General features: G+C 28.9%; 3 protein-coding genes across 3 annotated transcripts; 2 read left to right on the forward strand and 1 right to left on the reverse strand.

Moving 5' to 3' along the window:
- The first annotated feature begins 21201 nt into the window (after positions 1-21201).
- On the forward strand, positions 21202-204192 carry LOC123293007 (cadherin-99C). Its single transcript, XM_044873722.1, has 22 exons — positions 21202-21252; positions 24474-24546; positions 70730-70795; positions 100576-100754; positions 127155-127277; positions 163470-163736; positions 187154-187303; positions 190038-190256; positions 191675-191869; positions 193612-193749; positions 194694-194843; positions 196192-196509; positions 196576-197175; positions 197241-197699; positions 197760-198006; positions 198075-198364; positions 198948-199175; positions 199241-199506; positions 201077-201301; positions 202575-202819; positions 202894-203062; positions 204048-204192. Exons 1-22 carry the CDS (start codon positions 21202-21204, stop codon positions 204190-204192), a joined length of 4803 nt encoding a protein of 1600 aa, XP_044729657.1.
- Positions 204193-235417: 31225 nt separating this feature from the next.
- Positions 235418-237485, forward strand: LOC123293519 (putative uncharacterized protein DDB_G0286901). Its single transcript, XM_044874370.1, has 2 exons — positions 235418-235492; positions 235575-237485. The coding sequence occupies exons 1-2, from the start codon at positions 235481-235483 to the stop codon at positions 237303-237305; spliced, it is 1743 nt and encodes a 580-aa protein (XP_044730305.1). The 5' UTR covers positions 235418-235480; the 3' UTR covers positions 237306-237485.
- Positions 237486-240921: 3436 nt separating this feature from the next.
- On the reverse strand, positions 240922-242486 carry LOC123293387 (uncharacterized transmembrane protein DDB_G0289901-like). The gene is made up of 2 exons (XM_044874191.1): positions 242409-242486; positions 240922-242333 (listed from the first exon to the last, which is right to left on the reverse strand). The coding sequence occupies exons 1-2, from the start codon at positions 242418-242420 to the stop codon at positions 241110-241112; spliced, it is 1236 nt and encodes a 411-aa protein (XP_044730126.1). The 5' UTR covers positions 242421-242486; the 3' UTR covers positions 240922-241109.
- Between the last annotated feature and the right edge of the window lie 45872 nt (positions 242487-288358).

Consider the following 288358-nt stretch of genomic DNA (forward strand, 5'->3'; position numbering starts at 1 on the left):
TCCGGGGATTTTTAAATTGTGTAAATTTCACTTGTTTTTAATTTTTTTTTAAACTTTAATTTAGTTTTGAGATCTGCCTCTCGTAAGATTTTTTTCTCTGGGTAACAAAGTAGAATACAAACAATTATAAACTTGGATGGGTTTCGAACTTACGATCTTCCGCATGAGGAGCAGGCACTATTGCCACTACACCGTTTAACCGTACTATTATATTTCTGGATAATATTATGAAAGCAATAAAAGTACGGTTATCGATCGTTTATTCTGATGATTCTAGTTGGTATACAAGGATAAAGCTGCTAGAAAAAAATTGTTCAGTCCCCGATTTTTGATACAAAAGCAAAATTTAAAGCCGATTAGACATCTACAAGTTTAGAAAAATTACGTTGCAAGATGTCGTTACATACATTTAAAAAAATAAAAAACGTGTAGTATTTCAGAAATGAATTCCGAGGATATATCGCCGGTTCGAATCCCATCATCACCGTTGTCGAAACATCAAAATGAACTAGAAATTGAACTTCAATAGTAAATTCGATAGTGCAACGTAAGGATATAATGTGTCGGGTAGGGATTTCCCTATTGGGTAACTCAATTGGTTCCCAAGCGGTTGTACACGAAAGTTTCTAGTTGGGATAAAATCTGATTAAATAAACAGATACACATCGTCTGTTAATGTCGGATATCCGTGGGTACGGATATGGATACGAGTATCTGACACATCACTAGTATGTATATGTGTGTACGACTGACTGTACGTATATAATATTTATACAAGTATTGTATGTACATGTTCAATTAAATGGTAATTTCTTTTAAAATTCATTACACTACATTTAAAAGAATTTAAAATTATTGTGTAATAATAATTTTAATTCATTTTGTTTTTTAATTTTATTGATTTAGATTATAAATAAATTATTTTCTAATAAATATATTCTTTATTTTATTTTATTTGTGTCTCATGACCACCAATGGCGGACGCGTCTATAAAATTTCGATCATTAATTTTTATTTAATAATAATTTATGCAAAAATTATTTATCATATTTTTAATTAGATTTTTAAATTAAAAATTATAATTACAATTGCATTTATCCATTGTTTGATGAATAATATGTTTTTGTCTTATGTTTAAAATGGTACAATAAATGCATAATAATTTAATATTATTTATTATTTTTTGAAATGTGGGTTTTATATTGATTAAAAAAGTAAGAAATGATTCAAAATTGAGAACTACTTTAAGTTTAGTTCCTTGCAGTTTCAGATTTTTCAAATTTCACCGAATTTGTGCAAGCTTACCTAATATCCATTATGGAATATTCTACCAAAAATGCTCGAAATTATTGAAGCTTTAAAAAATTCCTTGATAATGTTTGTTAAAAACATTATCAAGGAATTGATATTGTTTGTTAAAAGTTAAAGCGTATCAAATGCTTCCAAGTAAGTTCAAAACCAAGCACGTATTCTGCGTAGTTTGAATGTGGTTCCCCCATTTTTAGTGCATATTAGAAATAAGGATTTCATCAATTAAAATCTTATTGTCCTATCATTTATAATGAAAACAAAAACATTATTAAAGAAGTTGATGTATAGAAAATTCACATTCACAACCTTAAAACCTTAAAACCTTAAAAACACAAAAATACAGAAAATCTGTGGAATTTCAAAAAATTTATGCCATTAAAAGCCAGCGAAATTTTTTGTAAATTTTTGTACAATTTATTGACAATTTCTGTAAGTCTAGTCTTTATTTGGCTCCGCAATATTAATAAAAGGAGTGAAAAATCGGAGTTTTTATATCATGCATATAAGTAATATACAAGGTATATTAGGTTTAGTCCCCAGTTTGTAACGCTTTAAAATATTGATGCTACGAAAAAAAAATTTGGTATAGGTGTTCATAAAATCACCTAATTAGTTCATTTCCGGTTGTCTGTCCGTCTGTCCGCCTGCCCACCTGCCCGTCTGTCTGCCTACACGATAACTCAAAAACGAAAAGAGATATCAATATGAAATTTTTACTGCGTACTCAGGACGTAAAAAGTGAGGTCGAGTTCGTAAATGAGCAACATAGGTCAATTGGATCTTGGGTCCGCAGGACTCATCTTGTAAACCGTTAGAGACAGAAATGAAGTTTAAATATAAAAAATATTCCCTACAAAAAACAAAACAACTTTTGCTTGATACATTTTTTCGTAAACATCACTGTTAACCCGCGAGGGCGCAAATTATTCGTAAATTGTATAGTATGTATTATATATGGGAATTTCAGTTATATTAGTTATGTATGTGTGACATGTATGTATGTGTAATGTGATAGAGTAATCAAGACTGTTTATGCATGGTATTTCAACAATTAACTCAGTCAATTGTTTGTTATCACTTGTTTAACAACGGATTGAAAATTGATTAAGAGATTCAAATTGAAGATAATGGTAAAAAAAAGACAAAGGTAAAAAAAATTTAACAACTTATTTAGGGACAAGCTTTTGTTGTACTAAAAAATAGAAAATAATTTTTCCAATGAATCACTCATGACATGACTTTTTTTAAATCTGTGTGCCTTCATCTAAAAACCTTTTACAAAAAGTCATTTATATGAGCGATTCACATCGAAAGCTTGCCAATAAAAGTATTTTTATTTAAAACTAAAAAAGTGTATGTTTATCTCATATGGTGGAAGCTATGGATAATGTTTAACGGATTTGGTTCAAGTTTGACTGCAAAATTTGAGTAAAAACTGACCGCTGTTGAAACAAAGCTCTTAAAAAATTATATTAACTATAGAAGCCACATTATCAATCATTCATCAATCATGATTTTATAAAAATTTTGTTTGTAGCATTAATATTTTTAAGCGTTACAAACTTGGGACTAAACTTAGTCTACCTTGGTATATTTCATATACATGGTATAATTATATCAATTATTTTTATAATTTATTCGATTTCTATTGTATTTAAGCTAGTTTAACTTCTTTTTAACCGCATACTTTTATCATAAAATCGTAGTTTGAATAAAAATAAAAAATTGTCAGTTCAAAAACCCAATAAATATTCAATTTCTAAGCTAATCAATTTAATATATTCAAAACCGAATCAAAATCAAAGTAAAACAGTTGCATCATAATTTATAAATTAACCACCAAAAAAAAAACAAAACAAAAATCAAGAAACCAATACTTAAGTAATGAGATACCTTTTAAGTACGAAAAAAAATGTCAAATATAAAAGACAATCGTATCAAGTTGCACCGTTCAATAAAATAACAATATAATAAAATTACCATAATTTTTGAATAATAAAATTGAAACCCACCAAAAAGATTGTATATTTTTTCGTGGTTGAATGATTTGACCAAACCAAATAGAAGGGAAAAATGTCGTACCTTGGGAAAGTATCTGAAAGGTGATACAGGCAACCATCAATTCCTACGGTTTTGTTAATCACCAAAAGCATTCAACTCAGAGAATGATGGTGTTTATCCTATTGCTTTCTAGCAAAATAGAAAATACCGGTTCATATATTTACAAGTGTTCTTTATTTTTAATATACTTTAATCCCTGCTTCTTGGCAGGTATTATAATCGTCGTATCGTCATATACCTTGGATCAAAAAACGTTCTGCACTACTAATCAACGATTTTAAGCATGTGCTTAAGTTTTAGAATTATTTAATTGTTGTAGGATAATAGCCTGTATGAGTATGTTAGGTAAATTGAGCACAGGAGATTCTTTTAAAGTGAATAAAAAAGGAGAACCTGTTACGGGAGGCTAAAGTTTTTAAGGAAAACCCCTCAGTTTTCAATTTTGAACCATAGCTTTCTATATTTTTTTTTCGCTAGAGAAATCAATGGGGGTGATTCAATGTATATTAGTTTGTCTGCTGATCATTAATTGTGATTCGAAATAAAACATAATTATAATTTTTATCGATAACCCTTTTTTGATATTTTTAGCCTCAAAATAATATGTAGAAATAATGATGTGATCCAAGGTACAACACCTTTCCACAATATAGTAAATGTATTATTTAAAAACCACAGCAGTTTATACTGACAGTCTTGTTTGAAATACATTTTATTTGATATTTTTATTCAGAAAAATTTTAAATAGATAAATATCAATTGGCCTGGAAGTAATCACATGGTTGACAAAATATTTCACAATAGGAATACTCGTATTATACTTTTTTATATTTGAATAAATTTGAATGTCCCGGATAGTCGGGGATAGCCAGCCATAATAAATACAGGTTATAGCAATTTTTATCAACACATTTATTTATATGCGTATTTATAGTATTTATACCCAGGTCTGAAAATACCAAACGGTTCAAAAAAACTTTCTCAATAACATGCATGCTAATAATTTATATTCCATTAACAGGATTGCAAAATTTCTAGTTCCGAGACTTTGCAAAAGTTTTGATGCATCAAATTGAAGCAGACCATACGATAGATTAACAGAATGATTGACTATTAAAGCTTAATAAAATTGTTTTATAAAAGCTTGATATAACCCCATTATATCACTTCCGCAAAACTGCAACCACAAAACTATTGCAAAACTGTCTAAGGATTACATCTACACAAGTTATTGACAAATTGAAAAAAAAAACAGTTTTATTTTTCAATTGTTTACATGCAATTGGTGTTAATGTCAAATAAAAATTATTAAATAACAGCAATTAATGAAACTTGTTGCTGTAGAAATTGTGAAAATATGATAGGAAATTGCATAAATAATTTTTTTTTTTCAATGTAAATTAACTGAATAACTTATTTATATTTGTTAGAAAATAGTATTAAATTTTCAATAAAAACCATATATACATGCGATAGACTTATATGTCCATCCAAAAAATTATATTTTTAAAGTAGTGTGTCATTTCCATGGAAGTTTCTGAAATAAACTTGCATGCAAGGTGCGAATATTATTTGAGCCACAATGTGTCTGTTTAAACAATATAGGATTGTCCACTTTGTAATGTTTTCATTTTTAAACATGGTTTTTTATTCTGTATTGTTTAAATATATTAACGAAGGGGAGAATATTATTAACAACAAATAAACCAAATAATAATAAAAAAATTAAAAAAATTGATACCGGATATATTAAATTATATAATAAATTATAAAATACTGCATCATAATAATACCATCTTTAGAGATGTTTTTTTAATTTTACTAATAGGAGTTTAAACATTCAGTTTGCTATATAAATTACTACTCTTGTAGAATACAAAAAACATGTTTGTCTTAATAAGTTCTCGTAAAAAAACCGGATATTTAGTATTAAAAAAATATCGTATTAAAAATTATACTAAAATCGCTATCTATTATAAATTTAATTTTATTCAATATGAAATGTTCGATGGGCGATCAACATACACTATTTTTTAACCCCCAAATCAAAAAATTGAGTGTTCTAAGTTTGACCGCTATGTATGTTTGTCTGTCTGTCTGTGGCATCGTAGCGGCTAAACAGATGAGCCGATTTTGATTTTTTTATTTCCTTTGCAGGGAAATTTAATGGAAAGTTTTTTTTGCTATGTTTTAAGTACGATTTTAGGGTTCCGTATCCGAAAAACTAAAAAATAGACCATGATCCTCAAAATCGGTTCAGTTAGGAAAAAGCTCCGAAGAAAAAAGCAATTTCATGTAAATTTTGTACATTTCGCTTGTTATCCAAAAATTTCCAGAATTTACCAATTGATTACCACATTTATTTTACCCACGCCATGGGTAAGAGCCCTAAAGTTTAAAAGCCTTAAATTTTACTCACCATAACATTTTTTTAACAAGATGTGCACGCTCCGATGTACCTTAGGCTAAACAAGCCCTGCTTAATTCGGATATCACAATAAGAACCATCAAAACATAAGGATAGATAATCTGCAGCCAATTATTTTTATATATTTACATTTTTCAATACGTTTTTATTGATTTCCGATCTATATTTTTATATTTAAAACTAATTGGTTTAATTAAAATGTAATATCCTCTTTTTAAATGCTAATTAAATTTAATAATTACAGAATAATATTTAGGTAAATGGAAAAAAAAGTGTAATACATATAATTTATGAACTGTTGGTTATCAATTTTCAATATCCTTTAAGTGGGGTGAACCAAACTTTAAGAAGCACAACTGCATCTCTTTTTTTTATACTTTGCTTCGTGTAACAAACTTTTTTTGTTTTAAAAAGTAGTAAATAAATATTTTGAGAGTCACTTAGGCATTTCTAATTATAAAAGCTGGATGCGCTCGATTTAAAATAGCAAGAATAATTTGGAGCGCTACAAGCTTTTAATAATAGTCATGTATGAGTGACTCATAGACACAATTAATTTTAACATTTTAACACAATTAAAGCTTGCTTTTTCAAAATTATTTTTTATTAAAATTTTTAATTCAAAACTTAACAAAGTATGTATATAAAATAAGGTGGAAGCGATGGTAAAATAAGTGAATGCTTGACATACATGCGTACATGCGTACATATATTGCAAGTTAAGTAAAAGCTTGTAATAATAAAATGACATTCGAAGGGAAAATATTACCGTCCTTTTAATGGCGTTAGGCTTTGTGAAGCATTCTCGATTTCTTATAAGTGTATTAAATTATTTACCATAAATACGTAAAAATGAAATATAACATAAATTCCGATTTCTTAGAGACTAATGTTAAATTTTTATACATTTTTATATGAGGGGAAAAAATTAAAACGACTGATCATTGTACTAAAACCCACCCAAAAACATTTTTAAACGACGATATTTACCCAAACATCGCCGTGACAGAAATAAAACTTGTTTCCGATGTTGGAGGTCTTGTTTTTACAACAACAACAAAAAGTATTCTCTAACAAGTGAAAACAAACAATTGACTGACTTAATTGTTGAAACACCATGTATAAACAGTGTTGATTACTCTGTCACATTACACATACATATATAATACATACAATATAATTTGCACATTATTTGCGCTCTCACGGGTAAACAGTGATGTTTACGAAAAAATGTTACAAAAGCTGTTTATTTTTTTATAAGGAACATTTTTTACATTTAAACTATTGTTCTATCTCTAACTGCTTACAAGATGGGTCCTATGGACTCAAGATCCAATTGTCTATGTTGCTCATTTACGAACTTGACCTTAATTTTTACGTCCTAAGCACGCTACAAATAATCGTGATGACAGATGGACAGACGACAGACGACAGACAGACAGACGGAAATGAACTAATGAAGTGATTATATAAAAACCAAAATTATATATAGCAAAATTTTGTTAGTAGCATCAATATTTTTAAGCGTTACAAACTTGGGACTAAACTTAGTCTACCTTGGTATATTTCATATACATGGTATAAACATTCGATACGTTATATTATATAATACAATTTAATAATATCTTCATATAATTTGTAATGCATTTAGAATTATATTGAAATTAGTTCATGCTGTGACTTTTTAAAATAAGTTATGTAGATATATATTTGATATTTTTAAAGTCAAGTGAGCAGTTCTATACGGTTTTCCAGTAAAAGTGTCCGTAAATTTAAACGGCATAATTAAATTTATTGAAAAAAGTATTTCATGGCCATCTTGTGTGATATACAGAGTTGTTAAATAGTTTCTGATTCTGGCTATATTAACTTCTGAATACTCTTCATAGATGGTTTTTAACAAAAAATTTAAAAAATATATTTTGTTTTGATTGCAGTTCATATAAATTACTCTGATCTTTGGTAATTTACCGACAAAATTAAAAAGATCCAGGCCCATACATAAACTTATTAATAATAAAATGTCTATTTTCATAACGTGATAAACAAAACTTTGAAAAGAAAATTATTAAATAAAGTTTTTTTACCATTCCTTCATTGTGGCCTTCACCGGGTGTCCTACGGCATCTATCTTTCTTTTTTTATTGAAATGCTCAATTCGATTTACATATCGTGTACTACACTAGAACGTGATTTTTATAAAAAAAAAAAAAAACCTAATATTCATCGTCTTAATTCAAAATCGTTTGGTTGAAGTTAAATTCCCCAAAATGTGAGATCTGTAATATCTCAAAAGTAAATGAAAACTTTCATCGAGGATGTCGAACCCGATATATGTTGTCGAGTCACCGAAGAAATGTATTTTTCCTGGCCTAGGTGGTTGAGAACATCAAATGGTAGATAACGAAAAACTAATGACAATTGTTCATAATCGTTCTTATAATGAGATTTTTTCCTCGAAATGGGGTGACGATAAACCCTTATCTCCATCGCTAGTTTTGGTAATTTATCACCTGAATCAATAGCCTCATAAAATTTCCGATTTTTGCCGCATGTGTTTTGGCAACATTCACAAAAAATATCCTCTTTTTTCCGAATTTTTAATGCCTTATACCTAGAAAATGAGGGAATGAAGGAAATTATATTATGGAATAAGAACTATTTTAAGTTTGCCTAAAATTTGATGAAGTTATGCAAAATTAAAAAAAAAAATTTCATTGATATCACATATATTTAATTTAAACTTAAAATTCGAACACTCCTAGTAGAGAACCCTTTATAGAATGAAATGCTACGATAAAGTTAGTATCGAGACTCTTCTATATAAACTGTGACTTTATAAAGTGACTAATAAAAAATATTTATTCAAAATACATTATATTATTTAAATTTATTATAATATTATTTATATTTATTTAAAACGCATTATTGATTGTTCAGCATAATATTTTTACTTAGGTTTTGATTTATGAATTATTATAGTTTGTTTGTGTGCTTATAAAGGCGGCATTAACTTTTTTTTTTGGGCCTAATGTTCGATGAATGAACAAAATATTTTGAAAGTTTATTTAATTGTCATGGATAATTTAAAATATATGTTAAAATTTTGTCGGCATCTTGTAAAACATCTAAATTGTGGATAATGGAGGAGCTTGTTGAGGGATTAACGAGAAAACGCCTTTACAAAATTTATTTATTAATTGTTATAAAGCAAAGTTATATACTGATTTCAAGTTAACTTCATAAAAGCTTTCGATTTGATCCTTTTTGTTTACAAATGAACTATTTTAATTCTTCAGAATTTATTGTGAATTTGTATGTGGCTATATGAAAGCACCCCATTAAAATTATATTTGACTAATCATATATAACGTAAAAATTTTGTTACAGAAACGAATTTATGACTACCTATATAATATAAACACGAAAATGTTTGAATAGCTAAGAACTTGAAAGCTTTTACTAAAATAAAATTAAAAATTGAGCAACCCTTTTTTAAAGACCAGCATTTATCATTTCATTAAAATTCGTCTGGAAACTAAGTAAGTGAAAGCTCTACCTACATTCCAGGTGGCGCTATTATAGGAAATTATTAATTTTTCGATTTTATTTATGTAAGAAATCAAAATCAAAAGTAAACAGCTTTTATTGATCAATCACATTTTTTTATAGTCAAGTTCAAGTTACAAAGGATGCCATACAATCATACAAGATATAACACTATGTACTTTTTATTAAATATACTATGTAAAAGAAAAAAAAAAAGTTGCGGATCCCTAAACTAACACTTGACTCGTATTTTGATTTCAAGATTCCAAGAGTTTTACATTCAATACTGTCATTTAGAGAAAACAAGTGAAAACAAACACTTGACTGAGTTAATTGTTGAAATACTATGCATAGACAGTGTTGATTACTCTATCACATTACACATACATACATGTCACACATACATAACTGATATTTCCGTATAATACATACTATACAATTTACGTCTAATTTGCACCCTCACCGGTAAACAGTGATGTTTACGAAAAAATGTATCAAACAAAAGTTGTTTATTTTTTGATAAGGAACTTTTTTTATATTTAAATTTTTGTAAATCTAGCGGTTTACAATATGGGTCCTACGGAACCAAGACCCAATTGATCTATGTTGCTCATTTACGAAATCGACCTCCCTTTTTACGTCCTGAGTACGCTGTTTCAGCTTGATATCTTTTTTCGTTTTAGAGTTATCGTGTTCACAGACGAACGGGCGGATGGACAATCGGAAATGGACTAACTAGGTAATTTTATGAACACCTATACCAAAATTTTGTGCGTAGCATCAATATTTTTAAGCGTTACAAACTTGGGAATAAACTTGCATATTACATTTATGCATGGTATAAAAACTATCATAGTAAAGTCATCCCTGTTTATAGACAAAACTGTCATTGTAAGCTTACAAAAACTTTTATTGCGCTCTATGATTACAGACAAAAATATTTTTGCAATGTCATATGTTATTTTAAATAAAAAGTAATCAAATATTTTAATTTTTTTCGCAATTTTCCTCAACATTAAGTGTGTCAAACTATTGCGATTAATGAGTTTAAGGTCATTAAACTTCAGATATTAAACCCTAAAAAACACAAAATTATCTACTTATATTTTTTAATTTTCAGAATGAAACGGATTCACTAGACGTTTATTTAATGAGGAAATTGCATGATTCTTAACTTATTATCGTTTTTGCAAAAGTAAAAAACTTTACAAGATACAAACAGTTTTGAAATAAATATGATTGAAAATAAAATCATTAAATAAATTACATGAGGTCTCATCTATTTTTGAATACCACTTAGCTATCTGTGATCGTAAAGTATATTTTATGTGTGATATAATAATTTTAATGATATAATCTAGTTTAGATGTGATTTAGATTTTATTAAATCGAATCATGCAATAGTGTTTTTTTACTGTCATATCATAAGTTATTTAAAGTTATTTAATATAATTTGATTTAATTAATAATTATTATTATTAACGGGACAACCTTACATGCATAAACTGCATTTCTTGAATTCCTAATCAATAAAAATTTACTCAATCAATTATTAAATTTACTCATTTTATAAATAATTTTTAAAAAGATATCGCAAAAAAATGATTATACACACTACTTTTTTATTCCATGTATATAAAAATATCAAGGTATACTAAGTTTAAGCCCAAGTTTGTAGCGTTAAGAAATATTGATGCTATAAAGAAAATTTTGGTATAGGTGTTCATAAAATCACCTAATTAGTCCATTTCCGATTGTCTGTTTGTCTGTCGGTGTGTTTGTCTGTCTGACAACACGATAACTCAAAAACGAAAAAAGATATCGAGTTGAAATATTAACAGCGGGCTCAAGTCGTAAAAGGTGAGGTCGAGTTCGTACATGAGCAACATAGGTCAATTGGGTCTTGAGTCCGTGGGATCCATCTTGTAAAGCGTTAGAGATACAACAAAAAGTAAACTGTAAGAAATTTTTCTTATAAAAAAATAAACGAAACGAAACCCTTCAAACATTTTTTCGAAAACGCTGTTTACCCGTGAGGGTGCAAATTAAGTTTGAACATTGAATAATATATATTATATGGGAATATCAGTCAGGTGTATGTTTGGCTGGCTATTTCTCTTTACTTACATGTTAGAAAAAACAAACGACTCCGGAATCAACACAGTCTATACATGGAAGTTCAACCATTAACTCAGTTAATTGTTTGTTTTCACTTGTTACTATCATATTTTTGTTTTGAAACAGCATCACTCTATCCCCTGAAAACGAAAAGTTTGAGACTGTGATTTCTAAAAACGAATTTTTTTGTTTAATTCGAAAACTTTTACTCGAAGTTTGTCGGTGTAAGTCACTCTATATAAAGAATTATTATCCAAAAGTTATACCGAAAATGTTGTATCCCATGTAAAAATATATAGGAATGTTAAATGATAGGAAAGAAAAATTATTGGTTTGTGTTTATTTCTGAATGCAATATATCTTAAGAAGTAGAATAATTCTGTATTGAAAATCATGGGACTTAAGGTAGTACGAGCGCCAAGATAAGTTTATACTTGTGGGTGGAATTATTTGCACCTTATATTCAATTTTGATTATTAATTTTGTTATAGAATAATAACTTCATGAATATAGAAGAAAAATAAAAATATAGTTTTTCGATATCTGTATTGGTTTTCGAAATATCGAAAGCTAAATAATATAACAAAATTTTCAAATTTCGAAATTTTGAAAATTTCTCCAGATATCGAAAAATTATAATCTTACTTTTCGTCATATACTGTCAAGTTATAACATAATTCACCAAAATTGGAGAAATATTTTTTTTTTTACATTTGTGTCTAAACTGACGTGCTCATACGTCCTTAGTCGGGCACAACGATTATTTTTTGTTTTCAATAATATATTGACGTTTTAACTTTAATTTGAGTAATTTTTAATTTCCACCGAAGAGTTTTGGAGAAATCTATGAAAACATATCATCCATTTACCGTTTTCCCATTAAATCAATGTTTAATATGCCTACTTTTGAAGTCATTTATTTATTTAAATAATCGAGCAACAACCCTCCCAATCTAAAATTTTCAGAACTGATTAAGATTTAATCGAACTTCAAATAAAAAAAATCATGTCTTTTATCCAGAATTGCCTTGGCGCTCGTATATCCTTAAGATGTTAATTTTGTAATGAAAATCATGAGACTTAAGGATGTCAATTTAGCAATTAAAATATACACACACGTATTAAGAAAACAATGGTTTCTGACAGAAACTTTTTTGTGGTAGCATTTGAATCAGATTCGTATCTGTACGAAAAGTAAATGTTTTTTTTTATTATTATTTATAAAGTACAGATTGTATCGCTATGAGAAAATTATGTAACACACAAAAAAGATGTACATATTATATCATAAATCATTAACATACAAAAATGCAAGTAAATTACGCGTACCTATCTAAATTAAATATTAAATTTTAAAGGTATCTACTCATTCACATACATATAATTAAAATAAAAATGTTTATTATTATAATTTAATTAGTCATTAAAATTGAATTCTATACGATCATACTTTGAGAGTTTTTTTTAAAGATAATTTATATACTTTTTTTGAAAATAAATCAATATTTCATAATGTTAATGATTGTACAGACTGTTCCAAAGTTTCACGGCACTATTTAAGGTATTTGCTCTCTTGCACAAAATTAACAAAAAATCTTCACATACACTTTTGCATCTGGAAGTTCATGTATTAAATGGTCATCACGATCGCTCGATATGACAGTGGGATTGGTTTTGCTATGAGGTGGAAAAAGTCTCTGGGTAATTTCACATTCTTTGGCATGCAAAAGGAGCTTGAAGAATTAGATTCATAGAGATAATAACATAGATAGTAAGTGATCGAAGAGAAAGTAAATCAGGCTAACTATTTGTCTCTCTGAACTATGTATGATTAGACAAAGATAAGTATGAATCACTCATCTTCCCTCTTTTATTATTTGTTGGACACTTGCCCCCTACTCAATATGTTATTATTTCTATGATTAGATCGATGAGGCTGTAGGAAGAGATAATCAAATTTCTGTTACTCAAATTAATTTATTTTCAAGGCATGGGTTCTGAAAATAGAACAGATGAAAAGAGAACACATTCCTAACATAATCCCGTGTAATTCTGAAACACTCTGTATATTTTAAAAATAGTAAGTTTGTAAAAATAATTTTTGAATATGTATTCGAATGAAGAAGACACTTATTATGAACAAGTAAATTGAGATAATGATTCATCGTATATAACATAACGATTGTTCATAGTGCGGTTAATGTTGTTGGAGGAAACAAATCTTTTGATTATTTGAATCGATTGTCTCATTTATTAAAATAGTATGGAAGAAAATTTTCATGAAATGTTCGAAACAATTGATTCAAAGAGTGTCAAAACTTTTGGAAAGTTTTTTACGTTTAAGAAGATGTCATTTGGGCATTTTAGTTTGTTAGTACAGTCAAAATCGGTTATAACGACATTGAAGAACCCACAAATTTTGTCACTATAAGTGATAGGTACATTTTTATTATGCAATGAAAATACGTATATGTGCACACACATCGGCCGTCTTTGCTGGCTAATTTCAACTACAATTGGTCGTTATAATCGATATAGATGTAAATAGGGTCCAAAATAGAGTTGATAATAGTCAAAATAGTATTACGCCGTTGTTTTGTTCAACTAAAAAAAGTATGTAAACATGTAAAAAAAGAGTGTTTTTATATGCGTTGGAGCGTTGGACGTTACACCCGATATGTTTGCTTATAAATCGAATTAATATTGGTTTCTTTCATTTTCGTCGTATACCCAATTCTGATTATCACTTTTAATGTCGAACATTTTGCAATTAGTAAAACCAAGTATAACATTATAGGGGCATGTGTTATAGTCGTGCGTTGAAGTCTCTTTGATCATACCAAATTACGTGAATATAATTTATTCACATTTCGTCATTGATTTCTAATAAATAAGCCTGGAATCTTTACACTTTAAAATAATATCTAAGTACTTTTTTTGTGAAGATGTGTGAAAATGAAGGCGCTTAAAGATAAAATACAGTGAAACTTCGTTGTTACCTACTTCACCACATGCGTTCTAATATTTTAATTTTGTTTAACCTCGGTCCATCGAAGTTGAAGATGCCTGAATGACAAAGTCTACGTATACCTTACTTACAGTGAAAACCTCTTTCTAACAGACCACCATACCCCATAAAACATTCCACAAATAAATTACATGCGCTGGGCAAAAACCATTAAATTGATGAAATTTTTGATGACATCATTTATCAAACACAATTGTCTAACAACTGATTTTATTAAAATCTTTAATGGGTATGTTTGTTGTATGGTTTATGAAACACGTTTGGCAACCAATTTTGGTAAAATGTTTGATGAAATATTTGAGAGAGTATAAGATCCTTAAGTAAGTGATAAACCATTTTTAAACATTTTATAAAACTTACCAGGATATTAATTTAAAAACAAACAAAAATACACACATAGCAGGAATCGAACCTGGGTTCCTTGGTTTCATTCCAAGCACCTTTATCAACTAGGTTTGTGTTAATAAATTATACCAAATCATTTAAATAGACATTTTAAAATAGATTTAAAAACTAAATCAAAGTTCCGTTACCCTGAAATCAGTTTATTTACTTTCTTTATTATTTCCTTATATACAATTAATGATACACATATTTAGTTATAATATTTATATCAAATTCAATTTTAAAAACAATAAATTTAATTGGTAACAAGACATTATTATAAATTGACAACTAATTTATAAATATTATATACCTAAACTTGATGAAACACGTTAAAAAATTAATGGGACACTCTTACTTTTTCAGATTTATGATTGAACGTTAATATTCAGTTTAAGGCCAAACATAAATATTTTGCTGAGATATCACCAGATAATTGCTTCTAATTAGCAAACAATTGAAATTTACAAATTCTCGCACTTGAAACATATCTACGAATACTATTCATTAAATACCTCTTTTCTTAAAGCCTTTTCCAAACTGAGCCGATTTTGATGATCATTGCCAATTTTTAAGTTTTTTCGGGTACGGAACCCTAAACTCTCACTTGAAGCATAGCTAAGTACACTCGTCATTAAATTAACTTTTAAATGAAATTAAAAAAATTTGCTCATCCGTTTAGGCGCTAGGATGACTCAGACAAACAGACAGGCAGAGAGACACCAACAAATAACGGTCAAACTTATAACACTCCTTTTTTTAGTTCAGGGGTTAAAAATGAAAAGCACATTCAACTAAAAAGCTAATAACGACTAGCTTTTTGATCAACCACTTTAATTTTCCATGGTGAAGAAGCTTTCTTGCAGTCGATGGCTTTTTGGTGTTGGGTTAAATTATGGTTTAAGCTCAGAAATTTCCTTTTAATCCTTTCTCATTTTATCAAGACAAGCTTAATTTCACGAATTGTTTGTTAAAGAAGAAAATACCGTAAGGTTCTCTTCCTATCTTTTCTGTAAATTTAATACTTACGCTATGTTTCATGAAATAGTTGATTAGCCAAAAATGGGTGTCTGAATATGCAATGTATTATACCGAAAAAACGAAAACATCTTCGATGAAAACTTATTGAACGTTTTTGAATTATATGGAAATATCTTTAAAATTGGCCTTTTATGGATGCCATAGAATTTTACCCAAAGTATATTCAGCCTTTCAAAATAATGAACGACATAATCAGTAAAAACACCTAGACGTTGGTTGATGACCATCAGACATTCAAGAAACATATTAACATAATGATAAATATGAAAAAATTACGTTTAAATATTATAAAGTTAATTATAATCGTTTATTTAATTAATTTTTAAATGAGTATAAATTAAATTTAAATTAAAAAACGGTATTCGATAAAATCTAATGCAAAATCAATAAATAAATATACAAATAAAATAAAATGTATAAAAATTATTTTAAATGATAATATTTATGATGGTGTTTACTTATTTAATTATGTAATAATGATCATGGTCACCTTGAATATATATCATATTTATGAGTGTGTTACTGTTTAACTATGGTATTATCATTTGTATTTATTATCAATTTATCACTTACCAATATTATAATATTAAACATTCATAGACTTAGAAAATATTACAATCAGTTTATTTACCGGACGAAACCAACATAATAAAATAAGAAACAACTTTAGACAATTTAACAAATAAGTAAAAGAAATACGAATTTGATTCGTGTATATTTTTGGCGTTTTAAAGTAGGGTTATTTTTTCGATTATAAGAAATATTACTTGAAGTGTTGAGATAACTTCAATCCAGACGTTTTGTTCCACTGTGTGATTCACTATGTACCTATATAAAATAGAATTTTCAATAAATTCGTCAAATTTGATTGAATATATAAAATTTAGATTAAGAATTGCATTTAAGACATTTTAAACGCAAAATCAAAACGAACGTTTGCTAAGGTTGACTGAAGTAGGTATAAAAAATTCTCATGTAGGCAGTCCTACTGTTCATGAAAAATATTCAAAAGTTTCAAAGTAAAGTTGTTGGATATATTATTTGCAATCATATTGACCTAATCATTTTCAAATAAACCCAAACTTCACGTATATAATTGGCCGCTTTCAAAAAAAGTAAGTTAAATTATTTGAGCATGTTTAGCTTCTCCTTAAAATTTTCCTGCAAACTTTTAAAGTAATTTAAGAAAATTAAAATACAATGAATTTCAAATGACCTGTGACCTGTATGAAATTCAATGAATTTTAGCAAGAAGATACAATAATTATTTAACCGGATGATTCAAAATTGAGATTATTTTTTCTTTATTTTATTTTCGATCTCTGGATCTTATCTATGTATAAACTAAACTTCTTAAGATAGGTCACTCGTGACATGGCTTTACTAAGGAGTAAATAAAAAATTCACTGTGTGAGGAATGAGGTATCAATGACTAAAATTTTCATTATGCTGGAGGCATACCGAGTACAAAAAATTAGACACTTGTTTGTATATCTCAAAAACGGTTCTAACCATTTTTTTCAAAAACAACGTTTTAAAAAAGACATTAATTTATGACAAATATTTTGGTAACGAAAAAGCAATTTTTGTTCAAAAGATAAAATCAAAAACAATTAATAAATATACAGCTGTGTGTATATAATTTGTATATGTATAGATACAATTTCTAAGTATTATTCATTATTAGTATAGTATTGATAGTAAGCTTAATATTGTACACAAACAGTGCTCGAATACGGACTAAACTGTAACGAATGAACTACCTTAAGCACATGAAGTTCTATCTTACCTATAGTATGTATTAAATTATTAAAATAATGTGTAATTATTTAACGTAGGTGTAAATTTTATATTTACTTTAGCGTATAATTTAGGATTTATTTTATAGCCTTTGCAACCGTCAATCATAACAATCTTTTGATATACATATTTACGAATAGAATGAGGTCCTATAGAGTTTAGATTACCAAGCCAATCTATTAATTTTTGTGTATGAATAATTCAGTTTCTTAATGTGGGCAGAATATAATCTAATACGATCAACTATTATCTACAGTTAAATTTTTAGATTGAAAACATTCCAAAGCAAGCCGAGGGTAGGGTCTGGTGCGACCCTTGAGATCCACACGAATTAATTCCCAGCATAATAAGTCCTTTCGGATCTTATTGCCGTTGATACCCTTCGATCAACAGCTCAACGAAGTCATTTTTTGTTCGGGCGATATAAATCCTTTCGGAATATATTGCTATTGCTTTTGCTTTGCTTTGATCGAAGTCGATATCCTATTTTGTCCGAGCGATATCGATCAGGACATAATTTTTTTAAAAGTTCCCAAACTCGACCGAATGTTATGAAATTCCTTTCGGGTCATTTTTCTGTTAATAAAATTATTCATGAAATAAACCGTTTAGAATGCTGTGAATAGAATATATAAACTACTTTAGTATTTATGATAGTGACTTAAATGTCATACAAAAAATTATTTTGACAAATTATTTCATGAACGATAATTAATTATTAAAAAATATTATTTACTATCGTTTTTTTTTTCTATCAATCAAACTGACGCTGAATTTTTTTTAAATTGGTTATGATTTATGCAAACTATATCGAACGCCTTGTGGCGATATTTTATTGAAATATTAAAAGGTTCCTTAAAAATACACTTTATACAAGTAATTAACGAAGTATAGAGCTTATAAAATGATAGATTTTAGGATTAAATTAAAAAAACTTGTATTGGGGATGTCAGGAAATATTTGAAATTGTCATAAAATAGACTGTTAATTACATTTTGAACTAATTTATTTGATTTTCAACATTCTTAATCATGATTCCGTGGTGTTAAATTAAATTTTTTACTATCTATCTAATGACGCAAGCGTTTCTGGTTAGCAGACTAGTTCAATAAACACATTCATTTAAGTAATTAAAATAATTTCTTATAATCTAAATCAGATTTTATCGCTTTATTATACATAAGTGACTTCATAAATATTATTAAAATATCAAAAACCAACGTTGCCTTGTCGAGCTTGAGTATGCAAAAATCTAAAAACTCTTTTGCATCGATTAAAACTTGCCAATCTTTGAAAGTCGTAAACTGTCTTAAAACACGAAAATCTAAAAACGAAATTTCAATCAATTCGAAATTCAATCAACGGTTAAAGCTTATCATTATCAATACTCAAAAACAAAAACAAAGAGAACCATGAAAAAGCACTTCATTATGGGTTACCAGTCTTTTTTTTATAACATAGAAAAAACTTGATTTCTTGATATTGTAAAAGAGCTGATTAGAGTAATAGATTTAAATTTTTATGTAGGCAATTTTAAAGTGTAAAATCCTCCTATGGCTTCTATAATAAGCCAAAAGCAAGAAGGTTTTTAAATTTTTCGATTCTCAGTTTTTTAGCCAATGTCAAAACTAATTTGAGTAAACTTACGATGTAAGTATTTCTAAATTCAACTCGCAAAACACGAATTTTTGAAGTAGAATCTTCTAACTAAATTCTCTGCTGGTTTTAGTATATTCAACCGCAACTAGTGTCTTATTTGAAACATTTAAGACTAAATCGTAGGTGTTACTTTAGTTAATAAAACCATTAGTTTTATATTATTTTTACAACATTTAAGTTTTATTAGCGTTTTTTTTTAAAGATTTATTATTGTATTTATTTATGAGACTTAATACAAATATCAACACGTTTAAATATAAATTAAAAGTGTCAATTAGTTAAAACTGAAAAAAATTACAATTAAAACATACATTTTTTTTTTCTGATTCTCGTTAAATATTACTATAAAATATGGTGTTTAATCACGTGGAATGTTGAATCATTTTTGAAAATTAATCCCTTATCAAAAGTAGAACGCAGAACGTACTCATGGAACAAATGGAATTCTGAATTATTGATAATTCTCATGAATTCAAGACTTCAGAACTGATATAAGTGAAATAAATTGTGAATTGAAATTTCAGGAGATTGTTGCAAGACTTCAGATTTACCTATGGCATTGATACCCAGTAACTAATCAAACTTTTCCTATACATCTAAAAAACTAAAATTTGTACATAGCAAACAGATGATATTTACCATGAATGTCAGTTATTCTTATAAATCGTTTGTAATCTATGTTCAAAAATTAATTGTCTATTTTGATATTTTAAATAAATTAAGGGTACAGGGCCTCACAAATTAACGATCCGTCGAGTATCCTTAGATGTATTTTAGACTTTACACGAAAAATATTGTAAATATAATGCAACTTAAACTCTTTTAAGTTATATTTTTAAAAAAATCATCGTGGGATCACAACTTGTTAAAATGTGTCATAAAGTAGTATATTTTTTTTGAGAAAAATTTGTAAGCTATTGGTTGAATCAATTTTTCTTTGAAAGCTTGTATCATAGCCCGTTACTGAAATTTCAACTCTCAATCAAAATTGAAACTATTTAAAAACATGCTTTTATTGAATTTAACTTAAAGTGGCCATATAATTTTTAACTTTATAAAGTTTAATATGAAACAGCGCGAGTTGCATGTTTGATACAATAATCAGATATATAATTGCAGTAGAAATAATCAGGTATAGGAGATTCCACTATTTGATTGTAATTCTTCTAAATATCTTTGCAAACGTGGCAAATTAATTTATTTTTCCCAATGCTTCCAAAAAATTTTATTAAATTGAAATAATGATTTTCATCAACTATAACTCCAAAAAATTAGAAAATATTATCAAAATTTATATCGATGCGTTGAGGAATGAAAAATAAGTCATAATATTTGTTTATTTCAAAACCAAGTCAATTTTCAAACCATTTCAAAATTTATTTATGGATCTTAACTTTTTATGAGTTACTCATACCCGGCTATTTGTAAAAGCTTGACGCGCTTAATATCAAGAAAAAATAATTAGGCATGTGTAGTACATTAGGCGTTTCGATTAATTTTTTGATTTTTGAATTGATCGCCTTTACAAAATAGTCGGGTACGAGTGACGCATAGATAAAATTGTTTTTAATTAAAAGGTGGGAAATGTCTTCAAAATTAATTTTCTTTTAGTCGATTGTGTTTATGATGTATTAACAATTTAATGTGATTTGACTATTCTTGAAATTTCTCTTTATACAAAAAAATTGTCTGAGAATTTAATGTTTGAAAATAAAAATTATTTTTTTATATAGTTTGAATGGAATTTATTATGGAGAAAATTTTATATAATTAATTGATCTAGTTAGTATCTTTGCCTTAAGCCACGCCTAGAAATAGAAATATGTCTACAGATCAAGTAGTTTATTACAAAGTACTTTTAGCTTTAGCATTGGTGTTGAATATCAAATTACAAATAATATGAATTGTTTTTGTTTGTAGGTTATTATTGTTATTATTAAATCAATAAATATTAATTTTTTTCTTTTTTCATTCAATTGAATATTTTAAATTCCAATAATCATTCCTTTAAAGTTATCCATAATATGCTAACAATAAATTGTATTATCTAATTGGGTTGAATTGTAAAATTTTATTCCGGTTTACTTTTAATTTCAGGATCTCATTTTACTTTTAATTTACAAAGAAATTACTTAAGTGCTAAGTAACATTTTTAAAGAAATAATTAGTTATTACTTGGGGAAGAACATTTACATTAGCTAATTAGTTTTCATGTCAAGGTAGTTCTCTCGTGAAATAGAAGAAAAAGTAACTTTAGCAACAGTTATCAGGCCCATACTGGTTGGCAATATCACAATACTTCTGGTCCTATTGAATATTGTTACAGTACTCATGCTAGCATAAATACTATGGTACCTGTCTCTATACCATACGAGCAGTGTAGTTAGCACCATACATTTCTTACTGTGGAGTTGGAGCCAAAAAACTCCAGTATATAAACGAATTTTGACCCAAATAATATAAAAATCGTGTTAATTTAACGACTGGGCGAATAGCAGTAAAGATATCGTCAGAAATCGATCTGAAATAACGTTTTTCTCGAAAACTTTTCCCCCAATTGTCAAATGAACTTTGAATTTTTTGAGTCAGATTTACGTTAAAATCTGAGTTTTATCGAATTCGGAATCAACAAATTTGTCATGATTTTTCTGGCTCCAATTTGAATAAAACTGACTATAAAAGGTTATTTTGAGCAAAAACAAAAAATGCATATAGTTCTTGACAAATCGTCCAAAATAACAAACCAACAGCGATTTTTTAATCGATTTCTTTATACAAGACTGAAACAAGCTTTAAAGGAATGAGATAGTATAATTTATATAAAAATTAATTGCCTGAAAATTATTTAATTAATTTGAAGAAAATCAAGTAACCTTAATGTTGAAACACCTTTGATTATTAATAAATATTCAATAATAATAAATAAAAAAACTAAGCTAACTAATAAAATGACCATTCTGTTTACTACTGATAACATCAAAATTTTGTCGTTTTTTTTTATTTTATTCAATATATTATTTATGATAATTATTTTGATAACTTAATTTAAAGAACTTAATGTTGTATACACATATAATTATATTAATGGGTTGAGATAAAAATTTATTTAAAGTATTACAAGGTGTTATTTTAATAAAAAAAACGTTTTTGTAAAAAAATGGGTATAAAAACCTCAACCGACTTCTGTATACAGGAATAAACGAAATGCCAAAATAATGCCAACCTCTTCTAAGTTAGGTTAAGTTATATTAGCTGTACACGAAGGACAGACTTAGGCTATAGATCCCATTGTGATACCATATATGTGTTTTACCACCACCGTTCCGCTGATAATTTCATTTATCAGCTCCTCAATTTCAGAAGCGGAGTACAAATCCTTCATGCATATTCCATGCACTACACCAGCCCATCACAACTATTAATTAAATTAATTTTGTTGCGACGACGGGAATCGAACCCGCTACCATAATTATACCGCGGACGGAATTGGTTACGCCTAAACAAACTGAGTCAATAGGGCGACTATTGTAACCCTATTGAATATTAAATTTTTATACCAGCTTTTCCACTTTTCAAAGGTTAGTATTTTGTGTATTTTGTAGGCCTCAAACTTTCCAATACTATGTCCTGCGATAAAATTCATTCCCTAAGGATCGTATTAGTTAGAGCTGATATGCGTTAAAGGGATCTAAATTTTTTATACCCCAAATATGAAATAAATCATAGTATTTGTTAAATTCTGGTATAGTTGTGCATAAAATAACTTAAGTAAATAGTGCATTTCCGTCTGCCCATTTCTGTCCGACAACAGAATAACTCAAAAACGAAAAGATATATCTAGTTGTAATATTAATATTTATTTTGCGTACTTAGGACTTAAAAGAGTTTAAGGTCACAAATGATAAACAAAGGGACATTGGTCCCTTCATGTGGAAGAAACAAGGCCCGTAGAGCACATTTGTAAATCGTAAAAACAAAAATTTAAACGTAGAAACTGTTTCTTATAAAAAAGGGAAACAACTTTTTTTGAAATTTTTTTTTATATCTATGTTTTCCACAGTAAGGGTGCAAACTAACAAAACATTCAGTTTTCATTTTCTCAAAAATTATAAAAGTTTGACAGCTGATTTATTTGTAGGCAACTTAAAGAAGTGGGCCTATTGATTTAAATTTCATACGAAGCCCATCTGATAATATTAGTAGGACGAATTTTCGAGGAATAATTTTTTTTTGTTTAAAAATTCGTTTCACGAAATATAGAATATTTTTGGGAAAAATGACCCCGAATCTATCCCACATTAATGTTTTTTTTTAAGCTTATTTAACTCAATTGTTTATTTTCACTTGTTTTGTTAAATTAATTCACTTCTCAGTTAGCAAGAAGAGAAGAAAACGACAAAACGTGCAATAAAGCTCATTAGTGTAAGAAAAGCTCTTTAGTGTATTGAAATATGAAATCATTATCTTTTTAATGGCCATTTTTAGTTGATTTTGATCACAGCCCATCCAAAAATGGGTTGTCTTCGTATTTGCACTGTATATTCGGTTATGGTCTACACTGATTAAGAGATAAAAACTTGACGTAATACGGAAATGATTTATTCAAATGAATTGATTTCATTTAATTTTGGTTTTATAATTTTAAATTGTAAGGAACAGCACCCACTTTTGCATATGAAAACATCAATTTCAAGGCTATATTCTGAACATATCAATAAGGTTATTTGCGTTGTCTATAAAAATATGACTCATTTTTCATTGTGAATTAACATAGATTCTTAAAGCAATTGTTTTAGTAAATTCTCAAAAAAAAATATGAAAGACATGTTTCATTTTAATCGGATTTCTTCTTTCGATAGCAGATAAGTTGTATGTCAAAACTATTGATTGTCGCGACGGAATATAAATATAGGTAATATGAGTTCTATTCGAAGACATTTTTAAGAGAAGTTTTTGTAAATGAAATTTAAGGTTCGTTTCATAATTGATTACTGAAACAAATTAGAAATTTAAATGTAAAAATTAATAAATTTAAAAAAACAACACGAAATTAATAAAATAAGTTATTAATAAACATTTTATTTTCATTTTCAGATTGGAACAAAATTTCCAACGATATGTTGTTGTCTACTATTACTATGCGTAAATTCGAGCTTAGCTAAAAATGGTAAGTTTTTTTACTGTCACGCTTATTATGATTAATTATATGCTAATTAGATTCAAAAAAATTTTATTACCGCACCTTGCGTTCCGTTTGTATAATCACAAAACTATTTTTATTCACACAGATTTTAATCAAAAAGTAATATAAAAATAGTTTATGAATTTATAATATTAATAAATAATAATTTTTATTTTAGTTTTGAGAACATTCTGATATTTAAAAAAAACGTTTTATTGAATGATTAATAAAGTTAACGATTACCTTGTCAAAATGCTTACAATGTATTTAATATTTAAAAATAAATTTATCCCTTAGCTTGGCAATGTGTTGTTTGTACAGCTCGTCAAATGAAAATTTTTGTGTTTTTCATGGGTACCATTTTCGATAATTTCGGGATATTTTTTGGTATGACCGAAAACTGTTTATGCCATCTTGGACTGTATGGTAGTTTTATCTTCTGTGTTAATTAGTAATTTTTTAAAGAAAGAAATGAGAACATTTCTTCGACGTTGAAAGTAGAAATTACTGGAAATGTCCCTTAGTACTAATAATGTCTTTGACATTATAACAATTTTCACAATACTTAGACTTCCGAACATCAGTGTACTTTAATTTATATTCATATCAAATAGTTTGTAAATACTATTAACTTAAAAAAATGTAGTCGTGAAAAAAAATAAAAATTATTTTGAGTGATTGATTAGGCATTTGGCAAGAATTATTTAAATAATTTCTTGTTGTCTGGGTACTTAAGTTACACACAAATGTAACATATTTGAACCAGTAAGTCTAAGTATTTTTATTAACTATTGATACAATACCTAGATTCATTCATATTACATAGTGTTTTTCATAGCGAATTTTCATTCTTATAAAACAACCCAGTTGTTTTATTTCTTTTTTTTAATAAATTTGATAAAAATACCATGGGAAAGAAAGACGAAAAATACTATTTTTTTGGAATTATGGTTCTTTATCGTGCGTTCAACGGGTGGGGGCTAGACAAAAAAAAGTATCCGACCGTTACTTTTTTTATAGTTAATTATCTTGAAATATTAAAATTATTCTCAATGAGGCCATAATTCTAATCCTGTGGAAGGTTATCAGTTCAAAACTGATACACGTCAATAGATTTTCTCTTAAATTCTACTTCTCTTCTGTTATATAAAGGCTTTTTGACTACTGTCAGGTTTGATTAATGTTCAGCGATGTGTTGCAAACAAACTGAAACTAATCTAAAGTCTGCCGAACTTTGAAAATCGTCTCACTTTCACTCATATTTAGAAATAGAAATTAAGACATCATCTTTCTAAAGAGGTTTCATAAGTTTGACGGTTAATTGTGTGTGTCTGTCTGTCTGTCCGTGGCATAGTAGTGCCTAAGCGGATGTTCTGATTTTGATTTTTTTGTTTCGTTTGAGATAATTTAATGGAGAATGTTGTTAGCATTGTTTCAATTGCGAGTTTACGGTTCCATACCCGAAAAATTTATCGGGGTTTGTTTTTAGTTTAGTAAATTTTGCTTGTATTGACTAGCCTTACTCCTACGAAACATTCAACAGTTGTTAAAGTGAATTAATAACAAAAATATTATAAACGTATCTTAAAACTTTTAAATAAAGTCAAATAGGCGCCACAATTTACGTATAGTTCAAGGATTTTTGCTCACAATATACTTACTTTTGTATATTCAAAATATATTAAAAAATATACATAAAATAAATTTTGATAGTTCGCTATCAATTGCCTAACCACATCGAATGACTGTTGTTACCTTAACTGTGGCTATGATCATTGTAGATACTACGTTTGACTGTATTATTATTATACTGTTGATAGTCGTGTGTAGTTCAATGGCTATTGTTTAAACACCGTGTATTTAAACAATGATTCTATAATTCAACTGTGATCAACTGTCCTAGTAAGCAAAAAAGGAGAGCTAGAGTTTACGGATAAAAAAAGATTGTTTTAAGCTATGCTTTATCTTCATGAAAAGAAAATTTAAAAGATGAAATTAAGTTATAAGCGATTTCCAAAATTCCTAACTGTTAACAAAAACTTTAATTAAGTCATCACAAAACAATGAATTTGTTCTACAGTTTAAGGATAAGCAAAGATTAAGATTGATTTAAACTATACTTTATTTTCACGAGATAAAAATTTAAATGATGTAGTAAAGTTATAAGTGAGTTCCGAAATTTCTAACTGTTAACAAAAACATTAAATCATTCCAACTCTATGCACAACTTCACATTTCACCCGGTTACTATGTTGCCCAATTAAGGCTTGTAAATTTTTGCTTGTAAAAAAACGAATATACTTTAGCAGGATATAAAAATATTAAAGTATTTATTTATCACAAGCTAAAATTGAAGTATATATCTTTACCCTATTGCTGAACTTATGCTTAAAAAATGTTCAGTTTATAAACAAGCAATCATATTCTTAATATTGCTTCTTATACAAGTAGTAAAGAATCTCGTTACTCTTGTCCATAATGCACTAAATTAGAGGAGATATTTTTTTATTTATACAGGTTTAGTATCACGTTCTGAATGTAAATGCTCACAATTCATACATATTTGTAAGACGGAGGGCGGAAGTTCCGCCAAATAGAAAATAAAGCCTAAATCTTCTTCAGCATATGCATTATCCCTTTAAACGGCAATGTCCTTTATTCTAGATATTTTTTTATTAAATAATGTTTTTTGTCATCACCTACGGTTTACGACTTAAATGAATATTACGATTTATTTATTGACTTTTTGACCGATATCTATTATAATAATTGTTTAAAAAAAACAATACTAAAAGCTAAACTTTTAAATCTACAAATCTACTCAGTACGTGATACTCAACTTTCTTAAATAAAAAAAATAACTCCAGTAATTTAATGCAAGAAAAAAATATCTATAGTCTCTATTATTCAACTGACAATCATTTTCATTTATTTAGCATTAATGTCATCATTATACGGTGAAAACAAAGTTAAAATCGTTATAAACCAACCAAGTCTTGGGTCGTTAAGCCCAGACTGGCGCTGTTTCGATTTTTTTTCGGTTTTAATCGGTTTCCTATATCAATATTTTTTGTTTTTTGTTTACTTTTTTGAGCAATAGTAAAAAAGAAAAATTTCACTGTGAAATACCTCGTCCCAGAAATGACGCAGAATTTATCTAGACCATATACAAGAGTTCTTTTGTCATCAAAGATGAATTCTAAAAAATGCAAATTATTTTGAATATAATTTTAAAGCACCTTGTATTAAAATTCATATAATGTATAATATAAATAAATACATATTATATATTCAAACTATATAATTTCAAATCAAAATGCATAATAGGGCGCTACAAAATGACAGTAACCATTTATTTTGTTGTCTGTGTAAGTCTAAAAGTACTTATACTTTTGATTTAACTATTTGATAAATATTCATTATTATATTATTTTTCTTTTACATTCATTTAAAACAAAAAAAGTTCTCCTTAATATAGTTCAAGTCCACATGGCAGTAACAAACACGCCTTAAAATAACTATAAGAACCTAATAAATTGTAATTTTTTACAATGTAAGGTTCATTTACAATAATAACAAACATTTTTTCAGAGGTAAGCCAATTTTCTCAACAGGTGCTCATTTATATAATTCGAAAATATTCAATTACCCTCCAATAGTCCTTTTATTCTTATAAATGGTCCGAAAAATGAGCCGAGACTCTGATCTGTACCTCACAAGCAACAATTCTTAAACTCCGTCTAAAAAAACATTTCTAGCCTCCTCCTAGATAGTTTTTTTTTTCATCCCAATTTTGAATATAACAATCTATTAAATTGTTTTTCCTAAAACCGGAGCGCTATTTATGCAACTCGATTTAAATCGACATCAGGACAAAGGCTTATTGTATTCTTGTTGTAACTTTTGCATAATAGCTAGTCTCGCCAGAAAATATTATGTAAATATTTTGACCCTAATATATATCAAGGTACACTAAGTTTAGTCTCAAGTTTGTCTAAAAATATTGATGCTCCGAACAAAATTTTGGTGTTTATAAAATCACCTAATTTGTCCATTTCCGGTTATCCGTCTGCCTGTCTAACAGTTTGCCCGCCTGTGACATGATAACTAAAAAACGAAAAGAAATATCAAGCTGAAATTAGTGTGCTCGGGATGAAAAAAGTGTGGCTAAGTTCCTAGATGAGCAATATATGTCAAGTGGGTCTTATAAACCGGATCCTACGGGCCCATCTTGTAAGCCGTTAGGGATAGAACCAAAGTTATAGCGTGAAATATGTTTCTCAAAAAAATAAAACTTATGTTTGAAATATTTTTTCGTAAACGTCATTGTTTATCCTTGAGAGCGCAAATTATGGTGTCCATTTTCACAAAAACTATACAAGATAGAGAATTGAAGTTTGCAGGTAGTTTCAACTAATGGTCTTGTGAAATGGCATCCGAAAGGCCATCATAATCGTGTGGATTTTTTAAACTCTTCTAAGTTGTTAAAAAAAAAAATAATGCAACCACTGATATTCGACATTTTCTATACAGGGTATTTCAACAATTAACTCAGTCGATTGCTTTTTTTTCTTTCAGTTTTGCATGTTTTATCCATAGTATAAAAATGTCGTCAATATTCAACTTGCTTAACTAAAGACTAATCATTCAAAGGAAAATAATAGGAGTAGACAAACAATAGTTTTTTTGAGGGATTCTTACAATTCATGTGAAAGTCTTCCTGACCAATTTTTTCGGGCTAGGAACTGATCTATTAGTAGTTTTATCGTATATGTTACAGTCACGGCTATTACCTATAATATAATAAAATAAATGTACTTCTGATTGACTGACTACCTGTACGTACGTACGTATAGAACCATGCACTGAATTAAAATCATTCATTTGGTTAAGGCTAAACTGTCTATTTGGGATACTATTGATTTCAATCAATATAATATTTATTATTATATTTTTATGCACTGCATCATTATTCAACATTTTTGTGTAGGACTGACTGTATTCTTATATATAGGTGATAAATTTATCAATTTTAATAATTGTCATCTACACGCATCAATATATCTTTGTCTTTTGCAAAAATGTCATCGCGTTTTTATTATTTCAATTTATAATGAAAAATATATTTAGTGTCAATATTTTTCTTTTCCCAAACATACAGGTTGTTCTATAATTGACTTAAGATGAAAAAATAAAGAAGACAAGTGAATACAAACAATTGACTGAGTTAATTGTTGAAATACCATGCATAGTCAGTGTTGATTTCTTTATCACATTACACACACAAACATGTGACACATACATAACTGATAATCAAGTATAGTACATATTATAAATTTCCGCCTAATTGGCGCCCTCACGGGTAAACAGTGATGTTTAAAAAAGTTGTTTAATTTTTCATAAGGAACATTTTTTACGTTTAAGCTTTTGTTCTATCTCTAACGGTTTACAAGATGGGTCCTACGGACCCAAGACCCAATTGACTTATGATGCTCCTTTACGAACTTGACCTCCCTTTTTACGTTCTGAGTACACTGTAAAAATTTCAGCTCGGTATATTTTTTCGTTTTTGAGTTATCGTGTCCACAGACGGACGAACGGACGGACGGACGGACGGACAACCGAAAAAGGACTAATTAGGTGATTTTCTGAACAGCTATGACAAAATTTTTTTCCTAGCATCATTATTTTTAAGCGGTACAAACTTGGGACTAAACTTAATATACTATGTATATTTCATATTTGCATGGTATAAAAATGGTTTCTACCAAATTTGGAACTAAAGGCCTAAATTACGAGATGACATTTTGGATTTTAATCCAAAAATGAATTTTATTTGATTTTAATGACGTCATAGAGGATAAAAAATCTTTTTTTTTTATGTCTTGAATCAATCAAAGAATTATTTTCCGCCAATCAAAAAAGTGTATACAGCCGCCTTAACATAAAATTTATTTAAAATTACTTGATAAATCAGCATATTAACAATATTTTTGTTATATACTTTTGAATATACCTGTGGATCCTTTTAAACTGTAAAATGTATGATTCATGAATGTAGAAGATATTTTGTTATCGTAAAGTTTATTTAAAATAACTTAATAACTAATTTAATTTTTGATCAATGATTATTTTTGAATAATTTTAATAAAGAATATTGAAAATTCAATTTTGCCGCAGTCAACTTCTTAGGCTTTTACATATCATATATTTGCTTAAAAGAAATACTCTAAATCAAAGAAATGGGAATAATAACATTCCCACCATTGGTATATATAATATCAAGTAAATTTAAATATTTGATATTTCTTTTTTTCTCATATTGTAATCGATTGATTACAAAATTAGAAAGAAATATTTCACTAGAAATCCACAGTTGTTTGTTTCTATTTTTTATTAAATCTTCACTAAATCTTCTCATGAATAATGCACAAAAATGAATATTTTAAAATCAATTTATGACAAATTAATCTGTTTAATCAAATTTAAATAATAATAGTATCTTCTGTAAACTTTTACCTACTCACAAAGATAGAATATGTTATAAAAATAAACAAACATAATAAACATAATTATTGTGCATGATTAAGTGAAACTTGTTGAAAAATAAATGATAAAAGTTTTTTGAGAAAATAATCAATACTGAATATCACTAGAGAAATTCATCTCTTTAAACTTAATCTCCTAAATGTACATTTTTTATTTATATTTAGAATTATTTTAATTTACAGTTCGGTTACAGTTATTGAGTTTTTGCGCAATAGTCTCTCAGAAACTACTATTTTAATCGATATATGCGCACGATTTTGTATTTTTTGGGTGTCTTTTTCAATAAAGGTTAATTTTAAAGAACTCCTTTTGATTTTTATTTTAAAAATTGGGAATAATCGAATAAATCGACCCCCTATTTTCGGATATATTGTCTGTTATTGCTGAGCAAAAACCTTTCTATCTGGGATTTTATTCAATGTCTCAAAAGAGCCTTGTTTAGTCGTTAAATTCATATAATTTTCCAAAGTCAAAAATACCTTATGTAAGTTTACCTTATGTATTTTAACTAAACCGATTACAAAATTTCTTTTAAAATTTTGTGTAATTTTTAAAGCGGTAAGTACAAAAAATTCGGAAAAACGTGAAAATTTTTATCTTGCAATTTAGATGAAAACCAGACTCTAGAGGTATTTAAACATAAAATATCATTCAATCGGGTTCATTTTATGATGAAATTATTTATTTTTAAGATAATGCTGATTTGGATATATGAAAGGATATCACTCATCGCACTTTGCACAAACTAAGGAATTATACATACAATAATGTATTTGATAATTTTATATTTAAACATATTATTAATATGCAATAGATATTTATAGTTCAAGACCCAGTCGTCATATTTGACTGTAATTTAAAATTTCACACCCGGAATTCTTTCAGAAGACCTGCAAAATTTTAATATCGTAACCAGTTCTCAATTAATCATCGCTTTCAGTGAGCCGAAAAAAAAACACTCAAACCAAATTTTGTTAGTTATCCGTCATCCAGCCCCTACATGTCAAACTTTTGAAAATGCTTTTATTAGCTTCGTACGTATGTAAGTATGTTAGTATGTTGGATTGTTAGTATGTTAGTATGTAACGGAAATATATAAATATATTTATATGCGCTCCCGCCACATTTAAAAAAAAAACTTCAAACACAAAATAAATAATAATTTAAAAAAAAACTAAAAAACACGCTTTTGTATAGAGCTCAACTAAAAGATAGAAAATAATGCCTTTCAATTTAAAAAAAAACCATTTTATCCTAAGAATGTGTGGGGTGCTTTTTAAGATATTTTATAATGGCTTAATTTCTACCTTTTCTTTTTTAATATCTGTCTATAAAATATTTACAATAATTGAAATTTAGCACCCCACGCTTTTTTATGATAAAATGATTTTATTGATTAAGAGAAATTATTGTCTACCTATAGTTCAGCTAGTTATAAAAGCGTGTTTTTTAGTTGTTTTTTAAACTATCAGTTTTAATATTAGAGGTCCTCCGACTGTAATGACGATTTTACTTATAATGACAATTTCAGATGATAAAAATTATCTTGATTCATACGTTTTGGAGCAAGATTTTGTAGTCGTCGTGGTTTTATTTTTTGAACTTTATTCTATTTTCAACTTGAAAAAACAGACCTCTGAATAACTTTAAAATACTTCAACTGGCCCTAAACGTATTAATAATAAACGATTGATATTTTACTATACATACACAAGTAAAGTCAATACTGTAATTTAGATTTCATGTTTTTTTGTATTATGTTCCTTTTGTATATATGTTCAATGTAAAATGTGTTTTTATTTTTATTTTCTAGAAGTTATTTTTTTCTTTCTTTATAAAATAAAATATTCAGCATCATAAGTAGTTTTTAGAAAGTTATTTACAATATTGATTGAAAAGAAGAAATATTTTTGTTTTTATCATGTTATTATGCTGCATGTTTGTATGTATGAATGTATGTAATCTCTTGGACATAACTTGGACATTTTTTTAAATTAATCGATGTAGAGTTTTTCTAATACATTGACATATGTGGATGAAATATAAACTTTTAAGTAATTTCCAGCATGGAATTTGCAGGTCCTATGCTAAAGCTATTGTAAGAACTTATTTTTAAATTGAAGAACCTAATAAGGCTTACTATTAAATCTCAAAGTTTCAAAAATATTGACGGTTTCAAACCCGACATAATTACGCCCACAAAATAATAAATATATGAAATGGTTTATTTTGTATTTTTTCTAAAAACAGTTCTTTCAGCTCTCCTACTTTTTTTCAATTTTGAAAGTATTTTTTAATATCGTAGAAAATGGCTGGGAGGACAATGCGTTTTACATGATTTAAACAGGGGATATCGCGAACTTTGCCTGATTATCTTGCGATCTAAATTTAAAAATTTTGCAGTTTTTATTTTAAAAGTTTTACAAGCTTCCGAAAGTAAAACCATAGGAATCAAAATATCATCTTTATTGTAACTCATCATAATTCTTCAGTGCAATACTCATTCAAGGGGCGTTTTTCACCATTTTTTCAAAAAATTCCATTTTTTTACCTCATAAAGAATTGATATTTTATTGCGTAAAATAAATTTTTTTTTTTATTAAAATTTTAATAAACAAGTGAAAACGCACAATTGACGGAATTAATTGTTGAAATACCATGCATAGACAGTGTTGATTACTCGATCACATTACACATACATGTCACACAAACGTAACTGATATCCCCATATAATACATACTATACAATTTACGCCTAATTTGCGCCCTCACGGGTAAACAGTGATGTTTAAGAAAAAATGTTTGAAACAAAAGTTGTTTATTTTTTGATAAGGAAGATTTTTTACATTTCAACTTTTGTTGCTCATTTACGATCTTGACCTCACTTTTTACGTCCTGAGTACCCTGTAAAAATTTCAGGTTGATATCTTTTTCCGTTTTTGAGTTATCGTGTTGGCAGACAGACGGACAGACGGACAGACAACCGAAAATGGACTAATTAGGTGATTTTATAAACACCTATACCAAAATTTTTTTCATAGCATTAATATTTTTATGCCTTACCAACTTGGGACTAAACTTAGTATACCTTGCATATTACATATATGCATGGTATAAAAATTCTTTTTAAGGAGAAATTTTTTATAGTTCTAAAAAGTAAAAAAGAATTTTTCCAATGCATGACTCATACTTGACTATTTGTAAAATCTTGAGGCACCCCGAAACATCCTTGAAATTTTATATTAAGCGCATCCAGCTTTTACAAATAGCCAAGTATTGGATTAAGAGCCAGGACGAAGAAATTCTTAAATTTACTAAAGCTGATCATTTGACGATTGGCTATAGGAGTTGTGCACACCCACATACAACAGTCAGTCAAGAAAGCGGTAGAACAGTTATCACATATATGCTATCAAATCGTATTAAAATGCATTTACTAAAGTTGAAAATTGTTATACAGATTGTAAATTGCATATAAATAACAGTTATGTTAGTCAGACAATTAATTGTTAGAACAGAGCTGGTCAGTCAGCTCTAATGTGTGTAGATACAATAAATAAATAACATGCAATTTATTTATTATACTTTTAAATTTTTATGTATTAATTGTACATTAACCATAAATAAATTGGTCGGTCAATCATATTTTGGAACAACTCCCGTTAGTTATATAATTGACAGTCGTTTATTATCCGAGTTAAAAATTATACTAACTAAATTATACTAAATAATTTCTTACCGTTAATAATGTCAGGAATAACGTTGGCATAATTTCATTCATGTAAATTTCTTTTACTAAAAATAAAATAAAGATAGTGAAAGTTTTTCTTGAAATACAACAACCATTTCCACTGCAGTTGAAAAACAGTAGACATATTTTAAAAAAGATAGATAGATAAAAACAATCTCATTCATATAAAATGATATTTGTAAATAGATGTTTGACAAGTTGATATCAAATACATACCTTAAATGTGACAATTATATTGAATACATAATTATCAATTATCTATCTGTAATCATAAAATATAAAATATTTAATTCACTTTTTAAAATTTATATATTTTAATGTAAAACAAGTTAAATATTTTTGTTTGGTACTTTGTTTTGTTTGCCGATGTTTTCCTGAATATTTTTTATTACATATGTTGTCAAAATTGTAATTCATATTCCCCAAAGTATACTTCTTATTTATAGATACAGAATAGGTAATGGAGATTAAAAAGTAAGCCGATTAATGTAAACCGGTGCGATTTACAAATTTATTTTCCCTACTGTGTAGTAGACCGGTATGAAACTCGACAATTGTGTCAGTAGGCCGATCAATAGGTTATATTATTCTATGACCGATCTGTGGCGGTAGCTCTCTTGACCTCTTTTTAACCGGAATTTGTGTAAGGAGTGTTGTGAGTTTAACGTGTCTATGTTTTTCTGTGGCATGGTAGTTCTTAAACGGATGAACCGATTTAGATTTTTTAATTTTTTTAAAGATGATTTGATGGAGTGTTCGTAGCTATGTTTCAAGAAAGTTTAGGGCTCCGTACCTGATAACAACTAGAATAGAGGCGATGATCACCAAACGGCTGAGCAGGTTTTCTTGAAGCATAGCTTAGAATACTCGCGATCAAATTATTCTTCAAAAAAAAAAAATCAAAACCAGTCAATCTGTTTAATAGCTATGGTGCTATAGAAGTATGGACGAAACGATCATATCTTATTTTGTTTCAGGGATTTTTTTAATTGATAATTTAATAATATAACATAAAAAAATTGTGCTACACTTGATTAAACTTTTTGTTTGAACGAATCTCAATGATACGCCTTGCACAGGAAAAACCTCCCTCTGTATCAAGAGACGTCAGAAAGTTCATACACCGTTTTATTTTGGGTCAAATCCGTCAGATTTTCTGAAAAATAGTTCAAGCTGATGTATTTTTATAAGAAACATTTCTATAATGTAAAATTATAGTAATGTATCGTTAATTTATTCGAAGAGAGTGGTCTATTTAACAGTAATGTTAAGGATATACATTTTCCGTAAAAAATTTCAAATATAGATTGGAAATTTATCGTATTCTTGAATGCTACAAAGTAATATTAGAGTATTCTTTTCATTTCCTTTCTATCATTATCTAATATTGGATATGATATTGATTAAGAATTGGCCTGCAGACCGTACGATCTAACCCTATTCGATTATGTTCTTTGGACATATGTAAAGTCACTTGTCTATGCTGAAAAATGTGTGAAATTTAGACAATTAGATTACGCGGCTGGCACCTGATCCAAATCATACGCAAGCATTAATGACATAAAAATATCTTCCTCAAAAAGCTAGTTTCATTGATATTAAAAAAAAAATTTTCTTTGTTAAATTCAAAGTTGTGAACCTCTAAATAAAATAACTTTTATTAAAAAATTTATACTTTAATCGCTTTTTCTAAATGCCAATATAAAATATATGAATAATTCAAACTATATAGTACATAATAATTATATTTACAAATTTAATGTTAACAGCTACAAAATGCAAAGAATTTCTGACGATGATTCAAACAACATCAAGAGTACATTATTGAATGCTTCTGGTATTGCATTCTTATAAAAGTTTACTTATTTATTGTTGTTTTTATAATGTTTCTGTTGTTTGTAAACATCAAAGCTATCAGCAAATGAACTTTAAAATTGGTTCTTTATATCGAATTTGAATTTGTTTGTTATAGTTCGGCCTAATTTAACGACGATACTGCAAGTAAATGAAAAAAATTCAATACCACGTTAACAACAAAGGGTCAAAATCTGTTTTTTGCTGATTTACAGAAAATAATCAACGATTTCTCTCGCATTCTCTTCGTTTTTCCTGAACTTGAAATAAAAATTTAAGTTAAAAAATCTTTTAAAAAAAGGTTCTCATCACTATTTTAATAATATCTAGAATTCAAGTGTGAAAGAGACATATGCATCGAAGGCTCCGTATACAATGTTTCAGTCAATTAACTGACACTCAGTGCACGATATACATACAGAATTTGTATTTGCCTGTGTGATTTGTCTCAAATAGCTCAATCTGTAACTTAAAGTTTTGTTAAAAGATGTTTTTAAACCCGACGCAAAAAATGTAGGTGATAAAAGTTTCATGTGTATAGGTTTGACGTGTTTCTGTTAGTCTGTCAGTCGTGTTGTCATGTTTAACATGTCTTACCTTTGTATGTGTGTGTCTATCTGTAGCATCGTAGCTAATAAACGAATGAAAGGGTTTTGATTTAATTTTTTTTTTAATGGTAACAATTCATCTAAAATGTTTTTAACTATGTTTCAAGAAAATCGGTTTAGTTTGGAGAGATTCTCAGGAAGAATACCACATTTTGTGACTTTTTACTGCCGCATAAATAATTATAGTTGCATAGATTTTCTATTTTATCGAGGGCTTTTAAAATTTTGTAAAGGACTCCGCACGTATAGATAGGAAAATGGCTTTCTTTGGAACTTTTTCAAACCGAATCCAAAATGTTCTTTGGATCGTTCTGATCAAAAACTTTCAGGACCACTACATTTTCTAACAAGTAGTTTTCGAGCTACGGGGTTGGATAGCAAAGCTACAAATTATATTATAGTTACAGTATATAACTACCGTATAATATACGTATAATATATGTGTAACTTTAACCAACAGTAGCTTACTTCTTAAAGAAATTTTGTGGCCGTAAGAGCTTTTGATCAGAGCGATCCGAAGAACATTTTCGAGGCGGTTTGAAAAAGTTTCACTGTTTATTCTACTTTCTTCTCTCAAGCCTCTTTAAAATTAAAAAAATATACCATAATTTTTTTCTTTCTCTATGATGCGAGTTAACTGATTTGTATAAAATTATCAAATTTCGATATCTTCACAAACCTTAGAAACGATTTTTAAACGATTTTGATACTGAATAGTAAAAACCGTAACATGGTAATAATTATGCGCACTGAAATGTAAATCGGAAAAATTGTACACATTAGGTTTTTATTAATAAATATAAAAAATAAACAATTGCCTCGTTTTTAAATATCACCTCTAGAGATAGTTTAGATAGAAGGAAGTACATTCCATCACACCTTTAATTATATTTATTTGTGTAACGTTGTTGTAAATACTTTGATGTTTGTACCTTAGCTAAAGTTAGTTAAGCTATAAAGTAAGTGTACTTACTTACATTATATTGTATTGATGCAGCCACAAATAACTCTTATAGTAAGTCCATCATTGTTGTAAAGCTATCTATACTTGACATGTTGAAGTGTAAGAACTACATAATAGATACTTTCTTTATCAATAGACTATGTGCATATGTAGTAGATGTGCATAGATTGAGATAGTTATTTACAATTAAAATGAATATCTTGGAAAATGTTTGAAGGCAACCTCTGTATATCCTAGTGCTGAACATTTCACCTACGGGCATTTTGGTCTTCATCAAATTGATTTGCGAGAAATTTATTATCTCATATCATTCCTGGTCATTTTGACCCTGTACGACCCCTCTTAAATATTTAAGTACCTGGATGACTGAGCTTTGCTTGGTATTTTTTTTGTTAAAAAGACGAAAATTTTATCACTTATATTAGAACCGTTTGAAATGTCTCCACACATATACCAATTCGAATGTCGCGGTAATGTTCTGTATTTCATTATCGACGATATACGCTATTGTTAATCAGCTATTGTTCAACCAAAACTAATAAAGCCACATGGACTTCACATTATACAATACGTACGAAGCCAACAACGTACAATGGATATACTCGCCAACAGGTGTCAGGAAGAGTCATATTATGCAGTTGATGTTTCAGTTTTTGCCGAAAACACGGATAAAACGACATTTTCTAAAAATGAAAACTAGCTTAATTAGTTTTCCGCCCAAAATACTCCAAGAGGGCCATTTCCAAGATTGGGGCCATTTCCAAGATTGTTGATATATACAAGAAACAAAAATGCACAAACCCAGGTAGCCTTCTAAGACAATTAGACACGGATTTTTTCCTTCCGTTATTTCTTTATTTCAAGAACGTTGTACGAGTTAGCCATCCCTTTAATTGGATCAAGCTGTCACAAATCTTCAAATTTTTGGGATCTTGTGTTAATCCTGTGCTTGGAATACACAGGTGTTTTACGTAACCATGCCTCCAAGGAGGTTGAGTTAACACGAGTTTAGGGGTTTTTCGGACCTTGCTTCAGTCTTCTGATTGAAATCCGCATGCATTTATGGATAATGAAATCTCCTGGCATTCGAGTTCATCATTGCTGTTACGGATTTTGCATATCTTTTCGGAGAGCAATTTTTCTGAGGGTAGATTACTCAAAACGATTACAGAATTAAGTTCTGAGAATGAAATGATCATGGGATGATTTTCCGAAGATTGAATGATATTGAAATTGAATTTTTCCGCATATTGAAATTTCGAGAACGAAATAACCGAGACAAAATTATGAGGATGTAATTTAAGAGGCTGACTCAACCAGAGGCCCTATTGCTACTGTGATAATTAATATTTAATTGCTTGGGTGATTTAGTAATCTTAATGAGGTTAAAATTTTTATTTGTTAGAAGAAAATTATGAAACTCTAAGTGCAGTAAAGAAAGAAACCTTCAAAACTCGAACGTCTTAAAATGCCCGCTCAAAAATGTTACCACCTTTTGAATGAATACTTTTCCAATTTATTTGAAATATACTATTTTAACCTTTGTTATCGTATAGTTAAAATTATCAGTTATATAAATAAATATACTTAATATAACGTTACGATAAGTAAAGTCGTTAAGTTACAATGTAAACCTTGTTATTTTCTTATCATTGAATAAGTTTTTCTTATCAGACAATGAACTTGATTCTATATCAAATATTAACAACATATTCTATGAATTATTTTTAAAAAACAGTATAAAATACCTATAGTTGAAATTTATTGACTATTCGAAATTGACAAGTGGATAATTATGCCCTTATATTCTAGTCTAGATTCAATTATGTAAAAACTATAATGCTATAGTTTGAAAATCATTACTTTGAAAACAATGTTTACAAGATTTAGATATGTATCGTAAAAACACGTACCTATGAGACAGAATAAGATCTAGACAGAATCAAAGACCTATATGGAATATTTTTAATCATGTTTTCTTTAATGTATTATCTACAGTAAGTTCGATATCAAACTTATCACTTCCTATAACATTCATTACCTACTCAAGGCAATAAGTTTTGGAAGTTTTTAATTAGTAATAGGAAAAAATCTGTTGACAAATCTTTTTTTGTTAGGACTATTAGTAGGGCTTACATTACACAGTGAATATAGACAAGCCAAATAGGAGTTGAACGCGTAGCACAAGGTTTGTGACTGGGATAGAACCCTCATTTTTCGACAACAGACTAATTTTTTGTATTTTTGCTCCATTTTTTGTATATTTTTCGAAAGTTTTGTTTAAAATGCTATAAAAACAAAAAGTTTTAACAAGGTAGTTACAAAGTTAATTAAATGTATTATTATTTCGAAGTTTAATTAATCAGTGCCAAACTTTTACATAAAACTAAACAAATTCAATACAGCTGTATTTTGTGGGATATTTACTCAGGCGTTGAAATTTGTAGACAGTCATTGCAATCGAGGCCTTGGAAGCAAAAAGAGGATAGCGTAGGAAGAAGATAGTTTATCGAATTGCTCAGAATCACAATCTGGCAAAAATTAAAACATTATACTATTATTATTTTTACTATTCTTCACTACATATTATAAAACAAAGTCGTTTTTTCTGTCCCTATGTCCCTATGTCCCTATGTACGCTTAAATCTTTGAAACTACGCAACGGATTTTGATGCGTAGTTTCGTATGCATCCATATTATAATAGAGTAAGGGGTTGAAATAGGGGTTGAAAGGGATATGCTTCAAAAACTAAAAAAGTTGTGCATCGATTAAGCTCAAATATTGACACGATATACAACCAGCTTCAAAGATCTATTTTTTAAGATCTATTTAGATCGTTTTTATCTACTTTTAACCTTCGGAGGGTAGAAAGGTGTAGCGAGAAAGTGGGAAGGAATTATCGAATATTTACAAATATACCTAAGTGGGGTATCAAATAAAAGAGCATGACGTGTACATTACAAAACTGTTATCCAACGCAAGGAAATGTGGAGGGAGGGGTGCAAGTGGGGATGTTGCCCAGCAAAGCGGGTAGTTCACAGCAAGTTTACAATATTTTAATAATAATTTATGAAAGCAGTACGAATGAATGATGTTATTTGACTTAATAAATAAACAATATTACACACTTAGCACTAATGTTTGTTTTTAAAATGATGATTTAATATTCATAAAATGAAATTGATAAATAATCAAATCAAATCGATTATACATATATTATTCTGTTATGCTAGTACAGAATATATAATATACAATTTTGATTTTTATCTCTATGAATGAACAAACATTAAATATTTGTGTTTACAAGATTTTTTTTTACAATGCGTTCAACACAAAAAACACAGTTCTTTATTTTTAAATTACATGTTTTGCATATTTTTAATATTAAATATCTGTACTGAATATTTGTGTATTGACCACACCAAAAAGTAAAATCGTGGCAAAGATTTATTGATTAGATCATCATGCAATGATTGCTTGAAATAGATTATTTTGAATCATATCGTGATCTCATAATAAAATCTGTTGTTTTTTCAAAAATCCCAGACTTTCAAGGGAATTGCTCGATTATTTAAATAAATAAATGACTTTAAAAATAGGCATATTTAACATGGGTTTTATGGCAAAACGGTAGATGGATGATATATTTTCAAAGCTCTCTCCAAAACTAGAAGGTGGGAATTAAAAAAAAATTATTTAAATTAAAGTTAAAACCTTAATAAATTACTGAAAACAAAAAAAAAAACCGTTGTACCCGACTAATTAAGGATGTATGAGCACAAAATATCGAAAATTGCAAATTTTGTTTAATTATTTTGCTTTCGATATTTCGAAAACCAAGGCGGATTTCGAAAAATTTTATTCTTATTTTTCGTCTACATTCATGAAGTTATAATAAAACGCATCATCAAAGTTCAATAGAAGGTACAAATAAATTCAACCACAAGTCTAAACTTGCTTTGGCGCTTGTATTATCTATCTGAAAGTAAAAAAGATAAGATTATCATTCGTTTAATAAAATTATTAAATTACTATATTGTTATCAAAACTTGATATGTGCTCAAATTTTCATGTTAATGGGACGTCTAGAATTTGGTGAAACTTACATTCATACATACATACAGGTCAAGTTAATAAAAAACAGTTAAAAATTGTAGAACTATTTTAAAATTCACCTTCTTAAAAAATTTTATAGACTTCAAGCAAAATATGACAATTAAAACCAAAGTAAAATTTATTTTTTATAAAAAATAATTTATTTTTAAAATAAAAACTATGAATAAACATTCATAAAACTTACGCTTTAATGTTTTTCCACTTTCAAACAAGTAGTTTAGACATTTATTAAGCAATTTAATTGTGTAAGTAATAAAAAAAAAAAGTAATAACAGTATGTAAAGAAGATGATACTCACATTATTTACGTCCAATACACCTTAGTAAAGTACATTTACAAATAAAACAAACAATTAAATAGATAAAAAGTTTTCTTATACGGAGTGCTACCTATAAAATGGTAGTTACCTATAAAAATATTACCTATAAAATGGTAAGAAATTGACAAAGAAAGTAAATTGTACATAAATACGTCATCAAAATAATAAAATTTACCTCTCTATATCACAGGAAGGTGTAACCAATTCCGTCCGCGGTATGCAAGTTCGATTCCTGCCGTCGCAACAAAATTAAGTTAAATAATAGTTGTGATAGGCTGGTGTAGTGCATGGGATATGCATGAAGGAGGTGCATTCAGCCTCTGAAATTTATTAGCACAACGGGCTCTATAGACTAGAGTTTTCTTCGTGGACAGCCAATATACCCTAACCTAATCTATATCACAGGCATACTTTATCCAATTTAACAAATTCAGCAACTTCAATTTTGTATCTTATTTTTCTAAATTTGGTTTAATTTTATACATCGGCATAGAATGTGTTGCCTTACATGTGGTTTATTTATGCTTTGATGAACAATTATTTTTCTTCTACTGAAATTTTCTTAAGTGGGCCATTCTCTTTTAAGTGACTCGAAAAATTTTTATTCTAGGAGCTTAAGTTTTTATATCTGTTTTACGATTCTATTAAAATAACAAATTACAAAAATTGTCTTGACTGATCAAGCGATCTAGAACAAGTCCTTTCGGAGATAAAACGATTGATACCCAGGGATTTCTTAAGGTATGTTTATCCATGACAATGTTTTGTGATATCCAGTCGTTTTGTTTAATTTATTCAATCAAAAATTGTGGTCTAAAAAACTTTTTCTACATTTTCAGTGAACCTCTCTGTTTAGAAGAATTTTTAACATAAAATCAAATTATAAATAAAATATATAAAAAAATAAAAATTTTTAGTTAATTATTATCATTATTGTCTTGTTATTATCAACATTGTGTTTTTATGATTCTAATCATTAAATATATCTTTTTTATAATTTCTTAATTGTATTTCTATTGATATATTACTACAACGGTAAGCAAGTAATCTCTTTCAGAATCAGTCATCGAACTCATGAAAATGATATTAAATTAATTACACAGATAAAGTCATAAAATAGCTTCCAATTTACCGTTGCTAGAAATATGTTAAACCATTATCGCTCGTCATCATTGATAAATACACATATAGAAATTCTTATATGGATAAAGGTATTTCTAGAGACTAAAACTAGTTTTGCACGAAATTGTGCAAATACTTCATTTTCAACGAAATAAAAATGTGAAAATAATTGTAGAAGCATTGGCCGCCTCTGTTAGCATCTATAAATTTTCAAAGTTGTCGATATTTGACACGTAAAGGAAAGGAATCCACTCTATTAAGAAGGCATTTTAGAATTTATTGTTATTTATGTTTTCTTCCAAGGAGGTCGATAAATTTTATTTATTTTCCATACTTCAATTATTAGTTTAAGCTCTATTCATTGATAACTAAATAAGCCGATGAAGTTGAATTAGCCTGCACATCCAATTCATTAATAGCTATACTATTCTTAGCCCGCCCGCTTAGTCTGTTATGCCCATTCGCAAGCTTAGCCCGCCCACTAAACACAAATTTTACTACTATCACTTGGACAGTCCTTCAGCTTTTGCTCTAGCTGAAGCCCGAGGCAATGAAGCTCGCAGCGCTCGCATATAGCTCTAATAAATAGATACTACTTCAATACTATTCAAACGCCTGTTCACAATTCTAGATAAAAATAGTGGGAGCGCAGATAAATACATAGATAGGTAAGCACATATTAAGGTAATAATATAATGAACTATTTATGTGCGTTTCGACCATTTGTTGCATTTAATATTTTGTCTTAAATTTTCTAATGTTCCGCCCAATTTTGTCAATTTTTTCTTTCATTAAAACCTTCTCCTGCCAATAATTAACACAAGAAAAAAGAATTAGCGAAATTGTTCCATTTGTTCCTGTTCGTGTGACCAGGAGAAATGGGGGTTCATTTTCAGATATATAGATATGAGAATAGATAGTTTGAATTAGAATTGATAGTTTGAACGAATTGTAAATATTTCCACGTAATTGACCGGAAGAATAAATTTGAGTCCTCATTTTTTCCCTTTTGCCATGGAAGGGCCGAAAACTATTTGACTTTTGACTAACCCCAGAAAAAATTTACGAGAGTAGACTCTGCTTTCATAACATATCGAAAAATTCAAATTCTAAAAAAAGGAAATTATTATTTAAAATGAAAGAAAAGCAGTTCTTTATTTAATTTTCATTTCTACTTCCACACTTTATGCATCAATTTACAATTTTCTATCATAGAAGTTATTTAGGAATTTTCTATCATAGAAGTTATTTAATTTCGGAAATTAAAAATGAATATTTTAGTGTGTATAACCATGTAGGAACCTCGGAAATATTTCTTCATTTTTGCAGTTAAAACTGACATATTTTTCAACTTTCCTCCGGTTCCAAACTTTGACCAGATATCTGTTTAGGATCTATAAGGCATTAAAAAATTTTCCATATTTTGTCGTACATTTTCAAATTTGATTTAAAGGATGAATAATAACAGAAAAATTTTTACAAATACACTTAACTTTAATTTTGATATACAACAGCAATAAGAAAACATCTTTCTGAGTACCACTATTAATTTTTATAAAAAACAGAAACATTTTTATGATTGTTAGATATACGTAAATGATATGTCATTACAAAATACAAGTCAATCTTACTTAACTTATAATGCTATGTAAATGGTTAAAAATAAAACTGATTTTGATTTCATGACTTAACTCTATGATTAAGATGTTTTTATTATTTTTATTATCAAGCCATAAAACGACAGATAACATGATGCTTTAAAATAAACCTACAAAATCATAAAATTTTAACAATAAATAATTCAAATACATACAAAATACTGATTTTTGATGCATTTTTAAAATTTGTAATAAATTAGAAGATGAAATGAATGCCACCACGATAAAAATATATTTCATGAAAACACGAATGCTTTAGGCAATATTGACGAATTATATCATTCATTCAGAGAAGTTTGTCAATTTATAATTGAAACATTGTAGTTTAAAATGTTTATTAAATAAATATTTATTAAATTTGGCGTTTTTAGAACTCGAACTCGATCGAAATACTTTGGTACTTATCTGTAAACTACTTTTATTGATTGGTTTGGAGTGAAGGAAGTGCAAAAATAGAATTTGTTATCCAGATAGTGTAACGTGTGGCACTGATTTTAAGCGAAATGTGTATTTTTGTAGCAGATATTATCAACTTAAAAATTTAATGAAACGTCTGACATAAGATCAGTTCTGATCGATTTATTTGTGGAATCGTAGCTCCTAAACGGATGAGCCCAATTTGATTTTTTTTTTTTTAAAGGTTATTTGATCGATAGTGTTTACATATCCGATAGAAGATATCCTTTTTCTTACCTGTTGTTATCGGGTACGGAATCTTAAGCTTGCACCTGAAACATAGATAAGTACACTCTCCATCATGTTACCTTTCAAATAAAAAAAATCGGATCATCCGCTTAGAAACTACGACGCCACAAACACGTTAAACTTAAAGCACCACGGATGTACCTTTTATCTATTCGGCGAGAACTATTTGCACAAATTTTCAAAAAGTGTTCTTTTTTCAAAAATTTTCCTTTATTTAATTCAAAGAATATTATGTTGTTTATTCTCCTCGCCAAATAAAGTTTTTTTTGTTAAAAACTGTGTTTCCAATTTTTTATTTTATTTGTAAACACATTTTTATCGCAAATATTTTAATTATTTTCCAATTAGTAACCTATCTCTTATTTCAAAAAAAAAAAAAATCTTCTAAAACCGGACTGCGAATATTCTCAAATACAAATATATTCACGTTAAATTATTTCTTTTAATGATTTTAATATCATATTCTACAATTTACATTTAAGATTTTTATCAATAAATGGTTTGTTTACCAATAAACTAACTTAAAGTCTAATTAAATATGCAATTTATTTAAAACGTTTTTTTCGCATTCTACATAAAATTTAAAATAATTTATTAATTAAAAACAACTTGTTTGGCTTGTCGATAAAGGTTTTTCCCAATTTTATCATATATTCAAATAAAAAAGGCGTTAAATCGTTTGTTTTCGTCAATTGTTTGTTTTCACTTGTTTTACGTTAAAATGATTTTTTTGAATTTAAATAAATTTTTCTCTACCTTTTCGTTCAGCTAATTACAAAAGCGTATTTTTAGTTTTTTTTATTTTAAGTTTTAAATTTCGTTTAAAACTTGTGTCATACTTTTTAGCTCATATTTCAACAACTTTAAAAAAAATATATATATATTTTTACATTTATAAGTTTTATTTAACATGGATTTAACAGACACGGAACAAACTATAAGACACTTGACAAACACGATTAATAATTTATTTGTTAAATTATTATAAAGTCCATCTGTTTGAGTTTTACAAACTCCAGCATGTCTACATTGTCTTGTGCTAAATAAATTAATATTGAATGATAAATATATTCTTTTTCATACAATCATTTATTATAATATCTAAGTATTTGATTTCTATTTTTAATAATATTAACGATTATCTAATCATTTATATACATATTATATTGAAAGTTAATTATAATAAATGTATGACGTAATTAATTAAATGTAATTTTTTTTACCTGGTTGTCAATAAATAAACATCAAAGCAGTATTAGAAAGACTAGGTTTTTGTTGTGAAAAATAATTTACAAATAGTTTCATTTTTAGTTTGTCTAATTTTTAATCAATTGCTGTATATTCGTGTAATCCGATAATTCAACCTAGTAAAAAAAACTAAAAGAATGTCTTTATAGATCACAAGATGAATGAAAGATTTTCATTTTCTCACTTTCGCTTCGAAGTAGCCTAAAATTTTTTTCGTTATTCTAAAAATTAATAGAATAACAGGCTTTTTACGAAAGAGCTTGTGGACAATATTTTTTGTGGGTCGAACGATATCCAATTTCACAGTTTCGATTGATCTCTTCTTACAAGGAGAAAACCCACATTTCCATGTTTTTAAAATCATATCTTTATTTCAACTCTATTTAAAAGCAATAATTTAAGGAAAGTGTTAAGGAACAGGAAGCGAGGTATTCAATGTGGCCTCAGAGAGTAGTTTTTGATCTTGCAAATAGCATATGTGTGCTAGCGCAACGTTTCAGAGACATCAAGCCCAAACTGCTAAGCTATGAAAAAAGGGGGTCTCAAAATAAACGCTTGTAATACGTTTTTCGGTGACAGGAAGATTTATCGAGACTCTAAGCATATTGACACACCTTGAAAGTGATATAACAGAAGAGGGTGCTGTTAAAGAGAATTCAAAAGCAGGGATCAAGAAAGCAAACCACGCGTTTTTCCTACATGTGAAACATGTAAGATAACTAGGCAGATAGAAAACCTAAAATTTTTTGTTAGTCGATACTTTCGCCGTATAACCTATACCAGACGATCTGAAACTACCACAAACTATCGTCTATGGGAAAGAACTAAATACTCTCCGATTAATATATAGATAAAAAAAGGAGTAAAGTGTATGGGCCATACATTAAGAAAACCAGACGGGAGCATATAAAAAAACTCGCTGGACTAGATTCCTCAAGGGCTGGGGAAGAGAAGGCAATACCAAAAATAAGTCTGGAGGGTGTCAGTGGAAAAAGAAAGAAAGAAAGAGTAAAATCATGTAACAACGCAAAGCGCTTACCACAAGATAGAGAAGAATAGAGAACATTCCTGTGGGTCCATTGCCATGCTCCAAGACGAGTGACAGGAATTGATGATGATGATGATAATTTTAATTCTATAGTTCAAAAATCTCAAATCCTACTGTTGGATTTCCACTAACTAATGATTATGAGAAAACTATATATCTTTTACTGCAGTTGTAAAACAAGGATTGAATGATAAATCGCCAGGTTACTCTTTTAGCATGTCAAAATAAAATATAATTAGTATGTTTATACCTGAGAATATACAGTATAAATTTCACACTATAAATTATTAAGATATTAACCATTAAAAATGATGAATTATAAGGTTAACAATAATATTATAATTATATATGCAAGATGCAACCAAGATGTTATACTTTTTATTTAGACTTTAAAGTCAAATAAATGGCTTTATATATCAAGAGCCAACTGTTTAAGAAAAGATAAAAATGCTTCATCATCATCCCGTGACTTTCTCCATTATTTGAGCATATAAATAATTGCGGGGAAAATTCACGAGTGAATTGGGTGGAAACATAATGGAAAATTAGTATTTCATTTTTCAGGACCTTAGCATCTACCTAAAATCTTTTAATTTCCAAATTTGGGAAAATTGTAATATTTCCTTCTTAAATCAACAGTACTTCTAAAGTTTAGCCACTTGCTTATGATTGTTTTTCAAAAACAGATCCTATTATATAAATTAAATATAAACGTCAAAAAAACCGACATAAAAAAACCATATGTGTTCTGAAGATAACCTCGTAAATTCCCCATTATTCTAGCAAAAGCTAAGCTTAGACAATTTTAATGTATAAAAACGAAATCGAAGAGACAAAAAAGAACGAGTGGTGTCTTGGGACATCCAGTAGGATTTATATTCTTATCGTATCTTCGTATAATTTAAATGCATCGCTTACTTTGTTTACTCCAAGTAACTGTATTAGTAATTAACTATAAATATTAGTTTTGTGATTCGTTACCTTGCAGGTTTAGTGTAATTAGCTTCTTTCAATTGTTTTTTCTCTCTCTCTTATATTAGTTTAAAAAAGATATACTTCTGATTTAATAGTCAACCCAATAAGTGCAAACCCACAATTAGCCACAATTTGTTTGATCAGGATATTTAATATGTCATTACATAAAATTTCCTTGTATGTACTTACTTTAATTATCTCTATTATGTTAAATTTCTGAGAACTCCCAACTCGTTTTTTTGAATGAAAAATCACAAATTTTGTTAAAAAAATACAAATTGACACATTGTAAATATTTTTTGCATATTCTCTAAAATCATGACAAGCTGAGTCCATTGAAATGTTTTAGTTTCCTAGGTAATCCAAATGTCGGATTTTGAGGTCGTTTTTCTTTGTTGCACTCTTTTGGTTGTACCTGCTAACTAGCAAACAAATCATAACGTGCGATAAGGAGCAGAATTCCAAAAATATGTTTAAATGTTAATCACGTGGTGCCTTCTTTAATTTCTTATTATACTAGCTAAAGCTGAGTTTAGTCAATTTTAACGTAAAGAAACAAAATTGAAGGGCAAAAATTTAAGTTAGGCTTGGAAAAACATAATTGAATCAAATTTACATTGAATTGAATTTTGGTTTATAAAAATATAAAAAAATTTCTGCATTGTTATAGTATTGCTTTGGAGTTTGAACGTATGTCAGCCCGATCGGCTCTCGAACTGTTCCATACATAATTCATATTTTTTCCTCATGTTTAAACTACAAATTTAATTAAATATAGATAAAAATTACTTTAAACTTATACTTATTATAATACAAAACAATACTATGTGGATATACAATTGTTTCAAAGTAGGAAAGAATTAAAAAGTAGCAAGCATAAAGTCAGGTACCTTCTTAGAGTACACAATGCAGTAATGATAAAAAAAATAAACAATTTACATTTTGCTCGACAAGTAAGTAACAATAAAATAGTTATAATATGGTATGTGTGTGGGAGTTTTATTTCACATGAAAAATCCATTTTTATAAAGTAGGGTGGCCCATCGTTAAACATAAAAATTGTCGCATCTCTGAATGACTCATTTTAGTCGGCTACGAAATTTTGAGTCACTCAGAGTCGCGGCTTACTTTTGTGGTATTTTTTGGATAATTTACGACAAGTTTCTGTATATTTTTTTTGGTTCCTTGGAAAAGTCATGCCAGGGCAAATTTTATATTTATGTATTATGCAGTTATGCTAATATAGAGATTGGCCATATGAGCAAAGACATTTAGTTTCAGCAAGTCCACACATTGGTTCAAATCCAACCTGTTATAAACCAGTATTAAAACACATGTCAACACATGACATGCAAACATCTTTAAATCTATGACCGCACGTTTATTTAGGAAACAAAACTATCATAGCATAACAAAGAAGAAATATATTCTTTTTTACTTACACTCAGGATCACTGGAAACGAAAACTCCTTTAACTCAAAGTTTTATACAATTTTCTCAATATGAGATAATCCTTATATCGAATATCCATATTACCCATAATAACTAAAACTAGACTTGATACCATGACAAAATTTGAAAGTGAAATTAAAATTGATTAAAAAACGAAGAAATTATGAGCAATCAAAGATTGCATTCAAAGGTTGTCCATCTCCTTTTAGCAAAACAAAGTTTAATACGGAATCTCTATGGCGATACCCACGTATGACGTTCTTTATGGCGATACCCTTTAAACGTTCTTATCTTGCTTATTAGTAAAGATTTTTAAAAACCAACTCCACTTTTCTATTCCTGAAGTGAGAATTCTTCATCAGCAGTGATAAAAAGAATTTAGTGCGATCCCCTTTTCTCGGCTTCTGTTTAATATAATTTAATCATTATATCACTGGGGAGTCTTTCTTGGGGAGATTTCAGTAATTTCTTCGACATAGTTTTGTCTTCTTTCAGATTTTGTTACCTAAACGAAAAACTGAAGTACGCAGCCCCGAAGTACTTGGCGCAAGCCACCTTATACATATAATATGCAGTGAATTATTTTTAAACATTAAGGCACTATTTTATTGTTCGGTTAGTATTTTATAATTTATGGCTATAACGTTGTTGTTTGTCCTCAACTTCTTACTTCAGTTAGTGCTGCATTTGAATATATATGTGAACTCTTTTTTTTTATTTTATTCTTTTTGTTTATTTAACTTTTTGTTCCAACTTACCATAGTACTTACTTATTGTAGGTATAGATTATAATGTAAGATTTTATAATTTAATTTGCATTAGTTTAGATATATATTATGTAATTTTTCTCTTTGAAAATTACAATAGTATTAAGTCTGTTCTTTTTAAGTAGATGTGTAATTAACTAGTACGTGGATGCCCGATCGGTATTGTTTGAGTTAAAAAGACACAAATATCAGTAACATAAGAATCGTTTAAGATTTCTCCGCACAAATACCAATTTGAATGTCCCGGTAATGTACTTTATTTCGTTAAGTACGATATACGTATTTCATAGCAGCTATATATCAACCAAAATTGACATAGCAACACGGACAACACAATAAACAACACATACGAAACGAACCACGCATAATGTATAAACTGACCAATAGATGTCAGAAAGAGTCTTATTTTGGAAATTGTGTTAAAGTTTTTCCTGAAAACACGGAAAAACGACATTTTCTAAAAATGAAACTAGATCGATTTCACGCCCCAAAAACCCCCTGCAAACTGAATATCATGAAAATCGTTGGATCCGTTTCTGAGATAACTGATATATACAAGAATTGCTCGTTTAAATATATAAGATTGGGTTTAACTAAGAAATACTCTTCCTAGAGTTTTTAATAAGAATCTACATCTCTAGTAAACAACTTTTTCACAACAATATCAATACACATTAGTAGTCAACAATAATAGTAATAATAATAAAAGTTCCTTATTCTTTACAGGATGTTGGAGACCACATTTTTCCCCATTAGATAGAGACCATTTTTTGTCTCTATCCATGGCTGTCTCTTTTATTTCATAAATGCTGTTGATATTTGTGAATCTTTTGATTGTAGAAAGCCATGTTGTTCGTTTTCTTCCTCTTGAAATCAAGCCTTCCAATTTTCCAAATAAAATTAGCTTCTCGAAATCAAAGTGTTCGCCATGACAATATGGCCAAAAAAAACTACAATATCAAAAATATCGATATAAATACACAAATCCTGAATCATCGAATAACCTCTTTAGGTTTGTAAATAATTGCTTCGTGGCCTTTGTCTCCTTTATGTCTATACAAATAACGATGGATATATCGTAAATTCAGTTTTTCTCGTGCTTTAGCATCTACTGCTGCTGTTGCTTCAGTAACATCTTCCTCAGATACACGTCCGGACCTTCAAGTACCGAAAAATTCTCGACCGCAAAAGCCCAATCGTTATAATTATCGCAGCCTTTGAGTTTCGGCACATTTGTAAAAAAATGTGAACTCATATTCTTGATAATACAAAATTGTTCACAACACTCATTAACTATAACAGTTTTATTAATGGGTAAAATTAAAACGCTGTTTTTAATTTATTTTACATTTACGATACTCATTTACCGTTTGTAATGCACTAACGAGCAAAAATTATCAGTAAATTAACGATTTAAAAAAATAATAATTTCGTACTGGGACCGATAACATAATCAATTGACAATAAAATCTAAAAGGAAGTGTTTGGAAAACCCTTCCAAACACTTGTCTAACCTAGAAATAATCCCATGGTGATATAAAAACAAAAAGAACATACTTAATTTAAAAATTGTATTATATTTTAAATATAATCGCAGAATGTTTATTATCTATGTGATTTTAGATTATTTTATTTTATATTTTTTTTAGTTTTAGTATATGAAAGAATTTTAGAAATTTTAATGATAAAATGAAATAATAAAAGCAAAGAGGTTAACAAGACTTTAGTTTAATAAAAACTATTTTATATTGTACGTATATGTATATTAAATTTTACTTTATTTTTTTGATGTTGAGTACACTTTTAAATGAATAATAAAATTAAAAATTCGACTACATTAGGTGTGTTACACCACGATGTTATATGTGAATTAATGAATGTATTTCACATGAATTGTCAAAATGACACAGTAAGAAAATTAAAAGACTTTCAGTATGCATTTAAATGTATATCTCACTTTTACTTAAATTTATTCTCCAATCTATTTGCTATTAGACATGAATTTTTGAAAATTTTCGACTATTTTAAATATTGCGACATCCTTGAAGTTGACATGTCCATTTTAGCGAAGAGAATATTCGTTAAACATTGGAATAATTTTCTGTAAGTTTCTGTTTATTTTCTTTTGGCGGTATGTGTCTGGTGTTTGAAACAGTTGAAAAAGTATGGCTTTCTAATTTTCATAACTGTTCGAAAATGACTAATCGAAAAATAAAGTCACCCTATAATAAATAAAATGTAACGAGGTATTTATTAAAGTTCTTCGATTACTCCCAAATGACCAATGCTGTAACCATCATTTAAATTTTTAATCAAAGGACTTAGACCGAAAAAGATTTCTGTAATAGTGTCCCATGTTTGATCGCAAGGTCTAAAAACTTCCGAACCCAACCAATTCCTCTCTAGTCGACAAACTTAGCCTAACCGACTCGTAATTACAAAAATACTCCAGATCTATAAAATTTTCGATTTATTTTATCCGATTACCCAATAATAATGTAATGTGATCAATTAAGAGCCTCTCTTGCTGTAACAAAAGATTTGAAAATTTGTATCCGTGTCTCCTAGTCTATTTTAAGATCACCTGAATTAATTTAAAAAACCACGGTAAAAAAATTAAGCTTAGACTTTCTTCATTAATCACATCTGTGTGATTGATTTTAAACCTGCCCCTCATATGTTCATAAATCTATTATACATTAAAAATCAGTTCATAAATAAATATAATGCCATTTCGAATTATAATATTGAATTATAAAATAATACAAATTTGGCAATACAAGTAAAATTAAATATTGTGAATTGTGATAATAATTTAAACTATGATTTTATAATAAATTAAAAAAAGTTTCTAAAAAATTTACATATTTTATGCAATATCACATTTAAATTAAGAGAAGCAAAGCAAGTTATAAGCCAATCGTTGTCACACAAAGAGGCGGAGAATATAATCAGTTTTTTTTTTTAAATAATTAATTGTGATTTTTTCATTCATTAAATTATACAAATTTAGTCATAGATAATCACAAACTCAGCAGCAGGATATTTTTTTTTTGTAAACTTGTTTATTTGTAACGATTTTAATTACGGTTTATTATATGTAGATTCTGTTTTTTGATTAGTGATTTTATCCGCGTTATGAAAGAAATTAGAGCTCATTAGTCTTTACAAATTAATCTTAGTTTGTTTAATTATTCAAAGAAAGCGAAAATTTTCTTTAATTAATTTATTGAAAACATTATTTATGTAGAAAATTTAAACTCTTAATTACATTTAATATTTTAATGAGGTGCAAAAAAGGTATTGTGTATGTAAATAATTTTCCACATTTTTATGGGACACGATTTTTTCGAACATTCTTTGTACATAAAATTCTAATTTCTATTTGAATGAGAGAAAGAATGTAATGCGTTAGTAAATAATTATAGTTAGTTAGTTACAGTAAACCAGCGCAGTGGTCGAGCGGTCTAAGGCGTTAGTCTTTGTCCGTTTGGCTACTGACTGGAAGGTTGCGGGTAAGGTTAATGGGGGTGCAGATTTGATTACATTGTCGTCGCTTGGATACGAACGAAGTAACCGAACCCACCCACATCAAAATGTAATTGTAATTATGTATGTGGTTAAATAAATAAAGATTAACAAATAATGATGTGGGTGGCCTCTTTTTTAAGGCGTATAAGTCAGAGAAACGGAGGCTAAACTCCAATATTATTATTAGTAAATAATTTATCTTTTATTTTCCATGTATTGCAAAATCTGAGGAAATTTTAATAATAATATAATTTAAGGAGGGAGATGCTTTCTATACGCTTGAACTAACTAAAGTAAACAAAGTAAAAAGTTTTGAAGACCTAGTTTTACAGGAAAAATTGTTGAATCTAACATTCGTGATTATTTATTATATATGTTTATTTACTAAATTTTGTATACAAATTTAAACATCAAATTCTTTCGAATATTATTGATGTTTTTTTATGATAAAATGCATAAACTATTCGCACCGTGCGTGGGTTTTATTGGACGCGTTTCCATGGTAACGATACACTACTTTAAGTATAGAATTTTATGGATGCATATATAATTGTATGGATTGCATTTATGACTTACATTGAAAATTAAATATTATTGTCTCACAAATTTAAAAAAATAACTATAACAATTTACATTTGAAAAATAATATTTGTGCAATTTGATTTCTTATATTCACAATTTTTAATGCATTAAGTTTAGTTAATTTACGTTTTTCAATCATTTTAATTTGACATTGTCTATAACATTAATATGTAAAGAATTGTAAATTAGTCATAACATCCTCCTTTATCGCCAAAATATTTCACTGGAAGTGCTGGCATCGATTTTATTGTCCCTACCAGGACTACGCACACAACGAATACAGACTTGTTGAGTTAATCTTAATGAAAGAAAGACAGATTCAGAAAACACGAAAAAAAATTTTATCCTTGATCTTGTGGCCACTCTTAAAGAACGCATCTCTCTCTCTCAATGTCATACCTTTGCTTAGTGTTGGTAGACTACATAAGGACTACGCCCGCACAATTTTTTGTCATATTCTTGATCTGGCTACTCTACAACTAGATTATAAGATGCCGCAAAAATAGAAACTTTAAGAGTGGTTCGCTTGAAAAGTTAAAATTCAAAGTTGTCATAAATTAACTCACAGTTTGAATTCGGTTTTTAATCCAACGTGAAACAGAAGAAAATTTAGTAGACAAGTGCTCCGTTGATTTTTAACAAATATATTTTCTATGCTTAAAAACTATTTATACTCAGTTGGAAGTCCACCTTAAAAAAAATTAAATAAGAAATCCAATAAAATTTATTGATTTTGAATAATAATTTCTAAAATAAATAAAAAAATTTGCATATTTTATGCAATAACTTCAATTAAACAAGTTGTTTTGAACCAATCATTGAAACAAAGAGGCGGAGATCATTATTTTTTTTTCTTGATCTGTTGTTTTACAACAACTCAAATAATATTTTCACAATTAAAAACTTTCCTTTCATATATTTATTTGTTTGTATGTTTTTAATTTGCTGATAGGAAAATGTGGAATTCATCCTGAAAATAAAGTTTAAACTTTATTACAATTATTGCGTTTTACGGTGCTAGAGATATATTTAACATTTTTTGAGAGTCTTTGTGTTTTAATTTATCAAGGATAAAGTTCTAAGATGTGCTTTTGAAACTCATGTTGATTTTTCAATACTTATAATCGAAATTTCTGAATTTATCCGTAGATTCCACAAATCGAAACATCATAAAGTTCGCTTCAGACTGCTTTTGGTTTCGTATAGCGAAAACGTATATATTCCTTCATTTTCGTTGTAATGAGTGATCAGTCAGTTTTTATTTTCTTGTCGGAGCTAAGTTTTATTTTTACTTTTATAGGGATATATGTTATAAGGATACATGTTGAGATTGACATTTTGAACGAAATAATTGTGCATGATTGAGTTTAGAAAAATATAAGTATAAAATAAATTATAAGGTCAGAATAAGTCTTGGCATGGTATCAAAGATCTTTACAAATAATTCAAGAAAAAGACTTCATTTTACTTGAATTCCATATTTTCAAAACTTATTCCGTGACTATATTTTACGGAACTTGGGGATATTTTCTAAATGGAAAAATTAACGACAAACAAAGCTGTAGAAAATCCTTTTTATCAGAATCAATTTTTACACTATGTTAATCTTTGACTTGGTAGAAGAAAACTGGTCGATTAAATAAAAAAATTCAGTTACCTACTTACCAATTTGAAACAATCCTAGTTTATTTTATTCTTCAACAGGTTCTTACCATTAAACGTATTCGAAAACAATGTGAATTGGTAAATAATTCGCTTGTTTTTATTTATTTTTCGGGGTCGATTCCCGCTGTCACAACAAAAATTAATTTAATTTATAGTTGAGATGGGCTGGTTTAGTGCATAGAATATGCATGAAGGAGGTGTACTCTGAAAATAATTGAGGAGCTGATAAATGAAATTATAAGCGAAAAAGGTGGTAAAACAAATATATGGTATCGCAATGGACTCTATAGTCTAAGGGTGACCTTAGTGTACAGCCAATATAACCTAACCTAACCTAACCTATTTTTTTTTTTTTTTTTTTTTTTAAATCTTAATAGCACATTTTAATTTCTCGCAAACTCTGATTTCGTTCCAATTTACCAATTCTATTATATACTTAATCAGAAATGTATTGGTCTGATCTTTAAAAGTAATGTCCACTACATCTCCTTTATGTTTTTAAGTAGGCCTTTTGATAGATTTCTCATATACCTCGCATCTTCATAAGTGTTTTATTAAATAATGATAAATGTCAAACGTCTTTTTGATAATGTTTCTTTTATTATTTTGTGTTTAAAAAAAATTTTTTATTTTAGTTTTAATTAACCTTTGACCAATATTAATAAATTTTTAATTTATATTATAAAATATTATGAGGATTAATTAATATATGGAAAGAAAGTTTTTATTACTCTTCATACATTTTCTTAAAAATAATATTTAATTATTATATTATTGTTTGTAATTAAATATGACCAAACAGAAATAAATAAATCTATTTGATGTTAAGTAACATTTTTTAAATCATAAATCTTTAATAATTAGCTGTTTGTAAGGTAGTGTTTTAAAATCATATGTGACAATAAACTTTTTTATTCTATGCATTCCGAATGTTTTTTAAAAAACAAATTCTTCTTAAAAAACGTTACTAGAAACTTTCTAACTAGTACTTAAATATTTTTTATCTGATATGACTATGGCTGCATTTGTAACGATATGTTTTAACCATAGTTAGTTTCGTAATATTTACAAAATTTTCAACTAACTAAACCAAACAATCTTTCATATATAAACATCGAATAATTTTAACATTTCATAATTTTAATATTAAAAGGAATATAAAAATGAATCATTAATTATTATACGACCATAGATACCTTGGTAGTATTAGACAAGGTATGCTCGATGAAGGGCGAGTTTTGGCTCAGTTCGCGCACGTACCCAGCCGACGCCATCATAGCTTGTTTTCGCTTTCTGATCAAATGTTGTAAAAATTATTTCGTTTATGTGAACAATCCTTGTGTGAAAAATAGTTCTTTACAATGAATGAATAATTAATGATTAATAAACCTTTTTCGCCTCAGATTTTTTCAATTTTTTACGAGACAATTCGACATTGCAAATATGTAAACAAAACATTGACCAACTTGACAGCTAAAACTAGAACAAATTTGCAATTTTCTCATATATAATAATGTGGGGTTTTGTTTCGCTAAGGGCTCGCATTGACTTTTAAACTAATAGTGGGCCAAAAAAATGATAAAACTTAACACTTACAATCGTGCTAACTTCATCGCTATTTCATAAAACGTATTTTTATGTACATTCCTTTGAAAAGTAGACTCATACCTTTAAAATGAGTACCTTAAAGTACGAAAATATTATTAATTGGCCAATTTACGGCCGTTTCAAACCAAGCGCTTCGCGCTGATTTTATACAATATAATTTCTGTTTACAATTTTAACCATATCTCCGGTTCTATTAGTCCTATCAAGACGAATAAAAAAAGGAAATATTTTGTTTTTCATGTTGAATAAAATGGAACTAATTTGTTTACTAAATTTTCAAAATCTTAGGAGCTATGGCCGTATAAACAATAAATATGTTTATAACAAATTCCCCCCCCCCATTTTGAGCAAAGAGAAAGTGAAAATTCGGAATCAGTAGGTCAAAATATGTCGAAATACACTCTTTGTTCGGTAGGACCTTTAAATGCAAACAAAACCCACTCAGCGCCTACACTATAAAAAAATAAGTAATACGGCGGTGATTGGGTACCGTACGAGAAAGTGAGAGAATGTCCCCATCCTACTCTTCTCTGCATAAGAGCATACCTTGTCCTGTTCTACCATGATAGATACCTGCTTTTTTTAAAATAAATAAAATATCTATCAGCTACAATTCGTGATGATTTGAGGTAATATTTCAATGCTTTGAACTTCTCATACTTCTTAAAAATAATGTTTAAGGTAGTACCAGCATGAAATCACTTTTCGACAGATTTGGCCGAATTTTTTTTCTCGGGTTTATAATAGCTTTATTTATGAATTCCTTAAATTTCATAATTTTTGACCGTTTAGATCGCGAGATATTTAAAGACAAAGTTCGCGATTTTGAGGGTCATGTCCCATTTAAAGCATGTAAAATGTCCGGTCTCTCCAACTATTTTTTATGATATTATTATATATTGAAGAAAAAGTAGAAAAAAATGTTTATACAATACAATTCTAAAAAAAAAATTTAGAAATTAATTTTCACTTTCGAGATATTAATTTTGACGTAAATTGATCGAAATTGGGACGTTGGCATAATTATTTCCCATTTTAAACGGTCAAAATTTCTGAAACTTTGAGAATTAATAGTAAGCATTATTAAATTCTTAAATTTAATTTTTCGTTAAATTCTGTCGAAAAAAAAAATTGTACCATTGCTTTAACATAGAAACTGCAAATACCATGCTGGAACTACGTTAATTATTATTTGTGTTGTAAATGTTTAGTAATATTTTTTAAATCATAAATCTTTAATAATTAACTGAAATACGAGGTAGTGTTATGTTTTTATATCAAAGTTATAATAAATTTTTAATACTTTAATATCTACACTGAAATTATTTATATATAGACATATTTTACTCAAGAAGCTCGTTTATGTACGTTCTGACAAAGTTAAACTGGGCCTGTTATTGAAAAAATAATCACGCTTTTACTCAGGTTCATTGTAAGAATGGTAATAAATGTTTTATATTTTTTGCCAATTGAACAACAAGCCAATTTTGACTAATATTTAATGTAAATTATGTTCAAAAAGACCCTAAAAGAGTGACTCGTCATCGTAAAATTTATCAATATTCAGAAATACGCTTTTAACTGTCATCTGATTTGTATTCGAGTACAACGAGTTTAAAAAAAAACTAAAAAACACGCTTTTTAAATTCAAATACATCATTTTATCGAAAAAAAGCGTGGGGGCTTAATTTCAATTATTGTAAATATTTTAGAGACAGAGATTGGTAAAAGTAATGTCATCATAAAATTTCATAAAATACACATTTTTTTTTAAATTTAAATAATTTATTTTCTACCTTTCAGTTCAGCTAATTACATAAGCGTGTTTTTTACTTTTTTCTATAACACTCGTGATTTTCTCAATAAATTCGTTTCGCCTTTGCTGCCACTTATAATTGTTTTAATCTATAAGGTAAAATGTTTTCAAAAACAGTTTTAATTTTTGCAGAAAATTCTGCTTATTAAAAATTTGTTTTCCATTCAAAGGCTGTTATTCTTATTTTACATTTCCAAACTAAATCTAATATATTTTGTTGGACGCACAGAATTGTTGATCACACCTTCGATCAGCAGAACATTTTTAAAGTAATAATAAAGCTGCTTATTCTTAGTTTGAGTAGCTGCTTTCTAAAGCTTTCCAGCATCTACGTAAAATAGTCTTCCAGAAAAATCTCTATGATAAATATTCTTCAAGCACAACTCTTTATACATCCCAAATAATCTATGAATATCAATCGTCAAATGCAATTAGAATATTCTGTAAATACAAATGTGAATCTTTTTGTAATCAATAAAATTCATATAATAAATTTGTTCAGCGTACACTTTTCAAATTTGATCAAATACAGGTTGTTTTATCACTGACAATGATATATCATGATGTGTCATCAATATAAAATTGATATATAGACTAAATCGATCCATATATATTACCTTATAAATAAATACTCTGAGAATTCTTACTTCAAGTACCTTCCTATCTGTTCTACATTTTTGATGCAATATTTGATTTAACTGTTAACATCAATCGATATACAATCTATGGATAACAAGTAGTAAAGCGTATAGTCAATTATTTATATAAGAAATAAAAGAAAATAGTAGAGTGGTCTTTTAACGTATTTCGACAGCGAAAAAATGAAAACTATAATATAATCATCCTTTTATACGTCTTTTGTGAAATATTCATATCGATTTTGTGTACGATTTATGAAAAATTAACTACCAAAGTCAGTGCTTTTATCCAAAAAAAAAAAAAAATTTAATTTTATACACAATTTTTGGTATGATTTTAAAGCTTAAATTTTGAGGATTATTGACAAAAGTTTTTTATGTAAATAGTAAAACATTTTTAAAAATACTTAAAAACCAACATTTATTACGATTTCTTCATATACTACTCTGTAAAAGGGGCTTTTTGTAATAATTAATTTATCGTAATCCGTACAGAGAACCGACTTAAAATTTATACAGAAAGCGTAATAAATACACATTAATTGAAACACGAAATTTCAGTTTTTCGGTGATACTTTTTTTTTCTGTATATATGAAATATACATGGTTTTGTCCCAAGTTTGTAACGCTTAAAAATATTGATGCTACGAATAAAATTTTGGTATAGGTGTTCATATATTCACCTAATGAGTCTTTTCCGATTGTCTGTCCGTCTGTCTGTCCGTAAGCACGATAACTCCAAAACGAAAAAAGATATCAAGCTGAAAAAGATATAGCGTGCTTAGGATGTAAAAAGTGAAGTCGAGTTCGTAAATGAGCAACATAGGTAAATTGGGTCTTGGGTCCGTAGGACCCATCTTGTAAACTGTTAGAGATAGAACAAAAGTTTAAATGCAAAAAAATGTTCCTTATAAAAAAATAAACAACTTTCGTTTGAAACATTCTTTTGCAAACATCACTGTTTACCCACGAGGGCGCTAATTAGGTGCAAATTTTATAGTATGTATTAAGATGGGAATATCAGTTATGTGTGTGTGGCTAATTTCGAGTGGATATCTTTTTTTATTTACATGACGTCAAAAATCAAACGATTGTGTAATCAACACTGCTTATACATGGTATTTCAACAATAATTCACACAATTGTTTGTTTTCACTTGTAATTCTATTTACTTTCTTCTCTAACTTCATCTTCAAAGTGCTGGTGTAAGCTGTTAGGCCATGGATACTACCTTGTGGTACAGTGAATTATATAGAAAAAAAAAGTACAGCTGTTTAATTTTTTTTTTCATGTCATAAAAAATGAAAAACTTTTCAATATATTTGATACTAGAACTTTGATGCATAGATTAAATCAGCTTCTGATTCGAAAGTATAATAAACTTCATCAGAATAACAACTTAAGTAGTAAAAAATAAAATAAGAATAATGACTTAATGTATAAATAAAATATAAAAGAAAACTCACACTTATATGAAACAAATTAATAAAATAATCTGATTTTTTTATCAAAACAAATGAATGGCGATGACAACAATTGATTGTGTTTTGTTTTATATTTTTATAACACACAATTAATTATAATGAAATGAAAAATATAAAGAATTTATTATAATGATTATTATTATTATTATTACTAATATTATATTATTAAAAATAAGAGAAAGATTTATATATTATAAGAACTAAATTATAATTACAATTTTTTTTTTCAATTGAAAGTTTGTTTCACTTTAAACTTTATCATTTTGTATAATCTGATAAATTATAATAAATATTATATAGTTTTTTATTTATTTATATATAGTTATAATTATTCAAGATGAAAAAAGGTATTTAATATTTTTTTAAGATGTATTAGGTACTTCCAATTTGCTTTCATCCAAATCGTTGAAGCTTACATTTGAAATTTACCAATTTTAATTACAACAAATACTGTAAGTAATTCTTTTTCGATTTGTCTCAAGAATTATAAAGAATACAGTAAATATTTTTGGTTCCAAATTTGATGAAAATCATTAAAAAAGTCTGACCCAATGTTGGAGATATCGAAATATCAAGTCCCAATTTTTGTAATATCAAAATCTTGCCTCGACTATTTTGTTTGTCGTCATAGGACTACCACCATTCCTGGAAAATATTGAAAATACCTTTCATCATACATGCTAGATGGTTTACACTCTCATAGTTTCGAGGGTTAGAAAACGCAGAAAATATGCTTTTCTATAAAAAATTTGATTCTCACGTGACTTTCACTGCTTGCTGTCGTTTAGTTTTCTGTAGCCCAGATTCATTTGTTCCAAAAATCAAAAATCGAATTTTTCGATATGTATGTAATTAACGTATAATATTTCACCATTCTGATAAATTTTCTGAAATGTTGATATACGTATCATCATGATACGGTCCTTTATTATGATTCGATAGGTTTCTTAAATTCAAGTAGATTATATTGGAAGTAAAAATGATAATGAATAAAAATATTATTAATTATAATTATTAATCATATTCAAAAATATATTATTAAGAAATTTATTAACTCGAACTAAATTTTTTGATTTAATTATAAAGATTTCTACTAGTTTAGTGTGATATATAAGTAAAGTGAAAATACTCTGGTTCGGTAAAATATTGTGGACAGACACACATACAAAAGTCTTTTTTGAATTTGTATTATGCAAATGAAGAAATATATCTCGATAGTATATTTCGATGGAGCAAAATCGATTATAATTGTTATGAGGAATTAAAATTTCACATTAAAAATTTTGCAAGATACAAATAATAATCAATATTTTCGCTTGAATAGATTTGATTAGATTAGATTAGATTACATTTCAACTATTAGCAGATCTTTTGTACTCCTAGTTTGATCTATTGTATCTTATTTTAGTATACTCCATTTATTTCCCTTCAGTGCAAATCCGTCCTTCCCAAGGGATGATGTCGTTGGAGAGATATTCTTTCACATTCACACAGAATGTGTATTCCTGTTTTCTCCTATTCATGATAAAATGGGGAGAGATCCTTCCCTCTGAAATTGATTTTGTGCATACGCTTACTGAGTTTTCAATGACCTGTAAGCGGATTAGGAAGTATCCTCAAAGGATTTTTTTAGTTTGAAACGCTTCAAAGGTTTTTTCCATGAATAGTTCCATGAAAAGTGAATTTTTGTCTAAGAGTGTCTGTACTCGTATGGAATCAATTTCTTTATTTCGCTTGACCAATTAGTTTAACATTAAGCTCTATCAGTAAGCTAACTATCTTTGCTGACTATCAGCTAAATTTCACAAAATGATTCCTGAAATTATTCGATCGAAATTTCACTGTTTCAAAAGGAACACACAGTGTAATCCACAATAAAAAAATTAAAATAACAAAATTTCATGATATTGACGAGTTTCTCATATACTTTTAAATCCTTTTGCGGTTCCGAAAATGTTCATAAAACAGAAGTTATTAATAATATGTTATAAATTATAACTATGCATTATTTATATTATTTATAGACCCGATTGAATTATCTGAAATCTGTATTAAGAGTCATGCATGATATCAAAGTTAAAAATAGCCTTTGAATAGAACAAATATATCCTGGTCATATGAGTACAACCACCTTTTTTGTATACGATTTATTATAATCGCATTTTGTAGTAATATTTTCTCATAAAATCTAATACCTACAAACTCCCATGACAGTTAAAAATACGTTTGAAAACATTGAAAAATGAAATCTCAAAAATACATTAAAACTAGGGTGATAAATTCTATTAATTTTAAATTTAAGGATGTACGGGGGCCAGGAAAATATTGGATAAAGGGCTTCATTTTTTTTAAATATGAAGTTGGATTTAAACAACTAAATGACTTCAAAAGTAGGAAAATTTAATATGGTCTTAGGGGAAAATGGTGGATGGATAGATAATATGTTTTCATAGATTCCTTGAAAACTGCAGTCGGTGGAAATATAAAAAAAACTATTGAAATTAAACTTAAATCTTAAAAAATTATTGAAAATAAAAGAAAAACCCGTTTTGCCCGACTAATTAAGGATGTATGAGCACGAACGATGGTGGGGACACAAATTTAAAAAAGTATATATTTTCAAATTAATAAATTAATCTTGAATTACGTTAAAAATTGACAATATAGGACGAAAAGTAAATATACAATTTTTCGATATCTAGAGTAATTTTCACAATATTGAAAATTGAAAATTTTATTTATGTTAACTCTTTGCTTTTCGATATTTCAAAAATCAAGGCAAGGTATACCTGCTTTATGAAGGTATAACAAAACTCATCATCAAAGCTAAAAATAAGGTACAAATAATTTCAACAACAAGTGTTACGTTGCCATGGCGCTCATACAACCTTAAATAACGTTTGGAAAACATTAGTTTCGAGTTAGAACTACTCTTAAACAATAATGTTTAATATTCGAAAAAAACAAGTCTGCTAAGATCAATTTTAACTAAAAACAAGTGAAAACAAACAATTGACTGAGTTAATTGTTGAAATACCATGTATTGGCAGTGTTGATAACTCTGTCACATTTCACATACATACATATCTGACATATGTAACTGATATTCTCATATAATGCGCAAGTGTTGATGCGCAATCGTTTGTTTTTTGACGTCACGTAAATAACAAAAGATATTCACTTTGACATTCCTATATTAATACATACTATAAAATTTGCACCTAATTAACGCCCTCGTGGGTAAACAGTGATGTTAACAAAAAAATGTTTCAAACAAAAGTTGTTTATTTTTTTATAAGCAACATTTTTTACATTTAAACTTTTGTTCTATCTCTAACGGTTTACAAGATGGGTCCTACGGACCCAAGACCCAATTGACCTATGATGCTCATTTACGAACTTGACCTCACTTTTTACGTCCTGAGTACGCTGTAAAAATTTCAGCTCGATATCTTTTTAGGTTTTTGAGTTATCGTGTCCACAGACGGACGGACGGACGGACGGACGGACGGACAACCGGAAATGGATTAATTAGGTGATTCTATGAACACCTATACCAAAATTTTGTTCGTAGCATCAATATTTTTAAGCGTTACAAACTTGGGACGAAACTTAATATACTATGTATATTTCATATATACATGGTATAATAAGGCTATACTTACCTTTGATATGAACTTGCTAATTAGAACGTTTACTACTAGTATGAGACTCTTAGAAATAGAGCCATCTAAGCACATTGTTTTTCATAAATTAAAAATTAATTAATAATTTCAAATAGTCTTAAAAGTCTGCAAGAAACTAAAAACCTTTTTTGCAGCCTACTTAATTTTTTTTACTAAGGTACAACCGCATCATAATCATGTTTTTATTCTTAGACGTTTTAATTATGACGTATTCTTTATTGCTGAGGAAACTTGAGCTATGACATCATTTTGTTTTTGATATGAACAAAAAATGGATTGTTAGAACAATCAAACATCAAATTATATGCCGCGCGTCGGATCGGAATTATAATTCAAACAAATCTAAGAAATCCTTATGGGTGGACATTAGGTTTTTTTTTGTATTCAAATTTGATATTACTTGACAATGAAATTAACATTTGAAAATATTTAAAAAAAAAAAAAATAAAATAAAACGACTTATCACTTTGTTAAATAAAAAAATTAAATAAATACCTACCTCAAAAATATATCTTATTAAATGATTGACATATTAATTAGATATTATTTAGATTTAGATTTAAATATTAAAATAATTATATATTTAAAAATTTATAAAGAATTTAAATATCAATATCATATACTCATGGTCTTAGCGGTACAGAGTGATCAAAGTCCTGGAATGATCTAGGTTCATTGTTATAGTCCTCTTTGTCCAATAATATTTCTAAATCAAAATTAATGAATTTTTACTTAATATAATGTGCGCATTACAATAGGGAATATTCATGAAATTTAAATTTGGTTCAAATACTTTTCTTCCGTAAGTTTAATGTCTGGACATTTCAACTAAACCATTATTTTAGTAATTAATATATTTTTAATTAGTTAAAATTAATTAATAAAAGTACAAATTCAGTGAGTGCATTTAAAAATTTTTAAACCGGAAATTCAAATTTTAATATGGACTTGACATCATAGTACGGGCTTGTCAAATTTGTTGACATACTGTATGATATTAAATACTTACATTTTATATGGTATTAAATTATTCATTAAATTATACCATCTACGGCTTTTTATTAGAAAACATAATAATAACGAGTGTAAATTCTGTGTTGTAAATTCAGTTTTTTAAAGTGTAAATTATACATTGAACTGTCACCAATTGACAGATCACGTACTTATACGTTATCAACAGAGAGCGCCAAAAAACTGCGTTTAAATATCTGAAAATTATAATGTATTTTAAATATTTTTTTACACTTAAATACAGTATTTTTAAGCAGTATTTATATTTTTTTTGCTATATAACAGTGTAAACAATGAATTAAAAATATAAAAAAAATACATGAATATTCCCTACTATTCTAAGACAACCGCATTTTTTGGCAAATCATTTTTCTGCAAAAACTTATTTTACAAAATCCATAATACTACAAGGGAAATCAGAAATAACTTTTCAAAAAAAAAGTTTCTTGAAATGTAGCGAAATAACGGCAGTAATATATGATGTCAACCACGTTATCTGGTTTCATCATTTCTTTGCCAACTTTATCTCATAGTATTTCAAAATAAAAAAATTAAAAAAATCGTAGCGTAGGATCTTCACATTTTTCTTAAAATCGAATATTGCATTTTTAATTTTTTTTAAAAACTTTATTTCGAAAAATAAGAGTCTAGGGAAAAAATCACATGACTACTTATTTGCTTAATATTAATCAAAAATACAAAAATAATTTTTATTTATCGATTTTTCTCATTAACGAATTTGATCTTTCAAATTTTATTCAAATTACATAAACGTATTGATACATACTTCACCTTCGTAGATCTTGGAAAAATATATATTTTGGCATACCGTTTTCCTAAGAACGAAAGAGCTACATTAGAAGTTTTGTCAAAAACCATCCACCGCGCCAGTCCGTTTTTATAAAATTTTTACTTTTAAAAAGTTAATTTTTTTTAAATTTAAAAGTACATAAATTATACTTAATGAACATAGGTCCTACCGAGTGCCACACAAAACGTCTTGCCCTTTTTTGTATAAGTAGATACTAGGCATTTTACGTATGACATACTGTAAAATGATATTGTAATATGTAATAACAGATTGAAGGTAAATATTATCTTAAATTTGAAGGTTAAAAATCTTATAAAAATGTTTAGCTACAGGCAATTTATGATCATATGAAGAATTATGATTTGATACATAAGAGGGAAACAATTGACGATCCAAAAACCTTTGTATTCTATTTTTTAATCCTAATAATAATATGTTTAATATTTAATTGTTATTTCATATAAAAGTAAAAGTTATATTGACAGAAAAATTTATATTCATATTTCATGTACAATTATTATTTGTGTATAATTTATTAATGATTTTTAATAATTATAAGTTGTTGTTGTTATTAGAATATAAGAAAAATCACAATTAATTATAAAATCCTTGAGAGTTTTATTACAATAGTAATTAGCAAATATTACCAAATAACTGTATTTATTGTGAGTGTTACGCCTTTAATCCATGTTCAATTGTTTTATATTAATACTTTTAAAGAAAATAATGGGTGAACGAGTCCAATTTTGGGAATTATTTATTCAAATAGGCTTAGATATTTTTATTATAATGTGAATATAGAAAAACCAGAACCAGTTATAACAAATAATTCCCATAATGGATAGGGATTAATCGACTTTTGTGACTACAGGAAATAAATATTTTTAAAATATTTGTCCATATTCTTTAGAAGAGGTGTTGCTCTGAGCCTTAGACAAGATTCTTCTTTTACTTGAGATTTATAGATAAAGTCCCATCAATTAAGGTAAAATTTACTGAAGTTAAAGATACAGTAATGCTACATAGGCAAATTTTTGTTTATTGAAAATTTATGCGCCGAAAAACGAATTTCCACGTTTTCCTACAATTTTTGCAATTTACTCTAAAAGTATGCATTTAAGAGAAAAAATAGTTTAGGTCAAAGTTATCGAGCATAAATATTTTCTTATATTTTCTGAAAAATCTACATCAATGCCCCATTTTCCGTGTATTTGGTGGTTTTAATTTTTCTTAAAAACCGTCCATTTTAGGGAAAAAATAGTCCGTAAAATTTTCAATGGACAGGTAAATATAGTTTTTTGGCTAATAATTTTCACCAGTAGAGGGTGGAAAACAAAATTTATGTCTCGTATAATATACTATACAAACATAAATATGTATGCCTCGTATATATTTATTTATATATCGATTTTTTCGGAAAATTCAATTGGGAAAAATCGATATACACAGATCAGTTGGAAATTGCACGCTAAAATGACTTTCATTCGAAAAATTAACATTTCGAAAGAAACAGTTCTTCAGAAAATCGATCAATAACGATCAATAACTTTTCACGACGGTCAATTTATTTTCTTTTAAATGGATAGTTATCTAATAAATTGCAAAAAGTTGTAACTAAACGTTGAAAATCGTTGATTTTCCGAAATCGCACTTTTTTTCTGTGAATATGAAAATTTTTATTGTTCAAGTAAAACCTAGCTTGATGGGACTAAAAAGTACTTTTTGTTTTTGACGACTTAAAAAATTGTATTATAGATAGATTTCTGTGCTTTATTAGCAAGGATTTTTGTTCTTTTATATCTGACTTCTTAGTTGAATTGATAATAAATATTACATTGAAATTTAAATTCACTATACCATACTTTCCACCATGTTAAACAAAAGTAGTTTAATTTTATACAACAACAAAAATTTTTGTCACAATTCACTTAAAATAAAAATAATAAGGTTACACCTGCAAACAAATAGTTTTCGTAGGTGTTAGGTTTGGTACTTGCCTATTTGTTTATTAATGATATGTGTATGTCCTTGCATTGTTTTGTGAATATCTTTTGATTTTTGAATTTGATATGACATTTTTTTTTATTTAGAAAATAAGATTATGATCTATTGTTCTTATAATTTTATTCATTTATTTACTTTAATAAATAATTATTATAAATATTAATATTTGTTAATCACTTTTATTTCTTGTTTACAGGATTATGTGATGTGGCAACAGGACAAACAAATATTATATTAGATATTGAAGAAAGTCGGGGCAGTTGTAAGTATTTCAAAATTATTATTATTTAAATAGAAAAATCTTACTTGGTAATTTACTAACTTTATTCCGATATTTTTGTACTTAGGGTAGTACGAGTGTCAAGGCAAGTTTAGGCTTGTGGTTGAAACTATTTGTACCTTATTTTCAACTTTGATGATGAATTGTGTTATAACTTCATGAATATAAAGAAAGTTTAGTTTTCGAAAAATCGAAAGCTTAATAATTAAACAAAAATTTCTATTTTCTAATTTTGAAAACGACTCCGGATATAGAAAAATAGTATTCTAACTTTTCGTCTTATATTGTCAAGTTATAACATAATTCACCATCCAAATTGAATATCTATTTTTTTTTATTTGTGTCCTCATTACCGTGCTCATACATCTTTAATTAGTCGGGCACAACGTTTATTTTTTTTGCAATAATTTATTAAGGTTTAAACTTTAATTTAAATAGATTGTTTTTAACTTCCACGGAGTAGTTTTCGAGATATCTATGAAAACATACCATCCCTCTACTGTTTCGTTTCAATATTCCAACTTTTGAAGTAATTTATTTATTTAAATAAGCAGGAAACTCGCTCTAAAATTTTCATAATTGATTTAGACTTAGTCCAACTTCATATAAAAAAATTCAAGGCTTTAATCCAAAATTGTCCTGGTGCACGTGCACCATTAACGATTTCCACTTTTATATTTTCAATTAACAGAAACTTCTAAAATGCTTCCTAAACATAGGAGTTATGTTTACTTGGAAAATCAATTTATTCTCTCAACTTGTGTATATCGTTCGTGGTAAGGAATTTAGCGTAAGTATTCACAGCATTCTAAAGTTGAAAAAAAAAGAATAGGAATCTGAAATTTGACCACAACATCTCAATGAATTGTTAAATTTTTGCAATCAAACATTTCCCAGCACTATTAACGGTTGCATTTAACAACAAAAGGCTTAGAAATAGATAAATAAGTATGTTTTACATTTATCGTGGACATATTGTGTGATTGTCTTCTCAGTTCTCATAAATAACGGAATCAATTAAATATAAGAAACAAAGTATTTTATAATTTAAAGCATTATAGAAAAAAAAATGCACCGTTTGTTTATAATTCCTAGATTGCTTGCAGCATTTAAACGGCTTTTTTCAACAGTTGTTTTTAATACTAATATTTTCATGATGAATTTTAAAACAATGTGTTAAAATATTAAGGCTAGAATACACAACGACATTTATTGTTCTATTGATTATACAATTATAATAAGAATCAACGCAGCTCTAGCCCTGGATCTACGGTTTTTTTTTTTAACCGGGACTGGAAATTGATAATGGTGTTTCTTCTCTCCAGCGTTTGAGATTATTTGTTTGAAACAAACTCACAAATATCATAATGTGGTTTTTTTTGGGATAATAAAACCTTTCAATAGTTAGCACTTTTAACTATTCAATCAAACTAAACATTGGATTTTGCATCAAATCAGATATTTTTGTTTTTTTTTTGATATATTGTTTGCAATATCAAGGCAATGTTAAATCCAAGTTTTCGACCTCGAGAAACAACCGGATAATTCCGAAAAATAAGAAAAGTCTTGAAAATTTTTACCTTATTTCATATTTTGCCGATTTTGACCCGGAAGGATTGGCTTTTCATCAAAAACGTAGTTGTATACATATTTTTAAAGAAGGCTAGATTTGCAAAAATTCAGATCCTTTTTTATAGGATTTTATTTCTCAAGTTAGACGATTTTACGCAAAATTTGATCTTTTAAACCAATTAAAGACAGAACAAAAGTTTAAATATAAAAAAATGTTTCTTATAAAATAAACAACTTTTCTTGGGAACATTTTTTCGTAAATAAAACCTTGTTATTCGAGTTTAGCACGTTATACTTATGGGTTATACCATGGTTTTTATTAAGTGCCCTGATTAAACCCCCTCTTTAGATCCCGGACTGCAGATGTTAACAATAGTGAAGAAATTTTGGCGAGAAAATCCATGCGAGATGACTACGTGAAGATATTAATACCATGTCATGTTCTATTTATCAAAAATACTCGATCTCGCAGCTTGAATCATGCAGGAGACAGAAATTCACAAAATTCAAATAATGAGATCCTTTTTTTGGCAGAGCACATTGCAAAATGTGGATTGTTATGCAGCGATGGATCTGTCTACCACATTTCACCAAATCGATATTCATTCATCTTCATAAATCGAAAAGGATGTATACGCCTCCCTCCAAAGTTTAAAAAAAATCATGAAGTAAGGTGGATGAAATTTAATGCAAAGTGGAAACATGATTATCTACGTACATCTGTCCATATTTTGGGTACCGCAACGTCGTAAAAATATCCGCAGAAGAAATTTAATTTTTGAGGTTTATATATCCTCCCACTGATTGAGGCTACGAGACCAAGTATTTGTGAAATACGGCAAATGGATGACGGGTCTGACTGACATGATTTTTCTCGTTTATCTCTCTGACCACAAGAGACATTTAAATATAACAACCGACTCGTGTATATAAGGTGAAATAAAACTACTACTAGAGCAATTATTTAAAAAAAAGAAGTGCTAGTTGTTTTATTATTGGTTGCTCTGTAAAATATTTGAATTTAAAATTTTATATACTTTTAGTCTCTAAATGGTTGGCATTCACCAGGGTGGGTAAACTTGTTTTTTTAATAAGTTTGTAACAGGTGATTTTCACGTCAGAAACTTGCGTATGTTCTTTATGGAACAATAAAAATAAACGATTATTATTTTTGTATGTTGCACCACATATTTCCTAATGTGAAATAACGATAAATCATTTTATATAGTTCTATCAAATGTAAAATACAGTTCAATTTGTCAAGGTTAACTATAATATTTTAATTAACCTCATGATAACTAATGTCCCACATATAGGACAAAATATTTTACAACCATCGAGCCCAAGTGATAGATTGAAGATAATGTTTTAAAGTTACTATTAGCTGGAAAATTGGAATGAAACTTAAATCTGGATGCCAGTCAAAAAAATTGTTAGAGTTCTTCCAAAACACATTGATAGCCGATATTTCACATTCATGTTCTCCATTCAAAAATAAGGATAAAAGATTAATTTGTTTTATTTTGTTTTAAATTGGAATTTGACGCTGTTTATACTCTTGATAATAGAGGGAAAATTGAGAATAAGTATTGAAATCGGCTCAAACACAAGTCTATGTTTATATAGAGTAAATTCTCGGCTACTAAGAATTTAAAACGCGCACAATTTCCGTTCAATCGTGAGTTATTAGTTTAACGTCTTTAAAAGTTTTCCCCGCTTTTTAGTATAATTGCACTTTCTAGTATAAACATCAATAATAATTGGAAGATTTGAATGTTTAAATTTTTTTTTATAAAATTTAGTAAAAAAATCTGAGTAACAAATAAATAAATATTGCACATTATGCCTGCATCACGTACAGACAAGTTGGTAAAGACGAATCTAAGAGAATCGAGTTCGAAAACTGGTATCTTTGAATTTTTGAAATTCTCTAACTAATCTTCAGCTTTTCAACATATTTTATTATGTGAACTATACCAACTCAAAATCGGTAACGCCAATCAATAACTTAGGAATAAACACCAAGTAAATAGCTTCTACATATTTATTAAAGTTAACTATACTGAGCCAATAGTTATCGATGTGGCTACCTCACGCGATATTCGTTAAATATGTTTTACATCTAATTGTCATGTTCGATGACCCATAAGAAGTTCATAATAATAAACAAAGGCTAAAAATAATTGCTATGGCATATATTGGCTTCTACCTCCATATACACATGAGAAATGCATGGTATCTCAAACTTGCCGGAAGATCAAGACAAAATTAACAAGTGAAAACAAGCAATTGACTGAGTTAATTGTTGAAATACCATATAAAGACAGTGTTGATTACTCACACATAAACAAACAGTGATGTTTACGAAAAAATGTTCCAAGCAGAAGTTATTTGTTATTTATTTTTTTAGAAGGAACATTTTTTTCATTTTAACTTTTGTTCTGTCTCTAACGGTGTATAAGATGGATCCTACGGACCCAAGACCCAATTGACCTATATTGCTCATTTACGAACTTAATCTCACTTTTTACGTCCTCAGCACGCTATAAATTTGAGCTTGATATCTCTTTTCTTTTTTGAGTAATCGTGATGACAGACGGACAGACAGATGACAGACAGACAGATAGACAACCGGAAATAGACTTATTAGGTGATTCTATGAGCAACTATACCTTTTTCGTAGCATCAATATTTTTAAGCGTTACAAACTTGAGACTAAAATTAATATACTATGTATATTTCATATATACATGGTATAAAAACGTATATAAATATATCTACTACGTTTAAAATATTATTCTTCGCCTCAGAGAAATTTTTTAAAATACAACTGAGCTTTAACCGGGACTCCAACCCAGATTGATTCAAGTTTTCTTCATATGGTGTGATTTATCATTAGATTTAAATCGGAATTTGCAACAAACTAATTCTGACCTCTCGGTACAATATTCCCTATGGGATTTGTATGTGGATAAATCTATAGACAAATCACAGGATATGTATTCACTTTATTCTTGAATTATTATTTTTACTATTAATTTTACTATATTATATTATTATATTATTATATTATATTATTATTATTATACTATATGGAAGTTATGTGAGTATTTCACATCAGATTTTTAAACTGTATACATTAAAAATGAATAATAAATCTGATTAAAATAATTCATTTGAATAATACATTGTTAAATGTATGATTTATGTTTATTGAACGTTTGTTAAAGGTGTTATGAAAATAATTAAAAAATATAAAAACTCATACATAAAGCCTGTATAAGACTAATATAATTGGTTCAGTAATACAATTGAATCGACACGGATAGCCTCTCAACATTAACGTATTAAAGTATATTTTCTATTGATTAAATCATTCCGGAAAGAGACAACCGTTGCCATAAATAGAATTAAACTAGCAGGTTTAAATTGTATTCAAGCAAGAATGTCTTGTTAAATGTGTACATTATTTGAAAATTTTGTCAAAAAAGTAGCTTTGAACCATCCATATTCTATTAAATATCAAAATTGCTACTAAAACCATAAATTTTTAGAATTTTTTCTTAAATTTAAAATATCTTACATGATCAGAATCATCATATTCTTAAAAGGTAGTTTAATCAGTCATTTATTTTCAGTCACATTATTTTGTGGGCCATGTTTGATTCTTTGTAGGGCAATCAAATAAAATATTTATAATCTTAGAAAGACCTGGTCCTTCTTATCAAACCATGAACCGGATCATCGCATGAAACCTTACTGAATTGTAATAAATTCCTGATTAAAAAGTAATAATATAAGGAAAAACAGAAACTTGTTTTTCATTCAATGTCCGAACGTTTTGGTATGAAAATTTACAGCTTATAGTAAAATAATTTTAGCTATTTTTCTTTAATTATTTCATTCACAAGTTATATAAATCATGCTCCACTTTACTATGCCACCGAAAACTAAAATTCAACGCAAAATGCTGGCATATTTGTGTATTCGTTGTGTGCGTAGTTATGGTAGGGACAATAAAATCGATGTCAGCGCTTCCAGAGAAAAATTTTGGCGATAAAGGAGGCTGTTTTGACTAGTTTGCAATTCTTTACATGTTAATGTTATAGAAAATGCAAATTGAAATTGTTGAAAAACACTAATTAATTAAACTTAATGCATTAAAAATTAGGAAAATAAGAAATCAAATTCCACAAATATTATTTTTCAAATGTAAATTATCATAATTATTAATTTAAATTTGTGCGACAATAATATTAAATTTTCAACGTAAGTCATAAATACAATCCATACTATTATATATGCATCCATACAATTCTATAATTAAAGTAGTAGAAAACTCACGCACGGTGCGAATAGGTGGGGTCACCCTTTTGCCTATGATGGTTTTTATGCATGCCCTCAAAATATGAAATGTATTTGTCATTGAATACTTATGTTTGTTGTATGCGGATTATCATAAAAACCGAGCCATCTTTGGTTCGATTACCAAACAAAAGTAGCTGATGTTTAAAAGTGAAAAATATTAAACTGAATCTGAAAATTATTTTCTGTGTTCTTAATAAAATAATTTTATTTCAATAAATTAAGACTCTCCCTTGCATCCACCTCTTGCTGATTCTCCTATATTGATTCTCCCGATATCAAACTAGCTTCCTCTTAAAATATTTCAGGTAATTTTCTTCATTAAACAATTGTTTCTTCGAACCTAAACAAGACACTTTATTATTTAAAAGAAAACAACGGGATTGGTTTCAATGAAGCAGAATAAAAATAGACGTTAAGACTCGGTTTATTAAGTGATTTACGAATGATTGATTTTTGGTACGGATTCTTAAAAATGTAGTAGTAGTAGGCGCTGTTTATTATATTAATAATAATTGTTCTCATTCATCGATGAGAAACAAAAACATTCTAATAAAATATATTCCAATAGATTCATCACCATAATACGGCCTACTCACTTCATTAAAAGCAAAAAATCATGCCTCTTACGTATTCATTGTTATAATGCAAGAATTATTAATAAATAATGAATGGATTATTATATTTACGAAATAATTCGACTTACCTTACATCGAATTCATTTCGTTGAACAAATGTTACAAAAGTGTTAATAATTGGTGAATTTCAGAAAACGCACCCATGTTAAAAGTTGAAAATTAGTATTAGTATAGGTCAGTAAGAAAATGTTTAAGGAGCCTCCTATAATTACTGCATTCAAAAAATTTAGTGTTATATTCTCCCAGTTCTTTTACACAAAATATCATGCCAATTGGCATCTTCTGATGTCATCAATTAACATTATACAAAGGTAGATTGATGACACCATGTCATACCAATTGGCATGACGGTTTATATTTAGGAAGCAAACGTCACTTTTGCATGACAAATGAATTTGTTTCAAGTGCAAAATTGAAATCAGTTAATAAACCAAAAATTTTTACTAAATAATCGGAAATTTCAAACGTGTATATGAAATATACCAAGGTAAACTAAGATTAGTCCCAAGTTTGTAACGCTTAAAAATATAGATGCTATTAACAAAATTTTGGTATAGGTGTTCATAAAATCACCTGATTAGTCCATTTCCGGTTGTCTGTCTATCGTCTGTCGTCTGTTGTCTGTCCGTCTGTCAACACAATTACTCAAAAACAAAAAGAGATATCAAGCTGAAATTTTTATAGCGTGCTTAGGACGTAAAAAGTGACGTCGAGTTCGTTAATGAGCAACATAGGTTAATAGGGTCTTGTCTATGTCTCAACCGTTAGAGATATGACAAAATATTAAATGTAAAAAATGTTCCTTATACAAAAATAAACAACTTTCGTTCGAAACATTTTTTCGTAAACATCACTGCTTACCCGTGAGAGAGCAAATTATGCGCAAATTGTATAGTATGTATTATATGGGTATATCAGTAATATGTGTGTGACATGTATGTATGTGTTATGTGGCAGAGTAATCAACACTGTCTATACATGGTATTTCAACAATTAACTCAGTCAATTGTTTGTTTTCACTTGTTATTTAAAATTTTAATTTCTAACTAAAAAACGTATGAATATGAAATATGGTGTAAGCGATTGAAAAATCAGGTCATGCCATAAAAATGCATTGTCTTTTCATTCACACATGCATGCAAAATTTTGGCTTATTCGGAAATCGAGAAGTAGGTCACAAGTAGCTTGTAAGATTTGATTACAAACAACGGACAGGCGAAACTAAATAAAAGCTTGTGATAAGAATAGGAAAAACATTTTATTGTGAAATATTTGCCAAACAAAAATTTGTTTTGGCAAGATTCAAGATAATTTTTTGCTACGCTATGCAAATACTGTTTTATGTCACGGTATACTTACATACGAGTACTTTTAAGTACTTTTAATACAATTTCTATATATGAATCTAAGATTAATAAAAAAGATAAGTTAAGCATTAGGTGTGATATTATCTTCATCCCTTTAATTAAGAAAATTAATTCTATTGTTTTCATGACTTTCGATTTAAATCTAATTACATTGATAAACAACAACAACAAAAATTAATAACAATACCTACAGCCAATATAATTTTTATTTCAAAATAAGTTCCCATTAGTTTTATTTCTCGCACTATTATCTTGTTCATTTTTAACGTTATATTCGCTAGTTGTATTTCTTTTATACCAGCTAACGCTAAAATAATTGCTACATATATAAATTTTCATTAATTAGTTCCCATATAGATAAATAATAACTACAACAATAGCTGCTGTATAACTGAACTTTATTTCTATATCTTCTAATTAAACAATGCAATTATTATACTTTATTTATTTAATTTATTTACTTTTAAGTTGAGTAAAAAATTAAAATAAATAAATAATACTGTGCTTTCGAGTCAAGCAAAGCAAAAGCTAAATTCACTCAAAATTGGTGATTTTCAATTTCAAAGGATTACTATAGGTAGTAGTGTTTATTACAGTTCACTAAAAAAATTAAATGCCTGGGATTCGAGTGAAATACCTGTAGTGGATAGCCGTTAGATTTATACCTCGGAATCCAGAAACAGTCAATGTATCTTTATAAAAACTTTTCGACTACTTAAAGAAGTTAAAAACAAAAATGTGTGCGAACTTGCCCAAGAATGGAATCCACCCCTTCTCGGGGGTGATAAAGTTTATACAGAAAATGACTACGGGAATCGATATAGGAAAAAATTCTTAGCAAAAAGTGTCATTGAAATATATTTCGAAAAGTCAATACTTTCCAAGTTATTAGCGATTGAAATTCAGAGTATTTAACGTCAAATAACGGAAAAATTTGGTGTTTTTTTAAACAAGTAATACTGTGGGCAAAAAATAGTAAGACTTTTGAATTATATTTCGCACGGAAACCCGATTGGTCGAAATATTTTTTTTCTAGGCAGGTATGACTGTCAGTGACATCTGTGCCAAGTGTCACGTCAAAATAATCATTAGTGTTTAATATACGTCTGCATTTCTGAAGTATTGAAACTGCAATTGGCGATTTTTACAATGAGTGAAATTATTCAACAAAGAAGTTTCATTAAATTTTGTTTGCGAAATCAAATTTCTGGTGCCGAAATGTTCAGAATGTTGCAAAAGTTCTTCGGTGATAATTGTATGTCGCGAGCAAGTGCTTTTGACCAACCAAAAGGTGAGCCCAGACCAAAAGAACCACCCCGAATTCTGTCGAAAAACAAGGTAATGTTGACAGTTTTCTTTGATTATCGAGATGTGGTGCACTCCGAATTCCTTCCGAGCGGCCAAACTGTCAACAAGGAATACTATTTGAGTGTTATGCGTGGTTTGCCAAAGCTATTTGTAAAATGAGGCTGGAATTATGGACCGAAAACTCTTGGTTTTTGCACCATGATAATGCCCCGTCGCATCCTGCATTGGTTCTTCATGATTTTTCGCCTAAAATTCAACCAATATCGTTCCGCAACCACCGTATTCGCCTGATTTAGCTCCATGTGACTTCTGGCTATTCAGCAAACTCAAACTATTGCTCCGAGGAAACCGTTTTGAGTCAATTGAAGACATCAAACGTGAATCGCTACGCACATTGAAGGCTATTCCGGAAATTGACTTTAACAACTGTTTCGAGTATTGGAAAAAACGTTGGCACAAGTGTATTGGGGCCGGGGGGACTTACTTTGCGAGGGACGAAATAGATTTGGAAGAATAAGTAAAGAATTTTGAAATTATGAACAAAGTCTTGCTATTTTTTGCCCACAGTAGTATATCTTTCACTTTTTCAAATACTATAAAAACCATGAAAATGAAAATGAGTTAGCAGAGTTATAATGAAAACAAAGCTTCTAGGACCGCTCTTTTTATGCTTTGAATTTTTTTGTATTTTATGAAAAAAAAAATTTCAAAAAATATATATATTTAACTGCCAGAACTTTTTGAGCATGTTGCCAGTACCTATATAAAGTAAATTGGAAAGTGGCAGTCACTTATTTTAGTCCCAAGTTTGTAACGCTTAAAAATATTGATACTATGAACAAAATTTTGGTACAAATGTTCATAAAACTAATTAGTCTATTTCCGGTTGTCTGTCGTCGCTCCGTCTGTCAACACGATTACTCAAAAACGAAAAGAGATATCAAGCTGAAATTTTTAAAGCGTGCGTAGGACGTAGAAAGTGAGGTCAAGTTCGTAAATGAGCAACATAGGCAAATTAGGTCTTGGGTTCGTAGGATCCATGTTATAAAAAAATTATTATTAAATTTTTTCGTAAACATCACTGTTTACCGGGAGAGCGCATATCATGCGCAAATTGTAGTATTATATGGGTATACTAGTTATGCGTGTATGTGTAATGTGACAGAGTGAGACATTGTAATGTGACATGCATGTATGTGTAATGTGATAAAGTAATCAAAACTGTCTATACATGGTATTTCAGCAATTAACTTAGTCAATTGTTTGTTTTCACTTGTTTCTTTTAAACTTTATAAATGAATGTAAGTAATTACAATTATTAATCAAGATATTAAAAATGTTAACAACTAAAAAAACCATTTCTATGTACATTAAACACCAAACAAATGACAAATGTATGTATTTATAAAATAACTAAATGAAAATAATAAATAAATTAAAATAAAACAGTTGAACGGAACACACACATTATTTGATTTGTTTATTAAAATAAAAAATAAATATAATGAAAAGAAATGTTTTTCTTTTGTTTTGTAACAAACGTTAAATAAACAATTTTATGTATATACTGTTGTTGTTGTTGTTGTTGTATGTGATGTGATTTTTGTTTTGTATAATATTCAAATTAATTATATTCAATTAAAAATTAAATAACATTTTATATTAAAAGATATAGGTGTACAATGAATGTACTTACGAGTACATACAACATGTACATATAATATGAATTAAAACGTAAACGATCTCTCTTATTTAAATGTTTATTAAAATTTTTATTTAACCCATTGGATATTCTGTTACAAGCCATGAAACTCGTTGAAAAATCAAAGTTTACTATTGAAAATAGTATTTGTTACCGTTAAAGTAATTATTAATTTGAAATTCTGATTAAAGTTGAAGGAATCGAAACACTAAATAGACAGGGTCGTTCAATAAGATGTTACCACTGAGGGAGAGAAGTATATTTTAAGAACAGAATATTAGAGTAATATTTATTAATTGAATTTATATTAGGTTTTAGGTAGTACATACTTTATTATAATAAATAATTAAAATAATAAAAAATTATATTATTATAAGTGTATGACTACAAGTTTTTGTATTTGATATCAAAATTTTTCGAACTTGCGTTCATTCTGAAGACATTCAATTTTTATAATAAGTATAACAAAATAAATACCATGGTTTTATGGAATTTTTTGACGTTAGTATGATAACCTTGGAAACTGATATGAAAATTTAAAGAAAATTATTTGAAATCAAGACTCAAAATAGGAGTTCGTAACATCCTTTTTATTGTTACACGTTATTTTTGAATTTTTCCAAATTTCTAACCCTTCTAAAACGTTCATAAGCTTTCATTTCTCGCATGTATGTAAAATTTTGAATTTATCATCAAATATGTAGGCATTTAGAATGCAATGGTCTGAAAAAGATGTTACACCACTGTTTTTTAGTCGAATAGATGCACCATTCTGCATAATTAATTTGGTAAATATATAAGAAATCAAAAACTTTACTATGCGTTTAATAAAAACAAGTCCAGTAGTTGACATAGCGACTTTAACAGTCAGGACCATTATTGGGAATATTTGAGCCATTCTAGATTTTATAGGATCTATATCCAGGCTGGTAAGGTCACTTTGTAAACAACTGGACTTGTTTTTTTTTTCTTTTAAGTCTTTATGTAACGCAGTCGAGTGTTTTCATTTGTATTTTTTTTTTTTATATTTTAAAAACATAGTATTATTTTAAATAACTTATAATATATAATAAAATATTACCCTTATATTCTGTTCTTAAAGTTATAGTCTCAGTGGTATAATCTTTTTTACAATGTGTCTCTTCCCTTTAAGTGGTAACATCTTATTAAACCAACCTGTGTAACATATATAGTGTCCATAAAAACATTTAACTTCTTTCAAAAGTAATTTGTATTCTTCATATTTTATAAAAAAAAAGTTTTGCGGTAAGATACTGTGAAAATTGTCTACTCTACTCCTGTCTCTCATTCATTTCGAGGCGTAGCGGTCGCTTAATATTTTCTATTACAAAAACATTTAACTCCCGGAATTATTCCTTTATAACTCCCGGAATTATTCCTCTTTGGTCATACAGCACTGGCCATTTATAATCTCACTAAGCCGTGTATATAATTTCACGTCAACACAACAACTTAACCCCATCATTTTCTGTAATTACTACGTTGGTTTTTATACATACAAAGTTTTGTCTGTAATTCAGAAATATTTTAATCAATTATATCTTAGTGACTTTAATGGTGCTAAGAGTGAGCCTATATTGAAGACATGATAGAAAATCGGTCTAAGGATATAGGATGTTCAAGAAATTATAAGTTTGATAATGTTTTAACAAACGAAGCAAAATATGTACATACACACAGCACAGCTAGACTAGCTGGTTTTAGTTATTATATTTATTATCTAGCTGTTAATGCACTTGTTTTATGTATTTATTGTTAGATTATAGACTTATAAAATATATAAAACATTTCTGGAAATTTTAAATTCTGAAAACGATAATGATATTCTTTTCAATAGTATTTTTCATTTCTTCTCTTATTAAAAATATAATTAAAAAGAATTAAAAAAAAGACAATGACACTAGGATTCGAACCAAGGCCTTTTGAAATCAACTGGGTCCTATGTGCTCTAGGTATAATTTTTTCAAGTAAACGAATTTTCAATTCTCATTAAATAAGATTAACTTGAAAAGTTATTTGTCTTTATTAAATATGTTTTTAGAGACTTTGACGTTTAAATTTGTACACAAAATTTAGTTAACAAACATAAATAATTAATAAAAGCGTTTAAAAGCGCTTCAATCTAGTTACTGTAATAATGACTGTTTTGATTATGTCTATGATCATAATATTGCTAGTATTAGTATTAATTGCATCTATACTTAGAATATCTTCTGCACTATCTAAACACACCGAGTAGCATCGTCATCATAATATTAGAAATAAAAGTTTAATTTCATTTCATTATTATTGACACACTACAGCATTCGCAGAAAGTTTGTTATTTCTGATAAAATTATAAAACAGTACAACGGTCAGGCGTATCATTTTTTCACTCGATATCTAGTTCCTTTTTTACCTCTACATATTGGGATTTAACACAGATTTAATTTTGTCGTCCTTCTATAACTAGTTACATAATCTGAGCAAGGCAGCTATTTCTGAACGGCTGGAAATTTCAGAAGCTATTGCTGTGGTCATGTCTTACAACTTGTTTGTGGGATGAGGGCCGGATTAAAAAGTCTCCGACTTTTTTATAGTTTATTATCTTGAAATATTAATAGAATTTTCAATGAGGTTATGGTATTGTGGTTATGGTTCTCGCTCCTTATGGGGAAGTTCGTCAGATCAAAACACATCCACAATAACACAGATTTTTTTAATTTACTTTGTTAAACAACTTCTGACGTTGATTTTTAAAGCTTTTGATTACTGTTCATAGATGGCTTTCGACTTAAAATTTGCAAAACATTTTTTATTTTGATTACTATTCATAGTTATTGGTAATATTGGTAATATGGTAACATTCATTATTCGGATATTTGATAAGTTACCGGTCAAATAAAAAATATATATATATCCAGAATATCCATACTTTATTTAATGGTGGAAAAAATAATTTTTACATTTTTTATGCAACCGTTTTTTATTACGACTTTACAGCTTACTGGTATATACATAGAGGTGTTGTGATGTATTGAAACGAGATTTTTGTTGTTGTATTTATTTTTTATTAATAACAAAAACTAATATTTATTATTGATATTTAATATTTTTCAAATGGAAATAAATATCACATAAAAATGTATAAAAACATTTAAAAACCGTTTGTTTAACGTTTTATTTCTTTTGTACACGAATGTACACCGTCCTTACCCTGAGGTGTGTATTATTATTAACTGTCATAATTTATTTATTACTTAAATGTTAATGATTTTTTTAACTTCCAAGCGGATCAACCGATTTTAATTTTTTTTTTTTTTTTTTTTTTGAGAGTCTATGCTACGTTTTAAGTGCTGTTTTAGGCTTCTGTATCCGAAAAAAATTAGAAAAGGGGTGATGATTTTCTAATAAATAAGCAGATTTTCTCGGAATATAGTTAAGAATACTCGCCATCAAATTATGCTTCAAACAAAAAGTCCAAATCGCTTTATCCGTTTAGGAGCTACGACACCACAAACGAATCAATCAGACCTGATCTTATGTCAGAAGTTTCTTTAAATTTTTTATATTATTAAAAGCAGTATTAAATTAAAAAATATATCACAAAAGCTAACGATGTTAACTACATCATATAGGCAGGCATTGTTCAAAGAAAAAACTTGAATCTTTTGTAAAAGCATTTCAGGTCATTAACTTTTAGTCTTATTTTACTCCTGAATTTCCTTTTTGAAATTATTCATAAATATGATATCTTTATGCATATTGGTTGCCAGGCTGTCTTTCTAAGCGCACATAGTTCATAGTTTTGAACTGTTTACCTCAACTTTAAGAAAAAAAATATAGTGCATATGGTGCATTTTTACTCAACTTCTTGGAAAAGTATTTCGGAAACCGTGAACTTTTGAGCATTGATTATATACAAAATATTTAGACTAACAAACTTTTTTAGGTGGACCCAAAAAATTTGAATATATACTTACGATGGGCGTGAACACAGCCTATCAAATTATTTCAGTAATAAAACAGCGTTAATCCAAAAATGTTTCCTGAAATCACTTGTATATGCTCATGGATCTTTCTCCTCAATAAAATTGTATGCCTATATTAATGTCTCAAGCATGTACATCTCAAGGTAGGATTTCTCACGCGGTAGCACACCTGAAGCAGGACATCCTCATAAAACTAAGATATATCTTGATTACTTGTGGGGAATGTCTTCATGAGGCGACACAAACAGTAGCACGCATTTGAAATCAAAAAACTAATTTGTTAATTTTTATTTATTAAAAAAAAAAAAAAACATCAACCAAAATTTATTTCTACAATTTAGTGTTTTATCGTAAAACAAATTTGATGGACATTAATTAGCTGATATCAAACAATCAATTTACGGTAAATTCGATATGAAAAACTTGTTTAGCAACTAAATAATAATAATATTATAATCATGTATATATATATGTATGATGTAGACCAGCGGAGATCAGAGAGTAAGCAATCAATACATACTAAAAACGATTTATAAATAAAATAGTATTTTACAGTTTTTAAAGTTATGAGAGTATAGTATGTATACATGCATGTATGTATGTATATTATGATGCCTATGGTAGAATCAGGAAGAGTCGATTAAGAAATTAAGTGGAAAGAAAAAGAAAAAAAAACCTGAATTATTATTGTTGTAGTCTTAAATCAAATAGAAAGAGAAACATCTCATAGATTTTGCTTTTCGAACATTTGTTTTACTTCATTCATGGTGTATTAAGAAACTTTGCCACGCATAGTAATTATCTAGTCAGTCAGAGAGTGTAAGTAAAAATTATGACAAAGTCTGTTTGGAAATGGGGTCTCAACGTACTACCAGTTATAGTTTTCCGGTTGTTTTTGGGCTTCCTTTTTGTGAAAACTTCTTTAATCTAATATAAGGGGGTAAAAATTACAGTTTGGTGGTCAACCGTCTGAGAACATTGTGCGCCTTTTTATTACTTATATATAAAAATTTAGCTTCCGTAGTCTAATAGCCGCAAAACTCGAAAATAGTCGGTAAATTGACTTGAAATTTTGACAAGCCATTGCATTTATACCTAAGAGAATTCATACATACTTTGATCTCGAAGTAATCGAAATAATATTTTAATGAAAATGAAAAAATTCGTCGCGCAGGAGCTCCGTTAGCTAAAATTGAATATTGTATTTTAAATTTTTCATGAATTTTTATTTCGAAAACTATGCGTCTTGATAAAAAACCATGGGTACTTTTTTGCTTAAAACTGGTCAAAAAATACAAAAATATTTTTATTTTGAAAAAATTCAAAATTTTTTACTTTGAGAATTTTATGAGGAAGGAAAAAATCTAAATAGTTTTTGCATATGATGTTATAAATCGTTGGCAATTTGCAACGAGATTGATAAACTGTCAACCACTACAAACATGATGGCCCTGCCTTTGATATGAACTTGCAGTTTTATCTATGAAACTAAACGAAAATAAGCACGAAATTGAAACTTATTCGAACGGTTTCTTATATAGGATTTTGAAAGTGGGCCATTTAAAGAAAAGGGCCACCTTAGGCAAAGGTATCTTAATTGCTTCATTGTTCTCATTATTTTGAGCCATTCTGTATATATAGATTTCTTTACTATCAGATCGTTAAATTCTCAGTTATGCATACTTTAATTAATGTTTTAATTAATAATTTATTGATTTCTTTTATAAACTTCCGATAACTAATAAATGAAATTTTTTATATATGTAATTGATCTCAATCAATGTAGGTATATCTATCTACTTGTATACAACAGATAATATTTAGCTCTTGAGCCCATCAATAAATCCAAATTTCCATAATTCTTTCTTTCGCTTGTCTCTCTAATTGAAGATCAATAAAAGGCCATAAAATTTGCAGTTACTCATAAATCAAGTGTAATTTTAATTTTTTGTCTTTAATGTTCGAAAACAAGTGCGTAAAGTGTGGGTCGTGCCTCACTTTTGCGTCATATGAAAAATGATTTAGTCCATCACCTTATTTTTATAATAAAGCAAGTGAAAACAAACAATTGACTGAGTTAATTGTTGAAATACCATGCTTAGTCAGTGTTGATTTCTTTATCACATTACACTTTCAAACATGTGACACATACATAACTGATAATCAAGTATGGTACATATTATAAAATTTCCGCCTAATTGGCGCCCTCACAGGTAAACAGTAATGTTTACGAAAAAATGTTTCAAACAAAAGTTGTTTAATTTTTGATAAGAAACATTTTTTACATTTAAACTTTTGTTCTATCTCTAACGGTTTACAAGATGGGTCCTACGGACCCAAGACCCAATTGACCTATGATGCTCATTTACGAACTTAACCTTACTTTTTACGTCCTGAGTACGCTGTAAAAATTTCAGCTCGATATCTTTTTTCGTTTTTGAGTTATCGTGTCCACAGACGGACGGACGGGCAGACGGACAACCGGAAATGGACTAATTAGGTGATTTTATGATCACCTATGACAAAATTTTTACAAACTTGGGACTAAACTTAATATACTATGTATATTTCATATATATATGGTATAAAAATGTACTAAGGTTTCTATAAAGCGACTTTCAAATAACACTATAATATTACATATTGTTATGTAAAGACAGTAAAGGGGTCCAGGAAGGAAATAATTTTTGGGAACACTATTTTAAATGGACATAATACGTGTTATACAATATCTATGTGAAAAAATTGACTCAAAGCCAAAAATTTTCGAAAGGGAATTGAATGCAAATGTAAAATAAAATGTATTACCAATAACTTTATTTAACGTATAAGAAAAACAAAAACAAATATAGAAAGTCCTCAAAAACGTAAAAAAATAAAATACAGACAAAAAGAATTATGGAAATTTTGCTTCATTATGGGCTCACGGTCAAATTGAATAAAATTATTTAATCACTATTACATTTAAATGCAATACTATAAATATTTAAAAAAATGTTTTGATAAAAAATTAGTGCAACTTTTTAAATTGTTACACATTATCATTTCCGGAACTTTCGAAAAAATTGTTTTAAAATATATGAAATTAAAATAAAATTCACCATGATAATTTTCAATTAAATGGCCCTTGGGTCTTTGGCGTTTATAATTTGATGTATGTTGATAGTTATAAATAAAGCAAAATCATAACTTATTATACTGATTAAAAACCCATTAAAAGATTTGTACCATAAAACAGATCAAAACGATTAATTTTATCAAGTTTTTTGTCAACCAGGGTAATGAACACTGTTTATTTCCGTTTTTACCAAAAAGTGGCACTATTTTAGCTTTTAAAATGAAGCTTTATATATTTCTATACCATCTATATATTAAATATACGTAGATTATTAAGTTTAGTCCCAAGTTTGTAACGCTTAAAAATATTGATGCTACGAAAAAAATGTATGTATAGGTGTTCATAGAATCATCTTACTAGTCCATTTTCGTCCGTCCGTCCGTCTGTCAACTCGATAACTCAAAAACGAAAACAGACAGCAAGCTGAAATTTTTTACAGCGCACTCTGGACAGGAGGTAAAAAAGTGAGGTCCAATTCGTAAATGAGCAAGATAGATCAATTGAGTCTTAGATCCGTAGGATCCATCTTGTAAACGTTTAGAGATAGAACAAAAGTTTAAATGTAAAAAATGTTCCTTATATAATGTAAAAAATAAACTTTTATTTACACATTAGATGCAAATTTTTTAGTATGTATTAATATGGGATTATCAGTTATGTATGTGTGACATGTATGTATGTGTAATAATCAACACTGTCTGTACATGGTATTTCAACAATTAACTCAATTGTTTGTTTTCACTTGTTTTTTCTAAAACACGTATAATGTTGCATTGCTGTTGCGTAATAAATTTTGCTCTAACTCTTAAAAAATTTATTTTTAAAAGCTATCAGTTTCGTGTGGTTACGCATCGAAAAATATCTTTTGGAACTTTCTTATTTTTTATCTTTTGAAAAAATAAAATGAGAATCGAGAATCGTATCTAGAAACCCAAACTGCCACACAAGCTGGCAATTAATAACCAAATTATATTCAGTTCCGTGTCAAATTAATGGGTCTCTTCCCAAACAAGGAAAACTAGGTTCTAAATAAACTTTTATCTGGATCGCTAAAAAATATCAAGAATATACCACTTTAAAAAAAAATCATATTCTGAGAGCTGCCAATCCATAGACTTATCTAAAGACACAAAAATAATATTCGTTATTCTTATAATACCGATCCGTTCTTTTAGTTATTCGAATCTTTATATCATAAGCCATAAAAAGACACTTATGACAACGCCTTGATTAGCAATTCTCGAAACAAAAAAAAGTAATTTTACAGGTAATTTATTGTAATTTTATTTCATTTTATTAAGCAATACAAAATATAAATGATAAAAAGATAATACTCCAAAATATAACATTTTATGAACAATAAAATTTTCAGAATAAATAACCAAAAAATTTTGTATACAGTGGTATATTATGTACCGTGTGTATCGAATTGCTGAAGGCGTTAAAATAATTAGACCACCATGGTAGCATTAACTAACAATCATATTCATCATATTCTTATATTTCTTAATTCTTAAGAAACAAAACAAAATAGAAAAAACTAATTTTAACAATAAAATATCATTAAATTATTTTGTTGAATCATTTTAATTTGAGAATATATTCAAAATTACAAAGATATAAAATTGGTTAGAATGACTAAATTCTAACAACACAAGGGAAAACAAACAATTGACTGAGTTAAATGTTGAAATATCATGTATAGATAGTGTTGATTACTCTGATATTCCCATATAATACACACTATATAATATGCGCCTTATGTGAACCCTCTCGGGTAGACAGTGATGTTTACGAAAAAATAGTTCAAACAAAAGTTGTTTATTTTTTAATAAGGAACATTTTCTACATTTAAACTATTGTTCTATCTCTAACGGTGTTCACCGGCGGACCGACGGACGGAAGGACAATCGAAAATGGACTAATTAGATGATTCTATGAACACCTATACCAAAATTTTGCGCGTAGCATCAATATTTTTAGTCGTTGCAAACTTGGCACTAAGCTTAGTATATCTTGCATATTACATATATGCATGTTATAAAAATGAAAAAGTTATAAAATTTTCAGCAGATAAAGTGCCTTGAATGTGAAACTTTATTTGAAGACTAACAAAATTTTAAATTTCGACATCTGCAGTATGTGCTAGCAAGAGAAATTTCGAAACGAAAAAGATAAAAAATGGAATATTTATAATCATTTTTAACCATCTGATTTGATTAATCAGAAAATTTTATTAATTATTTGTAACCACTCCAACTTTTATACAATGTTTTCAATAAAGTTTTTCACAAACCCTAAAACGGGCTTTTTTAACCCTACAGTGGTCACCTTAAATAATAAGGAATAAAATCGAAATGCACATGAATGTAAAATTAGTCTTATAGCTAAAACAGTTAATATTAACAGTTTTTATGAAAAATCTTTCAAAATTGAAAAATATGATAAACTCGTTGCAAATTTACTTCACATTTTATTATTATGTTAATTAAAATTTATTGCTTAACCATAATGATTATTTGTTGCGATTTAAAACGTATGCTAAATTAACAAAAAGGTCAGTTTCTTTAAATCTTGGAGACGTTGTATATACATGTTTTAACCCGTATTATAAATCGAAAAAGTTATGAAGCATATAAAATCAGAATATAAATTTGACATACATGATTACATGATTAATCGCCACGATTAATCAATCAATATCAATTCATCAGGAAGTCAAGCTGTAATTAATCTGTTATTTTGAAATTAATACAAATTTTCATATAATGTGATAGTAGGTAACAAAAACTTTTAAGTAATGAAGACAGCGTAATCTTGAAAGATTAAGAATTAGCCATAGACCTTATAGCAGATTTCTTAGCTGAATTTCTTCCGAATATTGCATCTTGAGATATTAGCTTCAATTGAATCAAATTTAATATTCAATAAACTGTTTTCTTCGAATATTCAAAATCGTTACCTGGCTCTAGAACTATTTGTATGTGATAAGTTCAATAATAAATTTCTACAAATTTTTTTATAATTGTAATTTTTCTAAACCCATTATTACCTTGACATAAATAGACATTTTATTGTGATTTTAATGGATTTAATTTCCAAAAATTATAAATTTAATAGGAATATTTTTTATATTTAAAAATTTAAAATATTTATTAGTCAGATTTATTTGTATAATATGTAAATCTTATTTTTTAGACTACGTAATTTGTTACTGAAACCAGTTTCAATAACTTCACGCATATGAAAATAAAATGCATAATCATATATTTTGATTAGCCTTAATCACTAAAAAACATAGACAAGTGCCTAGTTCACAAAAAGGTTTGGTGCTCTGATCTTGACACCATTCACATCGATTGTTAGAATTCCTCTAAAAAACATTATTACTGACATATTTTTCTAAATGGTATTCTACTCGTAATGAGAAAAAAAAATTTATTGATGAGAGAGTTGAGGCCAAAAGCGTTAGGAAAATGGTAGTTTTAGTAAAAATAACAAAATAATTTTCAATTCAAAGGTTTCATCATTTTGTCTTTAAACACTATGAAATAGTAGCCGCCATGTTATTACGTCTTGTGGCTGTATAAACAAAAAAATTTAAACAATTATCCTATCAAATATTAGCGAATTAGTTTACACAGCCAGCTGACGTCATGACTACAGAGCAATTAAGTATCATTATTCGAGCGATTGAGTAAAAATTTGGTTTTTTTTATAGATTTATTAACAATATTGAATTTAATTAAAACACTTTTTAAAAATGGGCGTAATACCCTATTTTCCTTCAAGTTAACTTTGAAATATAGAGATTAAAATTTGTGCTGTTTAGTTAACTGAAATTCGACATCGATTAAGATAATAAAAAAGGCAGAGAATTTGTTATACAAAGACTTTTGCCAAATAGCCTGTTTCTTCTTCTTCATCTTGACGCCATTTATCAGTTATGTTCTAGTTTTGACTCTTTTATCCATATTATAAACGGCGTTAAGAACCAATTTTCGTACAAAAAAAAACAACATAAAATTGTTATTTTACGATTGAGATCTCCGATAAATCTCTAGACTATCAATGTTTCTTTGGAGGAATTCTAACAACTGATAGGAGTGCATCAACAAAGGAGCAAAAAATGATTATGGAATTTTAATAGACTATCAATGTTTCTTTGAAGGAATTCTAACAACTGATAGGAGTGCATCAACAAAGGAGCAAAAAATGATTATGGAATTTTAATGATATTCACGTACTGTGGTAAAGTAATTATAATATTAAAAATAAATTTGAAAAAAAAAAATCGAAAAAAATTATGATTAGAAAAAAAAGTAATTATTTGATTTTCAATTGTTCAGTTTCGTATGGTTAATTTGATTCGGCTTAATTGCATCATAAACTTATATAATAGGTACATATTTTTATTAAGTCACTAAACTTTTCTGTAATCGCAACATTGGAATAATAAATTATCTATTCGAAAAAAGTTATTATTTTTAACAAATAAATCCGTCAACGAAAAGGGACAAACTGATAAATGTGTTGGGTGTTGAGGATTCAAATCACTTCAACATTGCTTAAAAAAAGGATTGAAATTTTCTCAGTCCATTCTCCATATTATAATGTATATTAATTGTCTTTCATTACCAACAGTTCTTCATCAGTATACATTAATATTATAAGTCTATGGGATATGGTATCAGAAAAAAATTATTTACGAAAAATTAAGAAATTATGAAAAAATTTATTCTCTTTGTATTAAAAATAATACACACAATTTATAGAATTTACTGTTATAGGTGTATATTTTTGTTGAATGGCGTTACAAATTTAAATTTTGAACCGTGATATTAACAACAAAAAAACTTTATAGTAAATTTTAAGAAATATTATTATTATTATTAGCAATAAAAAAATATTTAATAGGTTGGGTGTAAATATAACACTTTCTATGGGTCATTAAAACAAGCAAAGAATTGACAAATATCATTAAAAACATCTCTCAACTGTTCTTTTTCGTCTATAGGCATACTGTCTTTCTTCGCTTTCTAGAAAGTTCAAAATATCCATCATTAATCATAGTTTACAAGGCTCTGAGCAGAAAAACAGAAAATAAAACAATCGCCTAATAATGCTGTAGGTAAAATAGCCGATATAAACAAGGTAAAGGTTTGATTTTTCTTTATATGCAATTGGACTAAATGTAAATCAATTGTAAAAGTTTTAGGGGGATTACCCGCTTGTTGAAATAAATAATTGACTTCAAAAGAAGGTATATTTAACATTGGTCTTCTGTGAAAACGGTAGATGGATGATATTTCGAAAATCAAGGCAGGTATCAAAAAATTTTATTTTTATTTTTTCATGAAGTTATAACAAAATTCATCATCAAAGTTGAAAATAAGGAACAAATAATTTCATCCACAGTCGAAACACGCCCTGGGGCTTGTACTACCTTCATCAGATTAGTGCAGGTTTACTGCGAAATTTCCAAATTTTTTCATAATAACCGGTTATTCAAGAGGCAGAGATAGTGTTTAAAACAGTACAAAATATTATGAGCAAAACGGAGGATGTTAAAAATGCCGAGTTTACTTACGGTTACTACGCGCCGTTTTTTTTATTTTATTCATAGTTTATTTTGATATTTACCAAACACATAATATGTGAATTTATTTTTGAAAAGAAAAAAAATTGTTAGAAAGGTTAAATGTTAAAGGTGATTTATTCCCTTAAAGACGTTGTTAGTTTTTACTTGTGAAGCTAGTTTAACTGTTTGAACTTTTTTACGACTATATATTTTATGATTTTTATAATTTGTTTTTAAGTTGTCTCATTATAATTTTAATTTGTTTAAAAGTTTTCGAAATATTTTTTTCAAACATTTTATTTCAGTTGTGCAACGCTGCTGAATTTTATTTTCGTAACTGAAAATTTACTTAAATGTCAATTTTTATTAGCTTGAAAAAATTCAAATAAGTCTTTTAGCTTTCTTCAAATAAATGACTTAAAAGTCGAGCTACAAAAGTAATTTTAAATACTTCTTTATAACTGGCGCAAGAAGCACAAACAGATTTAGTGCTTTTGCTTCTCGAGTTGATCAAATAATCTATCTGCACGCTTTGCACTCCCTTTTTCTTGGCTTTTATTAATAATATGTCTTTATAGATTATATCTCATCTGTTATTCTGAAGTATGAGCTATATTACTGTACAGTTTCATTAAAAACCATTGGCTAGTTTTAGCGTGAAAGCGTTACAAACAAACAATTAAACAAACATGCTTACTTTCGCATTTATAATATATAGAGATGTGTTATTCTGATGTATGAGCTATATTGCTGTACAGTTTTATTAAAAACCATTCGCTAGTTTTAACGTAAAAGCGTAACAAACAAACAAACAAACATGCTTACTTTCGCATTTATAATGTATAGAAACAACTTGTGTTATATAACATAATATGTTAATGATACATTTTGTATATTAATTGTCAATAAAACTCTAAATATACAATAATAATACAACATTGTTGAGACTGCATTCATTCCATCCGTTTCGTTAATCAAACGGAGAAAAAATAATCTATACGACGTATAAAATGTAGAAGACTTGCGATTTGAACTGAAGTCGTCAACTATATTTGGATTTATTTAATTGAACAGTGTTATTTAAAATGGATAACAAATTTACCATTTATGTCAAACGTACAATGTAGTCACTGTCTAACCACGACTACTACACTACCAGGGCATTTTATTATGTATTGACATATCAAATTAAATAGCCCAAGCAAACAATACATGTTAAAAAAGAAACTTTCCGTAGAATTTAGTAGAATGCACTATTTGTTTTCCAAACGGACAGTAGGGGAATATATAGAAAATAGCATCCAAATTTGATCACAACGGTTTATTTAGTGTAAAAAAAATTGGCTTTGTATCTAAAAAAATTTCGCACCAAAAATTTCCTCTGCGATATCGAGAGAAGACTGATTCATCCCCAGTTATTCATTTTTGAAAGTATTTGAATCTCTTCAAATAGATTCGACGTCTATAGACTTAAATTCTGACAGATAGTAAAAAAATGCTTGAACCAAAACGGTCTATATCTCCTCTTATTAACACCAAAAGAATAATTCATTGTGGTACCTTCTGATTATCGGTCAGCAATATTCGTAAGCAGGTGGAGGGGATAACTGAATCGATCGCAGTGCTGCTCTCTTATGAAATTTGCAATAAATCAAATTTTTCATTAAGGTGTTTGTTTCCATACATTATTGTAAAATAGGTTTTCGTTTATTGCCCGGTACATACAAACATACCAAATACATGCTTTGTAGTCAAAGAATGTGTAATTTTTAGCTTTCAAATACCACGCAACTACAAAAATATGTGTGCAAGTGATGCTTATAAATTTTATAATATAGATATTTCTCTTCAATCATCAATACACTAACTATAGTCGTCTCTGTTCATCAAATGATGGATCATCGACAACCCTATATTTTTATGGTATTATTATAAACAACAAGATTGTCTAAATATTTTAGATAGTTTTTATCACACTCTCCAGATTTTTTGATATAGAAATATCCAATAGAAAAGTATAACCTATATGATTCATCATTTTTTCAGCCAATTTTGAACGATAAAATAATAATAACAAGCCCGATGATCAAAGAATTTTTTGTGATTTTTGGAAACTTTGTTAATAAAAAAATGTATTTATAATTTTTTTATTGAAATCCTTAGTATTATTCAATCCTTGAATCTCCTTAAAATATGACTACTTTTCAAATCGTTTGCATGTAATTGGTATAGTAAAAATGTCAAATAAAAATTAGCGAATGGTAATAATTTATTAAACTTGTTGCATTAGAAAATGTAATCAGCCGAAAATAGTATTAAATAGATATATTCACCAATTAGCACCGTGTGTGAGTTTTCTTGAATGCGTTTCCATGGTAACGATACCACCACTTTAATTATAGAATTGTATGGATGCATATATAATTGTATGGATTGCATTTATGACTTACATTGAAAATTTAATATTATTGTCTCGCAAATTTATATAAATAATTATGATAATTTACATTAAAAAAAATAATATTTTTTGCGATTTGATTTCTTATTTTCACAATTTTTAATGCATTAAGTTACATTAATTAGTGTTTTTCAATAATTTAAATTTGACATTTTTCTATAGCATTAACATGTAAAGAATTGCAAATAAATCATACAGCCTCCTTTATCGCCAAAATTTTTCACTGGAAGCGCTGGCATCGATTTTGTTGTCCCTTATCATTAAAGTCCTTCTAAGAGGTACTATATCTTATCATACATAACCCTGAAGTAAGTTACACAATCAATACACACTTGATAAAATTGATTTTGTATTTTTCATCACAAAGGTTAATAGGGCGATTATAGTACTTATATCCATTTTAAGAATTGTAAATTATCTTGTCGATTTTTAATTGAGTTGTTTTGTCTTGTGTTCTTTGTTGTTTGATAGTTTTTTCTTTCAATTTTATTAAGTCTGAAATTTTTGTAATTTATCAAATAATTACCGTGTTATATTTTTATTATTTTTTATACTTTTAATTTTATTGTTGTCACGATTTTTTTAATTCTTTAATCTTAATAGTTTTGTGTATATTTGCAATTTTAATTCACTGATATAGGTATTAGATCGTGAGCCCATAATGCTTCGAAATTTCTGATTCTTTTTATTATTCTTCCTTTTTCAGCATTTATAAATTTGGTTATAATAAAAATGATAGTTTTAATAGTAATTCGAGTATTGAATCTATTATATTCTATTTTTTAATTTTCGATTATTTCGACACCTTTTTTCTGTTGGCCGTTAAAAGAAAGTTATTTATAACTGCCTACATGGAGCAAAAATATCAAAGAGTTTGTCCTTAAATGTTGAAAGGCCTGAAAATTGGTTTTATTTATTCAACTCTTTCGGCAATCCATTTTATCAATAGAACTATAGAAAAATACGCAATACCTTTTTCTTTATTTTCATAAAATTTAATCCAAATTTCTCTATTTAGCACGTACAGTTATAGATGTTACAAATAAATGAAAATGAAATTAACCGCTCAGATTTTGCTAAAACCTCGAGTTTCTTAGATGTGAAATATCATTAGTAACGCATGAGTTAGTGGCGCAAATGTTTCTATTTGTTAATATGCAATAAATTGTTAATTCAATGGAACGGTTAATGTTAAAGTTGGCTTGCAAAATTAATAACTGGGCAACTTGAATTACATATACCTTATATATATATATATATAATAGTTTTCGATTATTTGACAAATACTTTACATTTACGTCATACAATTTGTCTAATTACAAATTTTTTAAGTGCGCTTTAACCTTGATCATTTCATTGAATTAACAGTTTATTGTTTATTAACAAATGAAACATTTGATTTGCGGCATTAACTCTAATGATATTTGACACTTTAGAAACACATTCCATGAAGTTTAAGCAAAATTCGAGCGGTTTTTTTCATTTCTTTTATTAACCAATTTTTGTAACATCTTTTACTGTACCAATTGCCAAACCTATCTTTATCAATCTTCCTTCAAAAAACATAGACAAAACAATCTTCACTTCATAATGGACTCACGGTATAAAAGGTATTGCGGCATAATTCATTGTGTTTTTATTTTTTATGTTTCATTTTGTTTAATCCAATTAATTTCATTATTTTTAAAGACTTACGGCGATATTTATTTTGGTTTACAAAATGCAATGTGATGTGTCCTTAAAATAAGAGAAATCTGATAAATACGTGAATATACAATTTGTATTTTTACTCTCCACTGTGTGTTTAAATTGACGTATGTAGAATGATTTATGAATTTAATATATTGCGGTTTTTTTAATGCCTTTTTGTAATTATAAAGAATACTGCATTACGTAATAACATTGTTATCCCGTCCAGATTCACGTGGAGAAAACCTGGACAATTAATTATACCTTCCAAAAATGAATACAAGTTTTGAAAGTTATTAATAAATAATAAATATATCCAGACCATAAAAAAATTGGGGGAGTTAATAGTTGGATAACGAAACAAATTAAAAAGAAAGCCTATAAGCTGTTTGGTATTGGAATCCTTAATTTACCGAATTACATAATTATGAAAAAGAACGCTGGTCATCGGACCGAAATCGCAGAGCAATTAAATAAACTCCTTGCAAGCTTGTTTATTTTTTACAGACTAACTTTTTTTTGGAACTATGATCCTTATCGTACGATATTTGTTTTCTGATTGGTGTTAAAACCAAAAAAAAATCCAACAGACACAAAAAACCGACACCTAGGCTGCCTAGGAAACTAAAACTTTTTCAATCGATTCAGGTTGCCATGAATTTTGAGAAAATGCAAAAATATTTTTATCATTATCAATTTGTATTTTTTATCAAAATTATTTGTTTTATTATCTAAAAATATTGAGTTGTGGAAGTTAAAGAAAAAACAGATAACTTAAAATGAGTATCTAATTTTAATGTTATGTAAATATCAAAGCAAACGTAATGCGTACTCACATATTGAGTTGACTACTAAATCATAAGTATGTCTTTTTTAAACTAATACTACAATTTTAATTAATACTACAATTATTTCAAACAGTAAAAACTGAAAGTAGCTATAAAATTAAATTCTTTAAAGAATCAAAAAAGGATTTAACTTCTAAAATTAATACCTTAAATTTTCAGAAAAATCTTTATATATTATAAATGCGAAAGTAAGCATGTTTGTTTGTTTGTTACGCTTTCACGCTAAAACTAGCGAATGGTTTTTAATGAAACTGTACAGCAATATAGCTCATACTTCAGAATAACACCTGCGATATAGTTAAATATATATATATATATATATATAAAGATTTATTAATAAAAACAAGTGAAAACAAACAATTGACTGAGTTAATTGTTGAAATACCATGCATAGACAGTGTTGATGACTCTATCATATTACACATACATAACTGATATTCCCATAATTACTTACTATACAATTTACGTCTAATTTGCGCCCTCACGGGTAAACAGTGATTTTTACAAAAAATTGTTTCAAACAAAAGTTGTTTTTTTTTAAGAATATTTTTTACATTTAAACTTTTGTTCTATCTCTAACGGTTTACAAGATGAGTTCTACGGATCCAAGACCCAATTGACCTATATTGCTCATTTACTCACTTTTTATGTCCTGAGTACGCTATAAAAATTTCATCTTGATATCTCTTTTCGTTTTTGAGTTATCGTGTTGACAGACAGACGGACAGACGAACAGACAACCGGAAATGGACTAATTAGGTGATTCTATGAACACCTATACCAAAATTTTTTTTCGTAGCATCAATATTTTTAGGCGTTACAAACTTGGGACTAAATTTAATATACTATGTATATTTCATATATACATGGTATAAAAATGACGAAAATCACCAAACCTCCTTTTGTATCGATTTCAAATGTCATATCACCGCAAAGAGGTGTCTTTGAGAAGGATTTAGGTATTGATTTTCAAATGATTTTCTAATCTAAGAGCAAAGTTCTAAAGTTTTGATTGCATAGAATTTAATTTCCTTTAAGCAATGTTTTGAACAAATATCGAGGAACTTTTTTTCAAATTCAAAACAATTTTTTTTTGTAAATAATTCTTTTTTTTTTCTTTTCAGATGTTAATCAAGTAACGATACCAGAAGAGTTACCAATTATTGGCGATCCATTTACGGAAATTGTATTGGATTTAGTATTCCCGAAAGGTCAACCAATATTCATTTTAAATGGAAAGAAATTACAATTATTACAACCATTAGATCGTGATAAAAATAATTTATCTCATGTCATTTTTTCGGTAAGTTAATATAATATATTAAATTTATTTTATTAACATATTAAACAGAAAATTATTTTAAGTTTTATAACATTGTCAATCTGTCAACACAAGCGACATGATTTTAAAATGATCTGGCAACCGGATGATAGTCAATTTTATTATTTTAATTCCAATAACACGTTTATTATTTTTGTTTTATTATATACTATCTGCTGACTGAGTCATAGTTATTTTCTTTATGTCAAAATTGTATAAGAGTTTTAATTCTATTTTTAATAAGTCTATCAGTATATGTTTTTCTAAAAAAAATTCTTAAAAATAAGGCTTTCAATAATTTTTGGCATTATCATTTTTCACGTCAAAGATGACTTTTTTAAAATTCAAGATAGCTGACATCCTTTTTAGAAATTGAGAGGGGATGCTTGATTTACATGTCCTAGGGGCATCCCCCAGATACAATTAAAATTTTCCTCTATATCGTAGATTTTTGCAAAGAGTTGATTATTTATCTATCATCAAGGACAGATAACTGAAATACCTTGTCATTACTTGATTCTCCGATGGTTTTCCCTCCGAAACTGGAAACTAAACTAAAAAAGAACTAAGCACGTAGAAAAACTAAGTTCCCAAACTGAAATTTTGTTTGAGTATCTGTGTATCTGTGAGTCTGTCTGTACCATTGTAGCTCCTAAGCGAATGAACCGATTTTGATATTTTTTTTTTTTTAATGAAAGGAAATTTGTTCGAGAGTACTGTTACTTTAAGATGCTTCAAGTGTGAATTAACGACTGAGCAGAAACACAGCTAAGAACACACTCGATCAATTTACCTTTCATACAAAAAACGAATAGGCGATATTACAAACGAATCGTTCACACGTGATTTTATGTCAAGATTTCTTTAAATTGTAAATTTTATACTTTAAATTGTAAACCTTTAACAAGTGCGCCGCTGTACAATGTGTGAGATTATTCTAAGAACACATTCACTTAGTTTCTTCTAATAAACACTTAAGGTAGTACGAGCGCCAGGGCCAATTTAGACTTGTAGTTGAAATTATTTGTACTTTATTTTCAATTTTGAAGATGAATTTGGTTATAACTTTAAAAATGTAGACGAAAAATAAGAATAAAATTTTTCCATATCTGCCTTAGTTTAGAAAATATTGAAAGCTAAATATTTAGATAAAATTTTCGATTGTGGGTATTTTGAAAATTACTAAGGATATCGAAAAATTGTAATCTTACTTTTCGTCTTATTTTGTCAAATTATAACATAATTCACCATTAAAATTGGAGAAATAATTTTTTTTAATTTGTGTTTTCACTACCATGCCGCATACATCCTTAATTAGTTGGACACAACGGTTATTTTTTTTTTTTAATTATTTATTAAGGTTTTAACTTGAATAGTTTTTTTTTTTTAATTTCTACGGTCTAGTTTTGGAGAAATCTATGAAAACATGTACCGTTTTACCTTAAGACCCAAGCTAATGCCTTCTTTTGAACTCATTCATTTTTTTAAATAATCGGGCAGCCCCACTAAAATTTTCAGTATTGATTTAGTCTTAGTCCAACTTCATATAAAAAATCAATCAAGCTTATTATTTAAAATTGCCATGTTGTCCGTACATCCTTAAGCAATTTGAACTTAAGTATTTCCGTGCGATAATAAAAATGCGCTCCACGTACTTCAGGTTAAATAATTTTCTTATTTAAAAAAAAACTAAACTATACTTATAATCATAATTTCCACTTTGATGATGATGATCAACGTTTTTTATTAGATAAAAGAATTATCTAAGTTATGCAGTTTGAATTCTTTACATAATCTTGGTATAAATCAATTATATTTTGATCAATTACATTGAAATCAGTTTGAATTTATCATGATAACACCACACCGAATGAACGTAATGCAACTAACGTAGTAACTTACAAGAAGGCAAGATAGAATTCATCATTCAAATAATGATTTAATGATATATTATACCTACGTCTTTCTAGATATTCTTAATATTTATTTATACAGGATGATTATGTTTTATTCTCAGTGAAGTCAGAATGGTAGATTAAATAGTTTTTGAAAAAATGTTCCTTATCCCGAAAAAACGACCAGCATTTTTTATATCTTGAGATAATATTAGTATTCTCAGCGAGGATACGGTCTTGTAATTGGGGGGCCCACCCCCTGTGTGGAAGGTCGTCAGGTCAAAACAAATCAACGTCAAAATTTTTTTTTAAATCAATTTTTTTTTTTGTTTAATTTATATCATTCTACTGACACCCTTTGATCCTTTTTTACGACTTAGGATATTCGTAGACTAAGCTAAGAGCTTAGGACAATGAAAAAAAGGTTACAGAAAAAAAACCTGAACTAGAGATACAATTTACCATTATTATGGAAGATCTTGGTAGCGTTTAGGAAATTTTTCCTGAGTGCTTTCTTCGATTTCGAAGACTTAATGTATAACTAATCATTTTTGCTAAACAGTTGCATCAATCTCACATTGTATCGTGATCGTTATTGACGTCTGCTTATCTCATTTTGACAATTCATTTCTTTGGAAAATTTGACTGTCATCTATTCTTTCTGATCATGATCCAAGTGTCGTCAAACGTGTCTCGTCAAACTCTTTGAGGCTTTCTTACTCTGGATTGTCGTACGATTTTACTTATTTGCACGGTTTTTCGAATAAAATGAACTTTGTCTACATTGCAATCGGAACATAATCATAAGAACTTTGGTTCATAATTTGAATACAATTTCCAAAGATCACCTGTATAAATCATATTATTAAAAACCATCTGTTTTACATTTTGTTCATTGATAAACGTATTATGATTTATAATGATAAATTAATAATTGATTAAATGTAATAAGAATCCTAAGTAATTCTATAAGTAATCCATAATTGGTTTGATAGATTTTATACTTTATTTTTTTACTTTTTAGTTATTAGAAAACGATATTTATAACGTACGCTTACCTACGTGTTTTATACACTACGGGATGGCTATTTAATGTAACTTGTAAGTTATATCTTTTAGCTATTACAATTCATATTTTATTTGTATCAGATCAGATATTATAATCGCATATTAAAAGATTAACTAAAGTTATCAGAATGTATCTTAAAGTTCGTATTCGTTGAGTGCAAAAAAGTGGAGTGTATAAATCGTTCGCCGCGCTACTCTCTTTTTAAATAAATCACACGTTTTATTTGAAATATAACCAATGAATTGTGAAAATAAGAGACAATATTGCATAAGTAATATTTTTAAAATGTAAATTAACATAATAACTTATTTAAGTTTGTTAGACAATTATATTAAATTTTTAATGCAAACCATATTTATATGCCATAGACTTATATATATCCAGTCATAAAATTAGATTTTAATTATGGTATGTCATTTACCAAAGGAACTCCTGAAATAAAACTCCTGCACAGTGAGAAATCAAAATCGTAAATCAACAGATTAGATCAAAATCGTATAATTTTTTATGAAAAACTAATATCTGATATTCTTAGCAGGAAGTATACCTATTTCTAATTCATTAACTTGTCTTATTGTCTGAAAGAATTTTATTTAATATTTAACAGGGATTTTCTTTAAAAGAATTTAGTATTAATAATTGATCAGTATTATTTCACAAGCTGGGATAAAGAATATCTTAAATATTATTTAAAATGATACTGTTTCAACAAATTCATTAAAGCCGGACACGGAAAAATACCAGAAGAATAAATTTCTTTTTAAAATATATTCTTCTATGTCAGTCAGCTCTTTTAATGCTAAAACCAGGGAAGGGATAATTTGAAAATATAGATTTACAGCTTTAATCTCAAAATATGCGTACATAAAACTTTGTTTATGTAAACATTCACGAGTCCTTTCGGCGGCAAAGGAATTTATAATCTAATTTCATATAAATTTCAATGAGCTGAACCATAATTATAATCATTTAATGTCATGCATAACACTGTGAACTGTCAATATTGCAAATTTAATCAATATATTTTATATTTTAATTATCATTTTATAATAATTTTTGTGTTTTTTTCTTAAATTACACACAAAAACATGGTAATAAAATTTTAAAATTTATAGAAATTTCATTACGAAATACGATATGAACGAACACGGCTTGGAATAAATATTGAAAAATAATTATGTATTTAATGGTAACCTTGATGACATTTTACCTCCATACGTTGGCTTGTATTTTGAAAAAGTGAGCACTTATGCATTAAGTCAAGCTCTCTTGAGCAAAATGGCGTCTGTCATGGGTTAAAGATACCTGAAAAATTGAGGGCGGCTGCTCGTTTCAATCGGCAAGGCAGATTCATCGTGAATACTTTTGATCTAATCTAAATCTAGTTCCAAATTAATATCTCCGATTTTTAGTGAAATCATTTCAAATGAGGAATATAGATTGGAATTTCTGCATGTTACCGTTCTTAAGATCAGGCTCAAGCGACATCGAGTGCTTTGTTACATTACTGCATCAAAAACTACATGATTTGAATCCGTTTTCGAATTGAACTAGATTTTTAAAGTATAAAATAAGGAATGTGGAAAAAAATTTAAGTAAAGATCAGCCACTTTCAGGGTGAAATGTTTTTATGAAAACCTATTCTCTACTCTCTTAATACAAATAACTTAAACTTCTATTTAGTACCAGAGTAGTAAACGTAAAGAGAGGGCGTGTTGAGATTAATGTTGCTTTAGCGCCAGTGGGAGATACACAGAAGCAAATATGAGGACATCTCGCATTGCTCAGATTTTGTCCATTATTTAGAAGAATGAAATGACAAACACAGTTTAAGGTTTAACATGCTTTTATTTAGTTTCACCATTCACTTGCTTGTATTAAAATTTTACAATTTAAATTTGAATGCATTTCTATAGTATGATCTGATTTTCCCATCGCTTCCATCATATTTTATATACATACGTCTTTTATTTTTTTTATTGTACTTAAACCTTGCTATTTTAATTTGAGCCCGTTCAGCTTTGTCAGTGTGAATGTCTTTTAATAAAAATATGACTACTTTTAAGTACAATCAAAGCTTGTCCTTGAACATGCATTTTTATACCATGCATATATTTTAGTTTAGTCCCAAGTTTGTAACACATAAAAATATTGATGCTAGGAACAAAATTTTCGTAAAGGTGTTTATAATTTCATCTAATTAGTCCATTTTCGGTTGTCTGTCCGTCTGTGTGTCAACACGATAACTCAAAAACGAAAAAAGTTATCAAGCTGAAATTTTTACAGCGCAATCAGGACGTAAAAAGTGAGATCGAGTTTAAATATGAAGAATATTTCTTATAAAAAAATAACCAATTTTTGTCTGAAACATTTTTTCGTAAACATCACATGTATGTGTAATGTGATAGGGTAATCAACACTGTCCATGCATGGTATTTCAACAATTAACTCAGTCAATTGTTTGTTTTCACTTTTTTTCAAAAATTTACTGAAAAAAAAGTACTGAATTTTGTTTTTATTGCAAGCTTATTTTTGTTAGAAGTAGTGCGAGTTTTTGATACCAGATTTAAAAAAATTCAATTTTATATAAACTTACGTCTATTTGATTACTTTATTAAAGAAGAAGTTCGCCTTCTATATTTTTGTTTGTGTAAAACCGAAGTAGTTTTTAATGTAAATTATCAATAAGAAATGAATAATAATATTAATAAAAACATATATTTATGATTTTATTATACTCATTATAAGTATTTCTTTTTAAAATCATTATTACCATAGTGGCTTTTTTCATTTTATAATAAGTATTAGTGTTTTAATACACCTGCGTATAATATATTCTATATAGGAATTAAAAAAATAAAAAATAAAGTAAAGAAGAAATCCCTGTAGGCTCTCTAAGAGAGTGAAAAAATTGAGAACATATTCTTAATAGTTAGTTGTGTTTAATATAAGTCTCTATTCGAGAAAAGGAAGATTAAACACCATAGATATAGAATAAATGTAGATTTCTATTAACAATAGATTTATTAACACAAATATCGAGGCTGGCACCACATCGTTAAGTGGGCTGTCTAAATAAAAAACCCATTCAAGAAGCCTAGGTCTTTCAATTTTTATCTACTTAAAAAAGATGAAAAGTTTTTAAGCCCTTTCATTATATTTGATACAAAAAATATACCGTTTCGATGTACAGTTCATTTTTGGGCAAATTGAAGTTTTAACAAATATATGTAGGTACTTTTTCCCCAAAGAAAATTGTACCGCTCATGTTTGAACAAAAAACATTTACGTTACAAAAGGCTGACATTTCTTAAGATGAAATCTCTAAAGAAAATTTCAAAAGTACTTACTTTTAGCCTTCTTTATATTTTAACTAGCTTAATACCCACACTCTTCGCTGAGCTTAAAAGTAAAGATCAACGCGTTATAACCTTTACCTATCTTGCTTTAGCATAGCTCCCTTCCATAACTCTCGAAATAGTTATAGGAATTGTTTTACAAATTAAGAATATATGTTTGTATTTCAATTTCAATTTTTATTTAAATGTTATATCCCCTTGATTCATAAAGTGTATCAGAACAGGTGACCATGAATTGTATCCAGTTCACCATTTTTACACGAATTTTTAAATTATGGTTCAAAATTATACTCGTAGCTCATATGTTATTCTGATGTATAAGCTATATGATTGTACCGTTTCATTCAAATCCATTCAGTAGTTTTTGTGTGAAAGCGTAACAAACAAACACACAGACAAACAGGCGAACAAACATAAAACCTTAATTTTACATTTATAATATATAGGGATAGGGATACGTCAACAGATTTAACGCACCTTTGTGTTTTTCTTCGTCATCGAAAGCACTGCTATAAATTAAAACTTTATTGTAAAATTTTCAATAAAATGTTTCATATTTTTCATTAAAAAACAACATTGATTTTGTAACCAAAAACTAGTGACAAGCCTGGCTGACACTTTTCTATAGTTTATTATTTTGAAATGATAAAAGTATTTTCAATGAGGCATGGTCTTGTGGTTATGGTGCTTACATGCGGAAGGTCGTCAAGTCGAAATTCATCCACATATTTTTTTTTATTGTACTTCCTTAAATAACCTCTGATTCTGATCTTTGGTAATTTTGGACTATGGTTCTTGGATGGCTTTTGACATAAAGTTTGAAAAAAAAACATTCTATGTGTTAATTACTATGACCAGTAATCAAAACATGATTTAATAACATGATAAACGAAAATTTGAAAAGCAAAGTATTAAATACAATTTTATTAATATTCCTTCATTGTGCCTGTTATTCAATAATGGATAATTTATAACGAAAGGAGCGTATTTTCTACCGAGTGTCCCACGACCCCTCTTATTCTTCATTTTCATTTTTCAGGACCACACGAGTATCGAAAGTGCGTTTGAGGAAAATAAGAATTTCAAATGAAAATCAATCTAGAATACAGATTAATTCTATAGTTGAACAGCACTGATAGTTTCTGTGACAAAGATGGTATTATACACAATACAATTTTATAGAGGAAGATGTTGATGACTCATGATCTCGTTTTGGTTTTTACCCATACAAACTTACAGCCCACGCATGGTAACAAAAAAAAAACACAAGCAAAGGCAACAAACAACCAAACAAACCAAACAAACCAACAAACAACGTAACATTTACTTATCATATCAATTTATATAAAATTGTACAAGTTGTTTTTGAAAGAGTAAAATATATTTATTTAGATTAGTTCATATGGGCAGTGGTATTCAAAAATGTCTTCAAATTTGTTGCGTAAGTCAATTCAGCAAACAGCGGGAATTAAAATCCATAGTACTCGTAATCTTGGAAAATTTTATTTCTGAGATTTGTTTTCATGATGTTTATTAAGGTAACATGAGCACCAAGGCAAGCTTAGGCTTACGGTTGAAAATATTTGCACCTTATTTTCAACTCTGATTTTGTTATAACTTAATGACTGTAGACGAAAATCAGAATAAAATGTTTCCATATTTACCTTGGTTTTCGAAATATCGAAAGCTAAATAATTAACAAATTTTCAATTTTTGAAATTTTGAAAATTACTCCAGATATCGAAAAATGTTTTTTTGATTTGTGTCCTCACTACCTTATACATCCTTAATTAGTCGGGCAAAGACAAAAAGTAAGAATAACATTTTTGGATATCTGGAATAATTTTCAAAGTTTCGATAACAAAATTGGTCAATAGAACAATTTGTCCGTTCGAAAAAATGCTAATTTTATTTTTGGTATAAACTGACTGTAGGAAATTTCCTGAACTGATTCCAATCCATAAACTAAATCACATATTATCCATTTCGTTTGCATGTTACCATACCACCTAGTCTATTTTATAAAAACAGAACAGAAAGAACTGCTTGCATTTTGTTTCCCATTCATGGTTGTACAATAAAAAAGTACCGAGAATTCAGAGCTCACAAGTGTTGCACAGAAAACACAGCATCCTAGCTGTGAGCGAACAAGTTATACACATATATTTATTTATATGTGAAGATTATATTTACATCTCTATATATTATAAATGAGAAAATAAGCATGTTTGTTTGTTTGTTCGCCTATTTGTTTATTTGATACGCTTTCACGCTAAAACTAGCGAATGGATTTTAATGAAACTGTACAGCAGTATAACTGATATATCAGAATAACACATGAACTATAATTTATTAAGATATATTAAAAAAAATAAAAAAAATTTAATTTAATTTGACATTTGAAAGTACCATAAATTACAGATTTCTATAAAAATAGTCAATATAAAATATTTCAAGGCCATCTTCTCTGATATACTCATGAATAATTACTATTATAGATTAAAAAAAAAAATATTTTTTACCTGTGTAAAACAATCCCTACTATTATTTCGAGTGCTATAGAAAAGAGATAAGCGAGAGCAATCTTTATGAATATTTACTTTTAAACCCAGCGAAGCGGGTGGGTATCACTCTAGTTATATTTTATGTATTTGGATTATATGAATCACATTTTAGTAATAATTTTTTATATTTTATTAGACAATAAATATTGTTTTATTTTAGAATCGGAAATTGTTTAAATGTGATTTGCTTCATTATTCATATACTTGAACTTAATGAAATGCCCTTGAATTGTAACATTATTATTTTAGGCCCCGAAGGGTTTCACTGTAATTTCTTTGAAGCATGTTCTTGATTATTTCTTTGCGTTCAGAGAAAAATAGGGATAATTAGCAAGTACTTAAAGCATTGAATTGTGATATTTCAAGTAGAATCTCAATCCCCACTTCATTATTAGATCTCGACATTTCCAAATTCTTTACTTCATCGTTAAAATAATTTTGATTTTTTAAGTTTTTGTGCCCACATTGCATAGGTATGTTCAGCAAAAGTATATGGTCTCATTTTCTTTCATCATATAATATTGAAAAAAATCTGGAATTTTGTAACTCTAACGGGATTTTCATAGTTTTTATTTTTTTTTAAAAAAATGGAATTTACCATTGAAAATTCGATCTGATTTATTGTTTTCAAGATTTTGATTTCATAGTTTTTATATTAAGAATCCAAAAATTGGAGAAGCTTATATCTTGAATTGCATACCTAGTATGTTGGCATATGGATTCATAATTTTCAAAATTAATCAATCAAAATAAGCATGAAAAATTCGGTAAAAATAATTTGTTAAAGACTAATTTTGACCCAATGAAAGTGACTTTCTATAAAAAATGTGATTTGATTTATATTTTCAAGCTATACGTTTCAAAGTCTGAAAATTTAAAAACGTAAACCAGAGTTTCACTTTAATAACTAAAACATTATAAAAAAGAGATCGAGAGGTGTCGTGAAACACCCGATATAATTTATATTCCTTTCGTAAGCTTGATACATTATAAATGTAGCGCTTGTTTTTTTTTATTTACAAGATATTTTTCTAAAAATAGGAAATTAATTTTAGAAGTAAAATACTTGTTCGATCCTTTGAAGAATTTAATTTTATAGCTACTTTTAGTTTTAACTGTATGAAATAATAGTTTAAAAAAGTCATACTTCTGATTTAGATTTTAGAGTAGTCAACCCAATATGTGAGTACATTACGTTTGGTTTGATCAGGATATTTATTATGACATAACAAAAACATTTCAATGTACTTACTTTAAATTTTCTCTGTTTTCTTTACCTTCTGATAACTTTCACAGCTCAATTTTTTTAAATGTTGAAACATAAAATTTGACAAAAAATACAATTTGACAATTATAATATTTTTGCTCTCAAAATGCATGACAAGAATCGATTGAAAAAGTTTTAGTTTCCTAGGTAACCTAGATGTCAGTTGTTGATGTCTGTTGCAGTTTTTTGGTATTAAGACAAACGTTGAGAGCAATGCACTAAAATTTTTCCAAATTTTTAATTGACTAGCTTTAATATCCAAATCAATATTTGGTAATAAAAAGCCATAAAACCCATCTACGAATGCGGAACGAAACATAAATTTGTTAATAAATACAACTTTTAAGTATATAGTAAAAATATATTTATTACATTACTTAACATAAAAATCTACCTTTTACAGTCATGTGTGTGATTATTTATAACAGTTAATTAAATCTTTTTCAATATCATTATTCGTATTTTCCAAAAATTAAAAGTTGTGTGTATGTGAAATGAACCTGTTTTTTTTTTTGGGATTATAATGATAATAATAATATTATTAGCATATAACCATAAAATATATCACTTATGTTCTGGTTTTAAAAGAAGTGCTTGAGGCTATGCTCAAATAATACGAGTTTATAGTGTTAACACAATTTAAAATTGACAAATATTATACTTGGATTCAATTCATGAAGTATAATTACAATTATTGAAGAACCGTTAAGTGTAGATAATAAACTAAGTCACTTATGGTTCACTATATCGGCATCGATAAAGCTTTTCAAAAATTGTAATCCCTCTAGTATATTGTACAAAGTTAGTTGATGTAAAATACCATCACATATTCCTGTCTTATTTCGGATATATATCCCATTGCAGACATCGAATTGGGATCAGTTGCCGGGGTAGCATTCTATGCAAATCGCTAGTATAGTAACTTATTAAAAAAATTTTTTCATAAAATTAACACCAACAGTTATTTTGTTGTTAGAAAAAAGGAATTCTTAAGAAATTAACAGTTATCAATAGTACATCAATGTTTTAAATAAGCCTCATTAGCTACTAAACTACATAAGTAATCACAAGAATGTGAAGATGAAGCTGTATTCATCTGAGTGCTTTGTTTTGCAATTTGACTCGTGTTCGAAAGACCCGCTGTTTAATTAGGTCGAGTATGGCGAGACAAGAACAAACGGAACATCACAAATATCACCACCACATTCTCTTTCCTAGTTGACTTCGTTCTAATAAGCGATAAGAAAGCTGCTCCACATTGGAGCAGGCTAATGACTCAGCAAATATCAGAAATTCAAATACAAGTAAGAATATTGAACAAAATAAGCCTTTAGTTGCCGGGCTTTTGAACAGAATGGTTCAAATTTACTTATTCCAAGGATAAAAATTATTTTGGAAACACTGAAAAATGGAATACTCATATTTATTCACAAATGAAAAATGGGGAACAAGTTCACTTCACACTGAACATACGGATAGAGGCCGCAAGCAAAGGAATAAATGATATTTTAATTGATAACACCCGGTCTGACACATAGATGGCGTCGCTAGTATTAAATGCATATTATTTTTATATAGTACCAACCTTCAAATGATTCGTGTCAAAATTTGACGTCTGTAAGTCAATTAGTTTGTGAGATAGAGCGTCTTTTGTGAAGCAACTTTTGTTATTGTGAAAAAAATGGAAAAAATGGAATTTCGTGTTTTGATAAAATACTGTTTTCTGAAGGGAAAAAATACAGAGTCCGGAAACTCATTATCAAGCCAAGTTTTTGCTTCCACTGTATTTTTTCCCTTCAGAAAACAGTATTTTATCAAAACACGAAATTCCTTTTTTTCCATTTTTTTCACAATAACATTAAAATTAATAATTTAGATGCAAAGGATCGGTAACAATACAGATAGCATCGGTTGTACTCGAAATTAGAAGCGCGCAACGATAATCAACAACAAAAGGAGGATGCCGAACTTGCAAGAATTGCCACATAACCTAAACACTATGACGCCAGATAAATAAAGTCAAAATTATACCACTGTAAGTTACAGTAGCCGTAGAAAAAATTTTGTTTGCGTATTGATCTGAATTCCGTTTAATGACAAAAATGGATTCCAATTTATAGAAATGTTTAAAATTTCACTTAAGGTGTTCGATTGTATTCTACCTGCCATTGAAAATAATTAAATATCCAAAAATAATAATTTATATTCTCACAGATTTTTATTTCAATATAAATAAAAATTGTTTATTCATTGATTGTAAAATTAAAGTCGACTCATCATTATAATTCTTGATTGCTTTCTCTTTTAATATAATATAAATATTTGCACTTGTAATGTCCATTTGTCCGCTTGTATAACTCTTTAGTAAATTAAAACATATATTTAGGTCTAGAGCCTGAGTAAACTTTATACACTTCTATCAAGATTGCGCCAAACTCCTTTTTCTGTACGAAAATGGTCATAGAGACTTCACTAAAGGAATCTTGATAAACACCCTGCTATATTTCAGATCTTACAAAACGATTTTACATTTGTTATTCGATTATCTTTCTGTTAAATTAACAACAAAAAGAGTGTCCTTGAATTGGAAGCTTGGGGGGGGGCAATCAAAACTTTTTCGAGCCTCACAAATAGGACGCCACACTAATGAGAATAGGCAAGGCGTTATCCGGGAACAAGGGAACATTCACTCAACGGTGATCTAAAAAGTAAAGTTTTGTGAATGGGCCCGTTTTATATATCAAACTTTTGATGGCATTTTTTAATCAATTTTCTTGTTATTTAAAAATCGCTCTCAATATATTCATTTATTGAAACTTTATAAAAAAAAAAGTCCTCAGCTGCATAAATTTCAGGAATAAGATCTTAGGTGCAACCGTTGCAAAAATCGATTAAATTTCTGTTCTATTTAAAATCATTTGCCAAATTGTGCCCTGGCCCGTGGCTTACTACCTACTGTAAGAAATAATGCTGCCATTTAAAATATAATTAGTTTAAAAAAATGTAATTAGTTAATATTATTTGGCCGCTATAAAACATTTTAACAATTTAATTAACGCTGGCTATTTTTTATTATTATTCTTTAATTAAGATTCTTTTAATATAATCCGTTATTTAAATTATAATATGCCAATTATTAATAATAATAATACTAGTTAATTGGGATAAAAAAAAAACGGTTTAATATTTTTCAATATTCTTAACTTTTTTTTAAATCTTATAAGCTTCAGGAAATACTGAAATATCATCTAATGACTATAACGGTTCAGCTACTTAATTTCGTTCTAAGGGCGGAAATTGAAGTCCTATTTTACATAGTTTCCAAAATGTTATTTTTTTGTTCCAGTAAATATTATTTGCATTTACCGGATGATTTTCTCTCATTTTTGCTACACTCGTACATGCTTTTACACTACGTATTTGTTCTATTCATTATTTATTTGCTTCACACTGTATAAATGACTTGGAGCTCAATTTTTATATTTTATTAAAAATTTGCTGGGCAGCGTAGTTTTATGCTTTATGCTTACTATCAGATAAAGTTAATTTGTGCTTGTTAAACGTATCCACAATGTTACAAGCTCTTCATCAAACAAATTTTTATTAGACATTAATCATACTAAATGCAGAACGTGCACCATAACCGCAAGACCACGGCCTCCTTAAAAAATGTATCGATGTTTCGATGCAAGAAACTATTTTTTGCCAGGCCCCCGTCTGTCAAGCGTGCGATAAGGATCATACCTCTAATATATACAGTCAGATTATATACCACTATGCGAAATTCTGCTGTTATAACTGTGTATAAAGATGACGATGTTCTTCAAAGATATCCTTTTTATTACTTTGAGTGCTGGTTTTTTTTCCCTTTCACAAAATTTTATGATTGTGCTAAAATGTACTCGCTAATATCAGAGAGGTACAACTATAAAGATTTTATAGCTAATATCAGCTAATTATAAGAAACATATTCGTCATTAAATCGTTCTTGGTTTTTTTTCTTAGTTTCTTAAATTGCAATGAATCATTTTAACGGTTATAAAACATATAACACTTTACCTTCTTGTTGGTAGAATAAATGCCATTATTGAAGAATATAGTAGACAAGCATTTTAGTATAGATCCAATACTTTTCAGAATCCATTAGATAAGGTATTAACATTTTGTAAATTTTTTTTCTTTATACGATCTAAGAACTCTCTTTCCACGAGATTTCCGAGTTGAAAATAACAATTGACTTGCGATCAATAAATTTCGCTCGCTCAATGAACAATTAGTAATTCGTTCAGCAAGAGAAAACTAATGCAATTTCAAGTCATCAGAGAGCAAGATATCCTTAATTTAATATGTTATATCTGCCATGAACCATTACAGATATAACAAATCTATCTGAAGGATAAAGGTTGTGTTTTGAAAAACTGTAGGAAATATCCTTTTCGTTTCGAAGTAACACTAACAAATTAAGAGTTTTCGAAGCCATAACTGAACATTTATCATTACTCGGAATACTTTGCAGAAATAGAAATCCCTCAAAACTCGCACCTCCTGCAACTCGCACCTATTATTCCCTTCTAACAAGTTGTACCGAATACTTCTAAAGTTTTAAGAGTAAGGATTCTCTGTTTTTATAAGAGTTTGTTAGAGATACCGAGCATTGACAAAGTAACCGATTTGTTTGACAGCTCCTAAGGTTCGTCAATGACTCAAATTGCGATTTTACTTTTTCTAAAATCTCGCGGTACTCTTCCGTCTCTTGGATCATTTTTAATCTAGCTGACAGGCATAATTGTGTGAATATTACCAAATAAGGATACGCCTGTAACTTACAACTGCCAAGGTGTAATTTATAATGTACGACGTTTTTGATATCTTAAAACTTTTCATTTTGAACGCAGATCGAACGAGTGCAAGATATATTATGCAGGCATTCTTAATGAAGTCATCGGTAAGCAAAATGTCCTTAAAAGAGACCAAATTGTGGAGAAAATTTTGTTTTATCAAAAAATAGTAAGAAACACAATATTAAAACATCTGAAAATACAGATTGGTGTTTAAGGAAAATGGAACATTTGAAATTTTCGAAGCTTTACCCGAACAAAGTTTATTGGTTCGTTGTTATTTATGTGCAACATAAATAACATAAAACCAATATGAGAGCGTATAATATATAACATAACCTGTTATGTTAAAATCTACTTAAAACGACATTGGTACTACAAAACCATAATTCACAACATGAAATCAATTTGTCAATCATTTTATTATCCATTAATAAAGAATAACTTAAGTAAATATAATATAAAATATATAACCTCAAAGCTATAATATTATGAATAGCTAAAAAAAAAAACACTTTTATATATATTTCATAGAATTATATAATCATAATGGTCTATGCTCTATGATACATATTTATATTATTTTTATAAAATAAATATATTATTTTTATATTTTGGACTTAACAAAATGTTAAATAAATGTGTGCCGGTATTTATGAATGAACTACACAAAATCATGTTTAATAATAATAATATATTATCGTTAATAAGTAACTTCCATTATATAAATTATTTGATTTAATATATTACCAATGTAGGTGATAAAAGTCTATGATAATTATTAACCATATATCCTCATTTTAAGCTTTGAAAATCAAATTAAATTCTGAAAATTTTAGGAGGGTGTGCCCGATTATTTAAATAAATAAATGACTTTAAAATTAGGCATATTTATCATTGGTTTTGTGGTAAAACGGTAGATGATATGTTTTCACACATTTTTCCAAAACTAATCGATGGAAATTAAGAATTAAACTATTTAAACTAAAATTCAAACCTTAATAAATTATTGAAAACAAAAAAGACCCGTTTTGCGCGACTTATTAAGTATGTATGAGCTCGGTAGTGGGAATTCAATTATGTGTAACTTAGTCAGCCCTCGTAGCTCAGTTGGTTAAAGCGCAATCAATTCCGTACGTGGTATGCCTAGATAACATAAATTAATGTAATTAATAGTTGTGATGGGCTGGTTTAGCGCATGGTATATGCATGAAGGAGGTGCACTCATCCTCTGAAAATAATTGAGAAACTGATAAATGAAATTGTCAGCGGAAAAGGTGGTAAAACACATATATGGCATCACAATGGGCTCTATTGCCTAAGTGTGTCCTTCACGGATAGCCAATATAACCTAACTTGACAATATAAGACTACAATTAGTTTTAGACTACAAAAAGTAAGAATAAAATTTTTCGATATCTGGAGTAATTTTCAAAATATTGAAAATTTGGTTTAATTATTTAGCTTTCGATATTTCGAAAATTTTATGTGCTTTTAAGTTTCCATTTGCATAAGGTCCTTCGAAATAGTAATTTTCCTTGTTGGCTTTGATTAAATATTCTATTCTATCATTGTCCAACCGTCCAAATCAGTACGGTCCATCAGCTTTTGTTTCGGAACTCCGACTTTGTGCTACTTTGCGAGACTATGGAATAGGCTGAAATATACAAAAGATAGAACGGAAGTATTAGGACGATTTCCAATATACCATCATCGTTACAAATAAAATACAAATACATTATTACTATTATTTATTTTATCCTAAAGGTATATTATATTTTTGTTGTTAATACAAATAAATATACTTAAATTACAAATGTTATTTATAATAATCGCTTTCTTTCATTTTTAACTTCTTGTTGTAAAAAAAAAAAAACAGAGTTAGTCACAAACCTTGGTTAGTTGCAGTAAGTAGTGAGTTGGAGTGAGTAAGTGGTTCTTTTGCTCTATGAGTATATTCTTACTTCAAGTTGGTTGGCATCTCTTATAGGTTGCTCTGATTTACTTAACTCATAACTTAACTTCGTAATATTACATTATATAATATAGGATGAAATCAATAAAACAAATATTTATACAGAATGATTATTTATAAAATTAAAAGAAACTACCGACATAAAATCAGGTCTGATCGATGAAGCGATTTTTCATCCTCAAACTAAAAAAGGGGAGTTATAAGTTTGACCGCTATGTGTGTGTGTCTGTCTGCATGTCCGTCTGTGGCATCGTTGCTTCTAAACGGATGAACCGATTTTTTTTTATTTGTTTGAAAGGAAGGTTATTTAATGGAAAGAGTTCTTAGCTTGGTTTCAAGAGTTTGGAGTTACATACCGGAAAAATTTGTCAGAGGTTTCTCAGGCACTCTTCAGGAAGATCATCGTTTATTTTCTAGTTGTTTCGGGTACTTTATACATGAACACTCTTGATCAAATATCCTTTCAATAAAAATAAATCAAAATCGGTTCATTTATTTACGAGCTACGATTCATATAGACACACAAATACACTGACACGTTAAACTTATAAGGGATCATTCATTGATTACATAAGGATAATTTTGGTCATTTTGGATACCACTCTATCTTCATCAAAGTGTACATAAGTTTTCCCTAACCCTCTTCCATAAAATCTTGTTGGAAATGGATCAATTACACTATAACTCTCAGCGTATTATTTAAAAAATTTGAAATAAACGCATAACACACAAGTGAAATTTACAAAATTTAACTGCGACGATTTGAAAATAACCACCAATTTTTTAGTTTTTTCGGGAACGGAACCCTAAACTCGCACTCGACACAAAGTTATGTACATTCTCTATTTAAGTATCTTTCAAACTAAACGAAAAAAATCTTAATCGGTTCACCCGTTTAGGCATTACGATGCCACAGACAGGCAGACACACACACACAGCGGTTAAACTTATAACACCCCTTTTTTAGTTCGAGGGTAAAAAACATAAATGCCCACAAGATTTTAAAATTTTATTTAAAAATACAAATATTGTAAAATAAGATGTGAATCGAAGTGAACATTATAGAATGAAGAAAACTATTCAGTATTCGAAATAAAACTACATTTATGATATTAAATTTCTACTTTAAAAATATTACGTATGAATTTGCGTTGTAACAAATGACATTGCTAAAAGTTTAAACCGACTTTTTATCACACCTGTACCTAACTAAACACGCTATTGTCACTAGAAAAAGATAAGCATAGTGATAATTGAAATAAATGTTCATCTTAGTAAAATTTAAGAGTTGATACCGAAAAGTTGGTTTAGTGTTTATTTGGACCAGTAGGATCCAGAGCCAGTAAAATGGGACACCAATTTTTCTATATATGAGATCCACGCAATTTTCTCACAAGTTTTGCCTCCGCTTAGGTAACACTGAAATATTTTACGCAACCTTTCCAGAGACCACAATCTACTTGCAAAACTTTTCCTTTTTTTCCCGTTTGATCCTGTTTTTCACGCAGTTTGCGTAGAAGATAAAATCTAATTTACCTACTTTAGTAATATTTTTATACTATGTCTAATTATCCAGCTGTACGACAGGTTGCTGTTAAAAGATATTTCAACAAATATTAACTAATTTGATTAATAATGACATTAAATATATTATTTAACCAATCACCTGTATATTTATGTATTCATTTTGTAAAAGAAAGAGACGAAATAGGGTGTGGATTATAATATTATATACCTAAGATAAATTTATATTTTATGAAAAATCTCCATATAATATGGAAGAGAGTGGTGTACCTTGAATCACCACCATTCAGGACAAATTTTTGGCTTTTGTTTGAGAATTTCAAAATGAAGCAGCTGTTAATAAAAACTATATCAATGTATATTTTATGAGTAAGTGATCCATTGTATAATACCATTACGTACCATGAATATCACACACTAATTTAACTGAATCATACTGGAACAGACAATTATCTTATAATGGAACTCACCTCTTTCTTATGCTATTCGTGATTACTTTTCAAAACGGATGAAATAATTGTAAAATTAAGTATCTACTCGATCATCGATCACTGTTACATTGATTTTCGTCGATTCAAGGTACATGACGATGCACTTTTTCAAACTGAATCTTCACAGCAATTTAACCACTCTACTGAAACTTGAAATATAGTACAAAGACATTAGAAACTAGAGAATAATGGTTTAGATAGAAAATAATCAACTTTTAAATAAATATAAAAAGTAAAATTTTGTCTATTTTATTTCAAATCAAAATCACAGTGATAAACATTCTCTCAATTGATTGTCTGGTCAAGAACTTTCTGTCCTAAAAACGAGAGACACTCGGTAGGAATTATGTTCCTTACGTACAAACAACTGTATTAGTAATTAATAATAAATATTATATGATACGCTACCTTGTAGGTTTAGTGTAATTAGTTTCTTTTAACAGTTTTTCTGTCTCTCTCGATACTACTTTGCATTTCTGTGCGTTGGTAATTTTAGGTTTAATTTGTTTTTTTATTACTTTAACTCTTTATTTTATAAATTAATTGTAATATTAGCTTATAAAAGAGACATAATTCTGATTTGTTTGTAATCAACCCAATATGTGGATTAATTACCCACATTTTAATTGATCAGAATATTTAATTTGACATAAAATTGCCTTGCACTTACTTTAAATCACCTCTACTTCTTTATTCTCTCTCTCTCTTCTCTCTGCTTTACTTCTGATAACTCACAACTCATTTTTTTGCATTAAAAAACCTTATTTTTTGAAAAAAAATACATTGAGAGATTGTAAAATGTTTTTGCATATTCTCAAAATTCATGGCCAGCTGAATCGATTAACTTCTCTTCTCTGCTTTACTTCTGATAACTCACAACTCATTTTTTTGCATTAAAAAACCTTATTTTTTGAAAAAAAATACATTGAGAGATTGTAAAATGTTTTTGCATATTCTCAAAATTCATGGCCAGCTGAATCGATTAAAAACGTATCAGTTTCCTAGGTAATCAACTTATCGGTTTTTGGTGTCATGTTGCACATTTTTTGCATTTACCTCCAAACCAGCAAACAAATCAAAACGTGCGCAAAGGAACATGGTTCCAATAGGAAATTTAGGGTGATTCATAGTACATTGTCTCTAAGGTACAACAATTGGTTTTATTTATCCATGTTTTAATATCTGTAGCGCTATACTTTTTTTTTCATTTCTTTTTATTATAAATATTATAAAATATAATGGGTTATTGTATATATGTAGATATGTATTATATTTGTGTCTTATATATTTCTTTAAAAAAACACGTTTTACAAGCTGTTTTTTGCTTGACTCTCACCATTTTTAACTATATCAATAAAATATATTATTTATATGAATAAAAATGATATATAAATACGTTCATTGTTCGAAAATATAATATAATATTGCGGATATTGAGCAAAATATAAAAACGTCAAAAACAATAAATTTCATAATCTAGAAGAAACTGAAAATTCATTCACATAAACTCACATTTATTTCAATAAATTTTTTCCGTAAAGTTCCAGATGGTTTACTTGCTAAAATCTTTGTTCATTCTTAAAATAGAATACCAGTAAACCCACTTTTTTACAAATGAAGTACAATTTCGAGTAGATATTAAGAATAATCGACTCAAATTGTCGCAATTTAAATCACATCTTAAAATCTTTACGGATTTTGTTCAAAACAATATTTATGACAAAGATTTTAGTAGGTACCAAGAAAACGATTCTTATCAACCTTGTTAGAAAGATAAACAATTTATAAATATCCAGTTATGTGTGTATAATTTGTATATGTATATATACGATGTATAAGTATTATGCACAATTATGCCCATGTTGTGACGTTCAACAGTTTTACAGCAAACTGTACAAGTTTTCGCTCTTACTATTCAAATTACTGCGAAAAAGGTTTTAATTTGGAAGGTAATCTCTTTGGGTCTTTCTGGGTACAAAGATTTTGCTATAAAATATTTTAAAATGTAAATAACTAATACACAACTGTTTCAACTTCGATTGAATTCAAAACGAATTATATTACTCGAACAACTAATTTATCGGTTCTAAAATGCCAAAAGAAAGGTTATATTCACTCATTGGATAGAATTTCGTTCACCAAATTATTAGATTTTTTTCTAACAAGACAGGAATCGACCTTTTATGGCACATTCTTCTTAAATGTCTTATGATGACATAATTTTATCACAAGTTAAAATTATGCCATCATTATTGGCATTAAAAAAAGAGTGACCCAAAATTGGCGTTGAAATAAAGAGTGATTCAAAATAGTAACATTATGTTTGTTATATTTGAATTAATCGTACTTTTAGTATACTCCATTTAATATGATGTTCGCCAAATGATCGTCTCTAGACCATTGCAGAAGTTTATTCGCTCGAGGTAATTTCCCCCGACTTTTCGCAAATTTCATGGGGATTATTTTTTATATAGGCGCTCTTACGTTATAGTTTGCAGAATTAGACACAACTCTTAAGAACGCAGCGATGAGACACACGCCTGTCTCTATCTCCAATGCCTACAGTTTTCTCCAACTTTTGCACAATGGTCATAATTTTCTCCTAAAAATCTATGCACAGCTTCTTACAGAATTAACATATGGAAGTGAAATTGGATCTCTTTATATTGGCAGACTTAACATACCCTTGAATATTTACCCACTTGCCAGGTATACAATTAAGAACTTATCATTAACACCTACGGTCAATAAAAAAAATTTCCCATCGTAATATATGTAATTTGATACACTTTTAGAGAATGTATCTTTTATCTGTAATCTCAGTCTACCATGCTAGACTGATACAGTCTTCATCAATCGTTATTGATGGAAGCCTCATTGTCCTTGAATTTGATTCTTCATAAACAAAAACTGATGAATTGAAATACAAAAGTAGCGATACAGTTTTCATAATTTTTATTTTAATTAATGAACAGACTTTAAACCTGGAATCACCATTCCCTTCTATGTCCGAGACAAGCAATCAAATTTACAGCCTGATGAACAAAAGTAGCGACGCGGCTTTATATGTTATAAGTAAAAAAACTTTAAAGTGGAAAGTGGAAACAAACATAAAAATAATAGATATCCCGATTTAATTAGTTTTCAAGTGAAAACAAAAACAAATAAAAAATATTTACACTTATAATGAAAACCACATTTTATCTTCTAATCGAACAAAATTTTACATTAGTCGTACAAAAAAAACCACTACATTTATATTTAAACGGAACGGAACTAATTCAAATTCCCTAACAAAATCACCTTGAAATTTTAGATCATCAATATCTACTTTTAAATTTCCATTAATTTAAAATTACAAATAAATTGACTTTCACAAATCAACAATTTCAAAAATAGATTAAAATCAAATATTCATCCTTGCAAATTGATTATTTACTAAATACTAATTAACGTTTATTGTAACTACTCAATTGCTTCAATTATAATCATTTTATATCACGGGCCAGACCTATCAAATTTTGATCGGACGCTCAACTTCTTGCATTAGTATTTTAATCTATAAGGCAATCGGTATTGACAAAAAATTGAGAATCGCTAACGTTGACTTTGGTTTAAGAAGTTTTTTTGTTTTCATGCGATATTGATTGTCTTGCTATAATCTTGTCAATCTTGATTTGGAATATATACGTGATAAGAGTATATAAGTTTGTAGTGAAATGAAGCATAATTTTTTTCTGTACGGTACCACAACTATGTACACTTACAGCACTAAGTTTTTGATTACATGTTTAAAAACTTCTACTTTCATTATTTCTGTCTCAATCACAATACTCTAATTTAGTTGCTTCTGTTCAACAAAAAAATTGCTTAATTTCCTGTTATTTAGATAAATTCTTGGATATCATGAAGGTACATTAAGTTCGTGAAACATTGGGACTTATAACAACAAAAATATTTATAAAACTTTTCTTTGCGATCTATAACCTGGCTCTTGGTTAATCAATAATTGCTTCAATAAACCTTTAATAACTTTCAATGGAAGAGAAAAAGAACCCTGAATTAGATAGAAATAAAAAGTTACCTTATTTATCAATTTATGACTGAATATTATAATAAAATTAAAGCTGTTTAAAGTCATAAATAGACCGACTATAATATAATATTTGATGGATCATTAAATAATAAGTAATTTTGTAAAATATATATTCATTTTTCAATTATATACCTGTGTGCTATGTACAAGTTGATTTATTATCTTTGTTACACATTAAAATCATTAATAATAATTGTATATATAATGTTTCTGCAGGAACTATAAAATTTATTATCTAATCAAACTTATTTATAACATGAAAATAAAAATAAAATAAAGTTATCATCAAAGAGAATTGAACAAAATGCGTATATACCCACAAAACAGGAGTCGAAGCAGAGTCCTTTGGATAATTCATGCCGAGAGCCTTACCAACTGGGCTATAGTGCTCTAGGCACAAGGTATAACTTTCGACTCAACAAGTTTTATTTTTGTTTATTAAATTTTGTATTTAAATTTAAATGTCAAAGTCTTTTAATTATTATTGATGTGTTTTATTAAATGTAATAAAAATATTAATAATATTATTATGATACATTGGCGTAAAATATAAATACTAATACTCGACAAGTTATTTGCCCTTATTAATGACTGGAAGTTACAACCCCTAAAACTGTCAAAAATAATTCGTACTAATTACAACAGGAAGTGGACTCGTTTTCGGTAGTTCCAATTAAACCTACCAGATGGCAGTATTTGTACTTGTCATTTTTAAGGACGAAAAAGAATGTTCAAATTCTATTCAGATAAACGCCGCCAACTGGCGATAATAATTCGTACTTATTAAAACAGGAAGTTTTCAGTACTTCCAATTTAGACTACTAAGGTACTTACCAGTTATCAATAGTTTACAACATTGTCAGTCATATCATAAAAATATAAACTTTCTACACAGAGTCGAAAACGATAAAAAACAATTGAAAAATGCTTGGAATTAGATCCTTTCAAATAGGAAAGTTGCATTTTTTTGCAACAAGTTCGTATATAGATGAAATAATAATTCATCTAAGGAATATTTAAGTAATTTTGTATTAAATAAATAATTCTATTTTTTTATTTATTTAAACCAATCGGAATCACACTAAATTCACATTTTTCGGCTTGTTTCTATGGAAAATCCCAATATAATATAGTGAAACCAAATTGAAAGACAAACCATTTATCATCTTATCTTATTTTATAAATTCTCCTTGCGGAGGCGTTACTGTCATTTTACAATTTCTCCTTGCAGAGGCGAAGTGTTGACGTCACTGGCGTTATAACATGCAACTTCTCTTTTATAACGGCTTTATGTTGGATAAACCTATTAGATCAACCAATAATCAATATAACATACATTTAAAAAAACATTCATAATATATTGATTGATTTAACCTTGATTTGAATATAGAGTTGATTTTTAGTGTATACGTTTCTTTTGTAAACCGTAAGAATAGCCGTTTAATTTTTATATCCATAATTATTAAAGGTTAATATTTGTTGGTTATGTTTTTATTATTTTGTTTCTTTGTTCTTCTATTTATTTTATCACTGTAGCGGTGTGTTTTGGTAGGCGTAGAAAATTTGTTTTAATTTTTGATTTATTTAATATGAAACAAATTTTTAGTTTGTATAGAAATTTTTTTATATTATTATTATTACAATTCGATATATTATTACAATTTATATTAATAACCAAGCAAAAATGTATTTATTTTAAAACAAGTGAAAACAAACAATTGACTGAGTTAATTGTTGAAATACCATGTATAGATAGTATTGATAATGTAATTTTTTGTTTTTCACGTCATGTAAGTAAAGAGAGATAGCCAGACATACATACATGTCACACTTATATAATTGATAATCCCATATAATACATACTATACAATGTTTGAATCTAATTTGCGCACTCAGGGAGAAACAGTAATATTTTCGAAAAAAAGTTTCAAACAAAATTTGTTTATTTTTTTATAAGGAACATTTCTTGCGTCTAAATTTTTGTTCTATCTCTAACGGTTTACAAGATGGGTCCTATTATGTCCTGAGCACGCTATAAAAATTTCAGCTTGATATCTTTTTTCGTTTTTGAGTTATCGTGTTGACAGACAGACGGGCAGACAGACAACTGAAAAAGGACTAAATAGGTGATTTTATGAACACCTATACCAAAATTTTGTTCATAGCATCAATATTTTTAAGCGTTACAAACTTGGGACTAAACTTAGTATACCTTGGTATATTTCATATACATGGTATAATAAGGAATCAGATGTTTTACATAACTGTTAGTTGTTTAGCAAAAGTTCCGCTATGCAAAAGAGAGCTGAAACGAGGCTTAGAGGATCAACGAGGCTTAGAGGTGAAATGTCAGAAAAAAGTTTGTCAAAATTAACACATAATCCAAGTAATATGATATCTCGCGAGTTAATGGTGATAGCGCTAAGATTGCAAAAAATGCGCGCGCAGTACAATTTTCTTCTGATGATTTTTCTATAAAACTAATACAGAAATATTTACGAAAATTGATTTTTTGAATGCTGTGCTTTGATCTCTGTACCTCATGCATAGAGAGCGAACCTCTAGGCTGCACATATTTGTAGAAATACAATTCTTTATTAATATTGAAGTGTTTAAGCTAGTTGTGGAAAGTTATATCCTTCAGCTGAGAAGTTGATGGTGTAGACTGCTCCCATAAACAGCTTGTTTATCGGAAATCTATGCTCCATTTTTGTCATAAATTTTTGCTAAATAGTTTCGTCCTTAACAATGTAAAAATCTGACGACATTAAAAGATTTCAACCTAGCATATTTTTCCGATAGTAAAAATGGTATCCAAATCCCAATTACACAAAAAAAAAAAAAAAAAAAAAAAAAAAAAAACGCTTAACCGTTATTTTTCCAAGTAAACTTGATTGAAATTTACCAGAGTAGGCTATAAATGTTGAGAGATTCTAACATTCCAAATTCTAGCATTCTAGCTTTTCCAAAAATGAAAGTGCCTAATCTTAGCTTACATCCACACTGTACAGTTCATTAATAACCAAACTAGGCTCCCAAAAATGAATACTACGGAGATTCGAAGGCTTTATTATATAACTGAGACTTTGTTATGATTAAAATATTTAATGCACTAAAACTGACTCAAAAACAGTTAACTTAAAATTGAAAGGAAATAAATAAAACAATATTGACATTTTTTAAAAAGCATTACAGACGAATAAATTCAATAAACTTAAATTAATTAAATAAATATATAAATAAATAAATAAAATATATACATTTTAAATATAATAACGTTTTTGTATTATTTTTATTGTTACAGTTGACATGTCTAGTAAAATCAAGTGGTAAAAAACGTACAATACCAGTAATTGTACGTGTATCAGATGTTAATGACAATGCACCAGTATTTCAAAATACACCATATGAAACAACTGTACCAGAGGTAAGTCAGAAACATAATTTCAATTCTTTGTTTATAAGTTTTTTTATTGGATTTAGTCTTATTTGTTGTAATAAGGATTCCGTATTAAGTAGTCTAAAGTACCTATTTATTTTTAAAACAATTTGTGTTCGTTACCTTTACTGTAGAACACCGTGAAGAAATGATAAAACATTGCGAAACGTTGTGCAAAATAATTTATTAGTTTATCAAAATGATAGGTCATATTTTCTTTGAAAATTCACCAGAACCTAAAAAATTAATCGAAAATTGTTATCTTAACTCGAACGTCTAGCATTAGTAACAAGCAAAAATGCAAGACCTGAATTAAATATGTTGTTCAATTGTGAATAAAACAAATTTTGAAAACTTCATTTTCCACCTTTCGTCAAAGCCATGCGGCATTAAAAAAACAATTAATATTGGTAAAACCATAAATTCAAGGCTCGAATCAAGCATACTGTTGAATTGCAAAAACTAGAAATGTAATAACTATTCCTTAACAACAATTGATGTCATCAATTCGCTAAATAAATAATATATTAGCCCAGATTTCGTCCTTATAAGGGAAGGTGTCTTATAATGATCCCCCTAAGAACAAATATAATGTCTAGCCAAACTAATCGTGATATGTATAACATCGAAATATATATAGTTTCATTTTTCAAGTGTGGCAATATTGGTATTCTAATTTTTTTTTTTTTTTTTATTTATTCAAATTTTTAGAATTGTTCAATATTTCTCAAAAGTGATCATTTTGCTGACCTTGAGGGAAGTGGTGGGTAAAATGTTCCCTCCCTTTTATGCAATTCACATAAAATAACAATTGTTTTTTTTACATTGCATCAACGATTAATTGCATCAACACATCCAAGAACCGCCATATGATGGGGGGATTATGTTACCTTTTATAGTTTTAACACACAATAGGGATCATTTTAACGTAAATAAAGTGGATCATTTAACTCGTAACGGCCAATTTTTAATATCATCATAAAAATTGATCATAAAATTTATGATAAACCTATCAAAATGTGGTATAATAACAACAAGAAGCTCAGTAAAACAAACAGCCGGTGAAATCTAGCAAAAACTAATACTTACCGAATCATTTGGATACATGAAATTCAATCTACTAATGAAAATTTTCTATGTGCAAAGAGTAACGTAATTATCTTTTCAAGAAACCAGAACTGCTTTATCAATAAAATATATAAATGCAAAAAATCCAGTGCATTTTGAAAGCTTAGCAGATCTTGCTTTTGATATCCTCATGAAAATCAAAATATTTTTATTCAGTTTGTTTACGAATCTGTATAAAGACAATACTCCGGCGTAACATCCATGAAAAAGACAAATGGGCAACAAAAGAACTAAAGACTCAAACTCAAATTTGTGGCTACAGAACCCTTACAATAATATACCACAATTTGTACAATACGCAATGACAAGTCTTTTATTCTTAATCTTAACATATACTAAGTTGTTTTAGTAAAGTAAGTACTTCTTTTGCGATGGTTTTGTATATTTGTATTTACTCTTATTACTTACGTTTTTTTTTAATACAATTTTGTATTTTAAATATAAGTCACGTATTATTTAAACCAACAACTGCTTAAGAGAGTTTACTTTTCTTATTAATTTAGCCAGTTATATGGAATTGGTTTTGTGCTAGAGAGGTAGTCACTGGTAATATATTTGTTATGTTCTTAGTTAACTATATAAATTAAATGTTTGTTGAGATTTGTTTTTTAAAGAATTTCCTCTTTATGGAAAATTAGCTATTTGATATTGAAATGTTGATGTATTTTGGGCGAAATGTCACACACCCTGCAGGCTACAGTTATTGTCTAATTGGAATAAAATTTTGTATTTTTCTTTGGTTATACGAGCAAAATTATCAACCTTGTATAGTTTAGAGAACGTTGAATTGGAATCATTGCGCATTTCTTGGTTAAAAATTTTACCACAATTTACAATGTTACCATTTTTTGATTCGACTTAATCTTAACAAGCTTTTAAGTTTAGTCCCAAGTTTGTAACGTTTGAAAATATTGATGATACGAAAAAAATTAGGTACCTATAATTGTTCATAAAATCTATTTTGGGTTGTCCGCCTGAATGTCTGTCCATCTGCCTGCCTGTCTTTCGTAACGATAAGTAAAAAGGAGGGTGTACATGAGATTAGAAAACTATATAGTATGTATTATATGGGTATATCAGTTATGTGTGTGACACCACGGTCGTGTTAAATATACACGACTGTGGCTATCTAAAGTGCAGACTATCTTCCTTTCCTTATATGACGTAAAAAAACAAAAGATTGCGTTATCAACACCTATATACATGGCATTTCAACAATTAGCTCAGTTAATGTTTGTATTCACTTATTATAATATATATATGAAATATACCGAGGTACAGCAAGTTTGTAACGCTTAAATATATTGATGCTATGAACAAAATTTTGGTATAGGTGTTCATAAAATCAACTAATAAGTCCATTTCCAGTTGTCTGTATGTCTGTCAAAGAGATATTAAGTTGACGTAAAAAGGGAGGTCGAGTTCGTAAATGAGCAACATAGGTCAATTGAGTCTTGAGTCCGTAGGGCCCATCGTAAACCGTTAGAGATAGAACGAAATTGTAGATAAAAAAAATGTTTTTTAGAAAAAAATAAATAACTTTTTATTGAAACATGGGTAAACATCACTGTTTACCCATGAGAGCGCAAATTATGCGCAAATTCTATAGTATATTTTATATGGGTATATCAGTTATATATGTGTGACATGTATGTATGTGTAATGTGACACAATAATAAACACTGTCTATACATGGTATTTCAACAATTAACTCAGTCAATTGTTTGTTTTCACTTGTTATAATATATATTTAGAATTACCTACTCATAAAGAAATATTTGTAATAATTCACAAGAGATTAGTTTAGTTTACGCAGCTCCTACATTACGATTTTTTAAATTAAATGGACAGATTGTGTGTGGTTTAGAGTAGATTTACAACGTTCTACAATGACAGGAAATAAAAACTATAAATTTATTTGAAAAATCAAAAAAATTAATTGGATCAATTTTGAATTTGTAGAATCAAATTGTAGCACACTTATTAAATCCATTTTTGGTAGTTAGTAAGTTCTTTCTTAATTTTAGTAAACCTTTAAACGTTTCATAAATTTAAAAATTTGCCATATAAAATTGAGTTTATTTTTTCTTCGATTAATAAAAATATAAATAAGATAATATTAATATTTTGTATGTTTTTTGGATCTCTCTAATTATTATATATTTTATAAATAAATTCCTTAAAATATCTCATCTAAAACAACAATCTTCATCCCCCTTCCGAGGCAAGGGCGAAAAAATTTATCATTTAAATATGTTTTTTATGGGGTCGTTTATCATTTGTTAATTGCTAACTTCAATAATTATTTTTATTGATTTAATAGTATGCACAATTCAAAATTTTAGGTAAACAAAAACACAGAGGTATAAACCGAGATTTTTTTCCTTCTAATTAATACATTCCAAGTCTGCATCACGTAGGTAACATTTATTTATTACAGAAACAAGTTAATTATTATATTTAAATAATTAAAAATGAAAATTTCAATAATTAATTGATAGTCATAAAAAAATTGACCTCAAAATTATTCATGAGATTCAATTTATTGTCGATGAGTAGTTCTTTTTGTGTGATTTTAAAGAGTAGGATCAATATGTAATTAATTTATTTTTAATTAATAAAAATAGATAATTAAAAGAGAAGGTCGTCAAGATGGAGCATACTTCTTGCTTTTGTTAATAGCTCTCACTACTGTTGTAAAGCCTTAACGCAAAGGAGAATTTTTTAATAAATCGTAAATTGGATACTGCAAATTATTAAGAAATAGATTCTAATATCCGTTAAATACGTTCTGAGATTGAAAATTGAAGAGAGGTATTTTCAACTAGAGGCCCGGTACACATTTACAATACAATACGCTGGTAATTGCAGATTTTTATTTTTTTTCTTTAATTTGTATGCCATCGATGCCGAAGTATTGCCAAAATTTTTCGCATATGTAATTACATGAAAATAATGTATAACAACCTGCAAAAAATAACAATAAATTTCATAGCTAATAGAAAAACTGGAAAATATAACTAACTAGAGTGATACCCACCCGTTTCGCTGGGTTTAAAAGTAAAGACTGATAAAGGTTGCTCTCGCTTATCCCCTTTCTATAACACTCGAAGGTAAAATATATGCATAGTTTTCTATTTTTTTAAATGTATAATAGTCGTAATTATTCATTGAGTATATCAGAAAAGATGGCCGTGAAATATTTTATATTTACTATTTTTACAGAAATCGGTAATTTATGGTAATGTCAAATGACTACTTTTACAGAAATCTGTAATTTATGGTAATGTCGAATTAAATTAATTTTTAATTTTTTTTTTTTTTTTAATAATCCTTTATAAATTATATCTCATGTGCTATCTGAAGTATGAGCTATATTGCTGTACAGTTTTATTAAAAACCATTCGCAGTTTTAGCGTAAAAGCGTAATAAACAAACAAACAAATAAACAAACAAGAATGCTTTCTTTCGCATTTATAATATATAGAGATAAGAAAATTGCAGTAAGCTAGCCTAAGCTGAGGTCCTACCTAGACAAGCTTCCCCTATAAAAAGTACTCTATAATTATGCAATATTTTTCAATGGCTACATGAATCATTCTTTTTATAACTGTATTTACTTTTAATTTTTGAATCCCACAGTTTGTCTAACGAAAAATAATAATATGGAAATAAAGAGTTTTTTTTTATGAATATTATATAAATATTCATAAAACATAAAACACGTAGTTAAAGTGTATTTCAACATCATAAATCAAGTTTAAGTAAATATCAATTAATTATAATTAAATTAAGTAATGATTTTTTATTTCTTATTGAGTTAATCATTTTGAATATTCAAAAAAGTACTCTTATATTTGTTTCCTGATTCATTTGTTATTAATCGAATGTATCTTAATCTATAATGATTAGGTTCCTGAAATAAGAGTTATACTTTTCAAAATTTGAATAAAATAAAATAATTCAAGGTATCTTATAAAACTGTTCTTTATTTTGTTTATAGTTTTGACATTAAAACTTAGTTTAGGTTAGGCTAGAGTAGCTGTCCTAGGGTGGGACACACTTAGACCATAGGGTCCGTTGTGATACCGTAAAAGTGTTGGCCCATCCCCGTACACTACTCCATGAACCATTTGCAGCTGTTTAAGAACAACAGAAGAACTTTGACGTCGTCGAACTTTAGGTCGGAGAGGTCGTCAAAGAGAGGCTCGCTCAAGTAAGTCCATGTGACAGAGAAGACATTGTCTCCTCCCCCTCAGCACTGTGACAGCTCCTGCAGTAGTCGTGATACACTGTCAGGCCCAGGCGTTCAGCATGCCTGCCGCCCAACCAATGTTTGCGAACAGAGGCCCTTGGAATTGATATACGATCTTCGGAACGCCTACGATTGTACTCAGACCATATCTGTCTTTTACGATCCTCCCTCCATCTAAGATTGGCATTTTTAAGATATCCTCTTTGAAGTTCGCAAACTCCCAGATATTTATTGATGCTTATGGATGGCAGCATTGTGCCATTTCTGGCAAGCTCGTTGGCTTCACAATTTCCTGCATTGTCTCTGTGCCCCGGTACCCATACCAGGTTTACGTTCATTTGTTCCGCTATCTCATTTAAGGGCGCACGACAGTCCTGTGTTACCTTTGACGTAAGATAGACTGAGCTGAAGGATTTAAGAGCTGCTTGGCTGTCGGTCAAGATTGTAATGTCCCTGCACCCAAGGGTGTTCAGTCTTATACATTCACATACCTCATGAATAGCTATCATTTCCCCTTGATACAGTGATCCGGCAATCGAACAATTCACAACACATCCTCTTCTCTAACTTAGATCCGTCAGTGTAAAATACGACGCCCTTTGGATTAACCAGGTTCTCATCCCAATCCTGTTTGGAGGGGATCTGTAATGAGAACCTGTTCCCGAACTTAGGAGAAGGTAATTAAAACTTAAGTTATGCACAAACTATCATGGAAATGGCCAACACATCTTTTTTACAGGCCTAAATTTCAATGTCGAATTTCAATTACACGAATTTTTATTATACTACAATTATACGGTGGAATTCGAAAAAATAATCAATATTTTCGCAGATATGGTAGTTTGTGTATAAAATTAATTCACAAGCATAAAATTTGTTTAAACTTTTAATTGTAGAATAACACCGCTCCGACTCAAAAGACCTATAAAACGATCATCATAAAATAAATTTACGGATTATATATTCGTCTATTTTTAAGCGTTATAAATGGTAAAAACTTTTATTGTCTTGTCTAATAAAATTTTATTAAACACAAGTCAAGAAAACTTTTTATTGTTTTTTACTACTTAAGAAGTTCAAATGTAAATCTTCTATTTATAGAACAAAAAATGTCAAATGCTCGTCTTCCGTTTTTGAAATTATAAAAAATTTTAACTAACAGAAAACCGACTTCAAAAGAAAAACTTTTCCAAAACAAAATAATATGCACCAAAAGTAAAGAAATAACGATAGTATAATGTAGTTAAAATTATTGTTATTTTTGGAGTCGATGTCAGACAACTCTGGCAGAACAGTTTGCTACATTAGCTTGGCTGACACCGACTGCAAAAATAACAATAATTTTAACTACATTATATTATCGTTATTTTTGTACTATTTAGTGCATAATTTGTTTTGGAAAAGTTTTCCTTTTGAAGACGGTTTTCTAAGTACACTAACAAATTTGTCAATAAAAAAAGAATGATCGAAATCGGTTCGCGTGATATTGAGTTATTCGTCCTCTTGTTGTGCATAACTAATGTAAAAAGACTTTTATGGTTTTCTCATGGATGTCGTTGCCAGAACTGGACCAAAATGAAATCGGACCACACGGGAAACACCAGCTTGCAAATAGGTAAATAATCATCAAAATCAGTTCACCCAGTCAATATTTCTGAGGTAACAAACATTTAAAAAAAATACTGTCGAATTGAGAACCTCCTTTTTTTTGTTTGAAGTCGGTTAATAATAATAAATGTTTATGAAAACTAATTACTATTAAATTATCAAGATTTGTTGGCATTCGTAAAGTTTTGATTGTGTATCAACAATTAATCGCCTCATAAATTTATGAAAATGATCAAAGTAAAATTTATATGACACTATACGGGAAATAATAAAAGTTTTTTCAATCAAGATTGAAATTTTCGTTTTATAGTCATAAGTATTTTATAGTAATGTACAAAATACTAAATACTGATAGTAATCCATGAAAAATAAGTGAAAACAAACAATTAAAGAGTTAATTGTCTAAATACCCTGTATGGAAAGAATGTCAGTGCTTATATTATTTTTTATAAATTAGAAGAATTTCAAAACAAACAAAATCATGGTAATCATTGGTTCTAGAAAATAATTTCTAAAATTTACGAAACTATTTTCTAGAACTTTTTTTTGTTTTTCAAAAATGATTTACACGACCACTAGTTGAAGCTACCCGAACATTTTCAACTTCCTACACATCAAGTTTTTGTTCTAATTTGCGGCTTCACGGATTAACAGTGATGTTAACAATGTTACCAAAAAAATTTTATATTTAAATTTTTGTTCTATCTCCAACGATTAACAAGTTTGGTCCACGGACCCAAGACCCAATATACCTACGTAGCATCCTGAATATACTATAAAAACAGACGGGCAGGCAACCGGAAATGGACTAATTAGGTGACTTTATAAACACATATACCAAAAGTTTGTTCGTATTAACATTTTTAAGTGTTACAAACTTGGCTCTAAGCTTTCTATACCTTTAAATATATTTCAATAATTTCAGAAATTAAATAAATTTTTTTAATCCACATATCTGACTTGAATAGTTTAGTTACGTATTAAATAACTAAATTTTTGAAGAATGGTTGGTTAATATAAAGAATTTTGTGAAACGAAAAACCAGTCCAGAGAAAAAATTAATTTATGAACGTTTATTTAGATGTCCAAAAATAATAATTTAGTTTTTATAATGTCAAAACAAACTTGTTTCCCTATGTTAATTCGATAAGAAGTTATAGTGTAAATTACCATACAAAATTTTTAGTATTTATGTCCCAATTTCACCCACATAATTTTTATTTCCAAAATTAATGAAATTCCATTAAAACCATCAAATAAAAATTAATGCTTTGCACACAAAAAATTATCATAAAAAATACATATTTAATACAAAATGTATAAAAAATATTCTTAAGGCGATGACTGTTATTAATAAATTTTTTAATTTAAATCATAAATCTTTTTATAAAAATATTTATATTTAATAACTTTAAAAAGAAATATAGATTCATCATCAAGCGAGAAAATTGTAGTGTGTAGATGGCTCGATACATACATGCGGGTATTGGCATGTATGTATCGAAAATCAATATTTGACAGGGAATATTTCTAATAATGTAATATATCAGTTTTCATTAACTGATGAATATATTCCATATTCCGAATGTTATTTTATTTTTATACCCAAGTTTGTTACGCTTTAAAATATTTATACCAACAAAATGTTGGTAAAGGTGTTCATAAAATCACTTAATTAGTCCATTTTCAGTTGTCTGTCCGTCCGTCCGTCTGTGAACACGATTCAAAAACGAAGAAAGATATCAAGCTGAAATTAACGGCGTATCTTAAACGTTAAAAGTGAGGTCGAGTTCGTAAATGAGCAACATTGGGCAATTGGAAACTGGTAGATATAGAAAAAAAGTTTACATAAAAAAAATGTTCCTTATAAAAAATAAACAAAACATTTTGTTTGAAACATGCGCAAATTAGTCGCAAATTGTATAGTACGTATTATTTGGGAATATCAGTTATGTATGTGCGACATGTAAAGTGATAGAGTAATAACACTGTTTATATTTGGTATTTCACCAATTAATTCAGTCAATTGTTTGTTTTCACTTGTTTTTCTTTACATCAGAATTAGTGAATGATTTAACCAAACATCGTACATGGATACAAATTGTTTTAAACAAGGACAAGCTGATTTCTCTATTTTGACCAAGCCGTGGGAAGTTACAATTTAGTTTCTGTGTTTTTTATTCAATTTTCGACGAGTGTTTACCAACTTCGAAGTTTTCAATGTATTTCTACACAGCTCTAAGCAATGTAGGAAGTGTCAGATTATAATAGATCAGTTTTTCAATTTAATTTTACATTTATGTTTTTTTTTAATTTTTACTGAAATCTTCATAAATCTACTCCATCTATAATCATCAATTGAACCATAAATTAAAAACTTCTGTAATAATTTAAAATAGTAAATGTCAAACAAATCATGGACAACTAATCTGATATACTCAATGAATTATGACTATCTTACATTTAACAAAATTGAAAACCGTGTATATCAAGAGAGGGTGAAGGCTATAAAGCGGTGATTTTTAACTTTTAAGCCCAGTGAAGCGGGCGGGTATCAATCTAGTTTAAAGTATAAATCTGGAAATCAAACCAAGGAGTTAAATTACAAGGCCTGGCAAAAATTTTTCGAATGAAATAATTCACCAGGAATCATGTTGAGAAAGATACTTCTAGGTATAAAAGTAAGTTTAAGCATCATGGCGTCAGTTTTAAGCTGTACAGGTGAATGAAGGTGAGAATAAAATCTCTTCGTGTCTTTTCCCTACCCCAGCAAATATGGAATTGCTAGATACTAACTCTGCGTAAGTACTTATTGGATGCAAAATACAGAAATAAATCACGTAAAGCTTCAGAAATTGAAGGGAGATCAAAAAAAAATTTTTACTTCTGGTACTGAAGTTACCGGATTTATTTCTGTATGGCATTCATGTAATTCGCTTTGCAGAGTTAGTATCCAACAATGCTGTACATATTCGCTGGTGCATGGATGAGACACCAAGGGAACATTCAACTCTAGCCTATACTCACTTGTACCGCGTAAAACTGACGCCATGGTGCTTAAATCTACTTTTACATATAGGAGCATCTTTTTCAACATGATTCCTGGTGAGTCAGTTTTAGCATAAGGTTGTAGTCAATCTAAGTATTTCGTAATCATTTTTCATATAGGCAAACGAAACAAAGTTCTCCGTTTCTCTTTGAAATTCAAAAAAATCACATGTCATTTGGTATATATAACACTAGCGGTTGCAGATGAACTAAGGACTTTAACACGGTCATTAATTTGAATGATTTATCGAAATATTAACGAACTCTCCTATACCGTAAATTCATATACATGGATAAAATTTTTCCTATAAAACTCTATCATTGTTTGGTACAGAACTTTTTACTAAAAACACGGAATCCTAAGGGACCAGTTTCGACACACACCAATCATGCTCATTCATAAAACTAACAAAATGATTTGACATTATAATAAAAAAAAATATGGCTATATATAATAATAACCAAATCACAGAGAAAAAAAAACGTTTTATAAATACACCTGTTATTATAAAATAAAGAGACATTAATGTTTATAGACAAAGATAAACATATCAACACAGTTGTATTTGTTTAAAGAGTTCGAAGTAGATAATAAAAAAAATCTCGTAGGTTGATGTTGGTATTATTATTACATACACTATAAAGCTAAGTCACTATTGTGGTTTGGCACACCTGAAGAATTAAGTATTTTTACCTCTATGCACATTGTAAATAAAAATATTAATTGCAAGAAAACATGTTCTTAACATGCAAGTAAATATTATATTTTTTCAAGAAAATTTTTAAGGGATAAAGGAAGGGAAGTTTTGAGACCATTGAATCAAGACATATTTACTTGTTATAATAACATCAAGAGCTAAGTATAATTATTTTATAGTGCTCTTTATATTGTACAGATAATGTTTTCACTCCCCTTATTTCCTCAGACTTGCTCAATTTTGTCCCTATTGCAAAAAATCATTCAAGTTTCATATATATTAGTAAAAATTAACAGAAGAACTTTGAGGTCCAGCTGGGAGAGACTTTTGAATTAGGGATTTATAAATTTGTTTTAGTTAATTGTATTAGTCATTTTAAAATTTAATTGGATATGGAAAAGGGTTGAAAGGGGCGAAAATAAAAAATTGCAACGTTTATTTTTTCTAAAAAATGACCTACAGCAATGATTTTTTAGTTAAAAGTCTTATACGCTCAGTTTTTCTTAATAGAAAAAATAAAAACCTATTTTTGAGATGTGTGACAATTTACTTTATAAAAATTGTTACCCACAAAACTTCTTACAAAAGAAGGCAAATTTATCATCCTTGAATTTTTTTCTTCATTCTTTTATTAACCATTTATCAAAAGTATCTAAGGTAGCTTTAAAGTACATAGTTTCCATGGAAACGGCTTATTTGTGAAAGTGAAGTTAGTAGTACAGTAAAGTTTCAAAAATCGGCTAATAAAGGAAAATGGAAGAAACCGCATTTATCTAAAACTTCATGGAATGTGCTTCTTAGGTGTCAAATATCATTAGTAAGGCATAAGTTAGTGGTGCTACTGTTTCTATTTGTTAATAAACAATAAATTTTTAATTCAATGAAACGATCAATGTCAAAGTTCACTCAAAAAATTAGTAATTAGGCCACTTGTATGACGTAAATGTTAAGTGTTTTTCAAATAATCGAAAATTATTATACATGTATAACGTATACGTAGTTCAAGTTGCCTATTTACTAATTTTGAAAGTCGCCTTTAATATGGATCGTTTCATTGAATTAACAATTTATTGTTAATTAACAAATAGAATTATTTCCACCACTAACTCATGCCTTACTTATATAATATTTGACACCTAAGAAGCCCATTCCATGAAGTTTTAGCAAAATCCGAGCGGTTTATTTCATTTTCCTTTATTGGTCTGTATACATCTTTAACCTTACTATACCCTCTTTTTTTAAATTTTTTTTGTATTTTGTTCCTGAAATATATTTAAGGTAAGTCGGATCGATTAATTTATGTCTACATAGAGGTTGTGTGGCATTCTCACCAGATTTTTTCTACTGCTTTCATACATTTTATAACTAAGTGTTGGACAAGTAAGTACAGTTTTTAGTTTTTAAAATGACTTTTAAAGTTGTAACGAACAACTTATTCCGTTGTGTATACGACCACAGACAGTTTATTTAAGTAACTATTCATTTATGTAGTTCAACAAATAAATGTTTGAATACATAATATTTAAATATGTTGATGTTTTAATTATTGTTATTTTTGTTAAAATGTCTGAAATAACAGATTCTTCTCTATTTTATACTTCTGAGATATATATCTCGAAAAAGAATTTCAGAACTGAATGAAGCTTTTTTAGTCTCAACTTGTGAAACGATTGCCAAAAATTGCATGTATAAGTAATTAGTACAATAACTCATGAAAACAGTACATTTCAAGGCAGGGTGAATAGTTTCTGAGATATCTCCGAATCCGAAGGGAAACATCGAAATTATTCAAGGAAACATCAAAGGAACCAAAAAAGGCTCTCTTTTTAGAGACACTTGCATTAGGTAATAGAAGTATGTTTTTATGAATATATAAGTAGAACCCACCATTTTTTACATCTGAGACCTTTTTTCTCATTTCTTTGTTTTTGATACTTAGTATCTATCGCCGGTTATGTGCCAATAGGGTCTTGACTTCAGTTCAGATAGAATCAAAGTTTGTCTATTCTGCATGAAACCCAGATTAAGCATGTAATCTTAGATTTATTTTAAGGCAAAATAATCTCAAAAGGCTTGTTGACCAAATTTTTTACTGAACGAGCAAAAAAGTGAATTTGGTTTTTTAAAATCTTAAGTACCCAAAATAGGAACGTTTAAATTTCTAATGAAACAAAGAGAATGTTAAGTAAAGTCATTGTCCGATATCACCATTGAGATTAAAATATAAAATGCATATGAAACTTTTGCTAAAGTGACATGGGCAACAGTCTTTGAATACTTAAACTTCTTCGTTTTTAATCAATTTTAATTTCATTTTCAAATTTTGTCATGGTATCAAGTCTAGTTTTTATGCGTAATATGGCAAATTCGATATCAGGTAACTAACGTATAAGAAGATTGTGATAGTTAGTCTTCTTCTCCGAAATATTTGAAGCCAATTGTTTATTTTACGTGAAATAGCAGTCCAATAAAGTTTCAGCAATTCACCGGATAGAATTTAGTACATGTAGGTCAAATCATGATGACAACAGTAATCTTTTTCCCCTTGTCATTTCTTCATTTAATAATATTGGCGACGATGAAGCTGTTTATTGTCTGCTTTTATGACTTAACTCATCGTAAAATACTATACGCGTTACCTGATATCTTGTAAACAAACAAATGAATGTTGAATTGTCTTGTCACAAAACAAACGCGATGACCTTTTTTTCGTGTTGAAATATTACTATACTTAATTTTGAAACTTATTTTATGTGACTAACTGACAAAGTAGCCTCAAAATAAAAAAAAGAAACTATATAAAAAATAAGCAAAAAGATTATGATTCAAAGTATTAATTTATACCCATTTTGACTGGTTTCATTAATACTGTTCAAAAATTGTTGTTTTTTTTTTTTTTTTTGGAAGATTTTTAAAAATTGACCCAGTCACAGTAAAAAAATTTACAATGGAAGAGTTATAATTAAAATTTACGTGTTACTTTTACATTAAAAATAAAGGCGTTTTATATATGTGAGATTTCTATATTATTACTTATAGGTGGTATTGAGGTGCAGCCTTATGCCATACAAAAAAACCATCACGGTGAACGATTATGATTCTGTTACATCATATAAGTATACACGAAGAAACTAAATTAAAGAATTAATTTTAAACAAGTGAAAACAAACAATTGCCTGAGTTAGTTGTTGAAATACCATGTTGATTACACTATCACGCTAAACATACATACTTGTCACACATACATATTATACAATTTGCGCCCTCACGGGTAACCAGTGATTTTACGAAAAAATGTTTCAAACAAAAGTAGTTTATTTTGTTATGAGGAAAATTTTGTTCTATCCCTAACGGTTTATAAAATGGATCTTATAGACACAAGACCTTGACCTCTGTTTCTTTTTTACGAACTCGACCTCACTTTTTACGTCCTTAGCACGCTGTAAAAATTTCAGCTTGATAACTCTTCGTTTTTGAAATTATGGTATTGTCAAGCGTACAGACGGGCAGACAGGCAGACACACAGGCAAGCGAAAATGGACTAATTAGGTGATTTTATGACCACCTATACCAAAATTTTTTTCGTAACATTTAATTTTCTTTAATTAGGTAGCATTATTAAGGAATTTCTTAGACATAAAAACAAAGGAAATTTTTTACGAAATTGTTAGAACTTTAGAACGTTAGAAAATCAGATGAAAATTAATAATAAAATTTTGGTTATATACCATAGTTTTTGAAACATAGATGTATAAACATTTGGAGAAAATTACTTAAGAGAAGAAATAATACACAAATGCATACAATTTTATCACTTTAGATGTACTTTATAAAAAAACGAGTGTGGTTTGTTATAATTATACCATGTATATATGAAATATACATAGTATTATAAGTTTAGTCCCAAGTTTGTAACGCCTAAAAATATTGATGCTACAAAAAAAAAATTGGTATAGGTGTTCATAAAATCACCTAATTAATCCATTTCCGGTTGTCCGTCCGTCCGTCCGGCCGTCCGTCCGTCCGTCCGTCCGTCCGTCCGTGGTCACGATTACTCAAAAACGAAAAGAGATATCAAGCTGAAATTTTTACAGCGTGTTTAGGACGTAAAAAGTGAGGTCAAGTTCGTAAATGAGCAACATGGGTCAATTGGGTCATGGGTCCGTAGTACCCATCTTGTAAACCGTTAGAGATAGAATAAAAGTTTAAATGTAAAAAATGTTCCTTACAAAAAAATAAACAACTTTTGTTTGAAACATTTTTTTGTAAACATCACTGTTTACCCACGAGGGCGTTAATTAGGTACAAATTTTATAATATGTATTAATATCAAAGTGAGTATCTTTTGTTATTTACGTGACGTCAAAAAAACAAACGAGTGCGCATCAACACTTGCGCATTATATGAGAATATCAGTTAAATATGTCAGATATGTATGTATGTGAAATGTGACAGAGTTATCAACACTGCCTATACATGGTATTTCAACAATTAACTCAGTCAATTGTTTGTTTTCACTTGTTTTCTTTATAAAAATTATTTGTCATGTTTTTACCAAATAAATATTAAATTATTTTTTTTTTAATTTTCCAAATTTTGCCTAAGAAAATTGAGCTTTTAACAGCTTAAACCAAACTTTAACACCATAAGGGGTATTAAACAATTTACCCGCTTATAAAGGGCATGAATACGAATGCATACACGAATTAAAGATTTTCCTAAGAAATCGACATTTTTTCGGTTTTCCCATAAATAATTGTCTCAATTTGATGAATTCGTTGAAGTACCAATGGTTTTATTTTCGAATTGTCTCAATAAGTTTTCTCAAGATACAAGATAAACAAGAGATACCTTAATTAAAACAAAAGATACCTTAATTAAAAAACCAAAATCTACGCTTTATTTAATAGTTGTCGAGTAAAAAGTAGATTTAAAAATTCTGAAAAGCTGTTTACGAAGAATTATTTTGTACTTTTTAGTTAAAACGATAATAAAGTGTGTTCGTGTAGTTTTTTTTTTTTTAATTTCTTTAATTTTAGATTAAAACCTTCCGTCTTCCCAGCACCTCCATCATTCATATATCTTTTTTCGAGTTCCGTTATGATTTAATTTAATTCCATTTATTCATTCATTTTTTTAACCATACAAATGTTGTACAGAACATGCCATAAAAAGGGAGAGAGAAAATGAAAGGAAGGGGAACGTATGCAGCTAAATGATAGAAAATAGATACAGTAATATCATTTTGCGATCGATTTTTAATCGTTTTCAGTGCATTCAGAAGACAAAAAGTGAGGAAAACTAAATTTTAAATTTCTCTTACATACATACGAGTCACTAAAAGCTTGTTTAAAAGGGAAAAAATTACTTCTTAAGTTGAAACATTATTTCATTGCAGTACTTAATTATCCTCATTTTTAATTTCAAGATAAATATTACTAATCTTGGCCTAGCGAAAATGAATTCATTTTGGTATGCCTCGAAAATAAATCAGCTGAAAAATTCCCCTTATTCTAACATGGTTAACATACACTCGACTAACTGAACCTGTTATATGCAGTTAGCAGAAAAAATAACTATAAAATTATTTATTTTTAATTATACACTAACGTCATCAGAAATAAATAAAATCTTCATTTTGTATAAATTGTAATCATGCATAGGTAAGTTTTGATTAAGATCGAAAAATCAACATGACGAATTATTTACAATTCACATTTCAAATAAGTACCTTTACAGATCTAAGTACATTATTATTATAAAATGACGTAAGACAAATAATGCAGTAAATAAAATATTTTGTAAGTATTATACTCCGCTAGTTTTAGACGAAATATCGCTGAGTTTCAGAAGTAGATAAATACAAAAGTAACACTCTATGCCAAGTAATACTTGCAATGTATACCCCGCAAACGATTTTTTTTAAACAACTTTCGAAATATATTTGTTTTTCGCGTTGTATTGGCAAAATACGAAGGAATGGAAAATAAAATCACAGTGTTTGATAATACGAATAAAAAAACGTGAAAATAAACAATTGAATGAGTTTACTGTTAAAATTCCATATTAAGATAGTGTTTCGGTACTTGCATTACTTTTATAAATAAGATAAGTTAAAAAAAATGCATGTAACATAAATTGGCGCCCAATTTTCCCGAAAATTTCGAAAATATTCGAGTTTCACATTTTTTTGTAATCTACATGGTTTAAAAGGGATTTTAAACAAAAAAATATATCTTTGAACATTGGCCAGACCAGTCCGGTTTTATCGGATGGATTTAATATGATATTATTAGACTCACTATATCGAAGCTACCTACAAACTATTCAACTCTCCACGCTCTTCAATGCTCTCTTTTGAGGAGATATTTTTACCTTAACTTGGAACTAAACTAAAGTTTTGTCCTGATTTGGACTCTCACAGATAAATGAAGTCGCTTACGAAAAATGTGGTATAAGGAATATATTTTAAATTTAAACTTTTTTCCTATCTCCACAGGTTTACAAAATGGATCTATAGATTATGATCTGTAGTGCTCGCTTACGAACTCAAACTCTTTTATGTCTTGTTTACACTATAAATCTTTAGCTCGAAATCTCTTTATGTTTTTAAGTTATCGTGATGATGGACAGGCGGACAAACAAAAATAGATTGACGGTGATTTTAGGAAGGCCTTTACCAAAATTTTGGTTGTAGCATCAATATTTCTAGACGTTATAAACTTGGGACTAAACTTAATATACTCATATCTTGAATATATTTCATATAACGAATGTTGAAGTCAGGCATTTGCTTTTAAAATGTTTAATTATACCATGTATATATGAAATATACATAGTATATTAAGTTTAGTCCCAAGTTTGTAACGCTTAAAAACATTGATACTACGAAAAAATTTTGGTATAGGTGTTCATAGAATCATCTAATTAGTCCATTTTCGGTTGTCCGTCTGTGAACACGATAACTAAAAACGAAAAAAGATATCAAGTGCGCTGAAATTTTAACAGCGTACTCAGGACCTCAGGACGTAAAAAGTGAGGTCGAGTTCGTAAATGAGCAACATAAGTCAATTGGGTCTTGTAAACTGTTAGAGGTAGAACAAAAGTTTAAATGTAAAAAATGTTCCTTATCAAAAAAAAAAAACTTTTGTTTGAAACATTTTTTTTAAACATCACTGTGTTTACCCACGAGGGCACATATTAGATGCAAATTTTATTGTATGTATTAATATGAGATTATCAGTTATGTATGTGTGACATGTATAGGTATATATGAAATGTGTAATAATAGTAATCAACACTGTCTATACATAGTATTTCAAAAATTAACTCAATTTTTTTTTTCACTTGTTGCTTAGTTAATTTAAGAAAAACGTGGATAAATGGAAAAATATTTTTACAGTTTTATTTTTCCGAAAATACAGCGGAAAGGCAACGACTGAGCAAAAGTTGCTTTAATTTACACCTTACGAGTTCTTTAATTTACTCTTAAAATAAACGGAGTATTATTTAAAAGTATATGTCTATCTACATAGCATTGCTTTGGTCGTTTGATATGACACACAGTGAAACACTCCTATTATTAGTTTGAATTTTTAAAAATCTTACAATATTTTACAATTAATAAAAGGTAACAAAGATATCTAATTTAAATATCTATATAAAATTGTATTTATATATTATATACAGAGTGATTCAGAAATATATTCCATTACTACCTTATGATGTACAATTCTCTATCAAAATAAAGTCCTTTAAATTCGGAAACCCGACAAACGACCTCATACTATCCTTATAGAAAATATCTTCGAGCAAGCTCAATTAATTATCAAACTTGCATAATTTAAAATTTTACGTGGCTTTTGAAAGAATTTCCACGGTTATAGAAATTTTCGTAAGGGGGAATTAATAGTCATACGCGGCATTGGCAACAACTACTAAAATTTTAAGTCGTTTTTAAATGACTGTTGAATACTAAACCTGGTCCTTAACTTAATTTTCCAAATGATAAATAATTTTTGCGTTTTGTATTTTTTTATCTTATTACAGTAACAAAGACCGAATTTTCGTCAATTTTAAGCTCGGCTGGAGTAACGATGAATTTTCCGTTCACCATACTTTGTAGCAGCCATATCAATTAAGCCCTTTCTCAGTGTATATCAAATAAGCCCTTGCCCCGGACGACGTGAAGTCTACGATTACAAAAAGTTTGTTCGGCTGCAAAATATTGGAAAAAATGTTATTTTGCTTTCTGTCCATCTGTGATAAAAAATTAATTTTGAAAATAGATAAAATTGTGAATAATTTATTTGGCAAACTTGATAAAACATTAATATTATCATTTACAAAGAATTGTAAAAATACTGGCATGCCATGAGTCGAACCCAAGTGTCTTGGATTCATTCCCAGCGCCTTAACCAATTGGGCCATATGTACTCTAGACACGAAGTGTAAGTTTTCAACTCAAGTATTTCCCATTTCGTTTTGTTTGTCAATATTCACTTATTTATGAATTATTTATGTTTGCTTACTAAATTTTGTATACAAATTTAAAAGCCAAAGCTCGATTACTACTTCTGTTTTTATGATACAATGGTGCGACTTTAAAGACAAATAGCTTGCTGAATTTTCTTATATTGCTCGTTATATGTTTTTATAGCTTACGTCCTTGTTTCATAAAATCATCAAAAATAATCGAAAGATTTTGACGTTTATTTTTTTGTACACATTTTAGTAAAGATTTAAATAATAAATTAATTTTGAATGTTAGTTTTTCGATATAATACATTATATTGAACTACTGAAATTTTGCTTTGTACGTGATTTCCTGAAACATTCATTACATTTCATGAACCTGTAGTATTAGTTCAGTTCTATGACTGACGATTATACGCTTAGAATGATAATAATTGTAATTATAATTTTTGAACAAAATCTTACAAGATTTGCATATGAAATTATATAATATTACGTGTGGTTTTTTTTCTACTATTTCCTATGATTGTGGTGCTTACTTATACTTAACTACCTGTGTGTGTGGCTTAACTTTAAGCCAATGATATTTTTCTATTATTAAAGGTAGGTTCGTACAGTACGGTTTTATTATAATTAAAAGAACTATTATTTTCAGTCAATGATTTTATGTTTATTTTTTTAATTCGAAAAACAAATGTTTAAATGTTTATTTTAAAAATAATATATAATTATTGTTTCTTGATTTGTATTTTAGATAAATGCTCATTCCTAATCCAAACATTACCTCCGTATATAAGTTTTCACATTTCCTTGCGTTTGGAAGTATATTCAGTCACTTATAACGACAAGTAGGCTTCAATCTTACTAAAAAAGCAATAGTCTTTTGAAGAGTTGGCTATTTTTTAGAACAGTTCATTAATATATTTGAACAGTATTGTTGTAAATTACTAAGGTTTCTTTATAGCAATCTATTTAGTCAATGCTTGCAATTTCATCTGCCGGACAACTTTATTTGGTTGGATTTATGAAATCTTCCCCTTCTTCAAATGCAGTTCATTGAATTTGCCTTTCCACGTTTTAAATATTGTTTAATATCTTTATTTGCTTCGGCAGTAGATAAGTATCAAACTCAAAGAAAATTTTGATTAATTGAATGATTTATTGTAATATGAGGCACTAATGCTGCCTCGAAATATTGGACTCACATATTCGAGGTATAAAGACCCTTTCACGAAGCTGGTTACTGGGAGACGATTTATATACACAACTTATACATAGCAGTTTTGTGGAACCGGATATTTTTTGAAGTTTTACTTTGTAAACAATGTTAGATTTTTGTTTAAACAAAGAATATTGTTTGTATATTTTTGTTATAAGTAATAACAACCACTCATGTGATAATTAAATCCGGTCTCCCACAGTTTGTCATGAGTTTTTCTTTTAATTATATCAAATAAAGTTTTGCTATGCATATCTATTTCTTATGTTTAAAATGAAACACTTCAGTAAACATGAATTTATGAATAATGTAAAAATAGATTTCAAACGATGGGTATGTAAAATTTAAAGATATAAATCGGCCATTTTTTAAATGTATTTTCAATTTTAAAAATCTGTTCTAATGATTTTCATATAGTTCGACGACAACTGTTTTTTTGAAAAAAGGAAATACTAGTAAAGTAACCAAGATAAGATTATTGATCGTTTATCGCAGGGATTCTGGTGATGTTATTAGGATTAAATTATTGTATTTTCATCGGACCTTGATGCGTGTGCAAATTTTCAGCTTAATCGAACAATAAGAAATAGGCTAAAATTTACTTCTAAGATTTTATAACATAATTAGTTAGTTGAGTGAAGCTAAAAAAAGCGTGTTTAATGATAAAAAAAGATCGAGAGGTGTCATGGGACACTCGGTACGAACTATATTCCTTTCGTACTTTGGTACATTATAAATGAAGCGCTTTTTGTATTTGCAAGATATTTTTCTGAAAATTTAAGGTATTAATTTTATAAGATAAATTCTTGTTTCTTTCATTGATAAAATTTTATAGCTACTTTTAGTTTTTATTGTATGAAATAATTGTAGTATTAGTTTAAAAAAGATTTACTTCTGATTTAGTAGTCAACACAATATGTGAGTGCATTACGTTTGGTTTGATTAGGATATTTATTATCACATAACAAAAAATTGCATTGTACTTACTTTAAATTATCTGTTTTTTTTTTTAACTTCCTGATAACTCTCTGATAACTTTCACAACTCAATTTTTTTAAATAATAAAACATAAAATTTTGACAATAAAATACAAATTGACAGTTACATAAAGATTTTTGCATTTTTTCAAAATTAATGGCAACCTGAATCGATTGAAAAAAATTTGAATTGACTAGGTCCCTAGATGTCGGTTTTTGGTTTGCAGTTTTTTTGGTTTTAACTTCTAACCAGCAAACAAATATCGTGCGATAAGGATCATAGCTCCAAAAATCTTCAGATCTTAATTTATTTTGCAATCTTTTCACGTTTGAAATTTGGGTCAAATACAATATTAATATTAAAATATGTGAAAAATGGTTCATAATCAATTACCGATTTAAAACTTATTGAACATAAATCACAATTTATTTCTTAATTTTATTGATAGATTTTTTTCATTTTATTCAATGATGTACGGTAGATTTGGTGGCGCCTGTCTATCCAAAATTTAAATAAAAATACAATTTTATAATTGATATATTCAATTGTTAATAATATTTTACAATTGTTAACATATTATATTAAACTTCTATAATATATATATATATATATATATATATATATATATATATATATATATATATATATATATATATATATATATATATATATATATATATTAATAATTATTAAATTTGATATTTAGTTATTATTAGTCATACATTTTTCATAACAAATATATTTACAATGATTTTATACAAATAAAGACGTATATTATTACTTAATCGTATGATTTAACAAATCATTATGTTCGTTTATGTATAATTATATAATTATTTTATGATATTTATAATCAATTTATATGACATTATTGTCTAAAAATGGGTATCTATACTTTAGAATATTTTGAAGGATAGTTATAGGGACTCCACCCTGAATTTGCATGAATATAAAATTTTATATTTGATATATATTTATACCCAGAAGATATAATTATATGTTAATAAAAAATTGGAAAAAAAAAATTCAAGAAAAACTGAAAGTACTAAAAAGTATAAAATTACGAGAAGTTAGAAAAATTGTTAAACAGCCCCCTTTTATTGTTTCAATTTGCATTAAAAAATGCAATAATAATTTTGGAACTGTATTCCCTATTGCGTGTTCCGAGGCTGGACAAAAAATATCCGACCGAAACTTTTTTTATTGAAGTTGATTATTTAAATAGTTTATTATTGAAATATTAATAATACTACTTGGAACTATGTTTCTTATCCCACGTTATCATTCTGATTTGTTTGATGGTTGGGAGGTAAAACCTTTAAAACTGCAACAACAAAAAAGCCATAAAAATTACACCAAAAACCAATCTTTTGCATCTAGGTTACCTAAGAAACTAAAATTTTTCAATCACTTCAGGTTGCCATTAATTTAGAGAAAATGCAAAAATATTTTTATAATTTGTCAATTTGTATTTTTAGTCAAAATATTATGTTTTATCATTTAAAAAAATTGAGTTGTGTCATAATAAATATCCTGATAAAACCAAATGTAATGTATGAACAGATTGGGTTGACTAATTAATCAGAAATATGTCTTTTTTTAAATAATACTAAAATTAATTCATACAGTAAAAACTAGAAAAAGACATAAAATTAAATTCTTTAAATATACAAACAAGTATTTGACTTTATAAAAACCTTAAAACTGAAATTAAAAACTTAAATTTTTCAGAAAAATATCATGCAAATAAAAAAAGTAAGCGCTTGGCACATTCATAATGAGCCAAGATACGAAAGAAATATAGTTCTACCGGGTATCCCACGACACCTCTCGTTCTTTTTTTGGTTTTTTATTGAAATATTTATAATATTCTCAATCATGCCGTAGTCTTGTAGATACGATGCTCGCTTCTTCGATGCGGAAGATTGTCCAGTCGTTACCCATCCACGTCAATAAATTTTTTGTTTTAATTCTACTTTGTTAAATAACTTCTAATTTTATCGTTGGTAGCTTCTAATCACTTTTCATTGATGGGTTTTGACATAAAATTTGATTTTTGTTTGATTGCTATGAACAGTTATCAATAGTTATTTTTGGCATTTTGACATGTTTTATATATTTTTTTGGTGATTTAACGATAAAATTAAAAAGATATCCATCCATAACCTAATTTTTTATCTGGATGCATAAATGCAAATATTAATATTTTATAATATATTTTTATAATAAATAATTAAAATAATAAAAAAATAAAAAATAATTTTATTATTAGTGTATGCCTACAAGTTTATTTATTTGATCTCAAAATTTGTCAAACCTGCGTTCATTCTGAAGAGATTCAATCTAATTTATAATTAAATCCAAGTTTTAGTATGTACTACCATAAGCCTAATATAAATTTAGTATGTACTACCAAAAGCCTAATATAAATTCAATTAATATATTTTTATTTTATATTAATAATTAAATGTCTATTTTCACTTGATTAACGAAAATTTGAAAAAAGTAAGGAGAAAGAAGAGTTAAAGTTCTTGATTCTATATCATTTATGCTGGTAATACGATCGGAGACTAAAGACACAAAGTAAAGTTTAACGAAAAATAAAATGTAGTGATTAAAAAAATACAAGGTACGAACTTGAAAATAATAGCAAGCATATAATAAGTGATCATAAAAATTTTTTTATTCATTTATTTTTAAAACATTATTATTACTTGTAACATAACAATTTACTTAATTACAAAAATTATTTAAAATTCATATTCCACATATAATAACCTTTTACATTAAAAATTCTGAAAAGGGAAAAAATCAAAAATGAGAAAAATATATATAATTGAAAAATATAAAAACAAGTTACTTACTTACCACTTATAAATAATTAACATTTTGTATAAGATTTCATATATAAGGTAAGTTATAATAAAGCGCAACGTACGCAATTTGACCACCCACCCAATAAAGTGGTTTGGATGGAGAAAATTTAAAATTCCATATTTAAAAGTACATGCATAGAGTGGACATTGGCTTGGTATATGAAACAAATTATGAATTACTATTATTTAAGTTTATAATACTAAAAATATTTTGTGATATTAAGAAGGTCTCTTTTGTCGCCCTATTAGCTCTTTTGATTAAGGCGTAATCAATTCCGTCCGCGGTATGCTCAGAGTAGCGTGTTCGATTCCCGCCGTTCACAACAAAAATTAATTTAATTAATGATGAGCTAGTGTAGTGCATGGTATATGTATGAAAGAAGTGCACTCAGCCTCTGAAATTGAGGAAATGAAATTATCAGCGGACAGGTGGTAAAACACATATATGGTATCACAATGGGCTCTATAGCCTAAGTGTGCCTTCGTGGACAGCCAATATAACCAAACCTAACTTAACCTAACCTAAGATGGTCTTTTACTTCGTCTGATAGAGAGTCATGTTTTTCGAGTATGTCTGAATATTTCTGTGGAAGACTGGTATAAGCAGCTTGATGAATTTTAGCTTGAAAAGTGTCGCAAGATTTGGTTTACTTCTGAGAGGCTACATCAAAATAGAGGTTAATCCTGATGTCGAATTGGGCATATTACCTATTAAAATGTAAAACTATACTTGATACCATGACAAAATTTGAAAGTGAAATTAAAATTGATTAAAAAACAAAGAAGTTATAAGCAATCAAAGATCGTATTCAAGTGTTTCCCATCTTCCTTTAGCAAAACAAAGTTTTATGTGTAATCTCTATGGCGATACCCACGTATGACGTCATTACCGGATACCTTCTTCTTCTTCTTCTTTGTTTAATGAGGAATTTTAAACGTTCATATCTTACATACTAGTAAAAGATTTTTCAAAACCAACTTCACTTTTCTATTCGTGAAGTGAGAATTCTTTATCTGAAGTTATAACAAAAATTTAATCTGATCCCCTATTATAGAAATTAAAATGGCCGATTTTTGGCACTATTTTGTCTTATTTTCACTCAAAACCTATCGAGTAGGATCTCATTGAAGAGGTATTAAATAGACAAATCGATTGACGTAAGAATTAATATCAGCCTTCGCTTTTAATATATAGAGCACCACAAAGGGTGCGATACATTTGTTGCAACAACCGCTGACATGCTAAAACTGAATTTCCGCAGGAGTTGAATAAATAGGTGGATTTTAAGTTACCTTAGTAATTAATCTAAAATAAAAATCAATAAAAAACAGTTTTCTCTTTAATTTCGGCACACAAAAACTATTTTCTCTTAAAAAGCATGCTATCCATTAACATAAAATTGTACTACTGACATCATTAGGGAAAGCATGAATTGTATTACGATAGAATCCTTAAACTCTTACTATCGTCCATACTGTAAAGGGCATTTTATCCAGTTTAATGAGGTGAAAAGTACTGTATAATTTGTGTCGAATACCCAGAATACCTTATTTTTTGTTTACCGGCTTACCATAGAAACAATGATATCATAATTTAGTACACTTCTTGCAAATGTTTAAGAAACTATGTGTATTTCATTTTTAACTGCAAGCCGTCCTGTACAATGGTTTTTATTTAATGATAATTAATAACAGAGTTAAAAAATACTGAGTGTAATTATTAATCTAATTTGTTCATATAAGAAAGAACTCACAGTTGTAGTAAAACATTGCAACAAGATACAGCCTTTAGTTGTTATATATGTTCAATATTTCCATTTTATTTCGCTATTTATTTATGAAATTATGATGTTACTGGAAACAAACATTAAAGCAAGGTCTGTAAATACAAACCCTGTATATATGAAATATATATCAAAGTCTACCAAGTTTAGTTCCAAGTTTTTAACTTTCTAAAACAAAATTAATTAGTTCTCTTTAATTAATTTTGTTTGAATTATATTTAAAATTTGTCCTCATTTTTCCCCACAATTCTTAACTCTAAGCTTTGCAAGTATCGTTATTGTTATTCTTATAAACTTCGCTGACACAAGTGGGTACGTTCTTTTTGAATTAATGGTCATGAAACTCCTGCTTTAACGGTGTCCTAAATAGTGACGTTTTTGTTAATCTCGGAAACGGCTAATCTGATTTTGATTGTTTGTTTCCATTGTGTATATTGATCCAAATTCCTGCGGAGTAACTCCTACGACTATACTTAACAAAGTTTGTCGAATTGAACCACTCACTACCATACTGTCGTCTTACTTAACATGGATCTCTTTGCTGTAGTTGACATCGAAATGGTAACACCTGCTGTTTATAAATCCATTTCAGGTTGTCCGTTCAAAAAAAATCCCATCCCTAGCCCCTTCTCTATAAACATGAACAGCAGGAATCCTATGACGTCAACGGTCTTCAGGTTAGAGAGGTTTTGAAAGAAAGAATGGCTCAAATGAGTCCATCTCCTCAGGGTCACAGCTGGGCAGTGGTAGAAAGGTTGGGATATCTTTTTTTCCATCTCCCCTGTGACAGCTCATTTATTAGTCGTGATACACTATCAGGCTCAGGCGTTCAGCGTGCCTGCCACCTAACCAGTGTCCTATAACAGCTCCAACAATTTTGCTAATAGAGGCCCTTGGACGCGATATATATCTTCAAAACGTCTAGGATTGTATTCAGATAAAATCTGTCTTGTAGTATTACAAAAACGTTTCACTTTATTTCTGTGTCCTGGTACCCACACCATTCTAACATTCATTTCTTTCACCTGCTCATTTCTGGACGTTGGAATGTTTCATGTTACTCAATCTTTGTAATGATTTTTAAGATTGCGAGTGAACTTTTTTATTCGAGTTTTAATTGTTTTTAAATTTAAAGTTAAAACTAAGAATCAGAAACCAATAAAACTGATGATTTTCAGTTTAAATTAACTACAAATTTTTATTGTAAAAAGCGATATTTGTGTTAAGCATCAATAATTATGGTTTTTAAATTATTAATGATTGTTTAAAGATATAAATAATAACCATAAAACAATATGGTGGCGTCTTCAATATGTATACATACAAATAATATAGCAAAAAAAAAAGAAAAAATACATATCTAAAAATAAAAACAATATGAAATTGCAATTAGATCTACCATATTATTTGAAACGTGTGTTAAACTTGTGTATTTTAATAAAATCAGCGTGTTATATAAAAATTAACCGTGAAGTCAACAAGTAATTGGAAACATGAAGTTAGGTATGAAATTTCAAATAGATACATTTAAGAGTTCAATAATTCATCTTTTAGAACATGAAAACTTTTTTAATTTAAAATATTTATGTTCTAAAATAGGATAAAATTTGTGTATGATAGAGCAAAATCAGATTTCTAAATTTTAATGACGTCATGAAGTATAAAAAGTCAATTTTTCGATATCTTGGCCAAATTTTGGTCGATTTGAATGAAATTTTTTTTGAAACCCACTAATTTTGGGTCGTTTTTTCTATTTTTTGTACTAGTAACTCGCTAAACTAGTCCTTGTGCCAATTGTGGAAACTATGAAAGTGAAATTTTGAAAAATATTGCAGTTTCGTTAAATTGGACCAAAACTTTGAAAAGTATGGCCCAAAATTAGTTTGGAATATTAAAATATTTTTTTAGTTATAGTTTTAAATTATGTGGGCTACAATTGAATAACCTCCAAATATTCGAGACTAATGTAAAATCAGTGTTATTGTTTGGCTGCCAGACCTGGAAAATGACAAAAACTATCTCAAATAAACTATAGATATTCACAAACAAATGTCGCAAAACAATCTTCAACATACACTGGTCAGAAAAAATCACAAACGAGTAACTGATGAGAAAGGCAAGCCAAAGTCCTATCTACGGAATAATAAAGAAATGAAAATTCGGGTGGATAGACCACACCTTAAGAAGGCTATGTAATATAATCAGCGTACTAACCCTAGACTGGAACACTCCAGGCAATTCTTCCAAATCTTTATGGTACAGCATTCTGAAAATATGGTCAAACTTAAAAAGATATTCAAGTATAAGTAATTCTAATAAGTAATTATATTTATTAAAATATACACATATATCTATCTATATTCTATATGTTCTCTCATTATAACAATTTTACACACATTCATAACTAACGCCTATAAACATTAAATATGAAGTCGTTGGTGTGTCTGTATATTCAATCGAATAACTTCTGAACGTAATATTAAATCCGCGCTATGAGTTTGAATTATCAAAATGATGAATATTTACTATATTAGCCCTGCAACTAGTGCTTTTAACTTGCAGCCACTTTATCCCCGCCTTCCTTTGTCCCTTGTGAAAGGGGAATTCCCCTTCTATAAAAGAGGGATAATTACAGGATGTATTATGTGAACCATATTACCTTATATTATATCTTTAGAGGTATACTGTTTGTAAACTATATCGTTAGCCACTTATATTATATGGAGTAAGAAGAGTTCTTATAAACGTTCTTATGTATAAAGCAAACAGGGATTGTATATGTGTACATGTACACAGCCGGTCAGACTCATCACTTGAAGTTGTACACATACAATACCAATCACACACAGTAACACATAACCATAACACAGTACACATTCCCTCTTTGTTTTATACATGTATGAAAGGGTGAAACTATCACATTGCGAGCTCTGAGTACGGAATTTAAAACGAGACCAGAAGCCATTTTGACTTTCCCCATCCTTCTTAATCCTCTCATATCGAAGTCAGACATGACTACGCAGTCAAGGAGGCTTTATGGAGATCCAGAAATCAAGGGGATAAGAACAAATATTATATGTTGATGTTTATTTATAAAGTTGGAATCCTCCAACAATGCGAACGGTTAACGGCTAGTAAAAGCTATAAAACACAAATATGAAAAGTAATCATAATTTTATAATTTATATTTGTAATCAATTCTTAGACAACTACTGTATAATAATAACTAACTATTAGTTTTTGTTTTTATATTCCTTATTTTTTATTCTTGAAATCAACAAGAGAACAACCGAACGAACAACGAACGACGATTTAGTATATTTATCGCGATAATCGAAAAGGAAGTTACCTATGTATAGTGTATATTTGTTGAAAAATCTTTTATAATATGTTGTTAGAAAAAGTACAATAAATATATTTTAATAATGAAAAATAATAATAGAATTTAAACGTGATATTAATTGAAGTTTTATGCGCTTATACTTTAATAATATATATATGTTTATTTATATATTATATGTAATGTGAATCATTGTTTTAAAGTGTTATGTAACAAAATAGTTCTTATTGTAGAAAAGTTGTAATATTTGAAGATTTTAAGTAAAGATAATTCTTGAAACCTGATACAAAGAATACCTCCTTTGTTTATCCCGGATTCCTATTGATGCTTGTGTTCACCAGCATTGTTCCATTTCTACCAAGCTCGTTGGCTTTACAATTTCCTAAAATGTCCCTGTATGCTGGTATATTCATACCAAGTTCACATTCCTTTGTGTCGCCAGCTCATTTAAGAACGTCCGACAGTCCTGTGCTATCTTTGAAATTTAATAGACTGAGCTGAAGCATTTTAAACCTGTGGTTTTAGATTTAAAGCCAGTGATCCACTTAAGGATTCAAGCCCAACTATTTCTCCATGGTCATTTTTCAAGTTTACAGTACCATAGTTGCCATTCGGGATCTTTTCAAGGGATCTTCATTGAAGCTATCGGTCTAATATGATACCAAGATATTTGGGTTCCTCCGGTAGTATAAGGCTCAGCCCCCTCACTTTTGGAAGAGGGATGGAGTGGATTTTGTATTTCCTTGTAAGGAATACCATCTCTAGTTAGTCCGGGTTCATCCCATTGCCACAGTTGGAACACCAGTGTGTCAGTACTTTTTCATAGTCTTAGGCAAAAGTATCTTTCGTTTAAAGCGTCACTTTGAAACGTTTTAACCACACACATGGCATATTGTGAAACGAACTATTACACAATTAAAATTAATAAGGCACAGTCTGTAGTGAATAGAGTTAATGCAAGACACTATTTATTATAAATATGATAGATATAATATTAACTAAAAAATTATTGAAGCGTAAATATTGAATGTAATAAGTAATCTATCTATTCTCATACACGTTATTATTATTATTTATAAAATATGTCCAGTTATTATTATATTGAATTGAAAATAAAAATAAAAATATTATGTATCGTCCAGGAGTCGACCGATCATAATTAATTCTCCTTGATTACATCGTCCATCTTTTTTTGAATATCAAAATCCAATTCTATTGAATTATTATTTGTTTTGTGCTTACAAGACGCATAAAGTTCTGAAGGTGGGTCAAAATCATCGAAAGATGTAAGAAAATTTAATAATCATACCATAATAAATAAAACTAAAAAAAAAACTTTATCTAAACTTATAGAACCATAAAATTAATAATAGATAAGCTGAAAAGAAAATCATATGAATAATCAATGTACAACTTGGTACTTCTTCAAATTTATTTCTCCAATAAAAAATGTACATGCATTTTGATTGTAAGTAAAATTTTTACAATTATCAGGTATTAAATACATTATCAACTTTTTGTTTATTCATTGGTGTAATTTTTGAATTCTTTTAAATGAAAATCTTCAAGAGAAACAAGATTCCAATAAAGTTAATTATGCAAAAAGTAGTAAACATTAAAAAAAAAAATAAATAAGAACTTTTTTATTTTTTATTAAAATAGTATTTATTAACAGGGTGTATCTTATAATAAAACGTTGTGAAATTTAGTACATAGAAGCTCGGAAAGTACCAGAACGATCAAATAAATTTGGCCTATTTAAATTATTTTATCGATGTGATCAGCTGAGCCGTTTAAAATATCTTCAAGCAGAACATGGCCAAGAAAAATTTTGATCAAATTACCTTTCCAAAATACCAAAATCATCCGTTCAGGAGCTACGATGTCACAGACAAATCGATCGAACCTGGCTTTGTAACCAAAACAACTTGAAAGACAAAGATCTTTAAGTGACTGAGTAGACTTCCTTGAAGCATAGCTAAAAACCCCCTCGATCAAATTATCTTTCAAAAAAAAAAAATTAAAATGGGTTCATCCGTTTAAGAGCTACAATGCCACAAACAAATCGATCAGACTTTGTAATAGGCATTTCTTCAAAATTATAAATCGGCTAGTCAATTTGCATTGAAACGAATTTTGTCTACTTTGACCTAGAGATCTATTTTTTGACTTAGAGAAATACTTTGACTGGTCTACTAGACTTCTGTATACCAACAACTTCATATCGTTATGATACCTATACAAGGTTGATAATTGATAAATAAAATTTAAAATTTTTGGTATCATTTTCTTTTCAACTCTTTAAGGTATTTCGGTATCTACCGTATTTTGAAAATGATATCAAAGATTTGAAATTCTATTTATGAATTAATCATTCTTATATGTATACGTCTTTTGTGAAAAATTCATACCGATTCTCTGTACGGCTTAGGAGAAACTATCAAAGTTTTTATGTACAGTTCTTAATTTTGGTATGATTTTAAAGCTTAAAACTTGAGGAATATTGATAAAAGTTTGTTATGTAAATGGTACCATTTTTAAAACCACTTATTGACTAAAAAATCAACATTTATTACAACTTCTTCCTATATTACCTCGAAAAAGTGCTGTTTTTAATCATTATTTATCGTAAATCGTACTTAGAATCGACTTGAAATTCATACAGAAGGAATATTACATACTCACTAATTGAAACACAAAATTTCCGTTTTTTGGCAACACTTTCGTTTTGTATCGAAACACCTTAGAATGTATCAATTCTTATCTCACTTGTTAATTTTTTCTCAGTTTTGAATTTTTGTGGTTAATACAAATGGAAATTAAGTGCATTTTACGAATAAACAAAACAATAAATATTTATTATAATTGGAAGAAATTTCACTGAACGGTTGGGTCTAGATTGAAGACTTAACTTATTTTTCAGGCTGAACACCAGTTTATAGACTGCCTAAAGTCCTCATACTTTTACTTACATTCTGTACGGTGTAAGTTAATAGCCTGTGTTTAGTAGGTACTAATAATATCCTTCCTTGTTATCTAATAAAAGCAGGTTCTTTTTGCTAATAGGCTTACTGTAATTCAATTTTATCTTAATCGTATGCGTTAAAGTTTCTTTTTAAAGGCTAGGATTGTAAAATAATAATATGTTTATGTAGATACATTTATATAAAAATGCACTTAGTTAATCGTGTCACGCACTGTTAAATCACAGTTTTTTTAATATTCTTTATTTTTATTTTAGCAAATTTATGCAAGAATTTATGCCGTTTACACTAACCATATAGTCCTCGGAAAGGGTGGCACATGGGATACAACGAACTTAATTTTAATTTAATCTCAGTCACACAATATGAATCATGCTTTTTATCATGCTTTATTAGCGGTAATGCGGGAACGGACTAAATTTATCACTTCAAGTGAAAAATTCTCACTTCACGAATAGAAAGGTGAAATTGGTTTTTAAAAAACATCTTCATTTTTTAATCAATTTTAATTTCACTTTCAAATATTATCATGGTATCAAGTCTAGTTTTACATTTGTATGGGTAATATGGTCAATTTTACATCAGGATTATCCCCTATTTTAAATAAAAAACTTCTAGGATACTAAAAAAGACTTTGGCTATGTGTTTTACTGTTTAAAAAATTCTGAAAATCTGAAGATGAAGATGTAGTAAAAATATATGTCCCAAAAAACAATGACTTAATTGGTGTTGAGACTATGTTCCTTAAAAAGGGGTTCGGCCTACACTTTTTTTATACTTTACTAATTTGAAATATTAATAATATTTTCAATAAGGCTGTGATCTTGTGGTTACTGTTTTTGCTTTTTATGTCGTCAAGTTGAAACCCATTCACGTCTATAAATTTTATTTCTTAATTAAACTTAAATTAAGTAAGTTTTGTAAAATATAAAATATATACAGCGAAAATAACATAGTTCCTACCGGGTGTCCCATATGTTCTCTACTTGTAGTTAATATGCTTATGGTAACACTTTTCTGAACTGCTTTTTCGTTTGGGTTCAATTTTTAGATAATTCACAAATACGGTCAATCAATAATAAGGATATTTGTGGAATCAAAGAACGAAAATAAAACAATATAAACAAGTGAGAATCTGTTGGAATACCTTTGTCAAATTATGTCTATGATAAATCATTTACATCGTTTAATAATAAATTTAAATCCAGCATAGGTCACTCATTACTTAGCTTAGTTTGAAAACATTCCGACTAGTTATATTTTATAACAGAGGAATTTAGAAAAATTTTGACAAATTATATTTATATGACTAACAATTTATATCTTATGGCAATGTAAACAATGTAGACAGCTATAATAAATGTTCATGTATATATGGCGCTACTGTTTTTGTTTTTTTAGTTTATACATTGCAAATTACTTGCACAAATAATGTAATTAAAACAAAACTATACAGTAAACCATATATTACTTGTAATTGGATAAAATTTCTATTTGTTCTTCGTTCAAAGTGAAAATACAAATTTTAATTTCATTTTATATATTTTATTTGAAAAACATTTCTTATTAAGATTCGATACCGAAAAAATGAAACTTGAAATTTTATTTATCAATTAATAATCATTCTTAAATACGTCTTTTTTGGAAAATTCATATCAATTCTGAACGGTTTATGAGAAACTAAGTATCAAAGTCAGTTTTTTTAACCAACAAAATTAAATTTTTTTTTTTTAATTTTAAGATATTTCGATACCGTAAAGTGAAAATTTTACCAAAGATTTGAAATTTTATTTATCAATTAGTCATCCTTTTATACGCCTTTACGTGTAAAATTTATATCGATTCTTTGTATAGTTTAAAAGAAATTAACTATCAAAGTCAGTGTTTTTATCATTTTTATGCATAGTTTTTAATTTTGGTATGATTTTAAAACTTTAAACTTGAGGAATATTGAAAAGATTTTTTATGTAAATGGTAAAACTATTTTAAATGCACTTATTGAGTTTAAAACCAACATTTATTATGATTACTTCATACCTCCATGTTGAGAGGGTAGTTTTTAATAATTAATTTATCGTAGACCGTACAGAGAATTGATTTGGAATTTATACAGAAGGCGTAATAAAAACTCATTAATTTACACACAAAATCTCAGTATTTTGATAACACTTACGTTTTGGTATCGAAACACCATAATATCGTGGATCGCGTTCCTATTATTGTATTTATCTTGTGATCCGCGCTTTAGCCATGCCACTAATGGTGTCAAATTAGGACGAATCTGTGGATTTTTTGGCGCATACGTTCACCCAATGATGATGCCCACCTTGTGATCCGCAGGTTGACGATGCCTCTAATGAAGTCGAATTAGCAAGTTCTTAAAGTTTTTAAAGTTCTAAGCGGCCAAAGTTCAAATTGTAAAAGTTCTATTTGTACAAGGTTCATTTAAAAAACTACAAATTTACAAGTTCAAACTACCAAAGTTCAATTTTCAAGTTATTTGAACAGTTTTGTTGTAAATGACTACGGTTTCTTAATATTCATCTATTTATTCCATGCCTATAGAAATCCAGCTTAATTATTAAATCTAGCGTTTGCTCTTCGCTTAGCAAAATAATTCCCCCATTACTTTATTATCATATATTAAAAAGAAAAATTAATTACAATAATTTGGTGTTTTAATAGGTTGGGCAATTTTTTTAGTCACATCTAATTCAAAATAAATCAATATCGATTTATTATAATTTTTATTTATTTAAACATATTCAATTTGAATAGAACACCTGTTTTCTTACGATACATAAAGTAGAATCTGTTTAACACACTTTGAAGCAAAAAAGATTTAAGTATATTCTAAAACTCCGTAGGGTACAGATTTGTTGTTGAACAATTTTTTATAACATAATAATTAATATATACAATGTGTCCCCTACCAAATCCATTCAAAAACAAAAAAGGTTCTCGGAATAATTTAAACTTATTAGCATAAAATGGCATAATGTGAATTCTGTACCACGGTAAGAAATTTTTTGTGGATAACACTATGTCTGTATTGGTGTAAACGCCATACTGATTTGATCATAAGGGAGTAGTAACATTAGGAATAGTAATGACGGACGAGTCAATGCAGTATGAGCGTCCGGCCCATACTGGTTGGCGATATCCCAATACTTCTCTCGCGTGAGTGACTCGTTTTGTCTTTGTCTCGGGTAGAAGACGAAGCGAGGCCAGGTGAGACTCCACATTCTCGTTCCTCTCACCCAACTTCGCGCTACATCGCGAAACTGTTGTGTAGATCTCAGACAAAATTATTTATGTAAATAATTTTCAGTGGAAGTTTTTTTTTGATACCCTGTAGTTTTTTCTTCATACCTGTGATCTTCGAAAAAAATTGTTCCATTTAAATATTTAATAATTTTATTTTAATTGCTTGAGCCCTTGAAGTAAATAATTAAAAAATAAATCGATTTTTCTCAATCGACTCCTAAGAAAATGTTTTATGATCAGTATTATTACGACATTTTAATTTCATCTGTAATTTGTATATCCTTGAAAATTAAAAGTAAATTAGCAGATGTTATTAAATCAGAATATAAGAAACTTCATATAAAATTACGAATACAATTCAAACGAATGTTTTTATTTTCAATTGGTTCGTCCTTCGAAAGTTATTAGAACTCTAGTGTACTTTCTAAGTAAATTGAAGAGCCAAGAGTAGTTTTCAACATAAATGCATTTCGATATATTTAAAAATAAATCAATAACAATTTGTTTTTTTTATTTACAGTTAACACCCGTTGGAACAACGATCTTTCAGAATATCTTAGCAACGGATGCTGATGCAGGGGTTAACAGTTTAGTGGAATATTTTATTGTTGAAGGCAACAGTAATCAGGAATTGGGTGTTAATGATGGTATTGGAACGGAACGTATTACAACTGCTGACGGTTTTGGATATTTTAGTATTAACTTACCACATCAAGGACAAGTGACAGTTAATCGTTCCTTAGATTATGAAAAAATTCAACGATATTTAGTCACTATTGTTGCATCGGTAAGTTTATAGTTTGTTTAAAGTTGGGAAAAATTCCCTTATTTTTTAAATTCCATCCATTTTATTTAATCCAAAGTATAATTGTTTCAAATATCAATTTAGAAAACCCTTGTGTAACATAAGTATTATCTTTTTTTTAACAAGCTTATTAACCGAGAAAAGAAAACCGATAAAAACAAAAACAGTCTACGGAATCGACTCCTCCTCAGTAGATTTTTATGGGAGCAAGTTGGAAATGTTAGTCTGAGTGTACTCAACAAAATCATATTCATGCGAACTTGTGCTTTTTCGATTTACGCCCATAGGGTTGGACAGAAATACACTACTTCCGGACACCACATTCTCTTTTTTTTTTTGCATTAAGAAAAGTATTTTAATATTATGGACAATTCCCAGCATTTTTTTATTCTTGGCATTTTTAACCAAACCTCACCGTTCTGGAGTTATAAGCATTCGTTATTGACGAAGATGAAGAAAATTGGTTATTGGCGAAAATAAAGATTATTTTTTGGTTTTGATCAAAAATTTGATCTAAAAACTATATTAATTTTTATTTTGGACAATTCTAAACACTTTTTGACTTTTGATATTTTTACCAAACCTTACTGTTTTCGATATATAAGCATTTAAAAAAATACGAACTTTTGCCGAAAATTTGTTTTATCCTAGTATTCTGACCAGGATCACCAGGATCGATAATCAAATTATTCTGTATTACTTTGTACACGACTCGATGGTGTAGTATCTATAGAATCCGCTCCGCATGTGGAAGGTCGACTGGTCATAACATGCCAGCTTAATTTTTTTTTTTTTAAGTCTTCTTTGTTACCCAAAGAGCGAACAAATTTTTACTTATCCACTTTTTTGTGCAATAATGCTTGTTTTTTTTGTGTTTTTTAAACTGTATTTTTTTATTATTTGGAAAATCCCTGAAACTTATTAAATTAATATTAATTAAGGTAGGTATTACCACATTTGACGTAGTTTTGAATTAACTCCAGGATATAATTTATTGAAAGTGATTTAAACAGTAAATCTCCATCATATGACATAATTAATGAGTAGATATATCAATATATTAATAATATTAAGACTTAATGAATGACTCAAAAAATTAAAAATATTTTAAGAAATACATTCCAATAAAACAAAGAAAATAATATCCACTCTTATAGCTAATTTACATTTATAGACATTTGTAATGGAAAAATTTGTTTAAAAAAAAATTAATAATTAATTGACTATTATTTCAAATTACTTCCATAATCAGTAGGGACTTTTGAGACGACACTTTTAAATTATTTTTTTATAAAGTTTTTTCCGCTTAAAAATTACTTAATTTACGGTTATATCGAAATTTCCAAACAAGGCAAAGTTTTCACCCAATACAAAAGTTGATATATAACTTCTCAAGACAACACAAAATTATAATGTCATGATCGCGTAATCAAATTAGATAAGTCTTTCTTAATGTTAAATTGTGCGCCTCATCGTGAGTACCTCAAAACTTTATTTATGTTAAATTAAAGTCTATTGTTTAAAATAAATTCACTCGAATCGAGTCAAAATTATTGTATCTCGGATAGATTCAGAACTGTCGTATTTGTTTATCCGAAAAAAAATAAAATGCCATTAAATGCTTATATTGATTGCATTTTTTAAACGAACAGAACAATAGAAATTTAGCAACGATATTTTCGATTTTACATTATTGTTTAGAAAATATGATGGAAGTTATTTGAATTACTTTGAAATAAATATATTATATTTTTTATTGTTATTCATTAATAAATGACTTTAACTTTACAAAAAAAATTAATAAAACTTTAATATTATCAATATTAAATACGCAACATTATTATTTAAATATTATACAATTAATATTATATTTATAAAATATAAATAAATAAATAGTTTGAAATATATTAATTTAATAATAGTATAAAAATAATAATAATAGTAATATATTAAATATAATAATAGTTGAAAAATATATTTAGTTGCTTCAAAAAAAATATGTAAAAATATTATTTATTATTAAAAATATAATGTTAATACAAATCAGTAATGAATCATATAAATTTACAATATCCGTTTTTGGTTATGAATTAATTTTGAAATATTGATGCTATTTACTAAAATTATTAAAAATATTAATCAAATTATTTAGTGACTTTTTTCGGGTGTTAATAAACTCTATTGATTAGAAAATCAATTATTTTAGATGTAGAGTTGCCATGAAATGAAAATGACCATTTTAAGTTTGCATACATTCGATGAAAATAGGAAATCCTTATAAAATTACATTCGTATCTGTCTGTATGTCTATTGTCCGCCTGTCATAGTTTATATTATCCAAATTTACTGACCTCATTGTAATTTTAAGTGGCAACTTTTTAGAAATAGTACTTCGAAACCTAGCTTCGAAATGCTAAGGCTTATATTTTTGAAACAAACCTCATTTCAAAGCATGGCTTCGCTTGATGAGGTTATAGATAAAAATTACTAAGTCTAATTTCCTCAGGAAACAAAAAAATGGTATACAGAAAGCTCTTCAGATGAGCCTGATTGAATTCCTAAGTAAAGCCGTTTTACGAGTGAACTACCTTAGAACAATAAAAAAACTTGCAAAAAATTTCCATTCTGTTTACAATTGGATCTGCTATTACTTTACACTAGAGATGTGACGACTACGACATCAGCCAAATATCCAATTAGTCGGTTGCAAAAGGGCCAGGCAAGTTGAAACCGCTGCGTGCGAACGTGTCGGAACATGTTTTGTTTTCTTCGCAGTGCTGCTAATGTCCAGATACTTAAACGTTTTGCGATTGTTTAATTCAAAAATTTTCGATTTTGAGAAGGCAATTTTATTGGTTTTTGGGTAAAATCAAGTAATTTTTAAACGAATTTCGGATAGTCATACCTTGGAGACACCTAAAGCTTTGGAGACACTGTTATTTCGAATTGTTTCTTGATTATTGCTTTTAGACGGTCCATAGCGGTTTTTTGTTTTTTTTAAATAATAAAGACAGTACTATTATTATTGCTCATTAAAAGAAAATACCTCATTAACAAATTAATCATGTCAAAAAGAAAGTATCCCGTATGAAATCTTTTTGACCAATTGGACAATGATTCCCGTAAAGTAAAGTGTAAATAGTTCCAAATGATAAGAAATCGGTTAAGATTACGAAAGTGGTCGGATGATCGGCTTTGACGATTAGTCGGAACATCACTACTTGACACTCATCATAATTAAATAACACGTTATTGACATTATATACATATGTTTACTTAAAATTCAATGGAGGTATACCAGAAGTGACATATTATAAATAAATAATATTAAACATACATGTAATAATAAATATGCGACATCAAGAAGTACCCAATAACAGAAGACTAAAAGCAATATTTAGTAACTAATATGCTATGTTGTGCGTATAATATTATTATATAACAATAATCATTGGCAAAAAGGGCACTGACCGTTGGGCGGTCGATTGGGTCCACTCGTATATTGATGATATGTCTATAAAAATATATAAAGATAGCGTCAAATTGTCGATACCAAGTTAACTTAATATGTTTAATCCATAAGAGTACTGGCAATACACTTAAACTGTTTTGACTTCTTGCTATCGATTGACCGATAACTGTTATTTATGTAAATCTAGTTTTCTAGGATTAGAAGTGTCTCTATTTTCTGTTCCTTCTTTTTGGGTAAAATCGATCTTACTTCCCTCAAATTTATAAAAGCTAATGCAGCTTCATTATTTGGAACTATGTTCCTTATCGCGCGTTCGGCGGATGGGAGCTTTATTTAAAAAAGTATCCGAATGACAGTTTAAAATAGTAACAGTATTCTCAATTACGCTGTGATCTTTACAGTGCTCTGCAAGTCACCTTCTGATTCTGATGTTTGGTAACTTCTGATTTCTGTTCATAGATGGCTTTTGACATAAAATTTGTCAAACATCTTTTAACATCATTCTGATCTTTTGTAATTTACCGATAAATGACAATGTATTTTAATGGACCCCATTAAGTAGCGTACATAAGGGCATGGCTCAATTTCAGCCTCTTTGGAAGCTCACCTCTATGTAGCCTAACGTAGTCTGTACTATTGTTCATAAAAAAGGGATGACTGACCAGCCCTGTTCTAACGGTGAACTGACCGACTGCCATAACTGTTATCTATATGCAATATAAGAGCCTAAATGGCCGAGCGGTCTAAGGCGCTAGTTTTAGAACGTTGGACTATTTAGACTTAGGTTGCGTTGGTTCGAATCCAGGCAGCGGCAGTGTGAACAATTTATAATTAATGGGAGTGCAGAATTGATCACATTGTCGTCGCTTGGAAAAGAACGAAGTAACCGACTCCACCCACATCAAAAATGTAATTGTAAATATGTTTGTAATGGAATAAATAAAGATTAACAAATAATGATGTGAGTGGCCTCTGTGATTAGGCATGCGTCAGAAAAACGCAGGTTAAACCCCCATTGTTATTATTATTATTATATTATATGCAATATACAATCTGTATACCAATTTTCAGCCTTAGTAAGTTAGCCTTAGACCGCAGTATGTGTGTGTACACAACTACTATAACCAATCCGCAAATTTTGAGCTTTAGAAAATTCAACGATTTTTTTTTGTCTGGTTCTTAATCCATTACTTACCTGTCAAATGAACTTCACTCGCTAAGCATCAACCATAATCAAACGGTTGGCCATTTATTTCTCCACCTCCCGTGCTGCTATTCTGGACCGTCTTCTTCACTCATGTTAATGTTCTGTACCATATATGTTGGTTGCGTGCTTTTTATGGTTTTATTTACTTTACATATATTTATTTTAAATAAAATGTAAGTATGATTTTATGATATTTTTCCGTTGTATAATAAATATAACAATTTAGCTTCGTAGATATGTATACGCGCTCTTAGCTAGTGAATATTTCACATATAATCTGACATGTCTACACCTGGGGGTGATAAGTTGATGTACACTATATATAAATGTATGCATGGATAAGTTTGATTTATTTGCTAAAAAAGAACATATTATAATCATAGAATGTTTCTAAATCGCATAGAATGTTTTTAGATCTTGGCGTGACGTCACAAAACATTTAACCTCCCTGTGTTCCTTGTCACACAATTTCATATTTCGTTGATCGCCTCCACTCCCCTTAACATGTGACGCAATTTTTGAATGACGAAATATCTGTCGCGGTGTTAGCAAAAAACTAAACTGTCTGGCAAAAAACGGAAATTTTGTGTGTCAATTAATGAGTATTTAACACGCCTTAATTATTAAAAAACGGCTCTTTTTACAAGAGGGTATATGAAGAAGTCGTAATAAATGTTGGATTATTGGTCAATCAAGTCCTTTTAAAAATGTTACCATTTACATAAAAAACTTTTATCAATATTCCTCAAGTTTTCAGCTTTAAAATCATACCAAAATTAAGAACGGTGCATAAAAATGGAAAATTATTTTTTTGTAAAAACACTGATAATTAATTTCTCCTAAACCGTACAGAGAATCCATATGAATTTTTCACAAAAGACGTATAAAAGGATGATTTAAATTGATAAATAAAATTTTAAATTTTTGTTATAATTTTTAATTTACGGTAAGTATCGAAATATTTTAAAGAGTTGATTAAATGATAACAAAAATTTTAAATTTTATTTATCAATTTTTCACCGTTGTATAGGTCTTTTATGAAAAATTCATATCGATTCTCTGTACGGTTTATGAGAAATGTGCCCTTTTTTTTTGGTAAAAAAAACTGACTTTGTAAGTTAATTTTTCATAAAAGACGTATAAAAGGATGATTAATTGCTAAAATTTCCAATTTCTCATCATTGATCATTTTCATTTTTTCAGTATCGAAATACCTAAAAAAAGTTGCCTTTGAGTCAGCATTATTAGTAGTTTTTTTCCGAATGCGCACTACTAAACTCAATTCCTTACTTAGGTTTCTAGTTGTACTTCATCCCTATACCTAATTTCAATAAGATAAGAAATATTCAAGATCCTCCTGTCTTATACTTTTTCATAGCGTTTCCATCTTTTCTACTATATGTTAAAAAAATTTTCTACATCTTTAGTATCGAAAGATTTCTCTCTTCGTATATAAACTTTTAGTTGGGTCAATAATCCCTCAAAATTAACCAACTTTTTTGAACACACTTAAATAATAAAATGCATTTCCAAAAGATATGAAATAAATTGGACATAGTCAATAAAACCATCTTAAAATATATTTGCAAAATCTTATAATTGACACCTGGTGATTATTCAGAGTGGGTGACAAATTTGCTAGTTATGTTGCGTTATTTGTTATAACACTTATATTATCGTCTCATAAAGTTTTATTTCAGTTGGTTTTCTTGTTTTGAAAACCGCATATACATATTTTAAGCACTTAACAGCAATAAAAAATTTAAATATTATTTTATTTTTGCATATTAATTGTATTCTGCGGCAGAACACTTTCAATCGCAAAAAATAAAAACTTTGCTATAAAATGATGCAAAAAACAAGTGTTCAAAATGTCATGGTTTTCAATTTACCTACACATTTTTGTAAAGTGTAAAAGTAGCTTTGCAAAATCGGTAAGTACAAAATATATACTGTGTGTTCTCAAAAGATAAGAAATGTGTACATACAGGTCGATACAAGTTTCGTAATAGGGAAATATTCAAAATAAAAAGAAACTATCGACGTGAAAAGCCAAATCGTTCTGAATTGGTATTAAAACTGTTTGTATTTTAAGTATGGAAGCGCTGAAAAATAGTTCAAATCTACTATTATTCCCACCCCGTTCTCTATTTTAACCGTTGACTAGCAAAGAGGGTTGTGAGTTTAACGTGTGTGTGTATCTGTGTGTCTGGATGTGGAATCGTACCTCCTAAGCAGGTGAACTGATTTTGATTTTTTTCTATGAAAAGTAATTTTATCGAAAGTGCCTTCGCAATGTTTCAAGTTCAAGTTTAGAGCTCCATACTCGATAACAACCAGAAAAGAAGTAATGATCTTTAAACTCTCAAAAAAAATTACCATTTAAACAAGCAAAAAAACACAAGTTTATCCATCCATCAGCTGATGGATGGATAAACTTGTGATTTTTCCTCCTAGCGTGGAAATTTGAGTCAGTATAGATTGTAATGGGCCCCGACTTTTAAAGTCGCTATGTAAACTACTGGACTACATATTATCCATCGGGCATTAGTTTGTGGCATCGTAGCTCCTAAATGGAAGAACTAGTTCCTAAATGGAAGAACTAATAATTAAAAAAATTAAAACCCGACTGCGTTAAAACAAATCTGAAAAGAAAGAAACAAGTCCAGTAGTTTACATGGCGAATTTAACAATCGGGGCCTATTATTGTGAAAATTTGAGTCAGTATAGATTGTAATGGGCCCCGACTTTTAAAGTCGCTATGTAAACTACTGGACTACATATTATCCATCGGGGATTAGTTTGTGGCATCCTAACCACTTAGTTAAATTCGCCATGTAAACTACTGGACTTGTTTCTTTCTTTTCAGATTTGTTTTAACGCAGTCGGGTTTTAATTTTTTTAATTATTTATTTATTTAAAAATAGTACCCGACTTATTTTTTTATTTTCCCACTCAGTACTTATATTTTGTCTACATGTCTATTATATTCATGGACTTTTGTGTATTTATAAAATTATATAAAGATTCTTAAAAACTTTTTATTATGACATGAAGTTTTTTGAAAAAAAAATATTTTGAACGACAACAAGTCAGGCAAGATTTTCAAAAAGGTCTTTTATGCGCTAAACATGTAATAGATTCATTTTATTTACAAAAAATTTTTTTCCTTCATTTTATGACATGTGCAATATGCATATTATATCAAGATGAATTTGCATTTTTTTTAACAGTTAAAAATTAAAATTGTAAAATTATTGCAAAATCAATTTCAATTGTGGACGAAACATTGATTGATCCTGATTGTATAACAATAATATTGGTATATGAATATTGAAATTAATTTTAAATCTAAATATTTTTTAAATAATGACAGTCAAAAAATCGCTCTAAGCGAAACTTTCAGGTTATCTTTTCATACAAAGCACTTTGATAAAATTTCACTTAATAAAAATTCTGGATCTCCTATTGCGTCTATTTGAGAGTGATATACGTCCGTATTTTTCTTTAAATAAAATTTAACCCTCTTCGATTATTTTTATTCAAGTTTATTTTCTTATATAATATTTTTAATTTGCATACCATGTATATGAAATATACCAAGGTATACTAAGTTTAGTACCAAGTTTGTAACGCTTAAAATATAAGTTTGTAAATTGATAGTAAGAACAAAATTTTGGTATGGTGTTCATAAAATCACCTAATTAGTCCATTTTCGCTTGTCTGTCTGTCGTCTGTCCAATTACACAAAAACGAAAGGTCAAGCTCGTAAATAAGCAACATAGGTCAGTTGGATTTTGGGTCCGTAAGACCCATCTTGGTACCGCTAGAGATAGAACAAAAGTTTTAGTATAAAAAATGTTCTTTATAAAAAAATAAACAACTTTTGTTTGAAACATTTTTTCGTAAACATCACTGTTTACCCGTGAAAGCGCATATTTCGCGCAAATTATAGTATTATATGGGTATATCAGTTATATGTGTGTGACATGTATGTATGTGTAATATGACAGAGTAATCAACACTGTCTATACATGGTATTTCAACAATTAATTCAGTCAACTGTTTGTTTTCACTTGTTCTTTTGTAAAGTTTGCTCTTTAGTCACAAATAAGTGGAAGTGCTGACAAATGGTGCATAAGTTTGTCATTTTGCCTTAGATTTAAAAAAATTTTAAAACTAATCTGAAATCTGATCTAATTAAAACTTTATACATATACACCTTGCATTTAAATACACGGAAAAAATAAGAATTATTCTTTGAACCAAGAGTGAAGTAATTTATAAAATAATCCGTCTATGAAAGGTCCATAGCAATACAAAATCTGCAAGATTTATAATGGCTGCAAGGTTTATAACGGCTGAGCAATTGCCAAAGAGAACCTATCTTGAGAAATTTTGATCCTGATACAAAATAAGTGTATTTGTGATCTACAAGTTTAAAAAGTTTTTTATATTTTTATACCATGCAAATATGTAATATGCAAGTTATACTGAGTTTAGTCCCAAGTTTGAAACGCTTAAAAACATTGATGCTACGAACAAAACTTTGGTATAAGTATTCATAAAATCACCTAATTAGTCCATTTCCGGTTGTCCGTCTGTGGACACGATAACTCAAAAACGAAAAATCAAGCTGAAATTTTTACAGCGTACTCAGAACGTAAAAAGTGAGGTCGAGTACGTAAATGAGCAACATAGGCCAATTGGGTCTTGAGTCTGTAGGACCCATCTTGTAAGCCGTTAGAGATACAACAAAAATTTAAATGTAAAAAAATGTTCCTTATCAAGAAATGAACAACTTTTGTTTGAAACATTTTTTCGTAAACATCACCGTCTATCCGTGAGGGCGCAAATTAGGCGTAAATTGTATAGTATGTATTATATGGGAATATCAGTTATGTATATGTGACATGTATGTATGTGTAATGTGATAATCAACACTGTCTCTGAATGGTATTTCAACAATTAACTCAGTCAATTGTTTGTTTTCACTTGTTTTTAATAAGTTTGGAATTTAAATACTTATTGCAGCATAAAATATGGAAATCCCATTAAAACTACATATATTTAAAACCAAATTTCGAAAAAAAAAGTTGATATTTTATGTGGGCATTATATTATTATAATTATTAATGAAATATTAAAATTTAGAAACATAATATAATCATAAAATTTATGTTTTTGATAATATTCATAAATTTTAAATAACAGACAAAATATGGAAACAATTGTGACACCAGCTGTGTGATTCGGTTAATTATTATATTTTTAGCAATGATTTGTGACGTGAAAATGTTGCTTATACAAAACATATATTATTATTATTTTAATTTATTTTATTTTATAGATGTCACATTGATTGTATAGAAAAGGTCATTTAATAGACCGAGAGCTCGTGTCAAAAAATAATTAAAAATTTATTTCATTTCAGGTATTTTAATCATTTGTTACCGGTAACTTCTAAATCGCGAAAAACAGACATATTTCCTTAAAAAAATTCAGTCCTGAGTATTTAGTGAACTTAGAGTACAGAAATTTCTAACGATTTCGAAAAATAGAAAATCAATGATTTCGAAAAATAGAAAATCCATGAAATATATCAAGGTATACTAAGTTTAGTCCCAAGTTTTTAACCCTTAAATATATTGATGCTATCAACAAAATTTTAGTATATTTGCTCATAAAATCACCTAATTAGTTCATTTTCGGTTGTCTGTCTGCCTGGAGGCACGATAGCTCAAAAACGACAAAAGGTATCAAGCTGAAATTTTTATAGCGTGCTCAGGAAGTAAAATGTGAGGTTGAGTTTGTAAATGAGCCACATAGGTGTCTTAGGGCAACTTTTGTTTGAAGCATTTTTTCGTAAACATCACTATTTATCCGTGTGAGCCCAAATTATAAAGTATGTATTATATGGGAATATCAGCTAGATGTATGTAACATGTATGCATATGTGGGTCTCTAAGAGTGGCGATGTTTCTTCGCTTACATGACGTTAAAAAACAAACGACTGCATAATCAATGTTATCTATACATGATATTTCAACAATTAACTCAGTCAATTATTTGTTTTCCCTTTGTTTTAAATATATTTCTTCGTTTTATTAAAAAAATAAATTCTCCGATTTGTTAACAATTCACTTCGTGATAAGCAATGAATTAATTTGCACCATCTCCTAGTCTATAATGGTGTTTTATATGAAATCAGATTGTTATTTATAATTTTTATTATTTATGGGTTTAATATATAAACACTTGTTAACATGGAACCCAACTATTTTGTTTTGGTTTTTTTCAAGTATAAATCAAGCAGTGAAAATATAGCTAGGGTTTCTTCATTTGTTGCTACCTGGTAAGAACCGCAAGGATATCTTTTAAAATACAAACATTTTAAAAATGAAAAAATCTAAAGAATTCCGACAATCACTACCACAATGAAAAAATGGTTTTCTTAGCCAAAGAATATTTTTAATTTTTGTAATTCTTGAAATGACTAAAAACAGCTGGGAATGAATTCTTGTAGAAATATTTTTAGTATAATCCCTCGAAAATGGTATAAGCAAAAACTGTGTTGACATATCACAAGCATAAAATGCATATAGAAACAGCAGATAATTTCTGGCTTTTATTCATTTATTTCTTTCATCGCATGAAAATTTAATCTTAAAAACAAAATGATTTGTTTATTTTTGTAGCATCGCATTCAAAATGATCGCGTTCTCTTGAAAATAAGCAACTTGTTAAACATCAGTGTAATAAAAATGAGTGAATACACAACAAAAAAAATAATAAACAATTATGAAAACAATATGATGAATTATGAATTTTTTCTTAATTATATTTTGTTACCCAAAGATTTAGACTATTTTTACCTTAAAGCTTAAAAGATAATATAATTATCCACTTTTTAATGCAATAAAGTATGTTTTTTAAGTTTTTTTAAACTATAATTTATTCATCTTTTGGGGAAGAAATTCCTGACCCTAAAATTTATAGAGGAAAGGCCGCAAATATGGACTACTGCAGGTAGTTAGAATACTCAGTTAATTCTATTAATGTAAATGTCATCTATGTTTTGGTACCGTAAGCATAACGTCACATGGCATACAAAGTCAATGAGTACCGCAAACGCGGTCCCATTTGGACATTTCTGAAAAATCTGTAGTTTATCATTTCAATTTGATTTTGTGAATATTTCTTTTAATAGAAGGCTGACATGGAGTTTTAGATTAAGGTGGCATGTTGTTAATTTGGAATACCAAAAGTGAACATATTTTCGAATTAACAATCACAGGGAAATTGGACTAATAATATTAAATTAGAACATTATAGTTGATCCGATTGTACGTTTTGTCTCTTTATTGAGACTTCTTCAGCAACTACAAATTACAAAAAATACGTCTGATACTTTAATGAGAGGAGCACTCGTTGGTTCTATAGGAAAAGCACATCCATCGGGATGGGTCCAAACTAACTTACTTACGCAATCGTTTCAACACTTCGTAGAATTTGCAAAACCAACAGACGCATTACCAGTGCACTCGATTCTCGATGACCATTACAGTCATACCAAAAATATATTAATTTTATAATTAGAAGTGCAGGAAATTATCAGAGAAAAAAGGCAAGATTCCAAATTACCTGCACACTAAGTAAAATCACGCTTTTGGAGATTTTTTGTTTAATGGTAATAATTTTTGTTTATTTTATTGTTTGTATTATTAAAACTAAGTAATTTTTCAAAAATTTTATGAATTTTTTATTGGGCTAACCCTTTTTTCTTTTTTAGTTATTACAAAAACCAAACTGATAGTCCAAATATGCTTCATTTCCTTTAAGTGTATTTTTGAACCATCCAGTAAAATGCACAAAACAAAATACCATCAAACTTCCTTAAGGTAGTACCTACACGAAAGTGATATTTCAAGAATTTCTCAAAACTCAGAATATAAAATATTTAATTCATAATACACTTGCTGTTAAAATTAGAAGATGATTTACCATGTCATACATGAGATATTAGCAATTAAAAGTGACGCAATTTGTACGTGTACATGGGAGAAGCGTATAAAAATACACAAATTTACAAATATTATATTTATTTATCAATGAATGACGTTCACCATCTCTATGAAAAACTAATATAATGTAGAATACTATATTTAGAAAATATATTTAAAAAAATAAAAATTATTTACCATATAGTTTCGATAAAAAACTTAAATAAATAACTCGTTTTAGCGATGATTTTTTGTGGAGAGGATATAAAGACTAATGGTAAAGGTATATATCATAGTGTGTGTGTTTATACGTATAGGAGATACAGTAGTGAGGAACTACAGTCTTGTGAAAATAATATATGGTATACTCATAGTAGTCATAGCACAGTTAATGCGCTGAATGATAGTATTAGTCCAAAACTTTTTGACTGGACTGTCGCGGAGGAACTACCTTAAATATTCCCATAAATAAAGGGATATATAATTGTACATTATTGTTCCATATAAATACAAACACAAAACCATTGCAAATAAACAAGAATATACCCAGTACACACATTCATAATAATCATAAGTATTTAGTACACTAGTTAACTACTATCATGAGCAGAATAAATGATCCGTAAAGTGTATAAATAATATTATTAAATAGTATAAATAAACTACATTTATATATTATATTTATATAAATATAATTTAATGATTTAAAATATAATTAACTGTGTTGTTGAATATTTTATTTGTTCAAATTTATTGTGATTATATATTATATTCTTTATTACTTATTAACTATATGGACTGCTATCTATGATTGTGGTATCTTTTAGTAGATACTCCTTATATTATTGTTGTTGTATCTGATAAACAACTATTTGCATTAAATATTTTGATTTAAATCATCTCAATGGCTTTTGAATTACTAAGCCATATAATAGGTTAGTTAAGAATAATATTCTTTATTTAATCTTGATTTGTAAATAATAATTCTATATCTAAGATATAGTAGGGTAAAGTATAGTTCCCCGTATACAATATACCTTGAATGAATCTACAGCTCTGTTCGTGGCTTGATAACAGAATTAAACCGTGGGACACCGTCGTTTTTTTATAATGTGAATACACACTTGACACTTCGTGAGTGGCTTCCTTTTGACCAGTCCACGAAACTTTCCAGTAAGATTTTTTTCGAAAAGGCTGCGTTTTCAAATGAGCATGATGACATCATATTTGAGCTATCGTTTGAAAAAACCCGAACAGGCAATTTGTCGGACACTATGACCACTTGATAACATTAATAATTATTAAACAATTCAGCAAAAGTGAACCATGTATGTATTCAAAAATACTTAAGTACGGAATGTTCGAGGTGATATACAAGCTCATAGGTGCAATATTTTTGTCGGACAAAATATTTAACTGCCCGACAAATATGACGTCATCATGCTCATTAAAAAACACAGCCTTGATGAAAAATAATCGTAAGACCCGTGGTGTCCTACGGTCTAAATATACTTATCTCTAAAGAAGTTTATAGATTAGACCCAAAAAAAATCCGAACGACACTTTTTCTCGGTGCTCATACAAAAGATCGTCAGGTTGACATCCATCTGTATAAATAGATTTTTTTCAATTTGACTTTGTGAGGTAACATTTGATTCTGATCTTTGGTAACTTCTAATTACTGTTCATAGATGGCTTTTCACATAAAATTTGAAAAACATCTTTTGTGCTGATTATTAATTAAGCAGTGTGAACAGTAATGAAAATAAAATTATTCTGGTTTTTGGTAATTTACCAATAATTATTAATAAATAATCATAATTAATAATAATAGGTCTATTTTCATTATTTTCAAAAAAATTATTAAATAGAATTTTATTAACATTCCATCCTTGTGTTTGTTATTCAATAATACAAAAATTATAACTAAAAGAATATAGTTCCTACCGGGGGTCCCATGACACCTCTTGCTCTTTTTGTAATTTAATTTGCACTCTACCTATAACAAATTGATGTAGAGTCAAAGATAGAATAAATTAACATTTTTAGAGGTATGTCCTTTTATTTAGATACGGTAGAGTTTCTCGACAGGCATTGCTATTATTTATTCGATGGTAATTATTAGAAGGGAAGTAGGAGATAAACAACCCAGAAAACGTGTATTTATGCCCTATATCAGTTTTAAACATAACGTAAAATGTTGAGCGGATAAAGTTTGGGAAAGAAAGGCGTTAAACGATTTATTGGAGTAAGGAAACAGTAAAAAAATAGATAGACAAAAAACCATATTAAAAGGAGTGAAGAATTTTTTTTTCTTTTCGAATTGCATTCTTGAAACTTGCATACCATTAAATAAATTCGTACTTACCTAAAACCTTTGTTCGCTTAGTTTTATTATATATTAAAAATTGCATTTATTTAATATGCTTAGACTAGCACGACCCATGCGGAATTTCGCTTCCACAATTACCGTAATCCGTGGCTCAAAAACAACAAACAACAAATTTCGTAGAAAAGTGGTGAAAAAAGTCATGTCCATAAATTAATATTAGGAGAACATGTATTAAGAATAGTAATTATATGTCTTTTAGGAGAGCATCTATAAAAACAAACATATTTGTCTAATAAAGTTATATTTAAATTTATGTAATTTTTTCGTTAAAATTATTATTTGTCTATAGTGTTTTTTCCTAAGCGGTACATTTTTAGACCGTGAATATATTTTTCGTCAAACCTAGACATAATAAGCTTGACAATGAGGGTTGAATCATAAAATTTGATAAAGGAATAAGGAAGATAAGGGTAGGACAGAAAGAAACTTGCTAGAGTAATAAAATATAAAATAAAACTGTATCGTTCATACACCAGGAAAAGAAGACAATAAATTTAAATGAAAATCATGATAATTTTATTTTAAAAAATTCAATAATTTATTTGAAGTGGTCAAGAATTGAAAGTAGCCGTTATTAGAAAATTATAATTTTTAGAACCCATTACTTATAAAATACATGTATTAGTTATTTATACTTACCAATAGTTAGTTAGATAAAATATCTTTTACGGAAGATATCGATATAAATATAAATGTAAATATAAATATAATAATAATATTATTAAAAAGTTCTTTTAGAAAACTTTTGTTTTAAGTTGGCAATATATTCTGAATAAATATAACAATCAGTTTTTTTACTTCCATTATTACTACTGCTTTTATTTACCATAAAACACGTTATATAATGGAATCACAGTTTTTAAATTATAGGAAAATAATTTCAATTTTTAACCGCCTTCAAACAAAAAAAGGAGCAGGTAATCAATTCGACAGTATTTTTTTTTTTAATGTATGTTATCTCAGAACTTTCGATTGGGTGAACCGAGTTTGATGATTCTTTATCTGCTTGAAAGCTAGTGCTTCCCGTGTGGTCCCTTCATTTTAGTCCAGTTCTGGCAACGGCATCCATGAGAAAACCACAAAAGTCTTAAATTTGCATTAAGTATGCACGACAAGAGGACGAATACCTCAATATCACGCCAACTGATTTTTTTTAGTAATAAATTAGTTAGTGTCCTTCAGATTCACTAAAATTCACAAAATAAAAAAAAACTTTTAACAAAAAGAAAACCGACTTCAAAAGAAAAACTTTTCCAAACCGACTCCAAAAATAATAATAATTATAACTACATTATATTATCGTTATTTTTTTACTTTTTAGTGCATATTAATTTGTTTTGGAAAAGTTTTTCTTTTGAAGTCGGTTTTCTTATTGTTAAAAGTTTTTTTTTATAGTTGAAAAATAAATTAAGTCTTTTAAAAAAAATTATCCGTTAGGCATTATTTTGCCAAAGTTTGCAAGAAAAAACTGTTTACAGGTAACTGTATGCTGGTAACAAATTCTGATCAAAATCGATTAAGAGTCATAACTTACACATATGAAGACCAACACAAAAATGAGGAAAAATACTATATGAGCAATTTTTGCACATTATTGGAAATTTTTGGGCAGAAAAAATATTTGACTGAATATCGGATATGGATAAAAAAGTAATAGGTATAGGTACAATAATTTTTTCATGTCCTTCAGAACTTGTGAGAATTTCTCTCATCACTAGAGTAAAAGTGTAAGCAAAAAAAATTTAACTTTGGAAATTTAAGGACCTGTTCGTATACTTTCGCTAGTTAGTTTAAGTCGTACACAGTTAATTAAAAACTTGTGATAGAAATATGGTGAAATTAGTTAAAATAAATTGGTTATTTGATTTGTCTCTAACATCATTCAATAATCACGTAATAAAACAATTTTAACTAGCTAGTTAATTAAAAATTAAATTTATATAAAATTATTTAGAAGTTATGATTTACAAAGTTAAAGAATTATTTGACGCATGTGCAGAACGCGTGAGCAAATCTCTCATCACGCGACTAAAGATTGAATAAACATTTTTTAAATTTCTATAAACCAAGTTACATTCGTATTCGTAAATAAAATGTGCCTAAGACTGGATTTTTGCATTCTTTTTATGGGAAAACGGATTTCTGAGGCGAAAACAAAAAATTGGCATTTATTAGAAAGTTAGTAAGACAAATTTTGTGTAATTTCAAGGGCTTATGACTATAAAAAAGCGCGGCTTCCTGTGTACTCTTAGATTACTTAAGAATGCATATATGCATGCATATATATTTTGTCTTGCTGAAAATAATACCAAAAACTGGCTATTTACACGCTTTATGGCTAAAATATCGCATCATAAAAATTATAGTTTAATCTAAAATCAAAAGCATGGTACTCTCTGTGTTCTTTAAATTTTGACAACTATCGACCACCTCACGCTTTAAACATAGGAGTACTATCCGTATTTCAAGATAATATTATTAGAGTAATCATGTTAAGATCGTTTATCCTGGCTATTCTGCTCAAGATACTAAGATAAAACCATAAAATTATTGTATTTCCATCGGATCTTGATATGTGTGCTTAATTTCAAATTCATCGGACCATTTGAAATGGATCAAAATTGACTTATAAGATTTTATTTCATTTTTGGTTGTAAAAGTAATATAAACGTGTTAAAAAATTGAACTACGGAAGTTAAGTATAATTCCTTCCAGCAGCAACTGGTTTATCTAATAAATTTAGAATATACCAAACCAATTTAATATAAAATCAATTCATTTAGGAGACCATTAAATTTTTATCATTATTGTTATCATTTCGACATCGTATTTATCTAAATTTAGTGATTACTATGTTATTTTTATTTTTGGTTGTTCAATCAGGTTACACCTACAACATTTCAAAGTTTAAGTGTTAATAAATGTAGCACGATATAGAGTATACTATTACCAGTTCATGGTACTTTACGAATGGATTGTTTTCATTTTATAAAATTAAAGGCTTATTTATTTAAATTAGGTACAAATTTTAACATCAATAAAAACGGTTATACTGAACTGTCTAATTTGAATAATTTGGCTGTTAAAAGTTTTAATAAAATGTGACATCAATAGTTATGGGTTGTAATAAACATGTCTGCAATCTAATTAAAATTACAAACAATTTTTATGAGGAATAAAATTTAAAATGAGTTTTCATAAAAGGTTTACCCTGTAAAAAGATCTTTTTTTTTTAATTAGAGTTTATTCTTACTGCATACAAAACAATATAGTTCACAATATTTTATGTTAATATTATTCTGATAGATGATAAAACTTGACTGTAGTTAACTTGAATATAGTTACAATCAATTGTTACCGTACGGTCTACCAAGTTCTAGAACTGTCACGTATGTTCTATCGCATATATTTTACCTGTATATGTTTTATCTTTGTTTAAGTAATATAAAACGATATTGTTTATTTCTTTTTAAAATTGTCTAGATTACATTCGTTTTTAACATGTGTGTGAACCGTTGAATGAATATATCATCGGGTTTTTTATAACGACGGATAATTTATATTGTCGGGTTCCAGTTATGATTGAATAACACTTGAGTTCCAGCCTTTTCTGAGAACCGGGTTCTCAAGAGAGATACCCCCCTCCCACCCCAAATGAGCTCCAATAACACAACAGCTGCTGCCAACAAATTTAGTATATTAAAAATAGATAATAGTATACATTCTTCACAAAAAATAGCAATTGTCAACTTTTATAATTGTTTGCGCCAAACAAATTTGCACCTCAGGGTTATAGCGCAAACGAATTAAAGACGATTTATTCCAACGATTGTTGGGTACTGTAGCCGACATAATTTATTCGATATTGTTAATCGGTATGTTCACAAATGTATTTATATGTGACTAAATGACACGGTGAACTTCGTTTCACCTTTAATTTATTTGATTATAGCTGTTGATCATTGATTATTATTCTTAATTAACCTGCAACTCCAATTAAATAGCTATGTTAAACCAGTCCGCGTATCTCGCTTGCTTAGCCCATCACTTCTTAGTCCACCTACTAAACAAAAACTTTACTTCTCTCTCACGAACAATAAGCTTAATACTTGCAGCTCGCATGCAGCTTCAATTCATTCTTAGTCAATGCTTCGTATGGCTTTGCCCATCCGCTAATACTTGGAGCTCGCATGCAGCTTCAATTCATTCTTAGTCTGTGCTTGGTATCGCTTTGCCCATCCGCTAACCACCAAGCTTTTCCTGGTATTATTACAAACATATTTAAAAACGAGTTATTCGAATCGATCAAATCGTTTTTGAGCCTTAGCCAGAAAAGCGAACAGATGTATATATTTATATATATAATATTATAAAATATACGTCGCCCTGGTAGCTCCGTTGGTTAAGGCATAACAAATTCCGTCCGCGGTATGCCGAGGGTAGCGGGTTCGATTCACGCCTTCGCATCAAACTTAATATAATTAATAGTTGTGATGGATTGGTGAAGTGCATGGTATATGCATGAAGGAGGTGCACTCAGCCTCTGACATTTAGGAGCTGATAAATGAAATTATCAGCGGAAAAGGTGGTAAAACAAATATATGGTATCACAATGGGCTCTATAGCCTAAGTGTCCTTCGTGGACAGCCAATATAACCTAACCTAACCTATATTTATATATATTAGAGATTTCATTCTTACTCTCAGCATTTTGTACAGTAATTGGCTTTTTTTTTACTACAAAATTCACATTTAAAACTGATTTCGTGAGCATATCTGTCATCAAATAAACATACTTTTTACTGCACTATAAATTATTAAATTTCAAGTTTTTAAATAGGATAAAAACCATTTTTTAAATGTTTTTCAGAATTAGTAATTCTATTTAAAATAAACAATAAAAATATTTTCTATATCATTAATCAGGCTTTTCTAGACCATTATACGAAATTAAGGACGAAATCATTTTAAATCGTTATTAAAATAATCCAACATTTTTTGTAGAATTTTTTAATGAAAAAAAAAAGATCATTAAAAATACAATTATACAAAAATAGAATCCATTATTTATTTGTAAATACCACATATTTTCAATAAAATGAAAGAATTATTAAAGAAAGGAAAATTTAAAAGTATTTGACTATATTTGATGATCCTTTACAATAATAGTCTTTAATTTAATCTAAGTAATAATCAAATTGTATACAGTTTTTGTTACACATTTAAATCATGTTTATAAAGACGATTTATCTGTAATTATTTATTTATTACCTGCTCACTACTTAGTATATATGAAATCGACTTATAGTAATTCTTTTATACCATTTAATTCTGATTTATAAATTAAATATAAGCGATGTTTAAAACTTATTACACACTTAGGCTATAGAGCCCATTGTGATATCATATAAATTTTTTTACCGCCGTTCTCCTGATAATTTCATTTATCAGCTTCTCAATTTCGGAGGCTGAGTGCATCTCCTTCATGCTTATACCATTTACTACACCAGCCCATCACAACCATTAATTAAATTAATTTTGTTGCGACGGCGGGAATCGAACCCGCTACCCTAAGCATACCGCGGACGGAATTGGTTGCGCCTTAACCAACTGAGCTTAAAGGGCGACTTCTTGCATTTTACTACTAATAATAAAATGAATAAACCTGAAAAAAAATATATCGAAGTTTATAATACGAAAGTATACAAATATTATGAGCTTCGAAATTTAACTATCAATTACAATAAATAGTGGGGGGGGGGTTGTATTTTATTTATTATAATTCTGTTATAACTCGCGAGATTGGTGTCTGTAGCCAGTGAATTTTGAGAGCGTGTTTTAGGCAGTTATAGATATTTTCATCATCTGGTAAGCTACTTTCATAATTGGACCATAATGACAAGCTTGTTTAAACCAGCAAAAAAAAAACCGGGAGTGATGTAATTTTGAAGTATATTTCTGATTATATGTTCGATTTTGATATCGAAGTTCGAATAGGAATATATTTCTTTTTATTTGGGAATGTTAATCTAAAATAGACTTGCTGTCACTAACCGATAGTCTTCAAGCCCTTGCTAAAATTTTTGAAGTTAAATGATCCACCAGGAATCATGTTGAAAATGATGCTCCTGTAGGTAACAGTCAGTTGAAGCACCATGGCGTCAGTTTTGCACGGTACATATGAAGTTGCTGAATACTAGCTCTGCATAAGTATTTAAAGCGAATATTCTACTATATTTGAAAAAGTACTTACTTCAAAATGTTGATTTTGCTAATAAAAAGCCACTAAAAATTTATTTCGGAAAAATACACACGCTTTCTTGCCAAAAACTTAAATTAAATTTTAAACCTTTTTTAAACTGTAAAAAACGCGGGCATCCAATTTGGTGACGTAATATCGCTATCATTATACGAAATAACACAGATAAGTTTGACAGATATATTCATAGACAACTAATTATAATAAATATAAATATTTATTATCTATGGATATATTATACCCGGCTGTCTACAATGAACTAACTGATGGTCTGCGGTTCATACCGATATGACATCACATCAGGCTTGCCCGCGTTTTAGGTCACGTGATATACAGTTTAAAAATTACGATTTTTAATTTTAATTTTTATAAAAATGTGCTTTTATGATTCGAAATCGAAATCGAATTATTTTTCACTACCGAAAGTACCCGGTAACTTCGGTACCGGAAGTTAAAAAAAATGTTTGATCTCCCGTCAATTTCCGAATATCTACGTGATTTATTTCTGTACGACATTTATGTAATTTGCTTCAAATATTTACGCAGAGCTAGTATACAGCAACGCCTTACATATTTGCTGGTGCAGGGGCGAGGCAGCAAGGGGTGAGACAACAGGACTGATTCCATGGTGCTTAAGCTTACTTGTACATATAGGAGCATCTTTTTCAACATAATTCCTATTAGATAGATTCCTGTTATCAAAACGTTTTGTTAATCTTGTCGAGAGATCTATGCTTTTTCAGGTTTAAAAGTCTTAATTAAGGGTACAAATAAAAATTTCAATACCTTTCAAACAATAAAACCCTGAAAGATGTACATGTTTCGATCTATAGAAAATTTATCCTAGTAGCTTATCTAAAAGCACTGGTAATAATAAAATATTGAAATATCTCTTTTAGAAATTTTAAAATTGTTTGGGTTTATAATTTAAAAAGTACACCAATGCAATCTATCAAAAAATAATTAATTTTAGAAGGATATCGAACTAATAAAGCTTTTGTATTTTCTCATTGATAGACAATCAAAAACGTCGCTTTGTCTCGTACACAAGCAAAAAGTTATTTTTTCCACGATAAAAATCATATAATTTTAATACTCGCTTCAAAATAATTTCTTAATTTAAATACAATAAATTTTATTGTTAGTAAATTTCGCGCGATTTACTTGCCGCTATTAAAAATATACATTGTATTCTTTTACAAAGAGATTGTTTTTAAAGACAATATATAAAAAAAAAGTATATTAAACCACACCCGTCTTTGAAATTATTCTAAAATTTTCTCTCAAGATTTGTTGTCTTAAAATTGTTTAAATTTTTTTTATTTTAATATTTTATAGAAATAAATATTTATATATATATTTTATATATATAGAATAATAATTGACTTAATAGGTATAAAATATTTTTTATTTTATAATAATTATATTATTATTAAGAAGTATATATGAATAGGTAAATAGATTTTATTGATAAAAATATATTTATAACTAGTTATTACAAATTATAATTACTGAAATTAGTTTTATTAGCTTACACATTATGTGTTTGTAAATTTGTACCTAATCATTTGTGGTAATCGTTAATATAAGAGTTAATAATAAATGTATTTTTTAATTTGTTGCAATTTACAGCTTATATTTTGCATCTCATTTTAAATAATTCCATATTTTATATTTCATCGTTAATTACTTGAATTTCTGGTTTGAAATCATTCGTTAGTAATTTCGATCATTTTAAAATCATTCTTTCCGTAGCTTAAGAAAATATAACTTTTTTCAGTCGAAAAAACTGAATGTTATAATAAATAAATTTGTATAATTAAGTATTAACTAAGTGATTCTGATCTTTGGTAACTACTGATAACTGTTTATAGATGGCGATACTTATGATTTGTTTTTATTTAATTATTATTATAATAGTTTTTAGTGATTACAAAGAGTGTTTACGTTCGTCGACAGTCTGACTGATCATGACTGACTATCTTTTTCAATCAATTTAGATAAAAAAAATTTTCATTGGTAGAGTATTACTACAGTAACTAAAAGTTTTTTTCTTCAAATTTCAGGATCGAGCAAGAAACGTTTCTGAACGATTTTCAACAACAACAACATTAACCGTCAACATTAAGGATGACGATGATCAAGATCCTTCATTTATATATCAAGGATGTATGTTACTGGACGGAACATGCATCAATCCAGAATATTCGACATATGTAAGTCTTATTTTATGTTTATCACACGTTGAAAATGAATGATACAGGTAGAACTCGAATTAAAATTAATTCATCCCACATTGTATATTTCCAAAAATTTTTAATCTTTAAATAAAGTGGTAGTTTCACCAGTGTACAATCGCAAATCGAAACTGAGCTATATCGTTTTGATAAAGTTTTGCTCAAAAATGTTTAGAAACATCATTCCTCTCCTTCAAAATCAGTCAAATATCACAAATAAAACAATTCTTGATATTTTTATGTACAAATGCACTAAACTCGTGGTTTCTAATGAATTCTTCCAGTTCGTTTCGTGGAAAAACTAATTATATAAGCGGGGAGCCCGTGTCAGTAAAACTGCACTTACGCGGATTTCGAAATTTCGCTTATGAACTAATATACTATTTAACGATAGATACAATATGAACTGGGTGTGCCAGGCTTTATCCTGGCAGAAATATTTTTTATTTTTTTAATAATTACAAGTATTTTGCACTTTCATGGAAATTAATTTGTAAGAAACCATTTTATTGCAAATTTTATCTATATTAAGGAAAATTTGGTGTGTGTTCTACTTTTGAAATATCTCGATGTGACAGCTCAAAACTTTACCAAAATATCTACCACACTAGTAAAAAATAAAAAAAAAAATGGCAAAAAATATTTCTGCAAGGATTTACATAGTCCAAATTGTACCTATCGTTAGATTTGACTCATATGCGAAATTTCGAAAACCGTGTATGTGCAGTTTTACTATCACTGGCTCCAGGACTAATAATTCCTGTAGTAATTATGAAATCGAAAATTAAATTTTATTAAAATTTTTAGAACAATGAATTCATGCAACAAATGAAAATTCTAAGACGAAATTTACAATTTTAAATTTCGAATCAAGACGAGAAAGAAAGTATTCTCGTTTTGTTTCGTTTCACAAATGCATTGATTTGATGCGATCTTAATGCATCGGTAGATGGTAAAATAATAAAAGATATCGATTGCAACAGCAAATAAACGAATTTGTTTAGTTAGTTTAGTAAATAATATAAAATTGTTGTTAAGTACAACAGTTTTGTGAAAGTATTTCAAGAATTCCAATTAAAATTGTATACATTGAAATAAATTTTTACATTTTATTAAGTGCATATTTATTATCTAACATGTATAATATGTATAAGTAACTTTAATATAATAATATTATTTTTTAATGATACTAAAAATTTTGTGATGTCATTAAAAAAATATTTACTTTATATTTCTCAATTATTGCCCTAGTCAATTTTATATATGTAATATGCAAGGTATACTAAGTTTAGTCCCAAGTGTGTAACACTTAAAAATATTGATGCCACGCACAAAATTTTGCTATAGGTGTTCATAGAATCACCTAATTAGTCCATTTCCGGTTGTCCGTCCGTCCGTCTGTGGACAGGACAACTCAAAAACGAAAAAAGATATCGAGCTGAAATTTTTACAGCGTACTCAGGACGTAAAAAGTGAGGTCGAGTAAATGAGCATCATAGGTCAATTGGGTCTTGAGTCTGCAGGATCCATCTTGTAAACCGTTAGAGATAGAACAAAAGTTTAAATGTAAAAAATATTCTTTATCAAAAAATAAAAAACTTTTGCTTGAAACATTTTTTCGTAAACATTACTGTTTACCCGTGAGGGCGTCAATTAGGCGGAAATTTTATAGTATGTACCATACTTGAATATCAGTTATGTATGTGTCACATGTATGTATGTGTTTTGTGATAAAGAAATCAACACTGACTATGCATGATATTTTAACAATTAATTCAGTCAATTGTTTGTTTTCACTTGTTAATTTAATTTTTCGAAATAAATAATTAATTAATTAAAATGTTAACATATAATTTGAAAATACAACAATCACGTTTCATAGAACTACTAGAATATCTAACGAAGTATATATTTTTTGAAAATCATGTTCCTCAAATCTCTAAAACTCGAAGTTTTCGAATTTGAAGGCGTAATTAGAAAATATTTTGAAACCTTACGCCTCCTTATTAAATTTCACGTAGTTTTTTTATAATTTTTGTGTCCGAATTGTCTTAGATCATGAATTTTATTTAAGTAGAATACAACAAAATTTTTTTCATTTTTTCGAAATATCAAAAGTACCTATTTAATTTTTGTCATTTAGGAAAAATGGCAAAAATCGACAGCAAAATTTTGTCCCGATTTTTATAAAAACTATTTTATAAGGTAATTATAACGTATTAAGTACGAAAATGACGTCGAAATGGACATCCATATGCTTCTCAGATCTCTAACTTTCGAAGTTTTGTAATTGGAAGGAGTCATAAGAAAATATTTTGAAAAACATGTGTCTCATTAAATTTTCACCTATTTTCTTATAGCTTTTTGTTCCAAACTCTCTCAAGAACATCTATTTCATTAAAATCGAAAACTTTTTTTTTTCGACTACTTTTAGGTAAACTAATTCTAAAAAATATGAAATTACAATAAAAAAACGTGTATAATTTTCGAGTTCCATGCATCTTCAAATGACTAAAAATTAAAATTCGAATTCTAATAAGACAATATTTTGAAGGTTATAAATCTTATCAACATTTCACCTAGATTTTTGTTATTTTTAGATCAGAATTTTATAAAAAAATTTTCAACATTTTCTTAAGGACTGGCTTATTGCACAGCTATATAGATTATTTAATAAAATTGGCTAATTTGGGTATATTTCCTTTTTTTGAAGGTTTCAAGTGGCGTATTATCTGGTATATTAAATATTTATCCAGAGAAAATCCAAGCTGTTGACATGGACACAATAAATTCACCAATACGATATACATTTTTAAGTGGTACACCAAGCTCGTACAGTGACTTTTTTGAAATTAATCAACATACGGGTGCTGTAAGACAAATTAAGGCAGTTGATACAGCTGTTACGAAGCGATTTGATCTCATTATTAAGGTAAGCATTTTGTTTTTAAACTAAAATCTCTCTTCCTACATGAAAGAATATTGCATTTTTGTGTACATAACTTACTATACTCATAAAATTGAAGAACCAATTTGAAATTTTTATTTAGAAATTTGTTTAAAAGCCTACCTTGACCTGACATACGAGTTGATTACGGCCTGACATCCCAAAATTTTTCTTCTATTTCTAATTAAAAACCGGTCTTAACTGAACACTTTCTGAAAATTGATTCAAATTTTATAGTTCACACCGTGATAAAAATAATAACGATAATTATATTTCAATTTGCAACCTATAAAACGTTAAAAATTTATTAAAATTAATCAAATTTTTGTATAAAAAATTATAAAATTACATATAATTATCGCCCTATGTAAACAATAAAATTCAATTAAAATAATCAAATAATAATAATTATAAATAATTGGTATTGAAACTAGGCGGACGGTTATTGCCGATTTAACAATGTGATATATTATTTACCAACATGCGTGTAATGTAATTATTACTACTGAGTATGTCAATTTAATAAAGTGTTACGTAAGAAAATTACATGCTTTAAATACAATTAATCCAACAGTTAATTTTTATATATTAGGGTACTTTCCGTAGTAAAAATAAAATTATGATAAAAATTTAAATTTATGTAGAAATATACTAAAATATTCTAATTTTAAGTCATAAAAGCACATTATTGTTTCATTATATATTAAAATTAACAATTTTTTATCTGTATATCAAGTGACCTAAAGCACGAGCCGCCATGATGTCACATCATATACGAAAAAATAATATGCATCAATTACTAATTTGTTGATGGCTTTCCTAGTAATTGTTGGTTACGTTACCATAAACTTGTTTGCACGAATAAAAAATGTGTTTGTTTTGCCGAAATATATTTTTTGAGGCTTTTTATTAGGAAAATCAACATTTTGAAGTGCCTACTTTTTCAAACATAGTAGAGTACACTATTAAAATAAAAATCATTGTTTTAATAATTGAGACCAGTTGATGACGTCTATGATTGAAACTAGTTGGTAGATCTAAAGCATGAATCCATCTTGGGAACTCATTTTTGAAAGCCGTATAGTTTTGGGAACTTATCTGATCAAAAAACAATTGAATATCGATTTTTTCATTAAAATTTGAAATTATACAAATCTCTTATGTTACACTTACTGTGCATGTGGAATCGAGTTGCTATTTCATTTTTCTTGGATCAGGCTAGAAGTTTTTTAATTTAAAAGTTCACAGCAGCTAAAAAACCAATTAAATGCTATGGTCACAAACTCATACTAAAATAACATTTCTTACGTAACGTATATGTATGATACTCTCCATACAATTATATAAATCATATATTATTTTTTTAATAATAATAACTTTTTTATTTAACAAAAAAAAAATAGGCAACAGAAGTATCAGACCAACAACGTTCAACAACAGCAAAATTATCGATAACCGTAAAACCTGTCGACGCCAATCCGCCAGTCATTCACGCAACAGCCGTTGAAGGTTTTGTTGATGAGAATGCTGCGATAGGTACACCAGTGATTGATAGTGAAGGCGAACCTATTGTATTAACTGTTACTGATGCCGACTTAGTAAGTATTAATATTTATGCCATATTTTAAACCACATTTTACTTCTACTAGGTATAATATTGAGAAGAATAACAATAGAAAGAATTATTTGTATCTACTATATAACATACGGCTGCAACTACAGAGACCTCCAAAACTTTGCACACTTCTGCATTTACAGTGCAAATTCCTGACTAAAGTTTCTTTTAGTTTCATTTAGCATACAGACCAAGGTTAGATTGGATTAAAGTAGTGTCTGGGGCCCTCAACAATCAAAGAAAAAATTTGTGGAAAAAAATAAATCATGATTGATGGGATAAGCGAGCATGCGATCTTCAATCGTAGATCTCCAAAACTACATAACTCAGAGTGCATATACTAAATACAAAGTAAAATTTTGTTGGGGTGGACACAGTCAGACTATAGGATCTGTCGTGATACCGAAAAGAAGGTTGTCCCATCCCTTACGACTTCTCCATGAATTATTCGGAGCTGTTTAAGAATAGCAGGATTACTTTGAAGCCAACTGACTTCATGTTGAAAAGGTCATCACAAAGAGCCTGAACCAAAAGAGTTCATTTCCTTATGGCAAAAGCTGGACATAGATAAAGAAGATGGGACATCATTTCCTCCTCTTCTCCACTGTGACAGCTCCTGCAATAATCGTGATGCACTGGTAGGCTCAGTCATGCCAGGCGCCTAGCCAGTATCCTGTAATAGTCTCAATGACTTTTCTTATAGAGGTTTTTTTGAAGAGATATATGATCTTCGGAACGCCTACGGAATTGTACTCAGTCCATATCTGTCTTATAGTACCCAAAGTACGTTTCTCCATCCATCTAAGATTGACCATTCTTAAGATCCTCATCCAGGAGCAGATTGCAGTTCACAATTGGTACTCCCAGATGCCTATTGATGCTTGTGTCCGATAGCCTTGTGCCATTTCTTGCAAACTCGCTGGCATCACAATTTCCTGGAATGTCTCCGTATCCGACAGACCACTGTTGCAGCCATTTTGCAGTTATCCAATCATACTGCTTTGAGAATGATTATTTAAATCAGCTAAAACATTATTCAAATCAGCTTCAACATTTTCGAGCAAAAATAACAGAACTCTCTAAAGTGTTGATTCGGAATGCCAGATGTCTTTGTTCATTCGATTTGATGCTAGTAAATCTTCCTTACTGTCAGAATTTTTAAACACCCGGCATATAATATTGTGCATGTCATGTCATGATAATGACAATACTGACAATGTGTTTTATTCGATTTATTATTGTTTTTTATTTGGTATATATTTTATTGTTCATGTCAATCGATTCGCACTAGACAGTTTATGACTAGAATGTGTGATTTGTTTTCGCTTCAGATTTTTCAAACCCGATCAAATTTTTTAAGAAAAATTGCATTCATATCTACCAAATAAAAACAATATTATTTGTTATGCACTTCACACGCTGAGCAATGCCAAATCTGTAGATCTTATGAAAGATGAAGTATTTTTCTTCTTTCATCTTCATCTGTGATCGTGTTAACATTAAATGCAGCATAAGTAGTCAACAAAATAATAATACGAATATCACAATAAAACAGATAGAGATTAATGCATCGAAGTGAGAAGAAGGTTTCAAAGCAGAATTTCTACCTCTATCTCCTAGTTCTTTTCAACCCCTTAAACGTACCAATATTGCCACTATAGTCTTCCCAGACTACCAATGTACGTACTATAATTTTATATTAATGCTTGTAATAATTTTTTTTAGGGTCCAGAAGATCCCAAACCAATTTACAAATTTGAATTAACAACCCCATATTTCAAAATTAATAATTTGGGTGTGTTAATTGTGAATGATGAACATTTGGATCGAGATCCACCTAGTCCTGGAAAATTCCGGTTTCAAGTAAGTAATCAAATATGTTTTGCTTTTTACTCGGCTGCGGCAGAAGGAAGGTTATGTTTTTTGAGTGTAGACTTAGCAGTTTGATGGATTTTATATTGAGCAGCATCGTTAAATTTAATGTTAATTGTAAGAGTGACACTAGGAATATAAAAATTACCCGACTGTGTCAGAAAGAGGTATTATTAAATACTATGTTAAGTAAAGTATGATTGAGTAGGTATTTAAAAATCTAGACTAACTCAAATCTTTCCAATAATAATGGGTGATGGTCGTTTCAAGTCGCTATGTAAACTACTGGACTTGTTTTTATTTTCAGTTTTTATATAACGCAGTCGGGTTTTTTGATTTTTTAAATTAATTAATTTTTTATATAATGATATTTTTTCCTCTATTTGTCAGACATATCTTTTGTAACAGAAATCCATTATTTTTAACATTTATTCGCATTTGCGAATTTCCGTGAAGGCGAAAGTAAAAAACCTTCATGCAACGACTTTTTCATTGTCGTACGTTAATTACAAAATTCAAAAAAAAAACTGCCATTACCAAAACTTAAATCCGTAGTGTCCTAGTTCCAAACAATATAATGTGCTTTGGGATCATCTTGCATTTTAAGTTTAAAAACGAAATTTGGTGCATATACTTGTTAGTATGTCTTTTGCCAAGGAGCAAATTTTCTGTAACTGCAAATATCTTCGAAAATGTGTTATACGAAAATCTGTATCAAATTGACATATAAAAATTCATAATTCAAAATTAGTTCCTAGATTTGTAAAAAACCTTTCGAACAATGAAAGTAACAATCGCACACTTCTGTATACATTCCTTAAAATATGTCTTCAGGTCCTAAAAGAATCAATTCTCAATAAATCAATAAGAATCGTATATTATAAATTTAATAATTATAATTATTATTAATATAATAAAATTAATAAAATTTATAGGTTGTTGCACGAGAGAAAGCTGGTATTGCTGCAAGTAGCCCTCTTTCATTAATCGTAACATTAAATGATATAAATGATAATGCACCATATTTACCTATGATTTCACCAATTACAATACAAGCTGGTGATGCTAAACGTCATGTAATAAAGGTAAGAAAGAGAGTATTTATTTTATTTATTACATGTATTTTAATTGCATTTTATTAAAATTATAAATTTAATAATAATAAAGTATCCCGATTATTATCGTTTTTAATAAATGAAATTATTAAAAACCTTTAGGGTATTTGTGTATATTTATGGCGGATTTTTTTTGCCAATAATTATTGTTTATGGGCTTGAAATTTTTTTCTAATATAATTAAACATGAGAAATTAATTTTTTTTTAAATTCAGCTTCGATTAAAGTTTATAAATTTTACAGTTTATAAGCTTTCTTTATAAATATACGGGGTGATTTTTAAGAAGTTTCCGCTCTTATATTTCGAAAACGTAATGGAATATGAAATTTTTTGCAACAAAGAATAATAATTTTCTACAAAAATATGTCATAAAACATCTAAGTGTCAAGTCGACTTCTCTTTGACCATGAAGAAGTCCCCGTATAAAAAAATTTTATTTCCCCTGAAAAGAGCTGATTCATACTTTTCCGTACGATGTATACCTTTTCCGTTTTTTTAAAACATTTTTTTAATATAAGGATGGAAACTTTTAGAAAAATCACATATACAATAAAATAGAATCAAAATCTTGTTTCCGCTATTACAAAGATTGAAATTAGATTCCATAAGTCTCTATCCGTCGTCAACAGGTACAAACCTAAGTTAAAATTGCTGAAAGTCGAAGTTAAATTCAAGGTTCTCATGATAAGAATTCACCAATCTTTGTCTAAAAAGTTTTCTATTCTAAAATGCATTCCCTCATAGCCGTAAAATGATGACTGGTTAAGTTTTATCCAGTTTATCGCTTGTACCACGCCGGGAAAACTGGAAAGTGTTCCAGTCTTGGATCGAATAATGATTAATTTCCGATAACTGATTGAACCGATTTCCGTAACTGATGAATCAAAAAATTCGTTTTTTATTTTTCGAAACAGGAATGATTTTGCAGGCTCTAGCATGTTTTACTGAATGAAGTCTTTGACAGATTCTTGCATTAGAAAATAATTGTCAAAAAGATCCTAATCTTCTAAGGAAACAGGGTACTTTCTACGTTAAAGCATTATTTTTAAAATATGTTGCCTATTGAAAGTATAAAAGTTGGTTAAAGAGAATTGAAAAATACACATAGACCTGAAGTCGAACCCTGGTCTTTTGGATTCATGGCAAGTGTCTTAACCAACTGGTCTCTAGGCACAATGTATAATTATAATCGAAAGATATTGACGGTCAAAAATTTGAATACAAAATTTAGTAAAGTATCCTCCGAGGCAAAACGAAAAATTAACTTCCCAAATATATCACTACTTTACGATACATATTTTCTAATTTATTTTATAGATTGAAGCAACTGACAATGATGCCGGTGAAAATGCAGTCATTACTTACAGTATTTATCATGTATCAAACAATGGCCAGAAAAAGTTCACAATTGATCCAAAAAGTGGTATAATTGAAACAACTGGTAAAGTGAGTGCTGGTGAACAATATAGTATCACTGTCCAAGCAACAGATCGTGGTGGATTACATAGTCAAACTATTGTTGAAGTTACTGTATTACCTGGTCCGAATACAAAAGCGCCAGAATTCCAGCAACCAGTGTATGAGGTGCAAGTGAGCGAAGGTGCTTCGATTAATTCCACTGTGGCAACAGTAATTGTAAGTTAAACTTCTAATTTTTTAAATATTTAATTATAGTTTTGTGCTAAATTTTTTTATGTCTAGGCTGTCGATCCAGAAAATGATCCAGTTACATATTCGATAATTTCTGGTAACGACTTACGGCAGTTTGGTATTGGTGATCGTAATGGTGTTATTTCAGTACGTCGGAAATTAGACCGTGAAGATCTTACACGTTATCAGTTGTTAATTAAAGCCGAAGATAATGGCCATTTGTCGAGTACAGCAACAGTTAATATAAAAGTTACTGACATCAATGATAAAAATCCGGAATTTGAAGGATTACCGTACGAATTCCGTATTGAAGAAGGTCCTGCTGGACGTTTAGTGGGCCGAGTCCATGCGACTGATTTAGATGAAGGAATTAATGCTCTTGTATCATACCATGTACCAGACGACATTCCTTTTGCCATTGATTACGAGAGTGGGGATGTAACTACAAAAATTGCATTAGATTATGAAACAGAAAGTGAGTATAAATTTGTTGTTACGGCAAAAGATGGTGCTCCAGATCCAAGAATTGCAACTGCTACTGTTACTGTAAATGTAATTGATATCGAAGACGAAGTTCCAGTCTTCCATCGAACAGAATATACAGCGATTGTTCCTGAAAATATGCCGGATACATTTGTGATCCAAGTTACAGTAAGTATTTTAAAATTTTCCACGATTTTAATAACTATTAATAACAATATTGACTTAATTTTTAGGCTGATGATCCAGATTCGGTTAAGAAGATTACATATGTAATAAGGCAAGGACCTACAGATCAATTCCGAATTGATTCCAAAACCGGAGAAATTTACACGTTACGAGGTTTAGATTATGAGCGAGATATTCAGCATGTTTTAATTATCGGTACTTTGGAGAATGAAAGTAATGGTTCAGGAGCAACAACCAAAGTTATAATTGACGTAGAAGATCGTAATGATATTCCTCCAGTATTTACATCAGTTCCACGTCCAATTACATTGGATGATGAAGCCCAAATTGGATCCATTGTCACTAATTTAATTGCAACCGACTCTGATGGAACAGCACCGGGTAATAAAGTTCGATACGAATTGATTGGTCGTGGTAAATCAAATAAATATTTCCAAATTGATTCGGATACGGGTGTTCTTCGAGTACGGGATGATTTACGAAAAGATACGGACAGTGAATATCAGGTAGAAATATTCATTTAAAATTTTCACCCACGTTGTTACTAACTTTGATGTTTTTTAAAGGTGGATATTCGAGCATATGATTTGGGTGAACCACAATTATCATCTGTTATGACCGTACCAGTTTATGTCCGGCATGTTGCGACTGTACCACCAGAAGTTGGTTTAGCATTTGCTGATGATATTTTTACAGCTAATGTACCTGAAAATGCTGCCAATGGTTCATTGGTTAAAACACTCACTATCCTAAATAATCATGTCCACACTGATATTCCATTGAAATGTAATATTGCCGCTGGAAATGACGAAGGTACGTTTGGTGAAATAAAAATTATTTAAAGTTTTAAATTTCAGTTTACTAAGAATTTAATTTTTCAGAATTTTTTACGGCTAATATAACTCCCGAACGAAACTGTGCGCTATATTTAATCAAATCGCTGGATTTCGAAAGCAAAGAAATGTATGAGTTGGAAATTCAATTAGATTCCTTGCAAGGTTTAGTAAATCCAATGCGCAGTTCAGCAATAATTAAAATTACTGTTGTGGATGTAAATGACAACTTACCAGAATTTATTTTCCCAAGAAACAAACGTTCGTTCGAAAATGGTACCTATTTTGGAGCTTTGTCAAAAGATGCTAGTGTGAATTCTGTAGTTCTTCAAGTAAAAGTAAGCTTTTTTAACTTTTGAAAAATTATGTATTATTGAAAGAAAGCTAGTTTAACTAAATAATTGTTACTCATTTATGGAGATACTAGCTCCCCTTCCCTCGCGATAATTATACATTTCAATTCATTTTAATTAATTCACTAAATTATTCATTTAGTGAATCATTGATTCATTGTAGAGGGGGGGGGATTCATTACGCGTGAATATGAGCTTGAAAAGAGTAGTTTTAAGAGTTGTATTTCATTTTTTTCCATCTATTTCTGAACCGAAAATCACCAAAATTGTTTCCACGATTTGGGTGTGAAAAAGTAACTGATAGGCAGACAGAGTCACTTTCAGATTTAAAATATTAATTAGGATTGAAAGTTCAATAACTTAATTTTTGCTCATTAAAATAGAGATTTTCCTTTTTTGAACCCTTAGATAGGTTTGTCCGATCAGCTAATAACTCGCATTAATGAAATATTTGTTTTTTACCCACATTCAAATAAAATCAGAAAATCCAGGCAAAAATTTTGTTTTATAAAGTTCTCGAAATTGCACAATACTCGTTTCTTAGTTCGTTTGGTTTTGATTTTCTTAGGCAAACGATAATGACAGTGGAAAATTTGGTAAAATTCAATACAAGTTAATTAGCAACGACGAAAAAAGTGACGAATATTTTACAATGGAACCAACCTCCGGAATCATAAAAACGAAGAAAACATTTGACAGTGTAATGGATTCAGAACTACCATTCCGGTTTAAGGTTGAAGCACGTGACAATCCAAATTCTGACATGGATTTTAATACAGTAACAGCTCCCGTAGTGGTAAGTTTAATTATCTATTTGAAATTAATTTTCATGGTTAATATTTTCGAATTGAATTATTTTAGATTAACTTAATATCTGATATAAATCGAATGGTTTTGGTAATGGGTGATGCTAAACCCGATGTAATGTCCGGCCAAGAAGATACCGTTGTGGATATATTAGAATCACATTCTGGGTTGGTTGTTGGTATTGAAAGAATGTCTGCACGTCAATATGTAAATGTGAATGGATCATTAGAAACAGATCCATTGGCAACTGATGTATGGTTTTATGCTGTTGATCCAGAAACGGGTATTATTTTACAACGAAATCATAGTCGTGTTCAAAGGTGAGTTGGATGATCTAAATTCTATGTTTTTTTTTTTCTGTGAACTAAATTCTTCAAGTGATAAAATTACTTGTGAAATGTTGTTAAACGAGGTATAGTCATGTTTTAAAATTGCATTAAAGCCTTATCAACACAAAATTATTTAATAGTTTTGCGATAAAAATATTGTAATTAGGTGTATTTTAATTGCGTGTTTTCTTTTTCTTCATTACACGGTTGATTGTCTGAAAACCATGTTATTTTCAATAAACTTAAGTGCATTTGGTGTAGTTCTTTATTGAATATGGATTTGAAAATTGTTATTTGTTTGTTAAAATTTGGGTGTAACTTACAACAATAATTGTAAGCTTTTTCAATCAGAGCAAAATCAATGTGTCAAGATAATTATTTGTGTTGTGTTGATTTTTGGTAATTCTTACAAATATTTTGAAACCCCCCGTTAACAAAAGGGGTGTTATACGTTTGTGTATCTCTGTGTCTGTCGCATCGTAGCTAAACGGATGGACCAATTCTGATTTTTTTGTTTGAAAATTAAGTTGAACGTAAGTGTTCTTTGCATTGTTTGAGAGTTTATGGTTCCGTATTCTATCATCATTAATAGTGCCATGTATATGAGACAGACGTTGGCAATCATGAACAAACATAGATTATCAATTTGTTCCACGGTCATCAGCTAAACCAATTTTCCAATCATCAGCTAAACAAAAGATTTCCACATTACCTAAACTAATATTTAAACTCTTTGGATACCCTTGTGATTTTTTCAAGTGCCAGTTTAGGGTTCCGTATCCAACCAACTAGAAAAGAGGCGATGTTCTTTCGAATTGCTAAGTAAATTTTCTTTGAAACATAGCTAATACTCTCGATAAAATTTCCTTTCAAACAAACAAAAACTCAAAATCGGTTCATCCGTTTAGGAGCTACTATACCTATCACAAAAGAATGAAACAGAAAAGTTCTTACCTGTTCGATTAATTAGTCGTAAAATCAACATTACCAGTATACTGGAATGGAGTTAAGAACATCAATAATGGGATTTTCATGAAATTTGGTATGTAGGGGGTTTCGGGACAAAAAATCGATCTAGCTAGGTATCATTGTTAGAAAACGTCGTTTTATCTCCGAAACGGCTCCAAAGATTTTCATAAAATTTAGTATTCAGGGGATCGGTCATTCAACTTTTTTTAGGTGGAGCTATATTGGATTGATCTTTTTTTATGATTTTTTGAAGTATTAAAGTATCATTTAATTTTCTGATCATTATATTTCATGGCGTTACAAAATATGATTTAACCAAATATAGGTGTTCTCTTTATATACCTATTTACCATAAAAAACACAGGATTTGCAAACATACTTTCTCTAATTTTTTATATCTGTAATAATAATTCTTATAAATCAATGACGTATTACGTTATAAAATGATAATTTATTCAATTTTTTTTACATAATAATTAATTTGTGTTGTATTAGTTTTTTATTTTATTAATTAAAATATAAAACATTTATTATATGTAGAGTTTCACCATTATTACTAACAATTAATGTGAGTTTTGTGTTTGTTATATAGGTCAATATTTGAGAAATCAGCCATGGATAATATAACATTTGATGTTACTGGATTAGTGAAATATACAGCATCCAATATACATGAACCGATTATGGTACAAAATAAAATTAAAGCGGCTGTGGCGTTGTATGATGATGTATTCCCGTATGCGTTGATTGTTATTGCTTGTATTATTTTTATATTGGGAATAGCTGGAATTATTTATATTTGTATATCTTGGTCTAGGTAAGTTCAGTTTTTTAAATTTAATTTTACGTCCAAAAGTTTGCGTTAAGTGTGGCATCGTGTCTTTCCGTTAAACTTTAAATTCACCGTTCCATCTCATACCAAGGAATAACATGATTAATTCCACCGTATCTTTTTAAGGAAATCGGAAACTTTTCACAAACGGCAAGAAATTTACGCACTAAAGATGATAAGAACCTTAATTAAAGCCATATAAGTCATACTTTGAAGTGATCAGTATGTTAAAATCAATTGTCTCAAACTGTGATAATTTAGACTTTAAACCAAAACATGAATGATTTTAAAGTAAATTGCAATTTGTCGTTACAAATACCACCTTTTACCCAACTTTCAAAACATTTTTGTGAACACTTTCCGAAATAATTTTCTGCAATTTTTGCGAAAATAGTTTCATAGACTCGATTGATCCAAACAGTACTACGGATAGAAAGTTTTGAAAGGTAACGCTCCAATGCAGCCAAATACTAATATTACCATTATTTATTAGTCATCTGTCCTTTCGAATAATATTCATAATGAACCAAATCACTAACAACCTGCATTTTTTGCAAAGGTCCCCGTAATATTAGATTGGAAATGGCTTTCAGTCCAAGTTTTTTTCACGGTAGTTTTCGAGCTACGAGCTATATAAATATAAAGTATGTGTAGCATTAAAAGCCCGTATTTCGAAAACTATCCGTTAACAAATTTTGTGTCTGTGATAGCTTTTGATCAGAACAATCCGAAGAACATTTTGGGGGCGGTTTGAAAAAGCTTCACAGAGAGCCATTTTCCTAGTCACATAGGTACTATAAATAAGCCATTTTCCTATCTAATATTGCGGGGTCATTTGGATAGATATTGTTTTTTTTTTTGTTTTCGCCCTCCATTCTGATGTTCGATAGTTAGTTTGATTGTCAAAATCTGATAAAGGTCCTGAGGTAACAATTGACTCAATGTACTCTGTCACAAATAGTTACCCTGATTAAGGTCTTACAACATAAATTGTTGTGTTTCTATTATATCATTGTGAATCCTAAACAGATGAATCGATGTTAATTTTTTGTTTGTTTGAAAAGAAGTGATGATTTTTAAACGACTGATCAGATTTTCTTGAAACATTGCTAAGGACACGCTTGATTAAATTACATTTCAAACACACAAAAAATCAAAATCGCTTCATTCGCCCAGACCTAATTTTGTTTCGGAAATTTCCTTAAATTTTTAATTTATGAGTTATAAAATTACACAATAAATTAATTTTGGTTTTCAGATATAAAGCATTCAAAGAACAAATGTCCAATCAACGATCGTACATTGTACCAAGTCCAACCCGATATGATCCGGTATTTGTTGAACCAAATTTAAAAGAATATGAAACACAAGTATTACAAATGTCAGTACCGTTAGATGAAGATAATGAATTTAACGATTTACAATTAGATTTTAGCAGTAAAAATCATGCATTTAGCTTAGATAATGTTAGTTATATTACGAAGGATAATAATGATAGTATAGGTATGTTTTATCAGCTTTTCAAAACCGTTCATGAGATATTATACCCGTCTTACTAATTGATTTTGATTTTTTAGGTCAAAATAGTCCAATTGAGTCAGATACAGCGACAACAGCACGTGCTTCAAGTGTTGTTGGTAGTGGAATGGATTTGAGTCACACGTTGCAACGTAAGAATGCGAAAAACATGCAACATAATAATTTAAATCAAGAAATACCAATCTTAAATCCTTTGTATCATAATAGGTAAGATCAAAATTCTATATCTTATCCGATTAATGTCTAAGACTTGAAATAGAATGTCCCGTAAAAAAATACGAACAAAAAATTTTAGGAAATTAAATTTTTCGAAGTCTTTTGCAATCTTGGCCTAACGCAGTATTTTACTCGTTACCATTTTTTAATTAAGTAGGTCATTGACAGTCATTAGTATTTCATTATTTTTTAATTTAATAATGGGGTTTAACTTCCGTTTTTATGACATATGCTTTATCACAGAGGCCACCCACATCATTATTTGTTACTCTTTATTTATTCAATTACAAACATATTTACAATTACATTTTTGATGTGGGTGGAGTCGGTTACTTCGTTCTTATCCAAGTGGCGACAATGTGATCAATTCTGCACTCCCATTAATTATAAATTGTTCACACTGCCGCTGCTTCGATTCAAACCCGCTACCTAAGTCTAAATAGACCAACGTTCTAAGACTAACGCTTTAGACCGCTTGGCCATTTAGGCTCTATTTTCATTATTTACAACTTATTCGGCATCCATTTTAAAATCAGTACTGAACAAGCCGTGGGTAGAGTCTGTACGACCCATGAGGTCCACGCGAATAGTTTCCCAGCATTTTTTCGTAATAAATAGTTATATATATTTAAAAAAATAAAAACTCCGACTCGAAGCGAATCGACCGAATGTCATGAAATTCTTTTCGGATCATATTGCCGTAAATACACTTCAATCAACCACTCAACGAAGTTGACATGATTTTTTGTTCGCGCTTCGATCAACTCCTCAGTAAGTCGATATCATTTTTTGCTCACGCGATCATATCATAATGATATCGTGAATATTCAGAACACTTGGTTTTTTCCGGAAACTAAATATGCAGTATAGTAGTTATGTTCAATTTATTATCAATAATATTGACAAATACTAACTGTGCAAGAACCCCAAATTTTATCAATGTCGTCAATACAAATTTTTATCTTACTTTTTCCAGAGCGTCGGACGATGAAGGAAATAACATGAACACAAGTCCATCAAATGAAAATGTTATGTTTCGAGAGAAAAAAGATTATTCACATTTAGGTGGATTTTCCTATTTAAACGATAGAAATATTGTTGAAACTACAACCGAATTATAGGCATTATTACAAATTTTTGTTTGTTTAATTATTTTTAAAAAATTAAATCAGTGCTGTGATGGAAAGAATTTACAGTTCTGATTTGTAAATAAAGTGGAATTTCGAGGAAAGAAGAAAACATCGAATTTTTTTATGTGTAAATATAAATGGCATTAAAAATGGCATTTAAAATGTTGTTATAGATATTATTTTAATGATTTTTATTTTATTTTTTTGGTTTATTCTGATTTTGATTTTGAAGTGAAGAAAAAGTCTAGTTGTTATTTTAAAAAAAATTAATTATTTTGTTAGTTTTTTAATAAAAAAAATGAATCAGTTATTCATAAGTCCGAAATTCAAAGAAAATGAAAAGTCTTAAAGGGAAGAATCTCAAGAAAGTAAACCTTTTCCATTACCGTAGTTTTTTTTTTTTTTTAATTGGATCACTCTGTATCTCGTAAATGCTTCTAGAAGTTTGGCGATACATCGAGGTATTCTAGGCAAATTGATAGGTTCTAGAATTGTGTCCTATGGGGCTCCAGCAACTAATTTTTGATTTTCAGAGCTAGTATTATTAACAGTTACTTAAAAGCTTGTATTCGATAGACAACTTTACTCTACTACTAGAAAAATTGAAGAAAGAAGACTTAATGGTTGCATATCCTTTATGTTTTTTCCTTCTACAAATATAGCTACCGTAAGATAAATAATTTTTGTTAGAGAAGACTGTTAACAGTTGTCCCCATTTCAAGAATAGACCGAGATATCGTTGGATTTTTGAAATATAAGAAAGCTTTGTTCATGTATTTTTGTTTAGTTTTCCGGAACTGGGCGCTCCACAATATTTAATTGTGAATTCTAATATTGTGTGGTGTTTCCATTTTCAGACTATTTTAAGTGTATCATATTAAATCTCGCGGAAATAATCTCGTAAAATTAGTAAAATCACTTTTGAAATCGGCTAGCACCTCAAAAAATCAGATTTAGAAATTTGGTAACTCCAATCATTAAAAGACAGGGAAAAGTAAAAAAGTTATCTCTTAGGAAAAGCAGTTGTTAGAAGACAAGAAAAAACTGAAATTGAAAAATAAACTTTTTTTTTTTTTAAATTAAGAGTATTTTTTTCGATATATTTTTGTAAATGGCACACTTTTGCGGAATTACCCAATAAGTAAAAAATCGGTCCTGCTTTATAAAATTATTAGCAGTTTCATTTATTATGTTACCACTTTAACAAAGTTTATTCAAAACTATTTACAGAATTTGGTACAAAATAATGGCTGTCGGAATTTTTGTATACTTGAGAAGGACAAGAATCTGCAAATAGTTTTGCACAAACTTCGATAATGAAATTTTTATGTTGAATTTCGGAAATGAATTTTAACTTGAACTAAATTTTATTATTTAAATAAATAAAAATACTAACATGAAAATGTTACTAGTCGAACATAATTTAAATTTTAAAAAAATATTATTGTTTTTTATAAATTATAAAATAAAAAATATTTTAAGAAATATAGAGTATTTGCTCAAATATGAAAAGAAACATTTTTTTTTTTTTATAAAATATTTATTTAGTTCTTCGATTTGAAATTTAATCGATGAAAGTGAACTAAATAATCGTATTCGATTTCTGTAGATGCTTGCAATAAGATATTGTCATTGTATTGATACATCCGGATGATATCTTGAAAGTTTTCCGAAATGTAAATCAGTATACTAGCCAGTAGTGATGACGTCATGAATCCGAGACCATATAGTGAGAACAGCGTGACAGATAACTATTTAGCCGAGAGAAAATAACAAAATATTAATTTTATTCAATTAATTTTCAACAACAACATGGCATATTGTCGTAATAACTAACACATCCAATCTTTTGAAATAGATTACAGTTAAAACTTGGCGCTGGCCAGTATATTTCGGAACGAATCTTCAGTATGGCGTCATTACCAAAGGCCAGATAACCATTTCAGAAAACGCTTTTTTTAGGTATTCGGGAACATTTGCTGTTGCCATCGGCAGGCATCTGGTAGAAACCGAATATGTTATTATAGAATACAAAAACAATTATTGTAAATTAAGAACATGCTTTTTTTTACTATTTAATAATTTTTATTTGTAAATAAATTTGCACTAATTGAGACATATGTAAATATAATGGCATTATATTATTTAAAACATAAAAAGTTTTTGATTACTATTTTTGGTGCTAAAAATTTAAAATTTTGTTTAAAAAAAAGTAATCGATAAAAAATACTTATAGATATTAGAAAAAATTTATTGAGTCCATAAAAAATATTTTTGTTATATTATTTATTATTTTTTTATATGTGAAAAAAAATCTAGTTAATATTATTTTTTGTAATAAAATTTCTTTATACCAATATTAAACAGAAACATTCTAACATTTAACAGAAGATGTGTGTGAAGTATATACATAGGTCGTTATTACTTTTGGTAGTGTAAAAATCGTGGTTGAATGTAATTACCGCACTAAATGGGAAAGAAATGATAGGCAGTCCTGCCGACAAACTTAAAACTTTGGAATAACTGTGTTTTTTAATGTAATTATAGTATGAATAATTAAAATTTCATAATTTGAAAATTGATGTTATTAACACACTTACTAAGTCCGGCCACGTTTCGCTGTGGCTTTGCCTGATATTAATTATTAGGGGAGTAATTAAAAATAGTCTAGAAACACATTTGACATTCACATGACTTTACCCCATTTTTGCGGGATGCAATAAATACTCTTGGGTATAAATGAAATAACCTGTCAAATTTCAAGTCAATCCATTAACTTCTTTCGAGTTTTGGAACTATAAACATATAGAAACTGAATTAGAACTGTACAGGTTGGGTAATTTTAATCTATACACCAAAATAATTCGTTTTGTAGTTAATCAATCAAAAAATAACTTGAAACAAAAGTTATAGAGTTTGATGTCGGACATCATGTTCTGACATCAACATAAATGCGTAATGGCATATTGTTAAGTCGCATTTCCTCCGAAAGCTTACGTTTTTCGATAAAATGTTTTAAACAAAAATAGCTAGTCTTTTTATGAGGATCAACTTTCTAACTTAAAGTGTTATTCTATCTCTCATCTTTTAGGATCTAAATTGGCTATTACAGAAACTCGAAGAACTGGGTCCAATCTGATGTCAGTAACTTCAAATCAAACTCTGCAACTTTTAAAGTTATTTTCTTATTGGATCATTTATCCATCGTGAACCGGTGTTTTCAACGCGGTTTGTTTGTCACGTAGTATGTGTGCATATCGCTTCCGGGGTGATAATTCAAACCATAGTGACTACTAAACTAAAATTTCTACCCCCTACTAAAAAACTATCAACTCAACGCGGTTAAAGAAGTTTTCATTTCAAAATTTGTTCCCGAAAGCGGTATTTGCACAACGCCCAAATCATGATATGTAATAATTTTTCTAATTTTTGTAACATATTATATGTCCTAATTTTTTATGGCTTATGTGTGTCTCATGTTGTTGTTTGTGTGTCTCCTGTTGTTTCTATGTGTGAATTTGTACTGAGCTAATCTAATGTAGATAGAAAATTATCGTAAAAATTATATTTGATTTTTTTTTTGCCATTCTTAAATTTTATGTTTAAGGAGTTTAGATTGAGGGAATTAAAAGATCTTTAGAATTCAAACGAAGTATATCTTATATAGTATTTCGTTCATAAAATAAATGGGTTTTGGATATCTATCAACTAGGCACGTGCCTATAGGAGCGAGGTTAGAAAGGAGCATACGCGTGGAAGGTTTAAACAAACATAAATATGGAAAAAATTACAGTCCGTTGACATTGACATTTACACATTTTTCAAATGTATGACAGTCAAATTCATTCAATTTCTGCAGAAAGGGAAAGTTTGAATAGAAATGAACAGCAAGCGTTGGAACGAACACTCAATAGTCATAAAATACGAAAACTGCCTCTGCTCTCATCTATAAGTTCTCAGGACATTCGAGTTTCAGTTTAAGATTAGTAATAAAGAATCATTACTTATTGGTTTAGGTTCGTAAATTCGTGAGATTTCTTCGTAACCAAAATCCGATTCAAATAGTTTCCATTTTATTTTGATTAACCTTTACCGTACGCTCAGTCGGAGAAGTTTGGATGTGGGTGTTCCTCTATGTATTCGTTCTTGATTTATAATTAAAACGCAGCGGAATTATAACACTCGAAAAAATTCCTTGGAACAAGTTTTCTGCAAGTGACTATTTTTTATTTACAAAAATGATTCAGATGGATTCAACTTCCTGACTCACAGATTGTGTCACATAATAAACTGTTTAATTTTACATCATTGCCTTATTTAATATTCAACAGCTTTCAACATTCTGTTTACTGGAAAAAGATTTTTGAAGATTATAATCGGATAAATTTGAAGAGAAAAGCAGCCAGAAACTCCTTATGATAATTATCGTAAAATTTGACATTGATGAATGATATTTTATACGACTGAGTGTACTCACTTCAATATTTAGATACAAATTGAATATCAATAAAAATTATTTTCATTGCCTTAATTATTTCGATGAAAATATGTTTATAAAATTATAATAAAAGTCCATAATTTTATTTTATTTTTTTAAATTATTGTTTGTAGTAATTGTCTACTATGGATATTAAAAATTTAAAATGTCTCATAGTTTCGAGTTTTTTAAATTTATTTCTTTAAGAATACTACGTTTGACGTAATACTTTATGATAAAGATGTTTTATTGTATTGACATTCCATTCTGCTTTCGTGAAGATAAAAGTTTAAATAATTTCTGAAATATCTTCACAAAATGCAATACATAAACTATTTACAATAATTTTAACAGATATAATTCTTTAAATTCCGTATACAAATTTTTTGTTGAGAATAGAATAATTGGGACATTTATCTCTATGTTCGAACTCAATTCAAAATCTATTTAGTTTAATGTTGCAGTATCAGATGTGTTTTTCTGATTAATTCAGAGTTCATTATGAAGTTAGCAATGAATTGAGAACCAGATGTTAGCCTCCCTGAGCTAAGCTACCCCCCTGAATCAGCTTTGGGGTAGCTTATAAAACAAGAAATTCCTTTATCTCTTAACAAAAAAACTTGGGTAACAAACATGACCTATTTTCACGACTCTTTGTTTTATGATAACAAAAAATCGATGCCATTCGGTTTTTTTCCGCTTAAATCACCCGATCTTCTTGGTCTATAATTATTGATTAAAAATAAAATAGTTCAGAATGTGCCTGACTATTGTTGGCACTCACACCTTATTATTATTTTTTAACCCCCTTCGCAAAAACAGGGGTGTTATAAGTTACGTGTGTATCTGTGTATTCGTATACCTGTGTGGCTGTCTGTGATACCGTATGTTTCAAGAAATTATGTTTTGTTTGGAGAGATTCCTAAGGAAAAACCGCATTGTCGGGATTTTTAAAAATTTTTTAAATTTTACTTGATTAAAACTTTAGAATGAAATAAGAAATGTGCTGCAGTATCACAATATAAAAAAGAATTTCATAAACACCCACGTTATACAATTATCATAGACAGGCATCTGGAATGCAATTTGTATGTAACGTATAAATGCAGTTTATAGTAGTTTGCAATGAATGTTTTTTATTAAATAATACAATGGCATTTTTGATGACAAAAGAGCAACAGCCTTCATGAAATCATAAGGTATCGTACCAATAGAGGACGTATGTTCACTATTAGTCGCAGAAACGAAATACTATAAACATACAAGGTTCGGAAAATTTCGAACAGTAAGTCGGATTTGAATGCGGTTTTCGGCACTCGATTCCTTAGAGCGTCAGGAAATTTTGTCACGTAAATTGATTTATAAGAAATTAAAAATATGCAATTTGCATAAATAATATGCATTTTATAATTGCATTTTAAATTAACCGTAAATATAATAAATTCACAATTCAGTTAATATAGTGATGAAAATGATTATAAGCTTGTTACCCGGGAGTTTTTCGGGTCGCTAAATACGAATATCGCATCAAAATTGGTCTCCGAGATACCAGGGTAAACGGTATCCCCTTCGTCTTCTAGAGTTTTCGGAAAATTCGTTATATAATCGATCCAAATTCGTTATATATGGTGTTAAAACATTGTAACTAAGTTCAATATGAAGTTTTCGCGTCACCCTGTGCGCGTACATCATAAAAATTCACTCAAAAAAGTTGATAAACCTATGACATAGCTGAATGTATCAAACCAATATTTTGGTTGTAAATATTTATTAATACAATTATGTAATTTTTTTTGTTATTATGAAAAAATATATTACGCTCATTAAGATGATTGATCATAATTAATTAATAGAGAGCTTTTTACCACTTTTTTTTTTACAAAAATGAAGTCATTTTAAAACAATATTGTTATTTTAATTACTCTTGAAATTTATTAAATTATACGTTTTAGTGTTTTTTTACCAAATTTATAATTTTAATATTATTAGATATTATTTTTTTTGTAAAAGTGTATAAATACTCTCATTAATCATAAAATGTACTTAAAGAAATTTTGTTTGTAGTTTTTTCCTTCTTTCTTGTTTTTTGCTCTTTTTGAAAACTAATTCTTTAATTAATATCCAAAGATTTAAAAAAAAAATTTAAACAATTTTCGTTTTTGTACTTAAAAAATTATCATAAACTTATCTACTTTTTCTTTAAAATGCATAGTTTTTGAGTAAATTTCAAAAAATTGTGGAAAAACGTGGAAAATCGTTCATTTTTCCGAAATCACCCTTTTTTCTGCGCATATGAAAATTTTTATTCTACAGAAAAAAAGTTAAAAATTGGCATAGCTGTACTGAATTTCACTTAACTTGATGGAACTATTATTTTGGTTTTTTGAGTGAGATAGTTAAATTTACAAAATAAAAAACGAACGCAGCTATTTTGTAGAAATTTTACTTTCGAAATATTTCAAATATTGACGGATTAAACACAATTAATTTTTAATGACTTGACTGTACAATGGCATGCGTAAAATACATTTTAAAAGATAAAATATTAATTATTAAAATATTACATTTTTGTGAAATAAAAATACGCATGTCTTTTTTAAGTTTTACATAAATAATTTTGAGTGCCAATTTAATTAAATGAAATATTAATATGAAGAATTTATGACAAATGTAAATTATGAAACAGGATTTGAATAAATTATTGTGTACTTTGAAATTGTAAAAAAATAACTTTTTAAAATATGTCTAAAGCCAGGTATAATATTTGACAGTCATTTCCGAATGATTGAAAATTTGAGAAGTTGTTGTTAAAAACGAAAATTATTTCGTCCGATGTTCAACAAAGTTAGATGTCCATCGTTAGTGATTAGTTCTTTCAAGAATCGGACTAAATGTGCTTTTTATTCATTAATTTTAAACTTGTCAAGTAATATCAAATGTTCCACGCTGCCTGAAAGCGAAGTTCCCTATTATGGAAATTTTCGAAGCGAAAAAGGTGAATGAGGTGAACTACCCGTTTTGCTAATGTACACGTCATGCTCTTTTATTTAATACTCCGCCAGGGTATATTTGAAAATACTCGATAATTCATCCCCACTTTCTCGCTTCACGATGCACAACTTTTTAAGTTTTTGAAGCACGTTCCTTTCAACCTCCATTTAAGCCCATTACTGCTCTATATTATACATGTATTATAAATTAAAATCCTTCCCTTAAATCACTCTATCTATTAGAGAAAATCGCATCAAAATCCATTGCGTAGTTTTAAAGGTCTAACCATACTGAGACATTAGGGATAGACAGACGGAAGCGACTTTGTTTTATACTATCTATTGATAGTCACATTAATTTTCAGCTATTTTGAAATGACTGTTTAATACTGATTCTGGGCTCTAGATATTGTTATACACTACACTGCCTTAATAGCTTGTGTGAGATGATTTGATTGGCTTTTTTGAACCCTTTGATACTATATGTGTGTTTTGCTGTAGAATGATTTTCTTTTAGTTTTTTGTAAAATGGAGTGTATTTTGTAATTATTAAAGTAAATTGTAAATATTTTTTATATATGATATTATATGTATTATGGTTGTTTTTGTATTAATTTTGTATGTAATTTTTATAAATATTTTTAATGTGAGCATAATAACTGATAAAAAACAGACAATATATTAATAAATGTTTTATATAATTTATAAAAAGTAGTGTTTTTTATTTTCAAACATTTTTGTTTCCAGAAAATTCTACACCTCATGCACTCACTCTTGCGGAGTGCAATCCTTAAAACTCTTTGGCAAGTTTTGTCACTCTATAGTTAACCAGTCACCACTCGCGTTATGAGCATTTTGCTTACGCTTGATTTAATACATATTCATTTTTTATTTTTCAAATGGTATATGTAGTTGATAGTTTTTCTATCTTCATATAATTTTATTTTCTTTCGAATTATAAATTTTTCAGATTTTTTCAAACTGTCTATATTTTTTATAAAATATTTTTTTTTTAAGTCCTTCAGAAATTGTGAGAATTTGTCTCATCGCCAGAGTAAAAGCGTAAGCAAAAAATATAGACAGCTACTTTTAATTAGGAAGTACATAAAATCAATTTACATAAAACTAGATGATCCGGTGAACTTCGTTTCACCTACAACTTATTTGATTGTAACTACTGATCAGCGATTATTAATCATTACTAACTTGCACCTCCAATTCATTAATAGCTATACTTTGCTTAGCTCGCCCGCTAGGTCCATTAAGTCCAACTGCAAGCTCGCTTCCCTGCATATACCCGCCCAATAATCACAAATTTTACTACGATCTTTTGGGCCGGCATTCGACCAGGATGAAGTCTTCGGCAGTAGAGCTTGCTGCGCTCACCTATAGCTCTAATAAATACCTATTCACAATTCTTAAATAATAATTAATAACACCTCTATACTATTCAAATAATTATATGTTCACAATTCTTGATAAATATGGTGGGAGCTCCATTAAATACGCAGTACATAGGAAAATGTAATGTAATACATAACTTTTATAGGTTTTCACCATTTATTGCATTTAACATTTTATACCATGTATATATGAAATATATCATAGTATATTAAGTTTAGTTCCAAGTTTGTAACGCTTAAAAATATTGATGATACGAAAAACATTTTGGTATAGGTGTTCATAGAATCACATAATTAGTCCATTTCCGGTTGTCTGCCCGTCTATCCGTAAGCACGATAACTCAAAAACAAAAAGAGATATCAAGTTCAAATTTTTATAGCTTACTAAGGAAGTAAAAGTGAGGTAGAGTTCGTAAATAAGACCCATCTTGTAAACCGTTAGAGATAGAACTAAAGTTTAAAGGTAATGTATAAAATGTTCCTTATAAAAAAATAAACAACTTTTGTTTGAAAAATTTTTTTGTAAACATCACTGTTTACTCACGAGGACGCAAATTAGGTGCACTTTTTATAGTATGTATTAATTAATATGGGAATGTCAGTTATGTGTGTGTGGCTATTTAAGAGTGGATATCTTTCTTTACTCCCGTGACGTCAAAAAACAAACGATAGCCTCATCAACATTGTTTATACATGGTATTTCAACAATTAACTCAGTCAATTGTTTGTTTTCACTTGTTTATTAAATGTTCCGCTCAACTTCCTTAATTTTTTCTTTCATACAACCCTTTTCCCGAGCGAAATTGTTCATTCGTTCTCAAGTTATAGCGTGACCTGAAAAAATAAGGGTTCATTTTTGTATATATAGATTTTTTTTTTTTTTGGTAGTCGGTTTTGATAGAGGAGGAGCTTGTCCTTTATCTTTACTATTCTATTATTAAAAGTGCACTTATTAATTTAAATCTAGAATTCTACCACAAAATGAAAAAGGAACCTGGACTATTAATTCATCGACGTAAGAAACTTGAACTATTTAAAACATGCATTAAAAATAATGGAATTTAATAAATAAGTAAATAAAAATAAAGACTTAAAAAAGAATTGAATATTTCGTAAGTTTTATTTTGGTTTCACCAATCATCATCAAAGAAAGAATTCCACATTTATTAATCATAATAGATTTATTTCACGGTACAAAAACTTGAAAGTATTTGACGATATAAAACCATATAAAATAATATTAATTTCCTGATTGTAATACCTATACTTGTATACTACTGTACAAAATATTTGAAACAAATTTAAATTAATAATTTAAATTAAATGTACATAGAAGGATTAACATTTTGACTGAGGGAAAAATTAATTTTCAGTTTTTGAAACAACAAGAGAATTGCATTTTCCAAAAATTCGATGACAAATTTTTATTCCCGATTTGGATAACACTGAGTAAATATGTTAATTATCAAGAAAAAAAAATTGAGGGTATTCAGTGATCGGTCGAGTGATTTTTGAAATATTACCTGAAATCCTGTACGAAAAATCATATTTCATATACTAGTCAATCGTCAAAACTCATAAAAGCCTTAAAGTGGAAAACAGCAACCAAAATAATTTATTAGTTACTGGTAGTCATTTAAATCTTATATATATATATAAATGAATCGCTGAATGTGTTGCTAAGTGCAAATCTCGAAAGCAACTGAACCGATTTCGCTAATTCTTTTTTTATAATATTCCTTGAAGTACGAGGATTTTTCTTACGGAGAGAAAAATTTAAAAAAATTGCCTGAAAAGTCTTAATACAACACTTTTCTATTCGCATACAGAAAATTTGTAATAACAATTAAAAATCAATTTGAACTTTAGTACCATACCATAAAGTTTAAGTGTTAGTAGTGGGGTTTCGGGAAATCAAAACAATTGAGTGACGTTAGTATCGTATAAATGTTAATGTTTATCAATATTTATACTATTGTAACATTACTGAAAAACAAATTGTCTATGGTAAAATGCAAATTGTCTGTGATGATATTTCAACTGAAATGTAAACGTCTCTTTGTTGAACCGGTGTCCCGAATAGCAGAAAAAGTATTAAAAAAAAAGAATCGACTGTTAGGCAGTACGAAGTTCACCGGGTCAGCTAGTATTAAATAAAAATGTTACGCAATAGTTTCTAACACAATTTGGACAAAAACATACGAATTTTTCTGTTGAATTTTCCATGTATTTGATCAAGTATTGAGCAGGTTATCATAAACATTTCGTAGTAAAATATTTAATTATTTTCTTTTACTAATTCGAAAAGCTTCAAATAAAATGAACAATAAATGTTCTATCGTAGTAGTGATGTGCCGAATATCCGTATCCTTTTATATCTGTCGATATACACTATAAATAAAAAGTCTGCATCCGTAACCTTTTCTTTTTTATACATACCACATCGAAACCACAGGTTCTATCACCGAAACCAAAAAGCATTGAGAACATTGCGTTCTATTGCCTTTTTATTATTTACAATAGTTTTTTAAATCCATTGTATATCTGATATATAAAAATGTAGCTTCCGGATATTTACGGCCGGAAAATTCGAAAAATAGTATTCGATGGAGTGTTTTGAAATTTTTACAAGAGTGTATATACATTACTTTGGATCCCGAAGTTCTCACGGGAACGAATAGTAAGCGAAGTTATATGCGTGTTAAATGTGTTTTCAGACAATTTTTAGTTATTCCCCTAATAAGTAATATGAAAAAAGGCACAGCGAAGCATGGCCGGGCTTACCTAATACGTTATTAATTTTAATTTTTAAATTATGAAATTTTAATTATTCATAGACACCATAATTAATTTAAAAAATACAGTTTTTTTAAAGTTTTAAGTTTCCATTTCTGTAGGCAGTCTCTATGAATGTCTCTGATAATTTTGCCTATCCCTCAATTTTTTTTTAAATAATTATACTTTACGGTTGATCGTTGATAATCGATGTCAATAGTTCATTAACTTGTTTAACCAGACTCTTAATATTAAAATCACAAATCATTAAATTTAATAAAATTACACTTTTTGTTTCTCATAATAAAATATTTATAAACTAATCGGGTATTTATCAAGAGAGTATACAGTACCTACAGGACTTAATAATGTATATTGTTGTTGGGGTTACTATATTTTGATCATTTCTAAGATGGTTGTTCACACTCGAAAACATACTTATTATAGTCCAGAAGAGCTAGAATTATTATTTGATTGAAAATCAAAGCAAAATTAATAAATTATAGTTTAAAAAATTAAGAAAAACACTTCGTATTGCACTGGATAACGTTATTTTTCTAGTCTCGTTAAGTTAAAAATTATTTACTCTCTGGGTAACAAAATACAATAAAAAAAATGGATTTCGACCCTGAACCTATCTCACGGTGAGCGAATACTATAGACACACCACGGGATGTTTATAGTTACTGCCAATATTTCGAGATATTATTATTAAAGTAATAAAGATAAGATGATCGATCCTGGCGATCCTGGTCAGTAGACTAGGATAAAATTATATTAAATCGTTATATTTTCATTGGACCTTCGTAATGATTAAAAAGTTTGTCGAATTACCTCGATTAGGATTTTCAATATTAACGATTAACTTAAAAAATCTATGATGGTGGAAGCGCAGATAGCATTCCATATTATTCATTAATTATAAACTAATTTTTTTTAGAAATTATTTTCTACTCTTAGTTCGGCTTGTACAAAAGCGTGTTTTTTTAGTTTTTTAAATTTTGTATAAGTAGGAGCGTATGAGTTCTTCTTTTCTGATTCTTATTATCGTAAGTAGGTACTACCTAACATTTTTGAAAGTTAAAATTAAAAAATTCAATTTTTGAAAGTTAAATTTCTAACCGACACAAAAAATGCATGCATGTTGTTAAACTATTACCAAGAGGTCGCTTATGCTTTTTCGAAAAAAGAGAGGAAAGTAAAAGGAAAATATTACGAAAGACGAACGATGAAAATATTATGTTCTTTTGACTTTATAAATTCGAGTAGGCATGTTTTTCAACTACGTCTAACTTATCCGGACTATTACAAAGAAAAGATATTTCTGTTGTTTTCGTAGTCTCGATAAACTGGAAGAAAGGGGTTGAATGTTATTTAGTTTTCGGTTCATTTAATATATGCAATGTTAATTAATTGAAAATAAGTTGTTCAGTGCGTTAGTTAGGTTTATACATAGATGTTATTATAATTAAGCCAAGCCTTTTAATTTAATATTCATACTTTATTTCATAAATTTAATAACAAAACAAAATTAAGGAATCTTGTAGCTCTACCAGTTACAACAGAATTACGATTTGATAATAAAAAAAATATCAATTAGATCTTTTCTAAAATTTAAAATCTCGTTATGATGGAATATATGATCTAAGACCATCTGGATAAGTAAATTTGCAAAACAAGGGTCATAATTAATTATTGGTCGCACAAAAAAGAGAAAGAGTTAGAATCCTTAACCACTATCCACACTCTCGTGGAGTATTCACGCCGAAGATTGTCGCCGTAGTGAGGGACTCCTAACAAATGCGGCAAGAGTGGGGATGGTCCTATTGTGTTATCTAAAATTATCTCTACCTGCTGAAACGGTGTTTCAGAGAGAGGTAGTTCATGATTTTTTTTATTAGGATCTTAATGGAGTCCCTAAAAGTCACTACTTGCCAAATAATATAACCGATACAATATGTTACATTAACTCCATGACAAAAAGACAGAAATCTTCATTTTTTAGACTGAAAAATATTAAGTCAATTTACAAGGATGTAGAAAATAGATAGATATATTATGTGTTTACACACCCAACGGATTATTGAGGAAAAAAATACATCCTTTTTTTTGTTATGCTTTAACATGCATCAATCATTTCTTTAAGGTTTTTATTTTATCGTTAAATTATTTCTGTATGTATTTGTAAATACAGTATGTCGCACGTAAATTTGATAATTTTCTTACTTGGCATATTTGTAATTTTTTTTTTATTTATTCTTATAATTTTTATCGCTGATTTTATACCCTGTATTTATGAAAAAAATATCAAGGTATACTTATTTTAGTCCCAAGTTTGTTATGTAACGCTTAGAAAAATTTTAATAGAGGTGTCCCTAATATCACATAATTAGTACATTTCTGTTTGTCCGTCTGTCCATCCATCCGCCCATTATCATGATAACTCAAAAACGAAAAGACATCAAGAGCGCTGAAGACGTAAAAAGTAAGCTTGAGTTCGTAAATGAGTAACATAGGGCAATTTAGTCTTGGATCCATGGGACATTAAATGTAAAAATGCTTCTTTATTGACTATGTGCAAGGGGGAGGGTCTTAGGTTTGGCAATATAAGTGGCGCGCCGACGGAAAAATGCCGAACTATCCAGCCGCCGACAATGTACATTGAAAATGCATTGACAACTACTTTTAATATAGAGTACAAAATGTAGTATATATTGTATAGTGTATTTATATTATACTTTGGTAAATATTTCGAATTCTACCTATTTAATCTCAGTTTAAATATTAAAATTATTAATGTTATTTTCTCAATAAATTTTTATCATCAAAATAAGGACACAAAATATAACGATGTTAATATATGTGTCTTTGTTTAATAATTAACGTTATACTTTATAATATTCAATCGACTTCAATCTTTAAGTGTAAAATAAAGATTTTTAGTGCATTTTGTGTATAATGTTATCTTTATTTAGTTGTTATCTCTCTTTAATATATAGTGTTTAATATTTGTGTATTTGGTATCCTTGTTACACTTCTGTTTAAATATTATACCAATTCCACATGGTGGTTGTATTACAATAACTATTTTTAACACATATCTAAATACTATAATGCTATTTCATTTTTCTACATTTAATACACATTTTTATTGAGAACGAGTTGAAATAGCTAACGAATGTTTATTTAATAATTACAATACCTTTTTTACTACATTTAATACACATTTTTATTGAGAATGAGTTGAAATAGCTAACGAATGTTTATTTAATAATTACAATACCTTTTTTGGCGTTAGTATATAATAATTATAACAAGTATTGCAAAAAACTTTCTGCTCTTTTTACATGCAGTTCAATGTATACAAAGAAAAACATTGGCCGCATGACGGGTGAATAGTTCTACACTTTCCACTAGTTGACGCCACTTGGCTTCATGCACATAGTCCATAAATAATAAAAAACTTTTGTTTGAAACATTTTTTTGTAAATATCCATTGGTTATCCGTGAGAGTGCAAATTAGGACAAAATTTTGGTGTCTATTTTCTCCTAAACTATAAAATAAAGAGAGTTTGTAAGCATCTTCAACAAGTGGTCTTATGAAAGATGATCAAAAAACGAAGAAAATCCCAGAAAATACTTTCAAAGTTTCGGAAAACTAAAACAAATGTTGTGTTGGTTTTTAAACTTTTTTTATTTATTAAAAATAATGCAAGTGCAACATACGACACTTTCTATACAGGATATTTCAACAGTTAACTCAGTCAATTGCTTGTTTTTACTTCTATCAGCAATGTTTTGGCAAGTTACAACCAGTTTTAAAATTTCTTAATATTTGTTTACTTATCAAAAACTGAAGCATCAAGAGATTACCTTCGGAAAAATGAAATATTGATTTCTAGAACTTAACTAATAGTCAAAATTTCCAGTATCTTCATATTAACCTCCCCCCTCACCTCCCCCCAACGAGTCCTATTTTAAGCTCCGCTTTTGTCTTTTCAGAGTATCTAGATGTTATAACGCAACCACTGGCACCAATTCGAGATCATTGTTAGGTGATATTCACTTGATATCGTGAAACCGACTTCAAAAGAAAAACTTTTCCAAAACAAATTAATATGCACTAAAAAGTAAAATAATAACGATATTATAATGTACTTAAAATTATTGTTATTTTTGGAGTCGGTGTCAGCCAAGAAAACAATTCAATTTTGGCTTTCGGACTTAGAATACTTTTGCTTTAGCTGGGAAGTTAATAAAAATATTTTCTAACAAACAACAAAGTTTTTAAATTCCATTCTGTATCTTCAAAAAAATAAATAAAATGCTAGATCTATGTATATATTAAAATTTTTTTTACTTATACTATTTATTTTGTTTCGCTTTATTCCCGTTTTTCGCCTGTTTTTCACATCATTTTCTTTACATTTTGTTTTCAGTATGTTTTTCGTTTTCGCTTTTTTTATCAAGTAAAAGCTAATTTTTCAAATATCATATAAATATAGATATACTCACTATATTCCCAAAAGAAGGAAAAAAAAGGCGTATAGTTGTATCCCATTTTCAGGAGATGTGTATTATTTATTACCTGAGTGAATTGGTATTCTGCGAAAATGTCATTTTTGTAATTTTGAATACATTTTTGTTGCTTGTCTTTTGTAGAAGAAATGACAAATTTTGATGTTAACATGTTTGTTTTTTTTTTTTATCAGTTGATTTTTCTTTGTATTTCCTTCGACAATAACAGAAAAATTAATGATTGTTAAAATGAGGAGCGTACAGTAACTGTCCTTACGATTCATTTATAGTGTTTTGTAATAATCGTTTTAGAGACTTTTATTCGAAATGTAGAGATAAAACTTGTGGTGTCTCGCCTGTCCACACGTCCTGTTTGACGTTCCGAAATTCCAAAGAAATATTATGGAAACGCAAGTTTGACTTTCAAATGAAACCGTACTCTTCTCCTAATTTAAGGTAATACGAGCGCCAAGGAAATTATAGACTTGTGGTTGAAAATATTTGTATCCTATTTTCAACTTTAATGATGAATTTTGTTATAACTTCATGAATGTAGACGAAAAATAAAAATAAATAATTAAACAAAATTTGAAATTTTTGATATTTTGAAGATTACTCCAGATAACGAAAAATTGTATTCTTATTTTTCGTTTAAGTTATAACATAATTCACAATCACACAATCATGTTTAAAAAAATATATTTTTTTAAATTTGTGACCCTTCCACCGTGCTCATACATCCTTAATTAATCGGATACAACGTTCTTTTTTTTTTTACAAGGGTTTTAACTGTAAAAAGTTTCTTTTTAATTTGCACCGACTAGTTTCGGTGAACTGTAGGAAAACATACCCATTTACCGTTTTTGCCATAAGACTAATGTTAAATATGCCTACTTTTGATGTAAATTTCATGCAAATGTAAGTAATATTTAGTGAGTCCATGTCTTCAGTGACCATCGATGCATTATGCAGTTATGTATTTAGGATGATATTATAAATTTGTACTAGGTGGAATTTTATAGTTATAAATACAAAAAAAGTTTTAAATCGATTCTCAAAAAACGAAATATATTGTAGCAAATACTTTCGAAAATTTTCGAAAACCAAACTTATGATAATTGCGAAGACCAAACAAATGTCATTATTGTGTTTAAGCTTTTTCTTATAATTATTAAAAATTATTAATAAAACACTGAAATTCAACACTTTTTATATAGGGTATTTCAACAATTAACGCAATCAATTGTTTGTTTTCTCTTGTAAGAATTAATTTATGGCGAAGATACACTTCAAAAACTTTAAGTTTTATACTGATTTAAATGGTTATCAGTTAAAAAATGTATATAGTTGTGTTTTAAAGGTGTATGCTCAAATGTTGTTAGAAGGCATTCCAACAATTGGTTAGTGGCGTCCAGATAAGATAAACACCAGCATGCCCAGACCTGATGTCTTAATCGATTTTTTTGTAAAATTCTCTTGTTTCAAATTAATCTCCTCCCTTTTAGTTGAAGGTTTATCCCAACTCTACCTGTAATCTTCTCTAAGTCATCAAGTGCTGGTATATAAATAAAGGGTTTCAAATCATCAAAGTGGGACCGTAAACTAAATATGTTCTCAAAGATTTCTGGATTGAAAACTAAGTTAGTTTGTTTGGAATTTTCTAAAATCAAATACCATTGAAATCTGGTTATATAAAAAGTTTTATCGCAGATAAAACGTTTCTACAAAAAACTTCACCGTGTACATAGTAGGTAAAATGGTGATTAGTATGCAAACTATGAAAAACGATTAAGGTAATTAAAATATCCTAATCGGAAGTGATTGGGGAAATTAACTCACCAATATACTTTGGTGAATAAAATACTTTTTAATGAAAGATTACGTTAACACAGCGGTTGGTATTTTATAACATGAGAGAAAATGGTACAATGTTGCTACACAATGTCATGACAATGAAATAAGTTTTTCTTCGATTATGCCTTGCCAATTACAAGGTAAGAGATGATTTTCCAGCCCGGGGAGGAGTGGTGGTAAGCGGCCCACCGGGAACGTAAAGAAGGATCGGCAAAATGCACAAAAATTGGTAGACGGATTTTTACTGACAATGATTTGACCGCCCGCCATGCGGTCGTAAAACACCTACGATCAAAATGATACAGACATACAACTTTATTGCGTAGCTTTTTGATATTTAATGTATGGAAGTCTGCTTTTTGTACATTAATTAATCACGTTAACAGAAATATTTATGCACAAAAAGGGAATTACATTTTCGTTTAGACAACGTTGGGTCGTAGTGTTGAAATTTCAAGGTAGAAGCACAGCGGACGCTTGAAATATAAAGTGAACAGCCGACAGATTGAAAAAAAATTGGGAATTATTTTTATCAAATAAATACACCCACCGGAAATTCTCCCGAATTCCTGTATGGCCAGTGCGCTGTTGTTTCCAGCTACAGAAATGTGATGGAAACATATTGCCGGAAGATAATGTCATCGGGATCGAAAACTGATTTAGAGCGGGATTACACAAATTATATCAAGACTTTCAGTTTTGATATTATTTGTGATTTACTGGCTCCTAAATGAAAATGACAAAAAAAAATTAGATTGCAATACCTTATGTCCCTTATCTTTTTTTAATAAAAGCAAAAGCTTTTTTATAACCTATCTTTCTATGAAATTTATGTTTCTGTTCTTGAAATATCTGAAAAACCTATTAATGTTTTCTATTTCATTCGAACTTAAGTTGTACCGCTTCAGTAACATTCATCCGTGTTCTTAAACAGTGTAAGCTTTTTAAAGGTTAATTCATTTTTTACTATGAATTATTTTTTACCTAGTTTATTCAGTTTTTTACAGCAACGCGACATCAAGATAGCGTTATGTAAAAAAAAACACTATATAGAGTATAAAATTCATATTTTTACTGTCACTGATTTAATTTTAAATTTATTAGTTTTCATAATTTGTTTGTGTTAATAATTATCTAAAAGGCGTATATAAATCAGACATAGTTTTTATTGGAAGTATGTCCCTTATCGCTCGTTCGGTGAATGGGAGACAAAAAAAGTTTCTGACCGACACTTTTTTTATAGTTTATTTTGAAATATTAATAATATTTTCAATGAGGCCGGGATCTTGTGGTTTAAATATAGATTTAAAAAAAAAAGCAATTTTAAGGACATGCGTCAACCTGTTTTGCTATGTGCGTTCATAGGGAAACAGTATGTAAATTTTAAAGAATTTTAAATTAATAGAAAATAGAAAATTTTTTTGAAATTCTATTAAAAGTTTAAATAATTATTAACTGGTAAAAGTTTCAAGTATGGTTATCGATATAATTTTTGAAAAATATCGATTTATATTTTTCATTTAGTCCCATGTTAAAACTTACTTTTAGTCATTTTTTAAACTTTAAAAAAATTTAAATTAATTCGATAACAGGTTATTTTTCCTGTCTTAAATCACAGAAAATCATTTAAATTATCGCATTATCATATTGTTTTTTATTTCTCTACTAATATTGTTGACGCATGAACGTCCTTAAGCAATTTTTTGATTATGGTCTTTGGTAGCTTCTAATTACTGTTCATATCTAAATTTTCTGCATCTAGTTGCAGTCTATAAATAATAACCTCCGATTTGAGGGGGAGGAGATAATCTAATCGAAAAAAAGATAATATCTCGACTGATAATACAACGCTCAGCGACATCACTAATGACAGAAGTTTGCAAATTTGAGAGGATATTGAGTTTATCAATGAGTATAAGATAGAGGAGATAGTTGCGTTATTGTCCTGTAGATACTACTGTATTTACTATAGAATTGATACATTTTATTACGATTTTATTACACCGAATAGTACGGTGCAGTGAAAGCGTGCTTGGCTGGACTCAGAAGTCCTTAGATCGAAACTGCACTCTGCTAACTGAATTTTCTTTATGACTGTAACAAAGGCGGTGGCCGTTTAACTAATAAAAAAAAGGAAAAATTGAGAGTAGATACTTTTAGCACTAAAATTCTAGAACTTCGAGAAATTTGTAATTATATGACAACATATAGTATTAATTTATGTCACGTAAATAATATGAAAACCACTTTATATATTAAAAGCACATTTTCTCGAAAATTCAGCACTTCATATTTTCATTGAAAAATAATATAATAAAAACGTAATTATTTTGGCAGCGTTCCAATTTTTCCATATCCAATGGTTTTTGATATGTGTACAATAATAATTTATAAGATTGTAGATTCTTAACGCTTTGGTTCACAAGTAACAATTTAGGACAGCATTTTCAAAATTTTTAGTTTTGTAAAATAGCAAAGGTAAGATTATTGTATACTAGCTGTTACCCGGCTGCTTTGATATATAAAAAAAAGTAAATAAATAAAACAATTTTTAACTTAAGATTTGTATTCACCAAACTCGAAATCCCCTACGACGTAATAGTTTCGTATTAAATTTGTTTTAACCGCATTTTATATTATCGAAAAAAAATTGAATTGCCCTTCCGCCATTTTGAATTCTCACATTTTATATGGCCAGATTCGCTTTCCAAAGTTGATGATTACAACCAGAAGTTATAGTTACAAAAAAATTTCTTACTAATTCAGGTATAACAGAAGAATAAGGTCGAAGGTTAAAATAACGGACGAAGGTCAAAAATTTTGCAGGACGAAAGTCAAAATTTTAAATTTAAACAAATATTTGAAAAAAATGACTCAAAACTAGTAGGATAACATACTTGATTGATTAATATTGAATTGAGTTTTAGCTACATTTTATCGTTTTGGAGACATCGAATCCGTTAACCGACACAAGCTTGTTCGTGCTATTTAAACCACATTTTCATATATCTATCATGTAAATTACATTAAAGACGCGATTAGAAACGGTTTGGCAGATGATTCCAGTTCAGAATGCATTCTGTCAATGGTAGCATCTTACAGCCCCATTATAAGTTAGTTATCAACTAATCTGCAACAATAGAAGTCACAACCCAAAGAAGCCCGGGTAAAGTCCATTATTATGTAATTATAAACTTTAAATTTAATTGTTTTGCTTTCGCTATTTAATTCAATATTATGTTGTTGGGAAAACAATTTGATATCTTTATAAACAAGTGTATGAAGCTTATTATCGTTCATAATATCTTCGAAGATAATTTATATTCGGTTTAAAATATTTATCGATGTATAGGATGCTAAAAAATTATTTCAAAAACAAATAAATACAGAAGTTATGCAACCAGTTTTGGGTATATGAGCAATAGGTACACTGAAAAAATGCTTCTAATATCAACCGATATGAGGTTGTCTCAACCTCATCGCGAGATCAAATATGGCGAATGGGGTGACGAATGTGATACAACTACCGTACGGGGTTGAGTGATGAAGTTGACATAAACGAATGACTTGTACTGTCTAACAAATTTCAAATATTATTGTTTTAAAATGGAACATAGCTTTAAACAATCTTTTTTTTGATTGGTTTTACCACTTATAAATATTATAACAAAATACTGATGTGATTCTCACAACCACATGACTAGGTTTACTAGGTTAATTTACAAAAAAATTGATTTATTCGATTCGGATTTGAACCAGCGATATATGGTTGATTTTAGTGTTTAAAATCAATAGCAATCCATATTATGTATATTATAAAAATGAACAATAAGTTTATTTCAAACTCGCTGTAAGTTAGTAACAACAAACTCCATGTAGTTGACACAATCCCATAAGGACTAGACATGACACTACATGTGTTGGTAATAGCCAAATCCTATATTTAAAGCAAACGCGACGAAATTTTCGTTTAATTCATCGATTCGCTTTATTAACACGATTATATATTCCAAGTACAATTTTATTTTCCATCAATGTAATGCATAACTTTAAACTGAAATCAATCTCTTTCATAGAAGTAATGATTTTGTTTATTTAACCTCAGTGATTTTGTATTATTGAATTAAATTCAATCCCATTCTATGGTAAATACAAATATTTAGCTGTACTTGTTCCAAACTTTAGGCAATTGTTTGAAAATATTTTTACTTTATTTTTAATATGAACCTGCCAACTTCGGGATAAGGTTGTCATCATTTTATTTTTTTTTCAGTGTATTAAAAGAGAACGCGATTTCTTACGAAAAATAATTCTAGCTTCAATAAAAGGATTATGATGATCTTGCGTATTTTTTAAGGAATGCATTATCTTAGTTCATGGTTGGGGAAGTGAATAAATTACATATAAACCATAATTAGCTTCTCACCAAAAAAAAAAAAAACAAGAAGTCCATGGTTCGTTTCGTTATAAGGACTGGAAATATTACTTACCTACAATTTTGAAATACTTTGTGTAAAAACAGACTATGTATATATTTTTTGTTTAATTGGCAGTATCTTTGAAGCAAGCTGTAATTCGATAACTGTCAATTATTATCGTCAATTTTAATAAATTGCTAAATACATCGACGACAGAAAGTTTTAATTAATTTCGTTATCAACATTAGAGAAAGAGAAAAAAGTTTTTAATTTATTTACGAAAATAAATAATAAAAAAAAACTTTTAAATAAAAAAACAAAAATTCTTTATGTCTACTAAATAAGGATGTCAGTTTAAGACACGCTCATAAAAGACTTTGTATATTATATATTTATATAATAATTTAAAAGAATACGTTTAGGGCCAGCCGAAAGTTGTGGCGAAAAAATTTCTCCTGTGCGAAAATTTTCATAGCCGATAAGATTAAATTTCATGAATATTCATCTCATACATGAGCTAACAAACTATGTAATAAAATCTTATAAATCGATTTTAACCTACTTCTAATTGTCGAATTACCTAGAAATTATCGTAGATCAAGATCCAATGGCAATGCAATAATTTAATAATTTTATCCAAGTACCCTAACCAAGAGCACCAGAATAAACGATCGATAACTTTATATTTATCAATTGAATAATATATTTTTGGTAATCTCAACCATTAGTAGATCACTCACTGTCAAAAAAAGTGCCACAGTTAAAACATTCTAAGCGTACTCACCATATGTTATGTTATAATAGTAACACTTAGAATGTTTTAAAACGAGCATTTTTTGTGACATTGAGTATACATACGTAGAAGCTAGGAAGCTCAGTCCTCCTGCGGAAGGTTGCCAGGCCCAAACCTAGTCATGTTAATAGGTTTTTTAATTCGGTTTTGCTACCCAAACAGTTCTTAATCTTTAATTTTTCATTTTACATTCCACACTTCGAATTTTACAATTATGACAATTGAAATTATTTTCTACTTTTTGCAATAAAGAAAGAGTGCTGTTAAGCTTTTTAAAACTATAATTTCAACGGTATCGTTATTTACAAGGTCGAACAAACTTTTTACATGGCCCTAACAATTTAAAGTTTGCTGTGCAACTAAAAATTTTACAAACTTTTACATGGCCCTAAATAAATATTTAACAATTTAAACTTTTCTGTGCAACTAAAAATTTTTAAAAAAAGCCTCCCTGAAAAGAAAGTACTGGGCTATGAAAATTTACGTGGAACGTTCTCAGGTACAATCTTGAAAATATGCTTTCAAATTTTCTGAAAAGACGGTCGAATATTACGCCTGGCCCCAGAGTAGAATGTTTACATAAATTTTTGGACAAAATCAAATTAATAATTAACATGTTATTATAAATTTTTAAAACATTTTTAATTGACTTTTATAATAACATAAAGAGTCATTATTTGTCGAGCAAAATTGGTATTTTTAGTCTGTGGTAAGTGTTTTATTTCGACTGCCGGTAATAAACATTTTCTTTTAATTTTAATATTAAATTAGGTTAGGTATTTAACAACTTAGTATTTGTTAATTATTGTATATATAGAAATTTTTAATTAGTTAAAAATGTAAAATATTGTAATTAATCATTAAAATTATAACACGCCCAACTTTATTAATCCTCTATAAAAATTTACTTTATGATAATTATCTTTTTCTCCCTCTCTTTCTGATTTCCTTTTTAGAATTTTTGGACAAGAAGGCAATTTCAAAAAAAGAAAAATTGGAAAAATTTCAAGAAACCAGAAAAAGTAATTTTTTGTTTAGCGATTCAGTTAACAATTATATTAATCGAACTGTTTCTGTTATAAATAAAACTCCCATCGTTATTTTTCGATAAGGAGTCTCCGGTGTATGCTTTTACGAGAAAAGATCTTATTCAAAGGCATTTCATACGGACATGGACACTTTTAATTATAAATCAATAATGTTCAACTATCAACTGTCCTGAGTCAGTTTCGTGGGCAATATCCCTTGGTCATATCGAAAAATAAATCGTGGAAGCTATTGAAAATCATGGAACTGTACAGAATATTTACTTATTTAAGTATATTAATACTGCAAGCGTAAATTTCAGCCAGCTATTAAATTCTTTGGAGTTTTGTGAGCAGCTCAACGAGAAAGCATTTACTTGAAAGTTCAAAGTATATATAAATTCAAGCTTTTATTAAAAAAAGTGAAAACAAACAATTGACTGAATTAATTATTGAAATACCATGTATAGTCAGTGTTGATAACTCTGCCACATTTACACATACATACATGCCACGCATATATAACTGATATTCCCATATAATTAATTATTACAATTTCCGCATAATTTTCGCTCTCACGGATAAACAGTGATGTTAACGAAAAAATGAAATGTTTCAAACGAAAGTTGTTTATTTTTTGATAAGGTAACTTTTTTTATATTTAAACCTTTGTTCTATCTCTAACGGTTTATAAGATGAGTCCTACGGATACAAGACCCAATTGACCTATGTTGCCCATTTACGAACTCGACCTTACTTTTTACGTCTTAAGCAGGTTATAAAAATTTCAACTTGATATCTTTTTTCGTTTTTGAGTTATCGTGATGACAGACGGACAGACGACAGACGACAGACAGACGACAGGCAGACGACAGGCAGACGACAGACAGACAGAGAGACAGCCGGAAATGAACTAATAAGGTGATTTTATGAACATCCATACCAAAATATTGTTCATAGCATCAATACATATATTTGAAGCGTTACAAACTTGGGATTAAACTTAGTAAACATCGGTATATTTCATATACATGGTATAATAAACTTAGTATACCTTGGTATATTTCATATACATGGTATAAATATTAATAATATGTTCTAGAAAGTTTCATAATTATCGAAAAATACTTGAGTTTTCTTAGAAAATTTTTCAAAAAAGGATATAGTTGAATTTCTCAAATACGTTTGTTTATCATTTTACTATGCTAAATGAATTGAAAAAACAAATCGTATTACAAACAATTAAAAAACACAAAAATTCCATACATTGTTTGTTATTGAAAAAAATTGATCAAACAGATATGACATAATAAACTAATAATTACCTAACTTGATAATAAAACACGCAAACAAAAATATATTTTAGGTCAATAATAATTCGAAATAACAATCATAGAAATCCCTAATACACGTTAATTATTTTCAAATGACTGTCAATCATTTATTTCTGTTATTTATTCATTGCTGTAAAATTATTTTCTCATTATTTTTTTGTATGAAACACAAAAAAAGGTAAAAATAAACCTTTTAAAACGTAGTACAGACACGAAACTTTTATAATATTTTACGATTTTCGGTTAAGCTGGATTTTAGTTCACTAATGCTCTTTGAAATGACTTGTCACTCGTGAAATGGCTTTTCTTAGGAATTCAATAAAATTGAAAAAAAAAAATTAAAATGAGTTCTGTTTTAAATAAAAATAAGTGAAACAAATAATTGATTGAGTAACTTGATGATATACCCTTGATAGAAAGTGTTGAATGTCAGTGCTCGCATTATTTTTTTTTTAATTTGAAGAGATAAAAAATCCTACACAATTATGACGCCTTTCGGCCGCGCTATATTTGGTTTTCTAAAAGTTCGAAAAGTATTTTTTTTTAGTTTTATGAGAATGTTTCACAAAACCACTAGTTGAACCTACTTGCAAATTTTCAATTCCCAATCTTTTATAGTTTTGAAGAAAATGGACATCTCAGTTTTGGCCTAATTTGGCGTCCTCACGGATAAACAGGTGTTTCAAGCAAAAGTTGTTTATTTTTAATAAGAAAGATTTTTTGTATGTAAACTTTTTTACTATCTCTAACGGTTTACAAGATAACTGGGTTCGTAGGATCAAAGATCCAATATCTATGTTGCATACGAAGTTTGGTTGGACGTATGGACACACGGGCAACCGCAGACAACCGAAAATGAACTAATTAGGTAATATGATGCACACCTTTGACATATTTACAAACAAAATGTGCATAATTAACTGGAAGTATCATAGGAGATAAGATAATTTAATTAACTGGAGGGATCCAGTGTTAGGTAACTGGAGGTACCGAGTGTAAAAGAGAAGATACTTTCCTATACGTCTTGAAAACGGCAGTTTTTTTTTTCAACAACAAACTTATTGAAAAAATACAGTTTGAAGTCGGTAAAAATTAATTTGATGACGAATATTTTGGTGCAAAGAAAATGGTGTTTGTTTGTCTTGTTAAAAAATGAACACAAAAAACTATTTATAAATATGTATCTGTGTGTGTAAAATTTGTATATGTATAATTAAAATGTGTTAGTATTGAATACGGTTTTCACGAATATAAAAGCATTACTAATGACAAAGGACTCATTTGTGATTTTACAGTACCCAAAACTGTTACATATAATCCATTTCCATGGATGCCATGTACTATTTTAGTTATTCGCACAGCCGCATTAAATATCAACTTAATTGTTTTATTTCAGAAACGACTTTCACAGCCAACAACAAAAGGAAAACGATACACGTTGCAATATTTTTGGAGAAGAGTCATGATGGGTTCGCACCAAAATTTTCAACGAAAACACTTTTGAGGTGAATAAATTGAGTTTTAACACTTCTAAATCGCAACACAAATATTCTTCTAAATCGGCACATTAATATTATACGCAATAACTGCTTACTTAAGTTCAATGATATCAGTGATGCGTTAATAATTATTATAATTTTATAAATGAAATATTTTTATTATCTAGGTAAACAAAAAATTATGATTACTTAGTGTGTGTTGTGTTTTTCATTATTAATATATGGAAATTGAAAACCGTTAAAATGAGTGCACAATACATAGTACATGCAATCAATACCTATATCATACACCTCCGTCTAAATTCACTAGATGGTACACTATCACAAACATTTGTGGGTTATTCAATTTAACGGATAGACCAGGCGATATGGGCTCTAGCAAGTTAAATCATACGAAATTTGGATTAAGTTTTACTTCAGAATAATTAAAATCTATATTCGATTTTTTTAAACAAAATGAAAAGAAAAAAATTATACTTGAATTAATATAACAGTAACTTTATACATTCCAGTCTGCATCAAATCCGGTATAGTTTTGATTTTTCGCAGACTTGTTTACGAAACTAGCTAGACTTGATTATAGCCCTAAAGAGGCAGTTTTTGAAGTACTTTTTCAAAATATTTTTAAAGTAGACTAAATTTTCGACAATAGGAGATCAGAATCATTTCTGTAGACTCTCATACTGTAGCTGGAGATAGTTCCACTTACCTCCTAGCAAACTATCTAGGTGCGCTAGTGTTGTTCTGGTTCAAAATTATTTTAAAACAATAATATTGCAAAAAATTTCGAACTTCGAAAAAATGAAAAACTTTTAAAGGAATTATCTTGGAAACTATTGGGTCTACAGAGAAGATTTTAGTTTTATGTAGCAAATTAAGCCTACTTTAAAAACTTCAAAAACTACCCTTTTAGTTTTTGTTTAACTACCCCAAAGTTGCGCGTGTCGCCCGAGGTCACGAACTTGGACTATTCATAAGACCAACATCATTTCTGCACCGGATTTGATGCAGACTACCCCGTACTTGCAAAAGACAAGGGTACAAAACAATTGATTTTAGTTCAAATATAGGGTGGCTTTAGTTTGATTAAAAGCTCACTCTGGTTACTAAATGATAAGCATTAGATGAACGCTTTAAATTAAAAAGTTGTTCTTTATAAAAACGCAAACATTTTTGTTGGAAAAATTTTTTTGTAAAACGAATAGTTTAGACGGTAATTGACAACAAAAAATGATAGCTTTTTGCTATCAATTACTCGAGTTTCAAGCATATGTCAACTAAAAAAAAGACAACCTCCCATATTTTAATTGCCGAAACTATCTAGAGTAATATTGATTTAGAAACTATCAAACTCGAGTCTCTTTCACGATAAGATGAGTAGTTTCCGAGATATTGATTAAAATGGTATACGAGGGATAATTTTTTCTTGAAATACCTAAAACTTTTCGAAAATAAAAACTTTTCCAACAGGATTTAAGCTGATAGTTTAATAGCTATTACTCTAATCGTTAAATGAACCTACTTTTTTATTTTTTTGGGTCAAAAATATTCTATTTACTAAATTTCATCAAATTATAAAACAAAACTATTTTTTCTAGATTTCTCTAATTTTTAATAGTAATTATTAATTAGGATTCAAAAAACCATCCATATTTAGCTCTTTGATGATAATAGCATAACTGTTTTTCTTGAAATATTTCCGAGATAAAAGCAGACAGGATTTGGGTGCTTAAAAACTACCTTTCCAATCAATATTATTATATCAATCAGAAATTTTTTTATTATTTTTCGATTTTTTAAAACGGGAAAAGAAAATCTCGAAATATTGAGATCTTTTCTTACCTTTATGTTTTAAGAGAACTTATATAAGTTTAAAGTAAGATAAAAATAAATTTATTGAAAGTTTTATCAAAAAAATTAAAAAAAAAAATACATAAACGAGTCCCTTTGAAGATAATATGAATAGTTTCTCAGATATCAATTATATTCAGAGATTGTTCGTTGAATTAAATAGATAAATATAAATTTACATCCAAATTTCAGCGCTCACATTACCCAATCTAATATTGTAAATAGTTATACGAACTCATAAATGTTGTAATGAAAACTAAATTTAATAATATTTTAAACGATTTTTGTCTATAATCATAGATAGATTCTCACAATGATGATCATAAAATTTAAAATCTGATTGAAAAACGTCTAATAAACGGTCGTAAACATTCTCATATTATCCGAAAATTGTTATTGTAAAATAACTTTTTTTACAATTTCAATTTTGTAATGAGAAAAATTTTAGAAAACATTATGAAATTATGTTATGTGTTTTGCTACCCACGTGAGGGTTGCATTAAACATGAATTATATGCCAAATATATGCAATTTATGTTCTTATTTTTTTGGAGCATTTAATGACGCACATATTCAGGATTTATTGCAAGAATGGAATTCGGAGCTATTTGTTAGTTATTGCTGAAGAGAAAATTATCATTTTATTTGAAAGTGTTTCAAAAACAATTCCTTCTTCTCTTAGCTTATGTATGAGAAAGTACATTTATCAAGTGTTCGTAAGGCATGATATAGAAAATATTATTAAAGACATAACAATCCGCTTACAATAATGGCGACTTGCAAATTATGTAGTTAGAATAGGAAGATTAGGTCTACTGACTCGTTTCTCTCACTATCACGAAACGACTGTTTCTGTTTCATTCCCATGGAGCCTTTTCAGTTCAATATCCATTTGACCACTTCCTCTGGGTTAAATTGTAACATAGTAAGCCTTCAATTGCCGCCCTATTAGCTCAGTTGGTTAAGGCGTAACCAATTCCGTTGGCGGTATGTAAAGAGTAGCGGGTTCGATTCCCGCCGTCGCAACACAATTAATTTAATTAAGAGTTGTGATGGGCTGTAGTAGTGCAATGGTATATGCATAAAGGAGGTGCACTCAGCCTCCGAAATTGAGCAGCTGATAAATAAAATTACCAGCGGAAAGATGCTAAAACACATATATGGTATCACAATGCTATATAGCTTAAGTGTCTCCTTCGTGGACAGCCAATATAACCTAACCTAACCTAACCTAAGCCTTCAATTGCCTCTTTTTGTCTATTAATTGGCGCTCAAAATCTTTAATTTTCGAAAAGATAATCTTTCTGCAATTACAATTTTTGTGTCAGGTTTGCTATACTTTCTTTTATTTTACCGAAATAATGATTGTTTTATCTTAGAAAAAGTAGCTTTGTTTTATTTTACCTGAGAAGCAATTGACGTTCGCATATTTCGAAGTTAAATAGACGATCTTGGGATAACATGTATTATTACTTATTAACCAAATATCATTTCGTAGTACAAGAGACGGTATAAGGTCAATCTTCAACCATCTGATTACCAGATGAGACATTTTTTTATGAAAATTTATTGGGATTTAAACACGTCATCAAAGTTTTTCTATCGAAAAGTGACTATTTTTAATTACATTAATTTTAATCAACTCTTTCTATGAACGGTTTTTTTTCAGACAAGTATATACCATTATTTTTGTAATTAAATTATTTTTCTTCTGATATCAATTACGATCGGTTAACAGATCAGTGTTGATCTGTTTATACCATAACATTAAAGGTAACTACACCGATCTGTTAACCAATTGAAATTGATAAGATGAACACTTTTCGATAGATAAACTATCATAAGAGTGTTTAAAAATCAATAAAATAAAAAAATAAAAAAATGTCTTACTTGGTTATGAAATAGGTGAACCTTATACCATCTCTTAGACCATTTCCATTTATTCTATAGAAATGTATTCGCTTGTTTCTTGGACCATTTATTTCCCCAACTGATAATGAAAGTATTTTCATAGTTTATTTTTGGTTAAAACCATATGTTAGTTAAGAGATGTACCTTATTTTGAATATATACATAAACCACCAAAAATAATTTTTGGTTATATTAATAAAAAAATATGTTTAAATTATTAAGAATAATAATTAAAAATGCGAATATTCATATCTTCATAAAATAGTCATAAAATCCCTTCCATAATTATAAAACGCATTTTAATAATATGTTTTGTGTATAAAAACATTGACTGTTTGATGGTTCAGGGCACAGCAAAGCTTGTACAGTCCTAGTACGAACACCACTAGGAGGTTCAGGTGATATTTCTTTCCATTACAAGTATATTCGCTATGAAGGTTTTTGTAAGTATCGTGTTTGAAAAAAATAACAGTAAGTTCTACGGAAGATAAAGTGATCAATTATTTTTTATTATGAATATTTCAGATTATTTTAACTACCTATTTGGCGATCACACTAGCTAGTGGAAATCACAAACAATACCCAGTAGCCCATGAAGATATTCGATATGACGGTCGTTTTGGATACGCTAATCTAAAAATTGGACCTGACGGTGTACCCATTGACACACCCGAAGTTCAACATGCCAGAGCTGCTCATTTATCTCTTGTTGCTAAAGCCATACAAGACCATGCAGAATGGGTTTCTAAGCATCAAGATAAATCATCTAATGGACAATGGGTTGATAATAATGAAGACAGATCATCTCATGCAACGTGGGATGGTAATAATCAAGCCAAATCGTCCCAAGTACCCTGGACTGGACATGATGGGTCTAATGGCGGACCAAGTGGATGGTCTAATTTGAACTCCCATAATGATGGACGCTATGAATATGCTCAACTTAAAATTGGACCCAACGGTGTACCAATTGATACATCAGAAGTACAACAAGCCAAAGATGCTCATTTATTTGCTCATTCTAAAGCGAAAACATCTCACGCAGGATGGAATGGCGATAATGGAGCATATGGTGGCCAATACGGAAGTTCTAATTTGAACTACCTTAACCCTCAAAATAATCTAAAAGTTGCTCATTTAAATACATATTCCCAAGATACAGTTCCACAATCAGATTTGGTTCATCAACGCCATCGTCGTGGTATCAGTGAGGATCATTCAAATAGAGGACATCAAGAAGAACAAATACATTATTCATATGCAGAAATTGGTCCTAATGGTTTACCACTTGATACTCCTGAAGTTCAAGCATTAAAGCAAGCACATTTGGCTGCACATTCTGCTGCTCTAGCACTTATTGAAAAACATCGTAAGAGTCCTATTTGGACCAACGATCAATACGACAATGGTGCTTGGAAAGATGACACAAATGCATGGGCAAATGTTGAAACATCAACTACCAAAGTCTGGAATACTGAAGGACGTAGGAATAAAGAATATAGTAATAGAAAAGAATGGAATAATCAAGGATATGACAGCAATGAATGGAAAAATGTGCAAGCAGCAACATCTTACATGAACCAAAATCTTAAATCTGGGCCACACACAAAAATTTCTGTGAAAAGCAAAGGTTGGAGTAATGTAAGCAATAATAATGGTTGGAATAATGAAGCATATGACAACAATGAGTGGAAAAACACGCAACCAGCAATATCTCGCAGTAACCAAAATCTTGAATCTGGACCACAAACCAAAACTTCTGTGAAAAGCAAAGGTTGGAGTAATGTAAGCAATAATAATGGTTGGAATAACGAAGCATATAATAATAACAATGGCTGGAGTTCTGAAGCTGATAATAACAATGTATGGAATAGTGGAGCTAGTAATAACAATGAACCTGCAACATCACATAACAACCAACGGCTTGAATCTGGACCTCACAGGAAAGTAACATGGCAAAACAATCCCTGGAACGACGAAGATAATAATGCTTGGAAAAGTATTGAATCTACAACTGCTCACAACAACCAAAACTTAAATTCTTATGAATATAGTGGCAATGGCTGGAACAATTCTGGATCGACTACAAAATATGGCGCATATAAAGGACCACATCATGTTCCTAAAATCCATAATGGTGTTCCAGAATATACACCTGAAGTGCAACTTGCGAGGGAACAACATTTAGCAGCTCTTGCTGAAGCTTTAGAAAGGGCATCAGCGTATAAAAACCAACAACAAGAATATCGTCACTAAGAATTTGAAGATAAGTTCTGGGATATACTATTGGCAAGTGTCCTGCGAAATGAAGATGGTTAAATTGATTTGATTGACGATGAAAATATTTTGCCTTCTCCTCCAATTAAAGAAGATAATTTGCTTTGAAATGTTTAGTCAGTAAATAAAAGACAAAACAATTGCTGTCGTTGCAGATGAGATTTTGCATAAATGGATGGTATGAAATATTAGCATTAATTTTTGTTATAAATATTTTTTAGATGTTTTCTATTTTTTTAATAATATATTCAACTCTCATTGTGAATTAAATTTTTTTTACCAAAAATTCACTTCCCAAATAGTCGTGAATTAAATTTTTTTACCAACAATTCACTTCCTCGTTATGTATTTTCCAGTAAGAAACAGATAGGTTATCATTGTATGGGGGTGCTAAAACAGTGATTTACTTCTAAAAAAGCGCGTTGATGAGCAAAGTATATCCCAATCACGATCATTGTAAAATTTTAGAAAAAGAGAAAGATGTAAGTCACTTTTTGAAGGCTGGCAAGAGAGCATTAAACTTATTTTCATATTCTTGGAACTGAAGTATTGAGTTTGAAATGTACTTTGTTATCAAGAAAGTACAAACAAAACTTTCTATATTGGCTTCGAATATTTCAACGGATTTTATTTTAGTCAGTACGAGTAATAATATTAATTTCTGAAACAAAACAAGCACGATGTATGGCAAAGCGAGTGAGACTTTGATCAGGCGGGATTCAATCTAGAGCATACTATGATTCTTTGCTGCATTTTCAGACTTGGAAACAGTGTTGCGTTTTATTTTCTAGCTTACACGTCTAAGAACCAAATTCTCCTAATTTACATTCCATTTTTATATCAAAGAATCAATTAAATGATTTCATTTATGTTTATGCATGATTGGTTTACAAATATTCACTAATAATTTTTTCAATCGTTTAACTTTTTTCGATATCGTTTAATAGTTTTTCATGCACAACAACAAAAATAAGAAGCTCGATTCTCTTTGAAAAAAAATTGTGTTCCTGATTTTAATAAAAAACGTTTCTAAGCTTATTTTGCCAAAAAAATCCAAAAATTCGTATTAAGGCAAGATTTCACTAGATTCAAGATATCACAAGGCAATACTTCTAATTTTCAATTTTAGCACCATGTGTGAAAAATTTACTAATTCAAGGTATTCATTTTAGGCAAGGTAAAGAAAGCCAATTTGTTTTGCTGACCTTATTTTTTCGGCAATCCAACAATAATTTTTTTCATTTTATTAGCGTTGAGTTATATTTTTCCTTAAAATTCTTAAGCTATCAAAAACAAAATTAGCTTCATATACGTACATCTAGGCATGAAATTAATTGCAAAATACGTATAGCTATTACATATATTACATACATAGTTATAGTTGAAATGCGGTTTAATGGTTTAAAACAAGCAATGACTGAACTGAAGCATAACTAAGAATGCTGTAAATAATAATAATTTGATTATAATTTAAATATAATCTTATATTTCGTCAAAATCATCATATTTTATTACATATTACCCATTATATCATACTTGGAGTAATGAGAAAAGCATAAAATATTTGTTTCCTCATATTACAATTAGTTGCAATTATTAGAATTCTACTTTGATGCGAATTTGATTCTTACAAATTTTACCTAAGATACACTGTACCTAAAGATACCAAACCATTTTAGAAAATTATCTGCATTGTATGCTTTATAAAGTAAGTGTATTAACAGGCTTAGAGGTTTTTATAATTACACTTTGATATTGATTTAAGAAGGAGTGTTATAATCTCCAAGTGTTTCTCTGTGCGTCTGTGTGTTTCTCAGCGGCATCGTAGCCCCTAAACGATCGAAGCGACTTGATTGAGAATATTTTATATCTAAGTTTCCAAAAATCGGTTTACAAGAATTAAATCGCATTTGTCAGAGGTTTTTTAAATTTTGAAAATTTTACTTGTTAAATTCAAATTGGCTGACTTTATGAGTAACGATGTATGAGTCGATAGAAATATGGCTTTGATTGATAGACAAAAATAATCTTTAATAGTTTCTACAATTAATATTTCAAGCTGTTAGAAACTTAGGATTGAACTTATATAAACTCACATTTAGTTATTTAATGGGCTAATAATTGAATTTTTGAATATATTTATCTAAAATCAATTTGATATTTTTATACCATGCATATATGTAATATGTTATACCATGAATATATGTAATATGCAAGGTATACTAAGCTTAGTCCCAAGTTTGTAACGCTTAAAAATATTGATGCTACCAACAAAATTTTAATATAGGTATTCATAAAATCACCTAATTAGTCCATTTCCGGTTGTCCGTCCGTCCATCCGTCTGTGGGCACGATAACTCAAAAACGAAAAAAAATATTAAGCTGAAATTTTTACAGCGTACTCAGCACGTAAAAAGTGAGGTCGAGTTCGTAAATGTGCAACATAGGTCAATTGGGTCTTGGGTCCGTAGGACCCATCTCTTAAACCGTTAGAGATAGAACAAAAGTTTAAATGTAAAAATGTTTCTTATTAAAAAATAAACAACTTTTGTTTGAAAAATTTTTTCGTAAACATAACTGTTTACCCGGGATAGCGCAAATTAGGCGTAAATTTTATAATATGTATTATATGGGAATATCAGTTATTTACGTGTGACATATATGTATGTGTAATGTGATAGAGAAATCAACACTGTCTATGCAAGGTATTTCAACAATTAACTCAGTTAATTGTTTGTTTTCACTTGTTTAAATAAGGTTTTATTTTCTTCAATTATTTTTATAATTAACATCTATAAATCAAGTACTAACTCACTTCGCGTTTATGGATTACTAGCTGTGAACTACCCGCTTCGCTGGGCAACTTCAATTTTAATTACAAAGATTATTGTGTTATAACCTTCCTTTTGTATGCTGTCACTTACCTTCCTTGTGTTCACAATTTCGTCGACATCACCTCAATTAAACCACAAAAATCAGCAGTGTTTCTGCATGCATAATACATACAAAATTTCCTCTTGAATCACTCTATCTAATAGAAAAAACCGCTTCAAAATCCGTTGTGTAGTTTTAAAGATATAAGCATACATTAGGACATAGGGATAGACGACTGGAAGCGACTTTTTTTTATATTATGTATTGATTATATTTTTCTTGATAATGACAGTTCAATGCAAAAAAACTTTCAAACATTGGTAACAAGTAACACTTTTTATATCTAACTTGCGTGCAGGTGCGTTTGAGCATGTTTTTAGGAGAATGCTTAGTCTTAGAAAGAATAAATCTGGAATTGTCCAGAAAAGATCTTCGATAAGCAATAGTTATCATTTTAGCATTAAATATAATTTTTGTAAAAAAAGGTCGTTAATTGGTGACTATGGTTTTTTGATACCTTCACCAGACAAAATATTTAAATTTGCGTTTTTGATACTTTTAAAGTGACCTGTTCAACAAACTTTTAAGGAAAAAATTGAAATTTGTTTAGTATTTATAATGAATTTTCTTAAAATTGGTAGGTAGTAAAAAACTATTTGTATTATGAAAAATGCATTTATTAAAAATTTAATTAGAAAATTAGAAAAAATAGTTATAACAAAACTTAATACTAATATTTTGCACCATCGCGATTTTGCAAATTCTCATCCATCAAGACAGCAAATAATTCGGATGATAGATGAATCGGATGAAAATGACTCTTTAATTGGAGGAGAAGAAGCAATCACATATTCATCACTATCGGTGACTTATTATATATACAATTGTAATATGATTTAGTTTGACGGATCACCATTTTTGGTGTTGTGGTTCTTGATATGCTGGAGCTCTTGCGTATTCTTCAGCTAGTTTTGATAAATGTTGGTGTCTTGCATGTTGAACTTCAGGTGTATCTTCTGGAACACCATTGTGACCAATTTTTGGAATGTGGATTGGACCTTGATATGCATGACCTTGTGCATGACCACCATAAGAGGCTACAGTAGATCCTGCGTTGCTCCAGCCACTGTTACCATGTCCAGCAGATAGTTGGTTTTGGTTAGCGTGTGATGTTGCAGCATTGTTCCAGCCATTATTATTGTAAGCACCACTGTTCCAGCCACTGTTTCCTGCATTGTTCCAGCCGTTGTTTCCTTCATCTTTCCAGGCACCATTGTCGTATTCTTCATTATTATAACCACTGCTTTTTGAATTAGCCACACGGGAAAGGGCTTCAGAGTATGCTGCAAAATGTGCATGTTTCAATGCTTGGACAGCTGGTGTTTCAATTGGTTGACCATCATGGGCAAGGTTTGGATAGGTATGGGCTTCTGGGTTTACACTGTGACCAGCACTGATGCTACGACGACGGCGGTAGTGACCACTTCCTTGTGGAGCCCACTCAGCATGAGAAGCTTGAGCTTGCGAAAGAACAGATAAATGAGCAGCTCTGGCATGTTGCACTTCAGGTGTGTCTATTGGTACACCATTATGTCCAATTTTTGGGTAAGCATATCCATAACGACCATCATAATGAAGATTGTTATCATGTCCATATGAGCTAGAGCTTCCTTGGTGTCCGCCATATGATCCATCGTTACCAGCCCATCCAGCGTGTGATGCTTGAGCTTGAGAAAGGGCAGCTAAGTGAGCAGCTCTGGCATGTTGAACTTCAGGTGTATCGATTGGAACGCCATTGTGTCCAATTTTTGGTTGAGCGTATCCATAACGACCGTCATAATGAATATTATTTCCACTGCCGTATAAACCAGCGCCTCCATGTTGTCCACCGTATGAACCATCATCACCAGACCAACCTGCATGAGATGCTCTGGCTTGCGAAAGAACAGATAAATGAGCAGCTCTGGCATGTTGAACTTCAGGTGTGTCTATTGGTACTCCATTATGTGGGTTAATTTTTGGGTAAGCATATCCATAGTGGCCATCATATTTGATATTTTCATGAGCAACTGGGAATTGTGCTCCATGCCAACCACTGGCCATGGTGGCCACCAGACAGGTGGTAAAAACAATCTGAAATATGTCAACAAAAAAAATCAATATTTTTTGCAATAATTAAAATATTTCCAAAAAAAAAAAAAAACTTACAAAAGTTTTCATGATGAATAAATTTGGATGGATGGAAATATTAGCTGAACCTCCTAGTAGATGTTCTTACTAGGACTGTACAACTTTGCTGTGCCTCAAACCATCACTAACCGATGTTTTTATACTGCAAAAAACCATATTCTAATTAAAAAAATTAAGAGGGGAAATTATTTGCTAATTAATTATATACATATTCACAATATCTATGTTCTTAAAAAACAGATTGTAATTAAATGAAATAATTCTGTGTGTTATTAAATAAAATACAAATTTAGATATAATTTATTTTTTTTGAAAAAAATGTGAATAATTTCACGATCATTGATCCATAGGAACCACACGATGTGAAACATTTATAACATATGCAACACTTTTTAAACTATCAAAAATTATTAAATTTTTAACAAAATTGAACGCCGCACGATATTTTGTCCTTCAATTAGTACTAATGTCTTTAATTCCGGACAAGCAAAATTAGCAAAGCAAATTAATCTTCTAGTAAACGTTACAAGGTTTTGTCTGCAAATTGTAAAAAATATTTACCAGGTTAGAAATATTTCTCTAGACATCTCATAAATTATCTGAGGTGCGTGTATATTTCATGTTTTTAGTCTAGAATTTGCTTTTGCGTTTTTATTTAAAACTTATCGTTATCCGCCTGCTTTGCTGAAACATTCAAACTTAATAAAATATCATCACACGGCATTTCCATTTTTCTTTTTTACTTCCTATTCCTTTTCCTTTTGAAAAACATTCGGGTTCTTTTCTTTCTCTAAAAACTATATTAGGACAATAACGAACATTTTAAAATATAAAACAACCAAATCGTTCATCGGTCAAGTGACGTTTTTATTCACACTCATTTTAATGATACTTTTCCTATTTTTAAGACTTTTCGGGCATTTAATCAACATTTCTTTAAAACCATACTCGGGCTATAACGAAAATTTTTAAAAAAGAAGCAGTCAAATCGGCCCATCTGTGCTCTATTGTTACAAACAAACCATTTTTTTTATTCCTATAAATGATAGTGACTTTTCCGATAGTTTGGAAAGATATCGAAGTTTATGTTTTCGTAAAAAATTTCGTGATGTATTTGTGAAACATGCAAATTTTTTAAATTTTATTATATATTATGAGAAATAAAGATGAACAAAACATGTGCGATAGTATTTTTCTTTAAATTCTGTGTTGTCTCCAGACAAGATGAGGCACGAATATGATAGTTCTAGCGTTGACTCGAAAATCTCATTCATCACAGCAATAACGTTTCCTACCTGTGACTATAAGGTTCCAGTGTTTCTTAATAAAAGTGTAAAATCTCTAGAACTAATATAATCTCTAGATGAATAGTATAGAATTTTTTCAATCTTTTTGTCTTTTATATTTCTTATACTTATATAATTATGTTATTTTCATGTTAAAATGCAATTTTTAAATAAATTCGGTTCCATTTTTTTGGTAATTTCATGGAATTCAATTCATTTAAAAACCTGGAATTTAATTTTTTTAGATTGCTACTTTTAATATTTATTGAAGATGTTTTCGGTTTTTTTGGTTGAAAACATATAAGGATAGGGATTTAATATCAATTTAATTGCTTAAGAAATATCGGTTTTGAATCAAGTCAATAATGACAAAAAAAAAGATCTTCTATTTCAATATATCGAATATCGACGTATGGATATTGAATCTATCACTATTTTTTGCCGTCACTATTCAGAGAAGTTTTAACTTACAAGTGCTACGGTCTCTGGAAGAGCTATTAATGATGGAGGAGCTAAGTGCTAGTGTATCTCATCTCCAAAGCCGAGAGAAAATGTTTATGTCTAGGTTTCATCCCCGTGCGAAATAATTATTTTTGTCTGTTTTAAAATCTCTTATAACGAATTTCGATTTCGTTTCGTAAAAAAGAACCATCGGCTTAAAATTTATAAACATTTTTATCTTCTTCTATATTTGAATATGATAGAACAAATAAAAACTGAAATATTATTGTATTTTTTGGTTTTCCACTTTAATTTAAAGTTATTTCCCTTTTTTACTGAAAAGGATTGAAGGACATCATTCAAGGTTTACCTGATTTTTAATGTTCTTATAACAAGTAAATCTGCTTAAGAATTTTAAATCAAAAAAATATTTACTTGCTACAACTGTAAAAAACTAGCAAAGTGCTAGCAACTGCTTGTTTATCTCTAAAAAGTAATGAAATTTAGACAAAGTCGTGCCAAGTCTAAGGTTTCTTACTGCGAGTTCTTTATTATTATAGTTAATGTTAATGGTATAGTTAATGTGACTTGGCCGTGGACGTTGACGTGGTCTCAGATTGGTGCAAAGGCTTAGTCACACAACATTAACTATAATAATAAAGAAATCGCAGTAAGGAACCTTAGACTTGGCACGACTTTGTCTAGATTTCATTACTTTTTAGAGATAAACAAGCAGCTCCATCGAGACTCTATCTAGTTTTTACAGAATGTTTTTGGTGGGATTTCACTTCTTTTTGTAGAAACATGGGCACATTGATTTATTTTTTTCAGGGCCTAAATGGCCGAGCGGTCTAAGGCGCTAGTTTTAGAACGTTGGACTATTTAGACTTAGGTTGCGTTGGTTCGAATCCAGGCAGCGGCAGTGTGAACAATTTATAATTAATGGGAGTGCAGAATTGATCACATTGTCGTCGCTTGGAAAAGAACGAAGTAACCGACTCCACCCACATCAAAAATGTAATTGTAAATATGTATGTAATGGAATAAATAAAGATTAACAAATAATGATGTGGGTGGCCTCTGTGATAAGGCATGCGTCAGAAAAACGGAGGTTAAACCCCCCATTATTATTATATTTTTTTCAGGGTCACCAGGTACTCCAGATTTTCGATTATCCTAGTTTTTATAGTTTTTCCTTTATGTGGCCATTAAACCCTAACTCTGAACCAAATTTCAGCTCTCTGAGTTAATAGGAAGTACTAGTTCTATTCTGATGACCATGAGTGAGTGATTGAGTGTCATAAATGCGAAACTTTGCTTTCGCTTAACTTCGGAACTAAATGACCTACAGACTTGAAATTTTGGATTTTAAGTATGTGATTATAGCTTGGATGACGAACTTTTTGCGTTCTGGTCTTATCTAGAGATTCTCAAATAAGGGCCTGAAAATGCGGCGAAATGGTTCCAGTAAAGGATGGTACGGCAATGTTTGCTTCGCGCTCGACTTGGCGAGGGTACAACCGTGCCCCTGGTATTGCTACCATGTTAAGAACAAATATTCTTGTGGCTAGAACATCTATTTTTTTCATTGAGCTTCATTAAAGTAAATATTGGTACAAATGGGAACTGTTGAGAATCGCTGGTTTAGCGACATTAAAGGTTTATTTTATTATTTGAGTGGTGAATGTCCGTCCAATTATTGAAAAAAAAACTAATATTTAGATAAATTGTAATAGTTTTTTTTTTTTTTTTTTTTTTTTTTTTAAATTAAAATTTTATTTATATAATGCAATATTTCATTGATATAAATTTATGAAAATTAATATTTATTAAATATGTTATTTAAATTGTTTTTAATATGAATGACTGATTTGAAATAAACCGATTTATTATAGTTTAAAATTACAATGAATTCATGTGTAGAATTGAATGTTTCCATCGTTTTATTTTATACAAGACAACTTCACTACGAATTTTATCTCTTGTGGCAAGTTCTTTTCTCATGTTTGCTCTATAAATTAGCAAAAGTCTTATCGATTCATTTGAGTCATCGTAGCTCCTAAAATAATGATTCAATTTTTGTTTGTTTGAAAGACAATTGGTCGACAGTATTCTTAACTATGTTTGAATAAAATCTTTTCTAGTTGTTATCGGGTATGGAACCCTTAATTCACAGTTGAAACACTACTAAGAACAATCTTAATCAAATTACCACAAAATCGTTTCATCCGTTTAGGACCTACGATGCCACAAACAGACACACGAATACACAAATACGTTAAAATTATAAAACCCATTTTTTTAGTCGGGGGTTAAAAACGGATTATAATTCAAATTATTCAAATAAATATCTTAATTGCCTTTGTTTGGATAATTATGCGAGCATTAACACTAGTGGGCCGTTTTTAATTCCTTATATAGAATTTCTAATAATAGTAGAATCAAATTACGACTTGTGTATGGATTAACATTTCGGGTAGCGAAACGGGGTTTTTCTTTTCACCTCAAAATAAGTATTTTTTGAAAATTTTTTACTTTCCCGGAGGGGTCCAACATGTCTAACCAACAAAATGGCGTCAAAAATGGAATTTTTTTCAGAAATTTTATCATTTTTATTTGATATTCGCAAGAAAAGACATCGTTGCATATCCAAATTTGGTAGGTTTTTAGTCAATATTAAGAACTACTCCTCATATTTTGGGGTGGGGGGGTGTCGCCCCTTCCCCTCCCAGTTATATATATATACGTATACATACATATGGTAAAACAGTTCATTTTTTATTATCTTTCGATAATAATACTACAATTTAAAAAAAATTTAACTCCGTAGGACAAAATGACATAAAATGGCAGCCATTCACTAAATTTGAAATTTTGGCTAAACTATTTAACGGATTTGGCTAAAACTACTACTGGTATTAGTTTCATTAAAATCAATCAAATATTTTTCAGGTTACAGTCAAATGAACTGTTTTACCATATGAATGTATACATATATATATATAACTGGGAGCGGAAGGGACGATCTTCCCTCCCCAAAATATGAGTAGTAGCTCTTAACATTGACTACAAACCTACCAAATTTGGATATGCTCCTATGTCTCCTCTTGCGAATATCAAATAAAAATGATAAAATTTATGGAAAAAGCCAACTCCGGGAAAGTAAATAAACGGTCCGAAACATCGGACAAGACTCTATTATATTATGAAATTGATATATTATTCTTGTAATATTTTTATTGAAAGCAGCCAATTGTAAGAATCATTTAAAAACAAGGAAAAGCTTCAATTAAGTTTAATTTATTTCTTAACTTGATTTATTTGATTATGTGAACAATATAACATAGCGGTATATTTGGAATCATATGGTAATGAGAAACAGGCTTAGGTATTTTTTGGATTTAATATAATATTTAGAAAGATGTAGTTTGGTAAGGGTGAGGTTAAGCAAAGATTACCAAGTTACAAAAGTTATTTAAAAGACATTTTAAATAATATTTTATCAATTTTGAGTTGATTTGACCACATTTGACGATTTCATTCCCCCCAGCTCCACGGCTCCAGGGGAAGGGGTCCCAGAGGGTAGTTATATCAAACCTAGTACCTTGCTGATATAAACCCTGATACGAAGTTTCACTGCTGTCGCCTCAGCCTCTACCTAGAAAATCCCATTTTCCTGTATTTTTAAATGTTTTCCCTAGGGTGTGGCCTTCTCGAATTTTCCCGGATATGCGGCTTATACCAATCCTAGGAACACCTTATGGTTTAGCCTTGTGCCAAGATTAATTGAAATCGTTGGAGCTATTCTTGAGAAAAGCCCAAAGAAAAGGTTTTACCAAGGATGTGGACCTTCTCGAATTTTTCCGGATATATGGGTTATACCAATCCTAGGAACACCTTTAGGTCTAGTCTTGTGCCCAGTTTAATCGAAATCGTTAGAGCCGTCTGAGAAAACCCAAAAAAAAAATTTTTCCAAGAGTATGGGCCTTCTCGAAATTTTCCCGGATATGTGGATTATCAATCCTAGGAACACCTTAAGGTCTAGCCTTGTGCCCAGTTTAATCGAAATCATTAGAGCCGTTTTTGAGAAAAACCCAAAAATCCTGTTTTGGCCTAGAAGGAAGTACCCTTGAAAAAAGGCCTAGGGAAAAAATGAAAAACTCGTCTGGAATTATGACCAAACTGAACCTATGAACCGAGTTTGAGAAAAATCGGTTGAAAATTGAAGGTTCCAGCTTAGTAACAGACATACTTACATACCGACGGACGCAACATTTTAAAAAAACCACTTTTTTGGAATTAGGGACCCTCAACACGTGTATTTCCGTTGAAACCCCGATATCGATTTTTTTTTCGAACACAACACTATATAAATTTATAATATAATAAAGTAAAAATTTCAAAAAAAAAACTTATTTTTATGCGAAAAGAAAACCCCCAAAATTTCACTGCCCGAACTTTTAATCCATATTACAGCCTTTTATTTCTTAATTTTATTCCAGTATAATGTTTTTCGAGTCAATCAAAACTATACGCATTATGTTATAAATGAATATGTAAGAAATTAAATAAGTATATGTATCGTATAAAATTAATATTCAAATTTAAATATCGCTGACGTCAAATTGATGATATGACGATGATAGTAGAAATATCCATATTCCTGATTGAAGTTTTATCCACATATATAAATTTTCTCTAAATGACTGAAAATAGTAAATATAGATAAATTTTTACCATATAACAAAAATAAACCACTATAATATAACCCCTACACGACTATTAAACAATAATATGTGTATAATGCGATATAGATATATATATATATTTTACTTCGAAGCTCATTCTACGGAGTTTTCGGGGTTTGCACAACTTTTCTATACAGTACCAGTATTAGTGCGTCGTTGACTCTCTTATATGAAACAACTCTCGACACAGAATATTATAACAAACAACCACCGCTACAAATCCGTGTGTATTTCGAGATCGTACATATTCGATATTTCTGTAAACCAACAGTGTATATATTATACATAGAAAATTCGAATAACCAGTTTTCTACAATAATATAAATTGTACATTGTTGTCTTCAAGCATCATATGGTACGCGCTTTTTTTTATAACGGACGCCTTGACGCCGTTTTCTTTTTTTATTAATGCCTAAAGTATCATAACGCGTGAAATTTTTTGTTGGTCTTATTTTATGGGTATTTTTTGATATTTAAATTCTATTGTTACTGAGCTTAACCAAAACAACAGTGAAGTTTTCCCCAATCGTTATTTTTTATCATTCCCAATTTACATAATAAAATCATTTTAATATTTCGCAATTTTTTGCATTATTTTTTCCTATTTTTGTTTTTTTAATTTTTTTTGTTATTACAGTTATTTATTATTCGAATCACTTTGATATTCAATATTAATTACATATATGAATTTTAATAACTTGTGCTTTTAAGCTTTTAATTATTATTTTGACATATTGTTTTGAAGAGCAAAGCACTTTTATAGTGGTTTCAATAACATTCATACTTAAATTTAATTGTTTTTCAATTTTCATCAATTCTAAAAAAGATGACAAATTATTTTTTTGATTTTTTTATTCAGTAGATATGTTTATTTATTATTTTTTTACTTTCGTTATATTTTTTTTACATTTAAATATTTTAGATAGATAGATTTTGCCTTGTTTTTCTAATGATTTTTTTTTGAATTTTTAAAGGAAATCGTCGATAAACTTATTAAAATGAATTATATTTAAAATTTTATGTGAATTCTACGATTTTACGTTAAAGTGATAAATTTGTAAGTCTTAATGTTCTCAAAAATGTTTCTAGTGTAAACACTAAGTGAAATAAAGTATTTTATATCTTATGAGGCGTCATCTTGAAAATGGTGCTATAAAAAAAGTATTCGACAAACTAGTGTTAAACTTATAAAAAAATAATTTGGTGTTATCATGATCAATTTTGTGAGAAATTAAATGTAAGTGTAAAAAATGATAAGTGTTTATCTTCATGTAAACAAAGGTGATAATTAATTAGGGGTATGGATGATAAATGAGATTTTTTTTTTAAATGTTGCGTTAATGTAGGTTTGGTAATTAGTTACTCGTTTTTGTATAACGAAGGAAATTAGTGTTAAAATATTTAAAAGTAAGCTTAGTATTACCAGTAAAAAAAATGTTATTATTTTGGTTAATCGAATTTATCGAATACTTATTACATTAGAGCATTATTTTCCTTTGCTTTACATTTAATTTCTTTCGATATTTCTATAATATTAAGTTTCAAACCAATAAATTTTATACACTAACTGTTATGTAGTAACTTGGCTCATAATATGAAGTTGTTTGCGCAAATTTTTATGTAACACCATGATATCGTTTACACAAATTGATTTTGTGCGGAAAATTCAATATATTCTTGTTATTCAAAATGGTGGCCACCTTTTAAGGATTTAGAGGGAGGAAGCATAAACACAATATTACTAAATTATGTGTAAATAAAAATTTTAATAAAATTTTTATTAAGAGACAAGCTTATTGTACTGAAAACTAAAAAAAAGCATTTTTATTTGTAAAAGCTTGAGGCACTACGAATTGTTCTTGATATTGTAAATTGAACACCTCCGACTTTACAAAATGTTTTACATAGTTTGAAAATCCGGCAAATAGAATTACTGTACCAGTCTTTTCTTGAGGTAAATTTTGTCTCCATGGACCAATTACAGTAACTCTTACATGTTTGGATGTATCTAAACCATGTCGACCTTTTGTAGAGCTCAAAAAAGTTATTAGCAACACATTTTAAGAACGTTGTTTAAAAAGTTTTATGAAATTTGTTCAAATCGGTTTAGGGTTTGTAAATTATAAATTTTATTTCGTTCCTTTATAAAACTTTTTCAAATAACATAAAACAAATTGACTGACACTTCATTCACATATAAGGTCTAGATCCAGGCGCAATATTTGATAATCGTTTCAGAACAACGGACATTTGAGCGGTGGCTAGCATTAAGGTGGTGGTGCTGACATTATTTACTCAAATGTCTTTTTACTAATCCCCGACAAAGAGAGGTGGTAAAAGTTTAACGTGTCTGTGTATCAGTGTATTTGTGGATCGGTATGTCTCTCTGTGGCATCGTAGTTCTTGAACGGGTTAGCCGATTATGATTTTTTTTACTGTTTGAAAGGTGATTTGATCGAGAGTGTTTTTTGGTATGTTTCAAGTGTGGGTATAGGGGTCCGTAGCCGAAACAACTAGAAATGAGACGATTATCTTCAAACGACTGAGAAAAATGGACCTTGAAACATAGCTATGAATATTCTCGTTAATTCAAATTACTTTTCAAAAAAAAAAAAAAAAATTAAAATCGGCTCATCTATTTAGTAGCTACGATGCCACAAACAAATCTATCAGATCTGATTTTATGTCTCGGATTTCGTTAAATTTTAGTTAGTAATTTTATATACTTGGCCCGCATGTATGTATGAATGTAACGGAATTTGCAACCAAATTTTTCCCAACTCGAAGACGTCCGTTTGGCTTGAAAATTTGCACTTGTATCAAGGACCGATGAAAATACAATAATTTAATTTCAATATCCTCATCAGTGTCATCGGGTAAAGCTTTTTTTTATAACTTTAATAATATTATCTTGAAATAAGAATATTTTTCTCAACGGTTAAATAGCCCATTCGAGTTAATTTTAGTTTGTTCTACTTCATTACCCAAAGAGTGAACAATCTTTTACTAAGCGAAACTAGGAAAATTAAGAACATAAATTACAGTTTCGAAAAAAGCGCTTTATTGCACTACAAAGGGTATAAAAATTTAATTGCGATGCAAAATTACTATCCACATTTTAGCTCAATAAAGCGTATTTTTTAGTTTTTTAAAACTATGGTTTTTGGTGTCGAATATAATTATTGAAAAAGGGCTGTTGGAACGAGTGAAACTAAGCTACTCGGCTGCAAGATTATTTTGGTACTGGATAACAGCCAGGCAAGATTTCAAACAAATCTTTGTAATTTTAGTTCTTGCAAGTGACCAAAAAACCGAATAGCACCCTCTAGTGTAGACGAAACAATAGTATAACACACACCTAGGGAGCAAGGTTAGGTAAGGTTATATTGGCTGTCCATGAAGGGCACACTTAGGCAATAGAGCCCATTGTGATCCCATATATGTGTTTTACCACCTTTCCGCTGATAATTTCATTTATCAGCTCCCCAATTTGAGAGGCTGAGTGCACCTCCTTCATGCATATACCATGCACTACACCAACCCATCACAACTACTAATTAAATTAATTTTGTTGCGACGGCGGAAATCGAACCCGCTACCCTATGCGCGGACGAAATTGGTTACCAACTGAGCTAATAGGGAGCAAAAGTAAAGAATATCTCAGATCTCAAGTTCATTGTTGCCTGAGGAGAAGCCGAGGGTGACAAACAAGATATCTGAGACATTCTTTACTAGAAAGCGGCGACTTCGTTTTGTACACTGGGCAGAAAGTTGGAGGTAAGAAAAAGTTTTGTCTTATCACCACCAACTTACCAGCTCCTTCACTATGCAATGAATCTCAAACACTACGCCTAGCCCCAGACTTATATATCCAAAATTTGTTTCAAAAATAAAATGTACGCTACATAAATAATACTTTTCACTTTGAAATATTATTTTTAATTAAATGATGAATAAAAGTAAAAGTTTTATTCTGCTACAACAATAATAATATTTATAGGATCGTTTTGTTTTCACACATACATATACATATACAACAAAACAATAGACATTAAATTCGTGAACAATTTTTTATCCAAACTTTTCTTTACATTGATTTATGATTGTAATTTCCTTGCTAAAAGAAGAAAAACTAACAAATTTTTGTGTAAAATACTCAAATAACTTTCGTAGGAATGTAAAGTATAAAAAAAAAACCTTTCAAATATGTAATTTTTAACTATTCGGCAAGAATTTTTTTTGTTTATTTTGTACAATTTTTTATGTCGTGTTGTTGAGAGTAAACCATATATGAGTTTTCCGCATTGTGTTTGGTTTTGGTCACATTTTTAATATGCTTATATTGACTTCTATTTGTCCTATAACCTTGAAAATTAGCACACATCGCTATTTTATATTATAAATGTTAAAGTAAAATTAGCGAATAGGTTTGAATGAAACTGTACAGCAATATAACTCATACATCAGAATAATACATGGGCTAATAATTACAAAGATATAGATATAAAAAAAAAAATAATCTGGCATTTACTATTTTAAATTTTTACAGAAAATTTTAATTTATGGTTCAAAATGATGATCACAGATGGAGCAGAATGATAATCATTTTGAACGACAAATTTAAGGTTTCTGTCAAAATTTAAAGCAGTAAATGTCATGACTCATGGCCACCTTTCTGATTACTCAATGAATTATGACTATTTTACAATTTAAAAAATTGAAAACTGTGCATATCTTTTAGCCGCGTAAAACAATCCCCCCAAGTGTTATGGAAGAGGGATAAGTGAGATCAAGAGAGGTGGAGGCTATAAAGCGGTGGTTTAAACTTTTAATCCCAGTGAAGCGGGCGGGTTTCAAGCTAGTTTTATATTATAAATAAATTTATAATGATAAATAAATAAAGCTAAATTATTTTACAAATCTCTACTGTATAGAAATTTTTAATTTTAAATAAATTTAAAAAATATTGTAACAATTGTTCTACAATACTTTCAACTGTTTGTTTATATACAAAATATTTTGAGACAGATTCAAACATAAAACAAACAAAAACAGGTAAATAATAAAGTTACAATTACTTAATAACAAAAAAATTGTGTAGGTCAAGATATAAAATTAAAATAAACAAGTGAAAAAAACAATTGGCTGAGTTATTTGTTGAAATACCATGAAAGTGAGTTCGTAAATGAGCAACATAGGTAAATTAGGTCTTGACCCATCTTGTAAACCGTTAGAGATAGAACAAAAGTTTAAATGTAAAAAATTTTATCAAAAAATAAACAACTTTTGTATCAAACATTTTTTTTGAAACAATCAGTGAGTGCAGTTTACTCACGAGGGCACACATTAGAAGCAAATTTTACAGTACATATGTATTAATATGGGATTATCAGTTATGTATGTGTGATATGTATATAAAAAATTGTGTAATATGTGTAATGTGATAGAGTTTTCAACACTGTCTATACATGGTATTTCAATAATTAACTCAGTCAATTGTTTCTTTTCACTTGTTAGTATTGATTTTAAGGCCCAAGAATAAAATGCTGTTGCCCGTCACTTTTCCAAAGTAAATTGGATTTTGTTATCTAAAGAGTTTACATAATCCACGAAGAAGCCATCCATTTGTCTATTGAAACCTTCAAAACACATAAGAGCAGCGTCTACATATCTATACGAAAAATATGATTATCCGCGACATCTATAGTTTAAGTAACTATTGCCTAAGAAAGCTAATTACTTGTCTAAGCAACCTGTTGCTCGGTAGTTCTTATACTCCCATAATACAAGCGTTCGCAATAGAGAAATATTATTTTTAATAAATATATAAAAGCTACAAAAGGTATAAAAATACGATTTTTTCTATTCGTTCGTGAGTTATCGTATAGATAAAAATATTTCGTATGCATAAATGAAAATTTCCAGTGACTAAATATATTGGCATATTCTGTAGATCGTAAGCCCATAACGAAGCAAAATTTTCATAATACTTTTTATATGAATGTATATGAAATATGCAAGGTATACTCAGTTTAGTCCCAAGTTTGTAACGCTTAAAAATATTGATGCTACGAAAAAAATTTTGGTATAGGTGTTCATATAATCACCTTATTAGTCAATTTCCAGTTGTTTGTTCGTCTACCTGTCAACACGATAATTCAAAAACGAAACCAGATATCAGGCTGAAATTTTTATAGCGTGGTCAGGACGTAAAAAGTGAGATCGAGTTCGTGAATGAGCAATATAGGTCAATTGCGTCTTGGGTCCGTAAAACCCATCTTGTTAGCCGTTAGAGATAGAACAAAAGTTTAAATGTAAAAAATGTACTTTTGTTTGAAATATTTTTTTGTAAACATCACTGTTTACCCACGAGGGCGCTAATTAGGTGCAAATTTTATAGTGTGTATTAATATGGGAATATCAGTTATTTGTGTGTGGCTATTTAAGAGTGGATATCTTTTTTATTTGCGTGACGTCAAAAAACAAACGATAGCGTCATCAACACTGTTATACATGTTATTTCAACAATTAACTCAGTCAATTGTTTGTTTTCACTTGTTCTTTGTCATTTGGAAAAATGATCTATTAATAAAGTTTGGTAATATTGAAAAATGAAGTTTTAATTGGATTTAAATATCGAATTTATAATTGATTTAAAAATTCAAAAAACACAGTTATTCCAAAGTTTAAAGTTCCCACTTCTTTTGACAGTCCCCATGACTAGCTACCATTTTTTTAAATCTGAAAAGTCCTATCTTTTAAAAAATACTTATTAAGATCCCAATACGTGGGGGAAAATGGCAGAAAGTTTGCAACTGTTGATCATAAAAATGGAAGGAAATTATATAAAAACAAAACCATTTTACAACTCTTAAAGTTTGAAAACGTTAAAAACCAATCCTGAAAAAGAATCATAGAAGTTTCGCTTTATTATGGGCTTACAGTCTACTACTAATACTGCTAGATAAATAAGTAAAAATAGAAAATATACTTTTTATTATATAAAAATCAATCAATCAATTGTCTCACTGTGTTAATATTGTACAAAAACAAAAGGATATATACTCATTGACATAACGTTTAGAAAAAAAAAATTCTTCTGTCACGTTCTATAAAAATAAAATCGATTAAACATGTGGTGAATCGTTATTCTATACAAGAGATTGCTTTGCTAAAAAATTGGAAAACTAAACTAAAACAATACAAGAACAATAAAATTTTATCTAAAATAAATGATAATAGTTTTTATTTCCGAACGCAAGGAAAGTATATAAAATCGAGTTATTTGAAAACAATTTAATTCAATTTTCATTATTTGCTGACCTTGGAGGACCTTGTCGAATTTATACGTTACTCAAATTTAGTTCTATTTAGAATCTGGCTCAAGGTTCGATCTTAAAAGCTTTTATAGGTAAAAGTTTATAGAAAATTATAAATTTGAACTCCGTACAGATGGAAAATTGATTATCTGACCCTGGCCTGAACACTGTTGTAAGCTAAAAAAAAATGTAAGTAACGGAACGCATTATGTAATTGTTTTGTACGTTTGAAAGACTATATCTAATGATCCAGGCAAGATGTAACACTTGCAAAGCATGCCCTCTTGCGAAGTTAAAACAAAGTCAGGTGAGGACCGAGAATGTATGGGTGATACTTGTGATGTTTTACCTGTTCTTGTTTCACCTTGAGCGACTTACCTAAAAAGTTACGAGTTAAAGTATGATGATATTTTATCATGAGTATTATCATGATATTTCATTTAATTTTGTTATGCTATAACTACTTTAAATTTGTTAGAAAATAGTATTAAATTTTCAATGTAAAGCATATATTCAAACCATAGACTTACAGATCCATTCATATAATGATATAAATCATGAGTAGTGAATCTTTATCGTGGAAACAACTGAAATCAAACTCATGCACTGTGCGAATAATTGAATGAAATTGTTATACATGGATTTTAACTTTATTAAAGCCTTTTTCGTATTCAATGGGCAATTCAATATTATTAGGTGTTTCTTCAATTTTTAAGTAATGAAAAAAGAAAAACTTATAAGGAATAAAAGTTACTTTTTTCGTTTGAGCATAAATGATGATGTTATTGTCTATAATCAATTCGTTTTTTACTTCATTATAATCTCAATCAATATAAAGAAAATAAATTTTGCAATACTTTGGGAAAATGTATTTGACAGTCGAATAACATTCATTCTTTAACGTTATTCATTTTATTATACCATACACATATGTAATATATTTCAAGGTATACTAAGTTTAGTTACAAGTTTGTAACGCTTAAAAATATTGATGCTACGAAAAAAAATTTGGTATAGGTGCTCATAAAATCACCTAATAAGTCCATTTCCGGTTGTCTGCCCGTCTGTCTGTCAACACGATAACTCAAAAACAAAAAGCAATATGAAGCTGAAATTAGCGTGCTCAGGACGTAAAAAGTAAGGTCGAGTTCGTAAATTAACAACATGAGTCAATTGGGTCTTGGGTCCGTAGGAGCCATCTTGTAAACAGTTAGAGATAGAACAAAAGTTTGAATGTAAAAAATATTCCTTTTAAAAAAATAACCAGCTTTTGTTCGAAACATTTTTTCTTAAAATTCACTGTTTACCCGTGAGGGCGCAAATTAGGCGCAAATTGTGTAGTGTGTATTATATGGGAATATCAGTTATGTGTGACATGTATGGTATGTATGTGTAATGTGACAAAATAATCAACACTATCTCTACATGGTATTTCAACAATTAACTCAGTCAATGGTACGTTTTCTTTTGTTTTATATAAGGATATAATTTACTAGAATTCCGTATTATAAATCATCAACACAAAGTCCAACAATACTCTTGTAAATTTTCTTGATTGCTTCGTAATTTTGCAATACATTAACCAATATTCAGTGAAAAATGATATGGACCATGTGTACTTTCTAGTCTCGTAAGTGAAAAATTATCATTTACGTGAAAATATAATTTACGTAAATCTACCCATATTTTTTTTGAACAAATATGGCTATTGGAAGATAATTGTAGGGCCAAGGAAGGGCGTAATATATTTTATTCTAGCAAAATATACTTCGGGAAAAAACGAACAAAATGAAACATGTATCTATATGTATTAATTTATATCATATATAACATAGGTGTTAATTTATATCAAGATGGTTACCCTTATTTTACGTACAAAAATTACTTTTACCATGACCTTCAGGGTCATTTCTAGGTCAAAGATTTTATTTCACAGGACACTCTAAGACAAAAGGGGCAATTCTGACATTCTTTTTTTTCCGTTGACTTTACGAGATCTTCAGCGGTTTGAATACTTTTGGGACAAGTATACACTGTTAGACTGCTAGACTGTACAAAAGTAATTTTACTTATAATACTATAGACATTTTTATATCATGTATATATGAAATATATCAAGGTACACCAAGTCTAGTCCCAAGTTTGTAACGCTTAAAAATATTGATGCTAAATGCAAAATTTTGGTATAGGTTTTCATAAAATTCACTTCCAGTTGTCCGTTTTAATGCTTGTCTTTCCGTTTGTCTGTTTGTCTGACAATGCGATAACTAAAAAACAAAAAAAGATATCAAGCTGAAATTTTTACAGCGTGCTCAGGAAGTAAAAGGTGAGGACGCCGAGTTCGTAAATAAGTAACATAGGTCAATTGAATCTTGGATTCGTAGGTTTCATCTTGTGAATCGTTAGAGATAGAAGGTTAAAAGTAAAAATTCTCCTCATAAAAAATAAATAACTTTTGTTCCAAACAGTTTTTTGTAAATATCACTGTTTACCCATGAGGGCGCAAATTAGGTCAAATCATATAGTATGTATTATATGCGAATATCAGTTATGCGTTTGTGACATGTATTTATGTCTGACTATCTAAGAGTGGCTATCTCTCTTTTCTTACATGACGTGAAAAACAAACGATTTCGTAATCATCACTGTCTTTAAATGGTAGTTAAAGAATTAACTCAGTCAATTGTTTGTTTTTACTTGTTATACTTAGAATAAAAGATAGTGCAGATACGTATATACTCTATCGGACAGGCTCATTTCAGACAGACTAAACGTGCATCCCTCTATTGTTTTTGGTTTAGGATACGAAATCCTTCGCTGTAAAAATTAAAATTCTCACACTTCACCGAATTTTTTATGAGATAATAAGTGTATTTAAAAAAAAATTATATTAATTATTATGAAACTTTGTCTTATTTCCGTTTCGTGACACCGAGAACGACAAAATTTATATTCCTGTGATATGAGATAATATTTTCATCATTAATTATTTCGTTCAACTTTTGACATTTATTTATGATTTTAGAAAAGTTGCTAACATTTTTTTATTTATTCTATGAGAAAAATTTTTATTAGAAAAAGTGTTAATGATGATAAATTTTTTTAAAGCATACCGTTTTTGTTTTGAATCCACTGTATGAAATAATTTCACGTTTGGTAACACTTGTTCTATAAAAAAAATTCAGAAATGTTCAAAGGGGAAGCGTAATAACATCGGAAATAATGCCCAAAACCACCAAGCAATCCATATTAATAGTAGAATGAAAACATGAATCCATAAAAATTGTGCAAAATGTTCTGGTTTCTGGCGAATGTTGCGTTTTGTGAAAATATAGTTTTGGTCTTCAGAATCCTAATAACAGAAATATTAATTGGAAAAAATTGGGAGTATGAGATGTTTTAAATTCCTAAAAATAAGTATGGTTGGTTTGTCTTGGAAGACATGGAAATTTGTTTTTTACAAAATCTTTAACTTTAAAATATTCTAAGAAAATAATATTAGACCTTTAATAATTTATTAGGTACACTAATACCAACAATCAATTTTCAAGCCACACATGCGATAGAAAACCACTAAAAACCAACTTTTCAAAAAAAAAAAACAAAAAAAACTCAATGTTATTTTAATTCGATTCCGTATTGATTACAGTTAAGTCGCACGATTCAAAGTTCTAGTACATTTGAAAAGTAAAAAATAACTTTTTTTATTTATTCAGCGAAAGTTTTAGCAGATTAGAATCGACTAGTAAACAAGAGAAACAAACAATTGACTGAGTTAATTGTTGAAATACCATGTATAGGCAGTGTTGATAACTCATTTCACATACATAACTCATTTCTCATGATAACATTTCACATACATACATATTTGACATATTTAACTGATATTCTCATATAATGCGCAAGTGTTGATGCGCAATCGTTTGTTTTTTGACGTCACGTAAATAACAAAAGATATTCACTTTCATATTCCTATATTAATACATACTATAAAATTTGCACCTAATTAACGCCCTCGTGGGTAAACAGTGATGTTTACAAAAAAATGTTTCAAACAAAAGTTTTATATTTTTTTATAAGCAACATTATTTACATTTAAACTTTTGTTCTATCTCTAACGGTTTACAAGATGGGTCCTACGGACCCATGATCCAATTGACCCATGTTGCTCATTTACGAACTTGACCTCACTTTTTACGTCCTAACCACGCTGTAAAAATTTCAGCTTGATATCTCTTTTCGTTTTTGAGTAATCGTGACCACAGACGGACGGCCGGACGGCCGGACGGACGGACGGACGGACGGACGGACGGACGGACAACTGGAAATGGATTAATTAGGTGATTTTATGAACACCTATACCAATTTTTTTTTTGTAGCATCAATATTTTTAGGCGTTACAAACTTGGGACTAAACTTATAATACTATGTATATTTCATATATACATGGTATAAAAACCACCAACTACTACAAATAATATAGTAAAACTTCTAAAAACAAGTGAAAATAAACAATTGACTGAGTTAATTGTTGTAATACCATGTATAGACAATGTTGATGACGCAATCGTTTGTATTTGAACGTCACGTAAATAAAAAAAGATATCCACTTTTAAATAGCCTCACACACATAACTGATATTCTCATACTAATACATATTATAAAATTTGCACCTAATTAGCGAACTCGTGGTTAAAACGAGTCGTTGTAAACAGTGATGTTTACAAAAAAATGCTTTGAACGAAAGTTTTTTAGTTTTTTATAAGGAACATTTTTTACATTTGAACTTTTGTTCTATCTCTAACGGTTTACAGACGGATAGCAAACGGACGTAATGATGGACAGACAACCGGAAATGGACTAGTTAGGTGATTCTATGAACACCTATACCAAAATTATTTGCGTAGCATCAATATTTTTAAGCGTTACAAACTTGAATTAAAACTTAATATACTATGTATATTTCATATATACATGGTATAAAAATTGGCAGCACTCATTGTAACATTTTTCTCAAGGTACATCTTTTTTATTTTTTAACAAGTGAAAACAAATAATTGACTGAGTTAATTGTTGAAATACCATGTATAGACAGTGTTGATGCGCAATCGTTTGTTTTTTTGACGTCTCGTAAATAACAAAAGATATTCACTTTTAAATACACAACTGACATTCCTATATTAATACATACTATAAAATTTGCACCTATTTTACGCCCTCGTGGGTAAACAGTGATGTTTACAAAAAAAATGTTGCAAACAAAAGTTTTTTATTTTTTTATAAGGAACATTTTTTACATTTAAACTTTTGTTCTATCTCTAACGGTTTACAAGATGGGTCCCAAGACCCAATTGACCTATGATGCTCATTTACGAACTTGACCTCACTTTTTACGTCCTGAGTACGCTGGAAAAATTTCAGCTCGATATCTTTTTTCGTTTTTTAGGTATCGTGTCCACAGACGGACGGATGGACAGCCGGAAATGGATTAATTAGGTGATTCTATGAACACCCATACCAAAATTTTTTTCGTAGCATCAATATTTTTAAGCTTTACAAACTTGGGACGAAACTTAATATACTATGTATATTTCATATATACATGGTATAAAAAGGTAACCTTGATTGCTATTCAAAAAATAAAATCAATATTTAAGAACCGACTTAAGAAAATAACTTCAAAGTACTTCTTCAATATAGATTCTACAGTTTCTATTTCGATATTCTTGATGATTGAAGAATTAATCAATCTCTGTTGTTGGAAACTTTTGAAGATTATTTTTGTTCTTTCCTTAAGGTAGATATTCAATATGAAGCTTTATAGTTTAAATTATACATCTAACCTAAAGGTTCTTAAATGATGAGTTTATTCAATACATTTATAAACACTGTATATATATATATATTTTTTTTTATATAAAAAGATATTTTTCAAACATCATAGAGGAAAAAATTGATGAAAGAATTTTTTTTTATTTTAAATATAAAGGAGATTTATGTTTCTCAATTCTTAATGCTATGAATGAAAGTATTCCTTCAATAAGATAATTTCTCTATTAAAGTGAATGTTGTAAAATATTATGGGCACATAGTTTAACAGCATTCCCAATGTATTCCGTATCTATAATAAAAAAATTTCAATCAGCTTTAAAATAATTCAAATTGAATGAACAAATGCACGAAAAGCTAGATTTTAGCCATCAATTGGGTACCTACTCTCTAAATTATTCAGTTTACAAAAAAATTTTTGCGTATTTATAAAGAGGAACTTTTTAATTTTAAGCGTTCATCTTGTGTTTATAAGATGCATGCTTTTGAAACTAACATTTTTCGTTTGAAGTATTTTCCTTGATTAAATTACAGTATGCATCAAATCCGGTAGTTCTGATTTTTCGCAGACTTGTTTGTGATGTTATTCCAATGAATAATCCAAAAAACCCGTAAAAATTTCAGCTATTTTTCAGATTTTGGCGATTAAAACTCTAAAGGGGTAGTTTTTGAGGTACCTTTTCAAGATGTTTTTAAAGAAGACCCTGCAAAATTTGCTACAATATGAGACTAGAAACGTCTTTGAAGACCCAATAGTTTCCGGGAAAAAGCAACTCAACATTCATAATTTATTCTAACTTCGTTCTTTTTTGCAAAATTTCAGACATTACTAGAACTACTCTAGCTGGTGGTAGTTCCACTTACCGCTGACGGAGTGTGATAGTGTTGTTCTGGTTCAAAATTATTTCAAAACGACATAATATTGCAAAAAATTGCGAAGTTCGAGAAATGATAAACTTTGAAAGGATTTTTTCTCGAAAAATATTGAGTCTACAGAGGCGATTCTAGTCTTTAGTCCCAAGAAAAGGTTACACCTAAAAACTAGACCTTTAGGGTTATAATCGCCAAAATCCAAAATTTTCACGGATTTTTCATTCTTTGACAAGTTGCGTTCAGCGTTCGAGGTCACAAAAATGGATTATTCATTAGACCAACATCATAAACAAGTCTGCAAAAAATCGGAACTACCGGATTTGATTCAGATTACCCTATACTTTCAAATGACAAGGTTACTGTATTACGATATTACGGGCGAAATCCTACAACTTTTAGAATTTCAATTATTATTTTCTAAAATTCTGGGAGGAGGGTCTCGGAGATCTCAAAAAGATACATTCAGGTGTTAGATTTTTTGAATCATTTTTTCAATTTCAAGTAAAAAATTCAAGAAAATGATACATAATTATTTATTTATTTTAAACTAATCTAACAGCACAAATATACTGCAGTGGATTAAAATTACATTTTTGGAATGAAACATGTAATTGTCGGTGAAAAGCACTTTATCAATTTATTACCAATCAGAGATTATTCGAAGCATAAAGTGGAATATGGGTCACTAGTAATTAACGATGATTAATATGATGTTTTTAAAAAATATTTCTTAGAACTATAAACAACATATATGAATAATTATCTTCGTTGTACTTGCATTTATGATTAGTGAAAACATATATGCAGAAAATGTTGATTGTTGTTTCATGAACATCTTCTACAACAATTATATTTCACTGTTTAATGATTCAGAAAATGTTTCAATTATTCTTTTAAGGGGTCTTTTCAGTTAAAAAGTTGCAATTTTTTTTCTCTTTTGCGTGTTATGTAATGTGTTTAGAATACACTCCAAAAATTATACAGAAAAAGCAGTATTATTTTGAAGTTATAAATAGTAAAAGTTTCTAAAAAAACAAGAAGCTTATGAGAAATTATCTGGCTTATTAGGTACATGGTCCAGAACTAACATGTGGTTTTACAAAACGATTACTACGAATCACAAACAACTATTTGAACTATCGACCTATTTTTTCGTAAGACTTGTTGGATATAGCTCAAACCATTCTCTAAAACCGAAATAGTGAAAAGTAAAACAAATCAATATTTTCAGTATTTCAAACTTAAGAGTGCAGTCCCAAAATGTCTAAAATCTGTCAAAAAAATAATAATTGAAAGATTAGCGTAAGATTATCACTTCTATTGCTAGATCACTGCAGTACATATTAAGAGGAAGTGATTAACGAGGAGTTTGAATTCATGATAATAAACACTCAATCATCTTGTATGATAGCCAAGCGTCAGTAAAATTCCTAACCCCAGTATAAAATTTTAATTATTTCGTAGTACAGTACTGCCAATATCCTATGAATTAAACGATATCCTCTTATATCAAGATTAAATGATAAGGATGTGGAACATTTGGGACATTCCATATATTTGCGCGTCTGGCGAGCTCATTGGAAATTACATAAAACTATCGGGTATAAGCATGAAATAGGTATTCAGCTGTACTGCAAACTACAAGCTACTTCTGTATCAAATTATCATAAAAAAGACCGACATTAGGTGGGGGCAGAAATACATTATAGTGGCACTACGAGATGGTAAACCGCTAGCTAAAGGGAAACTAAATAGTAGTCCATCATGCTTGCTGCAGGGGCTATCTTAGTTTGTTATGACTTTCGTTGGATGTGCCATTCTAAGATGGCCACTTAGACTTATAACACCGAATATATATATATATTTAAATTATTTATCCATGGTATAAAAAGTTACATAATGTTTATGTATTTGAAGGAGATGCTTTCTTGTCGATGTAAATTGTCGAACTGAATTATTAAATTTAGATTCTTATTGAAGTAATCTTGGTTTCCAAATAAACTGTTTTCTAAGACCTAAAATCTGCTGACGTCAATTTTTTCGGTTGTTCTTGAATAGCAGCACCCATGAATCTATGAATAGCGGTTTCTTTTTGGTCTATAAGAGCGTATCATTCAGCCAGTCAATTGAACTAATCTATGTTGTTTTTACATCCTTAGGAAAAACTCTTATGTGCTCACATACCCAAAATAACGTGTAAACAAGACCTTTGAATACGTAATTCAAATTTTCCAGATGATCGAACGAAAATACATTTCTTAGCAGAAATCTTAAGCTAATTTATCTAACTATATTGTTGAGTATTATTGAATTTGAAACATATGGATTAAACATTTTTTACGAGCAATTAATGCAGTTTATTAAATTAAATATTCATTGTATGTAATTTAATTATTATCTTCTCTGCTTACAATTATAACATTCACCAGCCGTGGTGGATATGACTCATAGAGATCTAACCTATAGCTTCTACTCTAGCGATTATTGACATTTATTTTGTACAACTTGATTTATATATAGCGACTCAATAGATAAACCCTAATGACTAAGTTGGTTGAAGCGTAACGAATTCCACACGCGAGGGTAGAGAGCTAGATTCCCGAAGTCACATCAAAAATAAATTTGATTAAAAGATGTTATTTTCTGGAGTTGTGTATATTATATAAGTGTATTCAGCTTCTCAAAATAGTTGGTAACACAATGAGCCAAGTGTGTCTTTTGTGGGTAGCTAATATAATCTAACCTAAACTTATCATTAAACGGGAAATTATCAATTTTATATTTTGTGCTTGTAACCGACATGACACAGCCTTATAAAAAGTTGTTATTGATTCGATATCGAGAATCGGACTCGAGCACCTGGTTGAAAGACACTTATCTTTTAAATGGTAAATATTTGAGTTGTACAAAAGACATGAAAAGATGATAAGTGATCTGATGATGAGTTCTAAAAAAAAATAAAAAATTCTAATTTGTGCTCTTCCCCGAAAACTCCAATGATTAAGTACTGTTAGTCGCTCCATTAGCTCAGTTGGTTAATTTAATTAATAGTTGTGATGGGCTGGTGTAGTGCATGGTATATGCATGTAGGAGGTACATTCAGCCTCTAAAATTGAGGAGCTGATAAATGAAATTATCAGCGGAAAGGTGGTAAAACACATATATGGTATCACAATGGTCTCTATAGCCTAAGCGTGTTTCTTCGTGGACAGCCAACATAGCCTACGTACTGTTTTGACTGCAAATCCAATGGGATTGAAGTGTAAGTCCCATTCCTAAAGCAACTACTAAAAATCCTTTAAAAGCCAGATTAGAATAATCACTTTATCATATTATGGGCTAACGATTTATCAGGATTTAAGAAAACTTTTGATTTGGATATCCGGTTTGGAAGAAATTACTTTATATCAAACATTGAAAATTTAAACTCATGTTAAAAACAGTGTAATATTATCATTCAACTCAAATGTTTTTACATACCTTACATTCATGCTATGATGTATTATCACTACATATTATTATTTGAATGTCGTAAAATCCCCAGTCTATCTTGTACTTGTTTGCTACTTACTGTTTAACTGGGCCAGCAAAACAACTCGTCTGAATAATGAAAACGATGAAAAATTAATTAATATTACCCAACATTTAAATTATAAAATGTTTATGGCGATAAAATCCAGAATAAAATTTAATTAAAATTATATATGCGAGTTTTTTTTAAGGGGAATACTGTTTCTAGAATTATTATTCCTTATGATTTGGTGAAAATTTATGGAATATTTTCAGGCTTTATTTAGCTGGGAGACTTACGGTCTTTTAACAAATCTGATTGCATTTGCATGTCTAAAAGGATTATATTCAATTTTAAACTGTGCCTATATCATCTTATTATACAAAGATATAGAGTCTTTGATACAATTAAAAATAATTTTACAGGAAAAGCTTTTTTGAAAGTAGAAAATAATTATGTCTATGAGTAACTCATACATCGGCCGCGGTTTGCTTAGGGTAACGGGTTCGATTCCCGCCGTGGTAACAAAATTAATTTAATTAATAGTTGTGATGGGTTGGTGTAGTGCGTGGCATATGTATGATGGAGTTGCACTCAGCCTCTGAAATTGAGTAACTGATAAATGAAATTATCAGCGGAAAGGTGGTAAAACACATATATGGTATCACAATGGGCTCTATAGGCTAAGTGTGTCCTTCGTAGACAGCCAATATAACCTAACCTAACTCATACATCTATTTGTAAAAACTGTAGGCGCATGATTACAAATACCAAGGATGACTCAGAAAGTTTTAACCTGCCAGCACTCGCCTCAACCTTTCGGTAATATTTAGCTGTGTGATGAGAGATTTGCTCATGCGTTCTGCACATGCGTTAAAAATTTTTTAGCTTTCTAATTTCTGACACTACCAATCAGACTAATGAGACCCAATTTTGTGTATTATCAAACTATCAACAATCAATTGTGAGAATAAAGAGGCGGTAAAACTACATTACCTATACCAGCTTTCTAGCCGAATTCTAAACTTTCATCAGGTTTTGAAAATCATCAAAGGCAGATTACGAGACTTACGAATAATTATTTAAAAAAATTTTTCCAACCACAAATTTTTTTTTAAATAAAAAAATTTAATATTATTAATTTTTATTTACTTACGTTAATAAAATATTTAAATCATTTGAAGCGAAATAATAGTAACCATTATCCCTCCATATATTACTTAACATGTAGTTATAAAATTAACTTTCAGAAAAAAAGTTCTGAATTTTGGTAGGTTGGCTTTCGTAGGTGAAGGCACCATTTATTTGAAAAAACACTCGTTTAAAGTACTCAAACGACTTCTGTATCTTTTGATGGATATCTTATAAAAAACAGCAAACTAACGCTTGATAATATTAATAATTATTAATATTATCAAGTGGTCGTAGTATCCGACGGAGATCCGGTTGCATTTTTTCAAAATGATAACTCAAATACGATGTCATCATGCCCATTTAAAAACGCCGGCTTTTCGCAAAAAATGCAGAGGAAAGGTTGGTAGACTCGTCAAAAGGAAACCGTTTACGAAGTTTCAAGTATGTATTCATCATTTAAAAAAAACCTTGGTCTAAACATGGTGTGTGTAATTAAACAAATTATGAATGCTTTGAGTCAAAATAGGATGTAATTGACAGTTCAGTTCAAAAACCGAATACTTTTTGACGATTATTTAGTCGAATCCAGAAGTGAATTATACAAACGCCAATGTTGTTTCGTTTACGTACGTATGTGCTTTGACAATGTGCTACTTGTTATACGGAGCGCACAGATTAGCAATGCGTGACAGTACTCGTTGGAGCACTGACTCCTTTCCGATAGAAATATCTTAAACCTTGAAAATCACGAAGAAAGTTGAAGACACCACTTATTAATCTATATATAGAAGTAAAAATATACTAATGTGCTATGTGCCATGTCAGTAAATTTTATACAAAGAGTAAATGAGAAACGTGGAGTGTTTCGCCTTCTATTTTTAGAGGAGGTAAACAAGCCTAAATATATAAACCTTCATGTTAAAAGTAAATATAAAGCTTAAATAAATAAATGTATCATAGTTAGTAAATTTTTGAATTCGCTCTGTTAATAAGTTCACTAGTCACAAAGAAATTTTTTTGTATTGGTATTTAATACATATACTAGGTGAATCAGAGCAAATGGTCAATAATCTAGAGGATGACAGCGTACACCAAAATGAACATTTTAGTGTAAATAACAAAAATGTATCCGCATACGCTTCCCTTCTGAGCTACAGTACTTAAAATTTTTGAATTATGACGCGACCACATGGCAAGTGAAGAAATCTCCAGAAAATACTGAAAGCCCCAAATAGTAAAAAAATAATACATGAAAAAATGAAATTTTATGATCGAATTGTATATTTTATACAAAATATATTGTTATGTTAACCTCAATTTCCAAATCTGTTAAAGATAGGGTAAAACTTTAAAAAACCAAAATATTAATCTTAAATATACCAACAGCTATTGTTTGAAACAAATTTTTCAAAAATTTCACAAATTCGGCGGAAAATTCTCACGATATGCAGTGTTTGTAATGTCAGTAGCTTCAAAACGAAGCAATTACATGTAACTAAAACTAAAATTGTTATTTCGATGTTGTATCATATCAGCTTCTGGATTATTGACTATTTGTTCTGTTACACCCGGTATATGTAAATTTTTTCATCAAAAAAGTACTTTTTTTTCCAAAAATGGTTCGACTCTATTTGTCTCGAAGCACCACCCTTGACTCGAAGCACCACCATTTATACATTTAAACGGAGTCACCCTTGAATATATGCGTCGATATAAATACCTTGGGAAAATAATAACGATCAAACACAACTCAGACAAAATCAAAGCTAGAATTGCCAGTGCGTGGAAAAAGTTTTGGTCTTTAAAACATATATTCAAAGGTTGCATTCAATAAAGAAAAAGGTGATGGATGCCTGTGTCCTACCATAGTCCTAACGTACGCCTTCTAGGTTTCGTCACTAACTCAAAAGAGATTACATCAAACTCTACTTATCTCAACGTGCACTAGAAAGAAGCATGCTTAACATCAAACGATCTCAAAAAATTTCATCTCGAGATATAAGATACAAAACAAAAATTAAAGGCATGACTTTGCAAATTAAAAAGTTGAAGTGACAATGGGCTGGGCATGTGCAGAGAATGGAAAGAGAGCGTTGGACGTTCAAGACCACTGTTTGGACGCCGCATAATTGTAAAAGGAAAAAAGGCTTAAGCAGTAAGTTCTTCCCCCACTAAATAAGCTATACGTTGGCTAATTTTCTGCTACGCTATTAGATGTGGTTCCTTTTGCGTTCTTCCTTGCTTTTCATTATTTTTTAGAACAGTTGCTGCATAGATAGCTACTGAAGCCCATCCATTTAGCTTCTCCTGTTAGCATACCTTCCCGTAAATTGCCTGCGGTTAAAGTATGACCCAAAATTCCTTTTAGGTGTCATCCATGTTAAAAGAATCGCGTACACTTGAAAAATACAATCTACGTTATTCCAAGCATGTAATCGATGAACCTTGTACATTTTTTCTGATTTCTGTGAAACTAATATTACAATACTTTCGTAGAAAGGTACTAGCCAAAACACTGCATAAATAATCAATTAATTTTTAACACCTTAAAAAAATTATTACGTTTAGATATCATAAATTATATTACATAATTGAAACGTCAAAATTGCACCTTTGATTTTAATAAAGTAATAAATGTTTCATTTATCAAATAGACACTCATTGAAAAGATATTCCAACACAAAATATAGATACAGGTAAAGATTTTAAAGCCCTCATGGCCGTAACAATCACGTCACACAAACAATTCTGAGACTGCCTAAGTTTGGAAAATCGTATTTGTATTTTATAGAAGTGAAACTTTTTAATCGAAAATATTAAACTATTCGAAATAATTTTAGAGACGGTAAATTGTAGTAGAATTTGTGACAGAAAGCGTGTTTAGTTAAATGATTAATACATACTTCGTTAGTGGTTTCCTTTTGGTGAGCCTAGCAAATTTTCTCTCTACGACTTTTTTCGAAGCTATCGGCCAGACAACAATACTGCACCGATTAGCTTACCTATCTCCTTGAACTTCCCCTACCTACAACCTTGAAATCTAAATGTTTTTCTTAAATCCTTGGTTTTTCTTAAAATATCATTAGGCCAGAAATTTGAGAGGCTAGTTAAGATAAATACACCATTCACATTCTACTTCAATAAATTGGTAGGCTTAGGTACTTTGAGCTAATCTTTATTTGGAAAAGCCTAAATCTCTATCATTTGGAAAGAACTGCATAAAGTCTTAAAATTAAATATTAATAACTTTTTGATTTTTTGATAGCAATTAACTTACTCTTAACACACTTTCCTCTTATCATTTCCACCTTTTTGGATATTTTATGACGTTATTATAACTGACATGGAAGTTTGGAATGATAGGTACACATTCACTCGAGGTAAAGAAAAAACTGTTAACCTAAATTTTTCATTACATTTACTTTACTTTTTTTTCCATTCGAAAAATATAATAATAAAACTCATTAAAATGAAAAATGTTTTAGAAAAGACGAAAAAAAAATGGAAACATTAGAAAATCGATTATTGTACAGAAGATTGAATACATCCTATATGGATATAGAATAGATACGTACCTTTAATAAAATAGACAAATAAGTAAAATCTAATATTCCGATTGATTTCCGGTCAATAGTTTCCGTTTGATAACAATAAAAGCTGTTAAGCTATCCTTATATAGTTCAAAATTTGTATACTAAAATATAGTAATCTGTTAAAAGTAATATTATTCAAGAGATAGATTCAATAGGATCCCGCACGATTGAAAAATGGCTTTCTATGAACTTTTTTTAAAAAAAGCTACACATATGTTATTGTTATTTGTTCAAATAAGAAAAGTTGGGAAGCAGTATCGGTTTTAATAGAACTTTTTGTCCCTTGTTTGTAGGACCCTAAGCAACATTCAGCTAACTTAAGGTAGTACCTACACGAAAGTGATATTTCAAGAATTTCTCAAAACTCAGAATATAAAATATTTAATTCATAATACACATGCTGTTAAAATTGAGATGATTTACCATGTCATACATGAGATATTAGCAATTAAAAGTGACGCAATTTGTACGTGTACATGGGAGAAGCGTATAAAAATACACAAATTTACAAATATTATATTTATTTATCAATGAATGACGTTCACCATCTCTATGAAAAACTAATATAATGTAGAATACTATATTTAGAAAATATATTAAAAAAAATAAAAATTATTTACCATATAGTTTCGATAAAAAAGTTAAATAAATAACTCGTTTTAGCGATAATTTTTTGTGGAGAGGATATAAAGACTAATGGTAAAGGTATATATCATAGTGTGTGTGTGTATACGTATAGGAGATATAATAAGGAGTAACTACAGTCTTGTGAAAATAATATATGGTATATGTATAATAGTCATAGCACAGTTAATGCACTGAATGATAGTATTAGTCCAAAACTTTTTGACTGGACTGTCGCGGAGGAACTACCTTAACTAAGTCATAGGGAGGCATAGGGCCTCAATGACCGGCATATGTAATCCAAAAACTGCCTCAATACAGGAGATGAGTAAAAAATTGTTTTGAAATGGTTATTTGGCGTTAAAATAGCCATCAAGAAGGTATTTTTGATCGCTGATTACGAAGACGATGTAAGATTACCAAGACTTTCACTTTTTTGGCAGAAGCTAATTACGAATCCGAAGTCAGTTTACACCGACAATGTGACGATTTTTAGAAGAAGTTGCGTGTAATCTAATTTCGGATTCGTAATTAGCGTAACAAAAAAAACCCTAGAGCACTGTTTGGACGATAAGTACATAGTTTGCCGTTTTGTGGTGTATGTATACACTTACATTGCAAGAAGTTACCCTACACTTCTTGCGGTTAAGGTGTTTGCACTTTCAAAGAATACCTACTTTGAAATCATTCTTGGGTTTCTCATATTCTAAAAACGTGGAATAGGTTTTCAGGTGTTCATCTTACCTTGGACGTAAGACATTGCGAGATACTTAGACCAATCATCATATTTGGAACATTGTATGACGGAAAGCTATCAATAAGAAGATACAAATAAAATTACTCTAACAGTCTGATAGCAAAAAATGCTCTGAGACTCGACAAGATTATTTTGAGGCGATGATCGTTGATGTTAAAAAAATGTGTTACGCCGAAAACTTTGATTGATTTCAAAATTATCAACAAAAAATTTAACACTGTTAGTATTTTTTGTATTAGGTATTCATAAAAGCATCTTTTTTTACATTTGATCCAATACTTAGTGGATACTAACTGGATTGAAAGGGGAATTTTCAAATCTGATTAAATATGATGACGGTCTGTATAAATCTTTATTTCGTTGGTAAGAAGGTTTTATTTTGACTGGATAAAAATATCATGATAAAGTACCTTTGATACTAAATATATGTGTGGGCACTAGCACATGCCTGCATACATGTATTTAAAAGAAAAAAAAAGGTTTCTTTTTATTTTATTTTTATACATATAAATAATATTTATAAAAAAATATTAAAATATCATATTTATTTTTTGTTATGAAATATTATGTTATTTATTTTTAAATCAATTACCTACGTTATATATTTTCTTTCTATTTATTATGTTGGTGTGATATTCTCACACGACCTCTTGCTAGCATGATGAAATGGAAAGGTTATTTTAAAGTGGTTCGGGTGTGAAGATTTTGTAACTATATAAAAATAAATTTAAAAATCAAAAAACCCGGCTACATAAACTAAAAACTGAAAAGAAAAAAGTCCAGCATTTTACATAGCGACTTTAAAAATTGGGACTCATTAATTTAAAGACTGGAGCCGGTTAATCTAAAATGGTAGACTTGTTTTTTACTTTTCAGTTTTCACTTAACGTTGGGTTTTTTAATTTTTGAAATTAATTTTTTATTTAATACTTTTAAGTAGCATTTTCATATACCCACTTACCATACTTCGTCGACATTCTTTTTTTTTCTTTTTCATATTTTGGTGTCTGGAGATCGGCATATTGAATTTTCATTCCTACATACCTTCAGTGATCCTCATTCCGATTCCATTTATTCTGATTTTTACAATTCCGATTAATCTGCATTATTTAAATGGTTAATGAGGGGTTGTGGGTAATGATCATCGAGGCAGTACAATCGACCATTTATGTGTATACGAGTGTCGATAAAAGCTGAAAATATTCTGAAACTGTGGAATACTAAAATTACATTTAATTTTAGAACTTAGTATAGTTATAACGTTCAATTTTCCAATTATTGAAATTTTCCTATTGATTATGTAACTGAAACCATAAATCTGTTTATGTAAGCTAAAAATTTCAAAAGCATGGACGTAACATGAAAGTTGTTAGCCTACATTATATTATTTTGATAAATATATAAAAGAGTATCCAATCAGTACTTGCAGAAAATATCTATACTAATATTATAAAGTGGATAAATTTGATTTTTATATTTTTTATTTGTTTGTTTGTAAAGGATAAACTCAAAAGCTATCGAATCAATTTTAAAAATGATTTCACCAATTTAAATAAAGCTACATTATCAGCAAGTAACATTTTATTTAAAAGCTGCATTTTATTTAAAAACAAGTAAAAAAAAATGAGTTAATTGTTGAAATATTCTGTATTGAAAGCGTTTGAATTATTTTTAATAAATTAGAAAAGTTTAAAAACCAATAAATTATAATTATACATTATATATTACAAATTATATAATTATACAAATGGTCGAAAGGTCGCCATTTCTATTGATATTCGCAAATTTTGAAAATTTTCGAAAAAATTTCAGGAATCTTTGTTTTTGAGAATGTTTCTTAGTGGAAGCTGCCTGCAAATTTTCAACTCCCTTTATAGTTTTGGAGAAAATGAATACCAAAGTTTTGTTTATTTTTTTAATAAGAAATTCTTTTAATATTTAATTCTTCTCTTTTCTATCTCTAACGGTTTATAAGATGGGTCCTACGGATCTAAGACCCAATTGACATATGTTGCCCATTTATGAGCTCAAACTCGCTTTTTACACGATATCTGTTTTCGTTTTTGGGTTATCATTGTGACAGACGCATAGACGGACAGACAGACAGTTGTACAACCAGGAAAGGCCTACTTAGATGATTTAATGAACACCTATACCATAATTTTGTTCGTATCATCAAACTTGGGACTAAAATAATTAAACCTTGATATATATTTCATATAAACACGAGATGAAAAACTAGGGTTCCGCACGAAAAAATTAAAACCTATGAAATTGTGAACAAAAGGGGGCATAAATGAAATCAAAAGAAACGAATGTAATAATACTATAACGAAGTGTAGTCTTTGTTTTTAAAGTTGAAATTATCCACCGAAGCGGCTGGGTAGTTGCTAGTCAAGTAATATATAAATAAATTCAAAAGACGTACTCTCTTTATATTTACAAGGTATTTTGTTATCCGGTCTGTTATAAGCAGATATTAAAAGGGGGAATTACGTTATATAATAATTATATTTTAGCTTAAAAAAAAGGTACATATTTTCATAAAATAGTCCCCAAAATAAAACCTAATATCACACAATAAAGTTAATATCGCTTCAAAGTGTATGAAAATAGATTCTTTATAACATTTTTACTTTATCATAATATTTTATACAGCAGTTATATTATCAAAGCAGTTTTATTGGAATAAATCTTACGAAATTTTCTGATTTTTCTAGTATTTCAATATTTTAATGTAATTGAACATTTTATTAACCCCCCGAACCAAAAAAAGGGGTGTTATAAGTTTGACCGCTATGTGTGTCTGTCTAACTCTTAGTCTGTCTGTGGCATATCCGTTAAGGCACTTACGGATGAACCGTTTAAGATTTCTTGTTTTGTTTGAAAGGCAATTTAATGGGGAGATTTCTTACCTATGTTTCAAGTACGAGTTTAGGGTTCCGTACCACGAACGACTAAAAAATAGGTGATGGTCTTCAAAATCGGTTTTGTTTGAAGAAAGCTCTAAGGAAAAAGGTAGTTTAATGGAGAATGTTCTTTTATGAGTTTCAAGTGTGAGATAAAGGTTCCGTATCAGAAAAATTTGTCGGCGGATTTTTAAATTTTGTAAATTTCACTTGTGTGCTCAACAAATTATCGAAATCGTTGTTTCCGTTAAAACTTTTCACGATGAAATTCAAAAGTTACAAACATTGAATTTATTTTAGCATATTTTCAGTGTATTTGATTTTAAATTTCAGCATTTTTTAGAAGATACTTCGAGAACCATAATTTCAAAAATATCTAAGGTGGTTTATTGTTTTTATCATTTTCGTGAAAATTAGAGGAACAATTTTTAATCTGAAACTCAGATTTCGATTGATTATTTTTGAATGAAACCTTATCAAAATTTTGATTTAAAAGAAAGAGAAAAAATCAAAAAAGTAACTTGATTGAATCCTATTCAAAATTTTGTATAGGTTTCAACTGGAATATATACCCACTTTGGTTGAAATTTTTTTACTATCGCAGATCAGATGCACTTAATTTTAGTTTCCTAGAAAATAGTAATCTTTCTCTTCAATGTCTCTCACCTTTGTCGTTGCTTACACGCCTGTACATACAGACGTGTAAAGACAAATCCACCTCTGGAACCAGTCGAAGTTAATTGACTTAGATACTGTCCTGAAGAGCATGTGTAACGGAATTGTTTTTGCTTTCTTTTGTTTTTCTTGTTAAATATAAAGAATGGTCCTATCCCAACCCATAATATAGTTGAAATGATGTTCGATAACATTCACTATATTTTGTTTGAAATATATGATTAATAGTTTGAAAGATAAGTTTGGAAATCTATGATTTTATCATTTATGTCCTCTGACGTATGGTATATTCTACAGATATAATACAGATGCTGCACAAAAATGCGAAAGTTATGTTTTAACAAAGAACAACTGATAAGACTTATAAAGGAGATATTACAGGATTTTATAATACTAGGGATTTTAATAAAACTTTATAAATACATTTTTTAATAAATACATGAACAGAGACGACTATAGTTAGAATATTGATGATTGAAGAGCGATATCTATATTATCAAATTTATAAGCAGCATTTGCACACAATATATTATATATTTTTGTAGTTGCGCGATATTGTAAAGCCAAAAATTACTCGTTACGACTACAAAGGATGTATTTCGTTTATATGTATATATCGTGCAATAAACCAAAACTTTTTTACAATACTGTAGGGAAACAATCATCACCTTAGATACGGTTAAAAAAGTACGAGTTGCAAGAAAACATGTTCTTAACATGGTAGCAAGTAAATATTTGCCAGATAGGAATGGTTAAAGTTACAATTGAATTTGAAGCACTGCGATTATATTTTCTACTCTATCGATTTGATATTTGGATATGCAATAGGTAATCTTATTCTACCATCCCTGATTACTCTGATGTTTCGAATCCTGTTAATTCTTCCATTTTTCATTGTTCACATTCAAGTATAGTGGAATAAGAAAAAGTATCTTGGTGTGACCAATGAAATTTGAGAAAATTGACAGGATTTTCGAAAAATAAACCAGGACAGGTAGAATATGAATTCCTATGACATATTCAAATTTTCAAATCGATAGAGTTAAGGGTATAATCACTGTACTTGAAATTCAATTGTAACTTTAACCATTCTTATCTGGAAAATCACTTTTTTTAAATAATTTTTTTTCATCAGTAAAAAATTTAAGAAAATTCAAAAAAAAAAAAAATTATAAATTTTCACGTCAATCAAAGAATAATTTCACGCCAATTAAAGTGTGTTTATAATAGTCTTAAAGATAATATCCATATGCTATACTTTTATTTCTAGGCAGTCAAATATTTATTACGAAGTATTGCGAATGCTGGATATTTTTGGGAAGTATTTCAATTGGTGACTGTGTAAAGCTCTTTTTATATATTTTTCAAGCTCTGCTGAACGAAAAAACTTTCAATGTCAATAATATTTTGGGCTGTTATTGTGACAACCACCATGAAATTAGAACGATCTGTGTTAGGTGACGTTCATATTCTCTGCATGCTGAAAGTTACAGGTGAAAGTTTTCTTCATTTTTAAATTCAACGACCTAAGAAATAAGAAAATTAAAAATATCAAATGTTGATAAGAGTTTTACGTTTGAATTTTATGAAAATAGTTCAACGTGTTTTATCTAGTTGTTTATAATAGCTAAGACATTTCTGGAACATTTATCATTGATGTATATGACAAATTCTTATTACAAAATTCTAGGATTTGCATTTTTCATTCATGAAATATGTTCTTTACGTTCTAAAGGAACAAGAAAATTGCTATAGTTTCGAAAACACTATGATAACATACTATAGACAACAAAAATACGCTGAAGTTATAAGAGCTATTTAATGACTATTTTTCTTCGATATTTCTAACCATCTTTGACGCTAGACAAAATGTCAAGAATCGGCCCTATTTGTCAATTTGTGGTAGGCTGAGTAAAAAGTTCAGATTTCGGTTAAGTATCTTAAAAATGTAACCCATCACCCTGTATGACAGTGCAAAGTTTCAAATCGGTATTCCAATAAATAACGAAAATATGAGGGTGTCTTCATCTTAAATGCGACACACTATATATGTTTTACGATATTTTCTACTGATGATTTCAGTTCAACAATTATTTTGAGAAGTTGAGTACACCCTCTTCCTGCATATGCCTTACACTACACCATCCCATCACAACTATGAATAAATTAATATTTTTTGTGACTGCGGGTATTAAACCTGCAACCCTGGGCAAACGGAATTGGCTTCGCCTCAGCAAATGACCTACAAGGGTTGACAACCGTTTAAACATCCATCTTTTGCCTTTACCTTTTATGTTCTCAATGAATTTCTTTCAATAGATTAGGCCAGAAAACATCGTCAAAATGCTAAAAGAAAAACTCAATTTCCATAAATTCGACACTCGAGCCATGACAAAATTTTTTTTTTAAATGGACTAACAGACTGAAGCATGATGAAACTCATTTGCAAAAGCTGATTTTATATATCTATTTGCTCCGAAATTCAAACCTTTAAAATTTGACAATGCCCAAGATAAAATATAGTGAAAATAATTTTATCGTCAACACAATTTTTTTACTGGTTTATATTATCATTTTAAAGTTAATAAAACTTATTTCATTATAGTTATAATAAGGCGTTAAACTATTTTCCACCAGGCATAAAAAAAATTATATTACTACAAAAAATTCTTGTGTGTACACCTGTATGACCTCCATATACAGATGTGGTCTGTTTAGAAACGATAGTTATTCAAAAATTAGTTGAATTGTTTGCTAGGAAATAAAATTTTACTGCCTTTTTTGCGAAAATTTTAAAATTACTAGTGATTTCACTCCTTTTACAGACATCTGTCTAAGTATCATTCCATGAATTCTTTTTGACAGTTAACCAAAACTTAGGAGTTGACACCAACTTCGAGTACAGTTTTTTTTTTTTGTATCCAAGCCGATATTAAGGTGTTGAACAAATTGTCTAGATTTATCGTTGTGGTTTTAAAACAAAACCTAATCAGTTTATCTTTCTCGATTTCGAATGTGATTGCAGTTAAAAGAGTGATTGATTTCTTTACTACGCCATTTTAAGATATTATTATGATTGCTTGTTTCTTTACATTGGACCATTGATCATTTCACTTAGATATTGAAAGTATCTTATATATTATTTCTTTAACCTGTTTTTTCATGTTCACGCGAGATATTCTATATTTTTGTTATCAAATGCCATGATTTATTCCTCATTTTCATCATCAAGTTTATCGTGCTGGCTAAGGACCTAAAAGGAATCACGATCTGAAAATGTATCGGTAAGTACAAAACGGACTAGAGAAATAATATTAAAATTAAATTTTATTTATTATGTAATTTTTATATGATATCTACGTTAAAATTGCCTACCAATAAAAAAAGAGTCAGTTCACACTTACATATTATTCTGTAGCTTGTTTACGGATCGCGCTGGTTCAACAAAAGAAAGAAGTTATTGTTATATAACAGTATCTTATATGATACACTTTGTATAAGATTTTATTACTAAAACTTTGATTACAATGTTTTACATAAAATGTCGTTAAATTTTCAAATAAAAACTTTAAATATCAAATATTACTAAATTAATTTTAAAATTTTATTACATAAATATTACATATTATACTTGTTGTGTGTATTTGCACAATTTTTTTGTAGACAGCTTAAACTGTTTTGAAAAGTACTTTTTAGGACAAAAAAATGTGAAGATTTTTTTTTCTTTGTATAAATTATAAAATAACTAAAACTTATTAAAAATTTAAGTAAGAAATTTTAACTTTACATTCCCGATATAACTGAAACAAAGAAATATAATGTTATCTTTCTTTTGTCTGAATTTTTTATTACAGCAGCGCGGCGTTTGCTATTAAATAATTCAAGATATTCAGTTGCATTGTATTAACGAATAAAGGCATTCTTTGGAAGTCCTCAAGAACCGCCCCAATTTTGATTATTTATTTATTTTTTTAAATATTAGCTTAAATCAGAAAAATTTCAGAGGAAGGGAAGAGGCAATGACTGATATACCAACGCTCACAATCAGTCTAAGTCACAAATGATAGAAGTTTGAAATTTCAACACGATAATTATTATATAATTATTGTAGATGCCATTTAGGACAGGAAATATGAAAATATGGACCAACCATTTTTGAGTTCACAAATGAATGGATTATAAAAATTATTTCCTATAGAACGCTACATTATCAGCAATTAATATGGGAAACTTGTTATTTTCAAAAAAAATAAAAAATAAAAAAAATATGGTGAGGATTGAAATGTATTATCTCTCAATTCCAAGCCGATAGATGCAAAGTCGTTTTGTGCTGTGAAATTTCCATGCATTAGGTAGTTCTTTCCTCATGATAAGAAAATTTGCCTGTTATCTTTAGACATTTAAGATAGTACAGTTAAAGATGTTAAAAACATAGAAGATTAAAGAAATCGCTCGCATTTTTAACCTTAGGGAATGTTTCTTAGGTGTCAAATATCATTAGTAACGCATGAATTAGCCTCGCAAATAATTATATTTGTTAATAAACAATAAATAGTTAATTAAATGGTTAATGTTAAAGTTGACTTACAAAATTAATAAATAGGCAACTTGAATTACGTATCCGTTATGGGTACATGTACAATAGTTTTCGATTATTTGACAAACACTTAACATTTACGTCATCCAAGTTGCCTAGTTACTAATTTTTTAAATGAACTTTAACATTCATCGTTTCATTGAATTAAATTTCTTGTTTATTAGCAAATAGAACCATTTGCGCCACTAACACATGCGTAATTAATAGAACCAGCGTTATTAGTCGGTTTTTGTAACATCTTTTACTGTACTAAAATGAAAGATAAATCCTAAAATTTTCTAAGACACACAACTCCTGTTATTGGTACGTTTTTTATCAACTTTTTCAAAATGTAATAATAATTTACGCTTGTCAATTAAAAACGTAGTGTCACATTCCAAATATTTGTTCACTTTATGTGTATTGTAGGTACACTTTATAGTGATGGCATGTTATTATTGTTATAATGGCCACACACATCCACTTCATTGAGCATAAATGGCTTTGAACATAAAATTTTGTATGAACGTAATGTGAATATCAAACCTTTAATGTGTATTCGATATACGTTTGTGTAAAGTCACAAAGTGGTAAACGTTAATGGACTGGGTTATTGAAATAAATACCACGGTACTCGAAATGGAAATAAACTTGTATATTAAGAAATTTTATTTAAAAAATATAATTAAAAAAATATACAACCTACTTACATTTTGCTAAATATATATATTTCGATTGCAATGCAACCATCGTCAGTAGCTAAATTTATTCATATAACGCATTATAAACATTTTTTACAAAGTTAAAAGTAAATATGTAAAACATTATCAACAAATTACAGTAACACTTATATTAAAATAAAATACAAAAATTATCCTAAAATTGAAAAAATAAGTTTTTAAGGCCACCAAACTTTTTGTAACTTTTCACAATAAATTATTTAATTGGTTTTTTTCGTGTATCATGGAATTTATTTTGATAACTTTGTCTCAATAAAGTCAACAAAAACTGATCATTTAATTAAGGTTGTTGCAGCGGTTGTCCATGTAAGACTTATAAGGCCATCAGCCCCATTGTAATACTTCAAGAAAGGGTTTCTTCGCGAGAAATTTCTATATCCATGTAGTTCAAAAATACTCCCCATCCATGCTATTAAAACAAGCAGAATGTTTTATATCGACCGATTTTAACTCCAATGTCCACTAAGAATGGCTGACCAATGCCCAAAGCTCTGCTAATGAAAGTTGGACAGTAAAAATGATCTAAATTGAGCTTATTATCTATTTGTAAGACGCACAAAATGTAATAATTTCTAAATTATTTTTATTAATCGAATAATAAGGATTCCATTTAATCGAATAATGATTACTTAAGTAAATATAAAAAATCAGCTCAATGGTCACCTCTGGAACTTACAAATACAACAATTTATTCGTTCGATGTAATTTTCTATGACTTTTTTCTGGGTATTTATAACTTTCTGCTAAGTTACTAAGTTTCGGAAGATTTTTTCGGCTAAAACTTGATCGATGTTAACTTTTAGACTATTCCAAAGTTGCAGACTTGTTAATATAGCTGCAACTCTTTAGAAATTACATGATTAAATTGGCCATAATCTCCTCAGTTCACGTAAAAGTAGATCCATGTCGTAAATAGAATATTTCACACTAATTTACAGAGTTTCAAAATAGGAAACTAAAATCGGATCACCATTCACAAAGAATAAATATAAGCTGGTGTGATTGAGTTTTGTTTTATCGAACTAAATCGAGCAATCACAATTTTCCATAAATTGGTTGTTGTAGCAAGTTTCTAAAAAGGCTTCCAAACAAACTTCTAAGAATCTTAACGATGAATTCGACATGTGGTTCTATTTCCTCCGTTAATTTCTTTCATAATTCTGAATGAAACTCTTAGTCCATGAAACTTTGAGCACCTGCCTACGTAAAAATCGCCCACATCAAATACACGGGTCATTACAACCTGTTTAAATTTCAACCGTATGCTTTGCCAGGTATACACATTGGTAAAATTGAAAAAGGATAATATTTAGATATCACGAAGATAAAATAATTAACGATATCTCAATACTTTTTAAAATTTTCGAGAAAACACAGTTTTTAAATTCCCCACAGTAGTATACTAAATATTTGCCAAATACATTTACTGTAAGTTTGTACAGTCGTATTAGTCTAAGCTATTTATGAATGAATATGGGCAAAACAAACTCGATTGTAACATAGGAGGAGGCAGTTTTTTATCTAAAAATTTGAAAAAATTTTAGGACTGCCAAATTTGAAATTGATAAAAGTGAAAAAAGATTCCCTTTGGTTTTCGGCAAGAACTTCTTTCGGAATATTCCTTCTATGTTAGAGAGATGTTCGATTTCTTTATCTATTTCTAACCATAGATCTTGTTGGAAGGTGTTTAGTCAGAATAACTGAGTAAAGGTCGGTAACAAAAGCTTTTGAGTTTTGCTACAATATTGCCCGGATTTGGTATTTTTTTCACATATTGCTACTACTGCATATATGGTCGTATAGTCTCGTTAGCATGGTCGTTGTAAATATGATGTATTTAAATTTATATGCAACGAATGTTGTGTTTCACTGCTCTACAAAGGTGGAGCGGTACGGTCGATGGACGCTTGTATGTACGTTACAAATTTGAACACTTTTACTATTTCCATGAGCGGAGTATTCGATAAATTATAAATGTGTTTGTCCCAAGAAAAATTACGGAATTGTGGGTAAACGAGTTTTTAGGAAAATTTCCTATTAACGAAAACAGTAGAAGGCCTTTGCCATCTTTAACTAGACAATGACGGCAGCTTAATTTCATTAAAGACATCGTCTTTGAAATAATGTAGCAAGTTCTGAATTAATTTGCAACCTTAAGCTGATCCAGGAAACAAAATGCTTCCTCGATTATCATAAATTCAAAGTGTATGTCGAGAATCTATTGTTGTTTGTATTTACTATAAAGAAAGACATAAATCATGGTCTGATTGATTGACTTGTAACATCGAAGATCTTAAACGTTCGTTTGTTTGAAATATAATTTGATGGTGTGTTCTTATCTATTTTACAAGAAAATCTTCTCAGTCGTCTGGAGATCGTCGGCTCTTTTCTACTTGTTTCTTTTGCGGACCTACGGAACTGGAATCATACCTCAGAAGACTTTCGATCAAATTACTGATCAACTCGTTTGGAGCGTGTTGATCTTCCCTTATCCTGTGCTCAGTAAAATTTGACACCAAACGGCGAATAGTCTTATTAGACGGTGCATGTGGGCCATGATGTTTCCGACGATTTGCACGTTAAGTTAACACAGCAGAACGGTTATTTTCAATGCACTGCCCCACTATTTTGGTGTTTTATTTTGTTGTGAAATGATTTGTGATTAAGATCGTACTTAATTGACGTTTCAAAAACATGTCTCATCAACCCAATCAGTTGATAAATATCAAATGTATTCAATATTTACATTTCATCAAAAAAATGGCGCACCTACTATTTTTTTTTTAGTTAAAGTACGATGCATATGATTTATTATCAAATAAAAATTTGCCATACTCATGAATTTATTAACATTATGTGTATCTAAATATACGAAATAGTGCTGTTAAAAAATTCATAGCACTTTATATTTTTTTAAAATTTTTTACAGATCATTCTTTATTATTGACATCGAAGTTTTTCGGAAGAATTTTGTTGTTGCTTTTATAATAACTAAAATGGAATTTTCCAAAACATAATTTAAAAAATGTCCATGGATGGAATGTATGTATATTTTATTTCCACTTTAAAGGATTTTTGGAAGGAATATAATCGGAGACGTTTTAAAGTTCGATTATGAATGTAATCCCCATCTTTTACGATCGATTTCATATTCAAAAAGTGATAATGACTTGACGAATATAAATCAATGATATTTATTAGTGAAATATGTACATTGTAACTTGTTTATCGTAAGTTGGTACACTAATACGTAATGGATTAAAAAAATGTATAAAAATTCTTTATAGTTTAATCCATGGCAATTTAGTAATCTCTATCTCTACATATTATAAATTAAAAAGTAAACATGTTTGTTTCTTACGCTTTCACGCTAAAATTAGCGAATGGTTTTTAATGAAACTTTACAGCAATATAGTTCATACTTCAGAATAAGACATGAGATATAATTTATAAATATATATAAATAATACAAAATAAAAAAAATTAATTGAATTTGCTATACCATAAATTACAGATTTCTGTAAAAGTAGTCATTTGACATTACCATAAATTACAGATTTCCGTAAAAAAAGTCAATATAAAATATTTCACGGCCATCTTTTCTGATATACTCAATGAATAATTAAGACTAATACATTTAAAAAAATAGAAAACCATGCATATATTTTACCTGTGTAAAACAATCCTTGCCATTATTTCGAATGTTATGGAAAGGGGATAAGCGAGAGCAATATTTACTTATCTTTACCTTTAAACTCAGCGAAGCGGGTGGGTATCACTCTTGTAAAATATAATCGTTTAACACCTATTTTTATACCATGTTTACACGAAATATATAGAGTATATTTAGTTTAGTCCCAAGTTTAAAACGCTAAAAAATATTGATGCTACAACCAAAATTTTGGTATAGGTGTTCATAAAATCACTTAATTAGTCCATTTTCGGCTGTCGGTCCGTCTGTCTGTCAACACGATAACTCGAAAACAAAAAATGATATCAAACTGAAATTTTTACTGCGTGCACAGGACATAAAAAGTTAGATTGATTTCGTAAATGGGCAATATGGGTCAATTGAGTCTTGCGTCCGTGGGACCCATTTTGTAAACCGTTAGAGGTAGAACAAAAGTTTAATTATAAAAAATGTTTCTTATAAAAAATAGACAACTTTTGTTTGAAACATTTTTTCGTAAACACCAGTGTTTAACCGTGAGAGCGCAAATTAGGCGCAAATTATATAGTATGTAGTAAGAGAATATCAGTTATGTATGCGTGGCACGCATGTATGTGTAATGTGTGTAATCAACACTGTCTGTACATGGTATTTCAACAAATAACACGACAATTTCTCACTCATTCCAGAAATTTTTCCGGGTTTAATTCTACCCCTCCACCCATTATTGCTTTAAAGTCAATCAAAATTTCGGAATATTGCTTGAAAAGCTTTAACAATCAAATATATTCACATGCAGCTTACAGATGGTCATGGTCAGGTTATTGGGAAGATTCCGGTATACTTCTCCAAAGCTGTAGATTCCAATGGATTCTTACATATGGTGCCTCTTAAAAAAGCTACATCTAAGGATGTGAACGATATCCATTAATACCCCGAAACAAATTTCAATGAAATTTATATTTTTCAACTGCAGTGTACTCACACAAGCAATCGAGTGGATTAATAAAAGCTTGTTATGTTTAATAGTGCTTTTGTTATTATTCTGAGTCTCTGGAATTGGCAGCAAGATCTGAAATACCATCAATTTTGATTTATACACGTAAGTTTAAGCTTTATGTATTTTATTATTTAGAATACATTCAAAGAAAAACTTAATAATAAACAATTCTTATTCTCTTCTAGATTTTCTTTCATAGCCATACAAAAGCTTTTTGAATTCTTTTTAAAATTTTCGAACCTTGCTAAAGACTTTTAGGCAAAGCGCAATGAGAGAAAATCTGAAAATTCAGGCCAATAGCTTTCACGCAGATGACGAAATGTTCCTCTACTGTATAATACAGAGTATTCAAAGAGTTCGAGGCCATTCCCTGGATTTTAGAAAATAATGACTAAAAATAAACGACCAAGACAAAATTTGTAGGATTTCTTTCGAACAATCTTATGGTATTCTTGGATTTGACCTTATCTTGGACCACGAAGTCAAATCGATTTTTGAAAATGATTATTTTCATTTAAAAAAATCGGCTTGATTTTGAAGTGACCTTTATAGTCAACATTAAGCTCATCGAAAACCACCTCTAGACTGTACGAGCAAAATTATTTAACATTTTTAACATTCAGTGGACCACGACCTTTTTGAACACTCTTAACCTATAGTATAGTTTCGGTTAGCCTCCACGCTATTATTTAATACTAGATTGATACCCGCCCGCTCCACTGGACTCAAAAGTAAAAAACACCGCACTAAAGCCTCCACCATCTCTTGATATACACAGTTTTCAATTTTGTTAAATGTAAAATAGTCATAATTCCTTGAGTATATCAGAATAGTTGAGTATATCAGAATGATTTGTTTGACATTTAATATTTTAAATTTTTATAGAATTCTTTAATTTATGGTTCAAAATGATGGTCATAGATCTCCTCCATCTATAATCATCATTTTGAACCATAAAATGAACCTGTAAAAACTTAAAAAATAGTAGATGTCAAATTAAATTATATTTTTTTATGTTTTTAATACATCTTTATAAATTATAGCTCATGTGTTATTCTGATATATCAGCTATATTGTTGTGCAGTTTCATTGACAAACAAACAAACAAACATACTTACTTTCACATTTATAATATATAGGGATTCGTAGCTTTAACTGTACACATTTTATACAGTTATTTTCTTTACAGAATGAAAAAAGGCAATCTAAGTTAGGCAATCTAACAGAACATAGTTCTAAAATGTTCCATTTTTCCTGATTCGAGTAAAGTCGCCTCAGGAACTTTTTTCTGAAAAACGTAAAGAGTTGTAACTTATAGGGCGGGTAAATTTAATCGATTTTTTGTCATTCTGTAGTCAGATGTAAAAAAAAGTTTTTTTCTAAAATTAATAAAAAAGTTTTTTTTCCTCCTGTCAACTCCATCCGTGTACAGACCGACATGGAGTTGTTAATGAGACAAAGATATTCAAGTAATGAGGTGTGAAAATTCGTTACATTGTGTAAAACGTACAGTGTTTCTTACACAACCTCAAACTAAACATCGGAGCTTTGCTGCTTGTGTACTTTCCAAACATTAAACTCCCTTGTGTTGTATATGTACAAGTAATTATGTAAGAGATTACTTTAGGATGCTGTAGAATATTAGTCGAGTTTCGCATACTTTCAAGAAAGTAGTAACACAAGAACTATAATTATGAATGAATTTTAGTCGAAGGCATTATTTTGCCGTGTTAAAATCAACGTTATGCAAGTTTGAAATGTTTTTTAATAGAATTTTTACAATTGACTAAAAGAACACTCCTTGGAAAAAACATTTTGTGTTTTCAATTTCAATGTTAATTATTTTATTGTCATAATTTTAACCCAAAAATTTTGTACTTAATTGAATGTTTGATCTTTTTATTTTAATGCGTTTCTAAACGATAGTTAAAATGTTTTAATGTCCAAAAATCTAAATTTTCGATTCGATTCTCTGTACGGTTTTCGATGAATAAATTATTAAAAACTGCCCTTTTAACATGGCAGTATTTATTTATTTATCACTATTAAATAATAATAATATCTATATAAAATAATATTGTAATTTTTTACAATTTGAGGGATAAATAACTTTTAAGTCATCAGAGATTCAGTAATAGGTAGTGAATAGGTAATAGACCCATGAAATTAACTCTGAAACCTCAACAATATCAGATAATTGTTTTATATCCAATTGTTTTATTTTAACAAATATATAATAAAATGTACAGGGATACAGGGTGTCAATAGAATCTTTTTCTACCT

Source organism: Chrysoperla carnea, chromosome 2, assembly GCF_905475395.1.
Source record: "Chrysoperla carnea chromosome 2, inChrCarn1.1, whole genome shotgun sequence".
Taxonomy (NCBI): domain Eukaryota; kingdom Metazoa; phylum Arthropoda; class Insecta; order Neuroptera; family Chrysopidae; genus Chrysoperla; species Chrysoperla carnea.

Excerpts from the sequence above, each read along its gene's own strand:
- LOC123293007 (XM_044873722.1), top strand. The coding sequence starts at position 21,202 with ATGTCTACAGATCAAGTAGTTTATTACAAAGTACTTTTAGCTTTAGCA. Across the intron at positions 193,750-194,693 it reads CTGGAAAATTCCGGTTTCAA|GTTGTTGCACGAGAGAAAGC; the intron begins GTAAGTAATCAA and ends TAAAATTTATAG. Across the intron at positions 197,700-197,759 it reads ATACGGACAGTGAATATCAG|GTGGATATTCGAGCATATGA; the intron begins GTAGAAATATTC and ends TGTTTTTTAAAG.